Below are 288,358 nucleotides of genomic sequence, written 5' to 3'. Positions count from 1 at the left end.
CATAGAATAAAAGAATTCAGTCTCAAGTGACTGCAGAGAAGCCATCACATACTGTATCCATTCTCTTGGATTTGTTGTCTTGCAGCACCATAGAAGAGTTTCTTTAGAGTTTGGAAGGAAAGGGAAGAAACCTCCTCTTTTTATTTACAACCTGCTAATTACCTAGTGTTGCCCAGTTACTTATTTTTATGTCACTCCACTGGAGATAAAAATGTCAAAAATGTTTCAAATGGCTCGGAGCACTATGGAACTTAACTGCTGAGGTCATCAGTCCCCTAGAACTTAGAACTACTTAAACCTAACTAACTTAAAGACATCACACACATCCATGCCCAAGGCAGGATTCGAACCTGCGACCGTAGCGGTCACGCGGTACCAGACTGAAGCACCTAGAACTGCACGGCCACACCGGCTGGCCATAAAAATGTCATAAGAACTGCTGTCAATCAGCCAGTGACTCCAAAGGGCTTTGGATATGACACTAATATCATTCATTTTTTATTGTAGCCCATGACACCACCACTCCCCACCCCCCACCCCTGTACCCCCGAGATTTTTTCCTGTAAATTATGTGATCGGTGTACACAGATAGGCCAAAATTGTTCCATATATTCCATACTTACACTTGAAACGACACCCACTTTGAACACGCACGCACCCTGTGGATCACTTGTCATGAGTACTATTACCATTTAGTCTGACAACATGAAATAAAAATATAGAAATAATATTTATCATTTTTGACCAATTTTTATATCGCCTCCTTCACATCCCCATCTCCACCAATGTCCTACAGATGAAACATCTCTGGATTTGTTCCCAGTTAACCTATCAACATTGAAAACTATAGATCTGATGCTAATAACAGCCACTTCCAATAACTTTAACATGTCACTTCCATCCCACCTATATCCCAACCCCAATCAGTTGTAGAGGTGCCTTAACCCCCTCCCTTCCCAGCTGCTTAGTGTTGTTCCATATAGCAGTTTGGTAGACCTTTCTCTATCACTAATAATCAAAATTTCCTGAGTTTGGGTTAAGTTCCAGCCACTGTTAAAATTTTGAATAAAAAATCATTAGCACTAGTGGCAAAAGACATGAATGACCTTCATTCTGTTAACAGCCTTGTCAAAGAGGGTGGAGGAGTGGACAGCTTCAGGATAACGTTTTGGGCTTGGAAACTCCTCCTTAAAGGCGGAAGAGCCAGCAATTATCAATGGCATGAGGATGAAGAAAGAAGTGGAAACTACTTATAACATCAGAATAACATGAGTGGCTAGCTGCAGCAATGTTCTAGAGACTCTGAAAAAATAACTCAAAGATCTTACTTGCACATGGCAATTCTTTTACTAGAAATCTGTGCTCTTATGCATGATATTCATGAGGCACATGGAAATACGAGCATAATATTGTATCTGTGCACAACATGTCATGGGGGAATTTTCCACAGGAGTGAAACAGAATAATTATATTTGATTAAGAACAACCAAATTTAGCATTTAAAAATATCTTAGAATCCCATAATGTGTGAAACTTGTAAAAATTACTGTTATTTTGGAAGAAATTATTTTTTGTGTCAGGAATGTGCTGAAAGCAGTACAAGTGGTGGGGGATCTCAGCACATGTTTGTTCAGGGTCTTTTCCATGGGGGCAATACTGGAATGTAGTCACAGAACGAAATAAAGTGATGTATATTTGTCAACTGAGATTTTTTATTTGGTGAAATCAGCTGCATACAGTAAAGTGATCATGTTATAACAGTAAGACTGGTAAGGAACTGAGTGATAGTACCATCCCTTTGAGAGCAAAAAGTAAACTATAATTTCAACATGAGTTTGATACTGAGCAGGCCTGTTTAGCATTATAAAATGGGAGGTCTTGTTTGGAATGTGTGAATCATGGAAAACCACACATAAAGGGTGTGTTGGATGTGGCAAGAAGTAGTGAAAGAAGGCTTTAACAATGATTCAGCATTTCAACATAAGACAGGCCGCAGACCAAGCATTGGGAACCACGTGGGCAGCGGCAGTGCACTGCAGCACAAGACTATGGCAGATTCAGCGCAACAGTATCTTCTGGTGCTACATATTGCAGCAGCAGAGACGAAGACCTCAAAAGTTAAGTAAATTTGAAGTGTGTGCTACATAGAGAATTTATTGTCTTATGCAGCAAACTTCTGCATTTTCCTTCCTTTATTTGCTATAACTGGAAACCAATGCCTACACATAATGTTGCAAGTGATGTGGAAAAGACAGATGAGATTGCACCAACAGACATTATTGACATAGACATGTTAAAAGAAATTTTTAGCTCTCTTGCTCAATTGCTGCAAAGAGTAAATGAGATTCAAACCAGTGTGCAAGCACAAGATGTGCCATTAAAATACAAAGGGAACTGAATGAATGAACAATTAAAAGAAGTTAAGAGTGGTATTACTGAAACAAAAAACCGTACTCAGGGTGTGTGTAGGAGAGATTAAATAAGGGGAAGGCAAACTAAGATAAGAAATAAAACAATGGAAAGTCCAGGTAGGAATTTCAACAATTACGAAAAGGATTGATTGCTACTCACTGTAAAGCTGACACACTGAGTTGCAGACAGGCTCCATAAAAAGGCTGTTGCACACATAGCTTTCAGACAAAGCCTACTTCAGGAAAGAAAAGGAAAACATGTGCACATTCACACAAGCAGGCACACCTCATGCACACATGACCACTATCTCTAACTGCTTTTCTTTTCTGAAGAAAGTTTTAATGGTGCCTGTCTGCAACTCAATATGTCATCTTTACAGTGTGTAGCAATCAACTCTTTTCATAATTTCTGAGATTCCTACATGTTTTATTTTTACATTGTTTTATTTTCCTAACAGTTTTTCTTCTCCCCTACAATGCTGCGATCCTTTCTTTGTTGTTCATGCTTTCTCTTCTTTCCTCTTGATTTTTCTCCCCCACCCCCTTCCAAGGCGTACACACTCTGACATCCGAATGACACTGTTCGCCGATCTTGTCCATGCATAACACATGGCTTCACGAACGTGCAGATTGTAGGTGCAGTTTCTCATGCCCCAAATTCTTCCCACTGATAATTATAATTATTCCTATTGATATCATCTCCTCCCTCATCCTCATACTTCTTTGTGTGTTATTTTCCCTACCTGCCTTCCCACATGAACTCATGAACTTCAATGTAACCAATCTCCCCTTCCTCCCCCTCTCTCTTTCCTGATCCCAATATGTGCATTTTCCCATTGTTTTGTACATTTTTTATATATTTGTTTGTGTGTATTTTTACACATTGGTGTGAATTTTTGCATGCCTGCATGCATTTTAGGCATCTTTTTTCTGTTATCAAGCCGGGCTCACAACCATGTAATGCCTTCATTTGCCCATATCCTACATCATATCCCATTTCCCTAACGCCACTCAAACTGTTGACATCCTACTGCTACCTTGGGCACCACTATCCGATTCCTATCCTGCACAGTGTTCTTCCTTGTCATCCCCTCATAGCACCCAGTCCCTGCCTAGATCTTTTCAACTTGCCACATCCCCCAGAACTGCCTTCTAAAGCTACACTAAATCCAGAGTCAAAACAATCCCAAAACACTGTTGTGAAACTTTCCACCAAAATCCTCTGCCTCACAGAAGTGTCAGTCCTATCTAAAGGCCCCATTTTCAGCCCTACAACCAAACTTAATCCTGCTGGACTTCTCAAGGACCTGATTTCCTTCTCTTGATCCATGAAATGGAAACAGTTCTTTGTCACAGTCCCACCAACCAAAGCCAACTTAATCCCAACATTGAAAGCTGCCTCTCCCAACCTATACTACCACCCAACTGGTCTCCACCCCGCCCTCCTCCATCCCCCCCAATCCCACCTAACCACCCACTGATCACCATCCAGGAATTCCGAACCTCAAACTTGGCCTTGCCATCCTTCCCCAGTTTCCTTGCTAAGAACACCAGCCTTTTAGAAGAAGAAAGGACAGCTGTGTACAGTCTCAAAATATATCCTCACCTAATTGTCCTACCTGCAGACAAAGGTTCCACCACCGTCTTTGTGAATTGCAATGACTGCCTGGTACAAGGCCTCTGCTAACTGCGTCACTCCTCCACCTATAAACTCTGTCAGAGTGATCATACACCATACATCCAACAAAACCTCCAATCCCTGCTTGAAGCCTTAGGTCCTTCCCAGAAACTTTCTCCTGGATCCATTTCCTTCCTCACCCCCATGTCATGCTTCACACCCTCTTTTTACATGCTCCCCAAAACCCAAAAACCCATCAATCCCGGACACCCCCATAGAAGCTGGTTACTGTGCCCCCCACCAAAAGAAATGTGGCCTCATTGACCAACACCTCCAGCCAATTGCCTAAAATCTAGCCTTTCAAGTTAAAGATACAAACCAATTCCTTCAACTCTTTATCTCCTGGGTCCCTAATCATCACTATCAACACCACCCCCCTATACACCAACATCCTTCACACTCGCAATCTTGCCACTAATGAACACTACTTCTCCCAATGTCCTTCAGACTCCAAACCCAGTGCCTGATTCCCCATACACCTTACTAATTTTATCCTAACATACAAATACATCTCCTTTGAAGGGAAGCTAAACAAAGAAATCCTTGGCACAGCCATGGGCACCCATATGACACCATCTTATACCAACCTTTCTGTGGGCCATCTACAGGAAACCTTCCTAGCTCACCAAAATCCCAAACCTCTGGTCTGTTTCAGGTTCACTGATTATATCTTCATGATCTGGACTCAGGGCTAAGACATCTTATCCTCATTCCTTCACAAACTCAACACCTCCTCTCCCATCCACTTCATCTGGTCCTCCTCAGCTCAGTGAACCACCTACCTGGATACAGACTTCCTCCTCTCTGATGGCTCTATCCACACCTCTGTCCACATTAAACCCACCAATCATCAACAGTACCTACATTTTGACATTTGTCATCCCTACTATGCTGCCTGGCCACCTGGGAACAGCTTATTCAGAGTGACAATAATTCCCTTACCCTGTATGCTAAAGGTATCATTAGGGCCTCCACAGACATGCACTATCACTCAGATCTAGTCCTCGTGTAGATTTCCCATACCATATCCCCACACACCCCAAGCATCAAAATGATTTTTTAAATGGTAACATATATAGACCAGGAAAAGGATATATGAAAGATTTTTGTATGAAGGAAATTGAAAATTTGGCACATCTGTACAAGTAAATGGGGCCATTAATTACCATTTCTGTCTTAAAGACCTCATCATGAATCATGGACCTTGCTGTTAGTGGGGTGGCTTGCAAGCCTCAGTGAGACAGATAGCTGTTCCATAGGTGCAACCACAATGGAGGGGTATATGTTCAGAGGTCAGACAAATTTGTGGTTCCTGAAGAGGGGAAGCAGCCTTTCCAGAAGATGCCAGAGCAACAGTCTGCATGATTGACTGATCTGTCCCTGTAGCATCAGCCAAAATGGCCTTGCTGTGCTGGTACTGGGGAAACTACAGCTGTTCGTGAGGGAATGCAGCACTACTATATGAGTAAATGATGGTGGCATCCTCTTGGGTATATTCCGGAGGTAAAATAGCCCCCATTCAAATCTCTGGCTAAGGATTGCTCAGGAGGATGTCATGACTTGCAGAAATAAAACTGGCATTCTGCAAATCAGAGTGTGAAATTATAGATCCTTTAATTGGGCAGGTAGGTTGGAAAATTTAAAAAGGGAAATGTGTAGGTTGAAGTTAAAACAAGACTTCTGGTCAGATGAATACAGGGCTATAAATAAAAAATCAAATAGGAATAATACAGGAGTGTATTTAATAATGAATAAGAAATAGGAATGCAGGTAAGGTATTATGAACAACATAGTGAACACATTATCATTAATCTGGAAGACGTGGAGATTGTCACTCAGAAAGGTGTCAAGCAAATTTTTATGTCCTTTTTTAAATAGGTATATTATTTGTTTATATTTCAAGGATTTGGAATTCATGGTATTCAGTCTCACTATGACAACCCTGTGTTCATTAAGCCCCACATCTCGTTATTAGCCAAGGATTATTTGTTGCTTAGAGTTCAACAATTGTTTACTATTCGAGTGGGTTCATGAACTAACTGCTCGAAATAATTTTCAGAGAACGCATTTAGTGCAGCTTTGGATGATGTTTTATGCATACCTCCGCATTGAAACATGTATTTTTACCAAAATATTGAGAGTAATTGAAGTCACCACCAACTATAATTGTGAAATTAGACTCAAGTTTTCTTTGAACCTTTCAGCAATTGTATCTTCTGAGTTTGGAGGTTGGTGAAAGGACCCGATTATTATTTTATTCCAGTTGCCAAGAATGACTTCTATTCACTTAACTCACACAAACTATGTACTTCAATTTTGCTACAAGATAAACAACGTCTAACAGCAACAAACATGCCACTGGCAACTGTGTTCAGCCTATCCTTCCTGAACACTGTTCAGTCCTTTGCAAAAATTTTAGCTGAACTTATCTCCAGCTTCAGCCAGCTTCCAGTACCCATAATAATTTGAGCACTAGCGCTTTCTATTAGCACTTGCAGCTCTGATACTTCCCCATCACAGCTAAGAGAATATACAACTGTTATACTGATGGTTTCTTTATCTATATCCTTCCTGTGTTCAACCTGCACCCTTTGAGACTGAAGCCCATTTTGTGTTTCCCTGAGACCCTCTAAAAAAATGCACAGTTGGTGCCACACAGCCACCTCCTGTGTATGATGGATTCGTGACCTATTTAGTGGAACATGGAACCCTGCCAACCCACGACAGAAGTTGAGGAATCTGCAGCCTACACAGACACAGAAACATCGGAGTCTCTGATTCAGAGTCTCCACTCAGCCCTATACCAGAGGTCTGCAACTGGTCCTGTGAACTATGCTTCAAATTGTGAGCTCTGCTTTCATCTTTGAAGCAAGACTAGCAGGCTTTACCACTTTTGATAGCTGCTTGAAACCAGAGATAATCTCTTCTGATCCAAAGCAACATGCATTATTGGTACCGATGTGAGCCACCGCCTGCAGATGGATAAACCCTGTGCTCTTCATGGCATCTGGAAGGACCTGTTCCATGTCTGGAGTGCACATTGGCTTTCCATTTGTAGTCAGCAGTTTACAGCAACAGGAAGAAAACTCGCAGCCAGAAGTATTAAAGCTTACAGGAGAAAAAATTTAATGTAGGGGAAATGAAATAAATAGGAAATTATTGGCAGCTACTGAAATAGCGTTTGATGAACCTGATGTGGTAAGGGGCAATATTTTGCAGTGTGATGGCAATATAGCAGGGTATACAAGTATTAGAGATGTGAATATGAGTGTAAAGTGTGTCGAATTACAATGTAATGTTGTTGCCGGAAGTAGTAATAAGGGAATGAATTATACAGCAGGAGTATTCAATGTTACAACCAGAGGAGATGCTATAGATGAATTTGAAAGCATTGAAAAGAATCTAATCAAGAAAGCACTTTGAGAAGTAATGATGTTATAAAATTACAACCAAAAATTAAAGTATATATATGTGAAGGGGGGGCAGGGTTGAGACTGAAGTACTTCTGGATTCAAGCAGTGAGATTAGTGGAATATCTGAACTGTTTTATGAACATCTGAAATTCATTATACAAGATACAGAACTGCCAGCTGTTGGAATGTTTATTAGAGAGGCAACAAACAGGTTAAGCAAACCTGCTAGGACACAGGTAATGCTGTGTTTTATGAGAGGTTATGTAGAGTTTTGTCATAACTATATGGTTATAACTGAACTCTGTATGAATTTTATTACTGGGATGAATTGGATGGATGATGTAGGAACTGTGCTAGACTGGAAAAGAAACCAATTAATAATAGAAGAAAATGGGGCTAATTTAGACACAGAATATAACAAGGCATTAACTGGGAAAATGATGATAGCATCAGTTGTAGTGGATAAAAAGACAAGAGAAAATAGTGGACACTGGGGTAGAAAACTACAGATACCCGAAGAAGACAACATCAGAAATTAAAATCAAAGTTGATAATATAGAAGGGATAAGTTAGAGACAAAGGAAGGAGCTGGATGAATTGCTCTGTGAATATAATGGTCTTTTCTGATGTGTCGGAATGGGGGAAAAACTTTGAATGTGTTATAAATGTTAGGCCACATGAACTATTCATCCAGAAACATTACCATACAGCTATTGCACTGGAGAAGGCAGCTGAAACTGAACTGGAAAGACTGCTGTACAGATAATAGAGACAAGCATAGTCAATACAGCAATCCACCAGTTGTTGGTAGTAAGAGGGATGAGTCACTGAGGCTAGTTTTGGATGTGATAAAGCTGAATGCCATTATCTGTAGGAAAACTGATCATCCAGAAAACATGGATGATCTATTCTATCAATTCCACTTTAGTGAAATAATAGCAAGTGTTTATCTGACATCTGGTTTCTGGGAAATTCACCAAGCTAAGAAAAGTAGGCAGTATACTGCTTTCTTGTATGGAGGCAGATGCTACCAATTTAAGATAGTTCCATTTGGCCTGAACATCTCTGTGGCGATTTTTATAAGAGCATTATCTAGGGAATTTATGAGCAAACTGAAAGTCAACTGTGATAATATTTTGATGGCATCTGTTGACTGGGGAAGTCACTGCCATTTACTGAGTCAAGTGTTTAGAAAGAGTGGCATGAAGCTAAAACTAAAAAAGTGTAAATTTTCAAGCAAGGAGACAGAATTATTGGGACATGTTATAACAGTCACTGGAAAGATACCAGAGAAAGACAGGATAGAGGCTGTGGCTAAGTGCCCTGTGCCCTATCTCTAATAATGAGAAAAAATTAAAGTTCTTTTTATGAATGTGTAATTTCCATGAAAAATTTATCAGAATTCTAAGTCAGAACATGCCAAACATAACCAAGTTATTGAAGAAAGATGCAACTTGAGTGTACTCACAGGATTGCAACAAAGATTTTCAGGAAAAAAATGATAGCATGAGTGACAGTGGATTACTGTACACCCAGATACAACCTCGCCTTCCTGTTTGCATACTGACAGCAGTTATTATGATTTGGGAGTGGCACTGTCACAGAAAAAAATGGTAGGTGGACATAACAAACTGAGAAGTATAGTTTTTGCTTCAAGGGCACTTTCAAAACATGAGTGGAGCTATTGGATTGCTGAAAAGGAGTTGTTAATTGTGTGGAGATTCACCAAGTTCAAAAACTGTCTGCTGGGTCATGAAGTGTTTGTTTTCACTGACCATTAATCTAGCCTATTTATGTGAATTTAAGTTGTTGAACAGCGCTCTGATGATGTGGGCCATGTTCCTGCAGCAATTTGATAATGGCATCCAGTACATAAAGGGAACTGAGAATGTTGTGGGTGATGCTTTCCAAAGATTACCAATGGGAAACAGTGATATTTTATGAGAGGAAGAGGATGAAAATAAAGAATTTAAAATGCTATGCATAAAGGGCATGCTGAGTGAGAAAAATACCAGGGGAGTATGTGGGGTCATAACAAGTTCACAGGATCAGGATCCCATGCTGCAACAGACAAAGAGGGGCCTGGGAACTAGAGGAGAGGAAAATTTGGATAAATACTACAAAATAAATGCAATAATTTTGTTCAGATGTGCAAACAAAAACAGTGATGAGCGGAGTTTATGTTTTCCTAGGAAGTATTTCAATGATTTAATTAAGCATGTGCACTTGAACTATGGCACTATGAACCTCTAAAATGCACCAGCAGTATAAGTTGGCTGTGTTCAATAATATAGTCAGATGAGCACAGAAACAAAACAGTTGCAAAATCTATTAGAGTTAGGATTACATGCAATGTTTGATATCAGAGAAGGTCAGAGATCTGTTAGCAGTTGATCTTTTTGCATCTTTGCCAACTGGATGAGGTGGATGCAAATACCTCTTTGGATAATCTCATGTCAGTTCAGTGTAGAATAGTAACATTTTCAACCAGGGCATTTCACATTTCTTTCAATTTTGGTACATCTAACGATGCAGATGAGAGGTGCAAAACTACAAAATTACAGAGGTATACAACAACTGTGAAAAAAGCTACAGGTGTGAAAAGTTTGGAAACTGTGGAATTTATACGCATCTGTAACATAAATGACTATAAGCCTGGTTCTAATCCATATACCGCAATTAAACTTGTATCTCTGAAAAGCTAATGAGTACATCTTTAAATTGGTATGCAGTATGGTGGGTTTCTAAGAATTTCCACATTCAAGGTCATTGACCTTAACTTTTGATAGTGGCTGTCTCAAAGAACACACCTTAAATTTTTGTGAAAAATACATATTGTATTGCTCCAAAATCCTGCTACAAACACGGTTAATATCAAGATGGCACACCAAAGGCATCATGGCCAAAAATTTATTTTTTCAGCATCAGTACACTATCAAAATGCAGAAATTAGTGCATAAATTTGAATACAAATTATGAAAATACAATTCATAAGTAATTATTTATCATATAGCGGAGATGCTGAGTCACGGTAGGAACAATAAAAAGATTCACACAATTAAAGCTTTTGGCCATTAAGGCCTTTGTCAGCAGTAGACACACATACACACACGCACACACACACACACATACACACACACACACACACACACACACACACACACACACACACACACACACACACACTCACATAAACGCAACTTGCACACACATCTGCAGTCTCAGAGAGCTGAGATCACACTGCAAACAGCAGCACCAGTGCATGATGGGAGTGGCGACTGGGTGGGGTAAGGAGGATGCTGGGGCAGGGAGGGGGAGGGATAGTATGGTGGGAGTGGCAGACAGTCAAGTGTTGCAGTTTAGACCAGAGAAGGTGTGGAGGGGGGAGGGGGTAAGTAGTGGAAAGGAGAGAAATAAAAGTAATTAAAAGACTGGGTGGGGTGGTGAAATGTCAGCTGTGTAGTGCTGGAATGGGAACAGGGAGGGGGCTGGATGGGTGAGGACAGTGACTAACGAAAATTGAGGCCAGGAGGGTGACGGGAATGTACGATGTATTGCAGGGAAAGTTCCCACCTACTTTCCTTCACACGTAATATCCATTGGAAATATCACTTTGCAACCCAATCCCAAAACCTTTCCAACTGCAAACCTGACATTGAACCCTGCCTTGAACAGTTCAGACTATGATTCCAACTTGATCCCAACACCACTGCTCAAAATCATTCCTTCCAAGCCTTCCTCACATCTAGCATTGCTTCACAACTTTTCCTCAGGTCCCCACAACATGACCCTAACCTGTCCTCTGCAGAACTCCAGGCTTTACATTCCCTAAAAGCTGATGACTCCATCATGATCCAACCAGCAGACAAAGGATCTACCACTGCAATACTTGACCAAAAGCAGTATGTTAGTGAAGGTCTATGCCAGCTGTCTGAAACCTCTACATACAACATCTGCAATCAAGATCCATCCCTGTGATTCAAACTGACGTGCAGTCCCTCCTTATACCTCAGGCCCCTCACAAGGACTAACACATCAATCCATAGAAATTCTCACCCCACCCAAACCATGCACCCCCATCTTTTACCTTCTTCCTAAGATCCACAAACCCAATCATCCTGGCCATCATATAGTTTCTGGCATCAAGGCACCCACTGAATGTATATCTGTCTTAGTTGATCAAAACCTGCAACCCATAGTATAAAGATTCCCCTCCTACATCAAAGATACCAACCATTTCCTAGATCATCTGAAATCTGCACACATCCCACTCCCACCACACACCTTGCTTGTCACCACCGATGCCACCTCCCTCTATACCAACATCCCCCATGAACATGGTCTGTCTGCTGCTGAACATTTCCTCAGACAGCACCCAGAGGATTCCAAACCTATGACATCCTTCCTACTCGCCTTAATCAACTTTATACTTTCCAACAACTACTTCACATTTGAGGGGCAGACATACAAACAAGTCAGGGGTATGGCCATGGGAACCAGGATGGCTCCTTCCTATGCCAACCTTTTCATCGGTTGCTTGGAGGGGGCTTTCCTGGGATCTGTAAGTCTTCAGATCCTGGTTTGGTTTAGATACATTGATGATGTTTTTACCGTATGGACTCATGGTGAGGTAGAAAATCTAAAATTCCTGGAATCTCTGAACACCTTCTCCCCATTAAATTTCACATATTCCTATTCCGAATCCCTTGCCACTTTTCTTGATGTTGATATCATCCTCACCAAAGATCAGCTACACACTTCTGTTCTCATGAAACCTACCAACAAACAACAGTATTTATATTTTGGCAGTTGCCATCCTTTACACGTCAAACGTTCCCTCCCACACAACCTTGGCATCCAAGGCAAACATATTTGTTTGGATGCAGACTCTTTACAGCAATGCACCAACATTCTCACCTCAGCTTTCACTGTGCATTTTTACTCACCAGCCTAGTTAAAAAGCAGACTTCCTGGGCCATTACATCCAACCCTGGTACTGCTGATCCCTCCAAAAAACAACTTTTTAGCACACCATTGGTGACTCAGCATTATCCTGGTCTGGAATGTGTTAATCAGCCACTTTGACAGGGCCATGATGACTTCCTAAAATCATTCCCTGAAATGAGATCCATTCTGTCCGAAATTCTGCTCAGTACACCTAGAATAGCTTGCCGTCACCCTCCCAGTCTGCAATATTCTTGTCAGACTCTAAGTGCCTTCCGCACATATCTCCCTACTCTATGGCTCCTACTCCTTTGACCATCCCCACTGCAAGACTTGCCCTATGCACCCCCTACCATCAGCTATAACAGCCCTGTAACTGGCAAAACATGTGCAACCAATGGAAGAGCCACGTGCGAAATGACACGTCATATACCAGCTGTTATGTAAACACTGTTCGGCCCTCTACATTGGCATTACTACCACCAAATTATCAATTAGGATGAATGAGCATAGGCAGAGGACATATACTGGCAACTTGCAATATCCTGTTGCAGAGCATGCTTTACAACATGACCTTGGCACCTGTTTCTCCACACACGCCCTCTAGGTTCTTACCCCAGACACCAGTTTTTCAGGACACTGCTGGTGATACTAGTGTTACAACATGTCCTTGGTTCTCGCCACCAACCTGGCCTTAATTTATGTTAATTTCTTCACTGTAATGACTCTTTGCTTCACTCCATTTCAGTTTTCCACATCTTTCATTGTCTTACCCATCTATTTTTCACTGCCCCCTTCCCACCTCAGTTCCATAGAATGCACTTAGCTTTTTACTCTTATTAACTCATGCATGATGTTTAAGCAGTAATCTCTGTCTGCATATTGTCCTGTCTTCCTCCTTTAAGCTATCAGGTTTTCAAATCTTGTCCGATGCAGTCCCCAACAATCAGTCTTTCCTTCTTATCCTGGACAGTAAGTCTCCCCTGACCTGTGGTTCTGAGTGACTTTCCTGAAATCTATCCCTTTCCCTAGACCTCTCCAGTCCTTTTCCTTCACCCCTGTTCCTTCCTCTTCAATCCCTCTGCCAGAAGAAGGAACCACTGGCTCTGAAAGCTTGCCAATTACAACTGTCTTTTATGTGTGTGTTCTGCTGCCGCTTGGTGGGTAGATTTTTTATCTATCTAATTAAATAATTCATAAGTAATGTTCTACAAAAATTTAGTTGATATTAATGTAGTGGTATTATGAATCATTTACAGTGTAGCTTCAATGAAAAGCTAATCAAAAGTGGAAATAAAAGAAAGGTTCAGGAGTGTGATCATAATTCAGGATGAAAGCATATTGCAAGGGTTTAGTTAATTTAGAAATTACCTTGTTGCTGGTCTTCAGCTCTGAGAAGTCTGTGAACTCCATGACTCATTGATAATTCTTCTTATGTCTGTCAAAGTGCTCAACTTCTACTAGAACTGGGACTCTTTAACTCTGATTTATAGGAAGGCTTTTACTGTGCCTTTAATTACAAAATGTGACCAGACATTAATCATCTAGTTACAACTCGCCTGAACAAACTCTAAACTTCCTCTCCTGTTTGTTGGTATTCCCTGACCTCACGGTTTCGCAGAAGATCCTTTGCTGCCTCTGATTACTTTGTACATCATGATGCCAAGTACTTTAATGCTCTTGGGATGGCATGGAGCCCATACAGAATATCTCAGACAAATAACATAACATGAAAAAGAAACCTCTTACATAATAATTAAACTTTTAAGTTCTGGATGATTTTCCTAGAACACAAGTGAACAGATCTTCTGCTAATAAATTTTGTTCATTTATATTCAAAATTAGTATGAGATTTTGACCTCAACCAATAAAATGATGTATTACCAAAAATTTTATTTACAAAACATCTGAAAAATCTTGTACTTTCACAATATCAGTGGTAAGATTCACTGATAAAATTGCTATCATCAGTGAAAGTGAAGCAGAACTACAGGACCTGTTGAATAGAATGAATAGTCTGGTGAGTATAGAACATGAACTGAGAGTAAATCAAAGCAAGAGGAAAGTAATGAGAGTAGCAGAAATGAGATAAGTGATAAATTCAAGAGCAAGACCATGAAGTAGATGAAGTTAATCAGTTCTCCTACCATGAAAGCAAAATAATGTGTGGTGTGAAAAGCAAAAAGGACACAAAAAGTAGACTAGGACAGGCAAACAGAGCATTCCTGGCTGAAAGAAGTCTACTAATATTAAACATTGGCAAGAAATTTCTGAAAATGTATGTTTGGGGCACAGCACTGTATAACAACGGATCATGGACTGTGGGAGAGAAGAGAATCAAAGCATTTGAGATTTGGTGCTACTGAAGGATGTTGAAAATTAGGTTGACTGAAAGATAAGGAATGAAGAGTTTCTCACCAGAATCAGTGAAGATAGGAACACATGAAAAAACTTACATTAAGAAGGGATAGGATGTTAGGACATGTATTAAGACATCATCAAATAACTTCCTTGGTACTAGAGGAAGCTACAAAGAGTAAAAACTTAAGGGAAGACGCAGAGTGGAGTACATCCAACAAATAATTGATGTCATTGAATGCAAGTGCTACTGTGGGGTGAAGACGTTTCCACAGGAGAATTCATAACAGGCTGCATAAAGAGAGAAATAGAAAGAGAGAGAGACAAAGAAAGAGAGGGACAGAAGGAGAGAGAGGGGGGAGGAATCATATTCATACTAATATAGGTTGAATTTGATTCTTGCATTCTACAGTTGATCACACATATCACTACTTTCCCAGCCCAGTCCACACAGAAAGAGGCACTAGAGATGTATAATGCCCACAGTATTTGTTCTGAGATAGCACATCATATACATGCAAAGTGGTTGAAATTTCTCCATGACTAGGTGTGTCCTATAGTGCAATTCACATTGAAGGTAGCTTTGTTTTCAACCTTTTTTTTAAAAAAAAAAAAAAAAAAATCTCATTTTGTTCGTTTTCGTTCTTCGTATCTGCTCTGGGCAGACGTCAAAAGACGCCCGTTTCAGTTCGTTGATGATCCATTAACTCAGTTTTTTTTATTACAGAGGGCAGCTAACCCTCTGACCGAACACGCTGAGCTACCATGCCGGCGATTCTGCACATACAACTCAACTAACCCCACTGCAGTCAGTCAAATTTAGTCTGCCTCCAGCCACCTTAACATGATCAGTACACGATGGCTATAAGTGCTCTCCAACAGTCTTTGATGGGGCCTTGCTTCTGGAGAGACGCCATTTTATTCAATGTGATCAACAGCAACCATTAGCAACATGGAAGTGTGAGACCTGATTTTCTCTCAGCATATAGAATGTTCAAATAACTTATAGGAATGCAGCTGGGTGATGCTGTCAACAACTGCCAATATTTTGACATATGCACACCCTGTCATTTTCAAAGCACCAGCATTCCCATAAGTTACCTGAATATGAAAGTTTTTGCTCCCTCCCTATCATTTGCATAAATAAACCTCATACCCTCTGCACTTCATTTTCTCTTCCTCTTATGGGGTATACGTTATAGTCACATAATATTTTTTCAAGATAGTATGTCAGTTTTTGATTATTTTTAAATGTCAACAGCTTCACAACCTGACTTCTCTCCATATGGAGCTAGAGAAATCTTACCCAAACAGTATATTTTTGTAACTGATACATGTACCAAGCTTGGTTTGCTTTAAATGTCCCAGAATTATTCTTACATATCACTTTTTTCCCAGTCTTACAAATAGTTAATAGTCTCCTGGCCCCAGGTAATGTTCGCACCTAGTTTGGTTGAAATGTCTTTAGGGTTCCAGAGCTGTCCTGTAAAATAAACAAACGAACACACACACGCCAACATTTATGTATGTAGAGTGTTATAGCTAATTATTTAGGAATCACATCAGTTGCATTAGCAAAGGGAAAATTTACAGTCAGATAACATCATGTATACTGGCTCAGTTTGTCAGACATGCAGAAGGAAAACATGGAGATGTAACAGAGAGGTAGTGACATGGTTGTGGTCCTGAAATCTTCTGCAGGCATATGTATTAATACACTCACACCTTGGTATAATGACTGCTGAGTGTTAATTGTGAATTTGTTCCCATATAAAAATTAGCCATGAATTGTGGAAGCATGCTCATCAGAGTCATCTTCATAGAGGAGGTAAACAAAGTTTAAACAGGAAGTGGGAACACTGCACTGACAAACAGCTTTCATGGCAGTCAAACAGAACCTCTAGCAGAAACTCTCTGACAGCCAGTCTGACTTGTGGCTTTGTTGTGTTCAGTTACTTGTCTTGTGTATGCTCTGTTTGATAACAAATGTGTTGTATATTGTATCTGGGTTGTGTGATTATTTGACACAATCATTGCCCATGCTCTCTACCTACATTGGTGATCCCAGATGACTGTGTTAACATGTAATTTCACCATTTCCCACTATTGCGCAACTACAATGATACCATCATGCCCCCTTTATGCCACACAATTTAGATCTGTGGACAGCGTTTCTCATGCCAAGACATGCCATGCAGCCCAAGTAATAAAAAGTGACAGTGACACCTCTTGGACCATGCTACGTTAGTATGCAACAGGGCCAAACAATGGAAAGTAACAAACAATCATGCGATCATGCTCAGGACCCTTCTCCTTTACAGATTGGGCTACAGCTGAGCCACAGCAATCCACCCACTTGGATTCATGCCTACTCAGTTCTGAAGAGACATAAGCCCTGCCACACCTGAATCTGATCATTTCAAATCTCATACAGCCGGCTGCATCACCTCTTGTGTCGTCTACCATGAGCCTTGTTGTGTCGTGAATGGACAATACTTGCTTTGCTACTCTTCCCCTATGAATATCATGTTGCCAACCTACTGACCACAGAAACACCTCAAACTACCACCAGTCTGGCCAGACCATCCAATGTTATTGTTCATCATCGTGGCCAGCATCTTCAAATCAAGTGACATCATCAGTGATGGCACAAAATTTGTCACCCTACTAAGCCACTTAGGGGGACATCTGGACACAATAAGTGATATCATCCCATCCTCAGCAGACAAGTATGAGACTATGAAAGCTACATTACTCTGCTGCCTACCCGCACCAATGGGAACAAATTTGTCACATTATTTATGACGACACATTTTTATCATAATTATGGCATCGTCTCTGCACACAGATCTACCTTCATCTCATGCCTCAACCACATATTATGGACCCTGTGGGTTGTGAAGGCCCCTCCCCTACCCACAATCCCAATTAGTCGTGGTCACCCATGAGAATGAACTTTTTGACATATGTCTTCAACTTGGGGACTTGACATATTCTATCATACAACAGAGACATCACACCAATAATGTCGCCCAATGGGAGCAACAATGACACACAGCTTTAATGGTAGTGCAAACAACAGCACTCCAATCATAAGCTGAGCCGACCGTGTCCAACTTCTGCTGATTCTGACTTCACCAAGCCTGGCTAGAGCAATGACCATCACATGGCATCAACAAACCTCTCTCTCCTCACCATCTGCATTGTCCCTGTGCAGAACATCATTGACTGTGTTGTGTCCATGACTGCGCGTCATGCCACTGACCATGCTGCACCTGTGCACAACAGCTTTTGGTTGGTATCATGCAATATACACCGACTCCACCCGCAATTGCCATTCTCCATGCAATTTCCAAAACTACAAGCTAAGTTCGCTGGAAGTGCACCAGACCACATAGGATATTTAAGTCATCTCAGTTCCCACAATCATTATGATGGGCTTCATCTGCTCTGTCTCCTTCATGGTAACAGACTTTTTGTTTGTGACCACGTCAGTGTCCAGCTATACCTCGTTGACACAGCTCAGAGATCAGCACTTTGTTGGCTTCTTCACCGGGCCAGACTCCATCCCCGTGCACCTGTTCAACTACATGCAGAAAATGATTTGACAATATGAGTGTAGGGTCCACAAGTCTGCATACTGGACTTCAGCCTCAACAAAGAATTCACATGGACATTTATCATCATGGATACAGCAGAACCAGGCACAGGCTTTCTGTGGTTCTTCCACTTGGTCCTGGACTCAACTAGCAGTGTGCTAGCACACACAACCACCAGCTGCTCCACTTCTGGTGTACTCAACCATGCCCCTCAGTGGCATACCACAATGATACGCCTTGTTCTGTGCAACTACCACCACCTCCCATGGTCATAAATGAGATACATCAGCTTCTCCATTGAAGCCTCCACATCATTGACAGTATTCAACATATTCAACAATTCTATTTCAACATGTGTAAAATGAACTTTCCCTTGTAACATGACAATGACGTCATCAGACACAAGACCGGAGATGTCAATCATGAACTTCACACAGTAAGAAAGGTTGTCAACTGGCTGTGTCAAACACTTCCATTTGTTCCCTCCACCTCACTGACATATTTACACCATACCAAACCAAACCCTCCATCACTGCTCAAGAATGAGCTGTCAGCACTGCTCCCAGCTACTCCAACAAATCAGTATAGCACCACTTGCTTGCCGAACCTCTACCGAGCCTTCATATGCCTCCCTCCCATTACGAATAGGACAGTCCATAAGATCATCACCACACCTGGCCCCCTGGTATGCCACAGAGCACATCAGCTACCATCAGACCAATTAGGAGCCACTGAATTGCCATGGACAAGCTCTTACAAGCAGAAGCCCCTTTGACAGTTCCTGGGCTCCTCCCATAAAATTTGTCCCAAAAAGAAGGGATCTCTCTGACTGTGCAGTGCTTATAGAATCCTTAACACTCATACTGTTATGGACAATTGCCTGGTACCAAACATCCAGGACTTCACCCACTACTTAGCAAGTACCTCTAGTTTTAGTGTTATTGACTGCAAGATGGCATATCTACAAATACCTGAAGGTCTAGATGATGTTCACAAAGTAGCAATTATCATGTCTTTCAGTTTGTTTGAATTTATTTTCATGCCATAGAGGCTTAACAAGATGGTGCAAACAATGCTTACCGTCATGACATTTTAATTTTCTCACCAGATGAGGAGTCTCAAAACAACCACCTCAAACAGTTTTAGAGCCCTCTCTCATAATGGTGTCATAATGAATAAATACAAATGTCAATTCTGGCTCAAAGAAGTTATCTTTCTTTAACACACTGTCAATGCATTGGGCTTCTACCCCACACCACAATGTACAGAGACTGTCCAACAACTGCCACCACCATAAACTATCAAGAAGTACATTGATTCTTAGACATGATAAATTTCTGCAGAAGATGTCTTCCACAGGCAGCCTCTTTGGATAAACCACTAACACAAGCTCTTGCCGGCAAAAATACCATGAACAAATGCAAACTCATTTCATAAGTGAGATGAAATCTGTTTTTGAAAGAATTAATGACTACCTTACCCAGGCCATCACCTTGGCACACTCCCTTCCTGATGCACAGCTCACTATAACAGCAGACACGAGTGGCACCGATATCAAAGCTGTGCTACAGCAAGAGATGTGTGCAACGACTACTCTGTTACTTCTCATGCAAGGTCATTTTGTTCAAAGCAAGTTGTCTGCATATGACATGGAGTAATTGGTGGTTTACAAAGCAGTATGTTACTTCAGATCATCACCCACTTGCTGACTCTATTTGAAAGACACCCCCGTTGGTTTCAGCATTTAGACGACAATGTCCACTTCATCATGGATATCTGACACTTTGTTGTGGCAAATTTTTTTTATACATCAGTGCCTAGTCATCTGCCCTCAATTATGATCAGTTCACTGAGGCACGACAACATGATGAACACTTAAAAGCCCCCATTACAACCAGTCCATGAATCTATGGACTGCATCTTGGTCCTGAGGGTGACCCATCCTATATTTTGTGATGTTTCACAAAACTGGACATGACCTGTCATACCCCAACAATTTCCCTGTGTCATATTGATCATCTTCACAATTTGCACACCTGGGCATTCACCCAACCACCCATCTAGTGATGGGACAGATTCAAAATGCCTAATGTAAAGAAAGACTGTTGATTTTGAGCTTGTGAGCATGTTCCATGTCAGAAGAGCCAAGTCTCATTCATTCCCAAACACCCATAGGTTATTTCGAAATCCCTATAGAGTACTTTCAACACCTACGTGTTGACCCCTCGTCAGCCCCATTATCTATTTCCAAAGGCTACCGCTATATTCTCTTGGTGACTGACTGGTTCACATGACAGGATGAAGCAACACTGCTCAAAGAGATAACAGCTTAATCCACTGTCAAGACATTCATCTCATGCTTTGGCTGCCCCATGTCCATCACAACAGACATCACACGCAGCCATGCCAGAGGAAGGATTCGAAACTGTGACCGTAGCGATCACGTGATTCCAGACTGAAGCACTTAGAACTGCTCAGCCACTGCAGCTGGCCCAGGCAGTTTGAAACTGCATTCTTTCTCAAACTATGCAATATTACAGGCACTAAGCACTTTGTAACCATCATCAGAGTAATGATCTGGTGGCAATGCTCATTAAAGGTGGCTCTGATGTGCTGAGGAGGACTGGTGCACTCCCATGGGTCTCCACACCACAAAAACATGACCTTCAAGCCTCATTGTCCAAAATTCTATACAATAAGACATTATTGCTGCTAGCAGACTTTGTACCCCAAGAACCATCATCCATGCCCCCAGACCAGTAATGAACTACATAGCACACCTCCATATACCACTGCCCCTCCCACACTCTACATCTAAATCTTTGTTCATGAAGCACTCCCAGATTGTGGCTTTGCAATGTTAAGAATTACATGGTGCAGCCTGCCCTACACTCATGTTTCTCAGGCTCCCACAAAATTGTCCAAAGAGATGATCAAACTATCCATATTTTATTAAATGGAAGACCTATGACCGTTTCTGTCAGCCAACTAACACTATGTCACATGGACACTACAAGATGACACACAGTACAACAACAGGTACCAAGGACCTCCATTTCCAACACATGCTGACCCTCCCATTATCAACACCACACCACTGACCTTCAGCTTATGACTGGATACCCAAGATTTTCTTCTCAAGGACCTCAACACACAACTCATAAGACAACAACCTTCCCATCGAAGGTCAGCATGCTGATTGCCAGACTGCAGATGGCTCCATTGCATGAGACTTCTGCAAGACTGTCAAATTGCCACAAGACATTGATACTGCCGCTCTCACAGCCCATGTTTCCAGTGAAGGTATCCTCACAATCACGACGCCACATTTACTTCTAATGAGCCCCTCACCATCGGCAGTACCATCAAGCCCTGGTGACACACGCTCTGCACTGTCTTCCCCAGATGCTGCCACACACTCATGCTATGGCCAGCCCCACTGCAAGTCAACCCACCTCCATGTCACCACCTGATGATCTCACCAGTGCAGATGACAACATACCCAGAATATCTATCCATCTCTCTGCAGTCCCACCACAATGTCACTCCTTGCAGCCTCCCTCACAGTGCCCCGTACTAAGGGGGGGGAATCTCAGTGGAGAACTGAGAAATAGCATCATTGGTAGTCGACTGGAACCCTGGGCAGGAACTTTCTGACAATCAGTCTGGCTTATGGCTTTTTTGTGTTTGGTCACCCGTCTTGAGTATGCTCTGTATGACAGTAAAAGTATTCTACAATGTATCCGGGTTGTGTGATATTTCATCACCGTCATTGCCTATATCCTTTAGAATTGCAAGTATAGATTGTTGAATCATTACTTTAGAATCAGTGATCGATGACTACACTCACAGCATATTTGCATTATGCCTAGACACATTTCATGGCCATCATGGATGGCAGGGTGTATGGTGAAGGAGGCAGTGTTATTTCAACTGATAATAATAGTGACAGTGCTTCGGCAGTAAGTGTTATTGATTATTTGAATGAAAAAATATTAATTCTATAACTAAAGATGACTTGATTTGACGAAAGCATTCTGTCAGTAACTAGAACATTCCAGGCTAGGACCAATGACAAGCTTTATATTTCTAGAGCAAATGACAAGCTTTTGTAGGGTGTATAATAATTATATATAACAATTATGTGTTATTTATGTTTATGTATAATAATTATGTGTAATTTATGGTTGTTTAATGCAGAGAGCCAGCAGAAAAATAGCTAAAGACTTATTATAGGTTAAGTGAACATTTCAGAGACTTGACACATTGAGCCACAATTTTCGGAAGAGGCAGTAGTTGAACAAGGAGGCCAATAACCAGCAGAATTTGCACAGCAGCAGTCAGCACTTCAACAGATCAGTGACCGAGCAGATGGGCAATGCTTCCAAGGAGAACAACGACCAGCGCAGTTCGCTCATCAATGATCAATGACCCAGGAACTTTCAGCGTACTGAACTCATGAGCATGACGTATCTGGCGATGCAGAGGAGGATGACAGGGCAATGCCCGACCATGCCAACATAAATGTATAACAAGGAAAGCTGGCACATGTAACGAGATTGGTCACATTTCTGCGCAACATGAGAGGCATGGATCAACGACTGAAGGGGCGTTGCCGCCATAGAAACTTTGTGAGATCAGCGAAAACACTGAAAAAATACCTCCATCAAATGGGCATGAGAGAGCCCTTTGAGGGGAGTAAGAAGACATGAAGAAATATAATCTGGAAGGGTGGACCAATGTTTAGTCAATGGACGTCATACTTCGCTACAATGACTTAGCTGCTGTGCTGCTCAACAGAAGAAGATGTTGGTACCATGCCAATAGGTCAATTCAGAAGATGCCATACCAGATGTTACCAGAAAGAAGCTCATGTGGTACTTACTTAAGTGGCTGGTGAGGACGAAGGGGCTGTGGCCTCACCAAATGGGTCACCTGTGAACCTAGAGGTTGATGAACTCCACCAGAAGATACCAAACGTGAGGGCACTGGTTCAATTCCAGTACAGACCACTCTGCACCACACCACAGCCACTTGTTTATAATGCAACAAGCAAATTCACAGGGAGAATACCGCATACGCTGCCTGGCACTCCGCTGCAACATGAGCCATCAGCGTGTCAGTGGCCACTGGAATCTACATGCTACAACCCCATGCCACTGTGCTGCCATGAGGAACAGAGCAAATTAAAAAACTTTGTATTACTCTGATGGTTTAAAGGGTCTTATGTTTCTGATAAATAGCTGATAGTGGAACCACCAATGTTTCACTCACATCTCGCCCACTGAGCCAAGGAAAGAGCCCATCCATTGCCCACAAAGTGTTGCTTTCCCTCTCCCCATCCCTGACAAAATAATAACCTTTGCTCCCATCTGTCACTGACACTCAATATCTAATGTCACAAAACCCCGGCTCGTTCCCAGGTACGTACGCATGTGATTCCCAGCAGTAATAATAATAATAATAATGTTTGTGAATATATGATAGAAACTGAAGTAAATGTAGACCAACAGCCAATGGTGATGGATTCAATAGCAGCAAGACACACATGAGAAAACTTCCAGGGAACTCATATAAGCCCATAGATAATGGCCCACAAATAGCATATTTAGAAAGAAAAACAAGCTGATACAGGAAGAATACAGCTGACGGCATATGGAAGAATTATTCACATCATATGCCAAGGATTCAAGACCATATTACCAAGTCTTCCATTCAGGAAGAAATTGATTCAAACTTGAAAGCAACACTTCAGTAAGTGTAAATTGCATACTATAGTTATAAGTGCTATATGAGCAGAAGTTTGAGGTGTATATCCCAACACACATGGTGTAAAAACAGGGAACAATTTTAGGTTTCTATATTGTTCTTTCTGAGCAACAGTTATCAAAGCAGTATCGTCTAATGTCCATGTCATAAAAGTGAAGTGAATAACAAAATATGGAATCTAGGAGGATTTATGTCATGTTATACATTTGTGCACTTATGAAGTCACTTTTGACTCACACATCTTTCTGCAGCAGCATGTTTACACGCACAGTACATACTGTGAAGATACTCTACAGTTTCTAGCAGTGAAACAATATTTCCAGAGTTCAAGATAGGTCATATTGCCACATGGCATCCCAGTAAATACAGATACAGCATACTTCAAGTCGACAGACTGGATTGCAGACACAGAAATAAAGATATCTTTCTGCAATCCTTGGGCTTGTCCATAAGGAGTAATAGGCTATTTTTTGTTTTATTTTGTTCATCACTTATTGAAAAAAAAGTTACAAAAACACATGACAAAACTACATCTTTGTATCACACATCAGCCATTTTTTTTATTTTTCAAATTTTAAAAAACTGTGTTATTGCTCTGTGCACAATATCTTATTGATTAAAAAATTATTTGCTTTTTGATTTCAGATGAGATTTGCAGACTGCAGGACTTCTGACATGGACTCACCTCATTTTGGACAGAGCGATTTTAACTTCTAAAATGGGAGGCTTAATGATGATTGAATTTCTTTAAAAAATCAGAAAATGTTGTTCAGAATAAACAAATAATGTATAAAATATTTATGCTGATTGCTTAATTAGTTAAAAAAATCATAAATATCACTTATTTTGTAGATTGGCTGAGAATAATGGACCATTAAGTAGTTTCAGAAATCACATCATGTTCTTATGCCTGTTTTTAAATAATCCCTCTTCTCTCACAACTGCCAGTCTGCTATCAGAACTAACTTGAGCAACATCTCTGTATCAAAAAGTCTGCAACCGGCAAGCAATCTTGTAACATTATTAAGTCAGTTCCTGTTAGAGTCTGGATTCAGAAATGAATCACTGGCTATTATGAATGACTGCTCCCCAACAATGGTTATCGCTACTGGCAAGCAAAAGTCTACATTAGGGCAAACACCACACTCCGCTAGTATAGCAGTAATGTCTATGTGACATGTACTCAAGGATACTCCTGGCTCCGGTCATTATGATTTACTTACGGATATTGGGTGTGAATATAGTCGTTGTCAAAAATTGCGTGCCACTGCAAGATGAAACACTAAGAAAGAGAAGTGGGAGCATTATCAGTAACCTATATTGGAAGATGCTGTAACAATGGTGTCTTTGTCGACCACATACTGCATGCTGCAAGCCATTGGCCTTTGTGGGATACAATACATTTAAAGCTCCTGCCAGCATGGCTCCAAATGCCAACCAGCTACAAATGACATTTTGTCTACTCTTGGGAGCACATTTAGCAATAGGCCAATAAAACGTGAAGAAATCTCACTGGGTACAGTTTTACATTTCAGCTCAACTTACCAAATCAGCATCAGTCAATGAATTTTGCTTCCAGATCATGCTAAACTGTCTGTGCTGTACTGCCTATTAACTTGGCTTCCTTCTACCTTCAGACATTTGTGTATGTCATATTTAACTTTTTCTTGGTTAATGATTTTGCTTTCCACCACATTCATGCAGGTATGAATAACACATACTACAACTTCTATCTGAATCTGGAGTTTTGTGCTATAATTTATATTTTATTTTCGTTGTTCCTTCATTCTTCAGTGACTTCCTTCTTCATGATTTCTACATCTTGGTTTATTTCTGTCTGGTTCTTTATTCAAGATTAAATTTTTTAAAACTTTTCACCTTGTGACTAGGTTGTTTGACACTGAAAATGTAATTTCATAACTCTTCCATTATTTATTCCATTTTTCTAGGAATTCTTTGTGCAAGACTTCCCAATTTCATTTTATTCATGGAGGTTTAATAAGGGGAGATGACACTACAGACTGAAGCTGTACTTTGGTTTGAAGTCACCATATTAGATGCCCCAAAACATTAGCAGACTACTGTTTACAATAGCGTTTTGTTCTTCATTTCTTGTAAATAAAAATAGTACAGTGCTGTTGTGGGTAACACAGCATTAGGAAGGAAGCTCCAGACATTTTTCTGGTCTCAAATTCATATTTGATCCAGTAATATAATGCATTTTGCCTTGTTAATGTAACTCTCTTTTTGGTATAGGTTTAAAATAACCAAGAAGAGAAGTATGTGATATGAGAAGGCTGCTTTCATAATCCAGCAGTTACCTCAATATGGACTGATGAATCTGATGTTTGGTCTATGTTCTCTTCCTGAAAATGTTGAAAACATATTCTGCTATATTCAATCTGTTTCCAATCTTTCCTTCTCACAATGATCACCCAGAGAGCACCTTCAGTTGGACTGACAAGACATCTTAAGTCAAAAGACAGAAATAAAACTGCTACAGCAAAAGAAAATATTGTTTGAATGAGTCCATTTACAAATGATATAAGATTCAGTTACATTTTCGACTATAATCAGAATGATTAGTATACCTGTTAATAACACAAGATAGGATTTTTGATCAAAACACTTCCACCAGAAGCTAGTGTCTTGGGTGATAACATTGCAAGTGTCAGCTTCAAATTTGTGACATCACGACAGCTTTCCTTGTTATACTTCCATGGTTTTATTTCTATTAGATTTTTATGCCTTGACAATTTAATTTATTCAGTTTTTCTAAGAATTCTTTGTGCAAGGTTTCATTATTTTGTTTTGTTACCATCAGCTGTTTTATGCCTGCAATGATTTGTGCTAGCATGTTACTCATATCAAGAGGAGGTAGTTCACTTATTTCTGTTTTTTTCTTCATTTGTTGGGACTTTTTGCGTATGTATGTTTCAGGTGCTACATTCTGCCATACATTCTATGTTATTTAAAATACTGGAATATGTTATTCTGGTTTCCAAAAATCCAAGTAGTTAGGCATATTCTTAGACTCAATAATCAGTTTGCACTTTTAGTTGCCCTAATCATCAAATGTTTCATTCTGATAAGTAACAGTGAAAATGAAACTGGTCAGATATAACAACACAATTTCAAGTACCACTCTTACACATCACTGCAGCCCTTTGTAGAAACATTGTAAAATTCCTCAGGAATACTGATCTGTGGCACTTACTCTGTGTTTTGCCCCTGTGAGTCCTGGCTGCTGCATGATCTGTTGGTAACAGATGGTTGATCTCCTCCAACTGATGTACTTGAAGTTCTGCAGCACCATAATCTGTTTTTTGGTACTTATTCTGCATCACCATAGTGTGGTTTGTTTGCACTGTGAAGTATCTGTTCTATGAAAAGTTTATGCTTACATGCAAATAAGACATAATTGTTGTCATTGCCTAGTAGTCATTCATAGTTTCCTCTAATATCTTATATCTCAATGTATCTGTAATTTTGTCATACTTTGAATGCATTACCACTTATAAGCTTTGCCTCCTTCAATGTATGATTGCCATGGTTAATTATTTAAAAAAAGACAATGGTTGCATTAATTAATGCGAGAGGAAGTAACTTATGACTGAAAATGATAATACACCATTCACCTAAGTTATTCCAGGGTCATGCCTCCAATAAACTGCAACTCAATTTATGTTCAATTGTTGAGAGTAGCTTAAGTGAGATCATGAAGTCTAAGTGCACTGCATTTTTTGTTAATTAAGATGACAGATATAAATCTATGAAGTTGTAGTCTCAATTACAAAGCTATTCACAGTTTTTAACAAAAACTCTGATAAGTAACTGCTTTAAATAGTATTCTCTCTTTGAAATTATATATTGCCATTAGATTATTTGTTGCATCAATTAAGACCAAAACGATCAGATTAGGTATCCATGTCAAAAATATCCACTCCACCATTGAATTCCTCAATACATAAACTAAGAAACTCTCTCAGGCTTTCTTCTGCTACAAATATCCTATACTTCTTATTCACAAACAAATTTTCCAGGCAGTATTGTTCTTTTACCCTCTGATTAAAACAGTTTCCACTTCCAAAAAGAAAAAAAAACCATAACTCCCTCCTCATTACCAATTACGGTCCAGTTTTTGAATGTCTCAGTACTTTACTCCACCATGACAATGGCTTTCTCATGCCTGTAAATGAGATCCTCTCTCCTTGATATCCTCCCCCCTCTATCCACTGCCACTCCCTATCACCCTTCTAATCCCCATAACACCCTCGCTAAACCTTAACATGTTCCAAAACTATTATTTCTACTCCAAGGTTCCTACACATGGAACCTTCCTCTCCAGCCCCACCAATGCTAAGGAATACAATATCAGAGGCAGAGCAACTTGCAAAACAACACATGTAATTTATCAGCTAATTCATGTCTGATGTACAGTGTTTTAAATAGGTAGGACCAGTGCTGAACTGACTCAGTGCATGAATGGGCATAGAAGAACTGCCCGCTTCGGAGGAACCTTGTTGCTGAACTTGCTTTCCCAGATGACTCAACTAATGTGAGTTCTTGCTACACCAGATGAGTTATTTGGATTCTCCCATCAGATACTAATTTTGATGAACTCCAGAGATGGGAACTTGACCTCCGGTACATCACACATCCGGACACCCCCCTGAACTTAATTTTGATTAACATATCCCTTTCCCTTGTGTCTGTCCTAATTCTTGATTGCACTATTTATCTCTCTTCCCTCTAATCATAATCATCTTTTATTGAGTCATTATTCTTAAATGTATACTGAATGTACGAACAAGTCAAATATATGTGTGTGTGAGAGGGAGAACAAAGATAATTAAAATTTACTAATCACAATCATAAATTCCAAATAATAAACTATGACCTCAATCAATTTTTGACAAAATAGTATAATTGTATAGATAAAAAATTTACTCACCAAGTGGCAGCAGAACACACACATAAAAAAGGTTATAATTAGGCAGCCTTTTGGAGCTAGTGGCTTCTTCTTCAGGCAGAAGGGTTGAAGGGGAAGGAAGAGGGGTGAAGAAAAAGGGCAGGAGAGGTCTACAAAAAGGGGTAATTTTTGGAAAGTCACCCAGAATCAGGGACATGATGGGATGAGAAAGAAAGGTCTTTCCTTCTCATCCCATCTGTTAAGTCTCCCCTTACCTGTGGTTGTGTGTGGCTTCCCTGAAATCTACCCTTTTCCTAGATCTCTCCAGTCCTTTTCCTTCACCCCTCTTCCTTCCCCTTCAACCCTTCTGTCTGAAGAAGGAGCCACTGGCTCCGAAAGCTTACCTAATTATAACCTTCTTTTATATGTGTGCTCTGCCGCTGCCTGTTGAGTAGATTTTTTTTATCTATCCAGTTACATTAAATAACAAACAATACAACTTGTATGATACGAATTAACAACATTTACAAATTCAGTTTATAAAATGTGTTGTTTCACAATTAAAGAATTCCTTTAGTCAGTAAAAACACCAATCCATCAGAAATGCCCTAAGGTTACGTTTAAAGGAATTTTCATATCACTGCCGTTATAAATCACAAGGCCCAGTGTTGAATACTTTAATTGTAATGTGAAAAGCCTTCCTGATATAATATTGTTGTAGGAAGAGACCATTGGATGTAAAGCTGTTTCTTGTGTTGTGGCTATGGACATATTTATCACAATACGGATTAATGGAATACGAAATAAATAAATAAATAAATAAATAAATAAATAAATAAATATTTTGCCATAGGTCGCTGGTTCCATTTAAATGTGTAGTGGTGCTACCTGATATTACCATGGAAACCGAGTAGTGAGTGCAACGTTACTGTTGACTGCCATGGCACCACTACTGAGATGGCACTTATTAGCTAAGTGTTTTCTGATGAGACCACACCAGAATCTGGCATATAAGCTGGCCCATTGTTGGCCTGAGCCAATTGTGATGCAATCTGTTGAGTGTGTGGCGAAAGTGCTACCAGTTCAGCTCAGGTGCTAATATCATGGGCTCTGTTTGTCAAAGGCAGAGCTTTAATAGGGAATAGACTGAACTTTGCTTTGGAATTCAGACTTAAGCTAGTTTACATTGTTTTTGAGGAGCACCCTTTGTATATTTCTTGTTGTAAATAAACTGAGACAAGACCCCACTCAGTCATGCATAGCTTTTCTTTACAAAAACAGTTACTTGTCTGCAAATATGATTAAGTTTCCCAAGTAGATCATCCCATACTGAGGCTATAAATGAAAGTATGAATAATATGTCTTTAGTTATCACTCTGTCCTTATCATCTCTGAACTGAAAACTGACACAGTGCTCACCAATGTACCATCTCTAACCTACTCTCTCTGTTGCCTTCCCCATCAAGTTCGTCAACTTTCATCCTCATTACAGGTGGGTCTCTCACAGCCTAGGGTCTGTGAGTGCCCTGAATTTACTTAATAACTTTTTTCTTGCTTCTATCTACCTTATTTACTTGAAGCCTGCAGAACACTCATTTTAAAGCTGGAGTCTGGATCTTGACTAGATGAAATTCCCATTTGGCACTAATGTGACTTAAAATTTCTTCTCTGTGATCATCAACCAATCTTGCTGCTCCCTCTTTACATTTAATCATCAGATTTCTCAGTCAACTCTGTACCCGCCAGTTTAGTCGAGCGCGCTAACGTGCTGCTTCCTGGACTCGGGTAGGCGTGCTGGCCCTGGATCGAATCCGCCCAGCGGATTAACGACGAGGGTTGGTGTGCTGGCCAGCCTGGATGTGGTTTTTAGGCGGTTTTCCACATCCACCTAGGTGAATACTGGGCTGGTTCCCCCGTCCCACCTCAGTTACATGGCTCGCAGACATCTGAACACTTTCGCACGATCCCATGGCTTACACTAGTCGCAGACAGTTGGGGTATACTAATTCCTTCCCGGGGCGTACGGGGTGGCGGCAGGAAGGGCATCCAGCCACCCCTTCAACTAACATTGCCACATCCGATTAACCATGCCGACCCTGCATATCTGTGGGACAAACGGCACAAGCAAAAGAAAGAAAAGCAAGAATTTCTCAGTCAACTCTGTAACAATCTTTCACAATGTGCCCCACTCTTCTACTACATTGTTTGTGCCTACTGGATTGTTAACTAGGTTGTTAGAAATCACATTCTCAAACTCTACTGTCTCTATTTGCATCAAATACTTTTAATATTAATTTTAGGGCTTCAAAAGACAAAAAAGATAATTCTTGCTAAATGATAATTTCACTGATCATAGTCACTATAGGTTCATATTATTAATCTTTTTGGATTAAAATATTTCATTTAATTTCTTAAATATTTCTTGTACTTGTTACACAATTGTTACCCTATCAATAACTTTACAATGAAATCTCCCAATGCTCTCTTGTCTACATACAGTTTTCTGTTTGTTCTCAAGGCAAAACTGAAGCCAAATCGTATCACTACTCTGCATTAATAGTCAGCTGTTTGATTCCCGTACTTTAGCTGGCCACCAGGGAGCAGTGATGGTCATGTAGTCTTCAATTCAATTTCTGCATGCCACAAAGAACTAAAATAGTTGGACTCTATCTTTTAGAAACCAAAGTAACAAGAGAAAATGATTTCTCTTTTCTACAAGTCTCTTTTGCTCAGATATATAATTATCAATGCAACTGTATCCTCATACCTTTTGTTCATATCACAAACAAATACTTCCTACACATTTTAATAAACACATGTAACCTCATGTGAGTGAATATTGAGACTGTTTCCTCACAACTTTCATTATAGAATAAAATATTTGATTAAAAATGAAATCATGTATGTGTGTAAACCAAACAAGCAGTACTAGTGAGTGAGGGAGGGGAATCACGAAAATGACTTTGGCAAACTACAACTATTTATGATCATGCCACAAGCTCATATTAGCACACCACATCATAACTTCTTTTCTTGTGAAAAGTCACATGACACTACATCATGTATGGCCTACATGCTTGCTTTTGGTTGCACTGATTTATCCAGGATTACAAGAACACCTTACTTTAAAAGAAATGAATGTGTGTAGAAAGATGTTTAAAAAACATTCCTCATTTGTAATATGTCTATTATCATAACCTCTGCCATTACATTTCTCAATTCCATGTTGTCTGGATGCAAATGTCATCATTGGGGATCTGTCAACAATTAATTCACTATCTCATTCCATATATTTGTTCCTGTTACCAGATTTGCGATGCTGAGATAGAAGTGTGACTTACAATGTATTTGATTATAGATATTTATTTTATTGCACTGTGTTTGAATAGATTTATACAGTCTATTTATTTGTATTTAAAAGAAGCTTATGTATTAACTGATTGCTTCTGATATAATATTTACTCAAAGTAATTTCTGTGTTTTGTATTAGCATCTACCTTATACTCAAAATGAAATAAGCAACCACTTGAGAGTTGTTCTACTTTGATGTGAGTAATCACCTGAAAATAACCTGTTTTCTATTGAAAGCACGCTGTAACTCAATTCCTCTATTTATTCTTTGAGAACAAAAACGATAATGCAAATTCTAGCTTGCAACTGAATATGGTAACAAAGTTTAATGCTTGTAAAATGGTAATATACAAGTGAAGTTTTTGTGGGGATAATCTAAATAAACAGAATGACAGAAGATACATGACTTGTGATATTAGTTGCAAAATAATGACAACTCCATATTGTACAGTATTGTGTCTCGAAGAAGTTCCATGTCTCATGCAGAAGAAAATAATGTTAACCAGTGACTGAAGGCAGTACACGTTTTATAACCATCAGTTATACAAGTAACTGAATTTACCCTCAAAGCAAATTCTCACAAAAAGAAGGTAAAAATATGTATTTTATTTGTGCTGTGTAAGAAATGCTATATGTTAATGCCTCATAATTGTGTACTTGATATATAAGTTTGTGAACATGGCGGCGAATAGAGAAGCAGTAGTAAGGGGCTTCAGGAAAAACATATATTTCACCGATATAAAATGTATTTTATGCAGTGAAAGTCTTCTAAATGGATTAAGACTATGTTCAGCGAGGCAAAAATGGATTCATACAAAATGTGCCAAATGCTTCGTCATAGTAAACATGAAAAGTGACAAGGGGGAAATTAGCTACTGTTGTTTTCAACCGACATGTCTAGCAAAACAAGACAATGCACAGGAGAACACACAGGAAGGAAACGCTGGCTATTCACAACAACAGGACATACTTCAAAAGGTAAGCACAATTTGTGACTGTGGAGTAATCAGCTGTTGTTTACGATCAATGTGTTCATTAAAACAAGCAAATATGCAGGAAGAAAACGTCGTACAAACTCTAGATCAGGATCTACTGCAAGCTAAAGAGTATACAATCAACCTAGAAAAATCGATCAGGGAACTAAAACAAAAACAAAAAGTGGAAAATGAGTCATTTGCTAGTCCTATAATAAGCTGGCATGTGAAACAAGAGGTAAATTGGGATCGTAAACAAAAACAAAAAGTGGAAATCGAACAGAGTACTAGGCATAAAATAACCTGGCATGTGAAACAGTGCAAAAATCATTACGATCTGAAAACAACGAATAAAGTTGAGCTTCCTGACACCAGTGAAGACTCGATCAAACAGGGAACTAAAAGTAAGGATCATATGTATGAGACAAGTGAGAATAATAGAAATAAATGATGTGCCAGATGCTAGTGAAGATATGAACAAACAGGGAAAACAAGAGAAAGGAACATACATCTAAGACAAGTGGGATAAATAAAAAGAGTGATGTATACATCTTCTCAGACAGCCACGGATGAGGCCTAGTAGAAAAAATAGCCAATATGCAAAACAAGCTAAAAGTAAGAGGAATCACCAAGCCAGGCACGCCATTAAGTGAAGTGTTGAAATCCTGGGAAACATCCGTAACAAAAGGTGCGAAATGTGTCATTATTTGTGGAGGAAACGACATTTATAGAAACGAATGTATCAATGCTGAAGTATATGTGCTAAGCATTCCTCAAAGACACGACTTGATGGTCGAGTCCTGCGTAAATAAAGAAATTACCAGAACAAATAGGATATTTAGGAAGATATCCAGCAGCTTCCCACATGTGATTTTCATAAATGCAACAAGCTCACAAAGAGAGCTTTTCAAAAGGCATGGTTTACACAGAAACAACTGCGGAAAAACTATTCTGTGCAAAGAAATTTTGGAAAAATTTGACAAACTACAAGGGCAGACACAGACACCCATAATACTACCAATGAAGGAAGAGGCAGGAAAGTCTCCACTGTGCCATATAAAAGAAAAAGAAACAACCTCATCACCAACAGAAGCAGACCCACAAACCTCACCATGCCCAATAGAGGAAAAAGAAGCAACATCATCACCAACAGAAGAGGACCCAACCCCAAAAGAGGAACAGATAACAACAGGAAAAGAAGTAAGGTCATCAGAGACCCGACAGATAAGATGTGGGAGGGGAGAAAGAAAAAAGAAACCTATCAGGGACCAGGACTTCCCATAAAATGAAGCCGGAAACTGGCCAGCCTACAAGAGGCTGTCATCAAAGGAAACTCAGGATTTTCACTAGCCCAAGACCAGCAATGCCACAACATAGCAGACAATCTGAGAAGCACACAAGTATTAGAGTGTCAAAACCAGATGTACCCGGAGACGACAAAACCAGGAGAAAATGAAGGGAGAAAAAACATGAAGATAATGTTATGGAATGTAGAAGGATTGAAAAACACAGCATGCATAGCTCCAACAGACTTTCTCGGAGGTTATGATGTAGCAATATTCACAGAAACTTTTCTCACAGATCATTGGCAACACCAGAAATTCTATAGCATAAATATGCTGGCAAAGCAAGGAGAAACGGGGCGACCCCAAGGGGGAATAACTGTCCTACTGAAACCATGGATAACACCAATTATAGCAACAACAGAACTAAATCACTCCATTCTAATAGAAGTAAAACACATCACAAAATTAGCAACCTACTTCCAGCCAAGCGAATCGGCCATAGACATAATTGATGAACTGGACCAACAAATAAGACAGAGCAAGAAATACACTCCTTTACTTATCACAGGGGATGTAAACTGTCGGTTGGATGTACAGAATCACAGAACAAAATTAGTAATCGAATCACTACAAGAAGAAGGCCTCATCCTGCTAAACGGCACAAACGTCCCTACATACTTCTGCCATAATGGCAAAAGTGCTATTGATATACCTATAAGAAAACACATCCTGATGAACAAAGCCATACAATCTGATTGGAAGGCAAGAGAGAACCAAGAGAAGAGACTGCTCTTGAGGAGACTGGATCCAAGGAAAGTGGAAGAATACCACGACCAGATAGAAAAAATTGAGTCCTTAATCAACAACTCAAATGTAGAGGAGGCAATGCTTGAACTAGAGAAACTCTTAAAACAAGCAACTACCCCCAGGAAAGTGAGAAGAGCTAAACCGTGGATTGATCAAGAGTGTTATCAGCAAAGAAAAGAATACTCCAAGCTTTACACCGACTAAAAACGGACACAGATAATCACTCACTACTACAAACACATGTTGAGAAAAGAAGATCCTACAAAACACTAACAAGGGAGAAGAGAATGGCACAAGGGAAGAAGAGGGAAGAAGACTAGCTGAAGAAGCCCGGAGAGACCCATTCATTGCAATCCGCCCCCGAAAGAAGGCACAGTCACACTATATACGCATGGAAGAATAGACGAGACATTTCAAAGACATTCTCAACAAAGATGGTAGAGAAGGAGCACAGGTAGCAAGTGAAGAGCTCACACTGCAAGAGATGCCAGCCTGGTCCCCACTCACTCCAAATGAGGTCTGAAACATCATTGAATCAACAAAAAGAAAGAAAGCAGCCGGACCGGACATGCTTTACAATGGGATACCTTAAAGACACAGCCCATCTGCTAGCACCAACCTGGACAAAACTTTATAACAAATGCAATGAAACAGCAAAAATCCCAGGCCAGTGGAGAAAATGAATAGTAAGGGTAGCGTACAAAGGGAAGGGCGACCCAAAGGGCACAAAGAAATACAGAGGAATAGCCTAGGAAAACAACCATTTTAAGGTATTCACAAAACTAATCACAGGAAGAATAAGACACACTTTGGAAGACCACCTCCCAGAATCTCAATTCGGGTTCAGGGAAAAAAGATCCACTATCACAGCAGTGGAGCTGCTTTTAAAAAATATCGATAAGAAGCAAAAATATTATGCTGTATTCATAGACTTCACAAAGGCCTTCGACCTCCTCGATTGATCATTAGTAAAAAGGATGCTCGATGAAACCCTGGGAAGAGACAGCGTCTGGACGAGGATCATAAACTCCATAAATGAATGGAACGAGATAAGGATCTCGGACAACCTCGACCTCTCTGAACCAATAAGGCAAACAACCGGAGTACTCCAAGGAGACCCACTAAGCCCACTCCTGTTCATTCTGGCAGCAAAGGACATTATGGAAATTGCTCAAGACGAAGATGTCGAAGCATATGCATACGCGGACGACATTGTGATAGGCTCAAAAAAGTTAAAAAAAAACTACAGAAGACTATAGAAGACACGGAGAAATGGTGCACAAAACACAAGTTTTGTAATCAACACCGACAAGACAGAAATGATGGTATTCAGACCAGAGGGGCAAATCCCAAAAACGACAAGAACTGCACTACAAGGAAAGCAAATATCTATCACAAAAGATTACAAATATCTAGGGATAACACTCTAGCCATCCGCAAAGTGCTTCGCTAAACACACAACAGAGAAAGCGACACAAGCCATCAGAGCGATAAACAAAATAAGTTCCATCAGAACACTAAATCAAGACACAGCTATGGCACACTTCAAATCAAAAATAATACTGATACCGGCTTATGGGATAGAAATCATATGGATACATCTAAATGAAAAGCACGTGGAAACATTGGAAAGAGTACAAGCAACCTATATCAAAAGAGCATTAGGGGTAGCAAAAACCACAAGACCAAAATTAGTCTACCTTCTCATCCGAGAATCTTTCCTCATAGAGGATCTAAGGACAAGGTTCTTACTTCCCAACACATCAGCATCAGAGAACCTACTAAGATCACTACTCAAAAAAAGAGAGGAAGTACCAACAGAATTCAATGGATCTGGGGCCATGATCGACCGCACTGGGACAGTAGCAAATTCTGAGATGAGACCCGTACTTACAAGACTTGCAGTACATGGATTCCACCATGAAATTTGAGTAAATACAACACACCACGAACCGTCAAACCTTTTCAAGTGTACATTATGTGGACAGTCTTGTGAGAGATACCATATAGAAATATGCAACAAGAGGACCAGATCAATTAGAGACTATGCAATAAATGGTTCAAATGATAATCTGTTATAATACCTGCACTGAATGTATTCTACTACTAAGAATTATGCATACACTCAATACATCCTTGTAATTCACTCTCAAATGATTGTAATCTAATGTATAACTATAATGGCTATTTTGCTGCAATAAATCGTTTAATTTAATAATTGTGTACTTGATCTACAGTTGAAAAAATGTAATAAAAAATTGAATAACATATTTATAAAGTGCTATGAAACTTCCATTCAATCTTCCAATAACATAACATGCTCTGGAAACTAACCTAATGTTGCAGAAGATAAATGTTTCACTGGTGCAGTTGTTTCATCCTTTGTGGAATGAGATATTCTTTTTATCATCATATCATTATAGGAAATTTGTTCAGCTGCACATTTACATTCAAATTTTAGCCTTTGGAGTAAATCAAGTTCTTTCTTCAAATTGGTTTTCAGTCTGAAAATTTGCAACACCAATCTTAGTGGCAACAAGAATGAATGCTTTTCTGTACATACAATTAAAATCTTCAGTGTAGCTCAGATACATTATTGTACTTTTAATAGAAATTATTGTTATGTATTCTTCCACAATAGTCACATTCTTTTGAAGAATGTATAAACAAAACAATATTGTGTACTACGTATAATTGAATGACATTGTACTGTTTTAAACAAACTGGCTTTATATTTTGCAGGATGGAGCCTCCAGTCTCCATCTGGTCATTCTGCTGTAGGATCTCCATGGAATCTCTAAGTATTTGAAGTATTTGAATATCATAAAAAGTATTTGTAAATGAATGATGGTCGGGCATATGATACAGTACTGTATCGCATTCAAAACTTGGACAGAGCATTCAAGCGAGAGATCGTGGTCTTTCGCTGGTGGAAGCCAACTGGGTAAGGGGGGCTAAATGACCTGGGGGCCATATGTGTTTGAGTTCCAAAGTAGGAACATTATTGTAGCCTATAGTTTTATTTGGAAGTTAGTCTTCAGTGTACGTTTGTGAGTTGACAATTTGAAGTGTAAATGTAGTGCTACTTACAGCGACTGTGATATAATGAACTCTTTATATGCCTGCAACTGCTGTGCTATAACTATTTCACATTTTATGTGTGCCATTGTGCATAGTATTCTGTTTGTGAGATGGGAAATCAAATTACGAATGTAGAGCAACTTAGAATGACTGTGATATAATGAACTGTTTATTTGCTTACAACTGCACTGTTGAACAGTTTCAGGTTCCAACCTTACCATTGCATATAATACATGTAGGACTATAATTCATAGCAAAGTAATCTTCTACGATTAAAGTAACAGTATTATTCAAATGTGTGATTAATGGTACATTAATAACCTGAGGGATCATGGCTGTAATTCCCTATTTCATTACTTAAATTACTCATGTATTATGTGTCAGTATTTCACTGACTGATCTCTTAGGCCACCTTGATAATCATTATTCACTTATGTAAGGGCATAATGCAATAATGTGCAATAAAACCCCTGTGCAGATGAACCATTTAATAGGTTGTGCACTCACCCTCTGCTAGATTGTTAGCAGTAGAGTTACCACTAGCTAAAAAGTTATGTGGCAACGATCATCAGTTTGGAGAACATAAGGCACGTGTACAAGAATTATTTATGGTGCTCAACAGAGAAACTATTTTGAAATCTGTAGTTTTTATATGTTAACTCATTTTGTACCATAAGTTCAGAATGCAGAGAGTCACAGAAACACATCACATAAAATGTACAATGTGTTTCTTGAATATTTCATCTAACCTGTCTTCTAAGAATGTCCTCTATCTGTTTCTTCACACAAGTCAACTTATGCAGTTTTTTATAACAATCTCACACTACTGTTGTATCAGGGATACATTGAATTACATAGTGATTACTCTGTTATTTATAAATAAGTCTGAAACTTCCTCATGTCAGAAAATACAAAAGAAATTAATTTGTAAAGACAGCAGAAGATCACGATCAGCTAGCGCCTGACAGCTAGTGATCAGCTGATTGCAAAGTCAGGTACACTCATGCTCATAAATTAAGGATAATTGCAGAATGTAGTGCCACACAATGTGGCACTACACAAAACTGGCACTAATAGCGTAGGCACATAGGGAACACACATGGCACAGATCTGTAAGTCCACGGTATTGGTGATAAGTTGAGAAAACTGTCACAAAACACGTGCTACAAAACTCCACTATTTCCTGTGCATGTACCCTGACATCAATATGGGATATGATCACCATACACACGTACACAGGCCGCACAATGGGTTGGATCAGGTGGTCAAGCAGCTGCTGGAGTATAGCCTCCCATTCTTGCATCAGTGCCTGTCAGAGCTTCTGAAGTGTCCTAGGGGCTTGAAGACATGCAGTGATACGTTGACTGAGAGCATCCCAGACATGCTCGATGGGGTTTAGGTCTGGAGAACAGGCAGGCCACTCCATTCGCCTGATATCTTATGTTTCAAGGTACTCCTCCATGATGGCAGCTCTGTGGGGCCGTGCATTATCATCCATCAGGAGGAAGGTGGGACCCACTGCACCCCTGAAAAGGTGGACATACTGGTGCAAAATGATGTCCCGATACACCTGACCTATTACAGTTCACCTGTCAAAGACATACAGGTGTGTACAAGCACCAATCATAATCCCACCCCACACCATCAAACCAAGACCTCCATACAGGTCCCTTTCAAGGACATTAAGGGGTTGGTATCTGGTTCCTGGTGCACGCCAGATGAAAACCCGGTGAGAATCACTGTTCAGACTATACCTGGATTCGCCCATGTACATAACCTGGGACCACTGTTCCAAAGACCATGTACTGTGTTCTTGACACCAGGCTTTACGGGCTCTCCTGTGACCAGGGGTCAGTGGAATGCACCTTGCAGGTCTCTGAGTGAATAAACCATGTCTGTTCAGTCATCTGTAGACTGTGTGTCTGGAGACAACTGTTCCAGCGGCTGTGGTAAGGACCAGAGCAAGGCTACCTGCAGTACTCCATGGCCATCTGCAGGCACTGATGGTGAGATATCGGTCTTATTGTGGTGTTGTACAATGTGGATGTCCCGTACTGTAGCACCTGGACATGTTTCCTGTCCGCTGGAATCGTTGTCGTAATCTTCAGATTACACTTTGTGGCACATGGAGAGCCCGTGCTATGACCTGCTGTGTTTGACCAGCCTCCAGTTGCCCTAACATTCTATCCCTCATAACGTCATCAATATGTATTCTTTGAGCCATTTTAAACACATAGACACCATTAGAACATCTGGAAACATCTGCACATTTACTCACTGCACTGTACTCTGACATGCACCGACACACATCTGTGTATGTGGACTGCTGCCAGCGCCACCGTGTGATGACCGCAGGTCAAATGCACTGCATGGTCATACCCTGCAGTGATTTAAACCTGCAAACCACCCAACAGAGCATTGTTACACCATGTATCAGCAATATGCTTAATTTATGAGCATGAGTGTAGTTTGTGTGCCAGCTGCAAGGAGTGTTAGCAATTGACTGCTCTCTGCTGAGACACAGACATTCTGTGCAATGAACTTTTCTTTGCATATTACCTTTTTACTTTTGTTCAGTTGTTGATGGAGACAATTGTTAATACTGAATGGACTTAAGTGAACATTATTTTTCTTCTTTTATTGTGTTAGCTGTATGCTACGCTATGTGTCATTAGAAATAAAGTGCTGAGTTTAATTATGTATGAAGTCTTCTTTCATACATGTACATGATATTGGTTTGCTGGTCTCACACTTAAAAGTGATCCCAGTAACATTTGTGATGCTGACAGGATTATGGCTGAGGAGACTTTTAAATACACCTCCACAGTTCAAGACACAATATTTCAGAAGCAGAAATATGGAACTGGCAGAAGCACTATTGAACTCCAGACAAGTGGTAAATCTCCCACCATTTTGGTCACATAATCCAGCATTTTGGTTTGCTCAAGTAGGAGCAAGCTTACTGTGTGCTGGAGTGGTGCTGGGTGCAACAAAATTTGTGTTCATGGTCATCTAGCATGTCCACTGCTGTGGTGCAGGATATTATTATGTCCCTGCACAAAGCAGAACAATACTCGAGACTCACAAGCGTAACTAATTTGTTGAGTTTCTGAATCCCAAGAACAGCATGTGGGGCACACCCTCACACAAGAGGATGTAGGTGACTGCAAGCCATCACATTATCTCTGACATCTAAGAAGCAAGGTCGATGCGCACATCGTACCTGATAGTTTGGTCCAACTCTTATGGAGTAACAGGCTACCAGCACAAGTGAAGGCTATCATGGCATCCCAGATGGAGATGTCTTTCAATGTCATCACAGATTTAGCAGATTGCATACAAGACACAATTATGCTTGCCTCCTGTCTAGACACACCGACCTGCATTTGCATGCGGATAGCTGCCACCACCCCGTGCAGAAGAATGGGGCACTAAAAACACTGGTGCACAGGACATGCACCATCTCTGACGCAGAGAGTCTGTCCCAAGAGCTGGAACACCTCAAAACTGTATTGCAGAAGAACAGGTACTCGGAATGGCAGACCAGACGCACTCTCCACCCCACCTCAACAGTACAGCGTGTGGAGACGGAAGAAGTCGCGGAGACAGAGATAGGCACTGCCTATAACACGTATACCGGCACACTATCAGGGAAAATAGGATCACCGAGTAGGAACTGTCTTTTGCCCACCAAATAAAACAAGAGCATTATTGGGAAGTGTCAAAGATGATCTCGGTTCATGGAAGGCAGGCATATTCCAGATTCTGTGTCAATGTGGGAGGACTTATATTGGACAGACAGTGCGCACCATTGAAGATCGTTGCCAAGAACATCGGAGGCACACGCAACTTGAGTATCCCAACAAGTCAGTAGTCACAGAGCACTGTTTGTCTGAAAATCATGAAATGGACTACCAACATACCAGGGTCCTGGCACAGACATCTAAATACTGGGACAGCGTTGTTAGAGAGGCTATCGAAATTCGTACCAGAGACGGACTCATCAACTGAGATTGCGGCTACAACCTCAGCAGGGCATGGGAACCAGCACTGAGTCTAATTAAAAAGATGCTCAACAAAGGAAACGAACAGGCAACTATGGCAGATGGGGCAATTACACCGATGCCACCACAGACGCCGATGGCAGCATCTCAGTGACTGCTGACACACAGGCGCAGACCGTGGAGAGAACGTCTCACAAGAGGAGGGGATTTAAGACGGATACCCACCCCAGGAGCTCAGTTCATTAGCACGCCTGATGATGGTGGCATGTCTGATTGCTGAAATATTGTGCCCGTTGGACACTATGGACTGGCAGTACACCCGTGGACTGTTCGAGCAAGAAATACACTGAGAGAAGCTGAAGAATCATAATGAAATGATTGCTTTAATTTGTAGCTCTCTTGGTTTTCTTTTTTGTTGACTAGACAACTACATATAAATACTGATAGGACTGCCATGACACCCCGCTTCTTGAAAAGTGGCCTACAAGATACATTGTTTTTGAAACACCTACTACACATTTTGGGACACCCAGCAAAACAATGTCATACAGAGGGAAGTGAACATCATCCAGAAGCTCAGACAACATTTCACAAGAAGCTGTATTCAGAATGAAAGACCCCTTGTTCAGGATAATGATAAAGTGGAGGAAGCTAATCAGCACCTCTGAAGGGTGAAGTGGGGCAATACTACAGCCCTGACTGCTCCTGCAGGAGCTGACTACACAAGGAAATCTGAACGAATGAAGTCGTTGCCACCCAATAGTAATGCCCAACTGCTACAGCTTGTTGTCTCTTCAGGGGTAGGTTGCTGCTGTTGGAGAAGAACTAGCCAACAGGAGACTCTCATAAGTACACTCCCCCTGCCCTTCCCCAAATCAGACCCTCACTCTCAGTTGTTCTCGGTGTTTGCTGACATTCTCTGTACACAATCATACGGAGGTGTGACTGTGATGCCCACGACTGACATTTTTGTCAGTTGTTGAGTTCACATTGGAAGCCATTGCAGAGCCAGATGAGATACATAGTCACCTACCATGGACTTCATCTCCAGTAACAACTTGCAACTGACTGAGCAGCAGACCTCATGCAGACAAACTGGCACCTTTGCATCACTGGATCTCCTGATGCATGACTACCTCCTGTTGGCAGCCACCTCCTTCTTGGTGCATATGAACAAGCCTGGATTAGGTGTCACAAAGTCTCTCTATTATTGTACACTGGTTCCTGAGGGCCTCTGTTGTCACTTATCACCACCCATTGTGGGCACATCTTTGACTTCAGCTATGGTGGGTGTTATGGTCTATCCCAGTTTGGTACACGACAACCAAAACTTATTCACATTTTCAGGAGCTGTGTCTGACACCCTTCTGGGACAACTACACTGATGCCACTGTCCATTGCTGCTAACACATGCTATGCTGGCTCCCAAGAAAGCGGTTGCTGACTACACTGCTTGGAGCACCAATGGTCACCAATGGACAACAGGCTCCCACTTGCTGTAATTCTGTGTCTGCGCTAAACTGAATAAAGGATCATTGTAAACCGGAATATTTCATTACCTGCTCGCCAAGTGATTCAAGCCACCACCACCTCTGCAGCACATGTCCTAGGAGGAAGCGGCACCATTTCCCAACCTACAAACAGCTGATTCCTCTGCTGTCCAGAACCTGACCCCAACACTCTGGTGTGAGGAGTGCCATCAATTGAATCCATCGAGAAAATGCTCCAACTGTTACGTTGTTGCAAAATCTGGACTGCAGTTTTGACACTACAAGTGTGGTGAAAGGACTTTTTATTTTTGTAGCTTCTCCATTCTTGGGCTCAGCAATTTTATGGAGACTTGATGTGCCTAGAAAGCTGAAGGTGCGATATGTGGAACCAGAACAATCCACAGATGAGTCTCAGTTTAAGAGAAATTATAGGGAATACTATTTATGGCCAGTAAGATGTGAGCAACATAACTTGGTGGCCCACGAGTTGTCTTGTACACAGTCAGTGTCAGCAACATGTAGTACTTGCTGATGTTGTGGGCACAAGGCACATTACTGTATGGAATGAAGGTAATTATATGTTGGTTATAAAGATTGAAGGCATTTCTTCCTTTCGTTATACCTTTACACTTTTGTGTACCATCCAACATGCTAAATTTTTCATTGAATTCAGCTGCATCTAGTCTAGAGAGATCTTTCTCAGGTAAAACAACTGACAATGTAGCAGTGTCTATTGATAACTTGGAAGCTGCCAAGGGGCTTGGTTATTGATTGGATGAAGTATGTTTGCACATGGCCAAATCATGGTTAACAAGTGAGCCAAAGATGCATATAATAATAACATAATTATATAATGTAAATAATAATAATAATAATAATACTGAATAAGGCACATACATTTCAGCAACTCAAATTTTAGCACATTCAGTGCTATTGCAAACAGATTAGTACAATATTATTTAAGGAGCAGCTCAGTAGAATATCTCAGAAATGGAATGAATTCATGGAAATGTTCTTGGATAAGTTAGCACAATTGCACAAACTTATGAGTTGATGTAGAATGAAGTGGCAAACGAAATTATCCTCCAATATTTCAAGGAGAGAGGTTACTGTCCTTAGGGCAGCTACATAGCTAGAGGGCGGATATAGCAGTGTGACTACAGAACAAGCTAATGGTATTTTCCTTAGAGGTAAAATGTTATAGCTATGAACATGCCATGCCACATATAGAAGCAATGCCACCGATCAAGTGGTGTGAGTGTGGAGTGGTAGGACATGGGCTATAAGAAACAGAATTGTGGGAGGTCGTCAACTACCAACGGGAATTCTGCAACCACCAAACAGCATTCCCAGTGAAATTAAATGCTACACAGATGTACGCAGAGGGGAAATGTTGCTTGGTTGGCATGGTGAATGGTATGGAACATAGGATTTTAATGGACACAGGGGCTTATGTCTTAGTGGCAAGTCTGGACATCTTCGGTAGAAGAGACTGAATTCTCCATATTACAAATCATAAGGAGGAGGCAAGGAATAGGGATCATTGGAGTCAACACTGCTGAATTTTTATATTGCAGTAAGGAATTTTCAAGATCATTTGCAAGTGTCTCCACATGTTGGTGAAGGGTACTGCACAGCTCTGAGATTGGATTTCTTGAATAAGTATCACACAAAAGTTGATCTTTCACAGCACACTGTTGAACTCAGTGGAAAATTGTTCAGATTGGGAGAGACTGCTGTGAATGACATATTGGCACAAGGTTCTCTTACCATGAAGGTGGAATCAAGTAAAATGCGTACACAATCATTAAGGCTCAGTTAGCATGATAAAGTGCCTAAAGACACACAAAAACTACTCTGGGTGAGCCTAGGTACTGACCTATTGATGGGTATCTCAAGTGTTTTACAGCCATTGGAACACAACAATAACTTGGATATGTTGCATTGTTCTGTATATAGGAAAGTGGCATGTGTGCAGTAATTGAATGGAAACTACACGATTCTGGTTAGTGTTGATAATTTTGGCACCAATGAAGTGGTTTTGCGCAAGGGGCTGTTAATAGCCAATTTGGATGTCCTGTGTAGGGACAGTCTAGACAGTTCAAGTTTGGACCTTTACCATAAGCAAAACCATCAGTGCATCTGTATTTCATGAAAAAGTGCAGAATTTTACAGGCAAATATAGGGTAGCCAAAGAAACAGTGCTGATAAAATTTGTGTATTTGTTGAGTCCTAGTTGATCAGTACCAGTAATATCTGTGATGCAACACAGAGCCCAATGAGGTTTAATCCTGCTGTCTATAAGAAGCCACAGAATGCCTGAATACCTGCGACCAATAATGGAGTCCACCAATACACAGTTTGAGGATGGCATTATGGATGGGAGTGATGGCCTTGTGGAGCACCCGTTGTCATTGTACCCAAAAAAATCATCAGACAGGATGAAGAAACACTGGTTTCATTGTGACTACCATTACTTACTTGCCATAAATGTGACACATGCACATCTGATACCAAATATCACAGAAAAATTGGACAACCTGAGTCAACTTAAGTATATTCCAATAATGGATTTGTCATGTGGTTACCACTAGTTAGAAGCAGTGCCAGAGGACCTGCCAAAGACCACATTTACTGTCCCATGGGGGCATGACCAACATCAGTGGATGCATTTTGGACTTGAGAGTGCACTGTCCACATTCCAGCAATTATTGGATGGAGTGTTGAGAGATTAAAACCATGCCAGTATATAGTACATTGAAATGATACCGGTATTAAAAGATCTGCAAGGAGCACATGCAGTGGTTGTAAGAATTATTTAAGAGGTTATGTTCTGCAAGCATAACATTAAGTATTAAAAGCGTCACTTTGAATTGACAAAAGTGATCTTCTTTTATTTTATTTGTTTATTTAACCTGATCTGATAAGGGCCATAAAGGCCTCTCTTACATCAGACCAGGGTTTCACACATGCAGTACCTTTTTTACATCATAATTACCTGAGCAACAACAACTTCAATATGAAAATTAATTAGCCATGACAGTGTGAAAACCAACATGAGACTGATTTTGCAGTCAGTGATTTCTCACCACAACAAACTGCAACTGCAGTCATTTTTAGGATTATGTAATTATAAAAGAAAATTTGCCATTGCTAGACTGTTAACACATTTGTTGAAGAAGGACGTGAAAATTCAGTGGATGGCTGACTGTCAATCCACATCCAAGATGTTGAAAAAGGCACTAGCAACAGACATTATCTTGGCCTCTGACGCAAACAATGAGACTGAGGGATGGAGTCTGAGTCAGGATGCAAATAGTAATGAGCATCTGGTAGCGTATGCATGAAGGAAATAAAATAAAATGGACCAGAATTACTCAACTCTGGAGGAGATGATGAGCTTAATCAACAGTATCACTGACTTTTGTTGTTACCTACAGGTCAGAAAATTCAAAGTTGTAACAGATCATGTGGCTATTAGGACTGAAAGAACCATCAGGCAGATTGAACTGATGGACATTTAAAAAGCAAACTTTATTTTGAAGAAGTGCACAAGTTTGGCAGGAAGCATGGCAATGCGGATGGTTTGAGTAGGAAAAATGGGGTCATAAAGGCAATTGATGGAAACCTTGCAGAGTTTCAGAAGGTGCAGACTGCTTACATGGATTGCCAGCTTCTCAAAATGCAACCACTGTCTGTAATGTACATTGAGCTTCTGTGTAGGACAATCAAATTCAGGCCATGCATTGCGGTACCTGCAACATTGAAGAAAAAAGTTTTAAAAGAGGGTCATGATCAAGTACTAGCAGGACATGGAGGGCACAAGACAAGGGATTATAGATTAGCTAAATGGTTTTTATAGAGAACATGATGGTAGGACATTGATCAGTATGTGAAGAAATGCATGTCATGTGAACAACATGCTGATTTGAGCCATTAACAAATGCCACTTCAAAAGCATCTAAGCCATTTGAAATGGTTTGGATGCACATTTTGGGTCAATTTAATCAGACACCAGTGGGTAAACATTACATGTTAATCATCATACATCACTTTTCACATTGTGTTACGGTGGTTGCCATCCCAAATCAGCAAGAAAATACTATAGCACAACCAATATGGAATAGCTAGTTATGGAAGTTTGGCATAGATGACAATATAATTATTGATCACAACACCAATTTCATGTCTGAACCAATTAAGCAATTATATCAAATAACATAATCTATTATGAATCCACAAGCTAAGAGCTACTCTATTTCACCCGACTCTATTTCACTGGGATGTTTATGTGCCCATTTCATGGCCACATACAACTCAAAACTGCACAATAACGTTAGGCTCTTGCCATATGGGGTGGTGTATGTTTGAAACGCACTGTCATCTTTCAAAGTTATTAAATCAACGAGTGGGATGAATGAGGAATCAAACAAAATTTTGCAAAAATATTAAAGGATATCTGGAAGCAAGTAAAGAAGGCAAACACTAAAGTGCTCACATGGCAGGAAAGAAAGGGCAACGTACAGTTAAGGTACCTCAGTACAGGAGTAGCCTAAGGGCCATGCCATAATGGCCCTGTTCATCTAAGAGTGTAAGAAATTTCTTACACACTACTGGGGCCAAACTAAATCATAATCACATGTGAACATGAAGTTACAGTTACTGGTCAAACTCCCTTTGTCCACAGTTGTTGTTGTTGTTGTGGTCTTCAATCCAGAGACTGGTTTGAGGCACCTCTCCATGCTACTCTATCCTGTGCAAGCTTCTTCATCTCTAAGTAACTTCTGCAACCTACATCCTTCTGAATCTCCTTAGTGTATTCATCTCCTGGTCTACCTCTATGATTTTTACCCCCTATGATTCCCTCCAATACTAAATTGGTGATCCCTTGGTACCTCAGACTGTGTCCTACCAACTGGTCCCTTCTTTTAGTCGGGTTGTGGCACAAATTCCTCTTCTCCCCAATTCTATTCAGTACCTCCTCAAAGTTACGTGATCTAACCATCTTATCTTCAGCATTCTTCTGTAGCTCCACATTTCAAAAGTTTCTATGCTCTTCTTGTGCAAACTATTTATCATCCATGTTTCACTTCCATACATGGTTACACTCCATACAAATACTTCCAGAAAAGACATCCTCACGCTTAGATCTATACTCGATGTCAACAAATTTCTCTTCTTCAGAAACGCTTTCCTTGATATAGCCAGTCTACATTTCATATCCTCTCTACTTGACCATCATCAGTTATTTTGCTCCCCAAACAGCAAAACTCATCTACTACTTTAAGTATCTCATTTCCTAATCCAATACCCTCAGCATCACCTGACTTCATTTGACTACATCCATTATCCTCATTTAGCTTTTATTGATGTTCAGCTTATATCCTCCTTTCAAAACACTGTCCTTTCCATCCAACTGTTCTTCCAAGTCCTTTGCTGTCACTGACAGAATTACGTCATTGGCAAACCTCAATGTTTTTATTTCTTCTCCGTAGATTTTAATTCCTACTTTAAATTTTTCTTTTGTTTCCTTTACTGCTTGCTCAATATACAGATTGAATAACATCGGCAGCAGACTACAACCTTGTCTCACTCCCTTCTCCATCAATGCATCCCTTTCATGCCCCTTGACTCTTATAACTTCCACCTGGTTTCTGTAAAAATTGTAAATAGCCTTTCGCTCCCTGTATTTCACACCTGCCACATTCAGAATTTTAAAGAGAGTATTCCAGTCAACATTGTCAAAAGCTTTCTCCGAGTCTACAAATGCTAGAAATGTAGGTTTGTCTTTCCTTAATCTATCTTTTAGGATACGTCTTAGGGTCAGTATTGCCTCATGTGTTCCAACATTTCTACGGAATCCAAACTGATCTTCCCCAAGTTCGGCTTCTACCAGTTTTTCCATTCATCTATAAGGAATTTATGTAGGTATTTTGCAGCCATGACTTATTAAACTGATAGTTTGTTAATTTTCACACCTGTCAACACCTGCTTTCTTTGGGATTGGAATTATTATATTCTTCTTGAAGTCTGAGGGTATTTTGCCTGTCTCATACATCTTGCTCACCAGATGGTAGAGTTTATTCATGATTAGCTCTCCCAAGGCTATCAGTAGCTCTAATGGAATGTTGTCTATTCCTGGGGCCTTTTTTTTTTACTTAGGTCTTTCAGTGCTCTGTCAAATGCTTCACACAGTACCATATCTCCCATTTCATCCTTATCTACATCCTCTTCCATTTCCATAATATTGCCCTGAACTACATCGCCCTTGTATAGACCCTCTATATACTCCTTACATCTTTCTGCTTTCCCTACTTTGCTTAGGACTGGTTTTCCATCTGAGCTTTTGATATTCATACAGGTGGTTCTTTTTTCTCCAAAGGTCTCTTTAAGTTTTCTGTAGGCAGTATCTATATTACCCCTAGTGATATATGCCTCTGCCTCCTTAGATTTGTCCTCTAGCCATCCTTGCTCAGCCATTTTGCACTTCCTGTCGATCTCATTTTTGAGACATTTGTATTCCTTTTTGCTTGCTTCTTTTACTGCATTTTTAAATTTTCTCCTTTCATCAATTAAATTCAATATCTCTTCTGTTACCAAAGAATTTCTATGAGCCCTCCTCTTTTTACCTACTTGATCCTCTGCGGCCTTCACTGTTTCATCTCTCAAAGCTACCCATTCTTCTTCTACTGTATTTCTTTCCCCCTGTATTTGTCAATCGTTCACTAATGGTGTCTCTGAAACTCTCTACAGCCTCTGGTTCTTTCAGTTTATCCAGGTCCCATCTCCTTAAATTCCCACCTTTTTGCAGTTTCTTCAGTTTCAATCTACAGTTCATAACCAATAGATGGTGGTCAGAGTCCATAGCTGCTCCTGGAAATGTCTTACAATTTAAAACCTGGTTCCTAAATCTCTGTCTTACCATTATGTAATCTATCTGAAATCTTCCAGCATCTCCAGGCCTCTTCCACATATATATAACTTTCTTTCATGATTCTTAAACCAAGTGTTAGCTATAATTAAGTTTTTCTCTGTGCAAAATTCTTTCAAAAGAAGCAGTGATCATTGGAATTGCAAGAACCAATGACAGTAATCATTCACAGTTAAAGAATACACTTAAAATCAACGTTTATAATGGACCCTGAGGCTGTAGATGTTAATCCTCACTGCTGTACATAAACATAAGTTCTCCTCCTAGTTTTTCATTGTCAAAGAAAGGATACATTTTAAGCATATTTTCAACATCAGGTGTCACAAATTGTTTGGTCTATTGTAAACTGAACTCTTTTTCTCTAATGCTAACATTCTTAGTATTTGAACACTTGTTACCGTTTTTTTTTTTTTACTAATTTCAGGTACTCCTGCTAGATTTGTAAGTGTCTTAGCATCCACTATGCATTTCAGAATCATTTCCTCACATCTTAATCTTTCAACAGCCTTAATGAAATTTTTAATTTCGAGCATAAGTATCATATCCACACTTTTACTTTGCATTGTATGTTTGTGATACTAATTTCTTTTTAACCAATATTTCAACTGCTTAGCATGTGCAACAAAATGGTGGCTATGTCTTGTGCATGCCAGTCTTTGCATATGCCATAGAACCTAATGAATCTCTCTTGTATTTCTTCTGATTCATTAAGTGCATAACAAAAACTTCCACACATTTGATTTCTAGCTATCAGTTGTTTCTTTGGCTTGTAGTGATATTAAGGGACTGTTTCCAATTTCAGTTGAAATTTGTTCTTTAACAACATCCACAATATAAGCTATTAATTCATTCTATGTGTCAGAGGAAGTGCCTTTAGATACTCCATCGGATGCTAAATGATCTTTCACGTATGGTTATTCTTCTGTCAAGAAATCCAAAAGTTCTACATATTTTCCTTTATTCACTGACACCCCAGATTCGTTTTGGCCTTGAAAAGCTAACTCTTCAAGTAACAAAAAACAGAGGGACGAAATAAGTCTCTCCATTATACTTCTGTTTTGATCAACCTTCTTATTATGTTTTCCAAAGCTGCCAGGTTCTTTTCTTCTGAAAGAGCACGGTCAATTTTTACAGAAGCTAGCTAATTGTATTTAACAGCTGCTGTGATATGTGAAATTGAATGTTAATGCTTTTCCACTTTTGATAGGAAATTTTGAAGACACTCTTCGTGCACCCCTTACTCAAGATGGCACTTAACCACAGTTTTGAATTGTACCATTGTGTTTGGAAATGCCTTACAAGTTTCCATAAGATTTTTTACCGAGCGAGGTGGCGCAGTGGTTAGCACACTGGACTTGCATTCGGGAGGACGACGGTTCAATCCTGTCTCCAGCCATCCTGATTTAGGTTTTCCGTGATTTCCCTAAATCGTTTCAGGCAAATGCCAGGATGGTTCCTTTGAAAGGGCACGGCCGATTTCCTTCCCCATCCTTCCCTAACCCGAGCTTGCACTCCGTCTCTAATGACCTCGTTGTCGACGGGATGTTAAACAACACTAACCTAACCTAACCATAAGATTTTTTAATGGACAGGCTTGGCATCAACTTTCATTCTTTCGCCAGGACTTCATCTTCCAAAGGAAGATGAGAGAATAATGCAGGGTTCTCAGTTAAAGAATTCAATGGCTCTTGTGATGAATTTAACATGTTCATGGGAGTTGGATGTAGTCAACAATACCATGTGTTACAGATAATGATTTAAATATTAGGCTGCTTACAGTTTTCCCTTTGACAACACAGCGACATGATGAACTGACAATGACACCTGACGTGTGAGTGGGCATACTGAAACATAATTCACGAGTCAGTTAATCTTTATCATTACCCACTACATTTTAATACAAAATTCATGTGCCGGGTTCCACCACAAGCTCTTGTAATACGGTTGATATGCATATCTAATGATAAGGAACTACCAACATTTGAAATATGTAAGGCTACTAAATTTTTATTTGAGGAACAATGAAAATACACAGGCTATTTTCTATCTTCTTCCAACAACACTATGTGATGCATTTACATTTATTTTCTATGAATATGATTTTCTTCTTATTCTTTGTGTTTGAAATAAACACATAAATTAAGAGTTAATTGTTTCTCTTTAATCCATGACTGGCAGCTAAGCAAAACAAAGTAGCATGATTAGGGAGCTGCTGAATGGCTGATCATTCCACTCAGGCATGTATCTACCTGCTGGTGAGAAGTAGAAAGAAATCAAATGCCAGCTTTTGAAAATTGTATCAATACTGCAGTAACCCAGTCTGCTGCACAAAAGAAATGGGTTTACTGTGCACGCTCCTAACAAGCATGGAATTCTGAGCTGCTATTCATTACAGAGCTAGAGGAGTGATGCATTATAGTAGTGCACACATATTTGAAGTTGAAATATACAATAATTGAAAACATTTTTGAATTTGTGTGACCAGATCAGGCTGAAATCAGTTTGAATAAATTATTTTGGAATTTTTTGGATAGGATCAGTTAGAGCCTTAATGGATGCTCGACCTCTGGTGCACTGTGTGACACTGAACCATGTGCGCCCTCCATAAGGAAAGTGAAGGGAGAGTGAAACAGACCCCTCTCCCCCACCAGGTGGTGTCACTGGTGTTACCACTGTGGACAACAATGATGTTTGCAGTAATTCTGATGGCACTACGTCTCTTCAGGGAAGGAGTAGTGGATCCACTGCCGAACCAACAGCTCAATGAAGTAGTGCTGTACTCCAGGCAGGAGGACACCACATTAACCAGCCACCAATGATTGCTGAGGCTAGCTCACAACACTTGGGAAGTGAGGAATGCATGCATGTCCAAAGGAACTTTGTATCAAAATTTGGAATAACATAGGCACTGCAACATTGCATTTATCTGCCGACACCACACAAATTACTTTCAAGTAAAATGTCTCACCTGTATGGGAATTTAAATAATGATGTACGAGTACAGATCGTAGGCAAATGGTTGACAACATATGGAAGTTTGGATCTGGCTGTGAGTCGTGCACAGATAGCCAAATGGTAAGGCAACTGCTCGCGATAAGAGAGAAATCAGGGTTTGAGTCCAGTCCAACACAAATTTTTACTGTCATCATTCCATTCTACAGCTGATGGTTGTCCATATTCGCAATTGCAAATGCATAATGGCTGTAGTCACTGCAGTGCCCGTTCCTCTGGACATGCATGCATGTTCAAAGGAACTTTGCATCCTAATTCAGAATAACAAAGGCACTGCAAAATTGTTTGAATTTTTTTGGTTAGGCTGTTGCAAGGAATTCCATGCTCCAGGAAACATTGAAGGAAGAGGACGAGTGACTGGATTATAGCTAGGAAAAGGGATACTTTTTTGAACTGGCGCAGAAAGATGGAATAGCCATCCATTGTGGCGTGATGGTGAGAGAGTGACAGGAATAATGTGGAAATGTGCAAATAACAATGTTAGATGGTTGTTGAGAGAAATTAGATAACAGAAAAGATGCGTAAAAATATGTAAAGAGACAGAAAAATACGCATAGATAAATAAAAATACACAAAAATGTGTATAAATACACACAAACACGTAAAAATGTGCACAAATGCATGAAAATATGCAAAATTATGTACAAAAACATGGGAGAAAATGAACAGATGAGGTATGGGAGTATCTGTGTGTCAGGATTATGGAAGAAAGGGGGAAGGGAGTTTGTTAGGTCAAGATTCACAAGTTCGTGTGGCATGGGTAGGTGCGGAAAATAAAATGCAAAAAAATGCAAGGACAGATGCTGCATCAACAATTCACACTGTAACTTAGCCTTATGTTATGTGGAGACAGGATCATTAATACAGTGTGGCTCGGAAGTCATAGCATGTGTGGTTTGGAAGGCAATGAATAAACACAGCAAAAGAGAGAAAGAATGGACACTGAGAAGAGTAATGCTATACAGAATAGTAACAAAGGAAAATATCACAAGGTTGAGGGACAGAAGGAAGGCCATTAGGAAAAACTGAACAATGGAAACTCCAGGTTGGAATATCAACAATATAAGGGAAAAAATGGACTGCTGCTCACCATAAAGATGACATGATGAGTTGCAGAAAGTCACAACAAAAAGACTGCTACACATTCAACTGTTGGCCAGAGCCTTTTTCAGAAAAAGGAACACACATACATTCATTCACACAAGCGAGCACACATCATGCACCCATGACCACCTTGGACACCACAGACCGGAATACAACTGTCACTTGGAATGAAAGCAACAATTTAGAGGGGGTGGGGAAGGAGAAGGCATAGCAGGGTATGGGTGGAGAGAGAGATGAGCATTTTCTCACAGTGTGTGCGGGGACTAGATGGACACATGACAATATTGCCTTAGGCACAGCAACGGGTGGCTGTGAGGCCAGGAAGGAGGGGGCAGGGGGAGATAGGAGGGGGGGGGGGGGGGGGGGGAAGAACCGGAAATGAAAAAGGAGAGGAGCAGGGAAGGGGAAAGATGAGCAGGTACATTGGCAGAGAACAGCACACAACAGGGGTGGTCCACATGAATAAGGATGAGGTGATCCGACAGAGGGTGGTGAAAACTATTGAGTGGAGGGTGTGGGGAGAGTAAGTTACCATAGGTTGACACTGGGATGATTTCAGAAATGGATAATGTGTTGTAAGAATAACTCGCATCTGTGCAGTTCAGAAAAGCTGGTAGTTGAGAAGAGGATCGACATGACCTGGGTTGTGAAGCAGCCATTCAAATCAAGCATGTTATGATCAACAGCATGTTGTGCCACAGGGTGGTCTACTTTGCTGTTGATCACGGTTTGGAGGTGGCTGTTCATCCTAGTGAAATGCTAGTTGACAGCCTTATCAATATAAAAAACTGTGCAATGATTGCACCAGAGCTGGTATATGACATGGCTGCTTTCACAGGTGGCCCAGCCTCTGACGAGGTAGGATAAGCCTGTGACAGAACTGGAGTAGGAACTTATGGGTGAGTGGATTGGGCAGGATTTGCACCTTGGTCATCCACATTGATATGATCCCAGCAGCAAGAGGCTGGTTTTGGTTGTGGCACAGGGATGGGCAAGGATGTTGTGGAGGTTGGTTGGGCAACAGAACACAACTTTGGCTGGGATGAGAAGAATCTTCATTCAGAGCATTAAGGTAGGCAAGAAAATCCCTAACCAGGGATGTCGTTCAATTGCTCCAGTCAGGGGTGATACTGGGTGATGAAGGGGCACTCCTTTGTAACTCATCCTTGGGGGTGACAGGAAGATTGGAGGTGTGTGGGGAAATGGCATGGGAAACCCATTTGTGGACTAGGTCTGAGGGGTAATGCTTGTCTGTGAAGGCCTTGTTGAAACCTTCAGCATATTGAACCAGGGAGTTCATGTCGCTGCACATATGCGGTCTTGGATGGTGTGGCTGTATGGAAGGAATTTTTTGGTGTGGAAATGCAGGTACTTTTGGTGGTTGGTGGATTTAATGTGGGCAAAAGTGTGGATGAAGGCATCAAAGAGGAGGAGGTCAGTATCCAGAAAGGTGAAACACTAGGAGATGGGCTGAGTGAAGGGGATGGGAGAGAAGGTGTTGAGGTTGTGAAGAAATGAGGACAGGGTGTCTTAGACCTGAATACAGATCATGAAGATATCATCAATGAATCTGAACCAGGGCAACAGTCTGGCATTTTTGGGGGGGGGGGGGGGGAGGGGGGGCTAGGAAGGACTCTTCTTGATAGCCCATTAACAGATTGGCATAGGAGGGTGTCATGCAGGTACCCATGGCTGTGTAGTGGATTTGTTTATACACTTTCCTTTCAAAGGAGAAGTATTTGTGAGTTAGGATAAAATTAATAAGGTGTATGAGGAATGAGGTAACAGGTTTGAGATTCTGAAGGACATTGGGGAAGGTATTGGTCAATAATGGCAAGACAATGGGTAAGAACGATGAAGCTGCATAGGAAAGTGGCAACAACAGTGACAATGAGGGAACCAGGAGGTAAAGTGATGGGGACAGTGGATTGTCAGTGAACTGTGGCCAAAAGTAAAGTAGACCACTCTGTGGCACAACACGCTGCTGAACATAACATACTTGATTTAATGGCTGCTTCACAACTCAAGTCATATGGATCCTCCCCTAAGCCATCAGCTTTTTTGAACTGCACAGACAGGAGTTAACCTTAATACACATTCTCGACACCTGAATTCATGCTAGCCTCAACTTAACAGTAGCCTACTGTAGCCTCCTCTCCCCCTCCCCCCTATCCCTCTCCAAACAGATTCTGCCACCCTATGTCCTATCACCTCTGCCCTATTTATGTGCTTGAATCTCATTGTGTGCTGCCATCTACCAATGCAACTGCCAGTCTTTTCCCTTCCTCTGTTTTCTCTCCTTCTCCATTTTTTGCAACAACCCTTCCCCTCCCCCCATTTGCTCCCCTCGCTCAACAGCCTCCCAACTTTGCACCAGGTGGCAATCTTGTCACGTCTCCAACTAATCTCTGTACTCTCCACTAGATAATGCCCTTCTCTCCCCCTCCCCAAACCCTGCTATCCTTCCCCTCTCCACCCCTCTCTTCCTCCCCACCAGCCAGAGTGCTGCTTTCATTTTTCTTTTCACTTGAATGCTGCATTCTGGTTCAAACTGCCCAAAATGATGGTCATGTGTGCATGAGATGTGCTTGCTTGTGTGAATGAATGTGTGTGCTTTTCTGAATAAGACTTTGGCTGAAAGTTAAATATGTAACAGCCTTCTTGTTGTGTCTGTCTGTAACTCAACATGTCATCTTTATGGTGAGTAGCAATCTATCATTTCCTTATGTTGTTGGTGGTTAATTTTTTATGACAAAGTTAGTATCAGTCTTGAGAAGAAGCACAAAATATTCCAGGAACATGTTTCCATCAATAACAATGAGCTTTCCAGTTATGTTGTTATTGCTAACCTATCACTTTTAACAGGATAGCTAATGGTGGTCTTAAATAAAGTACTAGACCATTTATGTCGCATGAACAGTAAATGAAAATTATGTAGACATCTTACACAGATTAACAGATTTTATGAGTAATGCCAATGAATGGAATAAATTGTATTTACTCCCTGAACAGTAAGCTATTACTGGGTTCTTTGAGGAGATTTTCTCTTTCTTCACTGAAATGAATTGTACTGAATTTCTTAAGCTTCTCATCACTTGCTTTTAGTTCTTCTTCCAAGTATTGCACAGATTTTTCAAGTTCCTGTATGTCTCCAATGTCTGAAAAACAACAAAATACAAATTATTATTGTTTTGTGTTTCAAATGAGAAATTGATTATTTTAGGCAGCAAACAAATATATAACTCTCTAACAAAAGTAAAAGTGCACTTTGTCAATGCACCTAATGTTGATTTTGCAATGTATCACTTTCTCCTTTTCATTTTAGAAATTACAGAATGCATTGATTTGTATTACATCATTTTAACCTTGATACTCATCCAACACTCCTTTGCATTTCCCTCTTTGTCTCTGTCAGTAGTGGTTAGGTCCTGGCTCATCTTAACTTATGTTAGGTTCAGGGATGAATGAACTAATGCTGGATCTAAAGATTCAGTGTGGCACATACAGCATTGCTTCATATGTCTTCATACCTCTTGTACCCATTGAACTATTGTTCCCAAGAATTTCAATGTTTAATTACTTAATGTTTGCTGTCTCATTTGGTACATGATCTCTTAAATGTTTAGTAGTTGCTGTTCTGTCAGTGTCTGCGAATTTTTCCATATTAATTCTAGATTCTCTAAGTTTTGATATGGCCAAATTCTATTCACTGAAGTTCCAAATTTTTTGCCCTGATTTTTTTCTCTAACAGTTTTAACTGCTCTTCTGTCCTTACTCAAACATATAGATAAGTATAGGGCTTAAGGTTGATAAAGAGGTACTTTCTTTCTGAAAGAATTCATAATTTTTCCAATTTCTACAGGTGTTCATTTTTGGGTTTCTCATAATCCCAAAAGAGGTGTCAATGGACGCACTGATGTTCAAAAGGATGCATCCATTGGTGCAGTGGTTTCCTCCTGTACTGAGATCTAGACTTCATTGTTATTGTACAGGATGACGAGAGTGGGATGTGGGCTGAATGAAAGAGGTGGATTATCAGGGGCAATTAAAAGCCTTACAGTTAATGAAAATATCTTGTTTATTGCAGGTTTAGATTACAGTGGGACCACCCAGGGAGGATATAGATTTTCCACATGACAGTTACACAGGCAACAAGGGTGGGCAGCCAAAAGTTAGAAAATATTTGAAAGGAACAATACTGTGGTGTAAGCCAGCTGCCCAGGGGGACAGCTGAAACATGAAAGAGGAAGATTCTGAAGCATCTCTCTGCAAGCAGACACTGAAGGCAGTCACATGGCCTTTTTCATGCCTTCTGACTAGTTATTGGAAGGATGTTGTGCTACGCTGTATCTTGGTACAGACTCTGTACTGCCCCAGATTTTGATCTATCAATTTAGCGTGTTTATAATGCCACTTACAGCTGGCTAGAATAACTGGGTATTGAGCATTTACAATCTTAACAAGAAAGAAAGCCAATAAAATTTATTAACAGTATTAGAGAAGGAAAGTTACTACTCACTATATAGCGGAGATGCTATGTTGTGATAGGCACAACAAAAAGATTCACACAATTATAGCTTTCGGCCATTAAGGCCTTTGTCAGCAATAGACACGCACATGCACATGCACACACACACACACACACACACACACACTCACACCCAAACACAACTTGCACACCTGGACAGTGACCCAAGTGCTAGCCAAGCCCGACAGTGCTTAACTTCGGCGATCTGATAGGAAACAGTGTTACCACTGCCACAAGGCTATTTGCCAAAACATTATGACCACATGCTTAATAGCTTGTTTGTCCATCTTGGGAACAACATAAATCACTGATTCTGCATATCATGGTTCCAACCATTCATTGTAGGTTTGTGGAGATGTCTAAGAACAGGTGATTTAATTCACATAAATAACGGGCCGTTGATTTGCGTATGTGATGAGGGGCCTGATAGCAACCCAAATGGTTTCCATACGATTTAAATAGGAGAATTTAGTCACTGACACATCAACATGAGTTCACTATAATGCTCCTCAAACCACTGTAGCATGGTTCTGACTCCAAGACATGGGCAATTGTACTGCTGAAAGATGTCGTGGAAGGCATCAAACATGAAGGGATGCAGGTGGTTTGCAGCCAGCATGCCTTAGATTACTACCACAGGTCCCATGAAAGTGCAGGAGAATGTCACTCATGAAGTAGTGCTGCTCCCACCAGCCTGTGTCCACGATGTGTTGCATGCTTCGAGCTGCTGTTCACATTGATGATGGCATTTGTAGAGACAACCATCGACCTAGTGGAGTGAAAATGTGATTCACCCAAGGAGCTGACATGTTTCCATTGATTGCTGGTTGAAATCTAGTGCCCCCATGCCCATTGCAATCATAACTGATGATATTCCTGGGTCAGCATGTTAACACGTAGTGGTGGTCTGGTGCAGGGATCCATATTCAACAATATACGATGAACAGTGTGCTCCGTAATACCTATGTATGGACCAGCATTGTGCTCTTTCCACAGATGTGACACAGATCACAATCTATCTTACTTTACAGAGTAAACAATCCTCTGAAACCCATATTCTGCAATAAACTTGGATGTACTACCATTTAGCACCTAATGGTACTTTCACGGCCTTTCTACCTCTTCCCATAGATGCTCATGACTGTGGAATATGAACATTTGACCACCTTTGCCATTCACAGGTTCTGAGTAACAATAATCTGCCAATTGTCAAAGTTGCTTATCTCAATGGATTTCCCAGTTTGCAGCTCATACCTTCACCAGGGTGATCCCCTTCTGTGTCTGCTATGCTTACATACTTTTGTTACTGCATCGTGTACCCGCAAAGCACCAGGTGGCACCCATTGTCGTGGAGGGCATCAGTTATAATGTTTTGGTTTGTCAGTGTATATCAAGAGTATTGCCTGTCACAGTATAGGCTATAAGACAGGCGTAGACAGCAACACATTATTCAAAATGAAGTAATGCTTGAATTAACAATTGTTTGGTCTGTTATGAAAGAAATAAGTAAAGTTTTGTCAGTAATATTGTTGTTTGTTGCTTTGAGGCATCATCCTTTAGAGTAATTTTTGTGAATAAGGCAAAGCAGTGATCTGATGTTTAATGATATTGTAATGAAGAAGCGTATAGTGAAATAATGATGTAGTAATGGAGCGATAACAACTGAAACCATCTTCAAAACAATTAACACTGCACAAATAGACAAAATACTCAAAACAGAGAGAAGAATCATCAGAATGGGCATCACCAAATCATACCAGAAAGATGGACACGGGAGAGTAGCTACAAATGAAACAGTCTACAAGGAAATAGAACCGGTAATGAGTACAATCAGGAAGAAACACATTTTATTTTTTGGACATCTAAACAGAACACCAGAGAACAGGATCGTCAGGAGAATAACAGAAACTTTGTGGAATAGTAAGTGCAACATTAAGTGGATTACAGAAATCAAAGAAGATATGGATGAGCAACAGATTACATTGGAAGACATAAGAAACAAAACTGACAAAATCAGGAGACTCACAAACAAACCAGATTGCAAACGAGAATCAACAAACAGACAACAGGAAGGGTGATTTCCGATGAAGAAAGAAGGATGAGATCCAAGAGAATGAAGAAGTACTGGGCTGACAGGAAACTGAAAAATTGTTTGTATAAAATTGGTCAGAGTGGTCCAATGAAGGCCATAAAATTAAATAAATGGAGCAATATATTGAGTTATATGAAATGATGAAGTATTGATGAAGTGGTATGAAGTACACGTTGTAATAAGGCAGTAATGAAGTTAGTAATGTATGGTTAGGAACATTCTTAGGAACCTTGTCTTTGTAACACTTAATATTGTGAATACATCCATCAGTTAACAAGTTGTAAATAAAGAAGTAGATGGAATAACAGACACTGAGAAGTAGTAAGGTATGAGTATTTAAAGAGATAATGTTAAATCTGGTAAAACCATTAAGTGAGCTGGGAAAACAATTTACTAATTTGTGTAATAATTATGGCACTACAGTTACAGACAGTGTAGTAATTGCTGACAAGTAACAGTAATGTACTGACAGTGCACACAGTGAAAATAATTGTGATGCAAAGTGTTGCAAGTCAGAGCATGATATTCAGTGTTAGCATAACCACTAATGTTCTTTATTCTTTGTTCTTCCTTGGTTGCTAAGTGTATTCAGAGATATCACTCACTCACATTTTTGTGCGTGATGTGTTCATTAAACATTGGAAATAAATATCTTGTTGTAAGATCGATCATTTATGCATGACCCCAAAGTGCTTGTTAGATTACCATGCTGGATACAATGTGTTTAGCAAAAAACGATCACACCATGTGATGTGATCAAGACTCAGCTGTGCTGCAACGTGAACACATTACAAGCTGTGTCATGTACTTCAGCCATGTTGTGTATCTCCTAGGAGATTTACGTACCGTTACAGACTTTACTGATGACCGCACCAACAACCGCAGACGAGGTGCCAGTGAGCATGGTAGTCAGCCTCATTGCAGTGAACTCACATCCATTTTAGCAACACAATCTGGTGCTTTGGTGTATCAGCTGCAGAACCAGTTTGGGTGGGTACACATTAGTGCCAATGACACCAAACACAGTTACATTGTTGCAGCACTAAATGATGATATGGCCAGCAAAGTGCAGGACATTCTAGCCACACCACTAACTATGGGAATGGTATACAGCACTTAAAAATGCACTGATTGAGTGCATGTCATATTCTCAAACTAACGGATTAGAGAAATTGCTGCAGATGGAAGATCTCAGTAATCGTACACTGTCACAGTTGCTACATCATCTGCAGATAATAGTGAACAGCGCAATAAGAAATGACATTTTGAGAAACGTTTGATTGTCGCACCTGCCATCAGATGCATAAAAAATACTCAAAGTGCATGCAGGAGTATTGGATGCACTCGTACAGATGGCTGACTGCATTGCTGAAATGCATCTATCTGTGAGTGTGCCGGCTGTTGGACCACAACCAGATAATACCACAATGTAAACTTTGCTTCACTTCAAGCACAGCTGGTGGAGCTTATTACACAAGTTGTAGTTTCTCACACAAGTATCAGCTGACGACGATGGTATCACTCAACAAGGAGTTGCAGTCAATCATCATCAGCTACAAAATTACGCTGGTAGCACAGACACTTTGGCACAGAGGCAAGGAAATGCATCCTACCATGCGAAATGAGAAACACAATGGGAAGTCAGAAATGATGGCAACTGACTCTCCAGATAACAGCCATTTGCTCTTCATTAGTGAGCAATACAAAGCAACCATTTTTGTTGACACAGGCGTGAATGTTTTGGTTTACCCAGCTATCCACCTGTGTCACTGTAGTCATGATGATTACCATCTGTTTACTGCCAATGGCTACACCATTCAGACGTATGGACATGTAACATTGGGCCTCAACCTGGGTGTCTGGCTTAGATTTGAATGGTGGTTCATAGTAGCTGATGTGGTGCTCCTAGATTTTCAACACTGCCGTCTTCTGGACACAACAACCAGCCTAAGCCGCCAGTGTCAATTTCATCACAATTACAGTGCTAGAGTGCAAATGATAACAGGAGACTCACTATATATTACACTCCTTAGGCAGTTTCCAGAAATTATATGACACTCACCCACACTTGCACCGTTGCAACATAATACAGTACATTACATACTGACAACAGAAGGTCCACCGAGTCACATGTGACCATGAAATCCGAAAAGTTCAAACCAGTGAAACATGAGTCTGTCTTCATGTTGGCACAGGAAATCTACCAATCATCTAGTAGTAGCTGGGCTTCACTGCTCCGTGTAGTGCCAAAGGAAAGTAATGGATGATGCACTGCAGTGATTATGATCAATTTAACAGTCGGACTATACCTGAGCAATACCCTGTGCTGCAAATCAAGGACTTTGCAGATACTGTTCTCAGTAAATGTGTCTTCTCTACAACTGATCTAGTGCATGCGTACTACCAATTACTGATCATGCCAGATGAGACCCCCAAAACAGCTGTGTGTATGCCATTTGGCCTTGGCACATGCAGCACAAACTTTTCAAAGGTTTATGGATGAAATGACTTACAATTTTGAATTTTGTTTCATTTATATTGGTGACATGTTAATAACGTCCAGTTTAGATGCAGAACATTTACACCAGCTTTTCAACAGTCTTTGCATGCATAGTTCGCTCATTAATGTGGCAAAGTGTGTTTTGGAGCAACAAAGGTACATGTCATTAGCATTCTTTAGCAAAACTCTTTCCATAGCACAACAAAACTGGCCTACGTATGATCTTGACCTACAGTGAGATGAAAAAAGTCAAGGGATACCTCCTAATATTGTTTTGGACCTCCTTTTACCCAGTATAGTGTAAGAACTCAATGTGGCATGGACTCAACAAGTCACTGGAAGTCTCCTACAGAAATATTGAGCCATTTTGCCTCTACAGCTGTCTGTAATTGACAATGTGTTGGCAGTGCAAGAGATAGTGCGCTAACTGACCTCTCGATTATATTCCTTATATGTTTGTTGTGATTGATGTCATGTGATCTGGGTGGCCAAATAATTCACAAAAACTGTCCAGAATGTTTTCAAACCAATCGTGGACAACTGGCCCAGTGGCATGGTGCACTGACATTTGTAATCTTATCCTCCCACACATCAGTATTAAATTTTTCTTAGTGTCTTCAGAGTTTCAAAATCTTCGAGAGGCATAAGATATACAAAAGAAAAACTTTTTACTTATCTTCATTTTATGTTCTTCTTGTTGGCTCCAATTCTTGCATCTAGGCATGCATTCTTGTGGCTGAAATTTTGAATTAATGTAGTGGGACTAACACTATCTGTATATGTGCATATCACTAAACTATGCCTTTTGTCACCTCAGAGTATATGCTGCATATGTGACATTAAAAAGTTTTGAAACATGCTGGAGGGGCAACAATTTATCATGATTACTGACCATAAGCCTCTCATGTAGACATTTTGACAAAGGATCGTAAAGCTTTCCATCAGCTAGATTATAATTGGCAATTCATGACCAAAATCATAAACATCAACAGGGAAAAGCCATCACCTTATCTCACATCCAAGAGATCAAGAGTGCCATGGATTATGAAGCTCTCGCAGCAGCACAGTTTGATCCAGAGTTACAAGATATTTTAGTATAACTTTCCAGTTTATAATTAAGGCATACCCAGCTCCTGGCAGAAAATGCATGGATATATTGTGGCATGTCAACATTAAGTGGATGCTTTTTTGAGACAACATGTTTCCAACAACAAGCCAATTAATGACATCAACTGTCACATCTGGGGGTCCATGGTGCTACCAGTTTCATTGAATGAGCTATTGTGTGGCTGAGTTTAGGTGTAGATTGCAAGATTTATGTGCATCAATGCACCACCTGTCAGCGCAGTAAAATTACTCGACATGTTCATGCACCACTTGGTACATTCCTATTGCCCAGTCAACATTTTGAACACATACATCTGGCTATAAAGGGATTTTTGCCTCCGTCTGAAGGATTCACCTACTGTCTTACCACATTTGATTGGTTTACACACTGGCTGCAGATTTTCCTGATGGCAGATATCACAGACGAGGCAGTAGCTACCAGCTTTCTCTGTGGGTGCACCACCCACTTTGGGGTTCCTTTATATATCACCACAGATCAGGGCTGACAATTTGACTCATGCCTGTTCAAAGCTCTCACCACACTGTTGGGCACAAAGGGGATTAGAACCAAAGTGTACCACACAGCAGCAAATGGACTGATGGAACAATTTCATTGAAATGTAAGGGCACCATTATTTTGTCACTGTTAGCAGCACTGGAAAGAAAATCTACTCATCACTCTATTGAACATCTTCATGTTTATAAAGGAGGATTTGGGAGCCATGGTAGCCAAACTGGTACATGGACAACCAGTTCACCTACCAGATAAATACTTTGACAGCACTCTAACTGATGTTATCAAAGTATCGGACTTTGTTATTAAGCTGCTCATACAGCAATTGCATCCAGTGGTAATGAAAACACAGCAGTCTTGTCATCAATTTATTTTCAATAAGTTGTCAAAATACAAGCAGGTTGTCTTCTCAAAATGATGCCATGCATAAACATTTACAACCATCTTATTATGGACCATACAACATGCTCAGCAGAGGTGACCAGCACTTTAAATTAGGCAATGGAGGAATTCCTACTATAATTTCAGTCAACAGGTTAAATCCCTTTTATTGCAACTCCTACACCAACTCACAGATACACCAACTTTGGTCCCAGCTCTGCTTCCTATGACAGGCGCACCACAACCAATGTCTAGCAACAACAGTGGTGACACCTCAATGGATGAAACCAAGCTAGCTGTTAGGTGGTTGAAGTGCCATGTGAGATTCAACTGGCAGTATCATTGATACTGGGGAGGGGGAATGCTGCAGTGACATGGCACATAGTGACAAGTATCATGATGCAAAGTGTTCCAAGTCAGAGGTTTGTAATGCATGTTATTCAGTGTTACATGACCCCTAATGTTCATTCTTTGTTTTTCCTTAGTTGCTATGCGTATTAGAGATATCACTCTCTCATGTTTTTCTGTGTGCTAATTAAATGCTGGAAATAAATATCTTGTTATAAGATCCACCAGTAATATCTCAAGAATCCAGTGAAGATAGTTACTAGTGCTGAATGAAATCATGAAACGTTTAACACTTTATTTGGTATACACTGCTATAAATTTTGTTTTCGGAATACTGTTGTGCTTACCTCCTGTATGATGTGAAATTGTCATTGATGCTTTTGTACTAATGATTTCAGGTGGTTGTTTTTTATGAAAAAAGTATCTAAGCAATTAATATGAATAAATAAGGAAATGTGTGAAAACATGGAAGAAATTAACAACAGACAGTAATAATGGCATTTGGAAATACAGTAATTTGCTTTAAGTCTGAGACCATTTGCATCTCTAATACAGATCCCAAATGCTTAATAGAGAACTTGTGATATAAAATTGCAAAATATAATAAATACTACCTGCTTGTGACACGAACTTTAAATTTTTCTGCATCTATTTGTAGATTTGGACCGTTGATTGCTAATGTAAGTTTATTTGTTTGTTTCTCCATGTACTCACCAGTATGGACATTGAGAAACATGTTGACAGCAGCATAAAGGCCTAGAAAGGGCTCTCCCCAAGGACTGTTCGACATTGGGGCTTGAGATAAGTAAAGGACTTCTGGAAAAAGGGATCAATAATTCAGTGACTGCAACATGTTTAAAAAGTGAGATTTTGCTCAGTCCTTATAAAACATAGGGATTGTGGAAAATTATGTTAGATGTTTATATCAAGGATATACCAAGACTGAAAGAAAATGTGCTAAATCACCTTAAACATTTTAGAGATTTTAAAAAATTTCTTAGTATGGCACTGTGATTTTTTTTTACACTGGATTATCCAGCTACTTATTGGTAATAGTTCTATGTCTAATCCATATGGAGGGAGGGCAGCACTGTGGTGTAACAGAGCAAGGTCAAACCATACACTTCTTGTTGTACCATTCCTCTCAGTAATACAATTGTTTTTCTTTAATTGGCCATGTTTTACATAAAAGAAAGTACATGAGGAAATTATCTATACTAGTTAATTTTGTGCTGAGGCCTTATTTCATAAGAATTAATTTTTTAAGATACAGTTTCTCAATCACAGACAATAATACTGTAGTTAAATTACATGGAAATAATTTACATACAGTGATTTTTGTGAAGTAAGATGCTTCACGAACATGTGAAGATAAAATTTGTAGTGAGCTAATAGGCGTTGTACCTCAGGCCGAAGCCCATATGTTCCTCTTCTTAGTAAACATCTTACCTTTTTCTAGAACTTGCTATTTTAAAAGTTATTTGTAATTACAATTTTCATATTTTGAATGTTCAATTTTTAACTGGTGGTTACCAGTACTTCCAAAATTTAGTCCCATAGTTTTGTAGCCCTGATTTTTATGCTTTCAAAAACGCCCATTCATAGTTGAAAGCTTATTAGTTTTGCTATTTCTGTGCTCTAGAAAATTTCAAATTTTAGCATTTTTTGGCAGGATATGTGAATTTCTGTATGGCTATACATAATATTCACAACATAGTTTTGATAAATTCACCAGTTTCCACGTTATCCAACCCAGAGTTAAACAGGTTTACTTCTCTGCTCATTATAATTTCATTTCCACTAGTTTTGCTCTCTTTCCTAATATAAATCAGAATGTAATAATACACTTCCATAAATAGTTGTGGAAAACAATGCTTCAGTCACACAGTGTCTGTTGGTTAAAGTGTTAACATCTCATGATTGATACCAATCAAAATGTAAGATTGATTTGCGAGCTAGTCAGAGTCTGATACTGAAATTTGACAACGCAATGTAAGCCACTCATGGGAACTTCTAATTGGCCTAAGCCACTCATGGGAACTTATAATTGGCCTGAGAATATTGGATGTTGTGTGAATGTTAGGCAACTTTGAACTAGTGTGTGGAAGAAGTATTTACATGCACCTTATCTGAGTAACTGTGATTTAATGTGTCATCTATGAAATGTAATATTGTTTGTTAATGAGTGTAGCTTAATTAACTAGGATAATTTTTTAAACTCATTTCTGCTAGAAAGCTTATCATCATAAAAGCAAAAGTGTTACAAGAAATGTGATTGAAACTGAAAACTACATTCTGAGGTGTATGTACATTATTTAATGACTGTCAGTCCAACCACTTAACACCAGGCATGTAATACAAAACATCAAAATGACATGAGACCGCCAAAGACTGACAATCCAATAAACTACAGGGTGATGCATGAATCACATTCGTGTGTAAACATACCTCTCCCTTGAGAAATTTTTCAAGTGTTCTATTAACAGGTTCCACGAAATACTCCATCCAGGGCACATCACACCATTCAAACATTCAAAAGTGGGAAGATTGCCACACTAGTGTGAGGTGAATTCTCATCAGTGTGACTGATGTCGTCCTTAATTTTCTAATTATGGTTACAATTCAAATTGTTAGCTGCATCCCCTGCTTTTCTTTAAAAAAAAAATTGTGCATAGTGCATATGGCATCTGTGGCCAGGATCGTCCTTCTGGGGAATTTGGCAGTCTGGTGCAACTCTTTTTAGTTGATGGCACTTCAGCTACTTGTGTGTCAATGATGATGAAATGAAGACGAGGGCAACACATACACCCAGTCCCAAGTGGAGAAAATCCCCAACCCAGCTAGGAATTGAACCCATAGCCCTGAGAGCAAGAGGCAGCAATACTAACCACAAGACCAAGAGCTTCTGACCATCCCCTAAAACTACTGCATGATCTTCTTTTCCAGGATCCTTCCCAAACAAGCTTAGATCCACAGGTGACATCACTAAGCCCAGAAATTGGCTTAAAAATACTAGTTGCATGACCATAACTTCTCTAAGAGATCTGTACCAACTCTAACAGTCCTTTCCCATTGCTACTATAACACAATAAGACTATGTTGGTCTTCTTAATGCTTTCTTTTCTAGACTTAGCTTACACCTTATGTACTGAACTTCTAAGTTTGTCAGAATCTTTAGTCCACAATCAGCAAAGCATTCAAGCTACTGAAGATAGATTGAAGCTATCAGATTTGCAGTATCTCCTAGGTATTTTTACTAATGCAGAAGATTTAACTGTAATCCAGTCCAGCCTTAAAATTTCTGATGCAAAGTGCAGTGCACAAAAGTGCTACTCTTCTATACCTACATGATTATTCTGTAATTCACAAGTAAATGCCTGGTACTGCAATTAAATGCATCTTCAGACTATTTATTTATTGTCACAGTCTCAAACAGGACACAGGAAAAATGAACACTTGAATCTTTTCATTCAAGCTCAGATTTCTCTTGGCTATTGTATCATTTTTCACAATGTAGGTAGCCAACAACAAAATATTTTCACATTAGGAGGAGACAGTTAGTGATTGAAATTTTGTGAAATGATCTCGCTGCAGTGAAATGTGCCATTGTTTTAATGACTGCCACCCCAACACGCATGTCATATCCATGACACTCTCTCCACTGTTTTGTGATAATGTGAAATGAGCTGCCCTTCTTTGAACTTTTGTGGTGTCCTATGTCATCCTTTCTGGAAAGAGTCCAACACTGTGCAGCAATACTCCAAAAGTGGAAGTACAAATGTAGTGCAGACAGTCTCCTCAGAGGACGTGAAAAAATACAGTGATTTGCTGTCTGCCTGCTTAGTTGGGTGGTAACGTGCTTGCCTCCCATCCGAGTGGGCCCAGGTTCGATTCCTGGCCGGGTTGGAGATTTTCTCTGCTTGGGGACTGGATGTTGTGTTGTCCTGTGTTGGCGACGACTGAAATAAGACTTGCACTTGGCAGCCGAACTTTCCCTTATAGGGCCTCCTGGCCAAAGATGCCATAAGCTCATTTCAAATTCATTTTTAATTTGCTTTCCCCACAACACTATCTATGTGATGATTGCAGTTTAGGTTGTTTGCAATTCTAATCCCTAGGTATTTAGTTAAACTGACAGCCTTTAGATGTGTGTTATTTATTGTGTAACAAAAATTTGATGTACTCCTTTTAGTAGTCATGAGGATGATATCACATTTTTCACTATTTAGAGTCAATTGCCACCTTTTGCACTAAACAGAGATCTCATCTAAATAATTTTGCAATTGAACAATGGAAAATCAGGATGGAATAGTGACAGTATTATGAAAAGGAAAGATTACTAGTCACCATACAGAGGAGTTGTTAAGTTGCAGACAGGCACAACAAAGAGACTGCCATACAAGAGCTTTTAACAAAAGGTCTTTTCCTAAAGTAGAAAACACCCACACATTCACACAAGCACAACTTTCTTTCTCTCTCTCTCTCTTACACACACACAGACAACAACTCTCTCGCCACTGGAGGCCAGATATAGTGGTCATGTGTGTGTGAGTTGTGCTTGCATGAATGTGTGTGTGTTGTCTGTTTTAGAATAAGGCATTTTGGCCAAAAGCTCAACATGTGTGGCAGTCTTTTTATTGTGTCTGTCTGCAGCTCAACACCTCCTCTACACTGTGAGCAGCAATCTTTCCTTTTTATAATACTATCATTTTGCAAGTGGTTTTGATCTTGTGGTGACTTTACTACATGGTAAACAATAGTGTCATCTGCATTCAGTCTAAGAGGACTGCTCAGATTACCTCCTAAATCATTTACTATACATTAGTAACAACGGAGCACCTATAATATTTTTTGGGGAACCCAAATGTCACTTCTGTTTCACTTGATGACTTTCCATCAGTTACTATGAGCTGTAACATTTTTGACAGGAAACATGAATCCAATCACTCAACTGAACTATTGTCAAATCAGCTCAGAGTTTCCAGATAAACATTATTGTATCCGCAGAAGTGAAAAGCATCATTCCTCACATTTGTTGTATTGCAACATCCAATATGAAAACTGTACAAATATTTCTCTTGCTGACTGCCATTCCTGATTATTCTTTGGTAATATGATCATTATGACCATCAGGGTCTGCTTAAGGTATTCAAATAAAAACGTTTTGTTTGATGAGGGAAAACAAGAAACAGATTTTTAAATCAAATTTTTTGACAGAACAGATGGTAAAGAGGATTATTTAGCAACAGTTGTGCTATATAAGTGAAATGTTGGTTTTAAAGACCAAAACTTCATATAATGAAAATTGATTACAAGAGAAAATGAAAATTATTCATGATATGTAACTTTATTTGTGAATGATAATTAAAAGTATTTATGAAAGATTATGTTTGCATGATTTGTTTGGATTTTTTGACCAGTTTCTTGGAGTTAAACTGTCATACAATGAACATTATGCAATACATGAAAATGTTTGATGCCACAGTAAAAGAGGTTAGGTTGGTTTGCATCCAACACATGTTTGTTGCTAATAATACTAATTAATTTCATTTCCGCTCTGGCTTACACAATAATAATACAGGATAGAAAAATGATTTCAACACAGATGTTGCCTCTTTGTCTAGGGTTCAGATTGGGATTCAACATTACTATGCATCAATACCTGGTTTCAGAGTAAGGGCTGTAGTGCAAATTTCTTCTCCTGTCATCACTGATTACCCTCAGTGTTCGGTAACATGACAAATGACACAAAATTTCTCTGAAAAAAAATCATGTTAATGATTTTTAGGTATACATTTGGTTCTAAATATAACCCAGTCTTCAGAAATCTCACCTTCTGTAGCGTTAACAGTTAGTGATTGTAAATATGTTTTAACAATTAATGACTGACTTGCAGAATGTATGTTAGATAAGGCAGAGAGCCAGCTTCTTTTGCTGAATTCCTTCACCTTCTCACAAAATTTCTCTCGATGATCCCATACTGCTCTCTGCATTTCATCCTACAACAGAATTATCATTTGAGAGAAGAACATGTTTGTGGATTTATAAATTGAATCAGTTATCTGAAATGCACAAGAAAATGTTGGTGGTTGCAGAAGAACTCACCAAACTACTTTCTTCCTTTTGGAGATTTTTTTCTTTCTCAGAACACATTTCCTTCAGTAGTGACTCTTTCTGTTGTAACATTTCCAGTTCACATTTCTTCTGGCTTATTTCATTTAGGAGATCATTTTGACAATTCTTAAGCTCTTTTATTTTCATCGAAAGTAGTTCTGTGTCTTGCTTAACTTTTCTTGTTTCTTTCTCAACTGAAAATGGCACACAAGCAGATACAGTTATTGTTTTAAGAATGACAAAAATCAGTTTTTGTTGTAACACATTATTTCAGCTTTCCCTGTAAGGTATCTCAGTGACACACATAAAGAACACAAAGCAGTAACTGAAAAGAGAGCCTCTGTTGTTACATAGGCAGTGTGACGCTATCAGAAAAGAGCACCTGGACCACAGACATAAGAGGTTAGAATCTCACTTTTGCACACAACAGGGCTCTAACCTATAACCCTTCAGTTAGATGTAACTGGTTTATTAAACACACCTAACTAGAGCAATGTTTGATGTGGGGGACATTTGTAGTCTTTCTAGTGCTAAATGAAGCTAGAATCTCATGTACAATGAACAACGAACTGCCTGTGTTTCACTATATCATATAATATTTATATCAAAGATACATAATTAACTCAGCATTCTAAAAACTGCATATTAAAGCACTGTGATATGAAAAATGTGATGTTAGTTGTGCTCCACACATTACATTCACAATAAACATTATGATGTGGACTGTGTTAACTAAAAAAAAAAAAAAAACACATACTTCAGTTAAATTAAACAAGTAAAAAAGATGAAAACATATTTATATGGCTCCATGTTGGTCAGTTACAGCCTTTTTTTCTTTAAAAAATATAATTGTATTCTAACAAATGCTGCTGTATTGTCTATTTTATTTATCGAATATTTTGTGGTGTCACCGGCAGACACCACACTTGCTAGGTGGTAGCCTTTAAATCGGCCGCGGTCCGCTAGTATATGTCGGACCCAAGTGTCGCCACCATCAGTGATTGCAGACCGAGCGCCGCCACACGGCAGGTCTAGAGAGACGTCCTAGCACTCGCCCCAGTTGTACAGCCGACTTTGCTAGCGATGGTTCACTGACAAATTACGCTCTCATTTGCCGAGACGATAGTTAGCATAGCCTTCAGCTACGTCATTTGCTATGACCTAGCAAGGCGCCATTATCCTTTGCTATTTATATTGTGATGCATGTACCGTCAGACCGATGTTCACCAATTATGGATTAAAGTTAAGTATTCCAGAAGCTATGTACTTTTCTTGATAGTATAATTACTTTACCTGTTCCAGACCTCACGCCAGCCTGTGTGAGCTTAAACGCGTGCCTTTTGGTCTCCTCTCATTGTGGGTTGGCGCTCTGGCCAATCCACAACAATTGACACCGAGGATTTTGTGTTCGTTTTGCTCTGGACCTGATTTACTTATGCCATGGCTTGGCCACAATCTCCAGATGTACTGTCCGAATTTTATCGCTTACAGAATCAGCAGACGCAGGCCTTGCTGGATGCCCTTGGACAGCTCGTCCAGGGTCAACGTGCAATGCAAAATGATGTGGCAGCCGCCGCTCCACCGCTGCCGCAGCCACAACATGCAGTTGCACCACCTTTTCGTCCTTTTGATGCTGCACTGGAAAGCTGGACGGAGTGGTCACGCCAATTTGGATTCCATCTCGCCGCCTACAGAAGTCAAGGTAATGAGCGGCAGCCTTATCTCCTTTTGTCCGTCGGCGTCCAGACGTACCGTGTGATAGTGAAATTATTTCCCCGATGCGATGTAGCAACTCTGTCCTACGACGAAATTTTGTCTGCATTAAATGCATATTTCAAAGAATCAGTCAATGTAGTTGCAAAAAGGTATACCTTCCTTCGTACAAAATGTACGCCCGGTCAAACTAATCGGGAGTGGGTTGCAACTTTGCAAGGCCTTACTAGGGATTGTGCTTTTGAGTGTCAATGTGGACTCCCTTATTCAGATACTATGGTACGTGATGCAATTGCACAGAACGTTTCTGATGTTCGTATAAGGGAACAGATTTTGAAACTAGTCAATCCATCCCTTCAACAAGTGATGGACATATTGGATCGACAGCACACACTTGACTTTGCTCAGGAATCATTTGAAACTTCACCGGCCGTGTGTCACGTTAACCAGCCCACCGGGCGCGCTGCACGGAACAGTAAACAGCCCTCGCACCCGTCCGCCCAGCTGCCGCCAAGCTCTCCACCACGTGTGCCACGCAAGCAAGCAAATGCAGTGCTAAAATCATGCCCGCGGTGTGCTACTAGACATTCGCGTGAGAATTGCCCGTCACGCCAAGCTATTTGCTTTTTCTGTAATAAAAAAGGCCATGTTCAAAGTGTTTGCCAGAAAAAGCTCCGAACGGACACTCACAACCATTCCAGGCCCTTTGCTTCGCGCCAGAATTGGAATCGAACCAAGAATACTCAGGCTCGTGAAACTTCGCCCATGGACATTCATGTAGTTCATTCCACTCCGTCCAGTGCCACTCTCTCTAACAGTGACAGTGTTTGTCCCACAAATAGTGTGCGTCGGCATCGACAGAAATCCCGTCACGTCGCAAGTGATTCTGTACCAGTGTCAGTTCACGTTGCATGAGACAGTCGCTCTTGTCGTCAGCAGGACAATAAACTTTTTGTAGACTTGGACCTTAACGGCAAAGTGATACCATTCCAGCTCAATACCGGAGCTGCAGTTTCACTGATCAATCACGACATGTACAAACAGCTGGGCACACCCCGTTGCGTGCCGCCAATGTTAAGTTAAGTAGTTATTCAGGACAAGCGATCCCTGTGTTAGGACAGTGCAGCCTTCTTGCAACATACAAAGGACAGACAAAACTTGTGTCATTTTACGTGCTTCGTTCTTCTTCTGCAGTGAACTTGTTTGGTTTAGATTTATTTCAGTTGTTTAACTTGTCTATAGTCTATCAGGTCCTACCAGTGAACCAGACTGTGCCTTCTGACAGTGTTTCTCGTCTATGTGAAGAGTTTGCAGACATTTTTGCACCGGGCCTTGGTTGCGCTAAGAACTATAAAGCACAATTGGAACTGAAAGTCAACGCGCAGCCGAAATTTTTCAGAGCGCGCAATGTTCCCCACGCATTGCGTGATGAGGTCGCAAGAACATTACACGATTTGGAATCACAAGGTGTAATTGAACGTGTGCAGGCTTCTCTCTGGGCATCACCCTTAGTAATTTTGCCAAAACCTTCCGGAAAATTGAGACTTTGTGTGGACTTCAAGGCAACAGTGAATCCACAACTAGTGATTGCAACTTTTCCTTTACCCCGCCCGGAAGATCTTTTTGACAAACTGTGCCGGGGTAAATATTTTTCGAAGTTGGGCCTAGCAGATGCGTACTTACAAATACCGGTGGACGAAGATTCCCAGCGCATTTTGGTGGTTAACACGCATCTTGGTTTGTATCGATTCAACAGACTGCCATTCGGGTGTGCATCCACCCCTGCATTGTTTCAGCAATATCTGCAAACTGTTTGTGCGTCGGTCCCTACTGCAGTAAACTATCTGGATGATATTGTGATCTCCGGAAAGACGGAAGAAGAACATTTTGCCAATCTCCGAACTTTATTTCAGGTCTTGCGCCAAAATGGTCTTCGCTTGCGGAAGGACAAATGTGTGTTTTTTGTTCGTGACTTACCCTACCTGGGACATGTAATCAATGCCCAAGGCATACATCCCAGTCCCGAGCAAATCCGTGCCATACAAGACTTGCCTTCGCCGCAGAATTTGAAGCAGCTACAGAGTGTGCTGGGAAAAATCAATTATTATCATCGCTATGTGCGCCACGCCTCTTCCATTTCAGCTCCGCTTCATCGCTTACGCCGTAAAGGTGTTCCGTTCGTCTGGACGACGGAATGCGAACGCGCCTTTCGCCAGTTGAAATCGGCGTTGCTTTCCACTACTTGCCTTACGCCATTCGATCCCCAGAAGCCCCTTTTGTTGATGGTAGATGCATCGGATTTCGGGATTGGTGCTGTGCTTGCGCACAAAGATGGATCGCATGATCGCCCTATTGCCTTTGCGTCCAAATTGCTCTCGTCTGCACAAAGAAATTATTCACAGATCGAGAAAGAAGCTTTGGCTCTCGTGTTTGGTGTTACTAAGTTTCATGATTTCGTCACAGACCACAAACCTTTGACATCGCTTTTTCGTCCGAACAAGCCTGTACCTCCACGTACAGCGGAGAAATTCATTCGCTGGTCTATTTTCCTCTTGCAGTACCGCTACGATATCTTGTATCGGTCCACTGTTAAGCACGGAAACGCCGATGTGTAATCCCGTTTGCCTGTTGCTGAGGATACAGCATTCGATTCTTCCGAACTTGCTTGCATGCTCATTGATGCGGAAACCGGTGACGTGGTCGAATCGTTTCCGATTGATTTTCGTCGTGTAGCTACAGCCGCAGCTGCTGACCCTGTCCTTGCTACCGTTCTGCGTTTCGTTGCTACTCAATGGCCCTTGTCAAAGTCGCGGATCAAGGATCCGTTGGTTCGCCGATTTTTTGCTCACAAGGAGAGACTTTTTGTTCGACGTGGTGTTTTGCTGTTGCGTTCTGATAATGATCAGTCCAGGGTGGTGGTCCCACGTTCGTTACAGTCCTCTGTCTTACGGCTTCTCCACCAAGGACATTGGGGTATAGTGCGAACGAAACAACTTGCTTGTCAGCACTGTACGTGGTTCGGAATCGATGCTGCCATTACGAATATGTCCTCTTCTTGCATGGCGTGTGCCAAATAACAATCTGCACCACCACGGAAATTCTTTGCATGGCCAAAAGCCACTTCCCCTTGGCAACGCTTACACATCGATTTTGCTGGTCTATTCTGGAATGCTCGATGGTTGGTTGTGGTAGATTCATTCAGTAATTTTCCTTTTGTTGTCCGGATGTCTTCCACGACGTCATCTGCAACCATCCAAGCGTTATCCGCTATCTTTTGCATTGAAGGTCTTCCACAGACTATTTTGTTTCTGACAATGGCCCACAATTCATGTCCACAGAATTTCAGTCATTCTGCAAGGCCAATGGTATTCAACATCTGACGTCCACGCCGTTTTCGCCACAGTCCAACGGTGCCGCTGAACGATTGGTCCGGACTTTCAAGTCCCAGATGTTGAAGTAGAAAGAGTCGCATTCTCGGGAGGGCGCGTTATTGCTCTTTTTGTCCTCGTATCGCTCTCAGCCTCGAGATGGTCGCTCGCCGGCTGAGTTGCTTCACGGTCGCCCTCATCGAACCTTTATGTCTTTGCTACATCCACTGCGTCAGGTTCCTGTGCAGCGGCAGACACCTGTTTTTTCCCCAGGCGACGTTGTCTACTATCTTCACTATCGAGGTTCACGGGTTGGCTCGAAGGGCGCATTCTTCGCTGCCTCGGCCGCGCCATGTATCTGGTTTTTGGGGCCTCTGGTGACGTGCGTCGGCATCTCAATCAGCTGCGCCTCTGTCGTCACACGGGTTCTGCCGCTCCCCATCTGCTTTCAGCGACGGTGCCGTCCGGTCAGCGCCCTGGGGACCCATCTACTCGCTCGCCTCATCCCCAGGTGTTACTGACGATGCCTTCCCTTTTGCCCCATGGCGACGCGCTGCCTCCGCCGCCTGTTCTCCCGCCGGCGACGCCCGCAGTGGACGCGTCGCTGCAACCGCCTGGCGCCTCCCTGGGTCACGCACCGCCGATCGCTTCCCGTGACCAGCTGTCCTCCGACATGGAACTCTTGCCCGCTCTGGACCACATGGCGTCTTTGCCCGTCGGGTGCCCCGACCCGATGGAGGTTGACCCTTCGGCCCCTCCTGTCTCTCTATGGGCGCATACACCGCATGTTGGTGTGCACCCTGGAGTAGGTTTTCAGGCGTTTCCTAGCTCCCCTCGGACCGAATGGCCGGGTGCGGGTGGCACAGCCTCACCTGTTGTTAGGCTCCCCACCTCGTCGCATATGTCAGCATGGGGTCCTCCCCACAGCGGTCGGAAGCCTTATAACACAACCGTACGCCGATTTGCGGGGGAGGAATGTGGTGTCACCGCCAGACACCACACTTGCTAGGTGGCAGCCTTTAAATCGGCCGCGGTCCGCTAGTATATGTCAGACCCGCGTGTCGCCACTATCAGTGATTGCAGACCGAGCGCCGCCACACGGCAGGTCTAGAGAGACGTCCTAGCACTCGCCCCAGTTGTACAGCCGACTTTGCTAGCGATGGTTCACTGACAAATTACGCTCTCCTTTGCCAAGATGATAGTTAGCATAGCCTTCAGCTACGTCATTTGTTATGACCTAGCAAGGCGCCATTATCTTTTGCTATTTATATTGTGATGCATGTACCGTCAGACCGATGTTCACCAATTATGGATTAAAGTTAAGTATTCCAGAAGCTACGTACTTTTCTTGATAGTATAATTACTTTACCTGTTCCAGACCTCACGCCAGCCTGCATGAGCTTAAACGCGTGCCTTTCGGTCTCCTCTCATTGTGGGTTGGCGCTCTGGCCAATCCACAACATATTTAACATATGCAGAAGGTTTCCTCAAACAGGTTGTCATTATCATAAATACACACTTTTACTTCTGTACTGAAGCTTACAAGAGGAAAAAAATGTAGCCTTGTAAGCTTCTCTGCAAAAGTGAAACTTCATAAGTATTTATTATAATGATAACTTGTTTGGTAAAACCTTCTGTTTATTATAACTTACATGTATTCTGTGTGAATATATAACATTTTTAAATACGCTGAAGATTCAAACATTCACCTATGGTACAGGAGAAATAGTGAAGGAATACTAAAAACTAAATTCCTTTCCGAACAGGCCTTGGAAGGCTCAATGGTACTGACTGGCCGCCATGTCATCCTCAGCCCACAGGCAGATATGGAAGGCCATGTAGTCAGCACACTGCTCTCCCAGCCATATGCCAGTTTACAAGACCACAGCCGCTACTTCTCAATCAAGTAGCTCTTCGGTTTGCATCACAAGGGCTGAGTGCACCCCACTTGCCAACAGTGCTCGGCAGACCAGGTGGTCACTCATCCAAGTGCCAGCCCTGCTGGACAACGCTTAACTTCAGTGATCTGATGGGAACCGGTGTGAAGGAATACTGGTAACATATTTATCTACATTTGAAAACATTTCTGCTATCAGTTAGACATTTACTTCAATTGATAGATTGCCAATGATTTTTTTCTTTTTTTTGTGAATATCTCAGCTATTCTCACATTCTGTTGGATTATTCATACTAAAATTTGTTTGTGAATAAATGTAGTTGAGACTGTGGTTAATGTTTACAGTTACTTAGAGAGATACTTGAGAGATGTACATGTGCGAACTCCACATATTGAGAAAATAAAGCTAATTACAATACACCCAAGTGTTTATGCAGTTTTGTTATATCTAGCCCTATGCATTATTGATCTTTGACAACTGTCATACTTTTGTGATGTTTGAAAGAAATGTTTCACTTTAATGCAGCATTTGATGTTTGATTAGCACAAACAAAACTGTGACCATTTGTGTTACCCTTCACTGTATGCTTTCCATTTTCCCTGTTAGTCCTATTTGATATGGGTCTCACACACTTGGGCAATATTCTAAAACTGGCTGCACAAATGATTTCTAAGCAATTTCTTTTGCAGACTCATTGCATTTCCCTAGTAATCTGTCAATAGACCAAAGTCAACAAACTGCTTTATCTATGACTGAGCCTATGTGATCATTCTATTACATATTCCTACATGGTGTTGCACCCAGGTATTTGCATGAGTTCACTGATTCCAACTTTGCCTCATTTTTTTTTTTTTTTTTTTTTTTTTTGAATGTGCACAATTTTTATATTTTTGAACATTTAAAGCAAGTTGCCATCCTTTGCACCACTTTGAAACCTATAATGCGAGAAGTCAGATTACTATGAATATTGTCTGCAATGTTATTGAAATACAACATGGACAGCAAGAGTCTGAACACACTTCCCTGTGGCACACCCAAAGCTACTTTTGCATATGTTACTGACTCTCCATCCAGGATAACATGTATTGTATTGTATTGTATATTTATTGGTCCTGTGAATCATACACTGTACAGGGGTACATAATGATATAGGACAAGTCAAATAGTTTGCAATAAAGTTTAATAGAAAAAAAGCTGTTGTACGGTTTTCAGTATATAGCAATATAACTCTAACATATTGTAATAACATTTCACAAATAAATTTTATATGCACACATGTCATACTTTTGGCCTTGATTATACAGACACACACATATATGTAATAGACAACATATAATGCACAGATAAATCTATTGTACACATTTCTTATTTTGGCCTTAATTGTATAAACTATTTAAATTTTTCACATATTTACATTGTAGATAAAAATTCATCATCACTATAGTAACAATTCTGTAGCAAGTAGTCACTCACTGCAGTTTTGAATTTATGCATGCGAGTTATTACCTTAATTTCTTTAGGTAGTTTGTTATACAGTTTTTTTCCTGCTTGCAAGGGTCCTTTTTGTTTTAGTGTTGTATGTGAAAACTGCATATGTAGATCTTGATTATTTCTTGTGTTGTATGAATGGATATTTTGGTTTTTTGGAGCAACTTGTTATTTTCATCTACGATTTTCCTTATAAATACTATTGTTTCTAGGATATATAGGCATGGTAATGGAAGAATATGTAGCTTTTTAAATGAGGGTTCGCATGAAGATCGAGGTGCTAAGCCTTCCATGGCTCTTATAATTTTTTTTTGTGCAATAAAACAGCTTTTGCTGGGTGGTGAATTTCCCCAGCAAATTAAAACATATCTTAGTAATGATTCTGCTTGGGCATAGTACACATTTTTTATGGCTTGCATAGACGTGCATCCAGCAAGAATTTTTATACTATAACAAATGGTATTTAATTTACTACATAGGTGTTGTGTGTGTTTCTGCCATCTTAGGTCATCTTGGATCCAAACTCCCAAAAATTGGGTGCTATTTACAATTTCAAGTCTTTTGCCTAACAGTTCTATGGTTGCAGTTAAAGGCTGTTTATTCTGCACTGTGTGTAGATGCATAGTGTTTGTTTTATGTGTGTTTATTATTAAGTTGTTCATTGCGAGCCATTTTGATACATGTGTAGTGCTCTTTTTTATTTCATTTTGGAGCTCTTCTTGGGTCTTTCCTTTGATAAGTATATTTGTATCATCGGCATATTTAATGTACTTATAGTTAGGGCTGGATGGTTCCAGATCATTTACAAACAGCAAGAACAGGATTCGTCCCAGTACGGAACCCTGCGGCACACCATATTTAACACACTGTTTTTCTGGTTGATAGGAAGTTTAATTTTTTCCTTATTTGTACAAGACTTCAACTATTTGGTGTCTGTTTTGTAGATATGACTTTACCCAGTCATAGGCTGGGCCTCTGACGCAAACATTTTCTAGCTTTCTAAGCAAAAGACCATGGTTAATGATGTCAAATGCTTTTGAAAGATCTAGGAATATTGCTGCTATGTGTTCTTTTTTATCTAATGCATTTAAAGCTTCATTTAAGAAATCAATAATAGATGTCTCAGTGGATTTACATTTTCGGAAACCATGCTGTGTAGCTGAGAAAAGTTTATTTTTTTCAATGAAATCTACGAGACTTTTATAAAAGATTTTTTCAATTATTTTAGAAAAAACAGATAGTAGAGAGACTGGCCTATAATTTGTTATATCTGTTTTTTCACGCTTTTTGAACAATGGCTTCACTTTAGCTATTTTTAGCCTTTGTGGAAAGATTCCCTGAGAAAGTGAACTATTGCGTATGTCTACCATGGGCTTAACTACTAAGGGTGCACATTTTTTAATGATATGGTCTGGTATGTTGTCAGTACCAGAGGAAAATTTTGATTTTTGCTCCCCTATTGTTTTTAGCATTTCCTGTTTATCTGTTGGGTGTAGGAAGAGAGACTTGTTACTAGGGATAGTTTTAATCTGATTTGCAGTGACAGCATTTTGAAAGTTTTGCTTCACCAGAATCTCAGCTGCCTCAGAGAAATATGAGTTAAAATTATTTGCCATCTGCTGGGGACCAGATATTACAGAAGTATTTTCATTCAGTTTGATATTATGGTATTCTCTCCATTTTACTCCTGTTTCATGCCTTACCATCTCCCATATGGCTTTCATTTTATTTTGTGCATTTGCTATGAAGGAACTATTTGCCATTTTTATGCTTCTTTTATGACTTTAGTTAAAATCATTTTGTAATTCTTAAAATAGGAATCAAATTCTGGGGATGTGGTGTGCTGTCTAGATATTTTATGAAGTAGTTTCTTTTTCTTCACAGATATTTGTATCCCTGTTGTGACCCATTTTATTTTCAGATCCTTTTTTGTGACTGTCTTTTTATGGAGTGGAAAGCAAAGTTCAAAATAGTAGGTAAAACTATTTAGGAATTTATTGAACTTATCATTTGTACTTTCACATTCATAGATGTCTTCCCAAGTTTCTTTACACGGATAGTTAAGGAAATGTTGTATATTCTGGTCATTATACTTCCTAGATGTAGTAGTTAGACATTCAGTTGAACTCAGCAGTTTTCCTAATCTTATACTAATTTCTTGGGCTGTGTGGTCCCCAAAGCCTGTATTGTGGGTTTTTGTTGTATATTTCAAGGGCACATTTGTAAATATTTGATCAAGGATTGTGGCGGAGGTTTTTGTGATGTGTGTTGGCATTTCTATAGCAGCCTTTAAATTGAAAGTTGCTAAGAGGTTCAGTAAAGCAGTTTTTTGATTAGACTCACTTGCAAAGTCAATGTTGAAATCCCCACATATAATTAGTTTTCTATTTTTTGTGTAGTCTTGTGTAAGATATTTTCAAGGTTCCTTAACATAATGTTAATATTGCCAGTTGGCGCCCTGTATGGACAAATTATAGCAATTTTTTCGTCGGTGATTTCAATTCCATTTACCTCAACATCTTTCTCTATGGATAATTTTTCTACATACGGCATACATTTAAAATTTATGCTATTTTTAACATAAATGCAACTACCACCATGTTTATACAATTTACGAAAAAAATAACTACCCAATACAAAATTTGGAATGCATAGCATATGAAGTTTCTCTTTGTCAAGCCAATGTTCAGTAAAACATAATACAGAAGTGTTTTTCATGTCACTTTCCAACAAAATTTGAAATTCGTTTATTTTGTTGGATAGGGATTGTACATTTTGAAGAAATACCATCAGGTTTGGAGTTAAACACGAGTTTTGAAAATTACTATCCTTAGTACTTATATTTATATTGGAATTTCTGCCTGGAAGATATTTTTTTATTTTCAATTTTCACTTTTGAATTTTCACCCCCTCCACACTGTATCAGTTTCCCTTGTTCTTGATGATTTTACAGATGTCTGTAACCATTTCACTGAAATTCATTGAGCCTAGTCTGTTTAAATGCACGCCATCCTTTCCCAAACATTTGTCACTTAAAAATTTGTTGTGGTCAACGAATATTGTCCCGAGTTTGTGGCACTGTTCCCTGATAGCACTGTTTATGTTACTTATATAAGAACTGCTTACTGACCTTCTGTGCAGAATTCCACTTATAACCAGTCTTGAGTTTGTGTACAATGCTTTGGCTGAAAGAATGATCGTATTGAATTCGTCCCAGAATGAATAAAAACACCTTCGTAATTGCTCTTTGGATTGTTTCCATTTTTAGTTGTAGACTGTTTTGCACTTAAGAGATTTTTAAAATGTTTGTTGAGCTGATGAGGTCGGATACCAGGGCGAACATCTATTTCACAGTTTGGTGAAACTACATTTTTTAATATAGAATCGCCAATAACAAAGAACTCCTTTTCGTTACTCTGCTTTTGTGAAGCAATTTCACGTTTCACCCTTTTATTATTTGCCACTGTTTTCCAGCTGTATTCACTTACAGATTTTCCACAGTTTAAAAACCCTGCGTCTTTTTCGATTGTATTTTGCCCATGATAATTTTCACTGTTCCTTTCCACACTAGGCACAGGATTCATAGCTTGCACACTAGAATTTTCACAGTTTTTTTCCGTGTTTGCTGTCTGTATCCTTCCTGCTACCCAACCTACTCAAAAATTTTGTTCGATACTCCATAAGTTCATACTTTTGATGATAAGCATAGAAGTAGTACTAAGTCAAATGCTTTTCAGAAATCAATAAATACTGTTTATCTGCCTGACTGCCTTGATCCAAAGCCTCCAAGTTGTCATAAGAGAAAAGAGCAAGTATGATTTTATATGATCAGTGTTTCCAGAATACATGATGGTTGGCTAGGTGGAGATAATTTTGTTTAAGAGACCTCCTCATTGTGTTTCAGCTTAGAATATATTCCAAGATTCTACAACAAATGGATGTCAAGAATATTGGATGGTAATTTTGTGGACAGGTACGGCCTGTGCACTCTTCCAACTGCTGAGTACTCATTTTTGTTCAAAGGATCTATGGTGGATTATGGTTAAAAAGGGGGTTATGTAGCTACAAATTTGGTATAGAATCTGATAGGTATTCAATTGGGCCCTGGAGGTTTATTCAACTTTAGTGATTTCAGCTGTTTCTCAATATCACTGACACTAATATATATATATATATATATATATATATATATATATATATATATATATATATATATATATATATATATATATATATATTTGTCTTTGTTGGACTGGTGCAAGAATTAAATTGGGGCAATATCTCTGGGTTCCTCCTCAGGGGACACCACCTTAATGTAGCACTATCCATACGGGTGAGGAGGTTTGCATGCTCTGGATCTGGAGGGCTATGCTGGCAGTATCTTAACTACAAGAAGAGTCACCCAAGCCGGATAGGCCAAAGGGGAGGAGCAAACAAAGTGTGTCACACAATGGCCTATCGTTCCCCCTTTCCTATCCCAAACCTGTCCCGACTATGTCCTTTTCCTGTCATTTCCTGTTATATATATAAGACCTCAACAGCAGAAAAAAAGTCTCTTGGAACAGTGAAGCTAGTGGAAGAGGCATGTTTTTTCTCTTTGGGTACAAAAGAGTACAAGCAGTGGCTGTACTCCAGAGGGACGGCTACAGACAGTGTCTGACTCATAGTGAGCAGCTGATTTTAGGCTGGGCAACCTTCTGCCAATGTGGAGAGTAACAGGAAACTACCACATTACATTCCCAAGCTGTACATGGTATGTCTCTCTATGTGAAAGATTCTGGAGTTAAAACTTCCCCTCATTCAGATATCTGGGAGGGGAACACATTGAGAGCAGACATATTTGAAAGGAAGAAAGGGACAATAAAGGAAGGAAGGAAAGATAAGGATTGGAACATAGAATGTGAAGACACTATTGCAAGCAGGAAAGATAGAGAATGCAAAACTGGAGATGAAAAGAAACAGATTAGATGCCCTTGGTTTGTGTGAAATGAGATGGGGAGAGAATGGGGAGATAGAAAGTGGAGATTATAAGCTCTTTTACTCAGGGGAAACCAAGAGTGGTGAAAACAGAGTAGGAATATTGATAGGGCAAAAGCTGAAAAATAAAGTAATGAAGGTACAATATATTGATGGAAGACTGATGATAATATGACTGAAGGGTAGTTCAAAAGATTTGGTGTTAATACAGGTATATGTGCCAACCAGCCAGCATAGAGATGAGGAAGTGGAAGAATATTATGAGAAAATACAAGAACTCACCGAGAAAGAAAATAGAAATGCCTGCATTATCATCCTGGGGAACTGGAATGCAGTGGTGGTTGAAGGAAGAGATGAAGATACAGTAGGTAAATTTGGATTAGGAATAAGAAATGAGAGAGGTGAATGACTAATTAGTTTCTGTAAAGAAAATTCATTAGCAGCGGGTAACAGATTATTTGAACACCACAAAAGGAGACGTTACACATGGATATCAGATTTGAATAGGGAAAGATATCAGTTGGACTACATCCTGATACAAAATAGGTTTAGGAACTGTTTGAAGAATGTCAAAGCTTATCTAGGAGCAGATATAAATTCAGACCACAACCTAGTAGTGGGAGAAATACAAGTAAAGTTGAAAAAAGTCTGGAGAGGTAAAGTAAAAGAAAGACTAAACGTAGAAAGACTCAAAAGAATTAGGGAAGACGTCAGATTTGGAAAGCAGCTTTATGGAAAAATGGGAAAGAGGGAGTGTTGATGAAAGTGTTGATGACAAATGGATAAAAATGAGAGAAGGTCTCATGGGCTCTGCCAAAGAAGGAATTAGAGTATCCCATAGTACCAGGAAAGAATGGGTAACAGAAAATATGTTGAAAAAGATGGAAGAGTGGAGAAAGTGGAAAAATGTAGAAACTGAAGAAGGCAAAAAGAGGTACAGAAAACAGAATAATGAATTAAGAAGAGAAACTGAAGAAGCAAAAGAAACATGAATGAAACAGAAATGTGACGAAATAGAGAAAATGGAGAAAGAGGGAAAGTACAAAATGATGTATAGACTGGCTAGTGTGATAGTTTTTGAACATAAAAGAAAGAGGAATAACATGGAAACAGAAAGAGCAGATGGTACTCTAGCAGAAGAACCACATGAGGTTTTGAACAGATGGCAAGAATATATTGAATGCCTGTATAAGGGGGATGAAATACAAAGCAAAATTAAGGTTGAAGAGGAACAAAATGTGCCAGAAGATGGAAAGGGATTCACCATCTAGGAAGCAGAAGTAGAAAAGATGCTGAAGGAGATGAAGAATAGGAAGGCATGTGGAATTGATTATTTGCCAGCAGAACTGTTGAAGGATCTGGGAAAAAGGTAAGAAAAGAAATAGTCTACCTCTGTAATGAGATATATGACAAAGGGGAATGGCCTGAGGCCTTCCTTGCAACAGTTATGATACCAATAGAGAAAAAGAGAAACACAAATGTGAAAAGCATAGGACCATCAGTCTAATTTCTCATGCAACTGTAAGTTTTGCTGAGAGTGTTGAATAGAAGGCTATATGACAAGCTGGATAGAGGGAGCAGTTCGGATTTAGAAGAGGAAAAGTAACAAGAAATGCTATTGGCCTGTTAAGTACTATAGGGGAAAGATATATGGAAAAAGATAGAGAAATCTTTGCTGTTTTTATAGATTTAGTAGAGGCTTTTGACAGAGTTCAGTGGAACAAGTTGATGGATTTTTTGAAGAGGAAAGGAGTAGATTGGAAAGAGAGATGACTGATATAGAACCTATATTTATGCAAGATAGTAAGTATAAGGATTGGAAATGAAACGTCAGAAGGAAGCAGTGTTGGATGAGGTGTTAGACAAGGTTATTGTCTTTCTCCACTGTTGTTTAACAAATACCTTGATTACTGTGAAAGTCTTAGAAGGGAAAAGAGGAATATGTATTGGTGGAAAGAGAATTGAATGTATAAAATTTGCTGATGACATGGTATTAGTGGCAGAAAGTGATTGGACAGTGAATAACATGCTAAAATATCTAAATGAAGCTTGTGTGGAATTCGGGATGCAAATAAACAAAGCAAAAACAGAGGGTATGGTCATCAGTATAAGACACAGACTGTCCAATATTAATATAGGACAAGCTACCATTGGACAAGTAAGTGCATTTAAATATCTTGGAAGCACAACAACTGAAGACTTGAGATGTCACCAGGAGGTGAAAACTCGAACTGCTACAGCGAAGGAGGTATTCAACAGAAACAGGAGACTGTTATGTGGAAAATTATACAAAAGTCTAAGGAAAAGTCTTGGCAAATGTTTTGGCTGGAGTGTGGCACTATATGGGGCAGAAACATCGATGCTAAGACGATAGGATGGAAAAGGGTTAGAAGCATTTGAGATGTAGATGTGAAGAAGAATGGAGAGGATAATCTGGATCAAAAGAGTGAGTAATGAAAGAGTACTGGAAAGGGTTGGTGGGAGAAGATGTCTGCTGAAGAAAGGAAAAAGAACTGACTGAAACATTCATTGAGAATGGAGTGCCTGTTAGCAGATGCTTTGGAAGGATTGGTTTGTGGGAGAAGATTGAGAGGAAAAAGGAGATACAAGATGATAGGCAACATAACGGGAAAAGGAAATTATGCGGACCTGAAGAGGAGGGCAGAAGACCGGACAGCCTGGAGAACTACTATATGAAAACCTGCTTTCTGGCAGAAGACTAATGATGATGATGGCCTCTGGGTTTTCCTTTGTGAAAAAACATTTAAAAATTGAGTTCAATGTTTTTCCTTTTTCTTTGATAACCTCAATTTCAGTCCCTGTCTTTTCCATGAGTGTCTGGACACTAATGTGTGTACCGCTAAAAGCCTTTACATATGACCAGAATAATACATATGAATATTGTAGAAAGTTAGAATTTTAAATTTTTTGAATAACAGCATAAAGCTGTCTGTTCTTCTTTCATTAGCAATTATTCCGATTGCTACTTTTTTAGGTTTGAAAAGTTAATTGCATCACTCAACTGACCCTATATTTCTTTGCCATAGGTCATAATATCATTAAAATATGAGAGATATGCCATTCACATAACATCATCTTCTACTTGTGGGTTAATGTTTTGGAGAAAAAGTATGGTGGAACTTGGTTTGTTAGTTATAGTAGCAATGTAGTCTTTCTACAGAAAACAGTTATCTACAATGAGTCCTAAGTATTTTGAGCTTTTATACTCAGTACTTGTAATTGTGAGGATTCCTCTATTTTTGTTCTGTTATTTTTCCTGAACAGCATTGTTTTTGTTATCTCATTATTGAGAATCAGCCTGAGTGACAGACTCAACTATAATTTTGGTTTTCATTAAAGTATCATGTAAATTTGTGCTGGTGGTTATACTAACACACACAGACACAGACACAGACACACACACACACACACACACACACACACACACACACACACACACACACACACACACACACATGGGGTGTCCCATCAAGAAGAAACAAAGTATGAAACTTGCAAATGGTTAGGGATGCACCTATGTCAGGGGCTCACACAATAGGCAGGAGTGCATAATTCATATAGGTCAATGGACACCACTTTTAACAGGGGACACCACCTTAACGTAGCAATGATGTGACTTAGGGATGGATATGTGTGCGAGTGTATACCCGTCCTTTTTTCCCCCAAGGTAAGTCTTTCCGCTTCCGGGATTGGAATGACTCCTTACCCTCTCCCTTAAAACCCACATCCTTTCGTCTTTCCCTCTCCTCCCCTCTTTCCTGATGAGGCAACAGTTTGTTGCGAAAGCTTGAATTTTGTTTGTATGTTTGTGTTTGTTTGTGTGTCTATCGACCTGCCAGCACTTTCGTTCGGTAAGTCACATCATCTTTCTTTTATATATATATATATATGTCTGCTTGTGTCTGTATGCGTGGATGGATATGTGCGTGTGTGCGAGTGTATACCTGTCCTTTTTTCCCCCTAAGGTAAGTCTTTCCGCTCCCGGGATTGGAATGACTCCTTACCCTCTCCCTTAAAACCCACTTCCTTTCGTCTTCCCCTCTCCTTCCCTCTTTCCTGATGAGGCAACAGTTTGTTGCGAAAGCTTGAATTTTGTGTGTATGTTTGTGTTTGTTTGTGTGTCTATCGACCTGCCAGCGCTTTTGTTCTGTAAGTCACCTCATCTTTGTTTTTATATATAATTTTTCCCACGTGGAATGGTTCCTTCCATTATATATATATATAGAGGGAAACATTCCACATTGGAAAAATATATCTAAAAACAAAGATGATGTGACCTACCAAACGAAAGTGCTGGCAGGCCGATAGACACACAAACAAACACAAACATACACACAAAATTCAAGCTTTCGCAACAAACGGTTGCTTCGTCAGGAAAGAGGGAAGGAGAGGAGAAGATGAAAGGATGTGGGCGCACGCCACCCTCCACCTCAAAAAACTATCCAATCTCCTGGTTTCCCATCTCCGGAAAGGCAACTCACGCACCCTTCACAACCTTTCCAGCAAACCGCACACAGACTCAGTCTCTCCCATCTACTCAATCTCCCACTTCCAGCTCCACTCACCCCAAAACCTCAAAATTCCAATCAACACAATCTGGAACCACAACACCCTAATTCAGTAGTTAACCTTTCCTCCAAACCTCTCTCCCAATCCGAAACCTCTGTCCTATCCAAAGGCCTCACCTTCAGCCCCACTCCCAGATTCAACCAAACAGCCCTTGTCAGAGATTTACTGTCCTACACCCGTACTCTCTGCTGGAAATATCACTTTGCCACGAAGAAAAATGATCCTAATCCTACTCCTAATGATCCAACTCCCCAAGACACTATCCAAATTGAACCCTGCCAGGAACAGTTCCGTCCTCCATCACAGTAGGACCCACCTCCTCTTCCTCAAAATCACCCTCTCCAAACCTTCCAGGAATTTCTGACTTCCAGCCTTGCCTCTCAATCCTTCTTAAAAAACCTTAATCCTACTCCCAACATCACCACTGCTGAAGCCCAGGCTATCCGTGATCTGAAGGCTGACCGATCCATCGTCATTCTTCCGGTGGACAAGGGTTCCACGACCGTGGTACTTGATCGTCGGGAGTATGTGGCTGAGGGACTGCGTCAGCTTTCAGACAACACTACATACAAAGTTTGCCAAGGTAATCCCATTCCTGATGTCCAGGCAGAGCTTCAAGGAATCCTCAGAACCTTAGGCCCCCTACAAAACCTTTCACCTGACTCCATCAACCTCCTGACCCCACCAACACCCCGCACCCCTACCTTCTACCTTCTTCCTAAAATTCACAAACCCAATCATCCCAGCCGCCCTATTGTAGCTGGTTACCAAGCCCCCACAGAACGTATCTCTGCCTACGTAGACCAACACCTTCAACCCATTACATGCAGTCTCCCATCCTTCATCAAAGACACCAACCACTTTCTCAAACGCCTGGAATCCTTATCCAGTCTGTTACCCCCAGAAACCATCCTTGTAACCATTGATGCCACTTCCTTATACACAAATATTCCGCACGTCCAGGGCCTCGCTGCGATGGAGCACTTCCTTTCACGCCGATCACCTGCCACCCTACCTAAAACCTCTTTCCTCATTACCTTAGCCAGTTTCATCCTGACCCACAACTTCTTCACTTTCGAAGGCCAGACATACCAACAATTAAAGGGAACAGCCTTGGGTACCAGGATGGCCCCCTCGTGCGCCAACCTATTCATGGGTTGCTTAGAGGAAGCCTTCTTGGTTACCCAGGAACCCTTCTTGGTTACCCAGGCCTGCCAACCCAAAGTTTGGTACAGATTTATTGATGACATCTTCATGATCTGGACTCACAGTGAAGAAGAACTCCAGAATTTCCTCTCCAACCTCAACTCCTTCGGTTCCATCAGATTCACCTGGTCCTACTCCAAATCCCATGCCACTTTCCTTGACGTTGACATCCACCTGTCCAATGGCCAGCTTCACACGTCCGTCCACATCAAACCCACCAACAAGCAACAGTACATCCATTATGACAGCTGCCACCCAATCCACATCAAACGGTCCCTTCCCTACAGCCTAGGTCTTCGTGGCAAACGAATCTGCTCCAAACCGGAATCCCTGAACCATTACACCAACAACCTGAAAACAGCTTTCGCATCCCGCGACTACCCTCCCGACCTGGTACAGAAGCAAATAACCAGAGCCACTTCCTCATCTCCTCAAACCCAGAACCTCCCACAGAAGAACCCCAAAAGCGCCCCACTTGTGACAGGATACTTTCTGGGACTGGACAGACTCTGAATGTGGCTCTCCAGCAGGGATACGACTTCCTCAAATCCTGCCCTGAAATGAGATCCATCCTTCATGAAATCCTCCCCACTCCACCAAGAGTGTCTTTCCGCCGTCCACCTAACCTTTGTAACCTCTTAGTTCATCCCTATGAAATCCCCAAACCACCTTCCCTATCCTCTGCCTCCTACCCTTGTAACCACCCCCGGTGTAAAACCTGTCCCCTGCACCCTCCCACCACCACCTACTCCAGTCCTGTAACCAGGAAGGTGTACACGATCAAAGGCAGAGCCACGTGTGAAAGCACCCACGTGATTTACCAACTGACCTGCCTACACTGTGAAGCATTCTATGTGGGAATGACCAGCAACAAACTGTCCATTTGCATGAATGGACACAGGCAGACAGTGTTTGTTGGTAATGAGGATCACCCTGTGGCTAAACATGCCTTGGTGCATGGCCAGCACATCTTGCCACAGTGTTACACCATCTGGGTTATCTGGATACTTCCCACTAACACCAACCTGTCAGAACTCCGGAGATGGGAACTTGCCCTTCAGTATATCCTCTCTTCTCGTTATCCGCCAGGCCTCAATCTCCGCTAATTTCAATTTGCCGCCGCTCATACCTCACCTGTCTTTCAACAACATCTTTGCCTCTGTGCTTCCGCCTCGACTGACATCTCCGCCCAAACTCTTTGCCTTTCCAAATGTCTGCTTGTGTCTGTGTATGTGCGGATGGATATGTGTGTGTGTGTGTGTGTGTGTGAGTGGATACGTGCCCTTTTTTCCCCCTAAGGTAAGTCTTTCCGCTCCCGGGATTGGAATGACTCCTTACCCTCTCCCTAAAGCCCACATCCTTTCATCTTCCCCTCTCCTTCCCTCTTTCCTGATGAAGCAACCGTTTGTTGCGAAAGCTTGAATTTTGTGTGTATGTTTGTGTTTGTTTGTGTGTCTATCGACCTGCCAGCACTTTCATTTGGTAAGTCACATCATCTTTGTTTTAGATACATTTTTCCTACGTGGAATGTTTCCCTCTATATATATATATATATATATATATATATATATATATATATAGACACACACACACACACACACACACACAGAGGGAAACATTCCATGTGGGAAAAATATATCTAAAAACAAAGATGATGTGACTTACCAAATGAAAGTGCTGGCAGGTCGATAGACACACAAACAAACACAAACATACACACAAAATTCTAGCTTTCGCAACCATTGGTTGCTTCATCAGGAAAGAGGGAAGGAGAGGAAAAGACAAAAGGATGTGGGTTTTAAGGGAGAGGGTAAGGAGTCATTCCAATCCCGGGAGCGGAAAGACTTACCTTAGGGGGAAAAAAGGACAGGTATACACTCGCACACACACACACACACACACACACACACACATATCCATCCGCACATACACAGACACAAGCAGACTTTGTTTTTAGATATATATTTTTTCTGTTCAGTCTGCTAATGACTTCTGCTTGGCCTGTTGTACTGCCGCTAGTGTCAAACAGGAAATTACACTTTGATGCATTTACTGTATGATTCTGACAGTGCTTTCCCTGCTTTGGTGTGGCTTGTGACATTTTCAGTCATCTCATTGATACACTGGTCTTTAGTAGTGAAGAAAAACCAGATATAATGTTCATTCATGGCAATGTCAAGGAATGCAACCACAACTGTGGCAGTGTATGCTGAACACTACTCATATCGACAGTGTCCTTCATGTTGTACCATTTACAACATCTGCTCAAGTCTCATGGAAACAGGCAGCTGGGCCAGAAAGTGTCAACATACAAATGCGCAACTAACAATGACAATGGAACTGCTATTCTGGCTGCTGTAGTGCACAATCCTGAGGTGAGTGTACTACAGAGTGCTTACAGCCAGTATATATTGAACTGCCGCTTCCACATAAAGAGAAACCATGATATCTACAGAAAGAGAAACGAAGTTCACAAATACAGCACTTGCAACAAAGACAGTATCGACATGCCAAGGTGTCGATTAGCAAAGACACAAAACAGCTTCCCAATGGTGGCCCTAAAATTGTTCAATGCTCTACCTGATGACATTCAGTCTTTACCTTGGCAGAAAACAGAGTGTTAGCTGATAGACTCAAATGTCTTGAAAATGATCATGGAAAACTAAAAACCGCCGAACAGGGCGTAAGTGAATTCGACAGAAATAAAGTGTACACAGTAACCGATGATTCCGTCGCCATTTCAAGTTTTCCAACACATTCTGGGTGTACCGGTAACGCTAACTATAGCGCAATCATTTCATCATCTTTAGTAATAAATTCTCCTGCCGTGCTCCAAAAAACGGTAGGCCTATCTACAAAAGATCACATCGTGCACCATCTGAAAGAAAAGCCTGTTATTAAGCAAAATGTGGAACCTACACAACAGAGTCCGTGTAAAATAAAGTGAGCAGATATCGTAAATAGTGTAATAGCTCAAAAAAACAAACTCGATATCCTACTACAAAATGATGGTCATTGTGAAAAACAAACTTCTGCTGCATACAATAAATTTGCTGCCAAGACCGCAAAGTTAACACAGGTTCATAGTTATCAAAAAAGGTTACCGAATGTGCAAAAACAGAATATATCTACACAGCAAAAACACGTTTCAAAACCTTCTAGCCCCAAAACTGTGATGAACAAAAGAATTTGTGTGCTTGGTGACAGTCATGGACGTGTAATTTCAGCACTATTGAAAGATAAACGTAATTTAATGGTAACAGGTTTTGTGAAGCCAGGAGCGCAGTTTTGTGAGGTAAATAAACTAACAAACTCTACTGATGTATCTCACTTAAGTAATTGTGATTTTGTCGTGCTTCTAGGTGGTTCAAATGATATATATAGGAATGAAACAAAAGGGTTTGCAAAAGAAATGAAGGAATTCTTAAACAACCTATTACATACAAATGAACTCGTTGTTAACATTCCTCATCGTTATGATTTGCCTTCCTGGTCCTGTGTCAACCAAGAAATTTGCATTGCAAACAAACTGATATCAGAAATATGTTCTACATTTCATAACGTAGAGATGATTGATACATACAATTTAGGAAGAAGATTTCATACAGCTCATGGACTACATTTAAATATGTTAGGAAAAGACCAAATAGTAGAAAAACTCCGAAATCATATCCTGAAGAAATCAGCCCCAAGTATCAAGATTGCCAAACAACCACAAATTACAAAATGGTTTAGGCCAAAACCAGAAGCTTTGATGGAAGCAGAACTGTGTCAGCCACTCAAAACCATCTCTGCTACTGAAAATTGCGTGCAAGAAGCCACACACAAAAATAAAATCTCGGCCAATTTTTTAGGGTAAGTGCTGTGTCAGAAATACCTTTAGAAAAGAAATTAATTAAACCCTTAACTGAAAAGTCACAAAGTCCATCATTTCTTGTATTACACCATAGTGTCCAGTCATTCAGAAATAAGATTCAAATGCTGGAAGTGTTACTTCAGTCTCAAATAAATCCAGATGTAATATGTATTACCGAACACTGGCTGCCTAAAGAAGAAATTCGGTCAACCTCTATTCCAAGGTACTCATTAACAAGCTTCTATTGTAGGAATTTCTCCAAACATGGCGGTACTGCTATATTTGTAAAGGACCAGATAAAATTCAGTGAGGTAGGCCTAAATGAACAGATTGCATTATCTGAAGATAAGGAATTTGAGCTTTCTATGGTTAAGCTGCCTGAACTAAACTATATAATTATAAATGTATACAGAGCACCAAGTAGTAATATTCCAAATTTTATGACCAAATTAGAAGTTCTGCTGAATAGTGTCAGCTCATTAAATATGAGAATAATACTTTGTGGCGATTTTAACATTGATTTATCAAAAAACAGTAATGCTAAACTTGATTTGTTAAACATGACCAAATCCTTTAATATGATCCCCACAATACATTCTCCAACTAGATCAACAGAGCATACTGATTCAATAATTGATCAAATCTTTATAACTGATACTGGTTACAAATTCACTGGAGAAGTACTGAGCATGGGATACAGTGACCATGATGCTCAGCTACTGAGCATTGACATGGAAAATAGTAAAATCAGCCCCAAAAAAAGTATTTCAAAGAAGAAATTTTTCAGATGGCAATATTAGGATTTTTAACTTCCTATTAGCTAAGGAAAATTGGGACAGTGTTTACATGCAAACAACTGTTGATAATATGTTCTTAAGCTTCCATAGCACCTTCCTTTATTACTTTAATACAGCATTTCCTTTTGAAACAAAAACTTCAAGCAATCAAAATAGAAAGTCGTGGGTAACAAAAGGAATCAAAATTTCTAGTGAGAGAAACAGATTTCTCCAATATTGCTCCAAAAAATACATAGTCACTGAAGAATTTTCTGACTATTGTAAAGCCTACAAAAAAACTTATCTTAGAGTGATTAGACAGGCAAAACTTTTATGGAATGACAATTTCATAAGAAACTCTTCAAACAAAATGAAAGCTATGTGGAAAGTTATTAAAAAAGAAACTTGTAGTTCAACACCTAAAAAGGAAAACATTTCTCTAACACTTAATGACTCTAAGGTCACAGATCCATACACAGTTGTAAACAAGTTCAATGAATATTTCACCTCACTAGCAGAAGATCTCATTCAGGCAAACTGCAAGGTATCGTTCTTCAATTCCACCAATACGTTAAACAGCACTAATGCTACAATGTTTGTTTATGAAACAAACCCTGATGAAATTATGAACATAATAAAATTGTTACGCAATAAAATCTCTAGTGGCTATGATGAAGTACCTGACCTCATATTAAAGGTGTGTGCTCCCCATATAGTAAAGCCATTATCAACCATCTACAACCAATCATTAAAAACTGGCATTTTTCCAGATGCTCTCAAAATAGCTAAAGTCTCACCATTACTAAAGAAAGGTTCCCCTGATTTAGTATCCAATTATAGACCATTATCCATATTAAGCATATTTTCAAAAATCGTGGAAAAACTTTTTTATGACAGGCTTATAAATTTGATAAAAAACCACGCACCAATCAGCATTCAACAACATTGATTTAGTAAATCTTTATCCACCCAGACAGCAATTTTTGAACTGTTGGACCACATACTGAAATCAATTGACCAACATAATATAGCTGCAGGTATCTTCTTAGATCTCTCTAAAGCCTTTGACGTACTAGATCATAAAATACTGCTTGCTAAATTGGAAAGAAGAGGAATAAGACGTGTGGCTCACAACTGGCTATGCTCTTACCTACAAAACCGCAGACAGAAGGTATCACTTCAATACGATATTAATGTACAGAATAAAATAAATAACACAGTTTTCCTCTCGGAGGAAAGAACAATAAGATATGGTGTTCCCCAGGTTTCTGTTCTAGGGCCATTACTTTTCCTCATTTACATAGATGATCTTGTTGAACGTATGAGCCCACAAAAAACTATCCTGTTTGTTGATGATACAAGCATAGTGTTGACTGGATCTAGCCCTGAATCCCTTTAGACAATATCTGATAACTCTATGGAAAAACTTTCTGAGTGGTTTAACAAAAATGGCCTAATTGTTAATAGTGGGAAAACTGTATGTATCAACTTCCATCTAAATCCCACATCCAGTCAAAAAACTATCCAAGTAAAGTTAAATAACAATAAAATTGAAAATGTAAATGCAACAAAATTTTTGGGTCTATGGGTCCAACAAAATTTAAAATGGGACACACATACAAACAACTTATCAAAGAAACTCTCATCATTGTGCTATGGACTAAGAATACTAAAATCTACTACAAGTAAATCCATACTAATGCAAGCATACCATGTGCAGTTCCACTCATTGCTCCGCTATGGAATCATCTTTTGGGGAAATTCAACTCACAGCACAAATATATTTAAACTACAAAAAAGAGCACTGAGGATAATCTGTGGCCTCAAAAAGCTGGAATCCTGTAAATGTCAATTTATAAAACTTAATGTTCTATGCATCCCATCCCTATTCATTCAAGAAACAATCCTATTCACCAGGGAATACCTCTCAAGAACAGGCAAATTAATCCAAAACAATGATATACACACTCATTATACCAGAGGGCAATCTAATATTCATCAAGTTTTTTCAAGGACATCATCATACCAAAAATATATAACTCATCTGGGTGTGGTATTACACAATAAAATTCCAGAACAAATAAAAACTGCTCCAGATCCAATATTTCAAAATAAACTAAAGGCATTTCTGACAAAGCACTGTTTCTATTCAGTACAAGAATTCCTGGAAATGAAAAATTATAAAGTTCCTTTGTAAAATACTGTGATTAGAGTAAAACATTCTGTAGGCAAAATGATAACCTAATTTCTACTAAACACAACTATGTTTCAGTTTCACTTCCCAAAATTTTTCAACTCGCTTTTGAATGTACAAGTACACATTAGTATTAAAACTTAATTGTCTGTGAAATCTCAATGTTAATTTCATGTGTAATGTAGTTTTTAAATGACATTGTCCTTCTGTTGTGTTTCCAGTTGACATTTTCACTATTCTGTAATCTCAGTGATTATTTGTGTAAATTTAAAGTAGCACTACATTGCCTACATGTTTTTTAGTTCCCCATGTAAATTGTTTGTATTCTCCGTATGTGAAGTTACTATATTCATCAATGAACAATTTTGTGTACATTTTTTTAAATGGCAGTCCATTGCCTATTTTTTTCTCCAAACTACGTATTTGTTAAGAAAAATGACTTGTCCTATATCATGTGTACTTTGTACAATATGTGATCCACAGGATAAATAAATAAATACAAATACCATGGGAGCAGTTTATAACTATTATTTTGTGTAAGCTAAAAGAGCAACACTTCTACAATATTGAAAAATTCTTCTCTAGTAATAGCATAGTGTTTACTTGAGCTGGAGCTCAGTTCCATGACTCCAACAGCAACTGTTATATTTAATTTCATTATACACTTGTATCTATTTTATTGTTGTGATATTATTGTAATCTAATTTATGACTTAAATATGTCTTGCGGTATTAAATTACTATCATAGTAGAGTTATATTCATGTATTTTGATAATGTTGTATCTTGATGCTGTCTGTCCAGCTGTGGCTGGTGAATGATATAGAATTGGTAATAATAAATGTAATAATAGGCCATAGTAGTAGTTGTAGTAGTAGAAGTAGTAGTGTGTGGAGAATTTTTTTGCATAGGCATACATTTCATCTGCATCGTATCTCACTTCATCAAGGACAGTACAGGAATGACTTTGAATCCCACATTGAATTCTACCATTTTGATCTTCAGTGGTTGCAAGGTCATCCTGACTTCCTATGTGATTCATTGTTTATGGATGAAGCTTTGTTCACAAATCATGTTCATGTGAATCTGCAGAAAATGCACTACTGGTCCATGCAAAATCCCCATTGGCTACACATGATTACTCCCAATGACAGTGGAATGTCACTGTTTAGAGAGGTATAATCAGTACCACCTACTATAGGTCCCTACTTTTTTCAGGGAACATTAACCTGATGGTAATATGCATCATTTCTGTAAGACACTCTACCCTCTATCCCTTCTCATGGAGGGCTTGGGATTGAAAATGCACCTACCAATGTGGTAACAGCATGATGGCTGCTCCGCACACTATGTAGATGTTTCCACTGAAGTTGTGGATGCAATGTTTCAAAATAGGTTTATAGGAAGCGGAGATCCTGTGAGCTTACCAGCCCAGTCCCCTAACGTGGTGCCATTACACTTCATTCTCTGGGTGCAGTGAGAGTGTGTATGTCCCATGGAAAATGGAAATGATTGTATGCCATTGCTGGAAACCCCCAGTGCCACCAAAGGATATGCAACATATTGATATGTGATATGTGGTTTATTCATCTCATTACATACAATTTTCAAATCATTTGATTTGATGTACAGGAGACATGTCAAGGTCTACAAAAGAAACTTTTTTCACTTTTTGAAGAGAAATACAAAAGTTTGCATTATATTTTACATTTCTAAGTTACAGCCAAACATGTACATAAAACAATAAATGTAATACAATCCCTGTGTTGAGATTGTGAAGCTGTCCTCAATGAATTCATCGACAGAATAATAACACTTTTCAACCAGAAGAGTAAAGAGCAATCTGTGTGTGCAGTAATATCTGTGGAAACACCACGATCTGTGCAACATTCACTTGTTCATAATCTCCACAAGTGTACTGACACAAATGGTGGGCAGTTCAAACATGTACTGAGGTGTCACAGGTTCATTGGATGTAACATCACCAATTATCTGTGAGTGCATTTTCTGTGCTGGATATCATGCACAAACTTTAAGTTTTTGTGGGCTATGTGCCACAAATAGTTGTGTTTAGGACACTAAAACCATGTTAGCCCTAAATTGTATCTCTAATTTTCATTTCTGTAGGGAGGAGGGATGTGCCATTTAAGTTAACATAACTTTGTGTTGAAAGTAATGTTTCTTTACTTTTATTGATTATGCATTTCTGCCCATTGTGTGAGACCTTGACAGCAGGCTCCAAGACAGTGCAGGAAACTGCAGCATTAATTCTACCTCTAGTTTTCATTTCTGTAGAAAAAATATATATATTTGTTGTTTAAGGAAACCTAACTTTATGTTGAAAGTGGTGTTTGTTGACCTTTAAGGATTATGCATTCCTTCACTATTTGTGAGCTCCTAACATAGATGCTTGATTAACCAATTGCATTTCCCACATTTTGTTTCATTTCGAAAATATATGAGATGGCAGAATTAGATGCTAGAACACCCCGTATATATTAGGAACAAGAGAGGTCCTCAATACTGCCCTGTACTATGATTTATTGTTAAAATTCCGATAAATATTTCTTTTGTTTGGATTGTATTTCTGCTGCTTGTTTTTTATTTTTCAAATATGATTTAATGATACCGAGAGCATTTCCTCTAATCTCATAGTGGTAAAGTTTCCTTTCTAAAATGTCATGGTCATCTAGGTTGAAAGCTCTAGATAAGTCACAAAATATGGACCTACATTAAAACGATTTTGGTGTTGGTCTAATCCCTACTGAGTATATATTTAGATATTCAAATGCAGGTAAACTGTTCATTTTCCTCTGTGGAATCCAAGCTGTCTACCATTTATGATAACAATTATTTCAAAATATGACATAAATCTAATGTATGTTTTGTTTCCAAGAACTTTTGAGGAAAGGGGTAGCAGACTAACTATTCTGTATCTGTAAGAGCACACTGGAGCTCCTTTTTTGTGCAATGGCAAGATTCTAGTTATTTTCGTTCCATCTGGAGAACTACCTCCTTTAGACATGGAATAACTAAGTAGCAAAGTGGCTTCAGATTTAAAATTTTATTTGAACGTCCATTTATGTCAGTGGAGGTATTTTTATTTCTTTACCATTAACTACAACTTGGTAGTCGAATACAAATAACATGAGTTAATGGTAGAGTCTTGTTTATTTTTAAGCAGCTGTGAGGCTTACAGAGGATAACTTCTGTTATTTTGTGTAATTCTTCGGCACATGTTTGTAAATACTTGCTGAAAATATTGTTAGCAGTTACAGGATTTTTATGCTATTGTTACTTTGAGCTTTAGGCTTTTGCTAATATTGCCTGACAGTTTACCTGTTTTTCTGTTAATTATCTTCCATGTGCTTTGTTTTACACAATATGCAGTAGATTCTGTTTCTTTTAGACATTTCTGTACGCCTTGGATAGTAATTCCCATAACGAACTGATCTACTAGGTACATACCTATCAAGTAAATAGGCAACTATTCTTCTAAACCTGTACCACAGCTCTTCTAAATGCTCATCCCCAGAAATATCCTAGATAAGAATTATATCTTCAGTCTTAGTGATGAACATCTGCATCAATGGTTTTCATTGTTTATAGATAAAGTTGATCTACTCAGCTACAAAAACGATGTACATGAATTTATTTTTTACTGTAAATAATAAGTTTTTCCACGTCTTTCTGAAGAAAGAATGATATTTCACGAAGTTATACATAATACATCATTTTTCATATTTCTATTAATTCGCAACTCTGAATTTGTCAATTACCTACTGGCGAACTACCCCCCATCTAAGTTCTCAACCAATCATATGCGTAAATAATCCATGCCTCTTGATGTTCACTATTATTTTATCACATGTAGGGCACTTTCTTACATGCAACACTAATAAATTTTCGTGGATAAAACATATGAAATACAAATACTGATAATGACACATTTGTGCACGTTCGTAATAGCGAAATTTAATGCATTTTTCTCAAATCTTCAAAATTTGTTGAAGAAAGCCTAAATAGGTCTACACTCAGATCGCATTGGACATTGACTGTAAGAACAATAACTAACATAAGGATTGGTGCTGTGCTCAGTATGACAACAATCACAACAGTGGAGCCTCCAAAGTAGAAGATGAAAGAGCATTAGATATTCACCAGTCACTTCAGTGGTGAATATTGACATGTAGATGATAAACCACAACTTATCGTCATTAATTTCCTTCAACACTGGTCAACAAGGGCGTACTGAATAATATCGGGAAAAAAACGTGCAGCACTGTTGCTGCAAAGTATGAAATTGGTGTAAAGCGTCGTTTTTAAAGATTCACTAATTCACGCATTAGAAAATAGTTCGACACAGAATATGGTAAGTTAAATTACTGCTGCACCAACAATACTTGTTTGTCTCTTGTTATAATACCAGTACCAAAGTCATGTAATATTTGTAATTTTTCCTGTTACATTGTGATATAATCACGCATTAACGGATGAAAAGTCGCCATGCTACTTGTTAGACAAATATGGATAAAGTGAACAACTAATGTAATGAAGTAAGCCCCACAACAAGGACAAAACTATTACTTAGATGGTGACATAGTACGAAGGATCAAGAAAAAACTGGAAATAATTTTAGCTATCTCCTACTTGATAATAAACGTTGTCTTTTTTTCTCCATTAACTGTTCAGTCTCCCGTACTTTATTGATTATAGTGTCGATAGATTCCTCCATTTTTAGATATCCCACATTCAGCAGAAAACGGTAACGCGATTGAAAAAAAAAATGCGTGATGCGTTCTTCGGTTCCAGTTCGTTTAAAAAGAGCGCCACCAATATTAAACAGTTGCGCCAACAGTATACATGAAAATACATTTTGTGTTATTATCTTTGCTAATTTGTTTATAGGTAGTAAAGGACGAGTCTGAGGTGGGCGTTTTGTACAAGTTTAGTGCTTAGTTAAACTGACATTACAACAGTGAAAGTGAAAATGTCAGCAGGTTTTGTACCAGGAACGGCAGCACAATGCACAGCGGAAGTTGAGCTCTCTATATCTTGCAGGTATTTGTATTGTTAATTGAGGAAGATTGTAATTTGATGTGCTTCTCCGCTGAACCGAAAACAAATGTGACAGTTTTGACATACGCACTGTATCATTTGTATTTGCTGCCAGTCCTCGCACATTTCAGTTTCTGTCAAATATTACTCTTCGATTTACGGAATGACTTACCGTACACTGGAATGAAGTTACCTGTTGGTCCAAGTGCATCCCTAAACGCATAAACTTTCGCATGACCACGTAATATATCGGGAAGAATGAGCAATGAGGCGGTTAACTGTTGCCAGTATTATTAAGAAGATATTGTTAGTTTTGTGAGACCTCCGCAGACGATAGAGCTGTGGCCGCTGACGTTAAAAGCTGTGGGCTAAAACGCCAATTTCCATTCGGCCAAACCAGTTCAGCTCACAATCGACAGGAATACATGCGAAAACAAAGTGCAGGTTTAGGTTACAGCATCGTATACGTTAAGAAAGTGTGCCCAGACTGAAAACGCCTATAGTGTGTGGCTACATCTATTTGTTAATTAAGAAAGCACTTAGTCGCTCATATTGAAAGTGTTGTCCTTATAAAAGAAAGATTCTGCGGAAGTCCCATACAACATGAAGTTTTGATCTAGCAGAGGTTCTCTACTCAGTGATCTTCTGACTAATGCACTTACTGTTGTCTTATATTCTCTCTTTGCGTCCTTTCAGCGTATTGTCATTTTCATGTTTTCATGGTATTCACCTGACTGTCACAGATTACTCCCACCTAATCAGTAATTAGATCAATATTTTCAATTCTCTGCAAGATGCATTATCTTGTACGTACCATGTCTTTATATTTCATTATTTCGTTCACAGATGGAAAGTGACGAAAATATCTACTTATACCTCTTTATGGTGCCTTGTTAATCAATAATTTAAGATGGTTTATGTTATTGTTAAATCTTTTTTCTTGTTGATAAAATGTTAAAGTAGATTTTCACAATAATTTATTCAAACACTGTGCATTTCAGGAAATTTGTAGCACTTTGTTTCTCAGTTTGTGCTGTCCCTATTATGTACAAACATATGATTCAGTGTTCCCTCTTGTGCAGACCTTAAACGGGTCCCACAGTTTTGAACAGTACCCTATCATGGCATGCTTTTTAAGGAAGTGTTTTATAGGCATCTTTTCCCTCAAATATCAGGTTCTAAATGTCCTTCAAATCAAGAAAATGAATAAATTCCCATAAAGATAGACAATGAATTGATCTGAGATAGCTCTAAAATTGCAGAAACTTTTTTTTCTGTCAATAGCAGATAATTTAGGTTTGAAAACTTCCTTAGTAGTTGGCCTACAGTTCCTAAGAAAAGCTTCCAAAACTAGTTTAACAAAATTCAACATCATCCAACACTTCCAAAAGAAATTTTCAATTATATCAACTTGTAAACATATATGTTAAAGTGGTTATGATGAATAGGTAAAAAAAAAAAAATGTTGTTCAGCTGAAAATAGTCATACTTGCATAATGAAGCTTTTCACAGATGGGTCATTCCATGTCATAGAGACAAATATTAAAACGTGTCCCTACTCACCTGTCTCCAAATCTAATGCAATTTGGTGTGAAGGTTCTATATGGTCTTTGATGATTATATACCAAATTTCAATCCAGTATCATCAGTGGTTGAATTTTTAGGGACTTTTAAAGAGAGGCTACTCGTCTTCACATCACATATGAAGGTGCAAATGTGACAAGTTTGCCAGGCTTTTTTAAAAGTTCTAGAAAACATTTGGTCATTTGCTTTAATATAAATGGACAACATTTTATCCTGAATCAAACCGTGGCAAAAATTAGGGATTTAGCCACACCTGAATATAGAAACAAATTTATGAAGTAATAAAAAAATTCATTTCACTAATCTGAGAGCCAAGGTTTGACTAACCACTGCTGCTTTTTATATGAACCAATCACATGAAAACTTCAAACGTTATTTCTATGTATGATGTCTATGTGTGGATTGAATTTAATTAACATTGGATGCCTAGATGAAAAGATATGCACATGCTGAGTTGGCCAAAATTTTCTACATGCAAATTATTGGGTGTTTTTGGGGGGCAATATCTCAATTGTCTTGTTCAATCTTTTTTTCTTGGCACAGCTGGAAAGAGCCTGCTTTAAGCTTTCAAAGCTATATTGTTTATGTTCTGGATATTGCATATTGGTGAGTAAGAATTGGAAAAATGAATTATCGATAAATACAAAAAATAAATACAATTTGTAGGTGTAAGTCAAAAAATGTGTAATTGGAGTGTCTTTTTAATAGTATAAGATTTGCCTGTGGTTTAGGATAGGTAACTATACTAATAAGAAGTGTTTTTACGTTATTTTACAGTATAGAATAAAAATATAATAAAACTTCAGAAACTGCTGTTAAGATTATAAAATCTAGACGATCATAATGGAACACTATGTTGCTTTAGAATGTTTTAACCCTACAATGCACAGTGATGCATATATGGATTGTCACTCAGTTTCCATCACCATTACAAAGCAGTAATAGTTTTTTAAGAATCACAGCAGTGGTACAGTGCTGAATCACCACTTTGTTGGTTTCATTATTGCCAATTTTCATAGTGTCAGTGTTCTGTGCAGTGTAATCATTGTTGTTGATGTACAATCTTAGTGTTTGGTACTGAGTGTTTGAATAATCAGTAATCATTGTTGTAGCTGAAGGTAAGCACTAAAACAATATGTTGTGATATGTTAATTTGTATATTTTATATGCAAATAAGTCTGAATCTGCCATGCTTCAAGCCACAATATTCATGAGCTTTCAAAATTTCTTGTTGTAAGTTAATAAATTATTGTGAAAATGAACGAAGAAACTCTTGCACCCTGCTAGTTTGGTGGATCAGATGGAGCTGGTTGTCATAAGTCATCACCTTTCTGTTATGGTAAAAGTCTTATAAAATCATTTAAGGAAATGTCACCAGTAGACAAGGAGCTTCTACGACGTAGGTCCGGGCTTGATTTTACTGAAGATGCCCATATTTGTCCATACCATAATGCCTTGTTGATGATAAAATTTCAGTTCCTGTGGAAGACATGCTACAACCCATTTAGTAAAGAAAAATGTGTAATGAAGGCTTTAACACCAGTAACCATTGCAATGTCTGACAGGTTGAAGTTGCTAACTTATGAAGTTTTTAAACTTGGTCGGAAAATTTGTACTAAATGTAGACATAAAGTGGCCCAAAAACAATCATCCCACTAGGATAATCAAGAATCACTATCCACTGAAGACATGGATGTTGTTGATGCTTGCTTTACTGCTAATACTTCATCATCATCAATTGGAGAGTCACCATTAAAGTTCCAGCGGATCAGTAATAGAGATTCAATGGGATACATGAAGTGCAAAGTTCTGAAAGCCCAAGGCAGCATTGCGAAGGTAACTGTCACAGCTGCTGGTGTGAGCCAAATGGATGTTGCTCAAATGCAAACAGAAGAGTGCCAAAAATGTGAAGACATGGATGTCGTAATTGAAGACCCTAAGATTAAGCTTCAGACATCAGGCAGTTGCAGTAAAGCTCAAATTTTGACCCTGACCTCAAATAGCAGGACTATTCAAAAAAGGCTAAAGAATTTGCTGTTCGAACTAAAATGGTGAAGAAGGCTAGGAAACTTAAAGATGGAATTTTGGCAACACCTGCAAACTGAAAAGGGAAAAAGCTCAGTATTGAAGTAAAATAAAATGTCCTCACGTTATTGAAGATGAGTTTTCTCATTTATGTTATTGCAAAAAGGGTTGTTGCAGTGAGAAAGATTCACTAGGAGAAAGGCCTGTTCCTTTATAACCTGAAAGATATCTTCATTGCTTATTGTAAGCAGCATGGAAATCAACTGAGATTCTCTAAGTTTTGTGAGGTCAGGCTGAAATGGTGTACTGCAGCTGATGCTTCTGAATCACGTTCAGTATGTGTATGTGCAATTCATCAAAATGTCAAATTAATGTTGGCTTCAGCAACATCCATCCAATGTGACTACAAGAATTTGATGAAAAGAATTGTAGGCAGTTTGGAATCAAAAAGACGATGGCTCTGAAGAAACAATGGAATACAAGCAATGGTCCATACTGACAGACACACATTAGAGATATGTCAGAGAACTGTTGAATATTTCATCTAGGTGCTGATTTTGAAAATTACCGGTTTAAGACACCATCACTTTGTGTCAAAACACCAATGTTTATACCTTAAGCAGCTAAAAAGAAATCTTGCAGAAAATTAATTAGTTATATTGATGGAGTTTGCTGAGATTTATATATTTGTTGTTAAAGATGTTGTGCAAGGATTTCGTTGGGAGAATAGTCAGGCCTCATTACATCCATTTGTTGTCTATTTTGTTGGCAAATAATGTCAGAGTATTAGCATTTATATGCTCAGCAACTGTCTCCGTCATGATACCATTGCTGTTCATGCCTTTCAAATAAAGTTAACAGCATATTTAAAGACGAAGATTGAAAACGTTAAGAACATTTATTACATTAGTGGTGGTTCAGCCGATCAGTATAAGAATTCCAAAAATTTCATTAAATTATGTCTGCATGAAAATATTGAATAAGGACGACATGGGAAATAACTGTCTGCAATGTGTGTATTCATCTAGGTGGTGCAGTACCCTTGAATGTATTAGCAGCACTGATTGATCAACTCCCTAAACCTTTTCTACTTCTGGGAGATTAAAATGCCCATAACCCCTCGTGGGGTGGCACTGTGCTTACTGGCCGTGTCAGAGACGACGAAACTTTACTGTCTCAGTTTGACCTCTGCTTCTTTTAATATTGGGCCCGCCACACATTTCAGTGTGGCTTGTGGTAGTTGCTCGGCCATTGACTTATCAATTTGCAGCACAGGACTTATCCTATCTATCCACTGGAGAGCACATGACGACCTGTGTGGTAGTAATCACTTCCCCATCTTCCTGCCACTGCCCCAGTGTCAGGCCCACAACACCTGTCCAGATGGGCTTTAAACAGGGCGGACTGGGAAACTTTCACCTTTGCTGTCACCGTTGAATCTCCCCCACACGCTAACATTGATGTGATTGTTGAGCAGGTGACAACAACAATTATTTCTGCTGCAGAAAATGGAGTCGCTCGCTCTTTAGGGTGCCCGAGGCATAAGGTAGTCCCTTGGTGGTCACCAGAAGTCGCTGAAGCAATTAAGGAGCATCGGTGAGGTCTACTGCGCCATAAGTGGCACCCTTCCCTGGAGCACCTCATAGCCTTGAAACGGCTCCATGCCTGCATTTGCCAACTTACCAAATGATGGAAGCAGGAGTGTTGGGAGAAATAAGTCTCGACCATTAGGTGCCATACGTCACTTTCCCAAGTCTGGGCAAAGATCAAACGTCTTTTCGGGTACCAGACCCCAACAGGTTTTCCTGGTGTTACCATAAATGGCGTGTTATATACTGATGTAAACACGATTGCTGAGCACTTTGCTCGAGCCTCTGGGTCGGAAAATTCCCCCTCCAGCCTTTCACACTCTCAAATGGCGGCTGGAAGGGAACATCCTCTCATTCACTACACGCCACTGTGAATCCTATAACACCCCATTTACAGAGTGGGAGCTCCTCGGTGCCCTTGCACATTGCCCCGACACAGCTCCTGTGCCACATCGGATCCACAGCCAGACGATTAAACATCTCTCATCTGACTGCAAGCGACATTTCCTTGTCGTTTTCAACCGGATCTGGTGCGATGGTGTCTTTCCATCACAATGGCAGGAGAGCACCATCATTCCGCTGCTCAAACCCAGTAAAAACCCGCTATCGGCCCATCATCCTCACCTATGTTCCTTGTAAACTGCTGGAACATATGGTATGTGGGTCCCGGAGTCACGTGGCCTACTGGCTCCATGTCAGGGCAGCTTCCGCCAGGGTTGCTCTACCACTGATAATCTTGCATCCCTCGAGTCTGCCATCCGAACAGCCTTTTACAGACGGCAACACCTGGTTGCCATCTTTTTTGACTTAACGTAAAGCATATGATACAACCTGGTGACATCATATCCTTGCCACATTGTACGAGTGGCGTGTCTGGCACTCGCTTCAGATTTTTATCCGAAACTTCCTGTCGCTGCGTACTTTCCATGTCCAAGTTGGTGCCTTCCATAGTTCCATCCATATCCAGGAGAATGGAGTCCCACAAGGCTCTGTATTGACTGCCTCTCTATTTTTAGTGGCCATTAATGGTCTAGCAGCTGCTGTCAGGCACTCAGTCTCACATTCTCTGTATCCAGACGACTTCTGCATTTTGTACTGCTGCTCCAGTACTGGTGTTGCTGAGCGTCGCCTATGGAGGGCCATCCACAAGGCGCAGTCATGGGCTCTAGCCCATGGCTTCTAGTTTTCAGCTGCAAAGTCATGTGTCGTGCACTTCTGTCAGTGATGTACCATTCATCCGGACCCAGAACTTTACCTTCATGACGATCCACTCACTGTAGTGGAGACAGATCTATTCTTAGGACTGGTTTTCGACTCTTGATTGACTTGGCTTCCTCATTTTCATCAGAAGCGCAGACATCACCTCAATGCCCTCCGTTGCCTGAGCAACATCAGTTGGGATGAAGATAGCTCTATGCTGCTGCGGCTCGACAGAGCCCTTGTCCAATCCCAAATTGACTAAGGGAGTGTGGTTTATGGTTCGGCAGTGCCCTCAGCATTACATTTGCTTGACCCTGTGCACCACTGTGGGGCTTGACTAGCAACAGGAGCTTTTAGGATGAGTCCAGTGATCAGGTTACTGAGGGAGGCTGGGGTCCCTCCATTGCAGACCAGACGTGCACAACTGCTCGCCATGTACGCAGCACACATTCGTAGTTCTCCTGAGCATCTGAATTACCATCTCCTTTTCCTGCCCGCAACAGTCCATTTCCTGCATCAGTGCCCCAGGTTGTGGCAACGATTGCGGTTTGCATGCAGTCCCTTCTCTCCAAAATGCAGTCCTTCCCTTTACCACCTCTACTTGCGGCCCGTTCACGTGTGCCTCCATGGTGTACGCCTTGGCTGCAGCTTTGTATGGACCTTTCACGTGGCCCTAAGGACTCCGTTAACCCTGCCACTCTCCGCTGGCACTTCCTATAGATTCTTGACGTATTCCGGGGCTCTGAAGTGGTTTAAACTGACATCTTGATGGCTGATGGTCATGTTGGCTTTGCCTAAGTTCACGGCGGCCATATTGAACAGCATTCCTTACCCTGATGGCTGCAGTGTATTCACTGCAAGGCTGGTGGCCATTTCTCGTGCACTTCAGTATCTCCGTTCATGCCCTGGGGAGTCTTTTCTTTCATGTACTGACTCCTTGAGCAGCCTGAAAACAATCGACGAGTGCTACTCTCGTCATCCTTTGGCAGCATCCATCCAGGAGTCTATGCCCTGGAATGGTCCAGTTGTTCAGTGGAGTTCATTGGACCCCAGGTCATGTCGGAATCCCAGGAGATGAACTTGCTGACGGGATCTCCACTTATGGAAATGGGCATCCCGGAAAATGACCTGCGTTCGTTATAATGCCGCAAGGTTTTTCAGCTTTGGGAGATGAAATGGCAAAATCTCAGTACGCACAACAAACTGCAAGCCATTAAGGGGACCACGAATGTGTGGAAGTCCTCAATTAGGGCCTCTCACAGGGACTCTGTGGTTTTCTGCCAGCTCCACATTGGCCATGCCTGGGCGACCCACGGCTACCTACTGTGCCGTGAAGACCCACTTCAGTGTCGGTGCTGCGCCTGCTTGACAGTGGCCCATATTCTTCTGCTCTGTCCTCCTTTGGCTGCCCTGTGACTTCATCTTCGGTTGCCAGACTTGTTATCATTGATTTTAGCAGACAACGTCTTGTCGGCTGATTTGGTTTTATGTTTCATCTGTGAGGGTGGGTTTTATCATTCAATCTGAGTTTTAGCGCATGTCCTTTGTCCCTCTGTGTCCTCCACCCTAGTGCTTTTAGGGTGGAGTTTCTAATGTGTTGCAGGGTGACTGGCTTTTCCTTTTCATTTTCGTGGTCGGCCAGCCACTGTAATCTGCTTCCTCTCTTCTAACTGTTCCTTGCATCTCTCTGTTATTTTCTTGTCCTCTTTTGTTTCTTTTAGTGTTCGTCGCCTTTCCTTAGTTCTTGTCTTCCCTTTCTTTCCGTTTTGTGTTAGATGTCTCGTCTGTTTTATTCTCACACTTGTGGCATTGTTTTATTAGGAAAAGGGGGCCGATGACCTCATAGTTTGGTCCTTTTCCCCCTGTTTTGAACCAACCAACCATCTCTTTCTATAGTATTTTGAAACTAGAACTTTAATTATGGACAACCTGTATTTTTTAAGTGTATTTAGGTCAGGTTTATTAGATTTGGTGTTCATTGAAATAGCATTATACACTTTTTGCTGAAATAGTGAACTGTGTTTTGTACTAAGTTGAGGCTTTTTACTTCCCTTGTATCAAATCACACTTATTTTCTATTAAAATAATGGTATACTTTGTTCATTTCTTACAGCCAAAATTTTTTGGTAACAAATGACATAAGAGGAACAATGTACTGATCTCTCATGATGAGTCTGCGTAGCTGTTTGAATAAGTTTCTCCATAAACATCTTGGCTGGGTTTCACAAGTGATTCTGATCATTTGCATTTTTACAGTAAAGGCTTCTTTTGCATATAGTTAGTTGCCCCAGAATATTATCCCATGAGATGTGATTGAATGATAATAGCCCAAGTACACAGCTCTGGTTACAACCATATCTCTGTCTCAAACGGTATTGTGGATAGTAAAGAGTACTGAGATCAGTCTCTTACAAGAGTCAGGGATGTGTGCAGACCCATTTAGCTTGCGTATTTGTAGATGGCAGAATTATAATGACTGCACTCCCATTACTTAAACAGTACATTTTTTTCCCTCTGTTTTCTGTGATGTGTAAAGCTGTGTGAGTTGTGTCTGGCTGACATTAGATTTCAGACCATTTGCAGTGAACTAGTCTGGGACTTATCAATATATGATGTATAACATTCTCTCTGCATTGCTGTTATGAAATTTGTCAAAATATTTGTCTCATCTGCAAAGAGAGGGAACTGGAAGGTCATTTATAAATATAATGAATAATTAAGTACCCAACATGGGACCTGGAGGGATGCCACAGGTCATGTGGTATCCCAGTCAGATGAGGCTCTCATCCGCTTTGCATTGTTCAGAACTACGTTGTGCTGTATACCATAAGAAACATACATGCTGGCTGTCCACTTTTGGACATCGTCTGCTCATGAAATCTCTGGAACATCCATTGAGACTGGCATTGTCTTCACATTGCAGCACCCACCTCTGATCCATAGCAGCTACTTTTGCGCAACAGTTTGCTGCATATAAATTACTGTATTGGTGTGTGAATTCCCACAGAAAATATATTCTATAAACGATATAAAGGAGTTAGTGCTGTATCGAGCAGGTTGTTGATAGAAATAGATGCATGAATGAATTTTTGAAGAACTCAGTGCAACTGAAAGTGATACAAAGATATTATTTTATATATTACCCAGAGCTGCCTTCCCCCTCCCACCCCCCCCCCCCCTCCTCCCCCTCCTACCTTGTCCAACCATTTATGAGAATGTGATGGTAATAATGCCAGTGTCGGCAAGTTTTGACAGATGGGTGACAGAGCCAGTAAGACGTAATTTTTTTATGCAAGATGTGATGAGAAAGTTTTAGAAGTATATAATCGTGATTCGAAGTTGCCTGAAAGTTCTAATGAATTACACTTTTGTCATTAATAGCTATTGTTAAAAGTAACTGCACTAGCCGAAGAACAACAACAACAATCATAATGAGTCAAATATTTGTGACAACAAAGAAGAAATATTCTCTCATTCTCGTGTCAGTATACCGCAACCCCCAAAATCTTAACACATTTGGAACAAATAGGCAAATATTTGGCAACGAAGATTTTTAATTTGTGCTATTGGGCCCAAACCTAACCACAACCTTGTGATTCACTGTCTTGTCTGCTGCTCTCTCATTGGCTGGACAGACCCAGAAGTTGGCACACCCTGTTTCCTTCCTACCATACATCTCAGCAAGCATGACAAACATTACTGCACGAAACATGTAGATCTAGACTTTTACCTATTTCTCTCTCACCAGAGTTTTTGTAATTCTGAAGAGTACAAGCATTTCTTCTTCTGAAGCAAGCCTTGTCACTGGAATACCATTCAGCTTCTTTTTTATTGGTCTTTTGGACTGGCCTCCGTAAGTGGTGAACAAGAGTACCATAAGTCACGAAATGTTCATGTAGATGACCAAAGAGAAATTTCATAGTATCAGTGTTGCTTCAAATATCGTACACAGATCTCCACTTTACAATTGTGAACATATTAGTATAGTTTCTTCTCTTACCTCAAATCTACTTCACACTTGACTTTCTTCAGGTATTTGCATGTCCCATGAATCGTAATTGTGACTTATCACAGTTATATGGAGCAAAGTCAGTTTTGCAATTATAGTACATCTCGGTGGACAGTGTGGCAATATGCTTACCGTTTATATGATTTATTAATATCTTTTTTTCTTTGCATATACTTAGTAATCTCTTGGACCAAAGGAAATTCCATGTTGACCACAAAACCATTATTCTTTGTTGAACATCTTGAGGACAGGTTTTGGCGAAGTAGCAGTGGTTTTGAAAATCAAATTGGTTCAGTTCTCATTAAGATGACATCCCCTGTTCAGTCATGGGCACTGCTTGCCTGTGACAAGCTGTGTGACATTCCTGTAACTGTCATCCCCCCTGATAGGCTTAATAAGGTACACGGTATCATGGTCCACTGTAACCTCCATTTACTGACCAATGACAAGTTGCATGTCAATATGGTGGGCCTGGGTGTGCATTTTGCTCTTGTGCCCAGTGGGGACCAAAGAACAATAGGTGGATACTGGGCCTTCATGTTGGCCTTTGAAGGCGACTCATTACCTGAAAATATCAATATGTTGGTGTATCGATTCCCAGGGTTCTACTGATCTACAAGTGGATATGGCTTTGTGATCCTCCTTTATCCCTGAAAGTAGGTCAGACAAGTCTTGCGGACATGGAATTCACCTGAGAAAAAGACCTCGAAGATGGAAGAGGTTCTGGTGATCCCCATGCCATAGGAGCCCACATATTCCAACTCTGTACCCGAGGTGTCATTTCTGGTGGCCCCTGTAGCACCAGATCCCCCCAATCAACCTACTTGCTGCCACATTCTTGCAATTTGTGGCAGCAGATGAGCCTAGGGCATGATTTGCCTTCTTGGTCCCTTCCTGGCCCCCAGTAGCACGATCTTCCAATGTAATTGTTGCAGTTTTTCTCACCACCTGGCGGAGCTACAATGTTTACCCTGCTTTCTGCATTGCCCTCCAGGAAATTCAGTTCTCAGCATTGCAAATCCCTTCTCTCCATGCCTATTAAGGCTATTTTAAGAATCAAACTGACTAGACAAAGCATTGGGTGGAGTTTGTATGTACATTCTGCACCCTGTCTGCAGTGAACGCATCCCATTCAATACAGTTTTGGAGGCTGTGGTTATGTGTGTTTAATGTCTGCCTACTTCCTGATAGTGAACACAGATCTCCTCTTGATAGTGCAGTTTCTCGGACATTGTCTGCACTGATTTCTCAGCTCCACCTACCCTCCCTCTTTTTGGATGACTTCAATGGGCACAATATTGTGTGGGGTGGAACTATCTCAACTGGCCATGGTAAAGTTGTCGAAACTTTGCAACTTTGCTCTCACAGCAAGATTTTTCTCTCTTCAATCCCGGTACCCCACACACTTCAGTGTGGGTATGTATCTTATTTGGCAATTGATCTTTCCATTTGCAGCCCTGATCTTCTCCCTCCAATCCACTGGAGAGTCCATGATGACCTGTGTGACAGTGATCGTTTTCTAATCATCCTGTCCCTCACTCAGCATCATTTGCCTGGTTGTCCACCCAGATTTGCTCACAGCAATGCTGATTGGAATGCCTTTACCTCTCCATTTACACCTACATTGATACTCTGCAAACCACCTGACGGGGTGTGGCAGGGGATATTTTTGGTACCACTAACTGATGAACCTGCCCCCTTCCCTGTTTAACTTGTGGTACTCCTCATTTGCAGGTATGGGCAAAGGTTCAGTACCTCTGCAGACACCAGTCACCCATAGGTGTACCTGGTGTCTCCCTAAATGGTGATGTCTACACTGACCCAGATGCTATCGCTGAACAATTGCTCTGCATTATGCTTGGGTCTCTGTGTCTGAGAATTATCAACCTGCATTTCGTGTCCTCAAACAACGATTGGAGTCAATTCCCTTACCTTTCACTACACATCACCTGGAGCTATTAATGCTTTGTTCAGTGGATGAGAATTCCTCAGTTCCCTAGTCTTTTGCCCTAACAAAGCTCCAAGGCCAGACTACATCCCTTGGCAAATACTCAAACACCTATCGGTGGATTGTCAGTGTCATGCCCTTGCCAGTTTCAGCCTTATTTGGAATGAGGGTGTGGTACTATCTCAGCGATGAGAAAGTGTGATCATCCCGGTACTGAAATCTGGTAAACACCCCCCTTGAAATGAAAAGCTACTACCCAATTAGTTTTACAAATGTTTTCTGCAAGTTACTTGAATGAGTATCAAGTCTTTTGGCTCCCCTTCATCCCAGGGTGGTTTTCACCAAGGCCATTCCACTGCTGACAGTTTGGCCTGTCTGGAGTCTGCCATCCAGTCAGCTTTTGCCCAGCATCAACACTTTATCATTGTTTTCTTTGACTTGCAAACAGCTTATGACACTACGTGGCATCATCACATCCTCATTACCCTCCATGAGGTAGATCTCTGGGACCTGCTCTAGATTTTTGCCAGAACTTCTTGTCACACCGTTCTTTCCAGTTCAAATTCATAAGTCCCACATACCTCTGATATACATGAAAATGGGGCCTCGCAGGTCATTGTACTAAACGGCCTCCTTTTTCTAGTGTGTATCAATGCTTTTGCATTTACTATTGCTCTCCTACCATGGATGTTGCAGAATGGTGACTGCAGGGTGCCATGCGAAAGTTGCAGTCCATGAAGACACATGCTATGCACTTCTGTTGCTGTCGTAATGTGTACTCACAATGAGAACTCTACCTCCACAACCATTTGCTCAAAGTAGTGGAGTCTTATCACTTTTTGGGACTGTTCTTCAGTGCTCGGTTAATGTGGCTTCACCATCACCACCAACTTATGTGGAAGTGCTGGTCATGTCATAATACTCTGTGCTGCCTCAGTAACACCAGCTGGGGCATAGACCTCTCTACCCTTTTGCAGCTTTACAGTGTCGTCATCCTGTCCCATCCTGATTGTGAGAGTCTGGTGTATTGTTTGGCATCGTCTTCAGCACTGTGAATGCTGGGCCCAATATACTATTGTGGCATCCAGCTTGTGATAGGTGCCTTTTGGATCTGCCCTGCAAACAGCCTACTTGAGACTGGGGTCCCTTCTTTACAGATCTGGCTTCAGCAACTATTGCTCAGCTATGTGAAGCACATTATTTTCTGCTCCCCTGAGCATCCGAATAACCACGTCTTTTTTCCTAGTAGGGAAATTCACCTCCCACATTAGAGGCACAGGTCTGGTGTCATGACCACAGTTTGCATACAGTCTCTATGCTGTGAACTCCAACTTCCGACACTGTCACCTCTTGTAAGGGAGCAATTGCATACTCCCCCATGGCGTGTTCCCTGTTCTCGGATCTGTCTTGACCTATCCTTTGGTCCAAAAGACTGTGTTGACCCCATGATTCCTGGCTGCCCACGATACATTTCTGGTTTCGGGAGTGATATACTCCGGTGGATGGATTAAGGTCCATGGATGGACTGGTTTTGCATACACACGTGCAGCTAGCAGTGAACTACGCTCCCTGCTGAAAGGTGTATTCACTGCAGAATTGTTGGCCATCACTCAAGCCCTCTTTCACATTCATTCTCGCACTGGCGAGGCATTCCTAACTGGCAGTGACTCCCAAAGTAGTCTTCATGCTATCGATCAGTGCTACCATTGACACCCATTGGTTGTGACTATCCAGGATCTCGTTTCTGACCTCTATCAAACTGGTTGGTTGGTCATTTGGGGAGGTATCAGAACCGAATATTTGGTTGACTCTGCTGTCAGTTGTTGGAGGCGTGGAACGCAAATTGGTGTGCTCTGGTTTCTCCGAACAAACTGCGAGCAGTAAAGGGGACCATGACCATGCAGCAGTCATTTGTTTCTGCTTGCCACAGGAATCTACCATTCTCTCACACTAGCATCACTTTACTAACCCATGGTCACATCCTATGATGCAAGGACCTGCTACACTTGTCAGAGTGGTTCCCATCTGATGGCGGGACTCTACTGGACTGCTCTCACTTGGCCATCTTCCGGCAAAATTATTAAACTTGCTCACATGCTGCTTCTGGTGCTTGTGAGCTACTCGTGAATGGTTCCTGCTCCTCTCCCTGAGGTAGGGCACATTGGCCTCATTAACTGCTTGAAGGAATGGAGGGGTGCCTTGTCGTCTGCTCCTCCAACCCAGGTGGTCCATGGCTGCCCTTGCTCGATGGTCCAGCCTGGTTCCTGCTCTTCCCATACCTTTTAATTCTTCCTATTTTTTACATCTGTCATTGGTTTACTGTCTCATGCTCATTTTTCTCTTCCCTGAGATTTTATCCACTAGTCTCTCTCACTAGTTTGCTTGTGGTAAAGGAGGGTGAAGAAACATCGATTGGATACAGAGAGTGCATCTCCCATCGCCTAACATGGTCTGAGGGCCTCTAGCTGCTTTCTGGACAGAACATCTCACCCACCTTCATGTTCGTATCCTTGTCTCACTTCTACTTGACTGAGCAAGGTGGTGCAATGGTTTGCACACTGGACTCACATTCGGGAGGATGCCATTCCAACCCCACATCTAGCCATTCTGATTTAGGTTTTTTGTGATTTCCCTAAATCATATTAAGCAAATGTCAGGATGGTTCTTTTGAAAGGGCATGGCCGACTTCCTTCCCCGTCCCTCCCTTATCTGATGGGACCGATGACCTCGCTGTTTGGTCCCCTCCACCAAATCAATCAATCAATCAATCAACCAACCAACTTCTACTTGCTTCCATCTCCTGGTTTTAGTGATTCTCTCTTACAGTAGGTTTCAACAGTATTTGTCTTGTCTCCTTCCTCTCTGAGGACTCTTCCCAGGTTGATACATACAGGATGGAGGAACTGATGACATCATAGTTTGGTCCAATAAACCCTATCAATCCAATATCCATCCAAATGTGTACATTGAATGCACAGTGTGTGAGGTAACCTAGTTGTCCTACTGCATCAAGGTGTAACACACAAATTTCTAAAAGTTCACCAGCCTGGTGTCCTGAGGATAATGGTGTCCCAGCACAGAAGCAGCATATAGAACATGGTGCCCGGCTCTCTTGATGTGAGGTTGCAATGAGAGTCACTAGCAAGTGTGCTAAGTCTCTCCAGCTACTGAATGCCAGTGTCATTTAACTGTAAATATGGACACTGTAGCAGAGAGAAACTACTAACAAATGAAACAATAAAAGATCGATTACAGTCACGCATTATATTGTTGTAATTAACAATATTGTTAAAGTTCACAAAACTTTATACACCCTGTAATAAAGTAACTCCTATTCACACAATCTATTCTGCGTTGTGCATAGAGTTGTGGTCCATTAGTAGTTACATACTTGATGAGCAAATAAGATCTTACCCATGTGGTGCTGCCTACACAGAAACATGCAGCCACTGTTAAACGAGCATACACCTGTTCGCGTTCCATGTTCAGCGCCAACTATCAGAGCCTGAAATATCCTATTCGGCTTTCATTGTTGGTGCGTTGAAGGCATGTGAAGTGTTTTGTCCACGTTGCTTCGTGTTAAAGTTATGAAAATAATGTAATGAAAAGAACTTTAATATTGTATATGATCTCATACTGTTAAAGGTATTTGCTGTCAATATCAATCAAATCAAAATTTAAATATAAAAGAATGTTAATAAATGAAAATTGTCTCCACCTCAATCCATAACATATATCACATTAGTAAAATCAGCTACACACGCGCACACGCGCGCACACACACACACACACACACACACACACACACACACACACACACACAAAAGGAACAAACTACTACTACTACTACTACTACTACTACTACACATTGTATAGAACGTGAGGAGTTGCCAAGCACATACGATTTTAGTTTTTTTAAGATTCAATTTTATTATTGCTTATTAATTTATTTTGTCAACCAGTTTCTGTGGACCAGATGGAACTTAACAAATGTCTGACACACAATTTTTATTTAATATTGTCTTATAAATGCCTAAACAGAACATAATTTCCTTCCCCCCCTTTCTAAGCTTCACTTAATCCAAAAAGGTTGATTTTCCACACTGTCTGTTCCATTTTATTCCTCCATTGTCTTGATTTTGGAGGATGATGGTTCAAATCTTGGTCCACCCATTCAGATTTTGTTGAAAGGGCATGGGCAATTTCCCTTCTCAATCCTTTCCTAATCTGAGCTTGTGCTCCATCTCTAATAGTCTGTGGTGGGATTTTAAACACTGAACTTTCTTTTTCAGTGGTTCATGGGCATTGCATCAGATAACCTTTTAAAATCAGATAGATGTTGCAACGAGATAGATGCTCATCCTCTTCAGGTGCTTACTCACATGTTGTTGCAGTGGTTCACCAATTTGTGTGGTGGCTAACTTGAAAAGTGCAGGTGTGAAGGGGTGGGGGCATAAATGTTGTCATAGATGAGTCATAGAGGAGTCAACATCCAAACCCCCCCCTTTTCAATGTTGTGACTATGGACACCCACTCCATGAGGGGCGCCCTTCTGTTCCGTTAACCACGTGTGTAAATTGTCATGACCGTCACTCTCCACATTCACCAGATTGCCTTGCTTATAAGAAAGAAAAGAATGATACAGGAGTATGCCCTGGATCGTCTGTCTTATACTGAGGCTCGTCAGAAATTTGACCTACTTAAACCTGTGTCGATGAATTCTCAGGGTGTATATGCTGTGGGACATCCAGGAAAAACCTGGGAATTTTTTCAATCGGGAGAAAACAGGGAAAAACGCAGGAATTGTTTAGAATCCCAGGAATTTTTCATCGTTTTTGGCTTTAGTTAAATCTGTTATTTGGACTGGTATGGACTGATAAACAGCAAAATGTGTCAAAGGCCTTAGGACGAAGACTATGAAGTACTTCATAACAATAAACTGCTGCCGACGAGCATGACGTCACAACTGTTCGCATTAAGAATGTTTGAGCAGTTGCACACGGGCTTACGTACATGCACAGTTGAGTTGCGTATGGGCAGTACCTTCTCCCGCTTCCGGCTACTTGAAGTGTGGCTGTTAACTGTATCAGCAGTAGCAACAAGCAGCCATGTGCTAACTGGAAAATTTTTTCTGGCATGCCCAGGCTGCCAGATTGCTGCATGTGCATAGCAGTCTGGGTAGTAGTGGGGAGGAGGTTAGTCTCCATGTAAACCATGTTTACATTTAGAGATTTTGCTGTTTCCTCTTTGTTTACACTTCTCACATCAAATGAAAACAAAATAGATTTGTGGTTGGGGGCTATCAAGTGAATTAAAATACATTCACATAATTACGGAAGGCAAACATAGGTTATTTTTTTCAGTTTTCTGATTTTATTTTACTTCCACATTTTGGGCAGTTGCTCGCCGTGCAGAACAATGAAGTTATTTTTGTCGGTTTGCTAAATAGATGTGGCTTTCATTAATCTTTTCCCCAGAGGGAATTTTGGAACACGTGTTATGTTAGAGATGTTAGTGTATAATGACTTTTCTGGAGACTAGAAATCTACTCTGTAGGAATCAGCATGGGTTTCGAAAAAGACGGTCATGTGAAACCCAGCTTACGCTATTCATCCACAAGACTCGGAGGGCCATAGACACGGGTTCCCAGGTAGATGCCGTGTTTCTTGACTTCTGCAAGGCGTTCGATACAGTTCCCCACAGTTGTTTAATGAATAAAGTAAGAGCAATGGACTATGAGACCAATTGTGTGATTGGATTGAAGAGTTTCTACATAACAGAACACAGCATGTCATTCTCAATGGAGAGAAGTCTTCCGAAGTAAGAGTGATTTCAGGTGCGCCGCAGGGGAATGTTGTAGGACCGTTGCTGTTCACAATATACATAAATGAGCTTGTGGATAACATCGGAAGTTCACTGAGGCTTTTTGCGGATGATGCTGTGGTATATCGAGAGGTTGTAACAATGGAAAATTAATTGTACTGAAATGCAGGAGGATCTGCAACAAATTGACACATGGTGCAGGGAATGGCAATTGAATCTCAATGTAGACAAGTGTAATGTGCTGCGAATACATAGAAAGAAAGATCCTTTATCATTTAGCTACAATATAGCAGGTCAGCAACTGGAAGCAGTTAATTCCATAAATTATCTGGGAGTAGGCATTAGGACTGATTTAAAATGGAATGACCATATAAAGTTGATCGTTGGTAAAGTAGATGCCAGACTGAGATTCATTGGAAGAATCCTAAGGAAATGCAATCCAAAAAGAAAGGAAGTAGGTTACAGTACATTTGTTCACCCACTGCTTGAGTATTGCTCATCGGTGTGGGATTCGTACCAGATGGGGTTGATAGAAGAGAGAGAGAAGATCCAACGGAGAGCAGCGCACTTCATTACAGGATCATTTAGTAATTGCGAAAGCGTTATGGAGATGATAGATAAACTCCAGTGGAAGACTCTGCAGGAGAGACGCTTAGTAGCTCAGTACGGTCTTTTGTTGAAGTTTCGAGAACATACCTTCACCGAGGAGTCAAGCAGTATATTGCTCCCTCCTATGTATATCTCGCGAAGAGACCATGAGGATAAAATCAGAGAGATTAGAGCCCACACAGAGGCATACCGACAATCTTTCTTTCCACAAGCAATATGAGACTGGAATAGAAGGAAGAACTGATAGAGGTACTGAAAGTACCCTCCACCACACACCGTCAGGTGGCTTGCGGAGTATGGATGTAGATGTAGAGGCAGTCAATTTATTTGAAACAACGTCTCTCATTTCACACTATTGGCTAGTTTCAATTGTTCACTGAATTTCAAGTACACATTTTCATCTTCTGGCACGTATGGAGTTATGCCATAATAAAGAACCAAACATGATATAATACAGCACCAGTACTCCAAGAAAATTTGCATCCCGAAAACTGCAACCTTAATATCAGGTTGGGGCCTACTTCATTGTGAATCTTGACATATGAATGTCCACTTTAAGTCGAATTATGCATTTTGGTATGATGTACGAAATTCCGATGCTGTTGGAGTAACCTATTTCTATTATGACACCATGTAGGATTTCTAATACTGTATATATACAAACATATGGGCTCCCTACGTCATCATAGCTGCCCACCTTTTATGATGCCATGTAGAATCTCTTAACCCTTTCGTGGTTGATGGGTCATATATGTCCCACTAACTTTGAGTGCCAGTTCGAGTGTCGGGATGTATGTTACCCAGCTCTGCACAGTGCTGCCATCTAGGGACGACTGTACTGAACCTGAGAAAAAAATCTAGGCTGCACTGCAAAGGCAGGAGTGCTAGTTCTGCAAGGTTCGCAGAAGAGCTTCTGTAAAGTTTGGAAGGTAGTAGACGAGATACTGGCAGAAGTAACGCTGTGGGGATGGGGCGTGAGTCGTACTTGGGTAGCTCAGTTGGTAGAGCACTTGCCCGCGAAAGGCAAAGGTCCCGAGTTCGAGTCTCGGTCCGGCACACAGTTTTAATCTGCCAGGAAGTTTCATATCAGCGCACACTCCGCTGCAGAGTGAAAATCTCATTCTGAGAACAAAAGCTGTTTGCACTGCTTGTGGTGTACCACTTAGTGCCACACCATGGTTTTCTAAGTTTCATGGAATGTAAAGTTTTGTAAGTATTGGTCAAGTATCGTGAAAATTGAAATGTAATGAATATTTTTTACACTGGCTCTACACAAATAAAAAGATCACATGCATGTATAATTTGTAGTTATTTTATTCTCCACAAAATCCAGTTTATGGCTAAAAAAAATAAAATTACAAAATCAGTCAGCAGAAAAGGTATCTGGCGTTGGTTCATGGGACATATGTGTCCCACTTCCTGTTGTGAAAAAATGGAGAACTTAAGAAATATTTTGGCGGTGAAAATATAATAATGGGAGTGAAAAGAAAACGTTATCACCTTAATATTTGAAAAATCTGTAAAAAATGAATTTTATCCTTGAAAGGGTTAATACTATAGATATACGAACATATGGGCTCCCTACGTCGTCGTAGCTGCCCACGCGCAGTAACACCTGTTTTCTGGTGTTCTCTGCAGCTGCTGAAACGAAGCTATTTCTAACAGGTTGCGGGAAAATATGGCGAATGGTGCTTTGAAAAGCATTTGTTTCAAAACAAATTTCCTTTTACACAAGATGAATTATGTTATATGTGCAGATGTTGCAATGAATTTCTTAGATCAGTGTGTTTGACTCTTATTTAAAATTTAACACATTGAGGACTAGCCACTTGGAAGAATTTTGAGCCCAGTAGACCAGACATTAATCTCATTATTTAAAATTTTACTGGTACATTCGTGTGACGGATCTTAAAGTGTAACACACACAAAAAAGACCAACATTATATGTGAAAGCTTAGCTTCTCTTGTAGCTAATTAATATTAAAGACCAATATTATTTTGTGTAGCTACACTATGTACATAAATTTAAACTATTAACTTTTCCTATTTGTGTATTGCCACTATTTAACAGTGATGTTGCTATTGGCTGACTACGTCACATGTCATATGCTCTGAATATCTGTTATTGGCTGGCGAGATCATGTGACATGAGCTATGACTGGCTTACAAAAGCGCGTTTCAATCTCGATTTCAGTGCTTTGGAAACTAACATGCTGTTTCAAATATGTACTCTCGTAACACAAATACAAAAATATGCAGTGTAAATGCTGCTGCACATCACAGCTCTTTCCAAAACTTTTTATTTTTTTATTTGCCGAGTTTTCTCGTTCTTTGAAGTTCCACGCTGGTTATAAAACCTTTGCCATACAAAGGATTGATATTTTTACACCTACAAGTGAAAGTATATTGTCACTTATCATGGAAAAAGTGTATTTTTCAGCTTGGAAGAAGTGTATTTTCATGTGAGGAAAAAGTGCGTTTTTGACTGGGAAGTACAGGAATTTTTTTTCTTGTTTATGTACACACCTTGTTTCTAATTTTGCCTATGTTATATCCTTTCCGCCTCCTTCCTCTTCCTTGCCCCAGTCTCGTCCCTTTCTCTTCTCCCCCTCCCCTGCAGTTCCCATGCCCTCCCCTCCATGTGCCGCTCCCCTTCCCCGGCCAAAAAAGTGTCCCCCTTCTTTGGTGCCTGTTGGTGATGGGTCTCTAAGGACTGCTTCCCCAACTCAGCCACAGATGTGTGCACCAATGTCACTCGCTCTTTCGGTTCCAGATCTTGGAGAAGCCTGCTCTTCCTCTGTGCCCTGCCCTCCTCAACCTATGAAAGAGAAGGAGAAACATAAGTTCCAGGACAGACTCCCCCCCCCCCCCCCCCCTCCAGTGCCGTCGAAGGTGCCATCTCCTTCTCATAACCTGAGTCTAACATCTTATTTATGATGTCACCCCATCGTCATTGTGTGGGCTACACTCCCTACCTCCGAGGTTGTTAGCAGCAGTCTTCCACTCTGGGTCTTGTACAGATCCATCAGTTCTCTGGAACTCCTCGCAACCCGTTTTGTGATGGCATCGGCGACAGACACCTATCCAGCTGCCTCCGGGAACAGTGCTGAAGGTTTCTCCTATTTTTTACCCCTCGTGAGGCAGAATTCCATAATGAAGCTTTTACTGAATGGGAGCTTCTTCTGGCGCTCTCTTCTTCCCACGATTCAGCTCCTGGCCCTGATTCCATCCATAACCAATTGCTTCAGTACCTCAGTTCTCCACAGTGCCAATATCTCCTCCAGGTGTTTAACCATATTTGGCTCCAAGGCATTTTCCCTTCTCAAAGGAGAGACAGTATAGCAGCTCCTGTCCTTAATCGTGGCAAGGATTTGTCATCCCTTGATAGTTACTGGCCCATTAGCCTGATCAGTATCCCCTGCAAATTACTAGAATAGATGGTGTCTCATGGGCTCAGTTGTGCCCTTGAATCTTGGGACCTTTCATTCCTTAACAGTGCAGCTTTCAGAAGAAATGGTCTGTGATTGATCGTTTGCTTCAATTGGAAACCACATTTCAGCAGGTCTTTTCTCTACACCACCATCTTGTCATAGTTTTCTTTGATCTTCGTAAGGTCTGTGACAGAGCTTGGCACCATCATATCCTCCTTACACTCCATGAGTGGGATCTTCGGGGCCCCTGCTGATTTTTATTTGCTAGTTTCTGTCCCACAATCAGTGGAATTGCTGCAGAGGTAACACAGGTTCCTGTCAGATCACCAAAGTTAAGTGCTGTCGGGCTTGGCTAGAACTTGGATGGGTGACTCTGCAGGTCCGCTGAGCGCTTTAGCAGTGGGGTGTACTCAGCCCTTGTGAGGCCAACTGTGAAGCACTGGTCATGAAAACTGACTCAGCCGGGAGAGTGGTGTGCTGACCACATGCCCCTCCCTACCTACATCCAGACACTCTTATCGGATGACACGGCGACCAGTTGGTGCTGTTTTTCCTTCTGAACCCCTTTTCTACAGAGAGCGAGTTCCTGTCCCACCGGTCGTTCGGAGTCCGGGTTGACACAGTTCTCAGCTCTTCACAGAGCCAGGAGAATGGCATTCTACAGGCTCCATATTAAGTGTCATTCTTTTTCTAATCACTGTTGATGGACTTGGGGCCTCTACCAGACCATTGGTCACCACTGCTCTGTATGTGGATGACTTCTGTATTTGGGCTAGCTCACACTCAGTGGCCTCTCCTGCAGGTGCACATCCAGAGCTCTACCTCGATGCCTAATGCCTGACTGTGGTCCCCCAGTTCTGTTTTTTGGGCCTTCTTTTTGACAAAAGTTACTCAATTGCCCCATATATACACCATCTGAAGGTTGACTATTTGCGTAAACTCAATGTTTTTCACTTCTCTGCCCATACCTCTTGGGCTGCGGACCTCAACCCTTCTCTGCCTTTATTGGGCATTAGTTATGTCTCGTCAGGATTATGATCGTCGAGAGTGTGAATTAGCTGCCCCTTCCATGCTGCTCCTCTTCCCCTAGTTCACCATTGTGGTATTTGTTTAGTCACTAGTGCTCCCCTTTAGATTTGGTGGTGCCAGCTCCTGGTTTTTTATGCCATCACTAACTGCTCTTTCCCTGCTCACTCTTTCTATTTTTTTCATGCTTTGGGTCATTGCCCACCCGCTTCCTGCCCTCTGGTGGGTTTACCAGTTGGGCTCCGCCTTACTTCACTCTGCCGTGACTTCCATCTCCCTTCTTGTCCTCTTCCCCACCTTCTCTCCTGCTTCCTGCTGCCCCCCCCCCCATCCCATGCCACCGTGGTTAGTTCCTCGGCCCTGAATTTGGATGGATCTCTTCCAAGGTCTGAAAACCTCCATCGCTCCAGTGATGTTCCATTGTTTGTTCCGAATGCTGTTATGGGAGTTTCAGGATGCCATTGTTTTTTATACTGATGGCTCTAAATCCACTGGTCATGTGGGATATGCCCTCACATCTTATGTTGGCGCAGAACACCATCTCTTGCCTGTCACGTGTGGGGTCTTTATTGTGGAATTGATGGCCATCTCTTGGGCCTCTGTTTTATTAAATGATCGTCTCTCATCCGAATTTAGTTATATACATACTCAGTAATTACTCAACTTGCTGTTGATTAGCTGGGATCGGTGGGGGGTGGGGGGGGGGGGGGGCGGCAATCTTCCACCCCTGTTCTCTATGACCCAGGGACAGATTTACTGCCTTACATCAAATCCCTTTGTTCAATCATGGGCTGACTCTTGGGAGGCCATCCCCTTGTCTAATAAACGACATGTCATCTAGGAGACTCCCACCATCATGTGGTATTCTGACCTTTGCCTCTCCAGGCAGGAATTTACCATCGTCTGCTGTCTTTGTATTGGCCATACTAGGTTGACCCATGGGTTTTTACTCTGCAATTAGCCCTCCTGCCCTTTGTAGTTGCGGGGCTCCACTCATGTTGTTTGTTTGTTGTTTGTTGTGGTCTTCAGTCCTGAGACTGGTTTGATGCAGCTCTCCATGCTAATCTATCCTGTGTAAGCTCGTTCATCTCCCAGTACCTACTGCAACCTACATCCTTCTGAATCTGCTTAGTGTATTCATCTCTTGGTCTCCCTCTACGATTTTTACCCTCCACGCTGCCCTCCAATGCTAAATTTGTGATCCCTTGATGCCTCAGGACATGTCCTACCAACCGATCCCTTCTTCTAGTCAAGTTGCGCCACAAACTTCTCTTCTCCCCAGTCCTATTCAATACCTCCTCATTAGTTACGTGATCTACCCACCTAATCGTCAACATTCTTCTGTAGCATCACATTTCTAAAGCTTCTATTCTCTTCTTGTCCAAACTATTTATTGTCCATGTTTCACTTCCATACATGGCTACACTCCATACAAATACTTTCAGAAACGACTTCCTAACACTTAAATCTATACTCGATGTTAACAAATTTCTCTTCTTCAGAAACGGTTTCCTTGCCATTGCCAGTCTATATTTCATATCCTCTCTACTTCGACCATCATCAGTTATTTTGCTCTCCAAATAGCAAAACTCCTTTACTACTTTAAGTGTCTCATTTCCTAATGTAATTCCCTCAGCATCACTCGACTTAATTCGACTACATTCCATTATCCTCGGTTTGCTTTTGTTGATGTTCATCTTATATCCTCCTTTCAAGACTTGTCAGTTCCGTTCAACTGCTCTTCCAGGTCCTTTGCTCTCTCTGACAGAATTACAATGTCATCGGCGAACCTCAAAGTTTTTATTTCTTCTCCATGGATTTTAATACCTATTCCGAACTTTTCTTTTGTTTCCTTTACTACTTGCTCAATATGCAGATTGAATAACAACGGGGAGAGGCTACAACCCTGTCTCACTCCCTTCCCAACCACTGCTTCCCTTTCATGGCCCTCGACTCGTATGACTGCCATCTGGTTTCTGTACAAATTGTAAATAGCCTTTCGCTCCCTGTGTTTTACCCCTGCCACCTTTAGAATTTGAAAGAGGGTATTCCAGTCAACATTGTCAAAAGCTTTCTCTAACAAGGGGAGGCCGCCAATTGTGAGATTCAGATTCGATTCATACTGCGCATAATAAAAGCTCATGGCCAGAGGTGTAATGTGGCAAAGCACCAAGATGCACTTCTCAGCCGTTGTCGAGAAAATCGACATTTAAAAGAAACCGTTGCCGTGAAATACTCTCTACGATTAACAATTTTCAACAGCGTCGTAGCGCAGCGGTAAGCGCTTGGGTTTGTAATCCGAAGGTCGCTGGATCGAATCTCGCGCCATGCAATTTTTATTATTAGTTTTTTGTTATTAAAAATATATATATATATATATATATATATATATATATATATATATATATATATATATATATATATATATATATATATATATATATATATATATATGAATTGCTTATGCATGTTGGTGAAGGCGGATCGCTCTCCAATTGTACCGCCTCCATTTTTCCGTTTTTTTAGCAGGATGTACCAAAGCTCTACCGTCCGCACTGATTTTCGACGATGTTATAAGTTGCGCTAGGGACCGCATGTACCTTCTTTCGAAGTTAGCAGGCAACTACGCTGTTATGCGGCGGCTCGTTTCGACCCATTCAACATCTGTCCTTGAAGTGTAATGAGCGAGTAACGGTGTTTATATTTCATACCTGCCACAGCAAATTTGTGTTCGTGGGGTCTCTAGTCTAATTCAAAAGTTTGACTTACGCTATACGTATTCATTTCGGAATATCGTTTCTACGTCTTCCGTTAACTGTATGTGGTTAACATTATGAAGACAATTAATAACATATGTGAAATACAAATTTGTTTGCGGAAAACATAATGATGTTCGAAGTCGCCAGTTTTTCCACGACAAACGACTTTCAACAACTTATTATATGCAGATAGTATTTCACCGCAACGGTTTCTTTTAACTGTCGATTTTCTCGACAACGGCTGAGAAGTGCATCTTGGTGCTTTGCCACATTACACCTCTGGCCATGAGCTTTTATTATGCGCAGTATGGATCGAATCTGAATTTCACAATTGGCGGCCTCCCCTTGTAAGTCTACAAATGCTAGAAATGTAGGTTTGCCTTTCCTTAATCTTTCTTCTAAGATAAGTCGTAAGGTCAGTATTGCCTCACGTGTTCCAACATTTCTACGGAATCCAAACTGATCTCCACTCATGGTGATCTGTATTTTGCAGGAGTTGGCCCTTCGCACTAAATATGCCCTTCCACCTTCCTTGTCTCGGGTGTTAGTGGATGACCCTCGCATGGTTACAGCTGTCCTTGGTTTTCTTTGCAAAAATGGTTTGTACTCTCAGGTATAAGTACGTGAATTTTCCACTGGAATTTGAGTCCATCAGTCAGCATAGGCATTAGTTATGGAGGCCTTCACCTTGCCTCCTCTCTGGTCAGATTCTCCCTGCCTTTTCCCTAAATTTTGTCTGAAGTGTTGAGCTGTTCTGTTTCCCCTTTCCTTGTGTCTTCTTCGTGTTTCATTGTCCCCATTGTATTGTGATTAATAGTATGGTATGGTAAGGGTACAGAATGGTTCGGTGGTGGTGCTTGTGCCCCACCGCGTGTAGTGTTTCTGGGGCACCCCTGGTCTCCCCTTTCCTCTTCCTGCTGCCCTGACATCTCTTTTCCCTCTTTGTTTGCTCTTTATCCCTTCCCCTTGACTGGAATGTGCTGTTTCTTTGTTCCTCCCTTGATTTCTGTCATCCTAGATCATGGGATCACTGACCTTGCTGTTTGGTCTCTTCCCCAAATAAATCAACCAACCAACCAACCATTGATCCAGGTCCTCTGCTTGAGAAACAGGTCACGGTCTTTGCATGTGCAATGTTGAAAAATAGCAGCTACAAGTCACAGTCCAGTGTGTGTGCTGCTGAGTGTTGGCCCCCATTTTAACTGTCCTAATTTCAATCCCCCGTCAGTGTTGACTCGCTGGATTCTGTATTCTCCAATTGATGATACCTTAGTAACACCAGCACTGATTCCCAAGTGTTGAATTCCTGTTCTGTGTTTATCAGGTTGTTAGTTATAGGTATTTTGATTGCTTCTTTAATGATAGTCCCAGTACGTGGAGGTGGACCATAGGATCATTGTTTCTCCAAAGCTCATGCTATGTCCTGTTTCAAGACAGTGTTGAGCAACAGCAGACTTTTCTGGCTGACATAATTTGGTGTGGTGTTTATGTTCATCACATCTATGTGGTGATGTGTGACATGTCTGGCCAGTGTATGGTTCCCCACACTGGCATGGAATTTTATATATTCCTGGTCTCCTTAGACCATTATCCTATGCTATGCCCATGAACTACTGAAGCAGTACAACAATGAGAAAATTTCAAGCAATACTAATTCTCTTTCCTTCCTTCCTTCCATTTCTCCTGTATTTATGCATTTTATAGTGATGTCTGTGTGCTCCATGTATTCAACCTAAAATTAATGAAAGGAAACCACTGACTTATAGCTGACTAATGTGTAGTGCATAGAAGTATTCAACAGAAAATGTTATTTGCACTAGCTTGCTTTTTTTCCAGCAGAAGTACACACATTCATAGACACAGTCCTACAGAACCAAAACACCACACACCCATGGCCGCAGTGAGACTGTTGATTAACTATTATTGAGAGCGGGTGCCTGTTGAATGGACGAGTAGAGCAGTTAGAAGAGACATGCACAGAGCAAGAATGGGGTAGCTGGATATTGTGAGGCAGTCTTTTGACAGATGTCTCCGGTGGCTGCACAAGATGAAAGCAGTTCATAGGGTACAACATATAAGAGGTAGAGAGGAGGAGAAGGGGGTGGGAAGTGGAGGAAAAAGAGAGGTGGAGATGAAGAGATGGAGAAGGGAGGGAAACAAGGAGGGAGAGGAGGGGTTGAGAGGGGGGGGGGAGAGAGGGGGGGAGAGGGGTGGGGTGGGGGGATGATTTTTTTTCTCTCTCTCTCTCTCTCTCTCTGTCTGTCTGTCTGTCTGTCTCTCTCTCTCTCTCTCTCTCTCTCTCTCTGTGTGTGTGTGTGTGTGTGTGTGTGTGTGTGTGTGTGTGTGGGGGGGGGGGGGGGGGGGGGAATGTTGGGAGACGGCAGTACATGGTCTGAACAGGGAAGGAGTTGTGTGGACAGGAGAGAGAAGGGGAAAGATAAGGTGAGGCATTGGGAGACAGATTAATGGAGGTTTAGGCCAGACAGATTGCGAGAACACAAAATACGCTGGAGACACAATTCCCACCCTTGTAGTTCAGACAAATTAGTGTTGGAATGTAGTGTCCAAATGACTCGCATATGCCATCATTTGTGTTGTGGTGCCCAGCATGCCTATGTGAATGCTGCACAGTAATTTTAGCGTAAGTGATATATAACATGACTGCTTTTATTTGTGGCTCTTGCTTTTATAGGGTAGGAAATGCCTGTGACTGAACTGTGATGGGCAGGTGTATGGGGCAGTTCTTTCACCTGCAGGGTTTATACGACCCGGGACAACCGGGAGATCCGGGAAAAACCCGGGAATTTTTTCATCCGGGAGAAAACCGGGAAAAACCCGGGAATTTTTCAGAATTCCAGGAAGTTTTCATTGTTTTTGTTTTCAGTTAAATTTTTGTAATTTTGACTGGCAAGAACCGATACTCTAACAAAGGATATTACTGTATACCACTATTTCAGAATAATACTGCAACAATAAAACATGCACGAGAGAAAAAACGAAAATAAAACTTAAGTTGCAAAGGAAATGCGCCATATTACAGCAACACAACACAGTGCTCATACAAATGTCTGCCAACAGCAAAATGTGTCAAAGGCTTTAGGAAGATTATGCAATGTCCTGTAACAACAAATTGCCTCTGATAAGCATGACGTCACAACTGTTTATATTAGATTCGTTTTAGCAGTTATGAGCGGAATCATGCTCATGCGCAGTTGACTAGTACCTTCTCCCACTCCTGGCTACAGAAATGTGGCTGTTGGCTGTGTAAGCAGTCGCAGCAAGCAGCTAGATGCTACCGGGAAAAATTATACTGGCGCGCCCAAGCTGCCAGATTCTTGCATGCGCAGCAGGCCCAGTTCTAGGAGGGAGGGGGGGGCGGGGAGGGGCAAATTAATACTATTGAGGGAAAAAACCTTGTTTCACAAAGCGACTATATCCAGCGCACGTTAGTCTATCGATTATTCATATGACTTTGAAACGCGTACCTGTCGGTTTTTGAACATTTTTGAACGCATTCTAAGTTGATTTCTGAATGAATCGTAAGTTGATTTGTGAAATCGTACATAGTGTACATGATGTCTCTGTCAGCGGAATTCTCGTCACATGTAGAAACAAACTTTCCTGCAGACAAAAAGGGCTATACAAGCTGAGCGGGGTAAGGCCGAAAGGATGAATGCCAAGCACAGTCTGATTGTGTGGTTGGTTGGGTTTGCGAATGATGAGTGTTGTTATAATTACTAGCTAAATCCATAGATTCAGACTACAGGACTGGAAATAAACGAATAACAGGTAAGAAAGATTACGTATTACCTTCTCGGTGTATCTAAGAAAATGAAATTTTGGCAGAAAATTTTTGGCCAGATTGCTGTACTAGTAATGGCCAGTTGTACAGTCCCTGGACCGAGCGTGGTGGCGCAGTGGCTAGCACACTGGACTCGCATTCGGGAGGATGACGGTTCAATCCTGCGTCCGGCCATCCTGATTTAGGTTTTCCGTGATTTTCCTAAATCGCTTCAGGCAAATGCCGGGATGGTTCCTTTGAAAGGGCACAGCCGACTCCCTTCCCTAATATGATGAGACCGATGACCTCGCTGTCTGGTCTCCTTCCCAAAAAACAACTACTACAGTGCCCGGCTAGCAGCTGCTTTAAATTCTAGTTTGGAAGAAGCGCGGAAAACGCATTGTACGAACATGTAGCAACGCCTAACCGGAGAATAATCGAGGGATAACTAAACCAGCGATTCAGGCAGAGTTAGTGGAGTTAACCTGCGAATAAACTTTGACATTGGCAGGAATAGTTACAGAATTAGTGATAACAAAACTGTTTGTTAGAACGAGGAAGGAGAAGAAACGGGGACATCACACAAATTATGGAACTATGGAACAATATGATGATTCCAAGTTTGTATAAAAATTTTGTACTACTACTTTTCAATCTCATACTTGAGAAACTGGAGCGTATGAATGAAGTGTGAAACTATTTCCTAACGTAAGGCTTTTTGCTTGTAGTAGGCCTAATAGGCATTTGATATTGGTACTTTGTGAATTATATTCTGTCGTTCCAAAAAAACCATTTGTGCCAAAACAGTCTTGTTTATTTGGTGAGTATTACAATTGTTGCAGCATTAGAAAGACCTATTTTGTTTTATCTAGCAGAGAGTGACAAAATAGACGTAATCAGATCGGGTAACCACACCAGTCTTGGGTCCTAATTGCATTAACAGCTTATTCAGCATTCATGTAGCAAAACATTTGGCGAACTTTGATGAGGTAATAGATTCTTTTGCAGAAAGGAAAGCACGCAATGTAAAGCTGTAGCAAGATTAGAGAGGAAAAAAATCCAGGAACTAAGGATTGAAGAAATGTGTATTGTCTTGCTTGGCTCATGTCTACTGGGTTTATGTATCCTATATTTAATTTTATGTCACACAAAGCAGCAAGTTGTTAGCTGATAGGGAATAAAGAGTGCAAATTTTCTGAAGAGTTCTTAACAAAAGAGAGAGAGAGAGAGAGAGAGAGAGAGAGAGAGAGAGAGACAGGATGTCAAACTGGCCAATTGTAAGCAGGAGAGGCACCACAGGACATTTTAATTTCCACTGTCCTGAATATAGTTTGATGGTATCCATTACTAAATATACATGTTTCAATTCCACAGAGCGAAGTACAGTGACATGCGATAGAAGAATGCTGTATGAGGAGGCGAGGCACTGCGCTTTGGCACACTTACGACCAAATCACGTCTTACATTTCCTCGATCACACGTTTTATTCATCAGACTCTTCAGAAAGATGTGTGCTACAAAATGGACATATTTTTGAGTACTCGATTTTTTAAATTTTTTACGTCCTATGTCAAACGCTAGAGGGAGTGGCGGGGTATTGCATTGGTTTGGAAATATTGTAGATCCGGGGCTGATGCGCAGAGCAGTCTGAGTTACAGTGGCGTAGTGGATAGTATCCACGTGACCCGCGTTTACACTTAGTGATTTTTGCTGTTTCCTCTTCGTTTACTGCTCTCACGTTAAATGAAAACAATACAGATTTCTGATTTCCACCTTTCTGACAGTCAAGCATTAATTGCCTTGCAGAACAATGAAGTTATTTTTGTCGGTTTGCTAAAGAAATTTCCTTTTTAATTCCACACACTGTTCGCTACATTTCAATTGCACGTTTTCAACTTCTAGCACGTATGGCATTATGCCATCATAAATAGCCAAACATGAGATAACACAGTACTGGTACTCCAAGAAAATTTACATCCCGAAAACCACATTGAAAAGCTTAATATCAGGTCGTGGCCCACTTAACTGGGAATATGGACATACAAATGTGCACTTTAAATGTGCACATTTTAGTATGGGTCTCGAAATTCCGATGCTCTTGGAGTATCCTCTGATGTCTTGTTTCTTCTATGACATAATGTACGATCTTTTCATGTTTTACACGTATGAACATACGGGCTCCCTGCGACGTTGTAACTGCGCAAGCGCGGTGACGCCTGTCATCTGGCACTCTCTGGCAACTGCGGAGACGAACCTATTTCTAACAGGTCACGGGAAAATATTCCAAATGGTGATTTGAAAAGTGTTACCATCAAAGTACCCTTCTGGCAGTTACAACGGAGCTATGTGCGATGAATTTCTTAAAGCACAGAGCGTTTGACTCTCATTTAAAAATCAACTCTTTGATGACGAGCAATTTAGATGAATTTCGAGCCCAGAAGATCAGACATTTAAGTCGTTATTAAAAATTTTACGATCACATTTGTGTGATATATCTTTAATTGTAATACACGCATAAAAGACCAACATGGTATGTGAAAGCTTAGCTTCTCTTGCAGCGTATTAATCTTACAGACAAATATTATATGTGAAAGCTTTGCGTTTCGTGAGGAAATGTTAAAATGTGTGTGAAATCTTATGGATCTTATGGGACTTAACTGCTAAGGTCATCAGTCCCTAAGCTTACACACTACTTAACCTAAATTATACTAAGGACAAAAACACACACACACACACACACACACACAAGCCCGAGGGAGGACTCGAACCTCCGCCGGGACCAGCCACACAGTCCACGACTGAAGTGCCTGACACCGCTCGGCTAATCCCGCCCGGCTTTGCGTTTCGTGTAGCAACACCGTGTATATTGATTCAAACGATTAACTTTTTCTGTTTGTGCGTTCGTGCTACTTAACAGTGATGCTGCTATTGGGTGACTACATGGCGTCTCCTAAGCTCTGAATACTCGCTGTCATCGGCTGTCGAGATCACGTGATGTGAGCTATGACTGGCTTACTAAAGCGCATCGCAATCTCGATGTCAATGCTTCGGAAAGTAACATGCGGTGTTCGGTGGAATTCGAATTTATACTTTCGTAATACGAAAATATGCAGCGTACATGTTGCTGCACATTAAAGATCTGTCCAAAGCGCGTTTTTTCCCCTGTGTTTAGTTTTATAAAGCGCCGGAAAATTCTACTCCCGTGTATAAAACCATAATCATTCAAAGGACTTATACAGTTCCGAGAGAAAATATACTGTCAGTTAACAGGAAAAAGTATGTTTGCACCCGGGAGAAAGTGTATTTTTAACCGGGAAATCCGGGAATTTTTTTTCCTTGTCCACGTATACACCCTTACCTGGTTCGGCTGCAAGGGTAGGACCCATGGGGTGCAGGATTGGAAGCAGGATTAGATTGTGGGTGGACAGTGATATTTTAGAAGTTGGAAAGGTGGTGGAACAGTACTTTAGTTGATAGGGGTCAGATTTTGCGAGGGTATCCTTAATGTCGGGGCATATTACTGGTATATTTCAACATTTGCTGCTTTCCACTGCATATGTGTTGTAACAAGTACTGAAACTGTAAGGAAGCGACTTTTTGACATGGAATAGATGACAACTGTGAAAGCGGAGGTATTGTTGGTGGTTGGTGTGCTAGATATGAACAGACATAGTTGTGGAACCACCTGAGAGGTGGAGATTGACATCTAGGACAGTTGCTCATTGAGTTGAGAAAGAGCAGATGAAGTGGATTTGGGAGTAGATGTTGAGTTTATAGGAGAGAGAGCAAAGGTTGTCCCTGCCGTAAATCCAGATCATGAAAACGTGATCAGTTAATCTGAACCAGACAAGAGGTTTTGAATGTTGACTGGATAGGAAGGATTCCTCTAGGTGGCAGGTAAATAGTCGGCAGAGGCTTATGCCATGTGAGTACCTGTGGCAGTATCATGAATTTGTTTTTATATTTGGCCTTTCAAGGTGAAATAATTGTGTGGGTGCAGTTGGATTGTATGATTAGAAAAGAAGTGGTGGGTTTATTACCAGGAACATGTTGGGAAAGACAGTTGTGGGCAAGGGGGGTGTTGGTTTATAAGGATGTCACACCCCCAGTAACCAACAAGGAACCTGGTGGTAACGGTACAGGAACAGTGAAAAGACAGTGAAGGAAGTGAGCATGCGAGCCTGGGAGGTTATGGACAATAGTTTGAAGAGGGTGGTCAACAAAGGCAGAGGTTCATTACGTGGGAGCATTGTACCTATCAACAATGGCAGGACCTGTAGGGTGACCTGTGGGGTTTGGTTTTTGGAGCTTGGGGAGTAGGTAACAGGTGAGCATGGGGTAGGGGGGTTGCTGCTTTTAGGAAGGAGATGGATTCACGTGTTAGGGTTTGGTTGAACCGAAAGCCTTGAAGAGCTGTTGAGGTCCTGTTAGACCTTTGGGATCATGGTTGTAACATTTGTATGTGTAGTTGTTGGAAGGTTGTCAGAGAGACTCAGCCGCAATCACTATGATTATGACCACTGTGGGGAAGCCTTTGTCTCTGTGAAGGAAGATAACTTCTGGATTGGTTTTCGGATTACGGATGGCTGTGCATTCCATAGGAGTAATCTTGGGCTTAACAGGGAGGGAGTTAGGAAAGGAAGGTGAGACCAACTTAGAAGTGAGGATTTCGGTTGGAGGGAAATTGGAACTGTTTTAAATAAGGTTCTATGTGAGGTTTTGGTTGGCTGTTGTCAGTGGGGTGTGTGGTAAAGAACTGGTTTTATTTTATTTTATATAGAGGACAAGTGAAGAGAAGTAGTATCTTCCTTACAGTCTCATCAACCATGACACCACCTCTACAGTGAGAAACAAGTGGTGTCAAAATATACCGATAACCTTAACAGAGCCTTTACTGACAGATTGTATCCTATCCAGCTAATCCATGAACATATCTTCTGTGCCATCTCCTCCTCTGAAACCACAAACCTGTTAACCAGCCACTGACCAGCTCACCCATTATCACCATGGCTTTGAAAGGCTCAACCACATCCTTCACCAGGGGTTTGACTATGTCTTGGTGTGTGAGATGAGGTGTATCCTACCCACATCACCCAAAGCAGTGTTCTGCCACTTCCCAACCTACAAAATATCCTTGTTCACCTCTAATCCTGTTTCCAGTCCTGCACCCCATGGGTCATTCCCTTATGGTTGACCAGATGCGTCTGTTCGTCTGCCCGTCTCTTCATCTCCATCTTCCTGTCCTTTCCTCCCCCCCCCCCCCCCCGCCCCGCCCCCCATCCTTCTACCTCTTATATGCTCGATCCTCTGAGCACCTTTCGTCGTGTTTTGCAGCCAGTGAGTCATCTTCTGAAAGATCTGCCTCACACTATCCTGCCACCCCCTCCTCAACTTGGGTGTCTTTCCTACCACCTCCATCTGACAGGCAACTGCTCTGAATATATGTTAAATCAACAGTTAGTTTCACTGCAGCCATTGGGTGTGTTTGTTTGGGTGCCTGTGTGGTTTACACAAAAAATCGCTTCTGTTGCCTGTTTCCATGCATCACACATCAGTCAAGAAGTGAGTTGTGGCCTTTCCTTAATTTTACATAGTATTCCATCCAGGAGTTTCCATTGTTATATTAAATGTATTCTGTTCTTTTATACTATGTACATCTTCCCAACATTACGAGAAATTCTTCATACCATGGGTATATAAGTTAGCTTGTTTCCTTGGTACATAATTTAGCTTATATGTTTCCTGTCGCAATCGTCTATTTTATCTTTTACTCTGTTTCTGTATCTCATTCCTGATGCAAAACCTATTCAGGCTGTTCTTGAATACTCTTGTCTTGTATTAATTTTATTGTGTGCATTACTTTAATTTAAATGGTTACATAGGAACTTGGTGAGCCCTCCTCCCCCAAGGGGTTTAGTATTCTTGTTGTTCTGGTTTACTCCCTATACATTTATTTATTGTGTAACTTTAAATTTTTAATTACATTACCACTGCACTGTCAAAGATGACATTTACTTCATGTTTGTAGCTCACTCCCAGTGGGAAAGACAACTGTCAGTGTGTGGTTCGCATATTGTAGCCTCTTTGACGATGATCGTCAGTTAAAATGTGACTGTGGTCTTGCAAGCCGATAAGCAAAAACTTGGTTAAGGGAATATTAATTTACTGTGGAATGTGCACAATAATGTGATTTCCATTTATAATTATGAAATTGTTCTACCAAGAAGCAGTGGAAGAATCAGTTGACATAAAATAATTTTTTTGTGATTATTGACTACCTCATTTCTTTCTATGCCATACTAAAGTTGAGTTGATTGACAAAGTAAATCATTTCTCCTTTTAGCAATACATTTACGAGTGTTGCAGTTGTTTTCAAACTATGATTGATTGTTGATAGTGAACTTCATAAAGGAGTAAGCATACTGCGAGGCTGTTCTAATTATGTCCAATTGCTTTAAGCGCTGCCAACAAGAGCTTCTAGAGTAGGTACCACATTTATTCTTATTACGTACTTCTGTGCAACAGACACTGTTTTCCTTGGTGATGGTTACACTGGAATATGATGCCATAAGATGTATGTGAATGAAAATAGAAAATGAAGACAACTTTTTGACATTTGTATCTCAAAAACCTGATATTATCTATGGCACAAAAGCTGCAGAGCACAGAAATACAGCATTTGTAACATGTGACCTACAATTCAGTTTCTTATCAGTAAAAACACCAAAGAATTTATTGATTTCCTGTTGTGCAATCTTCCTAATGGTGTAGTCAGGCCATGGGCAGTACTGAAATTCAGTGACAATCCATTTGCAGAGAACAAATTATTGGTTTTCAAGAATGTGTGATGTACATTTCTTAGTGTTGAAGTTCCTCTATTAGGTTTCATTGTAATACTTGTATTGTCAGTGCTGAGAATCTGAGAATTATTTCTGCTTCTTGGTTATATGATGGAAGATCATTTATACAAAAGAACAAGAGTTAATCCATTATTGATTCCTGCCACACACATGTAGTCGTGTCTACATCTGAATGAGAGTGTTAGTCGCTACAGCTTGAGAGAAGTAATTGATCATGGTCAGTAAAACACCCACTGCCCACAGGGCAGAGTTTGTACACATCACTTGAAAACTTCACATCATTATTATTATTATTATTATTATTATTATTTCTTTCCTTTCTCAAACGTTGTGTGGTTAAAAATGGAGAGTGATGCGGACCTTGATCAAGCGTGACTTCCTTTTAACTGTACGGTATATGTTAAATTGCATTTAGGAACTTTCGGGTAATTGAACATGTATCAATAATTACAGATTTCTGTAGTTGTACATATACGTTTGGATGTAGCTGTATTGCATTGATGTACTGGTGGATATTGTGTGGTATGACTCCTGTAGTTGATAGTATAATTGGTATAATGTCAACTTTATCCTGATGCCACATGTCCTTGAAGTATGATGTCAGGTTTGTTATGTGGTGTTGTTTTATCTGTTATAATGGTTCTGTTCCAGTATAATTTGTATTCATCATTCTCCAGTACATTTTGTGGTGCATACTTGTATGTGGGAACGTGTTGTTTTATTAGTTTATGTTGTATGGCAAGTTGTTGATGAATTATTTTTGCTACATTGTCATGTCTTCTGGGGTATTCTGTATTTGCTAGTATTGTACATCCGCTTGTGTTGTGATCCACTGTTTCTATTATTATTATTATTATTATTATTATTATTATTATTCAAGCAGTCATCATGATGAGATGGACAATTCTTTCTGCAGTTCAATTTAAAGGTATCAAAAGATTAAAAAATGTCCTTGAGGTATGTTGGTCTGTGTTTGTAATCTCTTTATTAAAATCACTGTAAATGATGGCATTCATTTTTTGGCAATACTGTCACCCAAACATACATAGATGACATTATGAAAATGGAACATATCTACCTGCAACTTTTTCTTGTGTACAAAAAAAATTATATTTTGTTACTGGGTAATCCTGAATGAAATATAAACAATGAAATGTGTTAAGATAACCACCCACCATAGAGTGGAAGTGATGCATAGTAACTAGGTATATAAACAAGTGAATCGCGTGTACAGCTTACAAACTTGCACCTTCATCTCAGCATGCAGCTATATTGACAAGCTGTGTCATTTAATTGGAGTCAAGGCTTCCGCTGGGTGGAATAATTGAGGTCAACAAGAGAAAGGTGACGAGAGGACAAACGGGAAGGAGGGGCAAGGACTAGGAATGGGAGGGACTGCATTGGAAGTCAAAACGAATACAGTCTCAGCGAAAGTAAACAACAGTGAGGCATAGATTCTTTAACAATTTGGGTCCAGGGTGGATGGGTGGGTAGTGGAGGCAGCGTAGATTGAAGTGAGAATTTCGAATTTAGTGGTCGATACATTCTGTACGTCATGCCCTAGAACAAGATAGTTTTGTAGCTTTGTGTACAGGATAATGGAGTTCCCTGAACAGTACCAAGCAATGTGGTTTGAGTCCCCCTTAATTTCTACTCTGTTTTCATACTGCATTTTGAAAGTGAACTTTTTACAGTTTATTTATGTCATGTGACTGATCTCACTACAAATCAGTCTTTTGTACAACTTCAGCAATGGAATAAAAACTTGGTTAACAATTATGTCACACTAATAAAGCACAGTTCTTTCATCTATGATTTCCTATGGTATTTCATTCTAAATAGATTATTATTATTATTAAACTGGGATTTTTCAAGGCACCAATTCATTATTTTTTCTACACTGCCCAGAAGTCATCAGCACTGTTTCATAACCATGCTGTTTGTTGCTATGCATTCTCCCTTTGCACTACATTTCAAAAGCTTCTATTCTCATTTTGTCTGCATTGTTTATTGTCCATGTTTCACTCCCATATAAGGCTACTGTCAAAACAAGTATTTCTACACAAGATTTTCTAACACTTAAAATTTCTTTTTTCCAGAAAATATTTTCTTGCTATTGTTAATCTGCTTTTTATAACTTTCTAACTTCTACCACTGTCAGTTATTTTGCTACATGAATTGCAAAATCTATGTACTTTCAGTGTTTCATTTCCCAGTCTAATTCCCTCAGCATAGACAGATTTAATTCAGTAACACTCTGTTACGTTAGCTTTACTTTAGCCTGTAATTTTCCCCCCTCTTGTTCTCGTAACATGTGGTTCCCTCTCAACCTGTGGTCTAAATTTCAATCCGATACAGTAAATGAAGCTCGATAATAAGTCAATTGGTACAGATTGTATATAAATGTGTAATAGTGTACAACTCAGTGACAGGTGACAATAATGCACAGATGGGATAAATGAATAAAAACAAAAGCTTCTGACATACGGAAGTTAACACAAACCAAAAAGCAGTGTTGCCACCTTAAAACAATATTAACATTGTACCACTAACACCCTGCCTCATTATTAATTACCAGTGTTACAGGAACTAAATTCTAAGATTTTCCAATGAAAAGTCACTAATGTCGTTAGTGCCAACCACAGAGAGCGTTTAATGTGCACATGCCAACATGTAACAACTGGCAGTTCTGATTATGTTCCATTTGGGGAAAATAACATACGATCTACATTTTATTGGCAAGGTTTGATAATGTATCAACTACACCTTTGTTGTTGTTGTTGTTGTTGTTATTGTGGTGGTGGTGGTGGTGGTGGTTGTGGTTGTGGTTGTGGTCTTCAGTCCAAAGATTGGTTTGATGCATCTGTCCATACTACTCTATCCTCTGCAAGCCACTTCATCTCCGAGTAATTACTGCAACCTACATCCCTCTGAAACTACTTTCTGTATTTATGTGTTGGTCTACCTCAATGATTTTTACCCCCCACGCTTCCTTCCAATACTAAATTGGTGATCCCTTGATGCCTCAGAATGTGTGCTACCAACTGATCCCTTCCATTAGTCAGGTTGTACCACAAATTTCTCTTTATCCCCAATTCTGTTCAGTACCACCTCATTAGTTACATGATCTACCCACCTAATCTTCAACATTCTTCTGTAGCACCACATTTCGAAAGCTTCTATTCTCTTCTTGTCCAAACTATTTATTGTCCATGTTTCACTTCCATACATGGCTACACTCCATACAACTACTTTCAGAAAAGACATCCTGACACTTAAATCTACACTTGATGTTAACAAATTTCTGTTCTTCAGAAACACTTTCCTTGCCATTGCCAGTTTACATTTTATATCCTCTCTACTTTGACCATCATCATCTATTTTACTCCCCAAATAGCAAAATTCATCTACTACTTTGAGTGTCTCATTTCCTAATGTAATTCCCTCAGCATCACTTGATTTAATTAGACTACATTCCATTATCCTCATTTTGCTTTTGTTTATGTTCATCTTATATCATCCTTCTAAGATATTGTTCATTGTATTCAACTGCTCTTACAAGTCCTTTGCTGTCTCTGACAGAACTAAAATGTCTTCAGCAAACCTCAAAGTTTTTTTTTTTTTTTCTCTCTCTCCTTGAAACTTAATTCCTATTCCAAATTTTTCTTATGTTTCCTTTATTGCTTGCTCAATATACAGATTGAATAACATTGGGAATAGACTCCCTTCTCAACTACTGCTTCCCTTTCAAGCCCCTTGACTCTTATAATGGCCATCTGGACTATGTGGTTTCTGCATAAATTGTAAACAACCTTCCACTCCCTGTATTTTACCCCTGGTAGCTTCAGAATTTGAAAGTGGGTATTCCAATCAAAATGTCAAAAGCTTTCTTTAAGTCTACAATTGCTATAAATGTAGGTAAATGTAGATGTCCCTTTCCCTAAATTATCTTCTCTGAGAAGTCATAGGGTCAGTATTGCCTCGCATGTTCCTACATTTCTCCATAATCCAAACCGATCTTCCCCAAGGTCAGCTTCTACCAGTTTTTCCATTCTTCTGTAAAGGATTTATTAGTATTTTGCGACTGTTACTTATTAAACTGATAGTTCGGTAATTTTCACACCTGTCAGCTCAGTCTTTCTCTGGAATTGGGATTGTTATATTCTTCTTGAAGCCTGAGGGCATTTCACCTGTCTTGCACATCTTGCTCACCAGATGGAAGAGTTTTGTCATGGCTGGCTCTCCCAAGGCTATTAGTAGCTCTAAAGGAATGCTGTCTACTCCTTGGGCCTTGTTTCGACTTAAGTCTTTCAGTGCTTTGTCAGATTCCTCATAAAGTGTCTTATGTCCCTTCTCATCTTCCCCTACTTCCTCTTCCATTTCCGTAATATTGCCCTCAAGTACATCTATCTTGTGTAGACCCTCTATATACTCATTACATCTTTCTGCTTTCCATTCTTTGCTTAGGACTGGTTTTCCAGCCGAGCTCTTGATATTTGTATAGATGGTTCTCTTTTTGCGAAAGGTCTCTTTAATTTTCATGTAGGCAGTGTCTATTTTATGCCTAGCGATATATGCTTGTACATCCTTACATTTGTCCTGCTTGTACATCCTTACATTTGTCCTCCAGCCATTCTTGCTTAGCCATTTTGGCTTCCTGTTGATCTCATTTTTTAGACGTTTGTATTCCCTTTCACCTGCTTCATTTATTGCATTTTTATATTTTTCCCTTTCATCGATTAAATTCAATATATCTTGTGTTACTCAAGGATTTCTAATAGACCTCGTCATTTTGTGTACTTGGTCCTCTGCTGCCTTCACTATTTCATCCCTCAAAGCTACCCATTCTTCTTCTACTGTATTCCTTTTCCCTGTTCTTATCAATCGGTCCCTAATGCTCTCTCTGAAACCTTCTACAAGCTCTGGTTCTTTTAGTTTATCCAGGTTCCATCTCCTTAAATTCCTGCCCTGCAACTACTGAAAAGGCTGCTACCCCTCTTTAGGAACCACATTTGTCTAGCCTCTCAACAGATACCTCTCTGTTGCGGTTTCTCCTATGGTTGTTGTTGTTGTGGTCTTCAGTCCTGAGACTGGTTTGATGCAGCTCTCCATGCTACTCTATCCTGTGCAAGCTTTTTCATCTCCCAGTACCTACTACAACCTACATCCTTCTGAATCTGCTTAGTGTATTCATCTCTTGGTCTCCCTCTACGATTTTTACCCTCCACGCTGCCCTCCAATACTAAATTGGTGATCCCTTGATGCCTCAGAACATGTCCTACCAACCGATCCCTTCTTCTGATCAAGTTGTGCCACAAACTTCTCTTCTCCCCAATCCTATTCAATACTTCCTCATTAGTTATGTGATCTACCCATCTAATCTTCAGCATTCTTCTGTAGCACCACATTTCGAAAGCTTCTATTCTCTTCTTGTCCAAACTATTTATCGTCCATGTTTCACTTCCATACATGGCTACACTCCATACAAATACTTTCAGAAATGACTTCCTGACACTTAAATCAGTACTGGATGTTAACAAATTTCTCTTCTTCAGAAACGCTTTCCTTGCCATTGCCAGCCTACATTTTATATCCTCTCTACTTTGACCATCATCAGTTATTTTGCTCCCCAAATAGCAAAACTCCTTTACTACTTTAAGTGCCTCATTTCCTAATCTAATTCCCTCAGCATCACCCGACTTAATTAGACCACATTCCATTATCCTTGTTTTGCTTTTGTTGATGTTCATCTTATATCCTCCTTTCAAGATACTGTCCATTCCATTCAACTGCTCTTCCAAGTCCTTTGCTGTCTCTGACAGAATTACAATGTCATCGGCGAATCTCAAAGTTTTTATTTCTTCTCCATGAATTTTAATACCTACTCCGAATTTTTCTTTTGTTTCCTTTACTGCTTGCTCAATATACAGATTGAACAACATCGGGGAGAGGCTACAACCCTGTCTTACTCCCTTCCCAACCACTGCTTCCCTTTCATGTCCCTCGACTCTTATAACTGCCATCTGGTTTCTGTACAAATTGTAAATAGCCTTTCGCTCCCTGTATTTTACCCCTGCCACCTCCTATGGTATGGCTACCTGTATCATTGGGGCACACAAGCCTCCCCAACTATGGCAATCTCCATGGTTCATGGACTGTTCAAGAATTCAGATTGTCCATTGTTTGACAACAAATATATACTTTTATCCAACACTGTTTCTACCAAAAAAGATTGAATTTCAGCTTAGATACAAAAAGCATTCCACTAAGTACTGTTTTGATGAATTTCATCCTGTTCCATGCATGTAGTTCCATAGTACTGTGCCCAGTCATGTAAAGTAGTTTACTGTCATCCACAGCAACTTTCATAGAGGTTTGCACACTGTCAAGTTTTTTTAAACAATTGTCTTATTGCACTTATACTCACTAACAGCTGTATCCGTTAACTGATAATCTTGTGGGTCAGCTCCTTGACTTCTACACATCAAGGAGCCTTTTTGCCTTCTTTGGGCTTCAACAGTCTGCAGTCTGACTTGAAACAAACTCTTTTTTTTTTCCAATAACAGGAGCCTCTCATTTTTCTGTTCACTTTATTTTTACAGTCCTTTGCAAAATGACCCACTAACAGATAATTTTTTGTTTTTTGCTGTGTACTTAAAGAAGTCGAAGCTACTTCTGGCTGATCAGACTGATTGTTTCATGTTTCTCACTGGAGCAACTTGACGTTAACTCATTAAGTATTTGTTTCTCAAATGGGACAGGCTTCCGTGCTGAATGGAGATATTTGTGTATCTCTTGCAGCAGCAGCAGCAGCAGCAGCAGCAGCAACAACAACAACAACAACATCTAGATTATCATTATTTTCTCTGAAAGTTGTTCAGCTTTCTGCTTCTGTTTTCAACATTACTGTAACCACTTAGTTATCACTAAACTGGAGCGAGAAAAACTTTTGCTGGATTGGGTGATTGCTCACTGTGGACTCTTCCTCATACGTGGTCTTCAGTTTAGTCCACAAGCCAGCTGATGCACACGAAAGTAAGTGGGTGATTGGCATTACCTCTGTACACATCACAATAAGTTCCTGTGATTTTGTATCCTTTTCCATCCATGTTTTTACATCACCTTCTTTCTCCTTTAGAGGCTTAATAGCTGTGCTATTGACAATATCTAGAAAGTCTTTTTCTCTAAATCTCAATTCCATTTGGAATGTCCACATCGCTCATTTGCTCACTCCAGATAATTTCAAACACTGATGCATTGACTGTTCCATCACATCATGCTGATAATGTTAAATTTGCTGTTGCTTACAGTGCCACCAAAAACTCGGCCACTACCAGAAAAAGAGACTTGTGTACCTGGGCCCATAACCCTTACTCAGGTGCAGTAAATGGAGGTTGATTTTTTTTATTAGGTCTTTGAGTGCGTCGTCAAGTTGTTGTTGCAGTGTTAAGTCATCCATAGCATTTTCATCTTTGTTCTCATTTATTTTCATAATATCACAATGTTTCCTTCCTTCATATTACCCCTCTGTATATTCCTTCTGGCATTCAGCCTTGTCTTCTTTGGTTGGTACTGCCTTGTCATCACAGATCTTAATATTCATACATCTGCTTGCCTTTCCCACAAACATTTTCTTTAACTGGCATCTACATTTTCTGTAGTTATGCATGCTTCTGCAGCTTTTCTTTTCTTCTCTAACCATTCCTGCTTTGCCACTTTGTGTTTCCTCTAAATCTCATTTACTGTATTGTGCCTATTTCATTTGCTAGATTTATAATTTGTTAGATTTCCTACATTCATAAGTAAATGTGTTATCCCAAAGATTTCTGCTGGGTCGTGTCTGTCATCTTAGTTTTTCCTGCACTTTCACTATTTGATATGTCACTGCTAGTCATTCCTCGTATATTATTCTCTTCTTCCTATTTCAGTCAGTCATTGCTTAAATCTCCTTTTCTGAACTCTCAGTAATTTATACAGATCCCTTCTCCTTGATTTCCTCATCAATTTCTTCAGTTTCGGTTTGTGTTTCATAGCCAATAAATTGTGATCAGAGGCTACATGTACAAGCATAGTCATAATTTGTTTCACTTCCTAATATGCCTGTAATAATATTTCCACCCTGCAACAGATATATTTTTTGACTCAATTTTTGAGCACTTTCTGCTCATAACTATGTGATATCCATCGGCATTGTCTTCAAACTGCAGCATTCACCTGTGATCCATAGCAGCTGCTTCAGCTCAGCAGTTTGTGTAGCAATCATCTGCCATTATGCAGTGTTGTTGCATGCACATTGTGCATGTGTTTACAATCTCTGCACTGTCAAACATTTCATGCCAGACACCAGAGGCACTGTGTTCTATATATGTGTTTTGGTTTTGTTTACTCTTTGATTTATGCCTTTTATGTTTTTGTTTCTTCTATGTCTAGTTTTTACTGGATAGTTACAGGATAGCTTGAATATTCTGTTACTGGTGTATTAATGTTCAGTCTTGGGTTGCATTGTCTGAAGCTGTTATATTTCTTCACAGTTTCTCCTGTTACCACATTCGGTAAAGTTTGTCACTGGTAGCACAAGTGAATTTTTTGTGTAGTGCAGTTGTGCTGTGTTGAGACATGAGTGAATCATAGGTTGGCAAATTGCTCAGCTTGTACTGGCAGTTTAGTACAAATTACTGTACTGTTGTGCGATTTTCCACAGAAAAGTTAATACTAAAACGTTTTCAGTGGCATTAAGTCACAGTCATACAATACTTTTAAAAATGAGGAAACTGCCATTGGACTATGTATTATTATATTTATCTTTTGTACTATCCAGATTTTGGCCTTTATACCATTGCCAACTACAATGCTAAAAGGTGTTAGACCATTATTAAGCCATATCTGTTAAGGCAGTCCAAAGGCTAACACATGTCTTTATGATGTAATGTTCAGCAAAGACATTAAATTAGCCCTACCAAAAACAAAAAAACGAACACCATCAAAACAGGCCTTGAAGTCCCTACGGTACCAACCATATCATCCTAAGCCCTTGGGCATTACCAAATATGGATACGGAGGGACATTTGGTCAGCACACCGCTCTTCCGGCTGTTGTCAGTTTTTGTAACCAGTGCAGCTATTTCTCAGTCAACGAGCTCCTTAATTGCCCTCACAAGTGTGAGTGCATCCCACTTGTTACCAGCACTTGGCAGACCTGGACGGTGACCCATCCAAGTGCTAGCCAAGCCCGACAGTGCTCAACTTCGGTGATCTGATGGGAACTGGTGCTAACACAGGGGCAAGGCTGTTGGCATTGACTCTGTCACTGAATCATATTCAGCTGCACATGGAACAATGCATAAAGTAGCAGTGTGTTCTTTAAAAGTTTTGATAACCTGAATGTGAAAATATCTGAATTAGGAATAAACTGCATCAGTTGTGGGCACTGTTTGAACCCATCACTTAGCTAAACTTGGTAAACCACTGTTGTGCAGTTTATGTTATAGGTTGGCCAACACTACATCTCAGCACTGTTTGTAGCTTCACTTAAGCTTGTTTTGGTGCTCCTTCAACTCCTCACCCAGCAGTGCCTCATATGTCTGACAGCCATACTGTGCTTAACGGAAGGAGATACTCAGATCCATTGGAGATTGGCTGTATTGACATCTTCCTACTATTGGTGTTGTTTATACTGGGCAGAATTCCAGGAAATTTTGTCATACCCTGATATCCCAATGTGAGGTTGAATTACACAATTAATTTCACTTGCTGTTCTGTCAAATTCATGACATATTCTCCATTATTCATTCATAGGGTGTGACATAGAGTTTAGAATAAACATTTTTTTGACGCCAGGAAGGTAGTTGTATATGTAAGTAACAGTTGTTCTTACCTTTTATGTTATGTTCTGTCTCCCATACTTGCTGCTATGTCCCCAAGTCGCTGGATACCAGTGCACATGGGGGGGGGGGGGGGGGGGGAAGTGAAGAATTATGACGACGCAAGGTGGGAAGGCTGCCTGCGGATGGGACTCAAACCCATACCAGAGTCAAGCAACAGGGCAGGCTGAACTGCAGACCCGACACAACAAGAGCAAGGCAATTGCAATCTAGGCTACAACAAAGTGCGAACAACTTTTGACACAACACTGTCAGCAGATCAAGTGAGAGCCACAATCCAGTTTGAGACCAAACAGGAAAACCAGTACCAAAGTAAAGTCGTCAGCAAGTAGTCAATAGTGCAGTGGAGATAGTAACAAATGCTATCAGATATTGTACATGAATGACTGAGTGGCCGAGGTGCTGCAGTATTTATACCAGCTACTCGGGACACTATTGGTCGATGTATTCACATGGCAAGATGATGATACACTCACTAGGCTAATGCAGTGCTGTGATGACACTGCCCTCTATCGTCCATCAAGGTCCATTTGCTCTGGCTGGCATTCAACTTCTGTGCAGCCCGATTCCAGACGTGCCATCAGAGAAATAAAAATAGTATTCATAGCAGTAATTACTACATAAACAGCTCTGTTCATGACCATTTATGTGGATTGTACTTAAAATTTACCACGAAGGAATAAACTTAAATGCAACGGAGCTTTTTGTGCGAAGGAATAAAGTTGTATAATAGATTACATAAGGAGAGAAAGAGATTAATAAAAAAACTTATTTAAAAGGACAATTAAAAAGTACTGGTTAAACTGTACATTCCATACAGCATAGGCTTTTATTAGATAACACATTTTTACCAAACTCCTACTCTGTAACAGAAGTGAATAACAATAAAACACTTCTGTCATTTAACGACACACTTTCACATTGCAACCTCCCTGAAAATGAGATACCAAATCTCTGCAATGGATAATACTAACATTATCTTAGTGTGCTCAGCATCTCGCTCATTATTGAGGGATGCTGACTCACTTTTTCAGGCAGGCTAATGGAAACCATACATCATTGCTATGCACCTGATCTGAGCTGATACTGTATGTGTAATGCATTCAGTAATTGGTGTTGAAAAAAATGAATTGTATAATGGTAGATTTTTACATTATGGAGGAATGTATTTAGTTGAGTAATGATGTTGAGAAATGAAGGTACACTATATCACTAGCTGTTTACATTATGTATTAGCTTCTTTGCAACAACTTATAAACAAAACATTGTATGGCAGCAGTAAACTGAGTGCTGTTTGAAGCAAGCTTTGTATTTGGTAGGATGCCGAATGTTAGCTGCATCCGGCTGTCCTGATTTAAATTTCCTGGAGTTCTCTAAATTATTTTAAATGGAGGGATGGTTTCTGGTATAAGATCCAACTAGACCTGTAAATGTGTGAATATATTAATTATGTTTTAGATATTTAATTGTAAAACTATGACATGTCCAATACGTTTTTAAAAGAGATCCACTACTACTACTACGTTTCAAAGCAGTCAGTTCCATTGCCCGAGTAAAATGCCATGGAGGTTTATAAAGCTGTGTGTGTGTGTGTGTGTGTGTGTGTGTGTGTGTGTGTGTGTGTGTGTGTGTGTGTGTAAAATAGATGAGGCACAATGACAAATCTACATAGAAGAGAATTATAGTCTTCATTATAATCAACAATCTCCTCTTGCATAATTTATTTTAGGGAGGGACAGATGTGAGCGAGCGTGTACGCGCGTACACACACACACACACACACACACACACACACACACACACACGTACGTACACACGCGGGCGCTCACACACTCACACACACACACACACACACACACACACACACACACACACACCTACCTTCTTTAATAATAGCAGATGACAGTTACTGCCAATTTTATGGGCTTCCCCTCTTCTTTGTTTAACAGTCAAGCTAAATTTCACAAATATTTCTTATTCTCATGATTTTTGTGTATTTATTTTATCACCAAATTAATTGTTTTCCAGGAATCTAATAGGTAAAGACATATTGAGCAAATCAGACCCCATGTGTGTAACTTATATGAAACCATTTGGTGAGTCTCGTTGGGTTGAATACCATCGAACAGAGCATATCAACAACACACATGATCCAGATTTTACAAAGAAAGTTCACGTTTTGTACCGATTTGAAGAACAGCAGCCAATAAAGTTTGACATCTATGATATCGATTCCTCAAGTACAAATCTTGCTGATCATGATTTTCTTGGATCAGCATACTGCACCTTGGGACAGATTGTGTCAAGTGGAAAGGTGAGTGCAATTGATTGTGAAGTGCATTAAGCACCTTTAATTACTGTTAATTATAATTTCTCAAAGGATGTATCCTATGTATTTGTAATGATTTTCACCTTTTGTAATGTGTGTATCTGGCTATGAGATGTAAATGCAATGTGTAACAAATATCAGTTTACAAACTCCTCTGCACTTGAATCGAAGAAGAAAGGCCAAATCACTGTTTACATAAGTAGGTCTCATAGAATTATTATCTGAGACAAAATACATGCCATCAAACCCTGTAAAGTAAGTATTTAACAAGTACCTCATTACACGTATGATTTGACATGGAATGGTAGTGGGTGTGTGCAAGATTACTTTTAGGACAACAGCATGTATTTTACTCATTGCTGTTTTTGCCAAATGATAGTATTTATCTGAGTTGTAAAATTTGGTGATCATTGTCTTTCAGCCAAGATGATTAGTATTTATAAAATGGTGAATCTTGTGAGATGATTGCATAAAAGCAATTGTGAGAGGATTAGTGGCACCTTAGGGATAACTGTTCTAGAAACTATGGAGATCCACATGACATTATTGTGAATGTGTGTGAAGGCCATCAGACATGTCGTCATGTGCTAATGTGCTGCAGCACATTATAAATATTGCACTTAAATTGTGTTATTTCTCTTCAAACATGTGCTGCCATGCAAATGCAGTGGACAAAAACATGTTTAGAAACCAATAAAAGGATGGTCAACCACACTACGGGTCTTGCCACTCTTCGGTGGGTTTGTGCTTGGCTACCATGGGGCCCCAACCTTTGCAGAATTTTTTTCCCTTCCCTGCTGCATTTCTATCCTGACGCTATTCTTTTTCCCCTCCCTTGGGGAACGTGTCTGTGGTATTATTGGGAATGTTCTGGATTATGTCGCTGATGCGCGAACATTCTCGTCTTTATTTTTCGCTCGCTTTTCCTTTCTTTTTTTCCCTTCTCCTCTTTTTCCACCACTTCGGTGTTTGAGGATCCTCTTTTTCCTTCTTCCTCCCTGTGCATTCCTGAAGGCTGGCTCATGCGTCTGGCGCATAACAGGTGACTGGGTAACGCGTAATTCCCAGGCCTGGGTCGACAGGTAGGGTTCCCACATACCTCCTGGTACAGGCCAGGCCCTGGGAGGGGTGATTGCCTGAGCTGTAACCTTCTCAACTTGCCGATTGGTCCCTCTGTTAGGTGTTCGGGAGGTGTGACCTGAGGTGTGAACAGTCACCTATGGTGGGTGCACCCCCTTGTGAAGGGGGCACCCAATTGGAAAGAGCGCACCATTGAAGACGCTGGCAATCATGGGGGATTTCCTCGTGATGAGTCAATCATCTTCCCATTCAATGTCTACAAAACGTAAATGCAATGAGGCTAATGAGTCAAAGACCATTCCCGCTGCACCACGGTTCCTCGTGGTCCCACGTGCTGAGGATGGTCAGTCCTTCACCACGGTAAATCTGTTTATTATTCAGAAAGGTGTAGATGCAATTGCTGGCCATGTGAAATCCTGCTCTCATTTACGGAATGGCATTTGCTTTTGGAGACCACTTCTGATTCTCAAGCACAACTGCTTGCTGCCTCGTTTCTCCAAGGTTACCCTGTTAGTGTCAAGGCCCATACAACTTTGAATTCTTCCTGTGGTGGTGTTTACACCATGCTGCTTGATGATCTAACTGAGGCCGAAATATAATCTTACCTCTCTGATCGGGGTGTCATTGCCGTCCATTGTGTAATGAAAAACGAAGATTCCTCCTTGGTGCCCACCCGCACTCTCTTTCTCACCTTTGATAGAGTGATGCTTCCGTCTAAGCTCAAAGCAGGCTATGAAATCATCACCGTCCGGCCACACATTCCGAACCCAATGCACTGCTACCAGTGTCGTCTTTTCAACCACACTAGAACGTCTTGTCGACACCCAGCCAAATGTGTCACCTGTGGTAGGGATGTGCACGAGGGCAGTTGTCCACCTCCTCCTCCCCGCTGTATCAACAGCAATGGTAGTCATGCCGCCTCCTCTCTGGAGTGTCCAGTGTATCTTGATGAGAGGACTGTTAAAGATATCCGGGTAAAGGAAAAGGTGCCTTATCCAGTTGCTCGCAATTTACTGGCTAGTCGCAAACCCTGCATTCTCCCTTTTGGTACCTATAGTTCTGTTCTTGTTACCACTCGCTCCATGACGGACGTGGCCATGCAGACATGCGACCTCCAATTCAGCTCAGAGGTTGTGAAATCGCCCATGCCAAGGTAGCATAGCCATCCCCCCATCCAGCTACACAACCGGTAGGGTGGGAAGGACAGAAGGAGTACTCCTGTGAAGACTTATTCCATCCCTCCAGCCAAACAACGCCTGAGCCTTCCTCTAACCGGAAAGACTTGAGGAAGGTCCACCAAAGGCAAACAGTCTTCTTTGCCGACTCAGAGATCCTCTTGGACAGTGGCGCCACAGGATACCTTAGCCTGGCCAGCCTCCGTGTCACCGGTGCGCACCAGTGACTGTTTTTCAGCATTGTACTCCACAAAGCAACTGCACAAGCAAGCTGATTCTTCAGCGGACCCCATGAAGCAGGATCCACGTGCTTCTCTGCCCTGTAGTAGCACCTCTTCCCGAGCTGTCACTCAGCAGCCGCTGAGGTGACACCCCTACATCTCTTCCTCGTCATGGCTCTCCTCCAATGGAACGTCCGTGGCCTTCAGTCCCACAAAAAGGATTTACAGTTCCTTTTAGTATTGCAGTGTCTCCTTGTACTCTTCCTTCAGGAAACGAAATGCACCGTCACGACCCCTTTGAGCTTTCTCATTTCTCACTGATTCGTTTTGACCTTCCCCTGAGGTCGGCATTCCCTATCATGGGGACATCATGCTGCTCATACGGGATGACATTCGTAGTCAACCCATCTCCGTGACTACCAATCTTCAAGCTGTTGCAGTTCACCTTTTCTTTCCGCACCTGACGTTTTCCCTCTGTACCATATATGTCCCTCTATCATTTACTGTCACCAGGGCAGACTTCCTTCAATTTATTGGGCAGCTACCTCCCCCATTTTTGCTACTCGGTGACTTTAATTCACATCATCCCCTTTGGGTTCTCCCAGGACCTGTCAGAGATATGCCCTCTTGGCTGACCTGCTTAACCAACTTAACCTCTTCAGCCTTAACACTGTAGCACCCACTTTCCTTTCTGGCTCCTCGCCCACCTATTCCCATTTGGGCTTATCCTTCTGCAATGCCCAGTTTGCCCATCGTCTTGAGTGGTCCTACTCGAGCAACCATTTCCTGTGTTCTATCGATTTTCTGGTTCCTACCCCATGCGTGTGCACGCCTAAATAGCAGCTTCTTAAGGCTGACTGGCAGCTTTACTCCTCCCTGGCGACCTTCGAAGTTGTGTTGACTAGGTCGAATATCTCACAAATGTTATCCTTACTGATGTAGAATGTTCCATCCACTGCACTTCCTCTCTACCACGTCCTGTCCCAGTCCCTTGGTGGACTCAGGCATACCGCAACACAATTCGTGCACGTAGACGTGCTCTCCCCATTTTTAACTGCCACCCTACGCTGGCAAACTGTATTCATTATGAACAGATGGGTACAAAGTGCCGTCGTGTTCTTCGGGATAGCAAAAGAGTTAGCTGGATTTCATTCACTAGTTCTTTTAACAGTTCCACACCTTCTTCTGTTGTGTGGGCCAACCTTAGATGGCTCTCTGGCACCAAGATCCATTCCCCAATTTCCGGCCTGGACCCTATTGTTATCTCAAACACCCTGGGCCACATTTTGCAGAAGCTCTTCCCACTATCACCCTGCCTTCCTCCATCGGAAACGAGTGGAGGAGGCTCGGCTGATACTCTTCTGTTCTCCGAATCGTCAGTGCTACAGTGCTGCCTTTACTATGAGGGAACTAAATCATGCTCTCAGTTCATCCCGATCCTCTGCCCGAGGACCAGACACCATTCACATTCAGATGTTGCAGCACCTTTCTCTTGTGGGCAAGCACTTTCTGCATAACACATACAGCTGCATCTGGGCAGAGGGCACATTTCCTGGATGCTGGTGTGGAGCCACAGTCATACCCATGCTGAAGTCTGGTAAGGACAAAAACCTTCCTTCTAGCTACCGCCCCATCTCTCTTACCATCTGTGTTTGCAAGGTGATGGAATGTATGATTCATGCCTAGCTGGTGTGGTGGCTTGAGCCTTGCCATTTACTAACGAATCCACAGTATAGATTTTGAGCATGGCATTCTGCAGTTGACCATCTCGTTACTTTGTCCACCGATGTCGTGAATGGTTTTCTGTGGAATTCCCAGACTGTGGCTGTGTTTTTTGGTTTGGACAAGGACTACGAAACCTGCTGGAGTGTTGGTATCCTCCGTACTCTTTACATGTGGGGCTTCCGTGGGCGCCTGCTCTGTTTTCTTTGGGCATTTTTACAAGACCGAGTTTTTCAAGGTGCATGTGGGTTCTGCATTGTTGGACACCTTTATCCAGAAAAATTGTGTGCCCTAGGGTTCGGTCCTGAGCGTCGTTGTCTTTCTTATTGCCATTAACCCTATAATGGCCTGTCTCCCGCTGGGCATCTCCGGCTCTATTTTTGTTGATGATTTTGTCATCTATTGCAGTTTTCCACGGATCTGTCTCACTGAGTGGCATCTTCAGCGCTGTCTTGATCATCGTTACCCCTGGAGCATTGATGATGGCTTTCGCTTTTCCACTGACAAAACCCTCTCTATGAATTTCTGGCGGTGCAAATGGTTTCTCCCACCATCTCTACATCTTGGGCCCGTTGCCCTTCCATTCGTTGAGACTACGAAATTTCTGGTGCTCATGCTCAATAGGAAACACTCTTGGTCCTCCCATGAGTCTTAGCTGGCAGCCTGCTGTACGCGGTCCCTCAATCTCCTGCGTGTCCTTAATGGTACTTCCTGGGGTGCTGATCGAATCACCCTCCTCCATTTGTACCAGTCTCTTGCCCATTCAAAACTCGACTATAGGTGCTTTGTTTATGCTTCTGCACGCCCATCCCTCTTTCGCTATCTCAACACTATCCACCATCATGGCAACCATTTGGCCACGGACACCTTTTACACCAGCCTGGTTGAGAGTCTGTGTGCTGAAGCTGCTGAACTACCACTTTCCTATGGCCGTGACTTTTTTCTCAGCAGGTATGTATGCTGTTTGCCATGAGTGGCCACCTCTCCTAGGCCTCCTTCGTTGCCGATTCCTTTGATCGGCAGTATGGGGCTCGTCCCTCTTCTGTTACCTCCTGGAGTCTACTTTTGCCACTTGCTACGGCGGCTTAACTTCTCACTACCTGCAGTATTCCCAGTGGGTGTGAACCTTTCACCACTTTGGCTTCATAAAGTCGACCGTGTTAACCTTGGCCTTCATTCACTTCCTAAGGACACTAATCCTGCCTCAGTCTGTCGCCTCAAGTTTCACGACCTTCGCCATGGAACTTCGCGATAGTACCTTTGGTTACACTGATGGCTCTTGGACTGACCATGGGGTTGGCTGTGCCTTCATCATTGGCACCCCTGTCTTTCGAATCGACTTCCGGCACACTCCTCAGTATTTACATCCAAGCTCTTTGCCTTGTAATTAGGCCATGGGGTACATCCAGCGACACAGCCTTTCCGATTGTGTTCTCTGCTCAGACTCACTCACTGCCCTCCAAAGTCTCTGTGCACTGTACATTGCTCATCCCTTAGTGCAGCAGGTCCAGGAAAACTGTCACTTGCTCATTCTTGGTGAAGCCAGTGTCATGTTTCTGTGGGACCATGGCCATATCAGTCTGCCAGGAAATGAGGCTGCTGACACTGCTGACACTGCTGACACTGCTGACACTGCTGACACTGCTGACACTGCTGACACTGCTGACACTGCTGACACTGCTGACACTGCTGACACTGCTGACACTGCTGACACTGCTGACACTGCTGACACTGCTGACACTGCTGACACTGCTGACACTGCTGCCAAGGCTGACACTGCTGCCAAGGCTGCAGTCCTCATACCCCATACCTCATCGCACGAGTACCTATATTCCCTCCGGTGATCTCTGCATTGCCATCTTTCAGGAGGTGGTATCCCTTGGGGATCGCCAATGGTCCTCCCTTCACAGGGATGACCTCCTCTTGGCCCTCCCTCCGGGAGGATGTCATTTTAACTAGGCTGCATATTGGGCACTGCCTTTTTAGCCATTGTCATTTGCTAAGTGGCTATCCCACCACTCTGTACACATTGCGCCCAAATTTTAACTGTCCGCCACTTCCTGCTGCAATGCCCCCCTTCTTTTTTTAACCATTTATGTTCCCCCCCATGAACCATGGACCTTGCCGTTGGTGGGGAGGCTTGCGTGCCTCAGCAATACACATAGCCATACCGTAGGTGTAACCATAAAGGAGGGGTATCTGTTGAGAGGCCAGACAAACATGTGATTCCTGAAGATGGGCAGCAGCCTTTTCAGTAGTTGCAGGGGCAACAGTCTGGATGATTGACTGATCTGCCCTTGTAACACTAACCAAAACGGCCATGCTGTGCTGGTACTGTGAACGGCTGAAAGCAAGTGGAAACTACAGCTGTAATTTTTCCCGAGGGCATGCAGCTTTACTGTATGGTTATATGATGATGGCGTCCACTTGGGTAAAATATTCCGGAGGTAAAATAGTCCCCCATTCGGATCTCCGGATGGGGACTACTCAAGAGGATGTCGTTATCAGGAGAAAGAAAACTGGCGTTATAGGGTTCGGAGCATGGAATGTCAGATCCCTTAATTGGGCAGGTAGGTTAGAAAATTTAAAAAGGGAAATGGATAGGTTGAAGTTAGATATAGTGGGAATTAGGGAAGTTCGGTTGCAGGAGGAACAAGACTTTTGGTCAACTGAATACAAGGTTATAAATACAAAATCAAATAGGGGTAATGCAGGAGTATGTTAAATAATGAATAGGAAAATAGGAGTGCGGGTAAGCTACTACAAACAGCATAGTGAACGCATTATTGTGGCCAAGATAGACATGAAGCCCATGCCTACTACAGTAGTAAAAGCTTTTATGCCAGCTAGCTCTGCAGATGATGAAGAAATTGATGAAATGTATGATGAGTTAAAAGAAATTATTCAGGTAGTGAAGGGAGACGAAAATTGAGTAGTCATGGGTGACTGGAATTAGAGAGTAGGAAAAGGGAGAGAAGGAAACACAGTAGTTGAATATGGATTGGGGGTAAGAAATGAAAGAGGAAGCCGCCTGGTAGAATTTTGCACAGAGCATAACTTAATCATAGGTAATACTTGGTTCAAGAATCATAAAAGAAGATTGTATACATGGCAGAATCCTGGAGATACTAGAAGGTATCAGATAGATTATATAAGGGTAAGACAGAGATTTAGGAACCAGATTTTAAATTGTAAGACATTTCCAGGGGCAGATGTGGACTCTGACCACAATCTATTGGTTATGAACTGTAGATTAAAACTGAAGAAACTGCAAAAAGGTGGGAATTTAAGGAGATGGGACCAGGACAAAGTGACTAAACCAGAGGTTGTACAGAGTTTCAGGGAGAGCATAAGGGAACAATTGACAGGAATGGGGGAAAGAAATACAGTAGAAGAAGAATGGGTAGCTCTGAGGGGTGAAGTAGTGAAGGCAGCAGAGGATCAAGTAGGTAAAAAGACTAGGGCTAGTAGAATTCCTTGGGTAATAGAGGAAATATTGAATTTAATTGGTGAAAGGAGAAAATACAAAAATACAGTAAATGAAGCAGGCAAAAAGGAATAGAAACGTCTGAAAAATGAGATCGACAGGAAGTGCAAAATGGCTAAGCAGGGATGGCTAGAGGACAAATGTAAGGATATAGAGGCTTATCTCACTAGAGGTAAGATGGATACTGCCTACAGGAAAATTAGAGGCCTTTGGAGAAAAGAGAGCCACTTGTATGAATATCAAAAGCTCAGATGGAAACTCGGTTCCAAGGAAAGAAGGGAAAGCAGAAAGGAGTATATAGAGGGTCTGTACAAGGGCGATGTACTTGAGGACGATATTATGGAAATGGAAGAGGAAATAACTGAAGATGAAATGGGAGATATGATACTGCATGAAAAGTTTGACAGAGCACTGAAAGACCTGAGTCGAAACAAGACCCCGGGAGTAGACAACATTCCATTAGAACTACTGATGGCCTTGGGAGAGCCAGTCCTGACAAAACTCTACCATCTGGTGAGCAAAATGTATGAGACAGCCGAAATACCCTCAGACTTCAAGAAGAATATAATAATTACGATCCCAAAGAAAGCAGGTGTTGACAGATGTGAAAATTACCGAACTATCAGTTTAATAAGTCACAGCTGCAAAATACTAACGCGAATTCTTTACAGACAAATGGAAAAACTGGTAGAAGCCGACTTGGGGAAGATCAGTTTGGATTCCATAGAAATGTTGGAACACGTGAGGCAATACTGACCTTACGACTTATCTTCGAAGAAAGATTAAGGAAAGGCAAACGTACATTTGTAGCATTTGTAGACTTAGAGAAAGCTTTTGACAATGTTGACTGGAATACTCTTTCAAATTCTAAAGGTGGCAGGGGTAAAATACAGGGAGCGAAAGGCTATTTACAATTTGTACAGAAACCAGATGGCAGTTATAAGGGTCGAGGGGCATGAAAGGAAAGCAGAGGTTGAGAAAGGAGTGAGACAGGGTTTTAGCCTCTCTCCGATGTTATTCAATCTGTATACTGAGCAATTGCCGATCACATTTTAATTCTGTGAGAGACAGCAAAGGACTTGGAAGAGTGGTTGAATGGAATGGACAGTGTCTTTAAAGGATATAAGGTGGACATCAACAAAAGCAAATCGAGGATAATGGAATGTAGTCGAATTAAGTCGGGTGATGCTGAGGAAATTAGATTAGGAAATGAGGGAAATGAGACGCTTAAACTAGTAAAGGAGTTTTGCTATTTGGGGAGCAAAGTAACTGATGATGGTTGAAGTAGAGAAGATATAAAATGTAGACTGGCAATGGCAAGGAAAGCGTTTCTGAAGAAGAGAAATTTGTTAACATTGAGTATAGATTTAAGTGTTAGGAAGTCGTTTCTGAAAGAATTTGTATGGAGTGCAGCCATGTATGGAAGTGAAACATGGACGATAAATAGTTTGGACAAGAGAATAGAAGCTTTAGAAATGTGATGCTACAGAAGAATGCTGAAGATTAGATGGGTAGATCACATAACTAACGAGGAGGTACTGAATAGGATTGGAGAGAAGAGTAGTTTGTGGCACAACTTGACAAGAATGAGGGACCGGTTGGTAGGACATGTTCTGAGGCATCAAGGGGTCACAAATTTAGCATTGGAGGGCAGCGTGGAGGGTAAAAATCATAGAGGGAGACAAAGAGATGAATACACTAAGCAGATTCAGAAGGATGTAGCCGCCGAATTTACTTTTTATCCCCCGAAGCAATATGGCGATAGTAATTTAATTTTTAGTTTTGGACCTCCACTTCTGTATGACCTTTTTAGCTGTCTCCTATTCTGTCTATTGGGACTGGGCGTATAGTTGTTTAACTCCTCTCTGTGTTCATTTTCTATAGTTTTGACTTTGGCGCGTATGACCCCAGTTGTTTTTTGTGCCCTAAACAAAACATAACAAGCTATGTTGTTCACCGCAGATCAGTGTTTTTCTCTGAAAATTTGTGTAAAGTATTGTGCAAGTGTAGAGTATGAGGGATTTTTGAGGAGCAGTTCACGTGGCCCAGTGGTCAGCTGCACCATTTGGCAGTTCGTCAGCTCTGGTTTGATTTCTGCCGCTTTCAAATTGTTTTTGCTCCATTTTATTGTATTTGCACAATGTTAAACTATTTATTGTAAAATTTAAATGTATTTAAACAGTTCAATTTATACATGTAAGATATATTCACTTTACTTACGATCACTACCCTTTAAGTGAAAAGGCTATAGTTGATTGTAAAAAAAGTGGTTCTATAAGTAAATTTAATGTGTAAGTCCATGAAAAGAGTCGGATTTCTGTGTGTGATGTTTGCAATGCACCTTTTCAGTTTCCGTGTTTGTATTCAGTAACAGTGATGTGTGGGATAGAGAGGATGTGAAAGATCTGAGACATATTAATGCATTAATAAAGAAACAACAGAATCACAAAAACAACATACTTGACCTTAGAGTATGAGATAAAACTAATATTGTTACAATATTAAGGCACATCTATCATGATGACGCCGTGAAACACAATCTGTTTTTGTAATATTGTAGCACAGTTATAAAATTTTGCAAGGGCCAATACTGTATCCAAGTACAAATTGTTGCAAAAATATTTCTGATTAAATGATATATTCTGAATATGTATGTTACTTTTTTGTTATGAGAAGAATTTGGCGTTCTACGGAATTTATAAAAATTAAACATAACTGCCCTAAAATATTTAGCTAGAGTAGCTTTCTCTAAAAATTATCTAGAATGAACAGTTAGGCATCCAATCATGATTGAAATGCACTTGATTTATTGACAACAGACAGTCTTGACCTCCTTTACAATGTTCACATAATGATGGGATCAGTGATCACAGTGTAACTGTAGCAACAATGAGCAAGGTACAAAGGGCTAGAAAATGAAACAGGAAAGTTTAAATGTTCAGTAAGTTTGATGAGGAGGATGTTATCTCATTTCTCAGAAAGGAATTAGAATCAATTTATTCGTGTAGTGGACATATAGTGAAACTGTGACTCAAGCTAAAATGAATAACTGAACAATCACTAGAAAAACGCAACCTTGCAAAGTAATTGTAGGTGGGTGATATCCCTCTTGGTATTCAGACATCAGTAAATTTATTAAGAAACAACACCTGTTGTGCAAAAGATAACAAAACACAAATCTGCAGACAGCAAGTGATAATTGAAATAATTTCAGCCATCAGGAGGGCAATGCATGGAGCCTTCACTTAGTATCATTCCAAAATACTATCATAGGGCATTGGAAGAAAATCTGATCATGTGTTACGGCAGTCAGTGACACAGAAGACTCACTGTATAGGTACTTGAAGTCGAGAAAGAAACCAAAATATAAAACAGTGAAACAAAAGCCAGGATGTTGAATAGTAACTGATAAAAACTGCAATAACATGCAGTTAGATCTCAACAAAATGTCAGCCAGCTTCCTCTTGTAGGGAGATGGAAAGCTGTTATTATCCCTATTCTGCCAGTGCCATTTCACCCTTTGAATAGGTACACTTCTCAAAAGAACAGAGAGTGTGCAGACTCTAAAATTTTTGCTGAATGTATGTAACGTATATGCTTGCATTTACATGTAAAATGAACAAAATGCCTCTTATAGATTGAAGATATTTTTTACTCTTTCACTTATAAATTTTCACATTTTTAAATACGTTAAAGTACCCGTTGAGTTGGTGGTTCTCAATTTACCTGTAATAACTTGTTACCATGCTGAATACAAATTGTCCAAATTTATGAAATGGAAAGTTGCAACCCACCATACAGCAGAGATGCTGAGTCCCATATAAGCACAACAAAAAGACTGTCACAAATAAAGCTTTGGACCATTAAGGCTTTTGTCAAAAATAGGTCTCTCTCTCTCTCTCTCTCTCTCTCTCCTATATACACTCCTGGAAATGGAAAAAAGAACACTTTGACACTGCGAGAGGGCTGTACAAGCAATGGTCACACGCACGGCACAGCGGACACACCGGGAACCGCGGTGTTGGCCGTCGAATGGCGCTAGCTGCGCAGCATTTGTGCACCGCCGCCGTCAGTGTCGGCCAGTTTGCCGTGGCATACGGAGCTCCATCGCAGTCTTAAACACTGGTAGCATGCCGCGACAGCGTGGACGTGAACCGTATGTGCAGTTGACGGACTTTGAGCGAGGGCGTATAGTGGGCATGCGAGAGGCCGGGTGGACGTGCCGCCGAATTGCTCAACACGTGGGGCGTGAGGTCTCCACAGTACATCGATGTTGTCGCCAGTGGTCGGCGGAAGGTGCACGTGCCCGTCGACCTGGGACTGGACCGCAGCGACGCACGGATGCACGCCAAGACCGTAGGATCCTACGCAGTGCTGTAGGGGACCGCACCGCCACTTCCCAGCAAATTAGGGACACTGTTGCTCCTGGGGTATCGGCGAGGACCATTCGCAACCGTCTCCATGAAGCTGGGCTACGGTCCCGCACACCGTTAGGCCGTCTTCCGCTCACGCCCCAACATCGTGCAGCCCGCCTCCAGTGGTGTCGCGACAGGCGTGAATGGAGGGACGAATGGAGACGTGTCGTCTTCAGCGATGAGAGTCGCTTCTGCCTTGGTGCCAATGATGGTCGTATGCGTGTTTGGCGCCGTGCAGGTGAGCGCCACAATCAGGACTGCATACGACCGAGGCACACAGGGCCAACACCCGGCATCATGGTGTGGGGAGCGATCTCCTACACTGGCCGTACACCACTGGTGATCGTCGAGGGGACACTGAATAGTGCACGGTACATCCAAACCGTCATCGAACCCATCGTACTACCATTCCTAGACCGGCAAGGGAACTTGCTGTTCCAACAGGACAATGCACGTCCGCATGTATCCCGTGCCACCCAACGTGCTGTAGAAGGTGTAAGTCAACTACCCTGGCCAGCAAGATCTCCGGATCTGTCCCCCATTGAGCATGTTTGGGACTGGATGAAGCGTCGTCTCACGCGGTCTGCACGTCCAGCACGAACGCTGGTCCAACTGAGGCGCCAGGTGGAAATGGCATGGCAAGCCGTTCCACAGGACTACATCCAGCATCTCTACGATCGTCTCCATGGGAGAATAGCAGCCTGCATTGCTGCGAAAGGTGGATATACACTGTACTAGTGCCGACATTGTGCATGCTCTGTTGCCTGTGTCTATGTGCCTGTGGTTCTGTCAGTGTGATCATGTGATGTATCTGACCCCAGGAATGTGTCAATAAAGTTTCCCCTTCCTGGGACAATGAATTCACGGTGTTCTTATTTCAATTTCCAGGAGTATATATATATAATAGAGGGAAACATTCCACATAGGAAATATATATCTAAAAACAAAGATGATGTGACTTACCAAATGAAAGTGCTGGCAGGTCGACAGACACACAAACATACACACAAAATTCAAGCTTTCGCAACAAACTGTTGCCTCATCAGGAAAGAGGGAAGGAGAGGGAAAGACAAAAGGTTGTGGGTTTTAAGGGAGAGGGTAAGGAGTCATTCCAATCCCGGGAGCGGAAAGACTTACCTTTGGGGGGAAAAAAGGACAGGTATACACTCGCACACACGCACATATCCATCCACACATACAGACACAAGCAGACATATTTAAAGACAAAGAGTTTGGCCCAAACTCTTTGTCTTTCCGCTCCCGGGATTGGAATGACTCCTTACCCTCTCCCTTAAAACCCACTTCCTTTCGTCTTCCCCTCTCCTTCCCTTTTTCCTGATGAGGCAACAGTTTGTTGCGAAAGCTTGAATTTTGTGTGTATGTTTGTGTTTGTTTGTGTGTCTATCGACCTGCCAGCGCTTTCGTTCGGTAAGTCACCTCATCTTTGTTTTTATATATAATTTTTCCCACGTGGAATGTTTCCTTCTATTTTTTTTATATATATATATATATATATGCACACGCAAACCACACACCACTGCAGACTGTGTGTGTGTGTGTGTGTGTGTGTGTGTGTGTGTGTGTGTGTGTGTGTGTGTGTCCACACCTTTATTTGTGACAGTCTTTTTCTTGTGCCTATTTGCGACTCAGCATCTCCACTATTTTGTGAGTGGCAACTTTCCTTTTCATGATATTGTTGCATTCCATCCTGGATTTTCCATTGTTTGAATTGACCATATTTCATGTTTCTGACCAATTGGTTTAGAGGATAATGGTACCTGAAAGTCAAAAACTGTAGTTTTGAGAAAAATCAATTTAAAGTTTAGTATTGCAATTTTAGTATAGTTATTGATGATAATTCCTTTCCACTAATATTTTCCTGCACCATACTGAACATCATGTGAATCATACTGATCTTTCCTTCTCTTTGTCTCTCGTCTTTTCTCTCTAGCTTCTTTTGTGCATTTTAAATTAGCAATTTTTGCTTTGCTGATTCTCATTATCTATTTGCACCAAGGATTTTGCAGTATTTCCACTAATTTTGTGCCTAGTACTTCCAAAACATCCAGTTTTCTTGTTAAACTATAATTGAAGCATAAAGTAGCATCATAAATACCAAATTTGTGTCTGACACCTCTGTTTGCACTGAACAACTAAAGATTTTGACAAAACTCTTCCTGCTTCCATCCCACCACTTGGACTAGTACAATTCATCTGACAGTTATGTTTGGGCTCTTTCTCAGTTTCACTGCCACAAGTTTCACAGTACTTGCTTACAATTTCTAGATCAATTATCTTGCCTGTTTCAAATAATGTAGCTGCCATGACACCATTTAATGAAGTGTGGCAAAGTTCGTGCCAGCTGCCATCAAAACATGCACCACTTTTACTGGAATCACTTTTCTGGACTTCTTCTTCAACTTCTTCCTTCATTGAGATTTTACAAACTTTAGCAACAACAGTTCCAATATTTTTATTGGTAAGACATAAATTTTGCAAGTGGGTTTGAATGCTAAGTAATGCACATAAGTTTACCTGCTTCCATCCCTTTACCAATTGATCTGAGACTATGAACTAGCCTTATGTTGTTATTCTCATACAAATTATTATTTGCCATTTCTGATGTCATTGTTGTAGCAACTGCTCCATATTTTGTACAATTCAATGCCAGGTTTGACACAGTCCCTTTGCGAAGACACTGATTCTCTCCCAAGGATACTTCATCACCACATATTCTGCACACAGTATTTTTGGAAATGAAATCACAGGGCATGCTAAGGTTCACCACAATATTTTCAAACAAGTGTTCATCTCCACTATCTGACTGGGAGGAAACTCCTTGAAAACACTGCAGTTTCTTTCTGGAGGTGCTGATTATCTTTACATCTAAAGTTCTTGGTTCGTTTGACCCACTAATGTCATTTACCATTACATATTTATTTCCTCTGAATTTTAATTTAGATGAGAATTTCTTCATTCACAGCATTTTTATGAAAACTTGCAAAACCAGAGAAAATATAAACCAACACATACATCATCACTTGCAACAAGTTTCACTAAATACAATCGATAGTGCTTGGAAACAATAACAGACATGATCAGAATGATGAGCAGCGATAGTAGATACCGGGTAGGGAACCTTGACACAATAGAACTTCAGAAACAGGGAGTAATGTGTAAAGAATAAAAGGAGCCTGTGCATTATCTCTGCATGATGCAAAAAAGGAGGTGTGGCATTTAAATGACAGATCGCATAAAGCATGAGAAAAACCATCATAACTCATGGAAAAAATTGTTATATTTATATGAAACAAAAACTGCAGGAAATAGCAGGCATATCAAATTCACAAAAATCTAAAAAAAATTTTTTTTTTTTTTTTTTTTTTGAGCCTATTTGCCTACTGCCTCCCCTTAATAAGGAGCAGGGCTGGATCTGAGTTTTACGAGGGGGGGGGGGGGGGGGGGGCAAGCTTAAATTTGCCGCACCTTCTTTCACCCCCACTCATAAAAATCAAAAAAAATTTGAGAGTAATTTGGGTAATATATTTCGAAATAAATATCAGTATCTGACAATATTAACTTATTTTGTTAAACGAATTAATGTCAAAGAAAACAAACATAAACAATTTTAAAATATACAAGAATATACCATAAGTCTCATACAATAATCAATTTAAAACTTTGCTTTCAGACCTTTTTTTGACTGCAAAAACATTTATGATATCATCACAGTTTATGGAAGCAGCTCGTTTGTTCTCTATGTAGATAATACTGAGATTTGTTAATCTTTGTTGAGCAGTCAAGCTCCTCAAATGAGTTTTAATTAGTTTCAGCTTGCTGAAACTTCTTTCTCCTGAGGAAACAGAAACTGGTATGGTAAGGAATATTCTTTAGCTTGCAGTAATCTACCAATCTATTTTTATAAATCAAACTTAATGTGGATGATGCAGTGGCATTTTGCATCTCTCTCTTTTTTACCAGGGCATGGTTTTGAAACTTTCAATTTCAAAAATAAATTCTTCCTTGTTTAGGTCGTCTTTGTAGGTATCAGACAGTTCTGTTGCTTTGGCCTTTAAGTCTTCCACTTCCATTTCTTGAATTTGAACACCACACAGAAAACTATATTTTGCACTAATGTTCTCTAGTGCAGTAAACCGGGTACTCAGCTCCGTTATCTCTGTCAATTATTTCTAACAGGGAAATACGAAAGAAATCGTACTGTGAAATGTTTGGATGCTTTATCCTCACAAAGCTCATCGGTCATTTTTTTTTTTTTTTTTCCTTTCTTTCTTGTGATCCATTTTTCTGAGAATACCATTGATACCTCATAATCTTCTGCTAGCACTTTGGCCTCAGAAATAGTTTCAGAGGTACAAGAGTCTATGGAAATTTCCAGAAAGTTCAAAAGGCCTTGAATGTTTCGAACAGCTTTATCAATTGTAGGGTCTTCTCTTTGCAGAAACTGATTAACATGATCTATTTTTTCAATATTGCATACCAGAAACAAATTAAGCCAATAAATTTTAGTTTTCTCATATTTTTTAAAATAGAGCTTGCCTCTGTTTTTGTTTCTGGTGTTGAGAATTTGTAAGTTTCAATTTCTTCCAGAGCCTTTACAACTTTATGAAAATGCTTATAAACTGCTTCAACTGCCTCTACTCTTGCAGACCACCTGGTCTTGCTCTGGGGTTTTAATGTTGTGGGTACATGTTTTTGTAAGATTTCCCATCTCTATGTGTAACCCACAGAGAATAGATACAAACAGTGGACAGTTCCAAAAAATGTTTTTGCATCAGCAGATGCGTTGGCTGCATGTGCTCCTGCTAAATTTAAAGAGTGAGCAGCACATGGTACGAAATAGGCCAGGTTATTCTTCTCAAGTAATCTTGACTGGACCCCTTTGTACTTTCCAGTCATCTTTGCCCCATTGTCATAAGACTGACCTCTGCAGTATTTAATGTTCAACCCATCTTGTTCCATTTTTTTCAGTATTTCTTGACCAAGACCTTCTCCTGTTTTGTCTGTAACTATAAAAAAAGTCAACAAAACTTTCCCCAGCCTCAGAGTCATTTGCCTTGACATAGCAAACTACTTGAGTCATCTGCTCATTGTGGCTGATATCTGGAGTGCAGTTAAACATCAATGAAAAGTATGTAGCATCTAAAATATCTTTAATTATGTCTTGTCTTATTTTGTAGGCTATCAAGTCAAGGAACTCACCCTGTATATGTTTGGAAAAATAGCTAATCTGCCCTTTCTTGTGGCGTTCAATATGCTGATGAAGGGGGGACACTATAGTATGATACAAGAGCAATGGTATTTAGAAATTTCCCACTGTGGATCACCAAAATCATCAACTTCTTTTGTTCCTCTAAACAGACTTCTTTGCTTGGCTAGAAAACAGCATCAATAATACAGTGCAACATTGCTCTCCAGTGAGATTCCTCTTTTTTTTTTTTTTTTTTATCTGGTCTTGCAGACCTCTGTCAATGCTTCCACTTCCGAGAGAAGACTCTAGAGCTTTCGAAGAGCAAAAATAAAATTTATGGTTTGGTGATTTTTTCATGGGCAGGCAATTTTTCACCAACCTTTTTCCAATTAACAATCCCTTCCTCTTTAGCTGAGAATGATTTTGAATGAAAACGAGCCTTAGTGACATGATAACCTGCAGGGAATACAATATAAAGTGTTTTTGCTTTCACTATAACCTAGCCATGATATTTTAACTTTTGTCCCATTTTTTTTAACTGCTTTAGAAACCAATCTTTACTTCAATTGCAACCTTCTCTATAGCTCTTACTGATGTCAGGATCATGTTCATTTTCTGCTCTCATTTTTGTAATGTTACATCTTCCAGAGTCAGAAAACCTCTTCGGCCATGCACCAGGATCGTTAAAATCAAACTAAAACTCGGAAGTTTCATCCTTTTTGCTGAATACTAACCAGTGTTCTAGAAAGTTATCTTTCACATTCCTTCACAGTGTCATCTATTACATTTGTACTCAGGCCATCTTCAGTTTCACCTGAAAACAAAAAATATATAATCCATAATGAACTTGGGAGATTTACTATCTGAGTAATTTGTTTACATCATTCTCTGTTGTGGTAGTGTTACAGTAACTTCAAGGGATTGATCCCTGAGTCAACCCATATGAAGTGGTCCAGTGAGGATTGCTTGACCACTTTTAAGTATTTAGATTTTTTTTTTTATGTGATTACCCTATAATTGAGAAGTTCAAAACCCCTTTAAAAAAACTAACTTGCACTGTTACTGAATGGCAGCCATTTTTATTTGTAAGTGCAAGACGATTTTCCAGTTTGGAGACTTTAGCGATAATTTGAAGATCTCTGATTGGGATTGAGTTACAACTTTGCAATTGGCATGCTTGTTTTTAGAAAAGTCTCCTTTAAAACATTGTCCATTACACAAAATACCCTAAATACAATTTACATTATATAATCTTACCTGATGTTTTGTTTTCTTTACTGACAGCAGGTTTTGTGAAAAAGGAATCCAATTTTCATGTATAAAACCTGCTTATTTTTTTCTTCCTCTCCTCTGCTATTTTTCTATACATCGCCCCACAACACCGTTTTCTGCCATCCATCACTGTACAACTTATTAAACAAATTTAAATACACAACAGAAGAACAATAGAGATCAATACCAACTTGTAATTTTTCGCAACTGGTAAAAGAGTGCTGTCCTTAAACTGCTGGACTAATAAGCCACAGTAGTCAGATTACAACTGAAGAAACTACAAAAAGGTGGGAATTTAAGGAGATGGGACCTGGATAAACTGACTAAACCAGAGGTTGTACAGAGTTTCAGGTAGAGCGTAAGGGAACAAATGGCAGGAATGGGGGAAAGAATTACAGTAGAAAAAGAATGGGTAGCTTTGAGGGATGAAGTAGTGCAGGCAGCAGAGGATCAAGTAGGTAAAAAGACTAGGGCTAGTAGAATTCCTTGGGTAACAGGGGAAATATAGAATTTAATTGGTGAAAGGAGAAAATACAAAAATGCAGTAAATGAAGCACGCAAAAAGGAATACAAATGTCTGAAAAATGAGAGCGACAGGAAGTGCAAAATGGTTAAGCAGGGATGGCTAGAGGACAAATGTAAGGATGTAGAGGCTTATCTCACTAGGGGTAAAACAGATACTGCCTACAGGCAAATTAAAGAGACCTTTGGAGAAAGGAGAACCACTTGCATGAATATCAAGAGCTTTGATGGAAACCCAGTTCTAAGCAAAGAAGGGAAAGCGGAAAGGTGGAGGGAGTATATAGAGGGTCTATACAAGGGCAATGTACTTGAGGACAATATTATGGAAATGGAAGAGGATCTAGATGAAGATGAAATGGGAAATATGATTTTGCGTGAAGAGTTTGACAGAGCACTGAAAGACCTAAGTCGAAACAAGGCCCCCGGAGTAGACAACATTCCATTAGAACTACTGACGGCCTTGGGAGAGCCAGTCCTGACAAGACTCTACCATCTGGTGAGCAAGATGTATGAGACAGGCGAAATACCCTCAGACTTCAAGAAGAATATAATAATCCCAATCCCAAAGAAAGCAGGTGTTGGCATATGTCAAAATTACCGAACTATCAGTTTAATAAGTCACGGCTGCAAAATACTAACGCGAATTCTTTACAGACGAATGGAAAAACTAGTAGAAGCCGACCTTGGGGAACATCAGTTTGGATTCCGTAGAAACGCTGGAACACATGAAGCAATACTGACCCTGCGACTTAGCTTAGAAGATGATAGGTTAAGGAAAGGCAAATCTATGTTTCTAGCACTTATAAAGTTAAGAGAAATGCTTTTGACAATGTTGACTGTAATACTCTCTTTCAAAATCTGAAGGTGGCAGGGGTAAAATACAGAGAGCGAGAGGCTATTTACAATTTGTACAGAAACCAGATGGCAGTTGTAAGAGTCAAGGGGCATGAAAGGGAAGCAGTGGTTGGGAAGGGAGTGACACAGGGTTGTAGCCTCTCCTCGATGTTATTCAATCTATATATTGAGCAAGCAGCGAAGGAAACAAAAGAAAAATTCGGAGTAGGTATTAAAACCCATGGAGAAGAAATAAAAACTTTGAGGTTCGCCGATGACATTGTAATTCTGTCAAGAGAGAGCAAAGGACTTGGAAGAGTAGTTGAACAGAATGGATGGTGTCTTGAAGGGAGGATATAAGATGAACATCAACAAAAGCAAACCGAGGATAATGGAATGTAGTCGAATTAAGTCGGGTGATGTTGAGGGTATTAGATTAGGAAATGAGACACTTAAAGTAGTAAAGGAGTTTTGCTATTTGGGGAGCAAAATAACTGATGATGGTCGAAGTAGAGAGGATATAAAATGCAGACTGGCAATGGGAAGGAAAGCGTTTCTGAAGAAGAGAAATTTGTTAACATCGAGTATTGATTTAAGTGTTAGGAAGTCGTTTCTGAAAGTATTTGTATGGAGTGTAGCCATGTATGGAAGTGAAACATGGACAATAAATAGTTTAGACAAGAAGAGAATAGAAGCTTTCGAAATGTGGTGCTACAGAAGAATGCTGAAAATTAGATGGGTAGATCACATAACTAATGAGGAGGTATTGAATAGGATTGGGGAGAAGAGAAGTTTGTGGCACAACTTGATTAGAAGAAGGGATCGGTTGGTAGGACATGTTCTGAGGCATCAAGGGATCACCAATTTAGTATTGGAGGGCAGCGTGGAGGGTAAAAGTCGTAGAGGGAGACCAAGAAATGAATACACCAAGCATATTCAGAAGGATGTAGGTTGCAGTAGGTACTGGCAGATGAAGAAGCTTGCACAGGATAGAGTAGCATGGAGAGCTGCATCAAACCAGTCTCAGGACAGAAGACCACAACAACAACAGTCAGTCATGTTATCCATGTATTTAGGGTAAGAGTGTACAGAGACATGAAGCGGAAAAATGTTTTATGCTCAGTTGTAAGTAAAGCAAATGGAAGGGCATGATTCATTTGGAAACGGCAGTTTGTCGTCAAAAGAGGTGGCATTCAACACAGTTGTGCAGTCCATATTTCAATACTGTTCACACATGCCATGTTGGAATAACAGGGAGCATGGTGTGGGTACAAAGACTGGTGGTGGAAATATACACAAACCTGTTTGACTGTCAAGAAAGTGTGACTGAAATGATGAGAAATAACTGGCGCACACACACACACACACACGAAGAAAGCTATTGTATTTCCCACGAGCACATGCTTAGAAGAAAACCTTAAGAACAGTCTTTCAGAGCAGAAACAATAAAAATATTCTTTAGTGCCTTCATCACAGAGGTAAAACTAAAGCATATAACTGCTTGGACAAAGGCGTGCAGTCAGTCGTTCAGTCATGCTTGCTGTCCTCTATCTATGAATGGAATGGGGGAAACCTTAACATGTGGCGCAACAAAAATTACTCTGTCACATAATTCATAATGATTCACTGAATATAGATGTCAAATGTTAAAAACATTTATTTTCCTTTTCCTGTTAGAATAGAATAAATTTTTGCACATTTATGGAATACAAACTATGGCAACAGTAGTTAATGTTGGTATCCGTACTAATGGAAAACTTTTATTTATATTATAAAAGTATGAAACATGCATTAATTTATGTCTGTTTTGGTGTTACTTATAAAGTAACCATGCATTGTGTAGTGACAAAAAGGTTAACACATTTTATTAACTTCTGTGTGAAAGAGGCTTCGGATCCCCACAATGGCATTCAAGTTCAGGTTTTTTTGTAGCTTAATTTAAAAACTTTTGATGAATCCTTGAATGGCTCCTTTAAATAGCATGTAGCTGATTCCTTCCTCAACTGCATCTAATCTTTAATAAGTCTCTCTTTGTGTGTGTGTGTGTGTGTGTGTGTGTGTGTGTGTGTGTGTGTGTGTGTGTGTGTGTGTGAATAATTAAAGCAAAATTAGCTGTGGCAGAAAACGAGCAATTGTCAAAACTTATATTTGTCTGTTATAGGAATCAGTATATATATCAGTGTCATTATTCTGCCAGCATCGTTATTCAAAAACCACTACAAATGAGGAATCTTGAATTTTCAAGCAGACGTAGCAGCTGCAACGGTGTGATTTGCTGTTTTCAACACTAATGCTAGTGTAGTTCAGATAACTGGACTAGGACTGAAGCCTTCCAAATGTCAGAAAGATACAGAATAGCCTGCAAGTCTGATATCTTCATTCTAGCTATATGATAGTCTATGTTGGTTGTTGATTATGGAAAAAAGTAGATGAAAGTCCACCAGTCAGTACAGAGAGAGTGAAATCTGATAGCATAAAAAGTACGCACACTTGGAATTTCAATATTTAAACAGTAAATTGCAGAAGCCTTCATAATAAATTCTCTGAATTTATTGCTCAATGAAAAAACTCTTAAAATTGTGCTCAGAATTGAGAACTGGGTGAAACCCAAAGTAGAATGCTCGGACATACTTTACTAAGCATGAAACTTACGAGTACATTAGAAAGATGTTAGTTATTACAGGGGAGGGAGTGTTCATTGCAATGAACATTTATGTCTGTTGAGGTCAAAATTGGGTCTGACTGTTACGTTATCTGGGCGTGAATGACCAGCCTAGGTGAACTCAAATTAATCGTTGGACGCTTTTACAGTATTCCTCCAGTACAAAGATGTAAAATAGCCAAAAGAAAGTCTTTGTTCAGTAGCACAGCAGTACCTTCATCATGCAATATTAGTTGGATGTGACTTTAACGTTCCGAGGATAGCCTGGAATGTCTGAACGATTCCTTGCATGTGGTAGGGCAAACAGTTTTGTGAAGACATTCTGAGTGCTTGGTCAGACAACTGTTTTGAACAGCATCACAACCCATATGCATGGAAAAATTTGAGACTCCTATAGCTACAAATAGACCTAATCTTATTGTTGTGTGAGTACCGTGGGGTGGCGGGTGGAATAAAAGAATAAATGTTTTGTATTTATGCTGTTTGCTGTTCTCAACACTGGCTCTCTAACTACAATATTGGCAACCAGAAAGTGATTAGCACAACGTGGAGCCTGTATTTAGAATTCCTAGTGCCCACTTCATCTGAGAAATAGATGTATAGCTACAGCTTATAGCTCTGAGGAATTAGGAGATTGTCTGGGATTTATAATCAAAAACCATTCTCTCTAAAATGTTCACTATATTCTGAAAGTCACAGACCAAAAAGAATCCACACAATCCAACTACCAGAGCAGTTCAGAATCTAATGCGCTGATGCAACTATAACTGTTCAAATTAAATGTTTAAGTGAATGCTCGCCATAATTAGATGATCATGTTCATCAAACGCCACGCTAAATAATGGTAGAATGTCTGTCCTGCGGCGGCACGTGAAAATACGACATACGCAACTGAAGATAGATCATTAAAGTCATCCCAGAATTAACACTTCACTCGAAAACAATTTCATGGTTACGCGTATCCCGAGTAACTTATTACGGCATCCGAGGCTGTTTATATCAACGATACCGATGCGACGCGACTCCCGGCACATGTGGTGCGCTAATCAGCGTCTGGAGAGAACTGGGGCCTTCCCGTCTCACGCAGCGTTCTTACATATAAAGCCGCGGTGCGGATGGCTAAGGGAACGCCTGATCAAATCTGCTCTCCCGACTAGCTGCTGGGCTAGTAATGCACCACTTTAAGTTATCGAATAAATCATTGCTTCCTTTGCTGATGGCAGATGAAGCTTTCAATTTAATTGTGCAATCAGCACACAAGTAAGTAATCATAATAAAAGTCTGACATGGCTAAGTCAAATATTTTGGGCGAGAGAATTAATTTAATTACACTACACGCAGTAGACGAGCTCTGAACTTGCTCTCTGGAGATACGCTATAGCTATAGTTTTATAGTTATTCTGTTGAAACTTCTCACATTTTTATGATTATAGCGGATCTCCCTTCTACTTAAATTGAAACATCCTAGCTTTATTTATTCACCTACTTAATCTATCTTGCTTCCTTAATTTCGAAGACAAAAACCAGAAAATCATGAATTTCAACTAAAATTTTAATTTGTGAGATCCAGAATACTGTTTCTACTAAGTTATTATGCAAAAGGAATCTAAATATAAAATTTTAAGTTTCTAGCTCTTTTCTGTTGCCCCAATGATTTTTACAGAAAAACATCCAAATTTCGAAAATGGTTAAAGTTATTGAACTGATATCCAACACATATTGAGTTTTTATTACTCCTGACATGCTAGAAATGTTTCAGGTTATTTACTTCATTTTAAAGTATTGCGCAATGTTTATGACGTCAGAGCTAGTTACAGCGGACTAGGCTGGCACACAATGGAAAGACTGATATGAATTTTGTAAGGCGTGAGTATGCTGCTTCCCTACAGTACGGGAACAGGAATTAGTGGCCAAGATGTTGTTGTAGCCCATTAGTTACTAAATAATAGCTAGTAAAGTTAATAAATCCGTCAAAAAGACTACTGGAGTTTCTATGCTGGAAAGAACAAATAAACAGTTGTTAGCATTGAACATCATTTAGTTCCAGTGTGATGGACATAGAGGAATTATTTGCTCTGGAGAACTATGTGCTGAGGGATGGGCAATACAAACTGTAATTTAATAACAAAATTGAAAAAGTGGTGAGTAAACAAATAGTTGCACCCTTGGTTCGAAAAAGAATGCCAAATGCAGGTTAAAGTTGGTAGAAATTCCGGCATTAATAAAAAGATTGATGCGAGAAACGTATAACTGCCATTGTCAGGTGTTAAAGATCTTGCTAGAATCCGAGAAAATCACTAAGTTGGTAATGAAGACTTCTATTCAGTCATTTGTAGACAAGTCTGGTGTGATAGTAGAAAACACCAAAAGGAATGCTGAACTTTTAAATTTTGCGTCTACAAAATCGTTCATGCAAGAGGGTTATAAAGGCGTACCGTCTTTTGACTGCTGCACAAACTCCCAAGTGGAGGACATGGAAATAAACATTCCTAGCATTTAAAAGTAGCAGAAAGATTTCAAAACAAATTAGTTGCCAAATCGGAATGAATGGAATGTCGATCCAGTGTGAGAGAGAATATTCTTTAGTATTGGTCCAAACTTAGCTTGCATTTATTGTCAATCTTCAACCCAACGTAAAATTTAAAGTGACTGGAAAAACACACAGGTGAGTCCCGTATACAAGGAGGGTTATACAGGAAGAGTAAAAGAGTGGACTTACAAAATTGCAGACCAATATCCTTAGCATAGGTTTGCTGCAGGACTTGTCAGCCCATTGGAAGATCGAATGTAATAAATTTCTTTGAGAGTGAAAAGCTTTTACCCACAAATCAACACAGATTTAGAAAGTATCAAAAGTGCTAAACACAACTTTCTCTTTCCTCTCATGATGTTCTGAAGCATGACTGAAGACACAGGCAGAGTCCATATTTCTGGATTTCCAGAAAGTATTCATCTCAGTGCCATGTTGTACTGTTAACTGGCTGTTAGGTACGTGGTTATAATGTTCTGACTGATCACTGTATGTGCTCTAAGATCCTGCTGTTTTCATTTTTTTACAGCTCTCTAATAATGCGATCTTGGTGGGTAGAACTGCATCGATATTGATTAGCCTTTGAATGTCACCAACATAATATGCGAGTCTGTGTAAAATCTATAACCCAGTTGCATACTTTGTCTGGTATTGTGTGAGCAACTATTCTGTTTTAAAGTTTATCAGGCTGGATTCTTGAAAAATTTAGGATTAATTATTCTTCATTGTTTCTCTTCAGTTTCAATTACCCAGTATTTTCCCTGATACAGCAAATATAACCTGATCTGCAAAATTTGTACCCTTTACAACGTGTTGTTGCAATTCTTGGCATGAAAATTTTTTAGGTCATAGAACCCAGTTGTATTGTCTTCGATGGCAGGTGTCAAAGGTATCATCAGGAGTGCCCCAGGGAAACATGATAGGACCACATTTTTTTCTCTATATACATAAATGGTCTCAATATAATGGAAGGAAACATTCCACGTGGGAAAAATTATATATAAAAACAAAGATGAGGTGACTTACCGAACAAAAGCGCTGGCAGGTCGATAGACACACAAACAAACACAAACATACACACAAAATTCAAGCTTTCGCAACAAACTGTTGCCTCATCAGGAAAGAGGGAAGGAGAGGGGAAGACGAAAGGAAGTGGGTTTTAAGGGAGAGGGTAAGGAGTCATTCCAATCCCGGGAGCGGAAAGACTTACCTTAGGGGGAAAAAAGGACAGGTATACACTCGCACACACGCACATATCCATCCACACATACAGACACAAGCAGACATATTTAAAGACATATGTCTGCTTGTGTCTGTATGTGTGGATGGATATGTGCGTGTGTGCGAGTGTATACCTGTCCTTTTTTCCCCCTAAGGTAAGTCTTTCCGCTCCCGGGATTGGAATGACTCCTTACCCTCTCCCTTAAAACCCACTTCCTTTCGTCTTCCCCTCTCCTTCCCTCTTTCCTGATGAGGCAACAGTTTGTTGCGAAAGCTTGAATTTTGTGTGTATGTTTGTGTTTGTTTGTGTGTCTATCGACCTGCCAGCGCTTTTGTTCGGTAAGTCACCTCATCTTTGTTTTTATATACATAAATGGTCTGACGGATAGGGTGAACAGCAATTTGTAACTTTTTGCTGATGATGCTGTAGTGTATGGAAAAGTGTTGTCTTTAAATGACTCTAGGAGGGTACTGGATGATGCGGATAGAATTTGTGTGTGGTGTGATGCATGACACCTTTCTCTAAATATAAAAAAAATGTAAGCTAATGCAGATGAGTAGCAGAAACAATCCTGGAATGTTTGAATACAGTATTAGTAGTGTGCTGCTCCCCTCAGTTGTATCATTTAAATATCTAGACATAAAGTTGCAAAGCAGTATAAAATGGAACGAACATGTAACATCAGTAGTAGGAAAGGTGAGTGGTCAACTTCAGTTTATGATGAGAATACTAGGAAAGTGTAGCTCACCTGCAAAGAAACCATGTTTCTGTATTACTAACCGACTAACGCGGTTCATGATCCGTGATTCACAGATTACAGTCCCAGTTGCAGGTTGCATATGTAACAGGTTCCAGGGGCAACAAAACTTTGATTTTCAGTATTTAATATAATTATTGACAAAATTTAAAAATTAAAAATGTGTCATTTAATCATTAAGGAGTATAAAGTTGTTCAACGTTTAACACAGTAAGTGTTACAGTTAGAAACTGTGTGTGTGTGTGTGTGTGTGTGTGTGTGTGTGTGTGTGTCTTGATGCAGCATAGTTCACTAACGCAAATTACCCCAACTGTATTCATATAGTGTTTGAGAATGAGAACACTTCGTGACTTCCAACATGCTTCAAATTTAATTTCAAATGTCTTCTAAACTTTTTCTCACTTAAATGCTCAATGTCCAACATTTAACATATTAACTTATCCATAAAGTAATCAGATGTTTGAAACTGTTTTATATGTGGGAGTTCGATCCTTTAAAGAATCGGGGGTTTACTGGGAGAACAGGATGAGACGCATTTTTGAGTGCTACCAGAGTGTGTGGGATCTCCACCAAATCAGATTAAAGGAGGATGTCGATGCAATCCAAAGGTGTACTGCTAGAATTCTTTCCAGTGTGTTTGATCAACACACGAGTATTCAGGGAATAGTCAGTGAACTCAAATGGGAATTCCTGGAAGATAGATAATGTTCTTTTTGCAGAACACTGTTGAGAAAATTTAGAGAACCAGCATTTGTAACTGACTGCCGGGCAATGCTACTGTCACCAACGTACATCTTGCATAAGAACCCTGACCACAAGATAAGAGAAATTGAGGCCCATACAATAATTCTCTTTCCCTCATTCGATTTATTAATGAAACAGGGAACAACTGACGTCATAGTGGTACAAAGTACCGTACCATCTGTCACTATATAGTGGCTTGTGTAGAGAGAGAGAGTGTGTGTGTGTGTGTGTGTGTGTGTGTGTGTGTGTGTGTGTGTGTGTTTGCAGATGTAGATAATATGACAAGATCAGAAAAAATCTGACAAAATAACATGCAAAATGCAAGTGAAGATCAGAAAGAAAGGTTTAGAAAAACCAAGATCATCTTGTTGCTATGTAACAGTCGTGGGAGGACATCATCAGAACTGATATAAAACTGTTTAAATGAAGAAAGCCACATGTGTAAAAGTGAAATCACTTGTGAAATTGGTTCTCAGGTTATTAGCACTGTCAGAGTATAGTCTGCCATGTGAAATATTGTCAGTTTCATTCAGTAAGTCAGTGGCATTATTAATAGGGGCAGGCAGAATGAACTGGAGTTTGTTATGTTTTCTTGTGCGATAGTACTGATTAGGTAGAAATAGATATTTTTTTCAAGTTTTTGATTATTTCCCACAATAAAGTTTAGAACAAGACTAGAGGGGATTCGTGCAACAGCCCATTACAGGTTGTTCTTAGACATAATGACTTCCAGTGATTTAGTGTTGATGGGGGTAGGGGAATATTTAATTGGCCATGCCTTATGGACTACACACTGCCAACTTATTGGTGTATATTTGTCTGCGTAGGCATAATTGACTGTCAGTATGGGGGTCATGTGATTAGTACATCACTCTTCTGGCAGTTAATATCTAGTTTCCCAATCAGACTGGAGACACAACAGATACTTCGTCTTCCAGCTATCCTTCTGAGTCTGTGCACACTGTTCTGTACGTCTGTACCAGGGCAAAAGTTATGGCAGGTTTGTGTACCAATAATGAATAATTGATAGGATTATGATGGTTAAATGTTGACAGGGAAACAAGCCAATCAGTTAGGCTTACACAACAAAAGCAAAATACTTTATATCAGAATCACAGTTAATGAGAACTTTAATGCTGCCTTAAATATATTCCTACACCAAATTTGACTATTATTTATTGGGTATGGAAGGTGGGAGTAAAATTATACAGAAGTAGGTAGAAAGGATGGAGTACATGGATGTGCATACCTGCTGTTACAGAGGGTATGCACAGTGCGTGTTATGGCCATGCCAGCTGACGCGTGTTTACCTGTGGGCGTCAGTAAGTCGAGCAGGCCAGTGCTTGTGCCAACTACTGTGGACTTCGCCTTGCACATCATGCTGAGAGTCAACAGCCGCCTGCTGTGTTACCCCTGTGCACCACTCTAAGAGGGTCTGACTTTCTGCTTCCTGTAGATTGACTCTCACAACGAGTTTCCATTTCCTCTCACTGTGTTCTGTTCCCCTGTTATTATCCAGCCACTGTCAGCCCGTGAAGTACACATGCCGACAGTGTAGTGTAGTGGCATTTTCACACCATTGTAGATACTAAATAGACATTATTAGATTGCTGAAAAACAGCCATGCTTGCAGCTATGATAGTGTTCCCAATCTAATATTAAAAATTTTGTACAGGATTGTTACGAAGTACTCGCTCTTCATCCCGAACCATTTTTGTTATATGGCAGTGACTCAACTCTCGGCAATAACTCCGATCTATAAAAACAGGCCCTTCAATATAGTGTCCCAATCTAATATTAAAAATTTTGTACAGGATTGTTACGAAGTACTCGCTCTTCATCCCGAACCATTTTTGTTATATGGCAGTGACTCAACTCTCGGCAATAACTCCGATCTATAAAAACAGGCCCTTCAATATAGTGTCTGACTGCAGACAAATTTCTTTCTTTTCTGCCTCTCTGAGTGAGGTATCATAGTGTTTGACACTAGACTTCTGTTTAGGAGGCACTGAAGCCATTTTCCAATCATCCAGATTTACATTTTTTTTTACTTACTCCTAACTTAAAAGATTAGTTAAATGTCTTACAGCACTGTTTGCAGGGAATCCATGGAATTCAGCCGCATATCCGGAAAGTGTTCTTCCTCCTCATGTATTGGCCCTTCCTGTCCTTGTGGATATGTTGGCATTGTGCTGTATTTTTTTTCGCATCTTGGTGAATACAATGGATGGATGTATTTTGTAATGTTATGTTTATGTTGTATGATGATGGCGAGAGAAGGAAGAGGATGAAATCTGCTATTGTCACATTGCCTACTCCTGCAGAATAGTACTAGTAGGATGGATGGATTACCATCAACAGTGTCACATGCCTGCACTTCATGAGATACTACAGAGAGGTTTGAAATGTAATCCAGAATATTGATGCAAAGGCTGATGATAAGGAACTATGCCAACACCTCTTTTCCTCGTGCCAGCCAAATATTGTCAGTGAAAATTTCATCCACACCAGGATTTTACCTGGCTTGCCTGATTTGAACAGCATTACAAAGGCACTGAAGTGTTTCGTTGTTTGTGGAAATGGACGCTCTTAATTTCTGAACCAGTACCTCTTGAATTACCATTCTGCTAAACCTGTGTAGTTCTTCTGATGGATGTCGTCTTCTCCACTGTAAATTTACTTGTGCTGAAATTTGAATATGCTTATCTACTTCTTCGACTTTTTATAAATTAATAGAAAACACTTTTTCCCATACTAAGTTATACTGAGCCATCAGATACAATATGCAAACACTTCAGTGTCTTACAAACATGAGCCATGACATTACATGCATTCAGTACAACGTGACTGACAATTCTTTTTAGAATGACACCTCAGCATGCATTAGTGACCTCAACTATGGAGACAGGCGTTTCTCCTAAAACATTCACAATTGAATTCTTTAATCATCTTTATCCCCCCTCCCCAGTGAACTGAGAACCTGGCTGTTGCTGGGGTGGCTTGTGTGCCTCAGCAATACAGCTAGCCTTGCCATAGGTGCAACCACAACAGAGTGGTGTCTTTTTTAGAGGTCGGACAAATGTGTGGTTCCTGAAGAGGGGAAGCAGCCTTTTCAGTAGTTGCAGGGGCAACAGTGTGGTTCATTGACTGATACGGCCTTGTAACACCAGCCAAAACAACCTTGCTGTGCTGGTACTGCAAACAGCTGAAAGCAAGGGGAAACTATAGCTGTTATTTTCCTGAAGGCATGTAACTCAACTGTATGTTTAAATGATGATGGCATCGTCTTAGGTAAAATATTTTGAGGTAAAATAGTCCGCCATTGGGATCTCCAGTTGGGGACTACTCAGTAGCATGTTGTCATCAGGAGAAACAAAGCTGGCAATTTACATATTAGAGACTGGAATGTCAGATCTCTTAATCAGGCTGATAAGTTAGATAATTTAAAAAGGGAAATGAATAGGTTGAAATTTGATGTAGTGTGGGAACTAGTGAAGTTTGGTGGCAGGAGGAACAAGATTTCTTTTCGGGTGAATGTAGGATTATAAATAAAAATTCTAATAGGAGTAATGGAGGAGTAGGTTTAATATAGAATAAGAAAATAGGAGTGTCGATCAGCCACTATGAGCAGCATAGTGAAAACATTGTTGTAGCCAAGATAGACACAAAGCCCACACCTACCACAGTAGTAGCTTCTCAGATGCTGAAGAGATTGAAGAAATGTAGAATGTCACAAAAGAAATCATTCAGATAGTTAAGGGAGACAAAAATTTAATTGCGATGGGGGACTGCAATTTGATAGTAGGAAAAGGAAGAGTAGGAAAAATAGTAGGTGATACGGACAAGAAAAAACAAATGAAAGAGGAAGCTACCTGGTAGAATTGTCTACAGAGCTTAATTTAATCATGACCAACATGTGGTTTAAGAACCATGAAAGAAACTTGTATATGTGGAAAAGTCTGGAGATAATGAAAGATTTCAGATTGCTTCTATAGAGTCCAGAACCAGATTTTAAATTGTAAGATATTTACAGGGGCAGATTTTTATTCTGAACACAATTTATTGACCAGTTGAGGGGCTGCAATTAACCTGTATGTGTGCTAGACACTCTGGACCTACCTTTCAAGTTATGGTATGGGGTTTGGTTTCACATGACAGCAGGAGCACTCACATGGTTATGCCACACACCCTGATTACTCCCCCTGCGGGTTCGGGGGTTAGAATAGGCCCGCGGTATTCCTGCCTGTCGTAAGAGGCGACTAAAAGGAGTCTCAAATGTTTTGGCCTTAATGTGATGGTCCCCCTTGGGGTCTGACCTCCATTTTTCAAAATTCTACAGAAGTACGAGCCTTTTGGGGAAGGACACCTTACATGGTGTACCACTGGTCCTAAGTGCACTAAGACCTTGGCACTCAGCATTGCACCGGCGTTGTCACCATACCCATTATTCCTCAAATTGGGCCTAAACGCCTGATGGGTTGTCCAAGTTACGCCCATAGTGCATCTCCATCTGCACCAGCGATCATGATGGACTTTCCATGGCACCAGAAATCCAGCACGGTAGCCAGCCCGTTGTGGTGGGGTCGTCATGTACCCTCTAGGTTGTAGCCCCCTGACAACACAGGGATCGTACTGCCGATACCTGAGCTGCACCCTCCCCACGTTGGCCAAGGAGTAGATGCCCGTCTCCTTGGGGCATCAGGACTCCCAGCAATGGTCATCCTGCCAGGTGGCCCTTGCTGCGGCTGGGTGGCGCCCGTGGGGAGAGCCCCTGGTCGGAGTGGGTGGTATCGGGGCGGACGTTTCGCACATGAAACGTCAACACGTATCAGGTCGCTCTGCGGCCGAGTCTTCCAAAAGAAAAGGTACCGTTTCTAGTTCTGGTTCTCCTGCCCTTTCCCCCTTGGCCACTCCATGGGAGGAGGGACAGGCCCGCCGGCTTGGGGCGAAGTACTTCCCCCGCTATTTGGTCTGTTCTCGAACAGATGGGGGGACGTTCGCCACCTCCAAGCCCATGTTCTTTGTTCAGCACATTGAGGACGTCTTCGGGGAAATCGAGGCTCTCAGCAAGATGCGATCAGGGTCCGTTCTTATCAAGACCACCTCTGCCACACAATCGGCGGCACTCCAGGCGTGCGACCGCCTAGGGGACATCCCAGTCTCCATTGTCCCACATCTGGCACTAAATAGGACGCAGGGGGTTATTTTTCATCGTGACCTCCTGCTACAATCTGATGAGGAGCTCAGGGCCAACCTGGAGCGCCGCGGCGTGCATTTCGTCCGGCGAGTCCAGCGCGGCCCCAAAGACCGTCGCATCGACACCGGGGCCTTTATCCTCGCCTTCGAGGGGGACGTTCTCCCGGAGAAGGTAAAGGTGATGTGCTACCGGTGCGACGTGCGACCTTACGTCCCGCCTCCTATGCGCTGTTTTAGGTGTTTGCGCTTTGGGCACATGTCGTCCCGGTGTGAGGCTGAGCCCCTTTGTGGCGACTGTGGACGTCCTCTTCGTGAGGAACATACTTGCACCCCACCACCTCGGTGCCCTAATTGTCCTGGCGTCCACTCGCCTAGGTCCCCAGACTGCCCCGTCTATCAGAAGGAGAAAAAGATACAAGAAATCAAAACTTTGGATCGGCTCTCTTATTCTGAGGCCAGGAAGAAGTATGACCGCCTTCATCCCGTGTCACTGGCCACTTCGTTTGCCTCAGTTGTGTCCACTCCTTCCGCTGTATCCTCACCTCTATCCTGTCCCCCCTCCACCTCCTCTGCCCATCAGGGGGCTCTGCCTCCGCCTCCCAAATCCCTCCCTTCCAACTCCTCCTCCCCCGTGGCCCCCACTCCCCCTGCCCCAGGGGCCACCCTTCCTCCTCCTCCTCCTCCCCCCACGCCACCTGAGAAGCGATCCTCTTCTCAGGCGTCCATCGGGGAAACGTTCCGGACCCCAGCTTCCGAGGTCCGGCGTTCCAAAACGGACCCCGCGCGTGAGGACCTTCTTCGGGTCCAGCCCACCATCCCTGTGCCTCCTCGGCCTTCCAAGAAGGCCTCCACGAAGAAGTCTCTATCCCCCTCTCCACCCCGGCGCGTTTCATCTGACGCTTCATCCGTGAGTCGCTGCTCCCGGCCGTCCTCAGTTTCGCCGGGACGCTCTGCTGCCAGGCGTTCCGCCGGCCTTTTGTCGGCAAATGATGCGGCCCCTCCTACACCATCAGGGACAGCGGCCGCAGCTGGCGACGAGTCGATGGAACCGGAACCGCCTGCCGTCAGTTGTAGCGTTGTTGCCTCGCAACCTGGCCCTCCGCTGCCATCGAGGTGACCAGCTCTTCCCCGTCTCGTTCCCCCAACTTTTTGACTAGCAATGGCGTTGTTTCATTGGAACATAAGAGGTATTCGATCTAATCGGGAGGAATTACAACTGCTCCTCCGCCTGCACTGTCCGCTCGTCCTTGGTCTCCAGGAAACCAAGTTGCGCCCGACTGACCGTATTGCCTTTTCCCACTATACCTCGGAGCGGTATGACCTCGCCCCTGTGGACGGTATCCCAGCTCATGGTGGGGTCATGTTGCTCGTTCGGGACGATGTCTATTACCATCCCGTCCCATTGACCACCCCACTCCAAGCAATAGCTATCCGCATTACTCTTTCTGCTTTTACTTTTTCAGTTTGTACCGTCTACACTCCACCGTCATCTGCTGTTAGTCGGGCTGACATGATGCACCTGATCGATCAGCTTCCCCCGCCGTTCTTATTGTTTGGCGACTTCAATGCCCATCATCCCCTTTGGGGCTCTCCTGCATCCTGTCAAAGAGGCTCACTCTTGGCGGATGTCTTCAACCATCTCAATCTTGTCTGCCTCAATACCGGCGCCCCGACTTTCCTCTCGGACTCTACTCATACCTACTCCCACTTGGACCTCTCGATCTGTTCTACCACTCTTGCCCGTCGGTTCGAGTGGTATGTCCTTTCTGACACCTATTCGAGCGACCACTTCCCCTGTGTCGTTCGTCTCCTGCACCACACCCCATCCCCACGTCCTTCGCGCTGGAACATACTGAAAGCTGACTGGGGACTTTACTCCTCCCTGGCGACCTTTCCGGACCACGATTTTTCCTGCTGTGACAGTCAGGTCGAATACCTCACGGCTGTTATTATCCATGCTGCCGAACGTTCCATACCTCGTACTACTTCTTCTTCACGTCGCGTTTCCGTCCCCTGGTGGAACGAGGCTTGTAGGGACGCTATCCGTGCTCGACGACGTGCTTTACGCACCTTTCGCCGCCATCCTACGTTGGCGAATTGTATTGAATACAAACGACTCCGAGCGCAATGCCGTAGAGTCATCAAAGACAGCAAAAAAGCTTGCTGGGCCTCTTTCACGAGCTCCTTTACCAGTTTTACTCCCTCTTCCGTTGTTTGGGGTAGCCTGCGCCGGCTGTCGGGCATTAAGGCCCACTCCTCAGTACCTGGCCTGACCTCAGGTAATGAGGTCCTTGTTGATCCTGTGGCTGTCTCCAACGCCTTTGGCCGCTTTTTCGCGGAGGTTTCAAGCTCCGCCCATTACCATCCTGCCTTCCTTCCCAGGAAAGAGGCAGACGAGGCTCGGCGACCTTCCTTCCACTCGCTGAATCTGGAAACTTACAATGCCCCCTTTACTATGCGGGAACTCGAACGTGCGCTTGCACTGTCCCGGTCCTCTGCTCCGGGGCCAGATGCCATTCACGTTCAGATGCTGGCACACCTTTCTCCGGCGGGCAAAAGCTTCCTTCTTCGTACCTACAATCGCGTCTGGACCGAAGGTCAGGTCCCCATGCGTTGGCGTGACGCCGTTGGTGTTCCTATACCCAAACCCGGGAAGGATAGACACCTTCCTTCTAGTTACCGCCCCATTTCTCTTACAAGCTGTGTCTGTAAGGTGATGGAGCGCATGGTTAATGCTCGGTTAGTTTGGATTCTTGAATCTCGACGACTACTTACTAATGTCCAATGCGGCTTTCGTCGCCGCCGCTCCGCTGTTGACCACCTTGTGACCTTGTCGACATTCATCATGGACAACTTTTTGCGAAGGCGCCAAACGGTAGCCGTGTTCTTCGACTTGGAGAAGGCTTATGATACCTGTTGGAGAGGAGGTATCCTCCGCACTATGCACAAGTGGGGCCTACGTGGTCGTCTGCCCCTTTTTATTGATTCCTTTTTAACGGATCGAAAGTTTAGGGTACGTGTGGGTTCCGTATTGTCAGACGTCTTCCTCCAGGAGAACGGAGTGCCTCAGGGCTCCGTCTTGAGCGTAGCCCTTTTTGCCATCGCGATCAATCCAATTATGGATTGCATTCCACCTAATGTCTCAGGCTCTCTCTTTGTCGATGACTTCGCGATCTACTGCAGTGCCCAGAGAACATGCCTCCTGGAGCGCTGCCTCCAGCGTTGTCTAGACAGCCTCTACTCATGGAGCGTGGCAAATGGCTTCCGGTTCTCTGAAGAGAAGACGGTTTGTATCAACTTTTGGCGATATAAAGCGTTCCTTCCGCCATCCTTACATCTCGGTCCCGTTGTTCTCCCATTCGTGGACACAACTAAGTTTCTAGGGCTCACGTTGGACCGGAAACTGTGTTGGTCTCCACATGTCTCTTATTTGGCGGCCCGTTGTACACCTTCCCTTAATGTCCTCAGAGTTCTTAGCGGTTCATCTTGGGGAGCGGATCGCACTGTCCTGCTTCGCTTGTATCGGTCCATAGTCCGATCGAAGCTGGATTATGGGAGCTTCGTCTACTCGTCCGCTCGGCCATCCCTCTTACGCCGGCTCAACTCCATCCACCATCGGGGGATACGTCTTGCGACCGGAGCCTTCTACACTAGTCCTGTCGAGAGTCTTTACGCTGAAGCTGCCGAGTTACCATTGACCTACCGGCGCGACATACTGCTGTGTCGGTATGCCTGCCGGCTGTTGTCTATGCCCGAACACCCCTCTTACAAGTCCTTCTTCGCCGATTCTCTCGACCGTCAGTACGGGTTGTATGTGTCTGCCCTGCTGCCCCCCGGAGTCCGCTTCCGTCGCCTGCTTCGACAATTGGATTTTGCCCTCCCTACCACCTTCAGAGAGGGTGAGAGCCCGACACCACCTTGGCTCCAGGCTCCGGTTCGTATTTATCTCGACCTCAGCTCACTCCCGAAGGAGGGTACTCCGGCTGCAGTGTATTGCTCACGGTTTGTCGAACTTCGTGCTCGACTCGCTGGTCACACCTTTATTTACACCGATGGCTCCAAAACTGACGATGGTGTCGGCTGTGCCTTTGTCGTCGGGACCGCCACCTTTAAATACCGGCTCCTTGACCAATGTTCCAGCTTTACGGCCGAGCTTTTTGCTCTCCATCAGGCCATTCAGTATGCCCGCCGCCACCGCCATTCATCGTATGTACTTTGCACTGACTCCCTCAGTGCTCTTCAGAGCCTTGGGGCTCCCTATCCGGTCCATCCCTTGATTCAACGAATACAGCAGTCCCTCCATTCTTTCGCTGATAATGGCGGTTCTGTCAGCTTTCTGTGGGTCCCCGGACATGTAGGAGTGCCTGGGAATGAGGCTGCGGATGCTGCAGCCAAGGCTGCAGTCCTCCAGCCTTGGCCAGCCTCCCATTGTGTCCCATCATCTGACGTTTGTGGGGATGTATGTAAGAGGCTTGTGTCCTTGTGGTGGGATGCTTGGTCATCCCTCCAAGGAAACAAGCTCCAGGCAGTAAAACCGCTCCCAACTGCTTGGACAACTTCCTCCCGACCATCTCGGCGCGAGGAGGTCCTTCTGACCAGGTTGCGGATTGGGCATTGCCGGTTTAGCCACCGCTACCTGCTCTCTGGTGACCCAGCCCCGCAGTGCCCTTGTGGTCGGGCATTAACGGTGCGCCATGTTTTATTGTCGTGTCCCCGTTTTAGTCAATTTCGTGTTGTCCTGTCCCTGCCATCTACCTTACCGGATGTTTTAGCTGATGACGCTCGAGCAGCTGCTCGTCTTCTGCGTTTTATAACTTTAACTGGCTTGACCAAAGACATTTAACCTTTTTACTTATTTCATCTGCATCTTTGTCAGGTCCTTTTGATGTCCCCCCATCCCCTTGAGTTTTAGCAGGTTCCTTGTGCTCTAACACCAGTGACTGGGCGCTAATGACCTCAGCAGTTGAGCGCCCTTAAACCCTACCAAAAAAAAAAACCCTGATTACAAAATTGTTTGTCAGTCTGGTAATTTGATCGGTTGCTACCATTTCAGGGGTGGTCTTCCAACAGGATAACACTTGCCCACATACGGCTGTTGTAACCCTACACGCTCTACACTGTGTTGACATGTTCCCTTGGCTCGTTCGATCACCAGATCTGCCTCCAATTGAACGCACTGTTGCGGTTTCGGTGAGTCAAACCCAGGACTCCAGATGGCAGAGCTGAAACAGGGCCCACTGCGCCATATTTTGTCAGGAGGCCAAGCAGGTTCAGGAGTGTCAAGCAGCAGTGCAGAGTGATACAGCGGTATTCGGCAACATTCGTTTATTCAGATAATTTACAGTACCCGATGGGTGAAGCGTAGTGTTGACATGCCGCCCGTGCACTGTCCCACTCTGCCCAGCCGGCTCAGTAGGCTCTTGGTATGCCGACACCGCTGCTGCCATCATCAAGGCTGCCTCACTGGAAGTCGGCCGCGCTCTTCCGGTTGCCACCCGCCGATGTGTTGCGACTTGCGCCGCGCTGCTACCCGCGATTCCAGAGACTGCTACAGTCCCTGGTCCTCTCTGCCCTCTGCCCAGTTTGACCTGCTCTGTCCAACCATGGGACAAAGGTGGGTGTACTGATCACCTGTGGCCCTTGGGCTGCCGCTATTCCCAGGAAAGGACAGGACAGGACCAGACTCGAACCCGTGCCCTCGTGGATGCCGTGCCACAACTTGCCGCTAGTGGTGCTTGCCGGATGGCAACACCCGCTGCTGTCTCTGGCACTGTTGCAGCACTGCTGCGCCCCCCACAGCATACGCCTCACCCGGACTCTGGTACACCAGGTGGGAAGCGAACGTGTCCTATAGACTGGAGTGGTACCGAGCCCCTCCTGGACCTGCTGCAGGCTGCTGTCACTGCCCTCTTTCAGGCAGATTGTGTGATCTCAGAGTTCCAGGTTGCCGTTCCGTCCCACCCTGGTGTTGTCCTCAGAGGCAGAATATAGCCCGAACAAGTACATAGAAAACAGGATAGAGGTTTATACAGAATACTTATAACATTGCTGCCAGACTGACCATTGTAAGTGAAGACCAGCACAGGTCTGTCCTGACGCTTGACTGACCTGGTGCACTCTATCCCAAGCTAAATCTGTCCATCTATTTATATCAGTTTTTCCCTTGCTTTTGATGTAGTGTCGAGAGAGACAGAAACTATGGCAGGGATAAATTCCCACGTGCCAGCTACTTACAAATTGCCAACCTTGTCTCTGGCCTGGTGCCCCCCCCCCTCATACATCTCAATAACTTAAAGCAACTCTGCAGTTTTCTGCCTCATTGTTGCTCCACTCAAAACAAATTGTGGGTGCAATACTCCCGTCGCAGCTCTGTGCCCACAAGGGCTATATTTACCTTGCCTAGCCCACAGGCTGTTGACTGTTACCACACACTGCCAGCAGCCCCAGATTTCATTGCCCAACTGTGCCTTCGTTGAATTTTGACAAAATTTCCCTTTCCTTCAACTGGGACTAATACTAGCGCAGCAGCATATGGGACAGTATTGGATGACAACTCCAGTGTCATCCACCAACAGCATTAACTGCCTTTGTATTGACTGACCAAGTACAAAAGGCATGGAACTCCATCCCACAAACTGACATCCAGCACCTGTGCAAAATGCATGCATGTTTACTTGCTTGCATTCAACATCTTGGCAGTTACACCATTTATTAATGTACTAGCATTTAAGATGTGCAGTGGTATCTTGCACTTAAATTACCCTGTGATCTTGCAATGTTAATCACTTAAATGTGTTACCCAAACAACTATATTCCAAAAGTTTCCTTACTCTACATTAACTATTTTTTGGGTTGAGAATTTTTTTTTTTTTTTTTTTCCTTTGATGTATATTCATATACACCTTGCTTGTCAATTACTAAAGGACAGACACATTGTTGGACAGGAATAATCACAGGCAATGATGGACGACATAATACAGTACGTATGCAACAGAGGTGGAGTGGTATATTTATAACAAAAAATGATACCTATTTCACCACTTGAGAAAGTTGATTAACAGGCTTCCAGCATAAAGGTTGATAGCAAACTATGAGTAAGGACTATGCCCTCCTTCATCACTAATGCACATCTTGCACCTGTTATTTGTGCTGGTTAGCAAACTGTTCAGGAGTCCTTTGGGATATTATACCACTCCTGTCAGGACGGTTTTCCAGTTCTTGCATGCTATGGGGATAGGTTGTTCATTGGTCAACACATCTGCTAAGAGCATCCCAGGCTCTAAAGGGATTAGATCCAGGATGTATGCAGGTCATTCCATACATTAAAATACATTCAATATCTTTACTTTCCAGTGTGGCGGAAACCCCAGCAGACCTTTGTGAGTGGGCATTGTCATCCACAAAGAAAGTTGGAACCCACTGCAGTCCTAAACGGATGAACATGATCCAGAATAATCTCCCTGCAGTACTGCTGTTCTGTAATGTACCTCCTGCAAAGATATGCAACACTGTTTGGCTATTGTGCATAATACCTGTTCAAACTATTAATGCTATGCTATACCGGTAACATTCATGAACATTCTTTGGTGTGTAACATGTTCCCCCTTTCTCTCCACACTAACTGGTGGCCAAAATCACTTGCCACAGTAAAGCAGGAAGAGTCAGAGAACATCACTGTGGACCACTGTTGTTGACCCAACCAACATGCTCACTACAAACGAACTCTTTCTTGATGATGGTGTGGTTGAAGCGGATGAATTTCACAGGTTTCTGAGCATACAAAACAGCCTGATTTAATCACTGCAAAATAGATCTAGCAGAGTCACTTATACCAGTAGTGGTTGAAGGGTCTGCAATGGTCTGGCTGGGAGTGAAACGTCTGTTCTTTTCCCCACAAGGGCTTCATATCGACCCCCTTGCAGTGTGGTGGTCTGTCTGTAGCTACCAACTTGCTTTCGCGTAGCATTTCCACCTTCAGTGGCCCTTTTTAATCATGGTATGACATTGTAGGACACACCCATTAGTCTGGGCACGGTAGTGACACTTCGACTCACTTCAACCCATCCAACTGCTCATCCACCATAGTAAGCACTCAGATGGTGTCTTGCGGATATGCTGTACCACATGAAATGTTGCATTAATCGGTTCCACAACAACCTTCATCAAAGCCCACTCTGATGCAGTTAATACACACACCCACTAAATTTTCTTATACTGTCATTGGTCAGTTGTTCCATAGCAATTGTCGGTTGTTCCATAGAACTGTTGGTTGATCCTTAGCAAGTGTGAGCTGCTTCTTAGCAGTGTGTAATGTACATCAAAAGATTACATAACCTATGTCCATCCTAAAGCTCATTAGTGTTGTTGTTGTGATCTTCAGTCCGGAGACTCTTTTGATGCAGGTCTCCATGCTACTGTATCCTGTGCAAGCCTCTTCATCTCTGAGTAACTACTACAACCTACATCCCTCTGAATCTACTTCCTGTATTCATGTCTTGGTCTCCCTCTGCGATTTTTACCCTCCTCGTTTCCCTCCAGTACTAAATTGGTGACCTCTTGATGCCTCAGAAGGTGTCCTACCAACCAATCCCTTCTTCCAGTCAAGTTGAGCAACAAATTCCTCTTCTCCCTATTTCTATTTAGTACCTCCTCATTAGTTACATGATTAACCCATGTAATCTTCAGCATTCTCCTGTAGCACCACTTTTCGAAAACTTCTATTCTCTTCTTGTCTAAACTATTTATAATCCATGTTTCACTTCCATACATGGCTAAACTCCATACAAATACTATCAGAAAAGACATCCTGACACTTAAATCTACACTTGATTTTAACAAATTTCTCTTATTCAGAAACACTTTCCTAGCCATTGCCAGTCTACATTTTATATCCTGTCTAGTTCGACCATCATGTTATTTTACTCCCCAAATAGCAAAATTCATCTACTACTTTAGGTGTCTCATTTCCTAATCTAATTCCCCTCAGATTTAATTTAACTAAATTTCAGTATCCTCGTTTTGCTTTTATTGATGTTTATCTTATATCCTCCATTCAAGAAACTGTCTATTTTGTTCAACTGCTCTTCCAGGTCCTTTGCTGCCTTTGACAGAATTACAATGTTGTTGGAAAACTGGTAAGTTTTTATTTCTTCACCATGATTTTAGTTCCTACTCCAAATTTTTCTTTAGTTTCCTTTACTGGTTGCTCAATATACAGATTGAATAACATCGGGGAGAGGCTACAACCCTGTGTCACTCCCTTCCCAACCACTGCTTCCCTTTCATGCCCCTTGACTCTTACAACTGCCATCTGGTTTCTGTACAAATTGTAAATAGCCTCTCGCTCTCTGTATTTTACCCCTGCCACCTTCAGATTTTGAAAGAGAGTATTACAGTCAACATTGTCAAAAGCATTTCTCTTAACTTTATAAATGCTAGAAACATAGATTTGCCTTTCCTTAACCTATCATCTTCTAAGCTAAGTCGTAGGGTCAGTATTGCTTCATGTGTTCCAACGTTTCTACGGAATCCGAACTGATCTTCTCCAAGTTTGGTTTCTGCCAATTTTTCCATCCGTCTGTAAAGAATTCGAGTTAGTATTTTGCAGCCGTGACTTATTAAACTGATAGGTCTGTAATGTTCACACCTGCTTTCTTTGGGATTGGGATTATTATATTCTTCTTGAAGTCTGAGGGTATTTTGCCTGTCTCGTATATCTTACTCACCAGATGGTAGAGATTTCTCAGGGCTGGCTCTCCCAAGGCTTCCATTAGTTCTAATGGAATGTTGTCTAGTCCGGGGCCTTGTTTTGACTTAGGTGTTTCAGTGCTCTGTCAAATTATTCACGCACTATCGTATCTCCCATCTCATATACATCTATGTCATCTTCCATTTCAATAATATTGCCCTCAACTACATCACCATTGTATAGACCACTATATACTCCTTCCACCTCTCTGCTTTCCGTTCTTTGCTCGGAAATGGTTTTCCATTTGAGTCTTGATATTCATACAAGTGATTCTCTTTTCTCCAAAGGTCTCTTTAATTTTCCTGTATGCAGTATCTATCTTCTCCGTAGTGATATATGTGACACGTGCTTCTACATTCTCACATTTGTCCTGTAGCCATCCCTGCTTAGCCATTTTGCACTTACTATCAATCTCGTTTTTGAGACGTTTTTATTCCTTTTTGTCTGCTTCATTTAATGCATTTTTATAGTTTCTCTTTTCATCAATTACATTCTCTTATGTTAGCCAAGGATTTCTACTAGCAGTCATCCTTTTACCTACTTCATTCTCATGCTGCCTTCACTATTTCATTTCTCAAAGCTACCCATTCTTCTTCTTCTGTATTTCTTTCCCCCCATTTGCGTCAATCATTACCTAATGCTCTGTCTTAAACTCTCTACAGTCTCTGGTTCTTTCAGTTTATCTGGGTCTCATCTCCTTAAATTCACACCTTTTTGTAGTTTCCTCAGTTTGTAATCTACAGTTCATAACCAATAAATCGTGGTCAGAGTCCACATCTGCCCCTGGAAATGTCTTACAACTTAAAACCTGGTTCCTAAATCTCTGTCTTACCGTTATATAATCTATCTGATACCTTCTAGTATCTCCAGGATTCTGCCATGTATACAATCTTCTTTTATGATTCTTGAACCAAGTATTACCTATAATTACCTTCTCTATCTGAGTAATCTCTTTTATCATACATTTCTTCGCTCTCTTCATCTGCGGAGCTAGTTGGCACATAAACTTGTACTACAGTGGTAGGTGTGGGCTTAGAGTCGGTTTTTGCTACAATAATGCGTTCACTATGCTGTTTGTAGTACCTTACCCGCACTCTTATTTTTGTATTTATTATTAAACCTACTTCTACGTTACCTACCCCTATTTGATTTTGTATTTGTAACCCTATATTCACCTGACCAGAGGTGTTGTTCCTCATGCCACCAAACTTGACTAATTCCCACTATATCTAACTTTAACCTATCCATTTCCCTTATAAATTTTTTAACCTACGTGCCCAATTAAGGAATCTGACATACCACTCTCCGATCTGTAGAATGTCAGTTTTGTTTCTTGTGATAATGATGCCCTGAGTAGTCCCTGCCCGGAGATCTGAATGGAGGACTATTTTACCCCTGGAATATTTTACCCAATAGGGCGCCATCCATCATTTAACCATATAGTAATGCTGCATGCCCTTGGGAAAAATTACGGCTGTAGTTTCCCCTTGATTTCAGTCATTCACATACCAACATATCAGGGCCGTTTCGGTTAATGTTACAGATCAGTCAGTCATCCAGACTGGTGCTCCTGCAACTACTGAAAGGTTGCTACCCTGCTTCAAGAACCACATATTTGTCTGGCCTCTCAACAGATACCTCTCTGTTGTGGTTGCTCTTATGATTTGGCTACCTGTATCGCTGAGACACGCAAGCCTCTCCACCAACAGCAAGTTCCATGGTTCATGGGGAGGGGGGCTCATTAGAGTATCATGTAAAACTTTGAAGTACACTTGAAGATTTTTGGTAACATCATTAAGTAGTGACTTGTCTTATATAGTAGTATAGACTGTGTAACAATAGGAAAGCATTACAGAAATCTGTGATCAACATACAGAAACATTTGTTCCTTCGGAAATAACTGTCAAAAGTAGCAGATGGAAGAGAGTTGAAGTAATATGGATGGTTTGCCGTGGTCTCTCTCTTCAGCTTTCCCCATATTGTCATGTTTTATTGATTTAGTGTAAATTTATAAATAGTTAACTTGCTAACAAAAGGAATGAGCTCAAATAATAGAAGTTAGTGGCAAATAGATTCTCTAAGCTGTTCTATTAAAAACTGTCAAGGTTAATCGCGTAAACATAATAAAAAAGTCAGAGTTGATGTCAACAAGGAAAAACTGAAGAGCTATATCATAGCAAACGTCTTGAAGTACACCATCTGTCTCATACCTGCCAATATTTTTCAGTTATTGCTTAGAGAAATCATCTTTCTGAAATTTCCTTACAGATTTCTACTTGTTGCTTTTCTTTTGGTTACAGAATAACAAATAATACTCCCTATTCTCTGTGACCCCTCTAGGGATAGATTTATGGCTTTACATCAAATCCCTCTGCGTTAAGTCGCAGGGTGAGTCTTGGGAGGCCACCCTCCTTGTCCAATAAACTTCGTGCCATCATGGAGTCTTCCACACTGTGGCATTCTTACCTCTGCATCTCATGGCAGGAATTTACCATCCTCTTCCATCTTCGTATTTGCCATACTAGGTTGACTTATGGTTTTTTACTCAACAATAACCCCCCTCCCCTTGTAGCAGCTGTGCTCCACTAACGGTGATTCATATTTTGCACGACTTCCTCTGCCTTTTGACCCTTCGCACTAAATATGGCGTCCCACCTTCCTTCTCTCGGGTGTTTATCAGAAGACCCTTGTGTTGTTATGTCTGTTCTCGGTTTTCTTTGGAAAATGGTTTGTACTCTCGGGTGTACTGGAATTAGTCCCTCAGTTAGCATAGATGTTGGTTATGGAGGCTTTGACATTGCCTTCACACCCCTCCTTTCTCTGTGTGGCCTGTTGTGCTGTTTTGTTTCTCTTTTTTCTTGTGTCTTCTCCCCATGATGTCTCCATTGCATCATGATAATGGTATGGTGTAGTTGTCAGGACAGCTAGTGCCTCACTGTGCTTAGTGTTTCTCAGGCACCCGTGCTCTCCCCGTTTCCAGCCACCCCCCTTTCTGTCCTTTTCTCCTGTTGCTGCCCTGACATTCTTTTTCCCTCTTTGTTTGCACATTAACTGGCTTGTGCTGTTTGTGTTGTTTCTCCCTTGCTTTCTGCCATTCTAGATTGTGGGACTGATAACCTTGCTTTTTGGTCCCCTCCCCCCAGATCAGCCAACCAATCAACCAACCAACCAACCATCATACATATTAACCGCTCTATCTCTGGTGAATGTCTGACCAATAAAAGATCCCGCACATACAGGCTGCTGGCTATTTAAGCACTTGCATAGTTATGAATCAAGTTCACACATTTCAGTCTTCCAGTACAGAATTAAAAACTATTAATTTTGTACTATACATACGTCTGATTTGTCATTTAGCTTGAAAATTTCTTCCGCGTTCCACTGCTGTCCTCTTGTTTTCTACTAAGTTAATCAGTTCATCCAATAATTGACATTTTGTTGGTGTAAATGCCACTAAAAGCTGTTTTGTTCTTAATAAATAGAAACAAAAATAAATATATTTATACATACATATCTAAGTGTACTTTACTATGATGCCACAACATTCCTTGTTTTATTAACTATTTTGGCAAAAATTCATGTACAGAATGCATATTCTGGCCAGAATTCAAAATACAGCATGTTTACAAAAAAAGCTACTATTTCTGTTACTATAGATTATCTGTCTTGAGCGGACTGCAGTCTAATTAAAAAGAGTTACACCAGATGCATTTTGCTTTTATTTACAAAGCATCTTCTGTGGTTATTCTGTAGATTGGATACACATATTTGTACAATTTTTTTATTGTCTTAGGTTAACTACAGCGTTTTCTTTATAAAGTTGGTCTGCAAGCTACTTATGGTGTTTCTTTACATAATCTGCTCCTTCCCTTCTTGCCAGCAGTGGTTGGTGTCGACAGGCTTCACTTCACATCTGCACTTGGTAGTTTTTGGAATTCTGCAATATTTCCTGTGCTGCACTATTTACAATTGACTTTCTTTACTGTTTTTCATTCTTCACTGCCATAATGTTTATGCCAATTAGTTTGTTTTCATCCACATCGTGAGTGTTGCCAACCTATGAAATGATTTTGTGTGTGTGTGTGTGTGTGTGTGTGTGTGTGTGTGTGTGTGTGTGTGTGAGAGAGAGAGAGAGAGAGAGAGAGAGAGAGAGAGAGAGAGAATGAAATTATCTTGTATGTAGGTAGAGACATGGGAGGAGTGTATAACTTAAAAACTATTTGCTCGATCGAGGGTGCATTTTCAAACATGCATTTGTCTTATTTTTCTCCCTCCGTAACAATACTATTTTCTTTTCAGTAAATATTTGGATCAATTTTTATTGAGATTAGGTTTACTTAACGTCTGTGCTGGCCATTCAGTTCAGCTGTGCTGGGTACCCCACCTATATCCCACGCGAATGCCTATAACCCGCCGGTTTTCCCAGTCATCATGCCAAACCACCAGTTTATCTCCTCCCATCCTGTAGATGTGGATTTTTCATAGTCTCGAAGTCTGCCAGTCACTGAGACTAAGGACTGCCGCCATCTATTTTGGATGCTGTGTCACTTGCATAGTGGCTCTAAGCTAATCCCAGCTTGGGAACAATGCCTTGTTTTCTGTCAGAAAATCTCGTGCACGGCTGTCTTTGTGCACCCTCCCCCCGTGCAGGTCTGTACTCTTGTATTGGCCAATGGCTTAGTGCACCATTCTAAACATGCAAATCTAAAAATCAATGAAAAGGAAACACAATTTATTAACTTTTAAAAAGTAGGATATTCCTTTTCAACTGGAGGTGACCATTATTGCTGTTGTTAAAAACTATTTTTATTTTCTTATACAAACACAATTATGTTTCCAAATAAGTGGCTTCAAATGACTGTCCTCAAATCCATGTGCAGCAAAGGGCAATGCGTTGAGTGAGAAAGCATAGTCCTGCAGTGGAGGACATGGATGGTCATTTGAGATGGTCAAAACCAGTAGCCTGGAAACATAATTGTGATTGTATCCAAAAATAAAAATCAGTCATAAGGATCTAACTCTTTGGGTTGCCTTCATTATTTTGGTCATCGAGATGTCCACCCGCCAGCAGAGCGGTTACTCATTTAATAAAGTTTTTGTGTCAGTAGTTGTCAAAGAAGAATTTTTGCCAAAATAATGAAAGTAGCAAAAGCATAGCAAAATGGACTGAGATATGTATGTAGCTTTGACAGCCAAGTGAAACATAATTATTAAGGACTGCCTACATTTGCTCTTTCTACTTGTATATAATACAAGTAGCCATATTCTAATAATGATTGTGATTATTTCGGTCAATTTATGAGAGAGTCTCAACAATCAGTAGCAACATTTAAACAGAAAGAAATTCAATCAGTAATTAAAAATTCTGTTAGTCGCAGACTGTTCTAACAGATCCAAATTCATTTATTTTCTCAGAAAACTAGAGAATATAAAGCCTAGCTACGCCCTCCCATTTACATTCCTCTGTTAGAAGGTATGTTTATCAGTGTCATCACTTTTGTAAAAGGTGCATTATCATGGGTATGAGAATCAGATTATACCTACAAGGTACAGTATGGCCAGCTGTATAAATTTATTACTGCAGAGTAATGTAAATTTTCTTTTAGCTATCTATTAGTATTTCAATTAAGAAATGCATCAGCTTATGACATTATTTAAAAATAGATAAATGTGCTTTAAAACTGTTCATATATCTAATACATGACTGTGAGCATGAGTGTTACACCACTTCTTTATATCTCCATATATCTGTGTTTTCTTAAATTTAAGTTGCATATGCGCTAATAAAGGCACATATAAAGCTTATGAAGAGACTTCAGGAATTTGTACAGTTATAAGCAGGAAGAACAATAAAATCACAATCTTTGCTATGGAAAAAAATGAGCATACCAAATTTTCTTGCATGGCTTCCATTAGTTAAGGGTGCTGCAGTTCGTTCTCATCATGCTGATTTGATATTAACACCTTTATGTGTTGAGTTATTCTTTATCGCTATGTAAAAATATAATAAAAACTATTTTTAGCAGGTGTAATGTAGTTACTTGTGCCCTCAAAATTTGGAAAATAAATGAATTTTCATATGTACTATTCATGCCCACAGTTGTGGACGGAAAGTCAGGATAAGGGGAAATTATTTTATGAGAAACAATACTAGTACTCATTTCCATGGGTCTAGAACAAGACCATACAAAATTAATGTGCCATGTAATTAACAGATTGTGAAGAGTAACACATTGCAAAGAATTAATGCTGATTTTTTTATAAGATTAGGTAATGAATCCATATGAATTGGAGGTTGATGGTCGTGATATTCTTATTGTATATTGCATTCCAGATTCCTTCCATACTCTTCCAGTTTGCAATGATAAATAAATGCTCCAGTTATGTAAGACTGACGAATTCTGCTAATGGTACTAAAAGTTTGCCATAAGTTTTAATGATGAAAATTCTCTGTTTCTTAGTTTCAGCCCCAGAGATGGAGCGTTCTTATAGGTACTGTGTTGCCTGTATTTTCATAATCATGATATCGTCTACTTAACACTCCATTAACTCTCTCTCCTGGCCAATAACATTTGTCGCAAAGTCTCTCTGATATACATTTTTAGTTTCAGTTTAAATAAAACCAAGTAGTAAATGAAGGTATCTTGGACAGAATAAAGGCAATTCAGTCTTCTTTCTTTACAAAATACATGGTAAAGTGTACAGAAAACACTGTTTGACAGTAATAGTTATCATCTCATTGATTTGTATCTCTTCACTGCACCAGTTGTTTCGTCCTCACAGCTGTTTTTGCACATTAAAGTGCCATGCTGGAGGCAGAGATAAGCAAACGTATTTCTTGTTATTGGAGATTTATTTTCCTTCTGTTTCTATTTACGTTTCTTCTGTGTGTCTGTAGCACTTTGTTTGGTTTCACTTGTCGATTTTCTTCCTTTCCTTAATAATTCGTAGAATTTGCCAGTCAATAAGGGGAATTCAAATGGGAAAAAGTAAGTAAACCGTTTATTACATCAAAAATAATTTCCATAACTGATAATACATTTATCCCACTGAGAGATGAGGCTGTCAATGCCTTCATGGGAAGAACATTTGCATTTGCCTACGGAACTATGATTGTATCCAGGTGTGCACCCGTTCATCTGAAGCAAATCGAAGGTCATGAATTTTTTTCTTCAGGACACCAAAAACACAGAAACCACCAGGGTACAGATTGGAACTGTATGGAGTTTGTTTAAGGGCTTCCCAGTGAAACTTCCGCAGCATAATCAAAACAACCTTAGTGACATATCTCACAGATATATGGAGAGTTTTGGAGAGAAATTATCCATTTTTAAATAATGTGATAAGTTGGAATGGTTCTGAATTGAGATATTAATGGATAGTTAAAAGAAAATTTAATTTTTTTCTTAAGTAACAGAATTTACACGTTTCGTAGATGCAGTTCATGTCTCACCTGTCACTAAAGTGGCAATACTGAAGAACATATTTCCTGACACTTGAAGGTAAATAGAAAGATTTTTTTTTGGGGGGGGGGGGGGGGGCAGGTGAGACTTGCACTGTTTTATAATTTTATGAGAAAATAAATTTGTTTGCTCCTGTTAGGACACTGTGACTAACAGAATGTTGAGACTGATTCAGTTTCTTTCTGTTTAACTGTAACTAGATTGCAAATAGTGCCTGATAAATATTTCAAACATATGAAGGGTGGCTTCAAAAAGCATTTGCAGAGAGTAACAAGGACATTCTAAATAAGGGATTGGTTTCATACTCCAAATGTGAATAATTTCATCCTGAATGGACATTTACCTTAGACTGTGTTTATTCTTCCTTACAATTTTGACAAAAATCTTTAATAATTGGTGAATATAGGTGTGACTGAAACCCAGGTAAGCAAACTGTTAAGTGATATAACTCTCTGTAGACATATTCTCTTTGTCTTATTGTCTTTTCAGCAATGTCTTTGTTCCCCCAGAAGTATGAATTTTTCTTTGTGACTCAAACTTAAACTTACTTTTTCATCTTGCCACACAGTCTTTGGTTGTAGGACTATATGATTCCACAAATATTAGAGTGGTGTGCAAGTAAAAAGTGGATGAGTGATGCATTCTGTTCAGTCAGATGGGGAAGACTTCACGTTTGTGGCAGTGTGGTCCTCATCTCTGAACACCACTCTCTCCAGCTATTCTCTCCTCTTGCAGCTGACAATACAAGGGTACTTTCCATCTGGGGCGACTCTTTCTGCTCATGACTTCCTCCCAGAAAACTATTGCTGTAATTTGTTTACGTAATATTTCATCCAGTGGCTTTGTGTCACCCATGATCAATATTATTATGCACAGATAGTTTTATCATACTAACACAAAATCATTTCTGTATGCAAGCCAAAGCACTCTCAACAGATGGGTGTAGCTGAATGGAATCTTGTACATCATGTAGTACACCGATACAAGGCGCATCCAGAAATTAAGTTTTGTGATGTTGTTTCTTTTAAAGTAGATATATTTAGGCGGGAAAATTGTGCATGCACAACAGGTCTATGACATGGCACTCAAATGCCGGCCGAACAGGTCGTGCCTGGTAGCAGTACCGCGGCAACAGTGCCCTGAAATGGCACCTCTTATTCATTCTCCCATTGTCTGCCTGGCAGTGATAAGATTCCTTACTGCACAAAATGTGCCCATCAAAATTCATCATGAGCTCTGTCATGTCTATGGGCAGAACATCATGAGCATACAGATGGTGCATTGCAGGTGTAGGATTTTTTCTGAAAGTCATCAAAGTGTCCATGATGAAGAGTGCGGTGGGTGACCTCTCCTCATGAATGATCACTGGTTGAGCTGCCATTTTCCAGGGATATTGCGATTCTTGTTGCACGAAATTGTCGCTAAGCACCTGCTGTTCAAGAAATTGTGTGTCAGGTGGGTGCTAAAAGGTGTGACACTCGAGCACAAAACGAAATGCTTTGGAGCGACACCAACACTTCTGCAGCAGTATCACAATGATGGTGATGAGTTTCTTGACAGGATCATCACGGGTTATGAGACGGGGATTTCTACCTTGACCCCGGACGCCAAGCAGCAGTCAATGCATTGGCATCACAGTGGATTTCTGGTCAGGACGAAATCCAGACTGACTGTGTCAGTGCAGAATGTGGTGTGCACGGTGTTGTGGGACAGGAAGGACATTCTGCTCATTGACCTCCAGCTCAGAGGTGAAACAGTGAATGCTCACTGTTACTGTGAAACAATGTGGAAACTGTGACAGACCGTTCGGAACAAGTGGTGTGGAATGCCTACTGCAGGTGTTGTGCTGTTCCATGACAGTGCTCGTCCCCATACATCTCGGTGCACAGCAACTGTTTTGGAGAAGTCCAGGTGGGAGTGTTTGATCGTCCAGCAAACAGTCCTGATCTTACTTCCAGCAATTTCCATCCTTTCTTGCACCTCAAGAAATTCCTGTCCTCCAGCCAATGTTTTGACAATGACAAAGAGCTGAACACGACAGTCACATGCTGGTTCCCTTCACAGGTGGCAGCCTTCTATGAGACAGGAATACAAAAGTTGATCCCACGATATGACAGTCTCAATTAATTTGGTGAATACATCAAAAAATAGCTCAAACATTTCTGTAGCTGTTTCCAACAAAGTTTATCATGTAACTAAATTGTCTTTGTTTAGAAAGAAAAATAGGGAAACTTACCATTGGGATGCGCCTTTTACTTGTTACTGTACAACACTTAGAATCCCATTCTTATATGTCCATCACTCTAGCAGTGGATTCAAATCAACCCAGTGCTCACAAGTAGACACTTTAAGAATTTCAGCCAAGGTTGTGTGTTGTATAAGAGATACATATATAATAGGCCAGTACCCATTCTTTAATTTTAGAAGCCCTGAGAAATATCCCACTCAAGCATTGCACATCAGTATGAGACAAGGAAAAAAGCGCTAAATATTGTTTCTGCCTTACTGTTTTCAGTAAATTGGGCACAAATGTAAAGCCAAGAAAAATAGTTTTTGTTTTTATTTAAATCTCTTTCTTTATGTAATTTCTGCACATAGTAAAAATCTTTTGTTTGATTTCACTTTTATTTCCTTCTATATTTGAATAAGTAGTCAACCAGCACTATATAATTATACAGGTGTGTGTGTGTGTGTGTGTGTGTGTGTGTGTGTGTGTGTGTGTGTGTGTGTGTGTGTGTGTGTGTTTTCTCTAAAACACAGAAAAGGGGTATGTACAAATGTTAGCAAAGTTTTCAGTCTTTTATGTTCCTTTCAATGACTCAAGGCCAGTTTTACTTGGTTTGTAGTTACCTTTACTTCTTAAATAATTTATGGTTGATTTGTATTATTAAAAGGATAGATTGCTGCTCACTGTAAAGATGTCACTTTGTGTTGCAGACAGGCACAACGAAAAGACTTACAGACATTGAAACCTTTTTCAGAAAGGATTACACACACGCATACGTACAAGTAAGGACACCTCATGCCATATGGCCATTTTCTTTTCATTTTGCTTGTCTGTAACTGTGACATCTTTACAGTGAGTAGCAATGTATCCTTTTCATAATATTGTTAACATTTCAAATTGAACTCTCAATTGTTTGTTATGCTTGAATTGGATTATTTGTTCTAGTTAGATACAGAATTCATTCAGTAGTGTTAGTTTCAAGGAACTTATTGCATATGATGCTCTTAACTTATAGCTGGACTTCTATTCAGGCATTTGATGAACCCTGTTAGATGAAATTTGGACCTGACTTCTAATGCCATCTTTGATAAAGTTACGAAAGGAAAATCGGATATTGTGCATCAGTGTGATAGGTAACTTTTAAAATTTATCGTAATTGCATATAATAGACTCAATATGTTTTAAAGATATGTAGCAAATATAGTATTATTTTAAAATAGTAAACCTGACTTGGTACAGAATGAAACATAGATACTATAATGCATGTAGGGGCTGCATTTTACCTAATATTCACATAGTAGTGACTTCCTGCACCGCACTACATCTCATTTAACTAGATAGAATTCAGAGAAAGTAATAATAATATAGTTATTTGTTACTCTAACTGAGGAGAGAACGAGAATGTTCCTACAACCATGAAATGCAATAGCAGCTGCAGAATCCTAAAAAAAGAGAGGAATAAATCTGAACAAATGTTTTCATTGACCAGGTACTGCAGTTAAGTTTAAAGCAAGGACACCTCATGCCATATGGCCATTTTCTTTTCATTTTGCTTGTCTGTAACTGTCATCTTTACAGTGAGTGGCAATGTATCCTTTTCATAATATTGTTAACATTTCAAATTGAACTCTCAATTGTTTGTTATGCTTGAATTGGATTATTAGGGAGATTAGAGCCCACACAGATGCATACCGAAGGGAGAACCGATAGAGATACTCAGGGTACCTTCCGCCACAGACCGTCAGGTGGCTTGCGGAGTATGGATGTAGATGTAGATGTAGAACAGATGTGTTGAGCTTGAATTGGATTATTGTTCTTCCGAAGTAAGAGTGATTTCAGGTGTGCCGCAGGGGAGTGTCATAGGACCGTTGCTATTCACAATATACATAAATGACTTGGTGGATGACATCGGAAGTTCACTGAGGCTTTTTGCAGGTGATGCTGTGGTGTATCGAGAGGTTGTAACAATGGAAAATTGTACTGAAATGCAGGAGGATCTGCAGCGAATTGACGCATGGTGCAGGGAATGGCAATTGAATCTCAATGTAGACAAGTGTAATGTGCTGCGAATACATAGAAAGATAGATCCCATATCATTTAGCTACAAAATAGCAGGTCAGCAACTGGAAGCAGTTAATTCCATAAATTATCTGGGAGTATGCATTAGGAGTGATTTAAAATGGAATGATCATATAAAGTTGATCGTCGGTAAAGCAGATGCCAGACTGAGATTCATTGGAAGAATCCTAAGGAAATGCAATCCGAAAACAAAGGAAGTAGGTTACAGTACGCTTGTTCGCCCACTGCTTGAATACTGCTCAGCAGTGTGGGATCCGTACCAGATAGGGTTGATAGAAGAGGTAGAGAAGATCCAACGGAGAGCAGCGCGCTTCGTTACAGGATCATTTAGTAATTGCGAAAGAGTTACGGAGATGATAGATAAACTCCAGTGGCAGACTCTGCAGGAGAGACGCTCAATAGCTCGGTACAGGCTTTTGCTAAAGTTTTGAGAACATACCTTCACCGAAGAGTCAAGCAGTATATTGCTCCCTCCGACGTATATCTTGCGAAGAGACCATGAGGATAAAATCAGGGAGATTAGAGCCCACACAGATGCATTCCGACAATCCTTCTTTCCACGAACAATACGAGACTGGAATAGAAGGGAGAACCGGTAGAGGTACTCAAGGTACCCTCCGCCACACACCGTCAGGTGGCTTGCGGAGTATGGATGTAGATGTAGATGTAGAAGAACAGATGTGTTGAGCTTTTGTAAAGAACTAACTCAGTTCAACAGCTACCAGCCAGTGAAGCCGCTGGTCTTAGAACTTAGTCATGTCTGTTAGGTTGCTCTTCGTCATGCTGCTATGTTTATATTACTAGGCACAGTTTTTAAGTACGCCATCTGAAATTTTGCGTTGTTCTTTTGTGAACAATGCTGTACACTTTTTGTTGTAATAAATATGATGTGAACTGTTTTTTAGTGCCCTTGAGCTGCCAAATTTGTTTCACTCTCTTTATTGACGTATATTCATCTACAATACTTGTTTTTATCTATATGTGTACATTCAAAGGATACATTTTAACATAAGGTTACACTTTTTCAAATATTCATTCAGGTGACATTGTCCAAATGCTGTGACTTAACCAATGACATTACAGGAATGATATAAACCTCTCTTAAAACAACTGAGTCTCATGGTTAGCAACCCCACTGAATATGTAAATGGCTGTTCAGGTGAAGCTATTGTCAGTGTGTACCCATGAAACATATGCCACATTCCATTGAGTTGCTGTACGCTTCATGCACTGTGAGTTATTCTTTGGTGGACTGGTACCTTGAATGCAAAACCTAAATGAGCCATACTAAAAAATACTTCTGCTGATGGTTGTTAATTGGTGTTGAGGACTAACATGCAGCTTGTTACAAGAACTGAAGAAGCTAGCTCATTAGATAATTGTAAACTATAAAAAGTTATGATGTGTGTCTCACAAGGGGAAGGCCTCAGACACGGCCAATCAATTCGGCTCAAATTTGGCAGGTCGCTTGTGCACAACCTAAAACAAAGGAATCTAAGATATTTTGGGTCAACACACCTGAAATTTTGAGAAAATCACCCCTAAAGGTTATGACGAGCAATTGACTCAAAATTGGAGGGATCTATAGATAATTGTAAACAGAGCCTTTTTCATCATCATATATGGGGTCCGCAAACACAAACTTTTCCATAAATCGAGGAAAGAAACTTTTACAACTGCCGCTTCCGTACCCATATGTAAACGCTTTTTGCTGTCAGCATGGCTAGCGCAACGGGCAAAGTCACTGGCTCGGAATCGAAAAACCCGGGTTTGAATCTTGAAGAAACATAGAGGATGTTATTCTTTTCGTTTGTGTTTTTCCACATCTCAATTGATAGGGGTAGGAGGGTTAATAAGGTAAGTAAACCAATAAGGAATGATAATAACAAGATAGACAACCTAATTTCCCAAATGCCGTGAGTTAGTAAAGTATTATACTTTTGAGCCTTGTCACATGAAAACAAGTCCGAGTAAGAGTGCTGCGAATTCCAAACGAGGCCAACCGCGTGATGCTTGTTTACAGTGAGGCACGGGACAGAATGCTTGCGGGGAGAGTTATCTTGTCCTGGTTGCTCTTCGTCATATCATAGTTGTGAACGTGGAAGAGTGAAGGTGTCCAGCACGAGCCTTATAGAAACCAATCAGAAACAGTTGTTTTTCGTCATTAGGCTGCCGTGAACCTTGCAGATACATGTAGTGATTTTTCCGTCATTAACGCGCCGAATGAAATAAGTTTTGTGAATGAATACAGTGTTCTTCCGTAAGTAACATATGACAAGTACTGTATGTAGTAATTAGCTCGTCTGTTTATGCCGTAGTAGCTAGTTATTGTTTGTTGTGTCATATCTTTCAGGTGCATAATCTGAATAATGGAGGATGTACACCCTTCGACTACCGCTGTAATATATAGTTGGGAACCTGTCACAGACAATGACAAGCGGGAAATTACCGACACTGTGTTTTGATTTGTAAAAGTGTTGCAAGACAGGTGCATTATCAATGCACTACCGGGAGCAGGCAGTTCTGTTTCTCGGTGTTCCAGATTGTTAGGAGTGGCTATCGTCGAGCGATTTTTGGAGCTGACGAAATGAAATGACTTTTGTTGATACTGAAGGTACTATACATTAAGACAAAGCAGAAGGTGATTCACTGGAAGAATCCTGACTAGTGAATCGCAAAATGGTCATAACACTTTGGAAATCTCCAGGTCACTGGGAATATGTGCTTCATCTGTTCCCGATGAGTATTACGAACTGGTTGACCCACGGCGCTATACCCCTTGAAGTGAAAGTAAAGGCAGTAGCGCTAGCTGGGAATCACCCAAATTGGAACTTACAAACACAGCAAAAGAATGGAGCAACAACAGCCCTGAAAAGGAAGGACGACTTGAAATTGTGGGAAAGTGATATCGTTAAAGGAGGGACAAGATACGACAAATACCAGGTGATAAACAAGTGGACATAAGACCGATTTGTTGAATCTCGTTGTCATAACGAGAATGTAACAACGAGAATACTCCAGGAGAGGGCTGCAGGTGCAGCGCTTCAATCTACGGCCAACAAGGATTTTACGTTTGCTGCATCATTATCTTGGGCAATAAATTTCAAATCAGAGCATAAAATTCGTCAACGGCATGTCACTAAATACGTCTCTCATAAGAAGGTTCAAAATACAGAAGATATACAGAAACTGGCGGCTCTTTTCAGCATGTAAAACGGCGTCACTTATGACCGGTTTTAATCGTGATTACGTGATCAACACCGATAAAACAGGATACGAGTATCAGGTGAACATTCAACGCACGTTATCGCATAAGTGAGAAAAACGAACCCTTGTTGCAGCTGGTAGTAAAAACAAACTAACACATTCATACACTATGCAATATGCCGTCACAGCCTCTGTAAAAGTGTTACCTAATGTTTTCCTGTGTTTACAAGAAACGAATGTTACATCTGGTCCTCGGATTATAGCAGTGGTCAATCGTTTAACTGACTCGTTGAAAAGTGTTTACATTACCTGCTCCAAATGCGGGAAACTGACGAATGCAATTTACAGAACATTTCTTGAGAATGTTTTAAAACCATATGTTTCTGATAAGTTTTGTCTAATATTGGATTCCTGTAGTGGACAGATTAATACTACAATATATGACACAATGTTTATAGGTGGCGAGGGTCAACTGACGTGCACAGTGAAAGTAATACCGCCAAACTGCACACCTGTGTGCCAGCCGTGTGATGTTTATTTCTATCGCCAGGTTAAAAACTTTATTTCCAGGCTTCAGAATTGCAGTGTGCTTCTGGAAACCCAGCGGAAATTACCCAACCGCATGGATGCAATAACTATTCACAGCATAACTAATTACCGACTTTCAGCACCGATTTTTCAGGCAATGATATCGAATTCATGGTACACATCAAAATTAATTCCCGAAAAGACATATTTTTAAATGTAAACCAAGTTTGTTTTCCGCCGACTCTTCGGAAGGAATAGTGTAGCTGTCGAAAGATTGCATCCATCTAGTTGTTCGAAGAAAAGTGAGGACACGTAACAGTGAGTGGAAGAGCCATTGTAAGGTGACCTGGAGTAACATTTTAGTTGTTTACTATCCCAAGAGGTTTGAGAAATTTATTTGCCTACCTTATTATTTAATTCCTTATTGATTTACTTATCTTATTAACTCTCCTATCCCTATCAATTGAGATATGGAAAAAACAAACAAAAAGAATAACATCCATTAGGATTCTTCGATATTCGAACTCGGGTTTTCAGATTCGCAGCCAGTTACCGTGGCCGTTGCGCTATCAGTGCTGCTGGTGAAAAGTCTTTACCATATGGCTACAGAGGCGGCTGTTGTAAAATTTTCTTTACTCAATTTCTGGAAAAGTTTGCGTTTCCGGACCCCATACCTGATGATGAAAAATGCTCTATTTACAATTATCTATCGACCCTGCCAATTTTGAGTCGATTGCACGTCATAACCTTTGAGGGTGATTTTCTCAAAAACGCGGGGGTGTTGACCCAAAATATCTTAGATTCCTTCATTTTAGGTTGTACACAAGCGACCTGCCAAATCTGAGCCGAATCGGTTGGCCGTATCTGAGGCCTTCCCTTTGTTGACAGAAGAAATTGTTTTTAATCATAAGAAGTAGTCTATTTGATGAAGTGAAGTGTTCTCATTTCATTTCAGATACGTCTAGAGAATTTAGATGCTAATGTATCAGTACAGAGACTGCAAAATGGGTCACTTTCAGTTACAACTGCTATCTCTTGGGCAACTACCTGCTTTAAACTAATCAGGCTAGAGGGATGTCTTGTTAAACTGGAATAATGCAATTAAACTGGACCAACACCTTTGGTGTTGGTATGATGATCAGTGCATAGAACTTGTGCGCATTCCTGAATCAGAAGTGAAGGAAGGTTATAAAAAAAAGTAGTTCATTGCATATTAGAAAGAAACATCTATCTTCACTTTTGACTTCGTCACTTAAACATTGCCATGTGATATCAAAGTTGAGTTTGTCTTACAGTATCATCATATATTCCAAATTAGGGTGCCACAATGGTAAAAACTGTGAACATGTCACTGTTGAATGTAGAGGTGAAGAAACTTGTTAAATGTCTCTCTGTGGTAAATGAAAGTGGGATACTGTGCAAAATCCATAGCTCAGCTAACAGGATGGTTTGGAGTAACAACTGCTTTGAACTCCCTTTTTAGAAAAAAATAGAGTTAAGGTTTGCCAAATAAATATGTTGTAATGGTGTGTGAAAATCATTTAATTTTAAGCATGCCACAGCTTTTACAAAGCCAGTTGCTGGGCCCTGAGAAGACATTACTAAAGATAATGCAGCACCACAGCAATTGCCAGTTGCATATGTAATGTGCTTTGTATGACTTTGTACACAACGTTAAAGAGATGTGCGCTACAGAGTGGTGCAATAGCTGTCATCATAGGAAAGCTGGACAGGATCAGAAATGATTAATGAACAAGATAATACAATAAACAGAAGAATCACTTAACTTGTACTTCTCTAATCTTATGAAGACTCATTACAAATAATGCAGCAAGAAACAGAGTCCAGCTATCACAATATTTACAAGGATGAGGCTCACTGCACTAACAAAGAATGATGGTGTTGTAGTGAAGAGGCTCCAAGTGCAAATGGGGCTGGGCGGAGCAGCTGCTACCATCTGTCCTTTATTACGGCGGCAAAGGGTGCTCGTAGCCTGGAGCCACTAGAGGTGTGGCTCAGAGAGCGTGTTCCTTTCCTAAGTGTAAGTAAAACGACCTTGATGGCTACGTGGCTGAGGGTGTGGTGGTCACATATATTGACAAAACGTACCAGTGTTCACCATTTCCAGTTGTTGCAGTGATCTAAAAATACGTAAAGGTTCTTAGGTGTTTCCTTAGACAACTCTCCCAACAATTTTATGGTTGAATGTTGGGTTCTTCACTCTGTTATAAAAGTCTTTTTAACAGTATACTATAAAACAAAAGTAAGAAATTGTAAATATCTGAAAATTCAAAATGAAATTTTAGAAAATCGAATTGCTTCAAACTGCAGAAGGTGACTGGACTAAGAACTGAGGCAAACAATCTTGAAGTTCGGGCAACCACAGTCATGAGTCTTCATCTTGGGTATTAATAACTGCTTCAGCTGTATTTTGATCCTTTTTATTACTGTACCACTACTGTTTTTGTCGCAGTTAAAGCCACATCTTCAGGTGACTTACAATCAAAACATAGACCGGAAAAGCTCGGAATCTTTCATCCCAACATTCGATGTCTGTCAGATATAAAACACCGCTAAATGACAGTATGTCATGAATTAAAAACTGCCAAAATCCAATTTAGTGGATGAGTTCAAAGCAAATTGTATCATAGTGGCACTTCTCCATCCATACGGAACTGCGTACAGGGGCGCGGCCATGTGCTCTTACATACTGAGTGCGTCTCCTATAAGCGGTTCCATATAGTTTGGAGAAGCGATCACTATGATAAGATTTGTTTTGGACCCATCCACTATTTTGTATTTTGGCAGTTTTTAATCCATGACATACTGTCTTTTAGTGGTGTTTTGTATTTGACAGACGAAGAATGTTGGGATTAAAGATTCCAAGCTCTTCCACTCTAATGTTTTAATCATATGTCACTTGAAGATATGGCTTTAATGCCATGAAACTGGTAGTGATGCAATAATAAAAAGGACCAAAATACAGCTGAAGCGATTAGTAATACCCAAGATAAAAACTGAGAAGCCGTAAATTTAATCTTGGTGGCAATTAAGGGAACCAGTCAGGGTAGATTAGAATAACCAGCTCACATACTCACACTGTGCATTTTTTAGTAATTATAAAGTAACAATCATGACAGATCATTTTGTGGGGACCAAATATACACAGACTGCTCACTAACATGTGCAGAAGACAGTACAGTCAGTCAGACTGTACCCTATCAAACAACTATTTTACAGGAGGTGTAAAGACAAACTGACAGTTATCTGATGAAATTGATCAGAGGTGAGAGCTCTGCTAGCATATAATAATGTGAAATGGCAATTCTGATAATAGAGTATGAGATTCAGAAGAAATCAGATCTGGGCAGAGACTGATGTGAGTCTATCTTCCAGAGGTATAAGGCAGATCATTCTTCTTGCCAATCTCTTTGACTCATGGCAAGTTAGTGTACCATGGGAAAGGTTTACAGAGATCTTACTGTCATGATTTCTTGGGACATTTGTATTCTACAAAGGAGTATTGGGAGTTAGTGGAGTTAGAAACCTCAGATAGTGGCTTCAGGCCACAGGCACACCCAGCTACTTCTGTCCGTGCACCTTGCGGCAATTAATTTTTCTGGACATTGCTAACAACATAGATCATACTGCAACTATTACTTTTTGTTCAGGGATGTTTAATTGGAAACAGGGAGAGTAGTACTGAAACTACTAACAAACAGTATCACAAATGACCTCTTTTGGTTAGGTTGCATGCTTCTGTAAACTTATTGACAGAAAATGAACTCATTGTACAGTGGCAGTGAACACTGAAAATATATGTTAGCAAAAGACAAGTATGATTTTCAATACTACAAATTTTGTTCTATAGAACCGTTGTTCAATCTTTACTGTTGGATGCATTATTGTTTTCTGGGTGCCCCTTTTGGTTTCATCTTACATCCTGTGCAAACATCTATAAAGGCAATTGAATAGATAAGTTACTAATTGAAGGAGTAATCTTCCTGGTTGCCCTACAGTCCATATCAGGAAAGGAAATGGTCAGGAAAGATCAGGAAATTATTCTCCTTTTATGGAAATGGAACAAAGTGTTGTTCTGTTAGGTGCTGGGGCTTAAAGAAATTCAGTCAGCATAGTGACAAAAGAGTGATCCTTGGGACACTGTAGCAAACTGCCTCACCTTGTACATGCAATTAATTTTCTGCTGAACAGAAGGGTTCTTGGGTCAGTGTGAAATTGAGTGGCTATAGGTACAGAATAAAATGTCAAGACCCATTAAACTAATTCCAAAGGCTCAAGGAATGCTTTTGAGTCAGTAGTTGCTTAATTCTCCCTTTCAAGCTGTCGACAACCTGTGTTTCTTTCAGTGTATCAAGACCCATAGCCTTCATTTCTTAGTTTTCCACAGTTTCTTCAGTTTTAATCTTCAATTTATAACTACTAAATTATGGCCTGAGTATATACCTATCCCCCAAGTCCATGTTCTACTCCTGTTTTTCCTTCTCTTCCTTTTCCTACTGTTGAATTACAGTGCTCCCGTTAGAACTATATTTTTGTCTGCCTTAATTACCTGAATAATTTATTTTATATCATAGTACATTTTTCAATTCCTTTATCATCTGCAGATTTAGTAGGCATATAAACTTTTACTACTGTGATGTGTGTTAGCTTTCTGTCTATCTTGGCTATGATAATGCATTCTTATTGCCTTCTTTCTTGTTTAATCTTCTCGTTCATTGTTCCTGTTTGATGTCTTGTTGATGACCTTGTACTCCCTTGTCCTGGAATCCAGTTTTTCCTGGCATTGCACTTACTTAACTCTCAAAATATCTAAATCCAACATAATCATTTCTGTTTCTTAAAATTCTCTAACCTAGAAATCTCATTAAGGGCTCCATGCTTAAATCTGGAAAAGTCAGTTTCATTTTTCCAGTTGACATCATCATCCTGAGTAGTGCCCACCTGTAGATCTGAATGGGGGACTATTTCACCTGCAGGATAATTTTAACCCAAGAAGATCCCATCATCATTAAGTTGCACAGAAGAGGTAGATATTTTTGGGAAAGTAATGACTGGAGTTTCCCCTTGCTCTCACCCATTTGCAATACCAACATAAAAAGGCCATTTTGGCTAATGTTAGAAGTCCAGATCAATCAGTCATCCAAACTGTTGTCCCTGGAACTACTGAAAAGGCTGTCACCTGTCATTATGAATCATATTTTTGAGGCCTCTCCGCAGATACTCCTGTGATATGGTTGCTTATACAGTATCGCTGTGTGTAGCGTTGAGACACATGAGCCGCCCCCCCCCCCCCCCCCCCACCCCGCCCCCACCCCCATGGCAAGGCCCACCGTTCATTCAGGACTAATAATAGGAACAACCAAATGAAAAAGGTCACTTCAGTCTTTTGTTGGAAAACAACTGACTCATTTGGTTGTAGTTGTGCATATCAGTTGAATTATTCATTCACTCTTTTGAGTGAAATTAGTCTATGAGAGCAACTGTTTTTGAGTTTCTAAATGTGTTGTTTAAAATTTATCTGTGAGGAGTACTAAAGAGAGGAAAAGTAAATGCAACCCAGTGGGAATTGCATTGGCAGATAATAAAACTATGCTCTCTCCTGTTCGATGATGACTGGGTGATAATTGATGAATGACTAGCTGTATTCAGCGGGAGCCTTAGAAAGAAGTGGGGCTTAAAAATAAATACATGGAAAACTGTCAAACTGTAGGTCCTTCTACATCTGGCTAGGTTAGTCAGTTGGAGAATGGGAATGATGGCATATCACCTCCAGTGGACTATGCCTAGAAAAACACAGTGATTTTTAAACAAATCTCGATGTTTGTTACTGTTTTCCTTCTTTAAATTCAATCAGACGGAGTAATAAGGTCACAAACAAAACTAAAAGCACATTACAAGCCCCTTATAATGAGATTGTCAGGTGACGTGTTACTCCCACGGTATATAGAGATTGAGCTGTGTAATGACAAACTGCACATGGAAAGTGAGGAAAGATAAACAATCCAATATTATACATACTTTATTTGACTTGAAAGAACATTTTTGACAAACTTCACTCAAATGTTGACCAAACAATAATATGAAATTCATTATGGTATATAAAGTACACTATCAAATACAGTATGATTATATACAACACTGCTTGCAAGCTACATTATGTAATTATTTTGCTGCTTGAAAGAAGTAATTCAGCTTTCTTTGGCAGGTCATTTCACTCAGTTTCTTTAGCTTATATTATTTTATGCTCACCCAGAGCAACAGCTTAGTTTGGTTTGGTTCACTGTGGTGGTACATCCACGTAATCACTTTATTTATATTATCCAATATTTTGCACATACTGGGGACATCATCTATACATTCTTCTTCAACTTCACCATCCTCTTCTTCGACTACTTCACTTCTTTCGTTTTGAAAAGCATCAATAATATCCTTGTTACCTGTGATCTCCGCACTTGGTTCTTTTTGTCTACAACTACCCAATGATTCATGTCTCGAAGATCAATACTGCACTGTAGAACATCACATGCAGACTGATGTAACTGATATTGAAGTCGGTCACTACAGTGTTCATCTGTTGCATTTTCTTCAATGGAACACTTGTTCCAGCAATTCCTAGTAGTGATTGGACCGATGCTTTGCCATGCCAGGCCTACTGAATATGCAACTCTCTTAAAATTTACAGATTTTAATAACATCTCCAGTTTCTCATCTGAATTTACTACTGAAGTGAGCAGTTCACTGTGATAATGAGCCTTAAATGCTCGTATGATGCCCTGATCCAGCGGCTGAATTAATGTTCCATCTTATGATTGCAGCACGTTAGCAAGTGGATGAGTCAGGAGGTTGCAACAGTAAATTATACTGCAGAAAGGCTATATTTTTTCAAGTTTATAAAATGTACTGCAAAAATCATTCATCAATGATATTTTAATTTGGAGGACATATTTTATACTGTGTTACATCTAAATCCACTATGTAACAGACCACGGTACATCAAGTTTCTATTGTGGTATACACAAAACAATGATAGAAAGTGTATGTGTGTTTATGTCAGAAGCTTAGGACTTACAGAAATGGGGGGGAAATCGAAGTCAACTTCCGTCCAGGCTGTTTGATTACTTGAGAGTAAGTGCTGGTTTCTCAAGATTAGACCATGCCAGAAATTAGAAATTAAAAATAAAATTATGAGAGTGTGAAGGATCATTATGGAAAGTATTGAGAGGAGATGTTACCATGTGTTGCCATTTAGAATGAACAGATCATAATAGACAACCAAAGAAGATACAGAGATGGCCTCTACAGAGAAAAGTGAAACGATGTTGACTGCTTAGGATATATCAAAAACTTTTTGTACTTCAGGAGTCACCAAGAGTGGGATGGGGAAGACCTCAGATGTTGAGAGGTGTGAAATGGCATTAGCTGTAAGCTAATACATACAACATAATGAAACACAGCAGAAAAATGTCACATTTTCCAATTTTTTTATTATGTTGAAAACTGAACCTTTGCAAATGGTACTTACCTTATAATTTACTTTTCAGCAAAATAGCAGCCTGAGGAACTAACAAATTAATCTGATGATTTTCTTTTGTTGCCGTCCAGGTTCAGCTTCCTCTGCAATCAAATGCAAGTCAACCTGTGGGGGATCATCAAAGCTTTGTGGTTGTTACTTCTGAGGAGCTCTCATCCTGTAAAGATGAAGTTATTCTAGAGTTCAGTGGACACAACCTGGAGAAGAAAACATTTCTGTTTTTCTTTGGACATTTAAATCCATACCTTGTGTTCTATAAATCAACTGAATCTGGAGATTTCTCTGCAGTTTTCAAAACAGAGGTTTGTACCTATTCAGTGAACTTCATGAAATATATAGGTATAATACACTCCTGGAAATGGAAAAAAGAACACATTGACACCGGTGTGTCGGACCCACCATACTTGCTCCGGACACTGCGAGAGGGCTGTACAAGCAATGATCACACGCACGGCACAGCGGACACACCAGGAACCGCGGTGTTGGCCGTCGAATGGCGCTAGCTGCGCAGCATTTGTGCACCGCCGCCGTCAGTGTCAGCCAGTTTGCCGTGGCATACGGAGCTCCATCGCAGTCTTTAACACTGGTAGCATGCCGCGACAGCGTGGACGTGAACCGTATGTGCAGTTGACGGACTTTGAGCGAGGGCGTATAGTGGGCATGCGGGAGGCCGGGTGGACGTACCGCCGAATTGCTCAACACATGGGGCGTGAGGTCTCCACAGTACATCGATGTTGTCGCCAGTGGTCGGCGGAAGGTGCACGTGCCCGTCGACCTGGGACCGGACCGCAGCGACGCACGGATGCACGCCAAGACTGTAGGATCCTACGCAGTGCCGTAGGGGACCGCACCGCCACTTCCCAGCAAATTAGGGACACTGTTGCTCCTGGGGTATCGGCGAGGACCATTCACAACCGTCTCCATGAAGCTGGGCTACGGTCCCACACACCGTTAGGCCGTCTTCCGCTCACGCCCCAACATCGTGCAGCCCGCCTCCAGTGGTGTCACGACAAGCGTGAATGGAGGGACGAATGGAGACGTGTCATCTTCAGCGATGAGAGTCGCTTCTGCCTTGGTGCCAATGATGGTCGTATGCGTGTTTTGCGCCGTGCAGGTGAGCGCCACAATCAGGACTGCATACGACCGAGGCACACAGGGCCAACACCCGGCATCATGGTGTGGGGAGCGATCTCCTACACTGGCCGTACACCACTGGTGATCGTCGAGGGGACACTGAATAGTGCACGGTACATCCAAACCGTCATCGAACCCATCGTTCTACCATTCCTAGGCCGGCAAAGGAACTTGCTGTTCCAACAGGACAATGCACGACCGCATGTATCCCGTGCCACCCAACGTGCTCTAGAAGGTGTAAGTCAACTACCCTGGCCAGCAAGATCTCCGGATCTGTCCCCCATTGAGCATGTTTGGGACTGGATGAAGCGTCGTCTCACGCGGTCTGCACGTCCAGCACGAACACTGGTCCAACTGAGGTGCCAGGTGGAAATGGCATGGCAAGCCGTTCCACAGGACTACATCCAGCATCTCTACGATCGTCTCCATGGGAGAATAGCAGCCTGCATTGCTGCGAAAGGTGGATATACACTGTACTAGTGCCGACATTGTGCATGCTCTGTTGCCTGTGTCTATGTGCCTGTGGTTCTGTCAGTGTGATCATGTGATGTATCTGACCCCAGGAATGTGTCAATAAAGTTTCCCCTTCCTGGGACAATGAATTCACGGTGTTCTTATTTCAATTTCCAGGAGTGTATAATGTGTTAATAGGCTTACACCAAAGAGAAGTATTTCCTTGCATCTTTTCAATGCATTATTTTACTGCCTTTTCAGGTTTTGAAACAAAATTGCTTTTCACGTATCTTTAATACACAACCAATCAAAATTTAGTTTCTAGTTACTGTCTCCAGGATTTATTGTGGTATCATAATATTCACTGCTGGCCATTGAATGTGTGAAACCGTTAAGGCGGCACACAACAAATGTCAAATTGGCATAAATGTACAAACTTGGGTATTCAAATTATTAACATTTCAGTGCAGTGACACACTGTAGGTTGGAGTAGCACTGCCTACTTACTGTACATAAGAAAATTTTATGCAACAGGATTCTCATTCTGAAAATACATTTGAATGTTGGTTGTTTCTGAGAAAATAATGTTATGTCCCTTGCAAGGAGGGGAAATGTCTACAAGAATGTGTCGAAATTTGAAAACGAAGAGTATAGTGGCCCATCAAGTCTGCAATTTATTGTTTAGCAGTATTGCTGCTCGCATTCACCAAGATCTCGTGACTGTCATGTGAATATGGAACAATGGTTGGAGGAGGGTCATGTCCAATTCCAGGCAGGATTTAAATGGCACCAGGTGATTAGCACCCGATACAGCAGATGTGTTTTTGATCAAGCATGCAGGACTGTATAGGTACTTAAAGTCCTTTGCCCACATGGATACTTGTCTTGCTGGAGACAGTGTGACGATGTCTGAATCACTGTGAACTGTTAGCTTGGTAACCAGTGTTATGGCTTCCTGTGATGGAGCAACAGAGAGATGTCCCCAGTGACAATACTGGAAAATGGGTGGTACCGTGCCATCTTTTCAGATGGTCCTGGTTCTGTGAACGGCATCATGATTGATATATGTATCCATGTGTGGAGGCTCCAAGAAAATGAACATTGCCAGATTGCATTCAACATTGTTATATGGACCCAGTACCTTACATAATGGTGGTACAAGGGCCCAGTGGATATACAAATGATCACTTCTGGTTTGCATAACCAGTAATTAAGGAAGCAGGCATTACATTTCTAACTTGTTAAGACCAGTTGCAGTGCCCTATCTTCAGGGTCTTAATGACAGTGTCTTTCAACAAGATAATGCAGCACCAAATGTTGACAGTTCTGTTCTGACTTAGCCTCAGTGCAGGGGTTTTTCAACAGTTGCCCTGGCCTGCAAGTTTACAGATCTCTCACCTGTTGAAAACATCTGATCGTGAGTTGCTGAGAGACTGGTGTTGCATCACTCACCAGCCACTATGATTGATGAATCCTGCCATATACACTGACCAGCATGAAAAATGCAACACTTCAATTTCTTAAAAAAAAATTATTTTTAATTCCATTCACTTTTATGGCACTAGCCATATGATAAAATATTTTGATACAGTTTAGTTAGATGTTTAATAATGAACAAAAGATAATTATAAACAAATTAAGCCAGAGGTGCAGAAGTAACACGAATGAAATCACGCTTGAGCAAATTGAGGTAGCTCGTGAAGGTACTGCACCTTTATTTTGATTTTCTGTACTTCGCTTCAGGGTTTGTACTGCACCTTCAAAAGCATGTATTACCCCCTCTTGCACCTATCACAACATCTGAGCTTTCAGGCATGCTCCTGATTAACACTGCTATGTCCTCTGGAGGAATCATATTCCATACTTCTAGTAGGTATTCCCATAAGCCCTTAGGGCCTCTCATTGGTGCTGATGAGTACTTCTCCCTAGCTGGTCCCATACATGCTTAATAGGATACAAATCAAGACTCCAAGTAGGCCAAGCCAAGGGTTGACTTTCTGCATCATCAAGAACTCTTGAATAATTCTCACAACATGTCAGTGTCCCTTCTCATGCATATTGGAAATACATCACCAATAAATGGAGCGAAAGGCACAAAATGCTCCAAAAGGATTTCCTCTGCGTGTGCTGTGAGACTACATGAAGATAAAATGCTTCCTTGCAGTCATACTGATTCCTGCCCACACCATCTGAGAAACACTCTGAACAATTGTCATGGGTTGAGAATGTACAAGAAGTCTTGGATGAGAATGTACAAGGACAATACCTATCCCCAGGCCTTCTCCAGACCCTTTCTCTATTGTTAGGTGATCTCAGGGCAAATACGTGACTCATCAGTTAACAACATTTTATCCCTTTGTCGTACTGTCTAGTTACAATACTATGATGCAAAATGTAGTCGAGCTGTGCAATGCCATCTGATGAGGTCTGGGCCTGTAGCAGGTCTTCTGGATTGAAGATTGGCTTCTTCCCATCTTCTTTGGGTGGCTCTCTCAATAACATTGCTGCTCTTGAAATAGGTGGAGTTGATTTCGTGCTCCTGTGGTGGTGTGGTATGATGATTGCGAAGCATTTTAAGTTGTAAGGAGTGATAATCTCTAGCTGATTTTTCTCTTCTCATACCTGATCCTGATTTCTTTGCATAGCCTTCAGTTTCCCTGTACCTTCTTCTGTTTCTGGAAATTATGAAATGTGTATTTCTCAACACTTCTGCAACATAGTGCATGCTGTGGAGGAGGAGGAGGAGGAGGAGATCTGTGTTTAATGTCCCATCGACGCTTGTTGTGACTGTCTGCCACCAAAACATAAGTTTCTGAAGTATATTCTGAGCTTAATGGCATGTTTACACTGGGAAGCTGATCACAATAATCACAAAAGATCTTACAAACACCTGTTCAAAAGATACATTGAGAGGTGCTACAAGATCTGGAAAACATTATTGCGTCACATCCAGTGATGTGTGTTTCAGACAGTTGAGGCTAGTGCAATAAGCAATTGATGTTACAGTGTTTGCTTGCAAAGCAATGCCAGTGACATACCAATAACTTGCCCTGCCTAAAAGTATAGGATAAAGTGCTGTAATTTGATTAAATAAATAATTACCTATAATTGATTGTGTGTTATGTTCCTCATGCGAATCACTGTAGTTGAAGCAGCGTGCACTGACATACCTGTATTTTTCATCCGAGCTCAGTTAACTCAATGATAAATCAGATTAGAGTCCTTGTTGCTGCCACTGGTGGCAACTCTGTGGACTACATTTTGCAGCATGTACACACCCAAATCGCCAACAAAGTTAATTATGTATTCTTCCTTCTATGCAGTATATGCGTAGTCAGTAAAATTTTGTTATTTGCAGTCCTTCGTAATGTTATAGTTTTAATGACTGAAAGTGTAATTTCTTATTCGAAATGACCAAATACCTAATATCAATAAATTATTTGATCTAATTACCTGAGTTACAGCACAGATACCGCAATTACACATTACTACAGGTAAAGGGCTCAGTAATACTGTATAAATAACATAAAATAAATCCACAAAGTGAGCTCTCTATTAATTCCTGGTTGGTTTCATTTTTAAAACATGTTAGTTTTATTTGCAAAGAGTCTGAATGGTGAAGTTTAGTAATGTTACCCCAACTTTATTAGCATTTTTTAAAACCTATTTTCTTTACTTCATTATTGTGCTTACTTTGCTATCCGTGGTGCATGTCTTATAGTAGATAGTTGAAGCCACAATGTTTTCGTTTTTCAGGACAAATTTTTGTTTGTTCTTGTAGGGCTTAGTTTCTCAGTACAGTGTCTTTTTTTTTTGTAAAGATGAAAAGTGATCTGTTTTTCACTGTTTTATACTGTAATTCAGGTTAGTCTTGGATAACATAGTGGATGCTGATGATGAAGTGGGACTGTCGTGCTAGCAACTCAGTTTAATTGTGCAACACTTTTGCAGATTGAATTTTTCCCTTGTAACTTTTTTGTATATGGTTTACCTACCTTTACTTGATTTCATGTTTCTTTCATAATTGTTGACTTGCTGGTATTTGTCCTAAGTAGTTTAATCAAAATACTGCATTATAGTGCAGATGATAATGATGATGATTTTTACTCCAGGTGATACATAAGTAAATTGTGTCTGTGTAAAGAAGTAAGTTTCTATGACTTGCTCAGAATCGAGACCATTCATACAAATTAAATCCGTAATAGAGCACATCTCAAGTTAGATAATTAGAAGATGCAACTAAATTTAGTATTTCTGTCCCATTTAAAAGGACAGTTATGCACTTTTCCCACACAGATGGTATTCTGTTAGTCAAGTAAGGTTTTAGTAGACTAAAGACTGATCTTTTATGTTATAGCACCATAGTTAGTTGGGTAGTATGGAGTCAGCAACTTTTCTATGCTTGTTCTATTTTTGTATTGGTTTAAATATGATTGTTAACATAGTTTCTATTGCTACATATATGCTGGTGTAAAAATTATGTAATTGATTTTAAGCAAATTAAAGATTACTACACTTCGGTGGAAAAGGGGAGTTAAAGAGTAATTTATTTGGTCTCTAATTACAGATGATATTTTTTTCATACTTTGAAAATGTAACATTTGTGCTTATCACTTAAAATAAGTGTAGGAAGACACCTATATATGTGAAAAATTCAATAATTGAGGCAGTTAATACAGCATTGTTGTTTTCTTTCTTTTTTAAAAATGCTGCCGTCTGAATATACTCAAAGATATCCCCTGCTGCATGATATGTTCTGACGTTTCTTGTTGCTTTAATATTGCCGATTTCATCATTAAATATTCATCATTGCTGATATTTACTACATTCTAACACCCGCATTGTATCACAAATCTGTGTGACACAGTTTATTTAAAATAAATTAAATCTTATTGATTCAAAAATTGTACCAAATGCACATTCAGTGAGATGCGACTATGTTAAGTTGTGTGTTAAGCTTTGACAGACTTATCCCCACTTAAACTGAGATGAGGACTGGGGCAAATATGATAAATTAGTTTTGTGTCTACAGGAAGTAGCTTCAGGATTTGGATTGTTAATTTTTCAGATGACATAGTAAACAGCAAAATCAATAATTTATATTTTCATTGAATGGAATAGATGTAGTTCAGTTTTATTCCATTAATTTTTGCTACTTCAGGAAAAATAGTTAAAATTTCTCGTAATACTTATGTAAAGTGCTTTTCCCATTCCAACGTCTGTGGTCATGAGCAGATGCATTGCCATAGCTTAAGAGTACTTATTTATAAGGTAATCTTGGACTCTTCTGCTTCAGTTCCGTATGCAAACAGAAATAGTAATTCTGTGTATTTAGAGCCCGTTTCTGATGTCGCCTTTTCCAGGTAATTATCCTGATGATGCATTGTTGGTCTGGAAACAACTGTTCCCATCAACTTTTGTTCAGCAAATTGGTTGTAGCTTTTTTGTGCCCTTTCTTCTTTCCCAACACACAGTTTGGTCAACAGTTTGGCAGCTATTGAGTGCGTGCTAGTGAATCATCATATTGTCAATAACCACAAATTCTTTAGATGACTTAAAACATTTTTAAACATTTAACTTTGAAAATCTGTTCTTCATATGTTTTAGATCTATAGGCCTAGTCAATAAAGATGCAGTTCCCGTACTCATAACTTCTTGTTATTTCAACCTTTTTTTTAAAAAAAAAGAAAGATACACAATGAGAAAAAAATATTTTGATTAGATTAAAATTATACTTCAGAGAAGGAAATTAAACATCATCAGATACAGGCACACGCACACACACACACACACACACACACACACACACACACAATCACAATCAGTTTTTCCCGATCATTGTTGTCCACTTCCTCTTACCTCTGCCTCTATCAACACCTTTTCATTCCGTTTCTTAATTGCACTGTTCATTTCATTTTTCTTCTTCTAATATATTTATCTCCCCCATCGTATCCCCCTCTCCTCCCCAAGGAATAAATTAATATTTCTGAAATCTAAGCTATGTTGATCTACTTTCATGTGTGTGTATTAACAGCATTAAATTCTTGCCTCCTAAAGGTAAAAACTTAAAATTTCCACAGCTAAGGTAATGATGTTGAAGAGATTCCCAATGTTCCATTTTTGGTTCAGTATTCTGTTATTTTATGTAAATGACCTACCCTTAAATTCAGATTTTTATTTGGCAGTGGTACATTTATGATTGTCGAAAATGAAACAACAGGTCAAAATTCACTGAAAGTGATGGATGTCCCAGACAGTTTAAAAGCAGTGGCTTGGAAATATTAAAATGACAAAAACTCAACAATCATAATTTGAAATTAAACAGAAAATCAAATTATTTCCAAATTACTAATAAAAACTGTACTCTGTAAGGCGAGACCAGTTGACAGTGCAGTTGCCAGTATTCAGTATGGAAGTGCAGTGGGCCAGCTATGGGTGGGGTGGGGAGTGGGATGACAGACCTGCCCCTTCTGCCCTTTGACCCCAAGGCAGCCAGGGCTACAGATCCTAACAATGCCGCATGATTCATTGCTGCATTTTTGTTGGTAGCATTTTACTGAGTAATGTGAATAATGTGTTCCTTGATTGCATTTTTTTTTCATGTGCTAGCAGTGTTAGCCTCCTTACACATACACAAGTAAATAGATTTTTGACTTTGACAAGGTACAGCAAAATGTACGAATAATAAGTGTAAAATATCAAATGAAGACGTTACCTTTATTTTTTGCCTGGGAGAACAGAAAACCCAAGGTCATCATCACCCGGTTGGTAACCTCTCATCACGACCACACAGGCTTTGGTATCTTCACTAGTGCTGTCCTCATTGTCTGTTAAAGAAATTATAATATTTTTTTATGCATTCTTCTGTGTTCAATGTTGTAATCTCTTTCCACAGATGGCTCACAACGTTCTTCCAATTTTCTACCATTATTTGTGTGACAGCCTCAGTTACCAGCCTTCTCTGTGTGTCGCATTGTAAAGATTTTGTTTCGCTCCACAATATCTACTTTTGTTTGAATCCAGATAAGTTTGATGGCATTGTAATGGCAGTTGTATGGTGGAAGATGTTCAACTTTGTGACCACAGTTCTCTGCTAATGTGTCAGTTACGTACTGTTTCTTTTATGGCTTGTATTTTTTCACTTATTTCCCAAGTTCCACTTTTTGCATATTTTATTCAAAGTTTATTCTATTATCTTTCAACTAGTTGACTATTTTGTCTCTCCTTGGAGCAGCTGTTGGTGCCTTATTAAACTAAACAGAATGGTACAGTGCATTGTCCATTGCTACCAGAACTGATATTTGGTAGCAAATGAGTCACAAACTAGTCTTTTAATCTATCTGCATTCATTTTGTCATGGCAATTAAGTTTTTTTGACTGAAACATCATCACAGCACCAGGTGCAAAACCGTTCATGGAGCCAGCATGAAAAATAATTAGTGCCACTCCCTTAACATTTGGCTTGCTCATACTTCCGTGGTGCACGTTATCTGCCCACATGACAAATCATGTGTGATGCACAATGCCCCATGTTTCATCAATCCATGTTACATTCTCCAGATTCAGTGCTAGCAATTCATGCAGCAAATGACAGCTCCATGCCACATTGTCACCATGCCCCTTAGTACCTTTCTTCCTGAATAGAACTTTTTCCACTGGAAGCCAATTGTTTGCTAAACAGTGGAGAAGACTTGTCATTCTGCCTGTGAATGAACCACTGTCCAACAGTGATGCTATCAACTTTTTAAGTGTCTGTTACTCCTTCTTGTTGTACTGTGTGTTGATGTGATGCCTGATAGCACTTTGGTCAAAGTTGTCTGTTTCAATCATATGACACAATCTGTTCCTTGACTTTCCAGATGTCACAGTAATAGTGCTCTAAGCTCAATTGGTAACCTCTTTATCAGTTGTGACTGTCTTCACTGACACTGTAGAGATGTTCAATGCTTCTGCCACCCAGTGAATCACTTTACACACTGGTATCAAAGGCACAGCATTGTGCCTTTCCCTTACAAACTGAACTCACAGTCTATATATAAATTTGCGTGCTTGATATTTCAGCGTAGCTTCTTTTACTAAAGTTGTGTACTCTGCACCCTAGGAAGCAGTTTTTCTTGCATAGCTGACTGACTCACAGAATTAATGGGACACACACACACACACACACACACACACACACACACACACACACACACAAAATCTCATGATCTGATTGGCCTTCGTGGACCCACGAAGCAAATTTACCAAGACCACTGCAACTGTCACAACTCTTCTCTTGCCGTATGGAGTCCAGAAGCTTCAGAAATGAGATTCTGTCTAGTTTGTGTCGGTGTTATGGGGAGTGGATGGGGGGGTCCATTATGAATTATGCTCTTCATGACAAAGTAATTAAACAGTCTAGCATTTGCAATGATAATACCATCCCATACAACTGAAATGGATATGAAAAAGCAGGCTTATTATCACAGATTATTTTGAAAGTCATAACATGTGGAGGCATATATCACTAGGGGTAAGATAGATACTGCCTACAGGAAAATTAGAGGGACCTTTGGAGAAAAGAGAACCACTTGTATGATTATAAAGAGCTCAGATGGAAACCCAGTTCTATGCAAAAAAAGGAAAGCAGAAAGGTGGAAGCAGCATATAGAGGGTCTCTACAAGGGCGATGTACTTTAGGACAATATTACGGAAATGGAAGAGGATGTAGATGAAGATGAAACGAGAGATATGATACTGCGTGAAAAGATTGACAGAGCACTGAAAGACCTAAGTCGAAACAAGGCCCCGGGAGGAGATAACATTCCATTAGAACTACTGATAGCCTTGGGAGAGCCAGCCCTGACAACACTTTACCATCTGATGAGCAAGATGTATGAGACAGGCGAAATACTCTGACATCAAGAAGAATATAATAATTCCAATCCCAAAGAAAGCAGGTGTTGACAGATGTGAAAATTACCGAACTATCAGTTTAATAAGTCACGGCTGCAAAATACTAACATGAATTATTTACAGATGAATGGAAAAACTGCTAGAAGCCGACCTCGGGGATGATCAGTTTGGATTCCGGAGAAATATTGGAACATGTGAGGCAATACTGATCCTACGACTTACCTTAGAAGATGATTAAGGAAAGGCAAACCTACGTTTCTAGCATTTGTAGACTTAGAGAAAGATTTTGACAATGTAGGCTGGAATACTCTTTTTCAAATTCTGAAGGTGGCAGGGGTAAAATACAGGGAGCGAAAGGCTATTTACAATTTGTACAGAAACCAGATAGCAGTTATAAGAGTCGAGGAGCATGAAAGGGAAGCAGTGGATGGGAAGGGAGTGAGACAGGGCTGTAGCCTATCCACAGATTTTATTAAATCTGTATATTGAGCTAGCAGTAAAGGAAACAAAAGAAAAAAATTGGTGTAGGAATTAAAATCCATCAAGAAAATATAAAAACTTTGAGGTTTGCCGATGACATTGTAATTCTGAGAGAGACAGCAAAGGACCTGGAAGAGCAGTTGAATGGAATGGACAGTGTCTCGAAAGGAGGATATACGATGCATATCAACAAAAGCAAAATGGGGATATGGAATGTAGTTGAATTAAATCGGGTGATGCTGAGGGAATTAGATCGGGAAATGAGATACTCAAAGTAGTAGATGATATTTGCTATTTGGGGAGCAAACTAACTGATGATGCTCAAAGTAGAGAGGATATAAAATGTAGACTGGCAGTGGCAAGGAAAGCGTTTCTGAAGAAGAGAAAATTGTTAACATAGAGTATAAATTTAAATGTCAGAAAGTCATTTCTGAAAGTATTTGTGTGGACTGTAGCCATGTATGGAAGTGAAAAATGGACGATAAATAGTTTAGACAAGAAGAGAATAGAAGCCTTCGAAATGTGGTGCTACAGAAGAATGATGAAGATTAGATGAGTAGATCACATAACTAATGAGGAGGTATTGAATAGAATTGGGGAGAAGAGAAATTTGTGGCACAAGTTTACTAGAAGAAGGGTTGGTAGGACATGTTCTGAGACATCAAAGGATCACCAGTTTTGTATTGGAAGGCAGCGTGGAGGGTAAAAATCGTAGAGGGAGACCAAGAGATGAATACACTAAGCAGGTTCAGTAGGATGTAGGTTGCAGAAGGTACTGGTAGATGTACAGGATAGAGTAGCACGGAGACCTGCATCAAACCAGTCTCTGGACTGAAGAGGACAACAACAACAACAACAACATGTGAAATGATCTCTGGTTGAATGTAAGTATCATGAACAGAGTATCCATAAACTTAAAGTTGTTCTGTGTGTCGATTTGGTGGAGGGCTGTTTGATGAAATAATCTGGATAATGCAGGACTTCAACTTTAATATCTGTAGTAGCTCATGGTCTGAAAGTGAAATATGATTCTCAAATCGACAACTGTCTAGTTAGTCACCCGAAGCACTGGTTGATACAATCATCTAGTCATGTAAGAGAGCTCAGCAGGATAATCTTCCTGGGCAGCCCAGAACTGAATATAGATCTGTCAGCAGTAACGGGTGGTATATTTCAGTATTTTGAAATCTTAAGTTAAAATATGTAAAGCAACTCAAAATCGATTGGTATTTCAGAATCAGAAGTTTTTTGTCTCTTAAATTAGTAACTTTGTGTATAGGAGACTCATCAGCATTATAAGATACTAAATTGTAGTTTTGGCGCATTTCGATATTGCTAAATCTAACTGTAATACATCATTTAATATTAGACGCCACACGAAAAATGAATCATTGTTGTTCTGTGTAGGTGTATGTATTTCAGATACCGTATTTACTCGAATCGAAGCCGCACTTTTTTTCCGGTTTTTGTAATCCAAAAAACCGCCTGTGGCTTAGAATCGAGTGCAAAGTAAGCGGAAGTTCTGAAAAATTTTGGTAGGTGCCGTCACAACTAACTTCTGCCATCGAATATATGTAGTGCTACACAGGCATACTTTGCAGGCACAAAGATAAATACTGGCGCAAAAACCTCTGCGTCAGTAAATAAATTTAAAAAAAAAAGAGGTGGAAGACGAGCTTTTTTCTCCGCCCCGAGTTTCGACCACTCCATTTTCATACATTCTCCAACGTAGTAAATACAAATTCCATATTGTTCATCTTCGATTGTAGCAGCATTTCAATGTACTATGAAAATCCGACTGACAGGACTGTTAGGGATGTGTGTCAATATGGTCATCTGTACGTTCTGAATTTTTTCCTACCTGTGAGAAGAGATGGTTGCTAATAGGAACTTTTATGAATTGTGAATCACATGCAGTATTCTCTTCACCATAAGAATAATACGAATATAAACATTTTGCCATGTATTCTTTCATGTTTGCTGCTATCTCATTTAAATCCTGTCTGCCTAATGAACTACGATACTAGAGTGAGACAGCAAACGCGGAAGAATATACATATCATGTCACGTTTATATTCGTATTATTCTTATGCCTAATAGTGATACAGTCAGAAAGGAAGCACGGCAGTTGACTAGATTTTTAAATCTAAGATGACTAATTTCTGTGCAGAATGTAATGTACCGGTACTAAAGAGGCGTCTGCAAAGATTTTCAAACGCAGAAAAATTTTTGCTGAACTCTCATTCAGAACATCTTCTATCATACGCAGTCTATTATTTGGTTCTTGTTGATCATTATCAAAGAAAGCAACAGTGTAAGTAACAACAAATAGCAGTCTCTTGCCATTGTTTCGCTAAAGAAACGATTCCTCTCTTCTTTTTTTTTTATTGTATGCGGGGGTAGCGTGCACAAAAGCAAGCCATGCCGCGAGCGGCGACAGGTTGTAAAACACTCATCATCAGAATGCGACAAACAATGCATGACACAGTACAGCAATGCATTTTCAGCTTAGAGTGGTGTAAACACCTATAACAAAGAGAACGGCACTTATCAGATCAAAGAAAAATAAGCAATCACTTCAAACTAGACAAAGCACATGAAAAAGGAAGGGTACCGTACCCGTATAAATAAGGATGGAGCGCCTGACACATAGCGATGGCTACCTGGTAAAGCTTAACTGCTAAGCTTAAGACTCGAACCAAACTACTGTAGCTGTATCGTTATTCATTCGACCTAAATTGTGCCTCATATTACAATGGACTAACTTTGTTTCGATTTGGAGGTGGAATCTAAAACTTTTCTCTCCCCTTGAATTTAGAGTCTCAAATTTCAGGTGCGGCTTAGATTCGGGAAAATTTTTATTCCTTGATTTAGAGTCTCATTTTTCATGTGCAGCTTAGATTCGAGTGCGGCTTAGATTCAAGTAAATACGGTATCTTTGCCGTATCCTACTCAGATAAGAATATAATCATTTGAGATGTCCTCTATTGAGTAAAAGCATTTTGGTACTAGCATTCTCTACAATTTTCACTCCAGCAAACTGCTTTTGATCTATTTTAACAAATGCTAAGATTCAGCATGGCTTCTGAAATACCAAACATTGGTAAATGCTTGTTTCAACTCTAAATGTAAGTCCCTCAGCTCAAATCATGGCATGTCTCATGTCAGCTTATCGTGAATATTCACATGAAATAACTAAAAAAGGAGAGCTGTGGTGAAACTTAAATGGGTGTGAGGAAGTTTGTGAAGTGAGTAAATAATCAATAACAAGGCTGTTTCTTCTTCTTCCTCTCTTTTTTTTACTGAACCACTTTTATCTTAACATTTGCTGTAATTTGTTAGGGAAGGCTTCTCGTGTTCAAAGAATTTCCTTGCATACCAAACTCTGTCAAGGTATAACCACCAATGATATGGCCACATAGCAGCTTCATGTAATAGGGAGTTATCCACATGACTGATGCTGCAAAGGCATCTCATACAGCAGGAGTCAGAGCGCACATCCAGGTTTGTACTTAAATTTTTCTTGTGATCACACAGCTTGGAGCAGATCTACAGTTTTCTGGTTGACAAGAAACACTATGGGAGTGCTTTACAATAGGGTGAAGGAAGTTGTGTGAATTGATTCACATTCACTACATCTTTTGTCTCAGTGACTAAAATAGGTTGCAAAAACAAAAAATTCTACTCAGACATAGATCAAAAGGCATAAACACAAACATATGCTCTTGCAAGTGCAGTTGCGAGGTATCCATTACCCACATTTCACTAGCAAGAAGATCAGTAACAGAAAACATTGAAACTCTAAATTCTGGCAGATTTCATTCCATTACTTTCATGGCCAGGTCTAAAGAGAATCTGTCTGTGAATGTAATGGAGTATGAAATCTGCCAGAGGGAACCAACAACTAGCACAAAGGAGGTCATTGTGCTAACGTCTCAAAGAGAAATATAGTTTTTAAATATATTGTTTCCCCTGCGCTAGGATATTATGGTCTCCTCCAAAATGTACAACCTTTATGTGGAGGAGTGGACAAAATCTTTGTTAACGATATGTATTATACCTCACTTCTCATACTCACCACTAGTTTGCCTTCTATAAGTCTGTAGGCAAAGAGTTTTCACAGAACACTCAACACAGCTCTCCTTTCCATTCATCTTCACTGTCATCCATTCTACATGCCTGCTAATAAGGCAACTTGTCACCCTTCTCAGGGTGTATACAATGTGGGGCATCTGGGAAATCCGCGAAAAACCCAGGAATTTTTTCAGCCATAAGAAAACCGGGAAAAACCCATAAATTTTTTAGAATTCTGAGAATTTTTCATTGTTTCACTTTTCAGTTAAATTTTTGTAATTTTGATTGGTAAGAACCGATACTCAAACAAACAGAATTACTGTATCCTGCTACTGCAGAATAATACTGTAGCAATAACACATGAACTAGAGGAAAAAAAAAAAAATAATAAAATAAAACTTAAATTGCAAAGTAAATGTGCCATACAAGCAACACAGTCTTCATACAAGCATCTGCCAACAGCAAACTATGTCAAATGCTGTAGGAAGACTATGCAATGCTTCATAACAACAAATTGCCTTTGTTGAGTGTGGCGTCTTAACTGTTTACATTAGATTCGTTTTAGCAAGTACGAGCGGGCTCATGCGCATGTACAGTTGAGTTGCATATGAGTGGTACTTCTCCCACTTCGGGCTACAGAAATGTGGCTGTTGTCTGTGTAATCAGTCGCAGCAAGCAGCTAGATGCTACCGGGAAAAATTTTACTGGCTCACCCAAGCTGCCAGGTTCACGCATGCGCAGCAGGGGGATGGAGGGGGGGGGGGGGGGGGGGCATCAAATTCATGTTCTTGAGGGGGGAAAAAAAAACCTTGTTTCGCAAAGCACCTAGCATCGAGCACACGTCTAATGGTTTCAGCGATACGAGAAGTGGTGAAAAACTGGATTGTGAACTTCATGCTTCTCTTACTACAGTTAACTTACTTGAAACGTTTAGCCAATCCTCTTCTCTGGATACATGGCTGCGTCAATCTCCACAACTTCTTCTCTGAAGAAATAATGCTGGTTAGAGGAACTAAAAATGCTCTTTCTCTCAATAGAAATAACTTGGTACCCTCATACTTTCAGTTCAGTTCAGGTATATTTTCATCTCCACAAGTTTCACATATAAGCATACAAACTCTTGCAGGTGTGGAATTAGCGCTGGTGAATAGCATGGGCACTGGCAGCGTCAAAGGCTGGTTTCAGCGTCTGTGTCGGTGAACAGATTTGTAATCAGCACCGGTGGGCAGCATCTGGCGTCATTGGCGTCGGTTGCTGGTTACGGGGTCCACGCCCCCGTGATGTGTGTAAAGGCTGCTTACTCTCCACACTGGATCTTTGTCGTCAAATGGATATCGTCGTAACTCTTCTTAGCCTAAACTGTTGAGAGTTTCCTTGCATCTTTTCTTGTCTGGTATTTATTATTAATTTTGACCCCTTTTTACCATTTATGCAGAATCCAACTCTGCAAAACAATTTCCCTGTTTTGTTACTAATGGTTACTATAGCAACTCACAATATCTTTTTATCTTGATTTCATTTCAAAATTCCTCTTTCTTCAAGTCCTGATTGCGTCTGTCGCCATGCTCTAATGGTTTGGGCCATAGAACGTGTAAAGTCGGATTGCCATCCTTGTTAAATAAGTAGACAATTCACGATGTATTTATACACCATAAAATTCTCTTCTGAGAAATAAATATCTCTATCTTCTTGTATTTCACTCATACTTCAAGCTTTAGAAACACACACAATTAACATTTACAAATGAGTTTGGTTTTAGAACCAGAATTTATGTGGAAATTCTTGAATCACTACATTTAGTCTATCAATTATTCATATATTCCATAAAAACACGGGAGAAATGCCGGACTTCAGTAATGTCCTGCCACGATATTTTGGCTCAGAGTCTTCTGGCCATCGTCAGGTGAGTGCCACTGTAGTAGTACTACTACAGTGGCACTCACCTGAAGATGGCCAGAAGACTCTGTGCTGAAATATCGTGGCAGGACGTTACTGATGTCCGGCAGTTCTCCCGTGTTTTTATGGAACAATCAGTACGCCGGGAAAGCTTTAAACATCACAATTATTCATATGATTTTGAAACACATCCCTGTTGGTTTTTGGACATATTTGAACACATTTTAAGTTGATTTCTGAATTAATCATAAGTTGATTTTGGACTGCGTACATACTGCACATGATGTCTCTGTCGGGGGAATCCTCGTCACATCTAGAAATAAACTTGCAGACAAAAGGGGACGGGCCTATACAAGCTGAGCAGAGTAAAGCCGAACGGATGAATGCCAATTGCTGTCTGACTGTGTTTGATTGGGTTTGCGAATGATGAGCGTTGTTGTAATTCAGAATACCAGAGTAGAAATAAATGACTAACGGGAATAACAGGTAAGAAAGATAATATATAATCTTCTCGGTGTATCTAAGAAAATGGAAATTTGACAACAAATTTTTGTCAAGATAGCTACACTAGTAACGGCCAGTCATACAGTCCGTGGCTAGCCGCCGCTTAAGTTCTATTCTGGAAGTAGCTTGGAAAACGCATTGTATAAACATGTAACAACGCCTAACCGGATAATTAATCGTGGTATAAATAAACCAGTGATTCTGACAGGGTTAGTGAAGTTAACGAGCAAATAAATTCTGACTATGGCAGGAGTAGTTGCAGAATTAGTGATGACAAGATTGATTGTTAGACCAAGGAAGAAGAAACACGGACATCACACAAATTGTGGAAGAATATGATGATTCCAAATTTATATAAAAATTTTGTACTAGTACTTTTTGATCTCATGTTTGAGAAACTGGAGCGTATAAATGAAATGTGAAACTTACTTCCTAACATAAAGCCTTTTGCTTTTAGTAGGCCTAATAGGCATTTGATATTGGTACTTTGTGAATTATATTCTGTTGTGTTATAAAAATGACCATTTGTACCAAAAAGTCTCGTTTATTTGGTGTGTTTTAAAATTGCTGCAATATTACAAAGGGATATTTTATTTTATCTGGCAGACAGTGACAAAATAGACGTAATCAGATCGAGAAACCACACCAGTCTTGGGTACTATTTGTATTAACAGCTTTTTCAGTATTAGACGACTACATTTCGGTTTTTCAAGTAGCAAAACATTTGACGAATTTTGATGAGGTAATAGATTCTTTCGCAGAAAGGAAAGCACACCACAAAAAGCTGTAGCAAGATCAGAGAAAAAAAATGATCGGAGCTAAGGATTGAAGGAATGTATACTGTCTTGCCCGTCTCTTGTCTTTACTGGTTTTGTGTATTCTGTATTTAATTTTATGTCACACAAAATGGCAAGTTATTAGTTAATAGGTAATAATGAGTGCAAATTTTCTGAAGAGTTCTTGTTTTCACGATTACAACCATCCAGTATTAATTGTGAGTTTCTCTTAAAAAGGAGCAGGATGTCAAACTGGCTGACTGGGAGCAGGAGAGGCACCACAGGACATTTTAATTTCCACTGTCCTGAATATTGTTCGATGGCATCCATTACAAAATATACACATTTTGATTCCACAGGGCGAAATACAGTGACGTGCGATAGAAGAATGTTGGGTGAAGAGACGAGACACTGCACTTCGACACACTGAAGACCAAATAACATGTCTTACATTTCCTGCAAAATGAACATTTTTTTTTTTATGTCGTATTTCAAATTCTTGAGGGAGGGGGAGCAGTGCCACTATCTAGTGTAGATGCGGGGCTGATGTGCTGAGCAGTCTGAATTATAGTGGGGAAGTGGGTAGTCTGCACATGACCTGTGTTTACAATTAGTGACTTTGCTGTTCCCTCTTCATTTACTGTTCTCACTTGAAATGAAAACAAAACGGAGTTCTGTGGCCGGAATCTATCAAGTGAATTAAAATAAATTCACCTAATTACGGAAGGCTAAAATATGTTATTTATGTCAGATGATATTTTATTTCCACCTTTCTGAGAGTTAAGCGTTAATCGCCTTGCAGAACAATGAAGTTTTTTTGTTGGTTTGCTAAAGAAATTGGGCTTTTATTAATCTTTTCCACTGAGGCAGTCAGTGTATTTGAAACAAAGTGTTTAATTCCACACTATTGGCTAGGACATTATGCCATAATAAAGAACCAAACATGAGATAATACAGTACTGGTACTCAAAGAAAATTTACATCCCTAAAACCACACTGAAAAGCTTAATATCAAGTGAAGGCCCACTTCATTTGGAATCTGGACATATGAATGTGCACTTTCAGCCGAATTATGCATTTTAATCTGGTTTGCGAAATTCCGATGCTCTTGGAGTATCCCCTGATGTCTTGTTTCTTTTATGCCATAATGTAATATCTTTCACTGTTTTACACATACAAACATACGGGCTTCCTATGTCATCGTAGCTGCGCAAGTGTGGTGGTGCCTGTTATCTGGTGCTCTCTGGCAACTGCTGAACCGAACCTATTTGTAACAGATCGCGGGAAAATATTGAGAATGGCAGTTTGAAAAGTGTTACTTTCAAAGTAAAGTAAATTTCCTTTTACACAAGTTGAACTACGTGAGAGCATATACAATGGATTTCTGAAATCACTCTCATTTAAATATCAACTCTTCGATTACGAGCCATTTAGAAGAATTTCGAGCCCAGAAGATCAGATGTTTATGTTGTTATTAAAAATTTTACTGGCAAATTGTATGATGTATCCTAAAGTGTAACACATGCAAAAAAGATCAACATTATATGTGAAAGCATAGCTTCTCTTGCAGCTTATTAACCTTAGAGATCAATATTATACGTGAAAGCTTTGCTTTTCGTGTAGCAACACTACGTATATTAATTTATACTATTAACTTTTCCATTTTGTGTGTCCGTGCTACTTAACAGTGATTTGCTATTGACGTACCACATCAGGTGTCCTATGCTCTGAATATCCGTTGTAATCGGCTGATGAGATCATGTGACATGACTTATGACTGGCTTACAGAAGTGCATCGCAATTTTCATTCCAACGCTTTGGAAAGCAAGATGTGGTGTTTGGTGGAATTCGAATTTATACTTTCATAATATGAAAATATGCAGCGTACATGTTGCTGTACCATTAAAAGGGTTGATAAGTTTTACAGTTCCGAGGGAAAATACACTGTCAATTAACATGGAAAAAGTGTATTTTCACCTGGGAGAAAGTGTATTTTTAACTGTGAAATCCGGGAATTTTTTTCCTTCTCCACATGTACACCCTGAATACATGAATTGTTCCTTTAGCTCAGCTCAAGGATTGAAATTTATTAAAAGGATTATTGCAAAATGCAGCTGAGTACCTATAAAAAGTGTATTGAAGGTCGGGCTCACTTCATACTAGGTCAGGATACATTGTCCAAACAGTGACCCCCCTGCATCAGCCATTGATGGCTGGGTATGTGCATAATGAACCTGGAGTTCCTAAGCTGTGGACTATTCAGTGCCACAAGATGTCTGTGAACTCTAAACATGCTTCAGTTACCACTGTGGGTCCTACAGTGGAATGCTGTGTGTTTCAGAGAGCAAGGCTCTTGGGTTTCACTTCCTAGATCGCGGGGATGGTACGAACATCTATAAACAAATCATTCTCAGGGATGCTGTGAGCTGGTGAGACGAAAAGTTGTGGAGGCAAAACTATTCTTAGTTGTCAACCTGTTGCGAATTTGCCACACCTCAGTTGCATAAGGCACACCAAGGCAAGCTTGGCCATTGATTAAATAGATTGTATTGATTCGAAGGTGTTTATGAGGACATAATGGATCCTCACAAACTAATCTTTCAGTGATATGGGTGTTTAACAGAGCCATCTGAACATTTTACAGCAACCTGATTGTTTTCAAATACTTGTCCAGCATAAAGGACATGGTGAAACATTTCATAAGCAAAATCCACAGAGTTTCTGACGTCTCTGTCTCAGTCGTCTGGCAAATGGCCAGGCCCATGTTGGAGCAAGGAGAGGCATGTAGCCATCAGGAACACTTGCGTAGTATTACAAAAGGTCCATTATGATCTATCTGCTGGGAGTCCTGCAGCCTATCGCATCACTCAGGCAAGTGGTTGTTGCAGTGTAAGAGATTGTGAAAAGCTCTAGAAATGCAACTAACATTCTGATGGCTAGTGTATATAATAGACTAATATCACAGGCTTCAAATTATACCCATGTGAATGAACTTATCTACATATGTCAAGTTTTTAATTAACCTGAACTGCAATTGATTGACACCGTTCTTAGTCTCAAGGAGTTAGTGAAATCCCTAGCCTTCTTTTTTTTTTAATATTTTTTTTTTCATGAAAAACTCTTATGGTTACCACATGTGAAATATCTCGAGTCAGGAACTCTAAAGGTTCTAAGGACCTTAAAATGTCTTAGTGGCAGATGCTGTGGGCAGCAAGTCCTCAACGTTATTATGTTATAGAGCCTTTGCTTGCTCACAGCTGGTCTGTGGCTGTTCTGTTTATGGTTCTCCATGACTATCCTGCCTATAGACCTTGAATCCAGTTCACTATGAGGATGTAGGATCCTTCAGGCAAGCCACATAGCCAGCCTAAGTACTGAGGCTCTGGATCCACCTTTAACCATCTGGCAGCATTTCATGTAACAAATCTCTAAAAAATCAGGTTAATTCCCCTGTTCTAACCTTTAAATTATTTAACTGTCACCAGAAAAAGTGTATGTAAATTATGAAATAGTAACTGGCTCATTCAGGATCAGGGCAAAAAAGAAACTTGAAGAAGTTCAATGTGTCGCACTCAGATGTTATAACACAAGGGTGGAGCAAGTATTTTCCCTCATTAGTAATGAGGTCCAGGCTGTTTTTTAAATTTGGCAAATTAAAATAAATCTTATACACAATATTTTATTTTAAAACAAACCTTTCACAAATTTTCAGATGAGTACTGAAATTTAGCAGTTATTTATACCAATAACCCTATACAGGTTCACACAGTTAGTTGCTCGGTAGACTGAGTCAGTAATATTTGACTTCAAAACACAATTAAAGCCTTTGATTCAGTGCTTCATGCAATCCTAAAGACACTGGAGCAGATGAAGGGCAATCAATTTCAGACTCTGGATGATTCCTCTACTTTGATTTATAAGTGCCCAGACCATTCAGCAAACATTTCCAGCAGGCATAATGATAGAAAAATAAAATATGTTCTTCACATACTAGAATGGCAATGGAAGTAAATATCATTCTGCTGGATACTGGACCATGTAGGACTCTATGGAAATGAACAAGATGACTTGACAGCCATGAACTTTACAATGAAATAGTGTTCTAACATGTGCTGTGGTCATGGGTGATGTAATCTTTGTTGAGTGGGAAAGTTATGTGTCAGTGGGAGAATGAGTGGCCAGAGCTACAAAATAACAAACTAATTTCTACAGTGAACATCCTTCCAGACACACAGATTGAAAGAAATGGCTTTAGAGAAATTAATAATATGTCTCACTGTCCTCGACAGACATAGCTGTAGTTGAGAGGACCCATCAGTCAATGAGAAGAGCATGGAAATTTTTTTAAGGTTTTATGCATTACCAGTGCTCCTGTCCAAATTGCTGGTTAGGTTATTTTAATGTGTCTCTTGAGTGTCTGGTTAATTCTTTTTTATCCAGTGGTAATCTGCAACATTTATCCGCACCTTAATTTTGATGTTTCAATTGCTTGTCCAGCTCTCTTTTAAATTTTTTAAAACTAAAACTCAGTTTTTATTTAAGCAGCTTTAACATCAAAGTATAGAACAGGAAGAGGCTCTGTGTTAACCAACATACATTTTTTTTCTAGAGCGGCTTGTTCTGTGTTTCGATTGGGGTACAAGTGATCAGCCAGCCACATGTACCTGGAGAAAAGCTTTAGCACTTTTATTCAGCTAATTTGTGTTGTATTTAGTATTTTCTAGTTTGACTGTATATTTTTAATAAGATGTGAAAAATATGCTTGTTTTTATTCTCTCTTTCGAGATACTGAACATGTGCAACTGCCCCCTTCTCTTTGTGGGAGGTGGATTAACATTATCACTGCTCGTTATTCTGCTTCTGGTCAGACATTATAAACCACATCTTTTCTGATTACACAGCGACCAAAATTAACACCATTGTTACATGTTCAGTATCAGCAAGTGCCACGGTCCCTGATACGTGTTTACTGGAAGATGATCTTACAACGTGTATAATGTGCCAATAAAACTAATCTGGAGGACTTTGTCAAAAAATAGATGACACACGTGTGCCCCCTCCCCCCCCCCCCCAATCCACACACACACACACACACACACACACACACACACACACATACACATATATATATGTGTGTGTGTGTGTGTGTGTGTGTGTGTGTGTGCAAAGGTGATGTGACTTACCGAACGAAAGCGCTGGCAGGCCGATAGACACACCAACAAACACAAACATACACACAAAATTCAAGCTTTCGCAACAAACTGTTGCCTCATCAGGAAAGAGGGAAGTAGAGGGAAAGATGAAAGGATGTGGGTTTTAAGGGAGAGGGTAAGGAGTCATTCCAATCTCGGGAGCGGAAAGACTTACCTTAGGGGGGAAAAAAGGACAGGTATACACTCTCGCGCGCGCACACACACACACACACACACACACACACACACACACACACACACACACACACACACACACACACATATCCATCCACACATACAGACACAAGCAGACATATTTAAAGACAAAGAGTTTGGGCAGAGATGTCAGTCGAGGCGGAAGTGTAGAGGCAAAGAAGTTGTTGAAAGACAGGTGAGGTATGAGTGGCGGCAACTTGAAATTAGCGGAGATTGAGGCCTGGTGGGTAACGAGAAGAGAGGATATATTGAAGAGCAAGTTCCCATCTCCGGAGTTCGGATAGGTTGGTGTTGGTGGGAAGTATCCAGATAACCCGGACGGTGTAACACTGTGCCAAGATGTGCTGGATGTGCACCAAGGCATGTTTAGCCACAGGGTGATCTCATTACCAACAAACACTGTCTGCCTGTGTCCATTCATGCGAATGGACAGTTTGTTGCTGGTCATTCCCACATAGAATGCATCACAGTGTAGGCAGGTCAGTTGGTAAATCACGTGGGTGCTTTCACACGTGACTCTGCCTTTGATCGTGTACACCTTCCGGGTTACAGGACTGGAGTAGGTGGTGGTGGGAGGGTGCATGGGACAGGTTTTGCACCGGGGGCGGTTACAAGGATAGGAGCCAGAGGGTAGGGAAGGTGGTTTGGGGATTTCATAGGGATGAACTAGCAGGTTACAAAGGTTAGGTTGACGGCGAAAGACACTCTTGGCGAAGTGGGGAGGATTTCATGAAGGATGGATCTCATTTCAGGGCAGGATTTGAGGAAGTCGTATCCCTGCTGGAGAGCCACACTCAGAGTCTGGTCTAGTCCCGGAAAGTATCCTGTCACAAGTGGGGCACTTTTGTGGTTCTTCTGTGGGGGGATTCTGGGTTTGAGGGGATGAGGAAGTGGCTCTGGTTATTTGCTTCTGTACCAGGTCGGGAGGGTAGTTGCGGGATGCGAAAGCTGTTGTCAGGTTGTTGGTGTAATGGTTAAGGGATTCCGGACTGGAGCAGATTCGTTGGCCACGAAGACCTAGGCTGTAGGGAAGGGACCGTTTGATGTGGAATGGGTGGCAGCTGTCATAATGGAGGTACTGTTGCTTGTTGGTGGGTTTGATGTGGATGGACGTGTGAAGTTGGCCATTGGACAGGTGGAGGTCAACATCAAGGAAAGTGGCATGGGATTTGGAGTAGGACCAGGTGAATCTGATGGAACCAAAGGAGTTGAGGTTGGAGAGGAAATTCTGGAGTTCTTCTTCACTGTGAGTCCAGATCATGAAGATGTCATCAATAAATCTGTACCAAACTTTGGGTTGGCAGACCTGGGTAACCAAGAAGGCTTCCTCTAAGCGACCCATGAATAGGTTGGCGTACGAGGGGGCCATCCTGGTACCCATGGCTGTTCCCTTTAATTGTTGGTATGTCTGGTCTTCAAAAGTGAAGAAGTTGTGGGTCAGGATGAAGCTGGCTAAGGTAATGAGGAAAGAGGTTTTAGGTAGGGTGGCAGGTGATCGGCGTGAAAGGAAATGCCCCCATCGCAGCGAGGCCCTGGACGTGCGGAATATTTGTGTATAAGGAAGTGGCACCAATGGTTACAAGGATGGTATCCGGGGGTAACAGATTGGGTAAGGATTCCAGGCATTCGAGGAAGTGGTTGGTGTCTTTGATGAAGGATGGGAGACTGCATGTAATGGGTTGAAGGTGTTGGTCTACGTAGGCAGAGATACGTTCTGTGGGGGCTTGGTAACCAGCTACAATGGGGCGGCCGGGACGATTGGGTTTGTGGATTTTAGGAAGAAGGTAGAAGGTAGGAGTGCAGGGTGTCGGTGGGGTCAGGAGGTTGATGGAGTCAGGTGAAAGGTTTTGCAGGGGGCCTAAGGTTCTGAGGATTCCTTGAAGTTCCTCTTGGACATCGGGAATGGGGTTATCTTGGCAAACTTTGTATGTGGTGTTGCCTGAAAGCTGACGCAGTCCCTCAGCCACGTACTCCCGACGATCAAGTACCACGGTCGTGGAACCCTTGTCCGCCGGAAGAATGATGATGGATCGGTCAGCCTTCAGATCACGGATAGCCTGGGCTTCAGCAGTGGTGATGTTGGGTGTAGGATTAAGGTTTTTTAAGAAGGATTGAGATGCAAGGCTGGAAGTCAGAAATTCCTGGAAGGTTTGGAGAGGGTGATTTTGAGGAAGAGGAGGTGGGTCCTGCTGTGACGGAGGACGGAACTGTTCCAGGCAGGTTTCAATTTGGATGGTGTCTTGGGGAGTTGGATCATTACCCATCATTTTTATATGTATTTTTTCCCACGTGGAATGTTTCCCTGTCTTTAAATATGTCTGCTTGTGTCTGTATATGTGTGGGTGGGTATGTGTGTGTGTGCGAGTGTATACCCGTCCTTTTTCCCCCTAAAGTAAGTCTTTCCGCTCCCGGGATTGGAATGACTCCTTACCCGCTCCCTTAAAACCCACATCCTTTCGTCTTTCCCTCTCCTTCCCTCTTTCCTGATGAGGCAACAGTTTGTTGCGAAAGCTTGAATTTTGTGTGTATGTTTGTGTTAGTTTGTGTGTCTATCGACCTGCCAGCGCTTCATTTGGTAAGTCACATCATCTTTGTTTTTAGATATATTTTTCCCACGTGGAATGTTTCCCTCTATATATATATATATAACCCACATATAAAACCCACATATGCTGCTAGAGACTGCAGTTGTGTTTGCATGAGTTTGTTTGTGTGTGCATGTCATCTATTTTTGACAAATGCCGCGTTGGCCAAGAGCTTATTTGTGACAGTCTTTTTGTTGTCCCTATCTGTGACTCAGCATCTCTGCTATGTGGTGAGTAGGAACTTTCCTTTTCATAATATTGTTCCATTCCATCCTGGATTTTCCATTGTTTCACTTTTTATTCTCTGTATTTGTGAGTTGCCAACCAAGATTTTTGCAGTTTTTCCGTTCATTCATTTCTTTTGTCGTCGTCTTCAGTCTGAAGCCTGGTCTGATGCAGCTGTCCACACCAGTCTACTGTGTGCAAGCCTCTTCATCTCCAGATAATTACTGCAACATATATCCATTTGAACCTACTTACTTCCCTCTAGCCCAAACTGACAATTCCTTGATGCCTCAGAATGGTCCCCATCAGCTGATCTCTTCTTTTAGTCAAGTTGTCACAAATTTATTTTGTCTCTAGATTGATTCAGTACATCATTAGTTATGTGATCTATCCACCTAATCTTCAGCATTCATCTGTAGCACCACATTCCAAAGGATTCTATTGTCTTCTTGTCTGAACTGCTTATCGTCCATGTTTCACTTCCGTACATGGCTACAATCCAGAGAAATACATTCAGAAAAGGTTTCCTAGCACTTTGATTCATATTCAGTGTTAACAAATTCCTCTTCTTCAAAAATGCTTATCCTGTTGTAATCAGTCTGAATTGTATATCCTCTCTACTTTGGCCATCATCAGTTATTTTGCTGTCCAAATAGCAAAACTCATCTGCTACTTTAGCACTTCATTTCTTAAATAAGCTCCACAGCATCACCTGATTTAATTCGACTGCATTACATTATCCTTGTTTCACTTTTGTTGATACATTGCTGTCTTTAACTCAGTTACAATGTCACTGACAAACCTTAAAGTTTTTATTTCTTCTCTTCAAAACTAATTTCTTTTCCAAATTTCTTCGTTGTTGCCTTTTCTTCTGGTACAATGTGCAGATTGTATAACATCACTGGTAGGCTACAGCACTGTTTCAAATCACTTCTCAGCTTCTGCTTTTCTTCTATGTCCTTCAAGTCTAATAACTGCAATCTGGTTTCTGTGTAAACTGCTTATAACATTTCGTACCCTGTATTTTATTTCTGCTGCCTTCATAATTTCAAGGAGTATAATGCAGTCAACACCGTCAAAAGCTTTTTTAAGTCTGTGAATGCTATAAACATACTGCTTGTCCATGGTGATGACGATTTTACTCGTGCTGCCAGAAGCAGCCAAAACAAGCACCAGTTGAAAGGTATTCATTTATCTTCAATCTCTGCCAACATTAAGTTGCCCTTAGGGTGTGAAGCATTACTGTACACTTTAAGGGAAACAGTGCCAGCAGTGAAGCAAGCAGCTGATGCTTTCTTCTCCTATCCCTCCTCTCTCCTCAGCTGTCAGACTGCAGAGACAAGGCATGCCTCCTGCCATTCTCAACAGCCACCGTGTGAATCATATACATGTTGTGGACAAAAAATAGGTTTGCCCTTGTTTAATATATGTCCTAAGATAAGTTGTGGGGTCAGCATTGCCTCCATAACCCGATCTGATCTTCCCCGAGGTCAGCTTCTGCCAGTCTTTACATTCTTCTGTAAATAATTCACATCGTATTGAGCACAGTGTTGAAGCTGTATGTCATCAAAGCATCCAAAGAATAGATATGAGGTTGAGAGCAGTTTGAGAGGAGTCAGTGCCTGTTGTCAAATTGAAGTACAGTGACTAGGATTTTGATGTGAATTATGGATTTAGCTGTAGGATTATAAATTTTCTTGCAATTTTCTCTGTTATTTCTCAACACGTGTAATGTAAGTTTGTATGGAATGCATATGAAATCAACTGTTGAATTGTCCTAGCAATGCACCTGCTTGGAGTATAGCTAAACAAGAATTTTAAAATTTTGTACATTCATGGAATTGTCCCAAGCGACATTTCTAACATTCTATGTTAAACTAGTGCATATGATTTCGATCGCTAGAGCAGCAGTACAACAGGCTGGTCGTGGGATGTCAGATTAATGATAAAAGTTTTCTAAAAGTAGAATTTTCTTCGTTAGTTGATGTCTATAAGACATTGTAAGACTTAAGATGCATTTTTCTTAGAATATGATTTTTCAAAATGGCATGAAGCATAACTTCAACAGTTTTCCAATTTTGTATTTCAAAATTTAACCACAGTTTTGAAATAACATTTCAAAGTTAACTACATAGGGGATTTTCAGTTAGTTAATTTAAACAGTATTTATTAACAAATGGCTGTTTTTGTGTGTGTGTGTGTGTGTGTGTGTGTGTGTGTGTGGTGTGTGTGTGTGTGTGAAAATAGAACATTGTTCAAAAACTCACCAATTACACAAAGTCTATATTTTTAAAATAACAACACATGGTTCATTAGCTAAACTCATGTACAGATTATATTTCTTTTCCTTTTTTGTGATTCAAATTGGCACCAGTTATAGTGTGTGTCACAGTTTGCCTCAAATGCATCATGCCTCGGGATGAGTGCTACAGTATTGCTGTTTTGTAATATTTTTCTGACAAAATTTTTTTTAGTATTTGTAAATGCACAATGACTAGTCTAAGTATTATTTCTCTATCACCTTCCCTTCTGCCAAAAAAGTCAAGGGAGCTTCTTTTTTATATAAAGGCTGTTACAGTGGTGTTACCCTTTAAGCTGATACATAATATTCACATCTGTGTGAGGATATAAATAGACAGACACTATGCAGACATTGCACACACTAGTTTTGAGCAGTTGCCATGTGTTATCAGCAGATGAGAGATATATTTGTGTAATTAGTGTATTTTTTAAAGTATAAAGATTTGTGTGACAGTGGCTGTTACATTAATCATGACTGTCTTGGGTACATGCAAACCATTTCTGAATGATCACAAATGATAACAATACTATAGTTGAAAAGTAAACTAAGGTTCACTGGTAATTCTCCATAATTGTTTTTACAGGTAGTGCATCACACCAATAAACCACATTGGCGTCGCTTTTCAATTCCTGTAAGGCAGCTTTGTAATGGTGATTATGACCGCAACATAAAAGTCTCGTGTTTCCATTCAAGTTCATATGGAGGTGATGACTCACTTGTTGGAGAGTGTAATGTTACCTTGCGAACACTATCTTCAGGCCCTTCCAGCGATACGAAGCTCCAGCTTATTCATCCTGAGAAGGTAAAGTTACTACCCTGAGAAGGTAAAGTGACAAAAATGTGAATTTGAACACTTTTATTTGTTGTTAATTTCATTAAAAGAAAAATACAAAGTGTAAACAGAATGCAGCAATGCATATTTTCAGTCTTCACTGGAAATTAAGCTAGCAGTAAGGTGTCAGATTACAGGTTGAAGGTTTTTATTGAGTTTTGTGTATCATTAATTTGTTAAAACTACTAAACTGAGATAATACTGGATCTCTCATATAAAATGAAACTGCCAAGAAATATCATTTCTTAGGTAAATTGTAGCCTAACTCCGATAATTATTCACCATATGAATCTCACCTATTATCATGACAGATGTCTAATCACATTCATCTGCGTTTAGTATGGCGCCTACATAGTGTGGTGTTTGTGGCTTTTCTTAAAACATGTTTCTTGTACTCTGTCAGTCCAAGAAGTTTTGAGATTGGATTAATAAGAAGCAGAGAAAAGTTAAGATAGTGATTTTAATGCTTCAAATGTTCTACATAGTCTGTCTCCACTTGAGTAACACACGCAGCATGTTCATGTAACCACATAAAACTGTCAGAAAAGTCCTTCATGTAATATTGTTCAGTTTGCATGCCACATTGGCTTAAATGTCGAGCATTGACACTTCTTGTAAATTTTTAGTTTTGGTGATTAAAAAAAATGTCAGTCATTGCCAAACTGGATGTAAATGAAGAGTGGTTAAGAACCGGCACTTGTTTTTTCTCTGCAGTCTTGTGTGTGCATTGTTATGCAGCAAGAAGAAATCTCACCCCTTCCATTGTTGCGGATGAACGCTCTGAATCCTCTTGCTCGCCCGGTCCATGGCACCGAAATAATACTTGTAATTTACAATGGTCCTGGTGGGAACAAATTGCCTGTGGCTAATGCTGTGCGTCTCAAAGAAAGACAATGGGCGTTGTCTTCACTTTTTATTTTGTCCTCCCCACTACTTCAGTCTTTGCACATCATCAGAGGCACAATATGTATGTTGTCATTTTGTGGTAGGTTTGTAATGACAATTATCCATGTTTTTCATTTCAATCAAGATGTGGCAGACATCAACAGGTTGTTTATGTTCAGGAGTCAAGCTGTGCAGGACAAACTTTGCACACACTTTTCTCTTCTTCAAAACACTCTGGAGAATATCTTGAACTATCTGTTGAGAGATTTTCAGTTCTCCAGTGATAGCTCTGCATGAGAAATTGCGACCAGTTTCCAAAAAATCATGAATTTTATAATGTTTCAGTCAGATAAATTTGAGGAGGAATCCCCTGGCCTCTCATAATCCTGAAGCTATACCTGTCCTCCTCCAAAATGTTTAAGCCACTGACTCTTTTTTCAATTAAAAAATTATTGCCATAAGCTGTTTTCAGCCATTTACGTGTTGTCGTAGCAATTTACTGAGTAAAATATGAAATGAAATCACTATTCTTTATTCCATTGTGATTTGTTACACAAGAAGTTTACACACTATGGCCGTGTGCCTACTACTTAACAGTGCCTGCTTGCAACTGACTGGCCAAATGCATATTTGTTTCTTACAGTTGTTAGTTTAAGCTGCCGCCATACATTGTTTATATGCCAGGAATAAAATCAATCTCTGAATTTTTTGGATGGACAGTATATGTTTGATGTTACAAATATCTTTCATATTATTCTCTGTTAGTTTGTTGATGCAGTTGTTATAATGTTCACAATTTGTAAAGAATATAGACTCATAATATTGTAGTGTTTGTTATTGAAGGTAATGGAAGGCTATGGCAAAATTTAAAACAATCTTATATTGCCTTTTCTCCCAAGTTTATTTTAATATTATGTATCTGTTATATTTTTTGTCTCGCAGTAACTAGCTAATCCAGAGTGAAACATAACATGTTACTTGAATTTTTATTCTTATAGATAAATTCTGCAGTTTTAAACAGTTAATTTATTTATTGTTCTGTGCAGGTTTTAGAAAGATACAAAATATTTTCAGTGTTTTTTAAAACCTAATTCTGTTTTAATTATGATTACAATTCTTCTTTGATTATAATTCTGTCTTGATTACCATCCATAGAAGAGAAAACCATCATACAGACATTCTGGTGAAATTTGGTTAGACAATTTTGAGACAAGGAAGATATATTCTTTCATGGATTACATTAAGGGAGGTACTCAGCTTCATTGCTCCATTGCTATTGATTTCACAGGTATTGAATATGTTTTACTTTGTGTATTCAATACTTAATCAGTATTTGCGCCATAACTAAAACTGAATCTCATTTCAGGATCTAACGGCAATCCATTCGCTCCTGAGTCACTACATTTCATTGGGCCACATCCAAATATGTATGAGCAAGCAATACAATCAGTTGGAACTATAATCCAGGATTATGACACTGACAAATTGTTTCCTGTACTTGGATTTGGAGCTCGTTTACCTCCTGATGGCAGAGTATCACACGAGTTCTTTGTCAACATGAACCCAACTAATCCATATTGTGATAGAATTGCAGGTACTGTTTAATACAAACTGTATTGCATATTTTATTTTTTTTCAATATTACATCATCTTCATTTCACCATTTTGATCTTCAAGTGTTAACATGATATAACAATTGATTTGAGTTATACTAATGAACCAATTGTTTTTAATTTGGTGTTTGCATTGCTATTCATTTTATTTGAAGATTCCCATTGATAACCAAGTAGTAAAGTAAAAGTTTCAGTAATGTTGTATTTCAGTGTGTATTGGTTTTAGTATGCCCATTTATGATTGTGACTATGTCACTGTGATTCAGCCATGGGTTGGGAAAGTTTGGACAGGGAAGAGAAAATGAGCAGGAAGTCGTTTAAAACAAAACCGGCTGGCTGGCTGGCAGGCACTGAAAATCATCTCGCCCTGCGGGTCCGGGGGTTAGAATAGGCCTGAGATATTCCTTTCTGTCGTCAGGGGCAACTAAAAGGAGTCTCACATGTTTCGGCCTTTAGTGATTGGTCCCCTGTCGGGTTTGACCTCCATCTTTCTAAATTTTCCCGAAGAGCAAGCCAATTGGGTAAGGGCACCTTACATGGTGCATCGTGCCCATTGTGCATTGAGGTATCTAGCCCACTTTCTCATCGTCACATTGCAGTCCCACTCATTCTCCATCTCTTAGGCAAGGACACCGTCCTGGATGCGTTTTCCACCATGCACTATACAATGTTGCTTTCTGTGTCGACGATGACCATGGACTACTTAGCATCTCATATCCAGCATGGTAACCAGTCCGTTGTGGTGGGGCCACCATCTACCCTGTCGGTTGTAGCCCCCTGAGAATACACAGACTACTCTGCTGATGTCTGCACCATTAACTCCCCACGTATGCCATGGAGTAGATATCCATCTCCCTGGGGCATCGGTACTCCTGGAAATGGCCATCTTGCCAGGTGGCCCATGCTGAGGCTGGGTGGCACCCGTGGGGAGGGCCCCTGGTCAGAGTGGGTGGCATCAGGGCGGATGACACGCCATCAAGCACAGTACATCATCTCTTGCTGGTGGTCTGCTGCCAGCAGTCTCTAAGTGGGCAAAGTCTAACTTCAGTGCTAAGAAATATGACCCCAAATCGTTCCCCTCACTAGCCACACCATGGGAGGAATGCCAGGCTAAGGATGGCAGCGAACCTTATTTGCCCCAGTACCTCGTAGATGAGGACTCTTTCATGTTCCTGAAGCTTCAGCTTTTTGTGGAACATTTGGAGAACAAGTTTGGGGATGTTGGGGGCTTGTCAAATATGTGCTCTGGGTCAGTTTTGAGAAAAACAGCATCATCTTCCCAGTCACTGGTATCACTCGCTTGTGACAAGTTAGGAGATGTTTCTGTTACCATCACGCCGCATAAGATCTTAAATATAGTCCAGGGTATTATATTTCACAGGGACCTTCTTTTGCAGTCTGACGACAAGCTGCACACCAATTTAGAGTGGTAAGGTGTTCATTTCGTCCGGCGCATCTATCAGGGTCTGAGGGATAATCAGGTTGCCACCAGTGCCTTTATCTTGGCCTTCAAGGGTGACACATTGCCCGAGAAGGTCAAGGTGATGGTCTACCGCAGTGACGTCAAGCCATATATATCTCACCCTATGCAGTGCTTTAAGTGCTGGAAGTTCGGCCATATATCTTTCCACTGTACTTCCAGCGTCACATGTCGAGATTGTGGACATCCATATCTTTCCCAACACTCCTGCTTCCATCGTTTGATAAGTTGGCGAATGCGGGCACGGAGCCGTTTAAAGGCGAAGAGGTGCTCCAGGGAAGGGTGCTGCTTATGCTGCTGTAGAGCTCGTCGACACTCCTTAATTGCTTCAGCGACTTCCGGCAACAACCAAGGGACTGCCTTTCGCCAGAGATACCGTATAGAGCGAGGATCATGTTTTCTGCCACAGAAATGATTGTTGTGGTCATCTGCTTCATGTGGCCCACCTCCCATCTGTGTCAACTGCGGAGAGCATCAATCGCGTTGCTCTCCAGACTGCAGGATCTTACAGAAAGAGAGGAAAGTCATGGAATATAAGACCTTGGACCGACTGACATACACAGAGGTTAAGAGGAATGTTGATCGCCTACATCCTGTGGCTGTGACCTCCTTTTATGCCGTTGCTACAAGAACAGTTGTCGCCCCATCAGTTCCTCACATTCCTGTCGCCTCTCAAAACCAGAAGACTACACGTGCCCCCTTGACAGGGGGGGGCACTTCCCTCCCTGTTTCTCGTGCACCACCTACTTCAGGAGCAACAACCCTCCAACCATCGGGGATATCAGTCCTCACTTATGAGCTGGAGAAGTGTAAATCTTCTTCAGTGTCTCTTGCTAGGAAGGGGTCCCTTGGGTTACTCCCTTCCCAGGTTTCTACTAGTGGGAAAGATGACACCTGCCAGTGGCTGTAGAGCCCAAAAACAGCTGGTCATAGGGCTTCACGCTCATCCTCAGTCCCGGAGACTGAGTAAGTGAAGTCCTCCCAGCCAGGGAGGGAATTGCATGGGCACCCATACCACCACTACCTACAAGCTGTGTGTCTGTGGATGAGGTGGAGATTCTGATGTCCGCTGAGGACCTAGGTCTCGCCGAACCCTCAGATACCATGGATATAGACTGCTCAGGCAAAACGTCAGTGGCAGCAGTTGACCCTGAGACGTAAACTACCTCATTGAATGTTCCATGTCTTCCCAGTCTCACGATATTATTTTCCAGTGGAATTGCGGTGGTTTTTTCCACCACCTGGCTGACCTATGGCAGCTGCTAAGCTTTACACCTGCTTTCTGCATTGCCCTCCAGGAAACCTGGTTCCCGGCAATGCAGACCCCTGTCTTTTGCAGCTGTAAGGGATACTACAGGAACTGTAGCAGCTATAATCGAGTGTCAGGTGGAGCTTGCGTTTATGTCCTAAACTCAGTCTGTAGTGAAACTGTGCCCCTTCAAACCCCTCTTGAAGCTCTGTCTCTCAGGATAAGGACGACACAGGAAATAACTGTTCGCAGTATATATCTCCGGATGGTGCAGTACCCCTGAGTGTATTGGCTGCACTGATTGATCAACTCCCTAAACCTTTCCTACTTTTGGGGGATTTTAATGCCCATAACCCCTTGTGGGGTGGCACCGTGCTTACTAGCAGAGGCAGAGATGTCAAAACTTTACTGTCTCAGTTCGACCTCTGCCTCTTAAATACTGGGGCCGCCACACATTTCAGTGTGGCTTATGGTAGTTACTCAGCCATTGCTTAATCAATTTGCAGCCCAGGACTTCACCTATCTATCCACTGGAGAGCGCATGACGACCTATGTGGTAATGATCTCTTCCTCATCCTGTCACTGCCCCAGCATAAGGCCCATGGATGCCTGCCCAGAAGGGCTTTAAACAAGGCGAACTGGGAAACTTTCACCTCTGCTGTCACCGTTGAATCTCCCCAACATGGCAACATCAATGTGATGGTTGAGCAGATGACAACAACAATTGTTTCAGTGGCAGAAAACATGATCCCTCGCTCTGTAGGGTGTCCCTGGCGAAAGGCAGCCCCTTGGTGGTCGCTGGAAGTCGCTGAAGCAATTAAGGAACGTTGACGAGCTCTGCAGCAGCATAAGCGGCACCCTTCCCTGGAGCACCTCATCGCCTTTAAACGACTCCATGCCCGCATTCTCTAACTTATCAAATGATGGAAGCAGGAGTGTTGGGAGAGAGAGGTCTCGACCATTGAGTGCCGTATGTCACCTTCCCCAGTCCGGGCAAAGATCAAACGTGTTTTCGGCTACCAGACCCCAACAAGTGTTCCCGGTGTTAACATAAATGGCGTGTTATCTACTGACATAAACACGATTGCCGAGCACTATGCTCGAGCCTCTGTGTTAGAGAATTACCACCCAGGCTTTCGCACTCTAAAACGACAAATTGAAGGGAAAGTCTTCTCGTTCACTACACGCCACAGTGACTCCTAAAATACCCCATTTACAGATTGCGAGCTCCTCAGTGCCCTTGCACATTGCCCCGACACAGCTCCTGGGCCGGATGGGATCAAGGATCTGGTGCAATGGTGTTTTTACGTTGCAATAGCACCATCATCCCAGTGCTCAAACCCAGTGAAAACCCACTTGATGTGGCTCCATCAGCCTCACCAATGTTCTTCGTAAGCTGCTGGAACGTATGGTGTGTCGACAGTTGGGTTGGGTTCTGGAGTTGCGTGGCCTACCTGTGCCTACAGGGAGCTTTCCACAAGGGGCAGTCATGGGCTCGAGCCCACAGTTTTCAGTTTTTGGCCGCAAAGTCATTTGTTATGCACTTCTGTCGACGTTGTACCGTTCATCCAGAACCAGAACTTTACCTTAACAACTATCTGCTAACTGTAGTGGAGACGTATTGATTCTTAGGACTGGTTTTCGACACCCGATTGACATGGCTTCCTCACCTTCGTCAGCTTAAGCGGAAGTGCTGGCAGCACCTCAATGCCCTCCGCTGCCTGAGCAACACCAACTGGAGTGCAGATCGCTCTAGGGTGCTGCAGCTCTACAGAGCCCTTGTTCAGTCTCACATTGACTATGGGAGTCTGGTTTATGGTTCGGCGGTGCCCTCAGCATTGCATTCCCTTGACCCAGTGCACCACTGTGGCGTTCGCCTAGCGACAGGAGCTCTTAGGACAAGTCCGGTGACCAGCATCCTTGTGGAGGCCGGAGTCCCTCCATGGCAGGTTAGGTGTGCACAACTGCTGGCCAGTTACGTTGCACATGTTTGTAGTTCTGCGCATACAAATCACCGTCTCCTTTTTCCCACCCACAGCGGTTCATCTCCTGCATCGACAGCCCAGGTCGGGGCTTCCAATTGCAGTGCATGTCCGATCCCTTCTTTCTGAACTAAAGTCCTTGGCCTTTACCGCCTATACTTGAGGTCCTTTCAGGTACACCGCCATGTTTTACACCTAGGCTGTGGCTTCGCCTGGACCTTTCACATGGTCCTAAGGACTCAGTTAACCCCGTGGCTCTCCTCTGCCACTTCCTCTCGATTCTTGGCATGTACCGAGGCCACGAAGAGGTTTACACCAACGGGTCGATGGCTGATGGTCATGGATGACATATTGAACAGCATTCCTTGCCCGATCACTGCAGTGTTTTCACTGCCAAGCTGGTGGCTATATCTCGTGCTCTTGAGCACATCCGTTCCTGCCCTGGGGAGTCATTTCCTCTGTGTAGTGACTCTTTGAGCAGCCTACAACCTATCGACCAGTGCTACCATCATCATCCTTTGGTAGCGACCATCCAGGAGTCCATCTATGACCTGGAACAGTTCGGTCGTTCAGTGGTGGTTGTCTGGACCTCAGGTCACGTCAGAATCCCAGGCAATGAACTCGCCAATAGGCTGGCCAAACAGGCTACCCAGGAACCGCTTATGGAGATTGGCTTCTCTGCAACTGACCTGTGTGCAGTACTACGCCACAAGGGCTCAGCATGCACAAAAAACTGTGTGCTATTAAGGAGAGTACGAACGTGTGGCAGTCCTCCATATGGGCCTCTCACGGGGACTCTGTGGTCCTCTGCCGGCTCCGCATTGGCCACAATTTGGTGACACACAGCTACCTTCTGCGCCGTGATGACCTACCTCGGTGTCAGTATGGCGCCCGGCTGACAGTGACCCATATCTGGGTCAGCTGTCCTTCTTTGGCTGCTCTGCGATGGACTCTTCAGTTACCTGACTCATTGCCATTGATGTTAGCTGACAATGCCTCAGGGCTAATTTAGTGTTACATTTGATACATAATGGGTTTTATCATTCTATATAAGTTATAGCATATGTCTGTTGTCCCTTTGCGTTCTCCACTCTAATGCTTTTAGGGTGGATGTTTTAATGTGTTGCAGAGTGGCTGGCTTTTTCTTTTATTCTTGTGGTTGGCCAGCCATGTTCATCTGCGCTCTTGTTTTTACCCCTTCTACCTGTTTCTTGCTTCTCTCTCAGATTTTCTTTTCCTGTTTTGTCCATAGTAGTGTTGATTGCCCTTCTGTCGTTCTTCTGGTTCTTTCTTTCTCCTTTCTTTTCTTCTTTACCTTGTGTAATTATTTTACTGGGAACAAGGGATCAATGACCTCGCAGTTTGGTCCCCCCCCCCCCCTTTTAATCCAATCATCATCTGAACTCTTCTTCTTCTTCCTTCCTCTTCGTCGTCATCGTTGTCATCTTCATATATAAGGTGGCAAGAGCATTAGTTATGCCACACTTTTTTATAGATTTAACAATAATGTCTTCTCTCTGACTGTTTTATCCACTGACACACTTGTTTGATTATAGGTCGTTTTAAAGCTCTCTTCAACTAGAGGGGTCTGACATACATGTGCACAGATATAGTCAGAGTGGATTCCACTCCTTACCACATTGGAAGCAGTAGTGATGGAAGGACAAACTATCCCAGCAGTCACAATTTGTGACATTTATTTACTTCCAGGCGGGCACTAACCTTCTCTCGAGATACCCACCTTAATACAACAGCTACACTCTCCCCCCACTCTCACCTCCTTTTCTACTGCTTGACGATTTCAGTGCACACCAACCTCTGCAGAGAAGTAATGCTTTGTCTGCCACTGACCTTTTGATTGACCAGCTGCTTTCCATTCTCAGTATGCATACGCAGTGGTGGTACTCATGCTCACTTCAGTGCCACTCATGGCACCTTTATAGTTTTTGGCCATTATATTCTCTGCCGCCAATCTCGTGGCTTCACAGCATTGGTGGCTACACAATGTTCTTTGTGACAGTGACCACTTTCCAGTGATCCTGTCACTTTCTTATCACCGTCTAATGGACCAGTTACCATGATGGGTGCTTTGAGGAGCTAACTGGCAGTTGTATACGTCTGCTCTCGCCGTTATCCTCTCTCTTTCAAATTGTATCAACAGGGTTGTGGGAGACAACTCCAACATGATCACTCTGCTGCTGGAACTACGCTGCTGGAACTGCTATTCTTATTTCTATAGGTATGCTCTGTCACCAGCCAATCCTATGGTGGACAAAATACATTGCTACAGCTATTTACGATCATCATAGGACCATGCGACTTCTCGAGCGGCATCCTTCATACATCACCCTCCTCACTTTTCACCAACTCCACACTAAGGCTCACTATCTAATTAAGCTGTGCCATTCCACTCTTGATCAATACCCTGGCCACCTATTCCATGGTCCTAAAGTTTAAGTTGTCCCTCTGACCTCTGGCTGTCTGTTCCTTTTAAGTTCTCAGAGAATAGCAGAGTGCTACCATCATTTACAGTGATGGGTATAAAACCACGAATAGGATGAGATATGATTTCGTATCTCCTGCTGGTCAGTAGCAACACTCACTGCCAGTAACGAATAGTGTTTTTAAGGCTGAGCTAATAGTCATTAACAGTCTTACTTTATTAAAGAATCCTCCATTGACACATTTTAATTTGCAGTGACTTAATGAACAATCTTCAGGCAACTGATCGCTTTTACTCTTGCCACAGTGTGATACCTACTTCTCTCAGACCTTAGACTGCTTACTTGGTTGCCGTTCTCTGGGTTGCAGGTCTTGTGGGTATCTTAGGGAATGAACCGGTGAGCCATTTGGATAGAGAAGCGATCACTCACATCACATTTGCTTTGATGTTCCCAGGTGTGGAGTTTTGGGTGCAAATAAGGCCTCTGCTCACTCGAAGAGGGAGCAATATAGGGTGGGCTACTGCCCCTCTAGTAACTCCACACCATCAAGGAGACTACTGCTGCATCGTGCTCCTCCTACTGGTCTTCCCTGAAGGTATCCGCTCTATGGTTGTGGAGTCTTAGTCATTATCACGTATCCTGGTGGAATTCCCTTAAGCATGGTCTTCTGATTTCTTTGCCTCTGATACTGGCGGATGACTTACTGGTTTCCATTTCCTCTGTGAAAGTGATCTGTATTCTCAGATATAAGCTTTTAAACTACTTTCAGGGCAGAGGCAGGGCGGTTGGGGTAGGGGGTCTCCCACTGAAAGCAGGGTCTGTGGTACCATTGACCCTACCTCTTCTAATCCCTCTTTTACTCTCTTTTTGCTTTTAGATGTAGCTTGCACCTTTTCTTGCTGCATCTTGCTTTCCATTTGAGGGGTAGCACACTGTTGAATAGTGGGTGCTCTTTAACGCCTCAACTATAGTGGATCAGGGGAGGGACAGCTTTGTGTGGACTGGCTCCCAGTGTATGCAGAGCCCCAGGAACACTCAGCAATGTCTCTTGTCGTGTTTTTATTATTGATAGTCCAACCAATGTCCATTATGTTTTTAGCCTTCTCACTTCTGCTGTTGTGAATGTCCTGACTAGAAGGCATTCTTTGCTCTGTATCTGTCTTCACCCTTAATTGGGTTAGTGTGCATCAGATGTGAGTGAGGTTTCTCTTGCCATGGATGGGCCCTTAGAAAGCCCTCACCTGCCCTGACTTACGTATTATTCACTTCTCTGTAAGTTATTTCACAGTTCTGATATCAGCATTGTCTTCAGTGTCTCAATTTTACCACTCCTACTCAGACGAAAAGGTTTCTGGTGGCCCTCACTAACTCTGGATGAACTATGTATGGACTGAGGACCTCCAACCAACCAGCTAATCTTGCTTAAGTATAGGCACAATGATTTGTGTGGCCCATGGTATTGTGAGCAATATTTCATTGATGACGCATAGTAGCTGCGGCAAATAAATATTCATTGAATAGTACATTTTGTCATTTATAAGTGTGGAATTAGAAGGTTGCTTTATTGCCAGTTGAAGTTCCCTCATTGTAATAAAGGTGCATAGAAAATGATCCTTCATTTTAAGATCAAATGAAATTACTGGAGGATATGGAATGGTAGGATAGTTGTGTCCAAAACATCTTCTAATGCAGCCAGGGAAGTGATCATTTCCTCTTTTGAAAATGTCTGATAACTTTCCCGGTCAGCTTTTTCACAGTTCTTATTTGTCTGACCCAGCTTTTTGTGATATCCTGTCAAAATGGCCAGGGTGGGATAATGATCAAACCATATGGGGTCATTCAGGATTTATTAGTCACATATCAGTGGCAGATGGAAGATAGTGCAAATGTTAATAGCCAAGCTCTTCTGTAAGATGAAGGTGACATTATGTGCAAAATGTAGTTTGACAGTAGAATTTTGTTCTTTCGTTGTTGTGGTCTTCAGTCCAGAGAATGGTTTGATGCAGTTCTCCATGCTAATCTATCCTGTGCAGGCTTCATCATCTCCGAGTAACTACTGCAACCTACATCCTTCTGAATCTGTTTAGTGTGTTCATGCCTTGGGGTCCCTCTATGATTTTTACCCTCTGCACTTCCTCCAGTACTAAATTGATGATCCCTTGATGCCTCAGAATGTGTCCTACCAACTGCTCCCCTCGTCTAGTCATGTTGTGGAACAAATTCCTCTTCTCTCCAATTCTATTCAGTACCTCCTCATTAGTTATGTGGTAAAAGCATGTAATCTTCAGCATTCTTCTGTAGCACCACATTTCAGAAGCTTCTATTCTCTTCTTGTCTAAACTGTTTACCATCCATGTTTCATTTCCATACATGCCTACATTCCATACAAATAGTTTCAGAAAAGACTTCCTGACACTTAAATCTATACCTGACATTAACAAATTTCTCTTCCTTCAGAAACAGTTCCCTTGCCATAGCCAGTCTACATTTTATATCCCCTCTAATTCAACCACCATCAGTTATTTTACTCCCAAAATAGCAAAACTCATTTACTACTTTAAGTGTCTCATTTCCTAATCTAATCCCCTCAGCATCACCTGACTTAATTCAACTACATTCCATTATCCTAATTTTGCTTTTGTTGGTGTTAACCTTATATCCTTTAAAGACACTGTCCATTCCATTCAACTGCTCTTCAAAGTCCTTTGCTATGTCTCACAGAATTAAAATGCGATCGACAATTGCTCAGTATACAGATTGAATAACACCTGAGAGAGGCTAAAACCCTGTCTCACTCCTTTCTCAACCTCTGCTTCCCTTTCATGCCCCTTCACTCTCATAACTGCCATCTGGTTTCTGTGCAAATTGAAAATAGCCTTTCGCTCCCTGTATTTTACCCCTGCCACCTTCAGAATTTGGAAGAGAGTATTCCAGTCAGCATTCTCAAAAGCTTTCTCTAAGTATACAAATGCTAGAAATGTAGGTTTGCCTTTCCTTAATCTATCTTCTAAGATAAGTCGTAGGGTCAGTATTGCCATACGTGTTCCAACATTTCTGCGGAATCCAAACTGATCTTCCCCGAGGTCGGTTTTTACTAGTTATTACATTTGTCTGTGAACAATTCACGTTAGTATTTTGCAGCCCTGACTTATTAAATGATAGTTTGGTAATTTTCACACCTGTCTACACTTCATTTCTTTGGGCTTGGAATTATTACATTCTTCTTGAAGTCTGAAGGTATTTCACCTATCTCGTACATCTTGCTCACCAGATGGTAGAGATTTCTCAGAGCTGGCTCTCCCAAGGCTATCATTAGTTCTGATGGAATGTTATCTACTCCGGGGCCTTGTTTTGACTTAGGTCTTTCAGTGCTCTGTCAAATTCTTCATGCAGTATCGTATCTCCCATCTTATCTACATCTATGTCCTCTTACATTTCAATAATATTGCCCTCAACTACATCGCTCTTGTCTAGACCCTCTATGTACTTCTTCCACCTTTCTGCTTTCCCTTCTTTGCTTAGAACTGGTTTTCCATCTGAGCTGTTGATATTCATACGGGTGATTCTTTTTTCTCCAAATGTCCCTTTAATTTTCCTGTTGCAGTATCTATCTTACCGCTAGTGATATATCCTTCTGCATCATTACATTTGGCCGGTAGCCATCCCTGCTTAGCCATTTTGTACTTCTTGTCAATCTCATTTTTGAGACGTTTGTATTCATTTTCACCTGCTTCATTTAATGCCTTTTCATATTTTCTCCTTTCGTCAATTAAATTCTCTTCTGTTGCCAATGGATTTTTGTACTAGCCGTCATCTTTTTACCTAATTGATTCTCTGTTGCCTTCACCATTTCATTTCTCAAAGCTACTCATTCTTCTTCTACTGTATTTCTTTCCCCCATTCTTGTCAATCGTTCCTTAATGCTCTCGCTGAAGCTCTCTACAACCTCTGGTTCTTTCAGTTTATCCAAGTCCCATCTCCTCAAATTCCCACCTTTTTGCAGTTTCTTCAGTTTAAATCTACAGTTCGTAACCAGTAGATTGTGGTCAGTCCACATCTACCCCTGGAAATGTCTTAAAATTTAAAATCTGGTTCCTAAATCTCTGTCTTACCATTATATAATCTGAGACCTTCCAGTATCTTGAGGCTTGTTCCATGTATACAACCTTCTTTCATGATTCTTAAACCAAGTGTTAGCTACGATGAATTTACGCCATGTGCAAAATTCTACCAGGTGGCTTTCTCTTTCATTCCTTACCTCCATTCCTTATCCACTTACTACTTTCCCTTCTGGCTGATTGACTGATCTGCCCTTGTAACACTAACCAAAACAGTCCTGCTGTGCTGGTACTGCGAACGGCTGAAAGCAAGGGAAAATTACAGCTGTAATTTATCCCGAGGGAATGCAACTTTACTGTATGGTTACATGATGATGGTGTCCTCTAGGATAAAATATTCCAGAGGTAAAATAGTCACCCATTCAGATCTCTGGGCGGGGACTATTTAGGAGGATGTTGTTATCAGGAGAAAGAAAACTGGCGTTCTACAGATCGGAGCGTGGAATGTCAGATCCCTTAATCGGGCAGGTAGGTTAGAAAATTTAAAAAGGGAGATGGATAGGTTAAAATTAGATACAGTGGGAATTAGTGAAGTTCGGTGGCAGGAGGAAGAAGACTTCTGGTCAGGTGAATACAGGGTTATAAATACAAAATCAAATAGCAGTAATGCAGGAGTAGATTTAATAATGAATAAAAAAAATAGGAATGCAGTTAAGCTACTACAAACAGCGTATTGAACGCATTAGTGTGGCCGAGATAGATACGAAGCCCCCACCTACCACAGAAGTAAAAGTTTGTATGCCAGCTAGCTCGGCAGATGACGACGAGATTGATGAAATGTTTGATGAGATAAAAGGAATTTTTCAGATAGTGAAGGGAGACGAAAATTTAATAGTCATGGGTGACTGGAATTCGATAGTAAGAAAAGGAAGAGAAGGAAAAATAGTAGGTTCATATAGAATGGGGTTAAGGAATAAAAGAGGAAGCCGCCTGGTAGAATTTTGCACAGAGTATAACATAATCATAACTAACACTTGGTTCAAGAATCATGAAGGAAGGTTGTATACGTGGAAGAAGCCTGGAGATACTGGAAGGTTTCAGATAGATTATATCATGGTAATACAGAGATTTAGGAACTAGGTTTTAAATTGTATGATATTTCCAGGAGCAGATGTGGACTCTGACCACAATCTATTGGTTATGAACTGTAGATTAAAACTGAAGAAACTGCAAAAAGGTGGGAATTTAAGGAGATGGGACCTGGATAAACTGACTAAGCCAGAGGTTGTACAGAGTTTCAGGGAGATCATAAGGGAACAATTGACAGGAATGGGGGAACGAAATACAGTAGAAGAAGAATGGGTAGCTTTGAGGGATGAAGTAGTGCAGGCAGCAGAGGATCAAGTAGGTAAAAAGACTAGGGCTAGTAGAATTCCTTGGGTAACAGAGGAAATATTGAATTTAATTGGTGAAAGGAGAAAATACAAAAATGCAGTAAATGAAGCAGGCAAAAAGGAATACAGATGTCTGAAAAATGAGAGCGACAGGAAGTGCAAAATGGCTAAGCAGGGATGGCTGGAGTACAAATGTAAGGATGTAGAGGCATATGTCACTAGGGGGTAAGATACATAGTGCCTACAGGAAAATTAAAGAGAACCACATGCATGAATATCAAGAGCTCAGATGGAAACCCAGTTCTAAGCAAAGAAGGGAAAGCAGAAAGGTGTAAGGAGTATATAGAGGGTCTATACAAGGGTGATGTTCTTGAGAACAATATTATGGAAACGGAAGAGGATGTAGATGAAAATGAAATGAGAAATATGATACTGTGTGAAGAGTTTGACAGAGCACTGGAAGACCTTAGTCGAAACAATACCCCGGGAGTAGACAACATTCCATTAAAACTACTGATAGTCTTGGGAGAACCAACCCTGACAAAACTCTACCATCTAGTGAGCGAGATGTATGAGACAGGCGAAAGCCTCTCATATGTCAAGAAGAATGTAATAATTCCAATCCCAAAGAAAGCAGGGCTTGACAGATGTGAAAATTACTGAACTATCAGTTTAATAAGCCCCGTCTGCAAAATACTAACAAGAATTCTTTACAGGCAAATGAAAAAGCTGGTAAAAACCGACCTTGGGGAAGATCAGTTTGGGTTCCATAGAAATGTTGGAACACGTGAGGCAGTGCTGACCCTACGACTTACATTAGAAAATAGATTAAGGAAAGGCAAACCTAGGTTTGTAGTATTTGTAGACGTAGAGAATGTTTTTGACAATGATGACTGCAGTTGAACGGAATGGACAGTGTCTTTAAAGGATATAAGGTTAACATCAACAAAAGCAAAATGAGGATAATGGAATGTAGTTGAATTAAGTCAGGTGATGCTAAGGGGATTAGATTAAGAAATGAGACACCTAAAGTGGTAAATGAGTTTTGCTATTTGGGAGTAAAATAACTGTGATGGTCGAAGTAGAGAAGGATATAAAATGTAGACTGGCTATGGCAAGGAAAGCGTTTCTGTAGGAAGAGAAGTTTGTGAACGTCAAGTACAGATTTAAGTGTCAGGAAATCTTTTCTGAAACTATTTGTATGGAGTGTAGGTATGTATGGAAATGATACATGGATGATAAACAGTTTAGACAAGAAGAGAATAGAAGCTTCTGAAATGTGGTGCCATAGAAGAATGCTGAAGATTACACGCATCTATTACATAACTAATGAGGAGATACTGAATAGAATTGGTGAGAAGAGGAATTTGTTCCACAACATGACCAGATGAAGGGATCAGTTGGTAGGACACATTCTGAGGCATCAAGGGATCATCAATTTAGTACTGGAGGGAAGAGCTGAGGGTAACAATCATAGAGGGACCCAAAGGCATGAACACACTAAAGAGATCAGAAGGATGTAGGTTGCAGTAGTTACTTGGAGATGAAGAAGCCTGCTCAGGATAGACTAACATGGAGACCTGCATCAAACCAGTCTCTGGACTGAAGACAACGACAACAAGACTTTCCCTTCTCTTCCTTTTCGTACTATTGAACTCTAGTCTCCCATGACTATTAAATTTTCAACACCCTTCTCTATCTGAATAATTTCTTTTATCTTATATATTTCTTCAATCTCTTCATCATCTGCGGAGCTAGTTGGCATATAAACTTGTTCTTCAGTGGTAGGCGTGGGCTTCGCGTCTGTCTTTGCTACAATAATGTATTCGCTATGCTGTTCATAGTAGCTTACTTACACTTTTTTAAACCTACTTCTGTATTACCCCTATTTGATTTTATATTTATAACCCTGTATTCACTTGACCAGAAGTCTTTTTCCTCCTGCCACCAGACCTAACTAATTCCCACTGTATCTAGCTTTAATCTAACCATTTCCTTTTTAAATTTTTTAACCTACCTACCCAATTAAGGGATCTGACTTTCGACACTGGTCCGTACAACGTCAGTTTTGTTTCTCCTCATAATGATGTCCCGAGTAGTCCCTGCCTGGAGATCCGAATGGGGGACTATTTTACCTCCGGAATATTTTACCCAAGAGGGCGCCTTCATCATTTAACCATACAGTAAAGCTGCATGCCCTCGGGAAAGATTACAGCTCTAGATTCCCCTTGCTTTCAGTCATTTGCAGTACCAGCACAGCAAGGCCGTTTTGGTTAATGTTACAAGGCGGTATCAGTCAATCATCCGTATTATTGGCCTTGCAACTACTGAAAAGGCTGTTGCCCCTCTTCATGAACCACTTGTTTGTCTGGCATTGCAACAGACACCACTCCGGTACAGTTATCTGTATCGCTGAGGCACGCAAGCCTCCCTACCAGTGGCAAGGTCCACGATTCGTTGGAGGAGGGTTTTGGTCTTACATTGGTGAAAAAATAGCTGCACTGTTTGTTTCTTGCCTCACAGCCATATACTGTAGTATATGAATTAAGATTGTTTCAAATTATGTAAGATGGCCGAGATTGAGAGAGGATTTCCTACCACACATCATTTGATATGGTTGGTCTCAATCAGCAGTGAAGTAATGTGATCTTCAAGAAGTCGTGTAGTAGTTTTATACGGACTGGCAAGAGCTGGTGTTGTATTTGTAACCTATGTAGTACCATTAACTGCTAGTATGCTATAATTATACGGATGAAAATGAATGTGCCGCGCTTCCCATAAATTCAGTTGTATTCTACTGTTTCTGGGGACACAAATTTATGAGTTAGACTTAAATTATGTCTTCAGTCACCAGAATCATTGGGTACATTATATGTGCATCACATGATGCAGCCTTTCTCTGGTAGATCTCATGAATCATGCGTTCCGTTTGAGGATTTTAAATCTCATTCATATACTTGAAGATACAGATGGTTTTATGTCTAATGAGTGGCATGACATTTGGAACAAGTTGGCCTAGTGCTGTTCTCTGTGTTAATCCTAAAACAACACTTGCATATGTTGTTAAGTACATATTGAATGTTATTCTAAGCTTGAGTATTGTCCTTAACATTACCTAATCATGAGCAGTGAGTTGTAGTAGGTTATATTGTTTCCTGTAAGCTAGTAAATACGGACTTGGAACAATTGGAAAAATCGAAATTTGCAACTGTCACTATAAACAGTATAAATATTGAGGATAGCATTGGTAGCTGTTGTAGTGCTGTGGAAATATCTGGCACCATAACAATGACTCAAGGTGCTTCCAAAGGCATTCCTCTACAGAATTATCAAATACGGCCTATGATGATTGAATTGCCAGGAACAGTTGACATCATATGTCCAGTGCAACACTTGAGATTTGGCTATTAGTTGTGATGTTTGGAAGGACTGTGCTAATGGGTAATGAGAGGGATCCTTCTGATTGTTTGGGAAGTGAGACCTGGGTTGGTCACAGGTGGAAAGAAGGAGACTGGCTGAGGTATTTATTTGTAGGTTGATCATTGGGATATTTGTGATAGAGGAAAGTATGAACGAGACTATTTGTATAGGTATTGATGGATCTGTTGTTAGATCAGATACATTTACCATGGATACCTAGTTTGCAAGAACAAATTGTTTGACTTGGAACAGATGGCAGGTGTTGAACAGATGTTGTCTGTTGTTGGCCAATTGTATGTGAACCACAGTGAGGTAGAGGTCAACTTCCAGGACAGTGGCGTGGTATTTAGAGATAGACCAAGTAAATTCCTGTTCAGAAATGGGGCTAAGCTTTTGGAAGAAGTAAAGGTCCTCAGATTCACCTGGAGTTTGTGACTTAGGAGCCTACCACAGATGGATGGCTAGGATGCTTGTATTTGTGTGCTTTAAGCAGTAGACAGAAGGTAAAAGGAAAATGATCTCTTTGGGATTAGTATCAGTACTGTTTGAGGCATAGTTTAGTTTTTGTTGATTGTGCTTGGGTAATGAAGTGATGTACCAGACGAATGACAGCAAACATTTAACTAGGTTAAATTTTGGTGTAGGACAGAAGCTTAGGCTGTTCAATAGAACGTATGGCTCTGGAACAGAGAGGGGGATCTGTGATCTGTAAAGATTTAGTACTGGATGGGGACCAAGATTGTATTCTGGTGAGTAATAATTGTAGGTGTATCTTGGTTTGGATGGGAAATGTACTCTTAGGGGCGACCTACATTTGCTTGTGGTTTTAAGGTTGATGACAACACCTGACCGTGACTTTAAGGGATATTTTGTCACAATAAATTTCAACTGCGCATCTACCTGAAATTTTCTTGGAATCGGTGATATAAGGTGTACTTTGCTTGATTTTACTCTGTAATGTCACACAGCATTATATTTTGAGGCAACTGCACAAATGATACGGAGTTTTTAGAGTGCAAAAAGTGTAATAAGTCTTATTATGGTGCAATGAAGTGCAGTGCAGTGCTGTACAGTAGGTACAATGATGGAAAGAAAACAGCACAAATCAGAACATTTCCTGTTGACTGACCTCTGTTTTCGTTTGCTGCCAACTTTAGTGATCTGTCAGTACTTGCTCTTCCGAAGCATTGGGAAATGTTACGTTGTGCGAGTCAGTTGAGAGAGAAATAATGTGAGTGTGTTTAAACCAGAACATCTCTATAATCCACTCTCGTGAATTTTTCTTTTTTCTGTGTCTCATTTATGCCACAGCTGCTAATCTGTGTGAGGAGAGCACATCCATTGGTTGCCAGTGCTGAGTGAGAAACAAGTAAACACTCCCCCTCTCATGATCCCTCCAGATGCATAGCTTATGTCAGTCTTTCTCCACTTTCGCATTCCATTGAGGCTAACCATCATCTTTTCATTGAAGCACAAACAGGAAAAAGGATATATGTCATCAATAGTATCGATTATTATACAAAAACTTTTCAAGAGCTATCAGTCGGCAAATTTGAACCATCAGTAGTGTTTTGTAGAATTAATGTTCATAACAGTGATCACTGCCAAAATATACGATAGAAACAAGTGCTCTATAAGGGAGCTACCAGAAAAAAATTGCTGTAATATGGGAGATCCTGGGAAATAAGGCAGAGTTGATCACCCTATGTACCCACGATGGGAGGTTAAATGAGGCGGCCAAGCTTTGTCACTAAGCGGGTCTTGTTGAGTAATCTGGTATGGCATTAGAGGATAACAGAACGAAAGTCAAAGTTTTAAATTTCGTTTTTAAGAAATCATTCATGCAAGAGAACCAAAGAAACATACAACCGTTTGACCATCAAACAGGCAGATTCCATATTTCTAGATATTCGGAAGGCATTTGACGCAGTGCCTCACTGCAGACTGTTAACAAAGGTATGAACATATAAATAGATTCCCAGATATGGGAGTGGCTCAAAGACTTCTCGAGAACTAGAACCCAGTTTGTCATTCTCGACAGCGAGTGCTCATCAGATACATGGTTATCAGCAGGAGTACTCCTGGGAAATGTGATAGAACTGGTATATACATAAATAATCCGGCAGCCGAATTGGGCAGCATTCTGTGGTTGTTCAGCTGAAAAGTCAACTTCGGTTTGTTGCAAGAATTTTGGGAAAGTATAGTTTGTCTGTAAAAGAGACTGCATATAGGGCACTACCCCGCAACCTATTCTTGTTTATTGCTAAAGTGATTGGAATCCATACAAGGTCGGATTAAAGGAAGATATTGAAGCAATTAAGAGGCAAGCTGCTAGATTTGTTACCAGTAAGTTTGAACAGCACGCAGATGTTACGGAGATGCCTTGAGAACTCAAATGGGAGTCCCCGGATGAAAAGCAACATTCTTTCAGAGGAATGCTAATGAGAAAATTTAGAGAACTGGAATTTGAAGGTAACTGCAGAACGATTCTCTTGCTGCCAACATACATGTTGCATATGGACCACAAAGTTAAGATACAAAAAATTAAGGTTCATATGGAGACGTATAAACTGTTATTTTTCCCTCGCTCTATTTGCAAGTGGAACAAGAAAGGAAATGACTAATGGCAGTACAGTGTACACTCCACCACACACCATAAAGTGCCTTGCGGCGTATATATATGTAGATGTACCTTTCATTAGGCTCAGGATTTGCCCTAGTACAAAATTACAATCTCTCTATCGTTAATGCACACAGCTGGATGCAAGTTTTTGTGGTGATTAATTTCAGATGTCCCAGGAAGTTCCCCCACAGTTAATAAAAATATAATTAACATGATTGCATAAATCATACTAAATTTTGATAGTCTAAAATTTGTTTCCAAGAAACAAGATGGCAGTTTATTTTTACATGAACTTGCGTCCCTTTTCTGCTGCTGGGGCCAATTTCTTGTAAGTTCAGTGTGATTTACATTTGGGTTATTTGAATTATGTTCACATTAATTGGCTGAAAATAACCCAGTAAAGCATGTATCATAAAAATAGTACTTTCTTTGTATGACTTGCCACATAACTATGATGTGTAGCTTTCTTCTTTCATTAATTAAAGAAGTTTAAAATCAAATTTAGATAGAACATTTATCAGCAAAATATGACGACGATGATGCCAACAAAAGTGGGTGCATCAGCAGTTGTGACTGGCTATGCTCTTCAATCTGATACCTTGCTTGTTACTGTGTCATCATTGGTTAAGTAATAAAATTTTACAAAAGGTGTCTGTTGCCATTTTCTTCTTCCTAATGAACCACAATAATTTTACATATTAGCAATACAATTCGTGTATCAGTGTTCAGCATGCCACACTCTTTAAAATGACATAATTTGTATTGTGTAATTCGTATACTTTCTAGGATACAAACAGATAAGTAAACCACTTTGAATACTAACATAATACATCCTAAGATGACAACTACAGCAGAACATCCAGTGACACTTAAGTTTGATACTTCTACATTGCTTCCTCTTGCTCTACCTGCTCAGAAAAATACAAATCATCTCTCACAGCTTCAAGTAGTCATTCCATACCTCTCTTCTGCCAAGCATCTCAGTTGGAATGTGCCATCTCTACTCTGTCTCTCTTAACTGTATGCTCACATTGTTTTCCATTAAGCAATTCAATTTCTCACTGACAATAATTTTGACTTCCATCTCCGTGTGTTGAGTAGCATTCTATACTTCAGAAGAATCACCTCTGTCACACATTTGATAAATTTTTGTATTATGATAGTCCAAATTTGATGTATATGCTTGAAATATTTTCAAAGTACGCAATATTGCTCATAGTAATATATATTATTATGGGCATGGCACTCGAACAAACATGAGATATTCTGAACGATAGACAGCGATGTTATAAAGTTGGAAAAATTACTTAGCTTTTAGATGGAGATGGAGTGTTTCATTGAAAGGTCCCCCCCCCTCCCCCCTCCCTGCGCGCGCCCAAACACAGACACAGACACAGACACACACACACACACACACACACACACACACACACACACACAGACATAGACACAGAGAGAGAGAGAGAGAGAGTGGGGGGGGGGGGGGGGGGGGTCAATGAATGGCTTTGTCTGAAAGCTAAATGATTTCCATATTTCCAACATTCCTATCCACCACTCAGCACTTTATTTGGTTTGGTGAAGTTGCAATTTAATATTGTGTGTGTATTGCAATATCATTATTACATACTTAAATGGTCTGTGACAACAGTTTGGCAACTCGCATAAAGCAGAAATGTTGTACAGGTACCTATGATTAGCAAATATTTTATGTTATTTGAATATGGATGTGTACTTCGATGGATAACAATTATTTTAGGCTTAAATCAGTGTTGCAGGCAGTATCCATTTATATAATATACATAATTATCCGATACAAACATTATCTTCTCTTTTTTTCTTGTAGGAGTTCTTGCTGCATACAGAGATTGTATAAAACAGATCCAGTTGTCTGGTCCAACAAATTTTGCTCCAGTTATAAATCACGTTGCCAGGTTTGCAAATGCCTACAGAGATGGCTCCAACTATTTTATTCTCCTGATTCTTACTGATGGTGTCATTAGTGACATGCCACAGACCACTCAGGTAATGTTGAAAGTGTTTTATAAATTAATGATTTTACTTTAGTGTGGAGCCACAGTCATATAACACATTTTGAAAGATACAGCCGCCATTTGACTGTACAATAGGTTTTATTTCACAATCTAGATTTCGGCCTTAGGCCATTATCAAGTGTTACAACTGCAACAGATTGAAGCTCTAACAGATTAAAGCACAATAAAAGTAAAAGTATCAGACAGAGTACCAGAAAAATTGCAGGGCAAACAGTTTCCACAACCATACCAACTGAGTCATGCTAATTGCTCACAAATTAGCACATTACACAAATGTTCTCACATTTATTTCACCAAGATGGGTTTGTATAATCGAAGATACATGTTTTGACGATGACTTGGGTTCTTCTCAAGTCTAGTGATTTATAACACGTAAGTAAGAGAACAAATCGTGCAGCTCATACATTGATTTAGCTGTTCGTTCTACTATTTTTCTGATACTTTGACTGATACTAGTGCTTTTATTGTGCTTCAGTCTGCTGCAGTTGTAACACTTGATAATGACCTAAGGTCAGATTCTATATTGTGAAATAAAACCTGCAGTTCAGTCAAATGGCAGTTATATCTTTCAGAATGTTTTGCAAATGTATTTTTTTTTCTACATTTTGATTTTTTGAAATTTCTGTCTGTATGATGTGTTGTTAGTAGTAAATAGGTCATAAAAATATTGTAGGCATAAAAATATTAAGCATAACCTAGGATAGAAAAGGGGAGGGGGGGTGACAGAACCAGAAAATTTTATTAATCAGAGTAGGAATTTTTAGGAGATTATCTTCATTGTGTGTTCATTACTGTTTACTGCTTTTTGCAGCTACTTAGTGTAACTTACATATTGTTTGCAGGCCATTGTGGATGCATCCTGTCTTCCATTGTCTATAATAATAGTTGGCATTGGAAATGATGACTTTAGTGCCATGGAGACCCTGGATGCTGATACTATAGCACTGTCTGCTGGTGGCCGACGAGCTGTTCGTGACATAGTACAGTTTGTTCCATTCAACAAGTTTATGCATATGGGTGATCCCCAAACTGCTAGGCTCAGGTTAGCAAGAGAAGTGCTTGCAGAAATCCCGCAGCAGTTTATTGGTTATATGAAGGCTAACAATATCGTTCCAAAACCACCTCAAGAAAATGTAGTTATGCTGCCACCTGATCCAACTCTTACAGCAATATCATAAACATTTGCATTTCATGTGTGTGTATGTGTATTTGTATTTACAAAACTGGAATGATAAAATTATTACACATTTATTCCAATGTGCTTTTGTTTGTTTCAGTGTTATAAAAGCATGTTAAAATATTTGTACTAAAAATTGCAAATTGCAAACTGCACGCTTCAGTCCCACAAACTTTTTACCCAATGTATTGGGGTTGGTTTCAGCCGACTAAATAGATCAAAATAATGTGTTCAGTAAAGATGTGTATGATATGTTTGCCAGTTAGTGAAGTTCAGAAATTAGATTACATTGGTGGTTTTGTATATCTCAAAAATATATTTATTGGATATTTTTTATAAGTAACAAAATTTCATTTAGTGTGAAGTAATACATGAATTGTTTATGATTCATTTAAAACCTAAAGAAACAAATGCTTTTTAAAAAATGATAAGTACAGGATAGAGTAACATTAATATGGAAAAGGTAGATTGCTCTCACCATACAGTGAGACATCGACTCTGACAGGCACAATTCAAATGACTGCTTTTGGACAAAAACTTTGGAGACAGTGGCCTTGCATGTGTGGGTTGTGCTTTTGTGAATATGTGTATGTTTTCTATATCAGAAGAAGGACTTTGTCCAGCAGATCAAATATTTTAGTTGCCTTATTCATTGTGTCTGTCTTTGAGTCAATGCTGCCTGTATGTGGTGAGTAGCATTCTAGACGTTCAAAAAATGCTTTTTCATCTGTATGTGTAAGACCTGTTCAGTAGGACTCGTATGGTCACAGACCTGTGATCACGAAGCCGGTCAGTCAATGACACTGCCACATTTTTTACTCGTTTTCTTTCTTTTTGAAAATTTTAATTCCCTAGTGTATCATTTTTTACTGAAATTCTTCTTATACTGAAAATAGTTAGGTACTTAAAGTAATCAAGGAATGTGCATTAAAGGAAGTTTGGCTCATTATTGCAGTTGAAATATTGTGGTAACTAAAGGAAAGACAGTACTTGTTTCAATGAGGGATGTGATTTCTTGAATCAGGTTATACAAATTGAACACATTGTCATTCAGTAGAAATCTGCCACTAACAAAGATTTTAAGTAATCTCACAAAACACTCTTTTTTGAATGTTTTAAGCGACAGGAAAAGTCAGTAACAAATTCTTACTTACTGCATTCCATAGTATAGTTCGCAAACAAATTTTCTGTCATTTTCGGATATGACCACTAAATGTACAAAAAGTTTTGACAAAAGATTGCATTTATATTTTCATAAAAAACTATTCCCTTATTACACATTTGAAAAATTCCATATATCAGTTAAGAGAATACTGCCACAATCTTTTCATCGGCATCAGTTAGAATTATAGCAATCTTGGGGAAAGAAAATCTCTGACAGTTGCAGTGGGCTTTGCAAGGCTACTATGGGTGCCTGTCTCAACCATTCATGTAACACGACTTTGTATACATCTCTATGGCAGTGCAGCTGTTTGATCTTTACGGCTAAAAACCAACTGTCAGGTATCTGTTTCTGCGGTCTCTATTATAAATGCTATTTGACTCGGCTTCCTGTCCGTACTTGAAAAGAGTAACTGGTAAGGTGTTTCTCATATCTGCATCCCACAAACTCGGTGTTAGAGAACTCTCCTCACTAAAACAACAAAACACATTTAATTCTTCTTCCTTTTACTGGGAGTTGAGCGTATTAAACTCTATCTTGGCCAGCAAACACAGTTTATTACAGTAACAAATATGATTATTATTGGGTGCTAGGCTGAAAAGGTATGAGTAAAAGAAACCTTGAATGATATGTTTTCAAGTTTGCAAACAAATTGACAAATTCAGTTTTTGCACAATATATGGACGACTTACCTAGTCATCAAGGCATATGCAGAAATAGAATCATCAGCCCATCTGGATACATAAAAATGCATAATCCACCATGTGTGCCAAAGAACCTCAGAAATCACGTGTAAAATGATGCAACTGCTTTCATTCATATATAAATGATATAGTAGCAAGGATTTGCACATTGAAATTAATTTGTGCTTGTTAAGATAGCCAATTGTGGTGGTTAAGTAATTCCGTGGTCAAGGTGGTTTGTGGCAAATATGCGATCATGCCACTTATCATTTTAATGAGCCGTCACCTCAAAATCTTCAATAGCAAATAGCCATGTAATGTCTTCATAAGACTGCAAGAGAGTGGAGATAACTCTGGTTCAATACAGATTTGAAAGCTGCCAATAAATTAAAAAAGAAAGGTGGTAAGGATAAAAAGTAAGACAGATATAATTAACAATAAATACTGTACTCTAGTGGCTGACAACGTAGCAGCACACATTTTGAAGTACTACTAATGTCACATATTTACTAACATGAGGAAATTTCCGTACTAGATTAGTGTGCAACTAAAAAAGAGTCAAATGGTGGGGTGAGCTCAGGAGTGAGAGACTCCACCATATGCTGGACCAGCCAGTAGCATCATTCGTTCATGTGTCTGCAGTACGCACAAAGATAATTTGGAATTGGTTTTTCAAGTCATTGTAAATATCGGAAGCCCACTTAGGGGTCGTGGTTTCCTTATGGCTGACATAATGTGCACACATAAGTACTCTGTTAACAAGTGGTACTGATAGTTTTTGGAATACACAAATTTTTAAAGGCTAAGTCAGAAACGTGAATAGTGGCCTCATGGTTCATACTCTTAGTGTTGCCAGTTGTTTGGGACATAGCTGAGAACACATTGGTGCCACCACAAATTATTCTGTCTCTCTTTGCAGAGAATGCATCACAAATATGCCTTCTAACTTGCACACTTCTCTAGCTGATGGCTTAAGTACACTCTTTTCAATATTTCATTCATAATTATAAATGTACTGTGTGGATTGATGTGCTTTCTTTGAGACTCAGTGTAGTCCTTGTGATCTCCTTCTGTGCTACAGCTTAGTATTAACGAAAAAAAGTCAGCTTCTGACTTCTTTCCTAAAATTTTAAGGGGATTTTTTTTAAATTTATCTATTTAAAATGGGGGAAAATGCTGTAAAAAAATTTTTTCCCTGTAAAATGACTTATTTAGCCAGTTCATAAGGTGCTTGCTACTTTAGGTGCCATATTTTGTAGACATATGCTAAATGTTAGTGCCAAACTGCCAGTGAATTGAATATCTTTGTATGTATGTACAGCCTATTTCTTCAGTTCAAATGTACTAAGATTGGGAAGAATATCAAAATAATCTAATACTATGTTTCATGGTATTCCCATTTGTTACTAAACCAAGCATTCTCTGATAATTTTGAGAGACCCTTACATGTATACTTGATGTTCCTGTGCAGCACAAAGATGAAAAATGCAATGGCTATCAAACTATTGAGAATTACTTAATATGTTTGTTTATTGTAATGGTATGAACATGTTTTAAAAAGCTTATCAGAATCTGAATTTACTACATCTTCTTATTGTACATGTCAGACATTTAAAATTCACTTGTGTTGTTCAAACTATCATGGCTCTCATCTGTAAATAGTTTGTACTGCTAGTTGTATGAATATTATATTTTTACAACTAATTTATGTGAAAAGATGTTGATATATTCTTCGTTCTGATCAATTTGTAGAATAGAATTTTAATATACTATAGGTGTGAATTCTCGTGTTACACCATTCCATGAAACGTCTTGTAGTATTAAGAATGTACTATGCCAGTAACTATATCGCACATTGTGAAAACAAGGTATCTTGTATTTTAAATGTTGTTTATTGTCACAGAGAGAGTTATGTAAGTCCACAATCTAAATTTACCACTACTGGACTGTGTAAAGCTGCAGGTTAGGTGCACTTTCTAATTTACACCTGAAATATAGCTTGTTACTCATTGCTCATTCTCAGATCATTTCCCTATCTTTGATATGGACACAGTGTTCTTAGTATGCTATTCATTTCAGTCTCATGCACACTGTCTTAACCCAAATCCATATATACCTCCCCACTTTCTCCTCCCACCATACACACCTCTCACCACCACACAAGAAAGAAAAAAACTCTTGATTACTTTAGCTCTGCCTTTATGAGAGAATGAAAGTGTACACTTGAGGTCAGTTATCTTGTTTTACAAATTGAGCTGTCTGAATATGTGTCATGGATGCTTCCAATCTCTAAATTGCTAATCATTACGTAGGATTTCCCAGTCTCTAAATTGCTAGCTATCACATAGGATTTTCATCCTTGAGAAGACGGCCTAGTGGAGAATGGTTTGGTCCCAGATTTGGGGCTGTTTCCAAAAGGGAAACTCTCTTTGCAGCAGTGTGTAAGCCTGTGTGTAACATTAAATTTAGATACCAAACTGGATTCATAAAGTTTTGTTCTGGCAGACCCTCTCCCCAGTATGTCCAAACTATAGAGGCTCTTCTGTTAACCATGCAGACTCGGAACCATTGCATTCTAAATAAGTATTCATTAATATGAGTATTGGTGTTTTGCACATGATTGTGTCCAGTCTAACATTTAACTTGTTAAGAGCCATGAAAGGGTGAGAGAGGCTGTGATACCTAGCATAATGTCAACAAATTAGTGCTTGAGAGACCTTAAGTGGCTTTGTAAGACAGAGATTTTGAGTGATATTCAGTAAGGCCAGATATGAGAATTGACGCACCCCTTCCATATGAAAACTTGTGAAAAAATTCACCAGTCTGCAGTATCTTTCAAATAATGATGGAGAGAATGCACATTCCATGTATCATTTGTAACGTAGCTGATCCCTATATATGTCTTGAAATTCTACCTCAATTTGTGCCAAAATCTGGGAAATTTTGACTGAAGTGGTCTTGAAAGATGAAATATGTTATTCAAATACGCTGTTGGAAAGAGAGACTGGAATGGAGCTTGCCTACCTTATTTCTTTGACAGGTGTGTTTTAATACACTTTTTTTCTGTGAGAATTATTACGTACATGAAAGCACATTCTTCATTCACAACCAGAAACATTTTATTGTAATGTAGACATAAATAGTTTGGTTGTCTGTTTCATAGTACAAAATATATCCCCTGACTATGTGCATGTAATGACTAGTGTATCGTTTATAACAAATTTATACTCTTGTATTTCTTCCATGGATGAAGATATCAGGTAATAGGCATTGCAGACTTATTTGTATTTCATGTAGTGAGTTGATTCCTCATCACACAAATGTCAGTGACTGAAATCAGTACAAGCTTTTCCTCGAATTTTCCACTGAAAGTCACATACGGTTCACTTTTATTGTTACAAATCGTGTCAGCAAAAATTATTTTAATTCTTTGTGTAAATGTATTTTTCGTATTACTCTATATGTACATCTGCTTATGTATTACCATTCAAGGTACATTTTCTTGCCAGCTGAAAGTTTTTCTAGTTTTGCACTGACTATGCAGATAATAGTGACTGATATGAAACATTGTAGGTAGCATATATTAAAACTGTTTATGGTTTTTTGCACAATCAGAATAATAGTCAAAAAGGGCTGATCAAGGTATGTTTTTGTTACAGTGTATCAAAAAATTTTAATGTCTCTTAAATTTCCTCTGTGCGCATGAAAAATATTGAAATGATAACCCTGCTTGAATAATTCATTGTTTAACACCACTATATACTGATCATAGTCTACTGAAGTTTATGAGCAATATTAGTTTGGTTAGTATCCCATGAAATTCAGCAAAAATGATTTTGTCCAGCATTTAACTACTCTGTTCAAAACGTACCAATGCAAAATATGAAATGGCATTGGACTATTTTGATTTACTTCTTGTAACTTCCCTGGGTAGAAAATCTGTGCCACTTTTCCCAACCTTTGACTATACACTCATATCTCTCTCCCATTTTTTTCATTAATACTGCAAGAATAGGTTGTGAGTTCTGTTTCCTCTTCTCCACTCTATTAGTAATTATGTTATCACCACTGTTACTTGATCAGTATTGGTATGATGATGTATATATTTTATGTGCTTGCTTTTAGTATTAAAAAATGAGAAGTGAAATTTTAACATTCACAGAATTAATACAGGGCTTCCAGTGATTATGTCCTTCGCCCCTCTGTATTTCATATATGGATTAGACCCATTTGTCGCAAGCTAACTGTATTAGGAGACTTGCATAATTCACAGCTTCATTGTATTATGGTCGTACAATATAATTTCTAAATTAGACTTGGATGGACAGCTATTGCAGAGTATTTGTTAAAGAATGTTAAATATTTATCTGGAATTTCTAAGTGCCGAAGTTCATTATACAGCACTGTACAATATTACAAAAACAATGAAATGACATTAATTAGTATTATTCTGTCTTGCTTTTAATATTCATGTTTCTTTAAGACACTATATGTAATGACTGTTGATCTTTCAGGTTTGATATTTTTATTATTGTTCTGTCGGTATTATTAATGGCATAACTGTTGTGTTTCTTTTATGTACATATTAGAGAAATTATGTTGACCTAAACTGCTGCGGAGTTTAAATTCTTATTTTGAAAAGCACATTTCTTGCAAATCAGAGAATTAGCTTTTTGGAGAGTTCTCCTGTTACCTGTCTGTTTACTTTGCTAAAAGTTTATCATGTTAAATATTTTGCACAAAATAAAACTATACTTTTGTATTAAATTCAACAAAATGTGTTGTTTTATTAGTTTTAGCTCCCTAAATGATGAATAAATGAAGTCTGTCATAATTTAAGAATTAGAGTATACGTAGAGGGTACAAATCGCAGCACGGAACCAGAGGTGTGGCTTTAAAAATAGTGATTGTTCCATTTAGTCGCTAGGTGGTTTTTGACTCTTTTTAAATGCATGAATTTTTAGTAACATACTTCACATGCCACTCTTAATGATACTTTTGTAAAGTTAAAAAAATGTAGTTGACCTAACGTTTACAATTCTGCTCTACTTATGGTAAGAATTAGGCCAGTTATAAATAGTCTGGAAACATAAACTTGGAAGGGGAAGGAGAGGGGGATGACAAAGAAATAGATTTGATATTTTGAAAAATTTTGATGTATAAGATTTTAGAACAGTCCACCAGCATGTATGACCCACAGTTTCTGAACCTCATACAAGTTGCCTCTCACAGTTTTAGTTTTTGATGTACATAGAAATACTATGTACCAGTGCTCACTGTGCTTCTATAATAGATTCCTTACTTTAGTGCAGAGCGTAAACTAATATTTATGACAGAATATATTAAAATGAGAAGAAAATAATACTCCAGTAGTAACTAGATATTTCTTGTAAAAAGTACGTGTTTACCATTAAAATAATCCAGAAAACAGAGAAAAAGCTATTTATGGATGTCTTTCAAAATGGGATCTGCCTGGGCATTCCCACATGAGGTTCCAACAATAGATCACTATGATGTATGCTTCCCAGCAGTCATCAATATTTTCTTGAAAACAATTTACATGTGTTAGGTAATGCAACTAAATTAAGAATGATGTTAAGGGAAAGTAACAAGTAGAATAAAAATTCCTGTCCAATAGTTGGAGTCACGGACACTTACGGAAACAGCAAGGCCTTCTTATCTCAAAATGCAGGATGCAATTACAAAGGTATTAGGCTGTCAACAGTGGCATATTTGCATGGATCTAATTACTAGCATGTGTGCAGAGCATGGTAAGCCTCCACTATCTATTCACCGTCTCCTTCTCATGGTATGCCCAGCTTACAGGGAAAGGTCTGTTTGAAAATCCATTGTCCAGCCACCACTGGAACGTCTGTTCCGTAACCAAGGGCAATGAGGCCATTTGGTATCTGTGTGAGGGAGAGGGCATTACGATCCAAAGCAAGGGTTGCAGAAGGGAGGTGCCTGTGGCTACTAAAGAGGTCCAGGTTACTTCTTGAATTGAAAGGAGACAGGAAAAGGTGTACCCGAGCTTACATTTTGAAAACAAAGATTTACAATATTTTAAATTGCTACACGGGTATATTAATGTTTACAACGATAAGTGAAAGCAAGGGAACTTCTTGGCTGCTTTTTTGTGCTCTCAGAATTTGTCCTCAGGTTAAGGTTCCTAGTTTTTCATTTACTATGTGAAATCCATATTACTAAACTGCTGTCCTGGAACTTGGTATCCGTTGCATGCTATCTAGCACCTTCCAAGGGCAAAAAAATTTGATTTCGATTTTTTGCATAACTAGTGACCAAATTTAAAATGCTGTCATTATATGCTTAATAAGAAGTATAATCATATTTTAAAAGTTTAATGCAATAAGACAAGTACTACAGCTAGAAACTTTGTTTGTCTGGATGCATCATAACTGATGACATGCAGATGCTTGGACTATATTCACCCAGTATTTGAGAATGAGAACACTTAGCAACTGCCAACAAACTTTACACATAATTTCAAACTTTTATGAAACTTTTTCTTGCTGACACCCACCAGAAAATGATTAAAGGAGAAAAAGATTATTGCTTACTGCTTTTTTGCTGTTTGTTCAGTCAGGCTTCAAAACGAGGCATGAAATTTTAATTTATTATATCCTTACTACTATTTGCAGCATAGTTGGCGGACAGTACCTATGTCATCAATGAATCTACCTGCAAAGTTATGTAATTCTATGACACACATCGTACGATGTCATAAACATTATTATTTTTATTACTCTCGTGTCAGAAAAATACAGGTACAAGTACATACATTTTACACAGTTATGATTAAATTACTTTTGATCAAAACTTGGTCATTTCCAGTGCATTTTCTTTTGCTTGTTGAAGATCATATTCTGTACAGGAGACTGGGGACAATCTACACCGTAGCATGTGCCGAACAGTCTTTTCTTCTCCACAGTCATACCGAATATAATTTGGATCAATGTATCCCCATCTTGCCAAGTTAACTTTTGATCTTCCAACACCGGATCTCAGTCTATTCAGGGACTTCCAAGTTGTCCATTCCCTGTCATGGGCTGGAGGTAAAGCTTCAACAAGTCTATTCCAACCAGGGGGACGGTAGGTTGTAGCCCTCGGTAGTTGTAACTTAGCTTTTCAGCAGTTGTTCTAAGCTCCTTCGATGTCCTGAGGAAGCTCTTCCTTCACTTCAGTTGTTGCGATTGCGGTTCATGCCCATACAGAGGATGGGTAATTTCCTGTTCCACTGCCGTTCTTTCCTTGTTCCCAACTCTCTCTCTTCGAATAGGCGGTAGTGCTATTAAAACCATTAGACTGGAGTGTATTTCAAGCAACCTGTTATCATTCTGCAGGTTTCGTTGAGAGCTACATCCACCTGTTTTGCGTGAGTTGAATTATACAAAATGGAACAGGCATATTCTGCTGCAGAATAGCGTAGTGGCACTGCAGATGTTCGGATTGTTTCAGGTTAACTACCCCACTGTGATCCGGCCAGTTTCCATAGGAGATTTTTCCTGGTGGAAACTTTAGACTTAAATTTCATGCAGTGCTTTTTGAAAGTGAGAGATCTGTCAAGTGTCACGCCTAGGTATTTTGGAGTCCTGTAGTATTCTAGTTCAACCCCCAACCATAACATTTTCAACTTGCAAGTGGCTTCCTTGTTTCTATAATGAAAAGCACACACTTGGGTCTTTGAAGGTTTTGGTTTAAGCTGGTTTGTGCTGTAGTATCTGGATAGATCTTAAAGGTCATTTGTGAGGTTTTCTCCACTGATTCAGAATCTGTGCTGTGGGTGGTTAGAGCGAGGTTGTCAGCATATAAGAAACTCATGGTGTTTGGGGCTATAGGTTGGTCGTATATATAGGTTGGTCGTATATATAGGTTGGTCGTATATATAGGTTGGTCGTATATATAGGTTGGTCGTATATATAGGTTGGTCGTATATATAGGTTGGTCGTATATATAGGTTGGTGTATATATTAATCATACTTGGAGCCAAAACACTTCCTTGTGGGAGGCCATTCTTCTGTAGTCTACATCGACTACGCTGTCCTTGAAAGTTGCCGAAGAACCTGCGATTCTGCAGAAGGAAGGCGATGAGTCTGGTTAGACCTAAATATTTGGTCAGATTGTAGAACTCGACCAGTAGTAGCGGGTGATTGACTGTATCGCACGCCGCTGATAAGTCGATAAATGTCACTCCTGTCACCTTCTGAGCTTCGAAGCCATGTTCTATAAACTGAGAGAGATTTAGCAATTGTCCAGTACAGCTTTTACCTGTACGAAATCCAGATTGCTGAGGTATAAGTGAGGGGTCAGTTGCAGGTGATAGGCGATTTAAAATCAGTCTTTTCAGCATTTTGTAAAGATGACAAAGTGGTTCAACTGGTGTAAAATTGTTTGAATCATTTCCTTCTTTGCCAGGTTTCAGCAAAACAATCACTCGACTCTTCCGCCATATCTTTGGAATTTGGTTTCTGCTTACACAGTTATCGTGTAGTTGGAGAATCCATTTGTTTCTATTTAAGCCGAAGTGTTTAATTTGCTCAGTTCATATATCATCAAGCCAGCTGATTTGCCATTTTTACTTTGTTTGATGGCCTTCTGAAGTTCTTCCATGCTGAATATGATGTAACATAAACATTGAGATGCATGAAGAACTAGCTTTTGCTTAAAGCAGAGAGTTAATTACCCAGGTTATATTCATCCAGTGTTTCATAATGAGAGCAGTTAGTGACTTCCAACAAACTATAATCATAATTTAAAACATTCCATAAACTTTTTCTTGCTTACCTGTGTAAAGTCAAATTTGTAACACGTGAACTCATTTGCAAACTAATCAGACGTTTGAACTTTTTGCATACACTGGAGTTTGATTCTTCAAAGAATTGGGGGGTTTATTGGTTATTTGCTTTCCTGAGAATGCTGGAGTAGATGAGACTATCGTGGCATGAAATTCCTCGTCTGCTCAGAGTCCCAAAGTGCCCTTCTTTTTATTGATCAGTAGTACCCAGCAGATAGGACGTTGCAAATAGTTCCATTAGCTTTCCTCCTCTTGCAAAGGCAGGTAAAATAAATTATTTTCTGCGGTTCTGTGGTACATTGAGATTTAGAGAAATGAATTCATGATGCGGCTGCCAAGGAGATTAACTTACTTCCAGCTCCTGCTCGTTGTTTGATCCCCCTAAAGACTGTTACTACATACATGACACAGAAGAGCTTGTGTTAGTGGGAGGTTCAGTGGCTGGATGTGAGGAGTAATAAGCTGTGGCCAGTGAAACTTTTCTGTGCAACAATGGCTGATCTCCTTCCAATCACATTGAGCTGAAGAAGTAGCACTTGCTGGGCTCAGAGTGCTACACTGCCCATTGACACATTGCTTTCTCTTACACTCCAAAGAGCCACCAGTGTGTCAAAGATATTGCACACACAACTATTGATATGACATTTTAATTGAGTTTGTATTCTGTGACAACCTGAGGGCATTTGTGTCTCCCATTAGAAGTTCGCTCTGTTTCAAGGGATAAATGAGATGCATGTGGCTCTTGTTTTAAGGTTTTGTGTGGTGCAAGGACTACTACTCAAAATATTGTGTGTAAGATTTTAATGTGTCACAAAGTGGCTTGGTCATACATTATTTGTAAGTAGTTACCAAGCCACAATAATCTGGATGCTTTTCACTGTATCTGTTCTGGTATTTTACCCTTCATTTTATCTAGTTTTTCTGATGTGTTTTATCTGCATTTTATGCTTGGTTTTTTATGAATCTCAAAGTGGCGGTGATGTATTTTAAAATCTTACTTGTTGCCACAGCTTGGTTTTAAAATTTCTTGTTATTAATATTTTTTCACTATCCTCACACTATTATTTCGTGCAAGGGCACTAATGACCTCAACATTTAGTGCCTTAAAATCGTCATCATCATTGCCGTCGTCATGGACACTGAAGCAGGCCAGTAAGAAGAAACTTATTTCTTTTGATATTTTGCTGTTTTTAGTGGAACAAACTGATGCTACAATCTTGATAATTGACATACTTGTGTAGAAGATATCACTAAACTAGCTAAGTACAAAATCAGTGCATTTTGCACATTTATTTATGCACATAAGGTGACTCAAGTTTTTCCTTTGCGTACATGTGAGAGCATGTGTGGCAAGTAAATAAACATTTGCTCGTTGTTCTTCATTGTGTTTGTTAAAACTTGGGCATATATAATGATGTAGTGTGTACTTCTGAAAGTTAACAAGTGCTGGAAAAAAATGCTTACTATAAGTCAGTTGTAAACAACATCTTTGCCTTCTGCAAATTTTGGCAGTAGTATATCAAGACAATAATTCCCAGAAATTTCAATGCATATCTCCTTGTGAAAAGTATATTTTTGAGAATCTTAAAAGTGTTGTGCACAATGTATTTCATAGTAAATCAACATTTGTGAGATACAGACATGGAGTATTCCAATTTTAGCAGCACTATTTGATTAATGAATATGTTTCCCCGTGGTCACAGTTTAGATATTTATGTAATTAACACAATATTTGTACCTTCACACCCCCTGTGGTGAGTTTGATCCAAGAACCTTGTCAAATATTTAAAATTATGATGTAAATGCAGCTCAAAATTAAATGATATGGTTTAATATTGTGTTATGTGCATATGATGATTGTCATAGCATGTCCCATTTAGTTTCCCTATCAAGAGCAGTGTATATTTTTTGCAGTTGTCAACAATTTACACTATTTTCAAATTTTTTACTCAAATTTGTTGATGAGCACAACAAAGAAAAAATGTAGGTCTGAGGCACAAAATTGCCAATAGTTTCAGACAATCAATAAATTCTGCCTGAATTTTGTTTCTTGTTATAACGAAATATGTCTTCCTTGAAAAATAGCTTCAGTTTAAAGCAAATACGTAATTTACATAGTGGAATAAATCAGAAAAAATATTCAGCAAGCTTAGTTTAAAGTTATTTGTTTACTGTTCAGAAAACATTGCACCAGCCACAATGCAGCTTCAGTGTGAAAGCTGTTCTCTGACACAAGATGAGTTGCGGCCAGTATCCTCTTCCTACAACATAACTGCACACATGTATTAACAGGGTTATTTATTTACTTAGACAGATAGCTGCTACTTAACCTGAGACCAGGTATTGTGGTACAAGCTCTTCTAATAATAGTCCACATTAGCCTCTCTGCTGGTGAAGTACAAGTCCAGCTAAGTGATGAACGACAGATGCCAACTAGGATCAGAGTTAGTGCACCAGTGACTGAGCTATTAACTGAGAGACTGAGACTAAGCCCTCTGGTACACAGCAGCAGCGATCTAAATACTTGTACTCGAGAGAGCATTGGCAGTGTATTGCTTGTGAGTCTGTCTTTGGCCTCTCTCCTGATAGGCACGCTTGATCCAGTGTCTACTATTGATCTTCTTGCTACATCTTTGCCAACCAGTGTGCTGGTGACAGCTTACACCAGCCCCCCAGCCCCCAAGATGAGCTGGGAGCCGTGGCTGTGGAGAACAGCATACTTCCGACCATACCCCGCCATCCGGCTTGTGAGGTAAGAGGAACATCCTCTGGAAAATTGCTGCCAGGGCTCACGTCCAGACCTGAGGGCATGTCCTGGGGTGATGATGGCGACAGTGGTGGCAGGTCCAAGTCCATTGGGCCAGAAGGCTGGGACGAGGACACATATTCCATCCACTTCTCCTGGCATGCCCTGGTGGCACCACTGGGCAACTGCGTGGTCCCATGAGGCCATGAATCTGGCAGAAGAAATGCAGCAGAATCATGGGGCAATTGACATGCACAAATGTGGTTCTAGTGGCTGTGCTGCAAACCATTGGGACCTGCAATCAAATACGTAAAAGAGCCAATGAGTTCCTTGATCACGCCTCTTTCCCAGCACCCATGGTTTTCATAAACTCTGAAAGGAACAAGATCACGCGATGCAAAGTGTTACTTCCAGACCATTGGTGGTGCCAGATGCTGCAGTGGGTGTAGCAAGTGTGGCAGCATCTGATGGTGGTGGTCGTGCAGAAATTCCACAGGTGATTGTCCATCTCAAGAGTGAGAGCGATGGGAGGCGAGAAAGAGTTGCAGCACTTGTTCCTGTGTGTGGGTGGTGTGAAGCTTGGCTATCTGTTGTTTAAAAGTGCATACAAAGCGTTCTACTTCTCCGTTGGAGGGGAGATAGAACAGAGCACTTGTTAGACGATGCTATTTTGTTCTCAAAACTGTTCAAAATCATGTGAAACGAACTGTAATCTGTTATCCAATGCAAGTACTTCTGGTAAACCTTCTATGCAAAATATGGAGGATAACGCTTGAATGGTGCTATGTGATGGGGTAGAGTTCATAGGCATCGCTAATGGAAACTTGGTAAAAAAGAGTCAGCCAACGAGTGTTCCAAAATGGGCCTGCAAAGCCTATGTGCACTCGTTGCCATAGCAGTTGAGTCTGAAGGTACTATTTCATTGCAACTGCCGGCCATAATGGCCAGCAGTGACTGCGGGCAGTTGACTACGGCTCTTAGGCAAAGCAACGGAACATATGTCATTGTAAGTGCTTGGCAGTCAGTGGTCGGGACGTCATCGCGACTGCCGCGTCTCGGTCGCTGCAGAAGCAGTCAAGCAGTTGGGCCGCGACTGCCATTTGTGTGATGAATGCAGAAATCAACGACGCGCTATGTCGAAGAAAGGTTTTCACGATGACGGTGATGAACAGTTAGTGGAGTATGTGAGCAGATACTCTATACTATATGATCATAGGCATACAGATTTCAAAAATGTGATGGCAAAGGATAAGGTGTGGAGGAAGATAGGAGAAGCAATGAAAAAAGATGGTAAGTGTTTTGCCTACACACATTCATTTATTTACGTTTTCTTCCTACTGTGACAAATTGTACAATATGGAGACTACAACAATGCTTTCATTATTTCTGTCACCAAACGATTACAACAATAGTCATTACGAGTAGTAACAATAATTTATTTCCTTTATTTGAGCCTTAGTTCTTTTCCAGGTTGTAATCATTGATTTGTAGGTTCACAGAAGTAATTCTTAAATGTATCTCATACTTGAAACCCTTCAGCTTGGTAGAATCCCCCTGTTCGGGGCAGGGGAATTTACAGTTCACATCAACCGATGCCAAAAGTACTATGGAGAAGCATCCTCTGTAATTCCAGAAAAGGGAACCACTTTTTCCAAAACACCGTATCCTTATATGTTTCCCATCAATCGCTGCACAACAGTTAGGGAAACCCCAAAGAGTGTAGAATTCTTTCGCACCTTCCCTGAAAGATTCTCAAGATGGAGGAGGCAGGAAGATAGGTGCCAAGTGTTGGCACATAGCTTCTACTGTTTCACGAACTATGATGCTCACATAGCTTGGTGATATCCAGAAACCATATCCAAGGGACACGAAACTCCCCCCCTGTAGCTAGAAACCTGTAACACAAACCATAATCATTATTAATACATGAAACATAAATAATATGTCTTGTCCTAATTACACAGCTAAACAAATATCGTTCGGTTTTAGGTAACCAATGTCAGAAGAGATGGAAAGACATCAGAGATAATTACTGGAAAACAGTTTGAAAAGAACCACTGCAAACAGGTTCTGCAGCACTAAGTTTAACAACAAAATGGGCATTGTTCAACAGACTAGGCTTTTTGAGAGATGTAGAAAGGGAGCAGTCGCCTTTTTGTAGTGTTCTGCTAAAGGAGCGAACAAGTGTTGAAGGACTGCTATCTGATGAAGACAGACAAATTGCCAATGAAACAGGGCCTGACACTCCACAAGCCATTGCTTCCTTGTCCTCCACTGACGCACCTGCTGCCAACTCTTCCATCTCAGCTCGCAGATCGAGGAAAACACACTAGGATTCAATCAACCAAAGGGGCCAACAACGATTGGAATTGCTGCAGCGCTTGGCTAATAATCGGGAGCCGGAAGATGATGTGGGGCTGTTCATGAGAAGCATCGCAGCGTCCATTAGGAAACTATCACATCACTTCATTAATAAAGCG

At 40.5% G+C, this 288,358-nt stretch overlaps 1 protein-coding gene across 1 annotated transcript; it reads left to right on the top strand.

The window, feature by feature from the left end:
- Positions 1 to 103,694: 103,694 nt before the first annotated feature.
- On the top strand, positions 103,695 to 279,064 carry LOC126480982 (copine-8-like). Its single transcript, XM_050104418.1, has 8 exons — positions 103,695 to 103,833; positions 152,383 to 152,668; positions 218,607 to 218,837; positions 247,851 to 248,069; positions 250,140 to 250,272; positions 250,351 to 250,578; positions 271,091 to 271,269; positions 272,141 to 279,064. Exons 1-8 carry the CDS (start codon positions 103,763 to 103,765, stop codon positions 272,474 to 272,476), a joined length of 1,683 nt encoding a protein of 560 aa, XP_049960375.1. The 5' UTR covers positions 103,695 to 103,762; the 3' UTR covers positions 272,477 to 279,064.
- Positions 279,065 to 288,358: the final 9,294 nt, after the last annotated feature.

This window comes from Schistocerca serialis, chromosome 5 (genome assembly GCF_023864345.2).
Source record: "Schistocerca serialis cubense isolate TAMUIC-IGC-003099 chromosome 5, iqSchSeri2.2, whole genome shotgun sequence".
In the NCBI taxonomy this organism is placed as follows: Eukaryota; Metazoa; Arthropoda; class Insecta; order Orthoptera; family Acrididae; genus Schistocerca; species Schistocerca serialis.
Note: the sequence above shows the minus strand (reverse complement) of the source record. Positions and strands in the feature narration are given on the sequence as shown.

Excerpts from the sequence above, each read along its gene's own strand:
- LOC126480982 (XM_050104418.1), top strand. The coding sequence starts at position 103,763 with ATGTCAGCAGGTTTTGTACCAGGAACGGCAGCACAATGCACAGCGGAA. Across the intron at positions 103,834-152,382 it reads GAGCTCTCTATATCTTGCAG|GAATCTAATAGGTAAAGACA; the intron begins GTATTTGTATTG and ends ATTGTTTTCCAG. Across the intron at positions 250,579-271,090 it reads ATATTGTGATAGAATTGCAG|GAGTTCTTGCTGCATACAGA; the intron begins GTACTGTTTAAT and ends TTTTTCTTGTAG.